The sequence below is a fragment of the Periplaneta americana genome, chromosome 1 (genome assembly GCF_040183065.1).
Source record: "Periplaneta americana isolate PAMFEO1 chromosome 1, P.americana_PAMFEO1_priV1, whole genome shotgun sequence".
In the NCBI taxonomy this organism is placed as follows: Eukaryota; Metazoa; Arthropoda; class Insecta; order Blattodea; family Blattidae; genus Periplaneta; species Periplaneta americana.
In genome coordinates, this window is record NC_091117.1 from 170,111,278 (window position 1) to 170,399,635 (window position 288,358).

The 288,358-nt window shown below is 35.1% G+C and overlaps 2 protein-coding genes across 3 annotated transcripts; one reads left to right on the forward strand and one right to left on the reverse strand.

The window, feature by feature from the left end:
• The first annotated feature begins 56,728 nt into the window (after positions 1 to 56,728).
• Positions 56,729 to 202,914, forward strand: lms (lateral muscles scarcer). Its single transcript, XM_069832077.1, has 4 exons — positions 56,729 to 57,212; positions 184,905 to 185,143; positions 194,886 to 195,022; positions 201,417 to 202,914. Exons 1-4 carry the CDS (start codon positions 56,891 to 56,893, stop codon positions 201,730 to 201,732), a joined length of 1,014 nt encoding a protein of 337 aa, XP_069688178.1. The 5' UTR covers positions 56,729 to 56,890; the 3' UTR covers positions 201,733 to 202,914.
• Positions 202,915 to 217,976: 15,062 nt separating this feature from the next.
• CycH (cyclin H) lies at positions 217,977 to 240,531 on the reverse strand. 2 transcript variants are annotated; one of them, XM_069832078.1, is made up of 7 exons: positions 240,327 to 240,530; positions 237,088 to 237,284; positions 232,987 to 233,188; positions 228,849 to 229,080; positions 226,535 to 226,646; positions 223,255 to 223,405; positions 217,977 to 218,339 (listed from the first exon to the last, which is right to left on the reverse strand). In XM_069832078.1, exons 1-6 carry the CDS (start codon positions 240,441 to 240,443, stop codon positions 223,267 to 223,269), a joined length of 999 nt encoding a protein of 332 aa, XP_069688179.1. In that variant the 5' UTR covers positions 240,444 to 240,530; the 3' UTR covers positions 217,977 to 218,339; positions 223,255 to 223,266. The 2 variants fall into 2 exon arrangements, with proteins under 2 accessions (XP_069688179.1, XP_069688180.1); XM_069832079.1 differs by lacking the exon at positions 217,977 to 218,339 and adding an exon at positions 218,356 to 220,989 and having other exon boundaries at positions 240,327 to 240,531.
• Positions 240,532 to 288,358: the final 47,827 nt, after the last annotated feature.

Below are 288,358 nucleotides of genomic sequence, written 5' to 3' on the forward strand. Positions count from 1 at the left end.
AATAATTATTATTATTATTATTATTATTATTATCATCTCCACTAAAACGCTATTAATAAAATTAACACAAAATTAATGAAGGGAAAATTTTAGAACATGGATTGCACCTACCTAATTATGTCTTAAAATACTAAAAAGAGCAGATTTGTCTGGGTTTGTCGAAAATAAATGAAACACAATTAAGAATTCTGATAAATCATAGTTATCTATTAATAGCAAATAGCATTTTCTTTGTCTCTAGCCCAGTGGCGTATACTGATTAAAGGGTTTGGGCTACCACTGACCCTATTATTACACAAAATATATTTTAAAATCCCTATAATAAAATTCCTTACATATTTATGTGAATTCCAGACGTCTTGATTGGGACGAAAATACGTTGATGACTTCGTCATTGAAATTACAGTTGGGCCACTTGCAAAGTTTATGTAGAAATGACTTTTCAATGGACATCAGTGCCAAGCCGGATAAACGTTCTTGTGTATGAGTTGATCTACAGTAGGATTTTATTCTCTTCAACGCAGAAAACGTTCTTTCTACCGATGCTGACGTAGCTGGTATTGTCACAATTAATGTTGCCAATTTAAGGACTTCAGGAATAACTTGGTTCAGCTGGTTTTCATATATGGCAGATAATATTTCATGGATAGGTTTGTTCGAAAAATCAAAGACTTCTGCTGAATATATTACACTTAATTCATTTTTCAAACGTATTTGATCAAAGTGACTGTTATAGGACTGAAATAATTTGTTTAGTGCCTCATTCGGGAAGTTTTCTCTATAAGGAGAAAAATTTTGAGAATCTAGAAGATGTGTGAACTGAAGCTTTCCATAATCAGAAAATCTGTCAGTAATTTCCGTGTGCATACGATCTAGTATACTGTAGTACAGCTGCCTGTGTTTCAATTCATCATCTCCTTTTCTTCGCTTTAATGGTGGTTCCATTGTATTGTCTGAAGAATTTTCATTTTCCATATTACTCCATATGGACGGAAACCCACTACGTCTGAACTCGGATATAGTATTTTTTTAACTTTGATACCTCTTGCAAGTATTGCAAGTAGTATGCTATGTCTAGACTTTTTGTCTGAAGAATATTGTAGAGCACATCTGTATGTGCGAACACTCTAGCATAGACTTCAAGAAGAAATATATTCTGAAACTGTGTGAAAAAATTCTAATATCCTTGAGCCTGCACAATTACAGCATCATCCCAGTTTTCTTCAGAGTCATTACAAATGATATTTTTAAAGAAAGCAGTCCGTTTTTCTCTGTATTCCTCTACTGTATTTACAAGCCGAGATGTAAAATTCAATCTAGTTGGTGCTACTTTTGGGAGTTTCTTGTTCATAAATTCCTTGAGTTTTCTGATCTTTTAGGAGATGATGAGAAAAATGCAGCTAAACCCGACAGTGTTTTGAAAAAATGCGGCATTCTGGAATGGATGAAGTAGTTTGTTGCAAAACTAAATTGAGAACATGGCTGTAACAATGGACAAATAGTGCTTGAGAATACTTATCTTGAACTTTTGTTTTCAAGCCATTAATATTTCCCACCATAACTGAAGCACATCGTATGTCTGTGCAATTAACTTATTGCCGACATTGTATTCTGCTGTAACACCTTCCACATGCTGAAACAAAGCAGCAGCAGTTTTGTCCGAACTGACATTTGTGAATCCTATAAACCGTTCTTGAACATTGGCAGTACTGTCGACGTATCTTAAAACAGTGGACAATTGACTCTGATTAGAGCAGTAACTTGTTTCATCAACAACAATGGCCACAAAAGGTTTTATGTTCTTTATCATAACTCCACTTATAGCAAATATTAAGTCATTCTGAATTGCGGGAGAAGTACCACGAAATACTGTTGAACTCTCAAGATGATTGGCCAGTAAATGGTCAAATTCACTTAAGGAACTTAAATATTCAATATTATTTCCTATATTGTCTGATTTCACACTCTCGTTATGACCCCGAAAAGCCAATTCTTGTTTTCCTAGAAAGCAGACTGTTTTAATAAGACGCAGTAAAATCTCCCGATTTTTTTTTTCACAAAAGCATTGTGTTGGTTGATGTGAGAGCTTTCTGCTTATCTAGCTGTAAATCAATTCTTGTCTTTCCAAAGTTTGCAAAGTTCATGCTACTACAAATATGAGCTTTTGATTTGTCGTATTCTAGGACTGCCGTTCGAAGGGAGTTCATATTAGAAAACCCCTCTTTTGACCACACATTAGTTTCGCGGCTAAATAACAAACATGGCCAGCAAAATAGTTTAGACAGTTTAGAAGTACCACACAACCAATTCCACTTACCATATGATGTTGAAGTGAAATGGCGTGTGTACTCACGATGTTTTTTTTTTCTTTTACGTCCATGGACAAATTTAACTCAGGAGTTGGTTTTTCCATTTTCACAATTTCAACTTTCTCGTTGTTATGTACGACGGTTAAAAGGCACTTTTAATAAATATTTTATTACACAGTCATTTTCAACACAAACCTCTCCAGAAACTTGTTCTGTCATATTTTTCACAATATCACTTAATTGGGAAATTAAAAACTTAATAATTCACAACTAATATAACTCTTAGACACTCGAACAAATCACAGATTTAAAATAATGCACTGCAAGAACACAATCACATTCAGAGCTAGCGTACTAAGCGTATTGTTGCTTCTTGCCTGCGAAGAAACCGATCACGAGAGCGGCAACTCACGGCCTACACTGCACGATAGAAACAGTAGGGAGCGGGGGGGGGGGGACGGGCAGTTGCGCGAAGGACAGCTTGAGCGGAATGGTCACAGGCTACCTCACGTAGCAAGCGGTTTCTCCAGCGATGCCGCCTTGACAACTTGTTTCTTTTCGAGAGCAGAGAGCGCATATAAATCTAACAATTACTTTAATTTTAATTACTATGGTAAAACTAATAATACAAAATTATTACATTATGTTATATTATAAACTTTTTCTTTTGTAATTTCCTTGGGCTACCGCCGGTAGCCCCGGTAGTCCGCAAAATACGCCCCTGCTCTAGCCATTGGCGGTTTCAAGATATTCCATGAAACTCCGTCATTTGCATCTTCAAATAGCAACTCAACTTGAACATCACTGACAGTCTTGACTTGTTTGTAAAATTCTAATTATTGCAAGTTAACCCAGGCCTCCTTAAAGTGTAGGCTCAGTAAGCGATGGATCCTCTCCCTTAGGCCTACGTGCGGGTGTCATTGCACCATATACTCGCCTAACCTCACTCTCAAAACTTTTAGACGACTACTGTCGTTCATTCATATTCTTGATAAAAGGTATGATGAATTAAAGAATATTAATGCAATGATTAAACTGAGAATATGTGAGTAAAAATAAAGTACGGTAAGGAGAAATAAAAGCCTACAATGCACCACTTACCTAAAAAAACAAGACAACTTTGAATAGACCTATGCTTCACAGTTGTACGCCTACTGTTAGTTCAAATTTATGTGTTACTTATGCTCTATGTCTATTGAGGCACTACCAACAGAACATATTAAATTATTGTATAAACACAGTCGCGAAGCTCAATACGTAGTAAATAGGCCTATGCAAACATTAGGTAGTTGCTCACCACTAGTATCGCTATTATCGCCTGATTACAGGCAATGCAAAATAGAACCGTCACAGTCTATTATTTCTAGCATCCTCAAAACTCAAGCTTCGTGACTGTATATAGTAGACTGTGATATAAATATGTTTAATTCTCTGTACAATTCACGGCCTACTTGACCGTGGTCATTAAACTTAAAATAATATATACGATATGCGTAAATCGCTTTGTGATTTAAGACGGCGCTTATTCCGTCGGATCCCGGCCAACTAGTCACTCATAACGAGTGCACCTCAGCACATGTGTGGACTTCGGTCCTACGTTCATAGACATCTATGACGTAGTGCAGAGGGCGGCCAATAGAGGGAACCCAAGAGTTGGAACTTAATCTGAGACGATTCTGTCCGACGCCGGGGTGGTATCCGGTGTGGCTTAGTAGATAAAGCATCAGCACGTAGAGCTGAAAACCCGGGTTCAAATCCCGGCGCCGGAGAGAATTTTTCTCCGTTCCATTACTCCATCATCGTATGATTACGCAGAATATCTGCATGGAAATATCATATGTACTTCGGTACATTAAAATAATATATATTAAGATGACAAATCCAAATGAGAAATGGACAAGGGAACTTTGGGAGCTCCGCTATTGGACAAAATTTCATTTGTTTCTGTACTGATGACTGCTGCTATATTATTAGCCATGATTGATTCTCTGTTGTGGACAAGGGGCATTTTGAATCTGTTCGTAATTTTCAAATGCTTTTTTATGTAGGTTAGGCGTTTTGGAAGACGTGTATCTTTAGATAGAGAATGATCACCTAAATCAGGGGTCGTCAACACAGAGCACGCTGGGGCTAGAGTCTCTTACCCGCAGAAAACGCAAGTGCACCATGGTGTACTCCGTAGCTGCTAGCGGGTATCCTCTCTATCTCTCCCTGCTGCACGACGGTGCACACGGGACGACACCGCGTACCCTTTGCACATTTCAGCGAGTGCTGACGACCACTGACCTAAATGCAGGGATACCAATATATCAAATTCGAACAATTATGGACAAGGGCGCATTTGGAAATGGACGCCTCAATACGGTGCATAGGCCTAATATTAATCTTATAATAGCCTATTAGTTGAGGCATACCTCATTGCAATAATTAACTATACAGTAATGAGTATCCACTGTACGTGAAGACGATCTGAAATTGGATAAAATACCCTATCAAAATTAACGAATGCTGCACTTTACATGGGTACAACACTATTTATACGGGTACAACACTTTCAGCACCACCTATACACACGTATTCACCACTATCTCACACAACTCGCTGGGTTATTCACATTCTTTCTGGACGCAAATCTAACTTGAAAGCGTAGTATGTATTTCATTTGATTTTTAATTAGATGTTTTATATTAATATTAAATGTATTGTGATTTTTAGAGATAATTATTGCTGAATTCATATGTAAGAAAAACAGACATTTGTACTCTCGTCTAAAATTAATTCTGACTTCTTGGACGAATGTCCTTCTGTATGGGAACAAAATATTTCATTTGTAAATGCCAGAAAAACATTTCAATATTTAAAAGCAGTGAATTATACTGCAGAATAAGCTGTTAAATTAATGTAACACTTATAACTGCAGATGAGAAGCAGAAAGAATGTGTGTTGCGCTGGGACCAAGACCATCGACGGCTTTTCCCAGATTTTAAGCAAGAAACAAACTTTATGCTCGACCATGTCGAAATGTAGTAATTATACACCTGGTAGCAGCCCTTTAATGGACCTCATTAAAGTACACATATTCATTAAAGTTCGGGTGTTCCACCAATCAGAAAACACCATTGTAGCAATATGAAAGCGCAAGTATCGATTATTCTCGGATATGCAATCGAAAGACAACTAGCAAAACGTCACGGAGGCTGGAAATCCAATACTGTCGCAGAAGGTTATGTTCTGTTACTATAATAATTAGCGTTAATTGTAAATAATATTCAAATAAATTCAATTTGCCATCTCGTTTTTCAATGTCTAAATCAATTTCAAGGTTATATCAAGATTAATGTTTATTTTACTCTCTAGATTATATCACGGTCAATGACATTTGTTCCTCGGAAAAAATCAATACTTTCGCGTCTGCGCACATCTCACAATTTACGAGATATTGCACAAGGTCAGTTCCGCTCCCCAGTCAGATAAGAATAACATGAATACTTATGAATAATTTCAAGTTAGAAATATGGTCGAGCATAAAAAGTCGTATGAAACTTATAATGGTAATTAAGACGCTCGTACGAAAATTATGAAACTCGCTTGCGCTCGTTTCATAAACATACTCGCGTCTTAATTACTACCATTATAGGCTCGTTGCATAATGTACTATTAAAGAGAAAATGCCCTCAGTAGTTCTCTAACGTGCAACGTTCGAATTCTTATTAAAATATTTACAAATATATATATATATATTTGTAAATATTTTAATAAGAATTCGAACGTTGCACGTTAGAGAACTACTGAGGGCATATATATATATATATATATATATATATATATATATATATATATATATATATATATATATATATATATATAGGGGAGACTGTTGTACCTTTAGTATAGTGTACCTTTGAACATTTTTTGTTTTTTAATTTTTTCTGCTACCTAGAGGACTCAAAATGAAGTAGATTGTAGGGAAAGTCGCTAAGTAGCTCTGGTCGTAGTTTCAGTTTGATTTACTACAAAGTGTGAGTTCCGTAGACAAAATATTTTTTTTAGTACCAAAAGTAAACATTTCGTTCATTGATGTATGTTTTCTAACACAAAACCAGATTGCATTTGTTAATATCTTTCAAGTACGGTGTGTTCCCTATCATCTGGTGAGTAATAACATATTTTAATTTCCATGACTTATTGGACTCTCTAGTTTTGGGAACCATATTTGTTTAAACGTGCACCCTCTTGTACCTTTGAACACAAAACATCTTGTACCATGGAACATGTTTCAAATTAAAAGATACTATCGGTTTTTGTTTTTCTTTTATTTTAAGGTCATGTCACGAAGTAAGTCTGGAATTAAAGAGGTCCCCAATTGATCCGGATGTCTTGAAGAAAGCTGTTGAAGCTGTTATTGCTCCTCCAGGAAATAAAATCTCAATCAGAGAAGCCTGCTCTGGTTTATTATTGCAAATACATTTCAAATATGATTGTCAGTTATTACAGCTATATTCGCACCTATATTCCATGTGTTTTAACTTACAAGAGGGTATGTTCCAAGGTACATGATCCTGTTGTACCTTTGAACACATTACATATCCCTTCATTTTATTTTTTTTCCATCCTTAATAGATCTGTAAAACAGGAAAATACATACAGGAAGTTGTAAAGGAATCTTCAATAATTATTTCAAGCATTGTTTCTTTTAAAAAATTTCATTTCCAAAAATTAAAAAAAAATAAAATGTGAAAAGTGTTTCAAGGTACAACAGTCTCCCCTATATTATATTTGATATAAATTGATTTGTTCATTAATCATCAATAAATTTAAGGGAAATTAAAATTTCAATGTAAAGTCAGAACGAGTTAGAGTAATGCAATTTAGTTCAAATTTTATACAAGATAAACTATGATCATATAGAACAAAATTAGAGCGTATGCGTTTGTATTATGTAAGTCTTACAATTCTTTTTTTGCCCATATGAGGTACACCCTAACGATGTAGTCAGGAACACAGAAGCTGTATGATAGCTTATTGCAGTCGTCCAAAAACCGTCGGGCGAGTAGATACTCTGTTGGTTATTATTATTATTATTATTATTATTATTATTATTATTATTATTATTATTCATACTATTTTTTTTACTAAAGGGGCCAAAATTATTACTTTCATAGGGGACCATTATAACAATTAGGCCTATCTTCCTTTTTGAAGTCAAATGTATCACTTAAGGAACACTAGGGCTTAGTTTTGAAATTTTTACAATTTTAATCCCATTTATTTCATTTTTTAACTGTTTGTTAGATGCATTAAGAATAACGTGTGTGTAAAATTTTCAGCTCCATTGAACTGTTAGTTTCGAAGTTAATTTTATTTGAATTAAGCAAATTAGTGATATAATCAAAATGTTCCATGCGCATTACATTTAAATATAGCAAGTTCATATTTTTTCATACGGACCCTGATTCATGGGCAATATTTTAATGTTGAGAAAGTCATTATATCTAACCTAGTTTATGCGCAATAAATTTTTGAAAACCAAACATTTATTTATAGACATTTTTGACTAACATAATACTGTTTTTAGCTCTTAATTTTCAAAGATATTTAACTTTTCTCAACGTTAGATCTGAGGTGATATATGCACGAATATTTTCATTGAATTTGGTGAAAACGGCATACGCATGAAGCATTTTGAACATCATCCCTTTTCTTGGATCGTTATTTTTTATTGGGTTATTTTACGACGCTGTATCAACATCTAGGTTATTTAGCGTCTGAATGAAATGCCGGTGAAATGAGTCCGGGGTCCAGCACCGAAAGTTACCCAGCATTTGCTCGTATTGGGTTGAGGGAAAACCCCGGAAAAAACCTCAACCAGGTAACTTGCCCCGACCGGGATTCGAACCCGGGCCACCTGGTTTCGCGGCCAGACGCGCTGACCGTTACTCTACAGGTGTGGACTCGGATCGTTATAGGATTCCATCACAAAGAAGAAATGGGAAATCTTTGCTCTACGCCTCCACGTGGCAAACAGTATAAAAGTGCATGTTTGATTTTTTATGCATTTAGATCAACAGTAGATACATCACATTAAATCGTAAGTTAGTACACAATAATGAGCGGCAACACTGACAGTTGAGTCCCCTATTCAGTTTCACTTTACACAAATGGATTTGAATGACCAGATGCCTTGCTTTGCAAGATACCCCTTTTTCTAGCCCTTTATCCTGCGGTCCGCGTAAAAAGCTTGAAATTCCCATAAATATCTTACTTTTTAACTTTATTTTGCTAAAGGTCCTGCGACATAAAATTTGAAGTAAAAGTTTTTTTTCTATTCTCTCAGAGAATATAATTAAGTAAAGAGGAAAACAACAGAAAATATTTTGAAGCAGTGAACATAGGCCTATTATGTCGACAGATGAAAAATTTAGACTGAAGCCAGAAACTTTAAAACATAGGCTATTATGCTGATCACAAAGTGTGATGTGTTGAATTCTATGACTTTCTTCTTGGACAGAGACAGTTGTTGAGAGCAATACATTCAAATAAGAAATAATATGTAGTTGCTCAGTAATTGGTGAAGAATATGCCTAATCACGCTACAGCAGCTACATTGTGTAACTTATGTGTCTTTATTTTTCTGTCATTTTATAAAATAGTAATAAATACACATCAATTTACATCTCCTCGTAACAAAATGTATTAAGTTATAGCCTACATTTTATTATTGATACATTATTTCTTTCATTGCAGTTGCATCCAGTCACTATTACTCTACATATAGGCCTAAGTCTGGTTAGTCTAGAGGAGAGTATAGGGGCAGCACTACTCAAATTCCTTAGCATAATACAACATCTTATCCAACAACTCTTAATAAATAATAATTATATAACTCAATTAAAAAAAATGCACATAATGTTTGTATTATATTGTTCAATACTGAATTCTGAGTGTAATTTTCCAAATAAGTCTACAAGCTGTAAACTTTACGAAATTCACTTGATTTTTCGCAAATGATTACATTCGGTGTCGCAAACATTCCTAAGTTAGACATTTTGTGTAGAATTTCGAAGGCCGTCGAAAGTTGCATTAGTTATAGCGTATTTAAAGATGAACAAATCAAAGTGCGGTAGGTCTGTAATAAGTTATATTAAAACAGTAGTTTTTGGACAGTTCAAAGGATCTCCTGAACTGACTTGTTTTGCTAAATGAAATTCTTCTTGTTCTTATACTTTTTCAAGTAATAAAATTGGTACTACCCAAGGTCCTATATACGTTACACATTGATACATACAATATACACATTACAGTAAGTATGCGAACTAGCTTAATTAAAAATCTCTGCATATAATGTACCAAAGTGTTCAATATTGAATGCGTAGTGCAATTTCCTTAGCGAAATTCACAGATAACTCTAGCCTACAACCTGTAAAAATTCATTAAAGAAACTTAATTTCTCGCCATTGAATATATTTGTTTTTGCAATTAAGGCGAACTGTTTTAATTGAAAGTGAATAATAATTACTATCGGTAAATATTCTTAACACAAACTTTGAACACTTATACAAAGAACTTCTTGGAGATATCAGACAATTGCATATATCGATTTCCCTTTCATTAAAAGATAGCCTACTGTCCTCTAAACATTACTTCATAATAATTAGTTCCATTAAAAGTCAATAAATTATATTGACTGTCTAAAAATCAGTTTTTTTTTACAAATCTTGCATTGTACTGGCAATTTTCAAGCATTTTTGACGACATCTTGTCACGTGCTACTAATGGTGGTTTCTATTTTTATTTATTTTAATAGGTTACTTTACGACGCTTTATCAACATCTTAGGTTATTTAGCGTCTGAATGAAATGAAGGTGATAATGCCGGTGAAATGAGTCCAGGGTCCAGTACCGATAGTTATCCAGCATTTGCTCATATAGGGTTGAGGGAAAACCCCAGATTCCCAACCGGGAATCGAACCCGGGCCACCTGGTTTCGTGGCCAGACAGGTGTGGACCTGGTGGTGGTAGTAGTAGTAGTAGTAGTAGTAGTAGTAATGATGCTGATTATGGCGAAACTAAGTTTGCCCAGTGATAACAAACACGACACTACTGGCGAATTGCTTGGTATCTCTTCACGCCAAGTCATCGTCACGTCTGCAACGTAAAGCTTCTTGTCTGATCTCTGTCTGCTAGATGATTTGTCGACTCCAGTAACGAGAGCTCTGGAATGCTTCTAACGAGTTCCGGAAGTGTCGGGTAGAGGCGCCACCATTGACCTCCGACCTCGCCACCTGAGCTGTCTTCCGGAGAACCCAGCCTGCCAAGTGGCCCGAATGTTAGCAATAAGCTTATATTACGGAAATCATGATTTAATTTTTATCGTGCAAAGCGTAAGTGCTCTTTTTCTCATACAGTGTCATCTTGGTTGTCTAGGCCTACACTACTTATTTTATTTTTATTCTTCCTTTTCTTCTTCTTCGTCTTCTTCTTTTTCTTTTTCTTCACAATGATTCACCAAATCATACTCTTTTCTCTTCTAAACCATAATCTCCTTTTTAGCTTATTACATTCTTCCTTATTCTATAATTATAATCCGATAATAATTTTCTTTTTATTTTCCAGTATCATCATAACCATCATTATCACAACTTTCTCCTCTTCTTATCTTTTCTTTTACCATTATTCTTATTTTCCAGTATCATCATAACCATCATTTTCACAACTTTCTCCTCTTCTCATCTTTTCTTTTACCATAGTAATATTTTTCTTCTTATTTTCCAGTATCATCATAACCACCAGTATCACAACTTTCTACTCTTCTTATCTTTTCTTTTACCATAATAATTTTCTTCTTATTTTCCAGTATCACCATAACCATCATTATCACAACTTTCTCCTCTTCTTATCTTTTCTTTTGCCATAATAATTTTCTTCTTATTTTCCAGTATCATCATAACCATCATTATCACAACTTTCTCCTCTTCTTATCTTTTCTTTCACCATAATAATTTTCTTCTTATTTTCCAGTATCATCATAACCATCATTATCACAACTTTCTCCTCTTCTTATCTTTTCTTTCACCACATTAATTTTCTTCTTATTTTCCAGTATCATCATGACCATCATTATCACAACTTTCTCCTCTTCTTATCTTTTCTTTCACCATAATAATTTTATTTTTATTTTCCAGTATCATCATAACCATCATTATCACAATTTTCTCCTGTTCTTATCTTTTCTTTCACCACAATAATTTTCTTCTTATTTTCCAGTATCATCATAACCATCATTATCACAATATTCTCCTCTTCTTATCTTTTCTTTTACCGTAATAATTTTCTTCTTATTTTTCAGTATCATCATAACCACTATTATCACAACTTTCTCCTCTTCTCATCTTTTCTTTTACCATAATAATTTTCTTCTTATTTTCCAGTATCATCATAACCATCATTATCACAATTTTCTCTTCTTATCCTTTCTCTTACCATAATAATTTTCTTCTTATTTTCCAGTATCATCATAACCATCATTATCACAACTTTCTCCTCTTCTTATCTTTTCTTTTACCATAATAATTTTCTTCTTATTTTCCAGTATCGTCATAACCATCATTATCACAACTTTATACTCTTCTTATCTTTTCTTTTACCATAATAATTTTCTTCTTATTTTCCAGTATCATCATAACCATCATTATCACAACTTTCTCCTCTCCTTATCTTTTCTTTCACCATAATAATTTTCTTCTTATTTTCCAGTATCATCATTATCACAACTTTCTCCTCTTCGTATCTTTTCTTTTACATAATAATTTTCTTCTTATTTTCCAGTATCATCATAACCATCATTATCACAACTTTCTCCTCGTCTTATCTTTTCTTTTACTATAACTTAATAATTGTCTTCTTATTTTCCAGTATCATCATAACCATCATTATCAAAACTTTCTCCTCGTCCTATCTTTTCTTTTACTATAATAATTTTCTTCTTATTTTCCAGTATCATCATAACCATCATTATCACAACTTTCCCTTCTTCTTATCTTTTCTTTCACCATAATAATTTTCTTTTCATTTTCCAGTATCATCATTATCACAACTTTCTCCTCTTCTTATCTTTTCTTTCACCATAATAATTTTCTTTTCATTTTCCAGTATCATCATTATCACGACTTTCTCCTCTTCTTCTTTTCTTTTACCATAATAATTTTCTTCTTATTTTCCAGTATCATCATAACCATCATTACCACAACTTTCTCCTCTTCTTATCTTTTCTTTTACCATAATAATTTTCTTCTTATTTTCCAGTATCATCATAACATCATTATCACAATTTTCTCTTCTTGTCTTTTCTTTTACCATAATAATTTTTTTCTTGTTTTCAGCACTATGATAAACATCTTTATTTAAATTTTCATATTTTTCCATCTTTCACTCTCTCTTATCATCAGCTTTCCTTTTCTTCCTATAAAGAAAAATCTCAAATATTTAAATCTGGGTATCAAGCTGCCATAATCCTCAACAAATCTCAGCATCATTTAATACTTTCATAATTAGCTGTATGGCCGATTGTATTAACCTGCATGAAACAGTCGTAATTTCTCTGTCAGTACACTGAAGAAACGAGTCAACATATTTTTCAGAACTGACTGGCTTCATGGAACGTCTAGCCTACCTGATAATTTCACGCTTACTGACCGCATTTTGAAATCATGTATAAATTAATGGAATTTCTTGCAGTTAATTTGTAAATTAGAGATTTACTTATGATACCTATTATGTTATGAACATTTCTTTTGGAATCTTTTGTGGTGGTTGTCTTGGATCAACGCCCTTCCTACGTAAATAATTTAAAATGCTTCCTTCGTTCTTTGATTCGGCGACGAGATTCATTTTATCACTTGAGTTCGAATATAAGTACTCAAAATATTTTCATACTAGTATTTAGGCAAGCCGCTTCTATGGCTCAAGCACTGGCGCACTGGTCTTCCAGCAAGGCGATCCGGATTCGATCCCCGACCAGGTCGTGATGGAATATGGTAGACAAAGAGACGTTGCAGAGGGCTTTTTTCGGGGTACTCCCATTTTCATCATCATTCCACCAACACACTCCATCTCCCCTTCATTTTATCTATCATTTCAGTGGTTAAAAATAGGCTGAGATGAAGTCTTGAGAGTAGTGCGGGTTTCTGATACAGGCCCTGGAGCTCATTACGCTACTTGTTCGAGGATGGGACCTGATTCTGCCAGATCTGAGGTAGGATGTCACACCTTTCAGTATCGGATTCACTAATGATACCTAGGCCACCAGTCGGATTTGAACAATCATGGCATAACTTATAGGACGCAAAATGGGTCAAAGCAAACCTAAGTGCAAGGACCCGTTTCGAATCCCGTCCTCGAAGAGTCAAACCAAATACAGTATGAAACACGCAATGCTATGACTAACCCTGTCGAGCTCCTCAACTATGGTACTGACCAAGTGACCACCGCTCTTCTATAAGTACACTGACGTTTAAAAGTATCTGACCTACTATTTTATGATCGTGTATGCGAGCTTTCCAACCACGGGATAAGTCAGAACCTGAGAGGATAAAAGGAAAAGAGAGAGTACTCCAAAGGAAAGGCCAATATGCTTGAAATCGGTGCGACGGATATGACATCAAACTACACCTTTTACGCCCCATAATCCACCGTGAAATATCGCCAATTGCCAAATATTAAATTGCTACTATCGGTTTTGGTCATACGTAAATGGATTAGACTGGATCTGGAGGTAACAGGACTACTAGCAGATTATTAGCCTATATTAATATATATTTCACTGTAGGTATTTATTAAAAGTGTTATCGTTGCGACATGGACTGAACACTTCAGTTCCATATTCTTTCGCTTATCAAGAAGGATGTTGGCATTCCTTCATGTGTTAAAGCATAGGGGGACATATCAACGGACATATTCTACAGTTGAGCCGAACAGAATATTAGCTTATTTATAAAAAAATAACACCTGCTGAACTTGACTACACTTTTGAAATATTCACAACAACACGAAACAATTTGTAATCGTAATAATATGAACAAAACAGCCAGTGGCGGCTCCTGCATATTTCTTAAGAGGAGGAAAGAAGTTAACAGCACGAAATGACACCTTCTTGAATGAAACATGCTACAAATTAGCCTGCATGCATTTGGGGTTGGCCTTCCCTTCTGTATAGCAATAATCTGTTCTTGTAAACTGAGTTTCCTAAATTGTCCAAAATATATTATGTTTTCACTTCCATTCATTGTTGAATAATTGCCCAAATTAACAATTACAAGGAAATTCACAACCTCGTAGCATTTTTCCAGCACACTACAGCATCACACGTGTTGGAAGAGACTAGCTACTAACATGTAACCGGAACTTTTTATGGAAATCGGAATGGGAAATAATCTGTTAGGAAAGCGAGAACACTGCACCTACCCACGTGGTCTTGTTGCCACATGTACATTTTACAAGTTCAGTATCACATGCTTTTGAAGAATGTCAGTTCTTGTAAAGTCATACTACCATTATTGTTCAAAGTTGCCAGTGACCAATTTTTCATGTTAAAAATAATGTAGTTTGCAGCACCTACTTTCAGTATCAAATATATTTGTACAAAACTGACAGCTTGGCTGTTGCCCTGTCTAGTGAACAATGAATAGAAGTGAATTTCAAGCCACTGAACGATGCAACCAGATTGCAACGTTATGACCAGAGAGGGAGGTTCAATTTTAATGTTCTGATCTCTATTTAATTTACATTAAATGAGCTTATTGGCATTGCTGACTTTGTGCTTGGTATTTGAAATAAGTCTTATAGGCCTACTATGTTCCATGGAGAGCAGCAAGAAATAGGCTATAGCAGACGACGAAATTCTTAGGCTATTCAACTATAGTCGTGTCGCTGTTATTTCCGGCGTGACTCCTCCTCTTTGCTTACGCCCTAGACCATATATAGGCCTACTCAGATAGGTCGGCCTTATAGGCTTTGAGGTTAACAACCTTTGTCAGGTTTACTACGCTGCCATGTAGTTGTTACACAAGGAATCACGTCATAATTCCCATTTGAATTGCATCTCGTGTTCGTTTACGGCGGACGGGTGGCGATCCTGGCGGTTGTTCTCTTCAAAGTGCTGCCGATTTTAACATAGCGATGAGTTATCTGTTACATGTATGATCTAGGCTTACGCCTTAGGAAGTGAAGACTCTATAAAGCCTAGGTAGGTAGTATCGTTCGCCAGTTTTGTTCTTTCGTTGCCGAGCTACCAGGTGAGGAATCTACTTGTCGCACCGTTAAAATTATCATGTCGTAGCTCCTATGATAATGAATCAAACGCACTGTAATTGAGCAAATAATTGAGCGGCAAATAACGTCCTCGTGTGCTTTCTGCGAACGCCAACGAAAGAACCAAAATGGCAAGCGATTAGGCCTAAGTTATATTAAGTATTTATCGAGCCTTAGGAAGTGCATAACGTCATCAGCAGCGAATGACAAGACGTTTAAATGTAGCCGACCTGCAACGTGATTGGCTGCCGGAAATAAGAGCGACGGGACTATAGGATTTAGATTTTCAGCGTTGAATATGATACAAGAAATGACCAACAAGATGAATATGAGCTGAAGTGTGATTCTGATTAAACAAATAAGTTTCTTTTATTGGAGGAAATAAAAGTAGGCCTACTAGTGGAATAAAACCAGTTATTTAGGAAATAGTAAAGGAAAATTAAAAGTAAGTTACTGTGAGAACAATTTCGAAAGGAGTAAAAAATATTGTAGATGCTTTTATAAAACAATTCCTAGAATAATCTCAAGAAAAGTAATATAGTCTCAAGTAAAACACGTTATGGTAACTTGTGGAACGTAACGAGATGCAAAAAACATTCCTTTTTGATTTGCAGACTTACAGTTTTATGACTATCAGAAACTATCTGAATCCCAAGCTCCCATGCTGAACAGACTGATTGAAGTGGTGTGAAAATCTTTTCGTACGGCATCAGAAAGGACGTGAAATCAGAAGGCTATTTGAACAATTATTGCGGAGAAAAATAGACTAGTCTACGTACCTTACCTTTATTAGGCCTACTTTATACCTACGGAGATAGTTCATTCATTCATTCATTCATTCATTCATTCATTCATTCATTCATTCATTCATTCATTCATTCATTCCATTAAATTTATTATTGCAAGCAAAAATTATATAATTATATCGTTGTATTCGATACAAATGTCCCTCCCCTCTATTACATTTCGTTCCGTATATCAGGGAAATTTCCTCCATTTACGAGCATTGGTCCCACCCTCGACTGAGAAATCGCTGCAGTGAATCAGTGCTTGGTCTTTATGTGGGAACCGGTTTCCCAGAACACTGCTTCTGGGGGCGGGGTCGGCGCATCATCGTGCGGATGCCTGTAGAAGTGGCACAAGGCGCAGTATGCTGGACTCGTAGACCGAGACGGCCGCTTCCAGCGAATACCGGTGCGACAGCACACATATTCAATAGTTCCTTAATCACTTCAACTTTCCCTAAAATATGGAAGCAAGCTTTCGTTCTTCCTCTTCCAAAAGTCAAAGTTCCCACCGACCCGAACGACTATAGACCAATCAGTATCCTGCCAGCCATATCAAAAGCACTGGAAAGAATCGTACACAGACAAATTACTAACTACATGAACGAACACAAACTATTCGACAAGTATCAGTCAGGTTTCAGAGCTGGACACAACACAAGCACTGCTCTACTTAAAGTGACCGAAGACATTCGTGAAGCAATCGACTCTAATAAAGTAACAATACTAACACTTCTTGACCTTAGCAAAGCTTTCAACTCTGTAAATTTCGACCTGCTCACCCATAAATTGAGAAATCTGCATTTGTCAGAGACTGCTGTGAGTTGGTTCGAATCCTACTTACGGGAAAGACAACAATGTGTTGTATCCGGGAATCGAAGCTCTTCCTGGCTTAACATAACATCAGGTATACCACAGGGTTCGGTACTCGGACCATTGTTGTTCACAATATATGTCAGTGATATTACATCTCATGTAAGGCATTGTAACTATCACTTGTATGCTGACGACCTTCAATGCTACATCTCTTCCCGCTTAGATCGAATAAATGACGCTATAGATAAATCGAACGAAGACATTGACTCGATTGTGACATGGACAAAGAAATTCCATCTTAATATCAATCCTGGAAAGACACAAGCAATCATATTAGGACACAAACGGCAAACCGACGCTGTAAAGCACCTCGACATTTCCCCCGTTAAAGTAAGTACAGTGCATATCCCTTTCAGTTCTTCGGTAAAAAATCTTGGCATTCACATGGATAATAATCTCAACTGGGACATGCAAATCACAGAAACCTGCAGAAAAGTATATTCTATTATTCATGTGCTAAAAAGGATAAATGTTCATCTTCCCTCTTGCTTAAAAAAGTCCCTTGTGCAGACCATTGTATTTCCCTACTTTGACTATGCTGACATTTTACTGACTGACCTTTCCAGCGACAACAAAATGAAACTTCAACGTGCTCATAATTTGTGTGTACGTTTTGTAAGCAATGTTCGTAAATATGATCATATTACCCCATCCCTGGAAGCAATAGGTTGGCTTAAACTAGATAAGAAAAGAAATTTACATTCACTTCTCTTTCTCTTCGAAATCTTGAACTCTTCTATTCCTTCGTACCTGTCGTCTCGCTTCACTTACCTTTCTTCCCACCACAATCTGAACACACGCTCTCGCCATGAAACAATACTAACAATACCATCCCATCGCACCTCTTCATACTCATCCTCTTTCACAATAGCCCTGCCAAGACTCTGGAACTCGCTACCTGCTAGCATCAGGGACTGTCGAAATAAAATTCAATTCAAACGCAAACTTACTAGGCACTTGGTCAGTAATTGAGACTCGTTCAGACATGGTTTCTTGTAAATAGTTCTTTTAATCTACCACAAAATATCTCAATATCCGGTAATTTCATCACTATAGAATTTTGTTATTGTAGGTTTAATTTGTAATTTAGTAAATACAAAAATATTCTTTGTTCTTAACTTCTATGATAAAATGTCTAGCTTTCATTAATCAGGTATTCTTGTCGTACTTTAATTTTTATTGTAATTGTAATTGTAAATTTAATATTAATTGTAATCTTATTGTTCATGTTATAGTTGTAATCCCCTGGTAGAGGGGCAGAGAAGGCCTGACGGCCTTATCTCTACCAGGTTAAATAAATAAATCTAATCTAATCTAATCTAATCTAATGAGTAAGAAATTGTCACTAATGAAGCAATTGGTAATAGACTTCTGTAATATAATAATAATAATAATAATAATAATAATAATAATAATAATAATAATAATCCATGTATTGTGGGTCCCTATCACCACGGCATGGTGCTTCCTCAGGTTGCGGATCGAGGAGACGGCCTCCAGGTATGGAGGGTAGCTGTGAATATATTGAATAAGCAGTCGTGGACAGCCGATAAGGGGTGGTCCTCCAGCTTGGGGGTTGGGCGAAGGGCTAACAACCCATCACCGTAAAAAACAGCTTGTTACGAATCCTTCAAATAAGCCTCGGAATGGGACTGATTCTCTGGCACGACCACAGCAAAGGAATAAGGTTTTGAAAAGTCTGCTGTCGAAAAATCTGAAAGTTAGAATTTATAAAATAGTTATATTACCGGTTGTTCTGTATGGTTGTGAAACTTGGACTCTCACTTTCAGAGAGGAACAGAGATTAAGGGTGTTTGAGAATAAGGTGCTTAGGAAAATATTTGGGGCTAAGAGGGATGAAGTTACAGGAGAATGGAGAAAGTTACACAACACAGAACTGCACGCATTCTATTCTTCACCTGACATAATTAGGAACATTAAATCCAGACGTTTGAGATGGGCAGGGCATGTAGCACGTATGGGCGAATCCAGAAATGCATATAGAGTGTTAGTTGGGAGGCCGGAGGGAATAAGACTTTTGGGGAGGCCGAGACGTAGATGGGAAGATAATATTAAAATGGATTTGAGGGAGGTGAGTTATGATGATAGAGAATGGATTAATCTTGCTCAGGATAGGGACCAATGGCGGGCTTATGTGAGGGCGGCAATGAACCTCCGGGTTCCATAAAAGCCAGTAAGTAAGTAAGTAAGTAAGTAAGTAAGTAAGTAAGTAAGTGAGTAAGTAAGTAAGTAAGTAAGTAATAATAATAATAATAATAATAACAATAATAATAATAATAGTAATAATAACAATAATAATAATAATCATCATCATCATCATAATCTAATTCAAGCACTAGACCTAGTGGTCTGTTGCGGTCTCAATGGCCTCATGTCATCTTTTTAATGGTCTTCCAACAGATCGTTGTCCAGAAGAGTGGTAATGTAGCACTGCCTTTGGCCATCTTTCTGTTGGAATTCTTTCGACATGCTGTTTCCAATTAATTCTGTAGTTTTGAAGAAAATTTAATATACAGAATGATTCACGAGGAATTACCGTCACTTACGGAGCTTATTTCCGAAGACATTCTGAGCAAAAAATATCATATTAAATATTTGTCCCATTCTCAGTACTTTCAGAGTTACACTAATTTGAAGTTGTTTGTAAAAACTATTAGGCTATTCTTGAGTTTTAAGGATAAAAGAATATTACAGATAAAGAATGAACTGTTAACGAGCATCATTTCTTTAATTAGCTAATATTCTGAAGCTAAAAATGTGCTGTGAATCCTATAGTTGCTTCGTACACAATTTTTTTTTTAACTACAAAATTACATTTCCTTACGCATTTATCACAGCAAACTGTTAGAAATCAAGCCACTCTTGTAAATTCTTTAAGGCTGTACATTAGGATGCATAAGTTAAGTAAACTGTAAAGAATCAAGTTCCAAAAGTCGTATGATTTGTAACAATTTTTGTGATAAGTGAGTAAGAATGATGCCATTTTTAGTTTAAAATTGAAAAACAAAATCTGTACATAGCAATTAACAACACATTTTTAGCTTCAGAACATTAGCCAATTAAAGAAAAGACAGTTCTGAATAGTTCATTCTTTATTTGAAATATTTTTTTAACCTTAAAACTAAAGAAAAAAGGTAGGCCTACTTATTTTATTAACAACTTAAAATTAGTGAAATTCTGAAAATACTGAGATTAGAACAAATGTTTATAATGACATTTTTTGCTCAGAATGTCTTCGGAAATAAGCTCCGTAAGTGACGGCAAATCTTTATGAATCATCCTGTATAGGCTACGTTCAGCTCTTTCAAAATTTCTGTAGGCAATTTCGTTTTCTATCCCAAAGTGTGTATCGCATAGTTTTCCTCGTGAATTTAATTTCGTTGGTAGTTTTGCGTTGAACAGTTTTTTTGTCAGAGTCCAGGCTTCTGATCCATAGACTAAAATAGATCGTGCTAAAATGTTGTAAGCCTACATCTTTAATCTTGTATGTTTCTGTATTAAATTAGGTTTGAAAACTAAATTGACAATGTCGATAACTTTTACAAAACCAGTTATTTTAATATCAATAGGCCTATCCTTTTTCCTTCATAATATGAAAGTCGGTAACTTAAATAGTTAAGCTTAAATGTCTTCACTTGTATTAGGATTCTGTTTTCAATGCAGATTTACAATCCATGTATTCTTCACTTCAGTGAGAGATACAAAATAAATATCAATACAAGGGAAGTGAAAGGACTTCTTTTTGGCGCTAGAGGAACTTCATTCAAGTTAACCAAAACTATTCTCCTTTCTCTTAAATTTTCTAATGAGGACATTAACAAAATTTGTCTAATGATATTGAGAGAATCATTATCAATTTTACACAATCATAAGTAACTTATAACACTACGTAATATTTTTTTTACTTCATTTCATTACACATTTGTTTCGCAATTCTTTATTTTTCATCCAAAAAGTAAGAACCAAATGCTCATTATTTTTTCTTATTTACAGAGTTTTGAATAAGTTATTTAAATTGCACGTTTTAAAATAAATAGATAGGCCTATATTTTATCTTAGTGAGAATGAGTATATAAGTAAATAATATAAGTTACAGAAAGGATAGAAATTTGAATATTCGCAACTGAAAACGAGTTAATATTGAAACATATAAAATATATTTCGGCCCTGATGTTTCAACTTTTGTTCATTTAGAAATGTTTGTAGTTTTTTTCTCTTCGTGTAGGCCTATTTCCATCTCTAATGCCATATTGTTGTTGTTGTTTAGTCAACTGTCTGAAGACAGGTTTGAACATCATACGTAACACCAATAAGGCATAATTCATGAGGCAACTAGGCTAGGAGATAATGAGATAGGGTGGCCAGTTCCTTTTCCCCTCCAATGCATACATCGCCGATTAGCTACATATTCCACTAATCAGACTTCAGATAGATACAAACAATTGTTTTTCCTCTGACACATATCGTCAAGTGAGATGTACTACCTGATAATAGATATACATAGGCTATCAGCCATAACCTCAATCAGACGTGTAATGCCAGATTATAGAAATTAATTATGATTAGATCTACTTGTTTTACATGTGAACGTTGTAACTGTACACAGTTTATGTAAACTACATAGGCCTATGTAGGCCTACACAAATTCATAAGTAGGCTACATAAATAAATATAACTTATGGTGGAGATTACAACAATATAATAAATCACAGTAAAAAAAGTTATTTAACCTACACTGACCCTACTTGCTTCAGAGTCTGCACATTACGAGTGGCTAAACATTTTAAATGTTTCAAATGAAAAATTTCTCCTTTATGATGAAATATTCGAGGTTCACGGCCATTTGATCTAATAGAAAATGTCTACGTTTCATTTAGGTCTATAGGTCTAGGCCTATATCTAAATAGGTAGACTACTAGAAAGGTCTATATAAAAGATGTCCAATAGGCTATTTGAAGTCTAGTAATTAAATGTCTATCAGGCTTAAGTTACTGTTTTCATTAAGTGAAAGAATAAATAAATATTGGTCCTGCTTATTCAGTAAAGTAATATGCATGAATAGCTGCACACAGTTGCAATTTTAATCACCAACTTCAACCACTTTTATTTCGTCAGCCTGCGGTTTTAGACGGCAACTTAAACCTCTTAGATAGATATATGCCGAACTATCAATAATTGCGTTTTTTGTGCTCGTGATAGCTACCATTAGGGCCTATATGATATATCGTCCCTCCTCTGGCAAACTAGCGAAAGTGACAAATTAGCGACTCTGTACTTAAGGTCTATATTATAGGCCTACTATTAAATAGCACAATATAGCCCTTAAGTACAGAGTCGCTAATTTGTCACTTTCGCTAGTTTGCCAGAGGAGGGACGATATAATATGATATATGATATGATATGATATGATATGATATGATATGATATGATATATGATATGATATGATATGATATATGATATGATATGATATGATATATGATATGATATGATATGATATGATATGATATGATATGATATGATATGATATGATATGATATGATATGATATGATATGATATGATATGATATAATATGATATATGATTTATGATATGATATATATATATTTGATGTCAACATTTACATCCATATAATGTGGACCTCACAATTTGTATCCGGTGCCACAATTACATTCATTACAGTTATACCTTTTGTAGACGCTCTTATAATTTAACTTTCGATCCCATTTAACTTAGATCATTCAAAATTGATAGTTTTACGACTCTGTTCTTGATTTTCAGTACATCTATATCGAACACACACTATTTCTAATAATACTTGTTACTAAAACATACTACACTATTATCCAATATGTTCGTTATTAACCTATGTCTGTTTCTTGTGTACATTTCATTTTCGGATCTCACTTATTTTCTACATATTATACTTCACTATCCTAACTAACCTCCCCCGCCATACTCCTCACCTATTTTCCTTATCTCCATCGTTTTACTTAACTTCCTATTACACTCCCATAATTCATTCAAAATTGACACTTTTATCACTCCGCTCTAGATTTTCAGTTCACTTAGTCCATATCGAACACACACTGTTTCTACTAATAGACTACTTGTCACTAGACCATACTGCACCAATGCCCAATATGTTCGTTATTATGTCCGTTTGTTGTGTAAGTTACATTTCATTTTCAGATCTCACTAATTTTCTACATATTATACTTTGCTATCCTAGCTAGCCTCCTCCACCATACTCCTTACCTATTTCCGTTAGGGTCTATAGCAGGGACCGTCAAGTGACTACACTCTCGTGCGTACGTACAAACCCTCAAGCCCTGACGTACGGCTGCGGGCAAGGGTAGCTGCTTCCACAGTGGCGGAGCTAAGAACTTGTCTGTGAACCAAATTTGTGATAAGAATGTAAATTAATTTCAGCTTTTAATTGAAGCACGCTTTCACTGTTAATTGCACTATACTGAAAAACAGTACTCTATACAATTTTGTACAGTTAACTATATACGAAACAAATTTTTGCATGCTTGCACAATAATGAAACAAAACAAAATATACACTTTTATACAGATTAATATACTGTTTGTCTTCTTCTCATTGCTATACAATTCAATTAACAAAATAAAACAACAGTACAAACGTTGTTATTCAAATACAATTCTCTAATAATAGTACTTTTTCTTAAACATCAGAGATCCGCTGCGATTTTTGCAGTTTTCTGTTAGTAAGCAGCTATTTAATTCTCGGAGCTATTGTTTTAGTACCAGCCAATCGCAAACATGCTTTCAATTGTTCATCACTTAGTTGTTTCTGTGACGTGACTTTGTAAACTTCATTAAACAAAACAGTGTTTCGCATACGTAGGTTGTCCCGAACATTTACAACGTTCTTGCAGCAAGATTGTACTGTTTAGGAAACCTTTCTCGTGGAAAACAAGTATAGAAATTGTTAATACTTTTTGTTTTGATACTTATCCTTTAGCTCAATATCGCTTTGTAAATCAAGTATTTCTAATTGTAGTTCAGCAGGAATATCCAGGACACTCACTGAAAAAGATATTGCAAATATCTTAAATTGTTGTTCAAGATCTCTAATATCCTCAAATCTACGTTCGAAACTTCGCACAATTGTTGCATTATTCTTATATATTCTTTCATGTCCAAGGCTTCTAACAGGTTTCCCATGTACATCCATAAATAAGGCAGTTTCATTTCTAAGTGCGAGAAAACGTTCCAGAATTTTTCGACTTCATCACCTTACCTCGGTATGGTAGAGTAAATCCCCATACTGTTAATACCATCAAGCAGTGCCCTGAAGTCCCTGTGATTGAGTCCTTTAGACCTTATGAAATTAATTGTTCGCATAACAACATCCATTACATTGCTAAGGTTCATGTTTTAGCACATAAATATTCCTGGTGCAAAATGCAGTGCACCGGTGCCCCCAAGCGACCTCGATAGGTTCCACCACTGATAGACTGCAGTGTACAAGTGTACTGCCCGCAGTGGAAGCCGTAACTAGGCCTGTACGCCCTCTCGCGATCTTGACTCGACTTGGCGGAGCCTGGTCTATAGCCTATAGAATAACTAATCCGTTATATTTCTGTTCATATATTGTTTTAAATTGACTAATGATTTTCAAATAAATTTAGGGTCTACTTCCGTTCATTCACTATGCAACGGCGGAGAACGAATTTTGCTTTATAATAAGTTTTGGGAAGTCTAAATTGATTTTAAATTTCAGAGTATTGAAACATTAGGCCTAGGCTATATTATTGTCTTTTAAATAGGCGTAAGTTATAAGAGCTTAAGCAAATTTTCCAAGTGATTTTCCCAAAACTTGGCTCCTCCTCCATCTAAAATGCTTGGATTCACCACTGTTGTTGGTGGCTCATTTGGTAGACTAAGGTCACCAGATTTTTTTCACAATAATTCCCGGGGATAGATATTGGCATAGGCCCTATAAAACAAATACTTTTAACATTTCCGTTACCGATACATTGCCGTTCACTTCTATTTTTACACAATTTAAAGAATTAAAATACTATAGGCCTACAAGTGGGAAAACTCCGTTGTAGGAGGTTATTAAACCTTGCCGCTCTGCTGGAGACGGAGTCTGGAGTTTCCCTCCATTAATCTGAAACATTATCGCTACAGATTGACAAATCATCTGATGAATCACTGCTATCAGTACGCGCTACTATTGGCTGACAATTAGGAAGGAGGAGGTGAATAAGTATATTGTGTCACTCTTTAAGATTGATGCATGTGCAGACCAACGGAGTTTTGTAAGTTGTTTCCCTATAGTAGGCTTAGGTATTTATTCTATTTACAGACGAGACTAAACCAGTGGTATTAATTTTATATCTTGATTAGGCTATACACTTTTAACATTTCCTATCACTTAGGAATATGGTAATAATAACACATGAAAGTTGATATTATAAACATATTCCTAAGAAAACTATTTTTTTTTTTTTCAGATGAGTGAATTTTTTGAGCAGGTCTCCTCTAGATCCCAGTAAATTCCTGAAAGGTCGTGTTAAAATTAAGGCAGCAAGCATGACACGAACTGTTTATAAACTCATTCTGAATTTTTGGAATGTCCACATCATGTTCATTGAAGAAACTCTCTCCAATTAGGCATTACTTCCAGGGCACAGAGAATGCAAATTTGTCTCTAGCTTCTATTAGTAGTTGTTCAGTATGTTGTGATCTAATTGATCGGTTTGCGAGGAAAGAGGATCGTCGAGTGAATTTGCTGTACAAGTAGGCTATGTAATGGTAATGAGCAACGTTACTCTCTAAATATTGCTTTTCTTATTCGTTTTATGTAGCAACGAATAACATTCTTAAATTTAACATAATTAATTAATTCATTTAATAATAGTTCACAAAGTCAATAAATGCACTAAACAATATGTCCAAATTATACACTACTAGCAATTTCATAAATAGGCTACAATTCCAATAAATGTTCTATCAATACTAATATTATTTGGTCTAGCTATCTTCTAACTTTTTGGTCTATCTTACACTTACCTACTTATTGTTTTAGTGCAAGTTTCAACCAATACATCTTGTTTATTCTTATGACAATCAATCTTTCTTATCTAAATTTACTCCTCACATGACCCCTAAAAGACCTAATTAATTCGTAAGTTAGGACTTAAAATGGCCTAAAGAGATCTAATTCATATTAGGAGCACTACTTAAATGAGTGATTTCCGAGTGTAATAATTTAATACAGATACAGTGTTGTAAACATAATAGACTATTAATAGCCTATGTATTCATATTCGTAAATAGTTCCATAAAACATTCCATCATCACCACGTGAATCATCAGGCTACTTTTTAGATTTATAATGTTAGGATGATAATAACAGATACTTGAATTTAACTCTAACAGAATTGTAATACTATATTAACAGGAGGCCTATATTGTTTATTTTTATCCCCCCCCCCCCGTAAAATCCTAGGCTGCAGGCATATAAGATTTAAAATTTTAAAAAATCCTAAAACATAGACTGGAAAATATAATTTTAGTTTCTTAAAATCTAAAAATTCTGTGCTTGGTAATGAGGTACGTAACAGGTCCTATATTTTTAATACATAAAATACAAACTCTCATCAGTCACGTCTTGGCCTCCTCAACAGTCAAACCCACTGCCCGCCACTGCTTAAAGCAAACAATTATCGGGAAAATCTAACGTGCTGCACGTCAAAAGCAACCTCATGGCTCAGTAAGAATGCCGGTAACTTAGAGTTGACTCGCTATGTATTTTTAATGTCATTACTATGTATGCTTATAGCTACCAAAATGTAGGGCTAAGTTAGTACTTGAAGTAAGGCGCTGGTTCAAGTCCTCATGGGGGAAGAAATTTTCTCATGAAATTTCGGCCGGTGTATGGGACCAGTGCCCACCCAGCATTGTGATGTACTTTGGGAGCTACGATAGGTAGCGAAATCGGGTTGCGAAAGCCAGCTATAACGGCTGGAGGGATCATCGTGGTAACCACAAGATACCTCCAATATGGTTGGATGATCGTCCACCTCTGCTTCGGCATGTGAACGTGAGGCCAGCAGCCGGCTGGTCAGTCTGAGCCCTTCAAGGGCTGTGGTGCCACGGATTATTATTATTATTATTATTATTATTATTATTATTATTATTATTATTATTATTATTATTATTATTATTATTATTATTATTATTAGCCTATTAGTTGAGGAAATTTTACTTGAAGCAAGTAAAGCGTTAGGTTTGGAACTAAATCCCGAAAAGACAAAGTAGAACTAAATCCCGAAAAGACAAAGTATATGATTATATCTCGTGACCAAAATATTGTACGAAATGGAAATATAAAAATTGGAGATTTATCCTTCGAAGAGGTGAAAAAAATTCAAATACCTTGGAGCAATAGTAACAAATATAAATGACATTCAGGAGGAAATTAAACGCAGAATAAATATGGGAAATGCCTGTTATTATTTGGTTGAGAAGCTTTTGTCATCTAGTCTGCTGTCAAAAAATCTGAAAGAATTCATAAAACAGTTATATTATCGGTTGTTCTGTATGGTTGTGAAACTTGGACTCTCACTTTGAGAGAGGAACAGAGATTAAGGGTGTTTGAGAATAAGGTTATTAGGAAAATACTGGGGCTAAGGGGGAGGAAGTTACAGGAGAATGGAGAAAGTTACACAACACAGAACTGCACGCACCTGACATAATTAGGAACATTAAATCCAGATGATTGAGATGGGCAGGGCATGTAACACGTATAGGTGAATCCAGAAATACATAGAGTGTTAGTTGGATGGCCGAAGGGAAAAAAACCTTTGGGGAGGCCGAGACGTAGATGGGAGTATAATATTAAAATGGATTTGAGGGAGGTGGGATATGATGATAGAGACTGGATTAATCTTGCACAGGCTAGGGACCGATGGCGGGCTTATGTGAGGGTGGCAATGAACCTGCGGGTTCCTTAAAAGCCATTTGTAAGTAAGTAAGTAAGGAGGTTATTATTATTATTATTATTATTAATATTATTATTATTACTATTATTATTATTATTATTATTATTATTATTATTATTTCAGAAGTCGAAATTGCTATAGAAAATCTGAAAAAGTACAAGTCTCCAGGTATCGATCAAATTCCAGCAGAATTAATACAAGAGGGTGGAAGTGCATTACATAGCGAAATTTATAAACTTGTACTGTACTTGCTATTTGGGAAAAGGAAATTGTACCAGAAGAATGGAAGGAGTCCATAATTGTACCTATTTTTAAGAAGGGGGACAAGACTAACTGTAGTAACTTTCGAGGAATATCACTTTTGTTGACGGCGTACAAAATTTTGTCCAATATTCTTTTGAGAAGATTAACTCCGTACGTAGATGAAATTATTGGGGATCATCAGTGCGGTTTTAGGCGTAATAGATAGACTATTGATCAGATTTTTTGTATTCGACAGATAATGGAGAAAAAATGGGAGTATAAGGGTACAGTACATCAGTTAGGCCTATTTATACATTTCAAAAAGACATATGACTCGGTTAAGAGGGAAGTATTATATGATATTCTTATTGAAATTGGTATTTCCAAGAAACTAGTTCGATTAATTAAAATGTGTCTCAGTGAAACATACAGCAGAGTCCGTATAGGCCAGTTTCTATCTGATGCTTTTCCAATTCACTGCGGGCTAAAGCAGGGAGATGCACTATCACCTTTACTTTTTAACTTCGCTTTAGAATATGCCATTAGGAAAGTTCAGGATAACAGGCAGGGTTTGGAATTGAACGGGTTACATCAGCTTCTTGTCTATGCGGATGACGTGAATATGTTAGGAGAAAACCCACAAACGATTAGGGAAAACACGGAAATTTTACTTGAAGCAAGTAAAGCGATCGGTTTGGAAGTAAATCCCGAAAAGACAAAGTATATGATTATATCTCGTGACGAGAATATTGTACGAAATGGAAATATAAAAATTGGAGATTTATCCTTCAAAGGGGTGGAAAAATTCAAATATCTTGGAGCAACAGTAAAAAATATAAATGACACTCGGGAGGAAATTAAACACAGAATAAATATGGGAAATGCGTGTTATTATTCGGTTGAGAAGCTTTTATCATCTAGTCTGCTGTCAAAAAATCTGAAAGTTAGAATTTATAAAACAGTTATATTACCGGTTGTTCTTTATGGTTGTGAAAGTTGGACTCTCACTCTGAGAGAGGAACATAGGTTAAGGGTGTTTGAGAATAAGGTGCTTAGGAAAATATTTGGGGCTAAGCGAGATGAAGTTACAGGAGAATGGAGAAAGTTAATTACACAACGCAGAACTGTACGCATTGTATTCTTCACCTGACATAATTAGGAACATTAAATCCAGACCTTTGAGATGGGCAGGACATGTAGCACGTATGGGCGAATACAGAAATGCATATAGAGTGTTAGTTGGGAGACCGGAGAGATAAAGACCTTTGGGGAGGCCGAGACGTAGATGGGAGGATAATATTAAAATGGATTTGAGGGAGGTGGAATATGATGATAGAGACTGGATTAATCTTGCACATGATAGGGACCGATGGCGGGCTTATGTGAGGGCGGCAATGAACCTTCGGGTTCCTTGAAAGCCATTTGTAAGTAAGTAAGTATTATTATTATTGTTATTATTATTATTATTATTATTATTATTATTATTATTATTATTAGTTGAAATAAGAAAGGTATTGTAGGCTACTTAGTACAGCAATTTTAATTAATTAATTTATTTTCTTATTTATTTTTAAATTCAAGAATGTCTTTCTGAAATATGCTTTGAACTCTGAAGATGATTGACTGAAAACTGTTTAAAAAATGAAAATCTTCCCATTTCCACCGCTGTGTACTGCCTTGTGCCAGCAGGACTGCTGCAAGAGGAAGCAGTTGTTGGTCGCGACGTAGGCCGTTGTTACAGAAACCCTTTCCGGTCAGATAGATAGTGGAAAGCAGGAGCCAACCCACTAGCGTTGCTTATTGGTTATTCACTTTAATGCGTAAAGGGGAGACAGAGGGACTCCTCCCCCCAGCGAGATTCCCTATTCCTCATCCCCCCCATGGCGGAACCCCAGCCCGTCTTCTCAAATTAGTCACCAAGTTCTTTGCGGAGTGTTTGGACCGGTAATTGTGTGCGGGAGTGAGATGTGATGTGGCGTGGCCTTCGTGACAACCGGGATGAATGTGGGAATTGAATTCCTGCTCAATCGCCTGTTTTCTAGATTTTATAAATGGCGGCTAGTGATTACCGGCAGCGAGACTTTTCAATGTGACGGCTCTCCTCATGTCCAAGAAAATTCCCTCATTGTCTTAAATCTGAACGTGTGTTAATTTTTAGGCCTACTGTTTTATTGAACTTGAAATGTGTTCTCGGTTGTGGCTCAAACGGTAGCGACTCTTGCTAGAAATTCAGCGAACCTGGCGTCGATCCCTGAAACGAAGTAGGTATTTATCTTTCTTCAGCAGGGATTGAATGTGTCCCTTGCCTTGTGATGTCCTAAAATGTGCATTAGCCTATCATCTTGCTTATAACACAACCAAAGAGTCACACTAAATGTTTAACTATGTCTAATATTCATTAAAATTCTCACATGGATGAGAACAGAATGGGTCACATGCCAGAATAATGATGATGTTAATGATAACGATTTCACAGCATTTTTCCATAAGACCTACACAAGTTATCTAGCGTTTAGCGAGATGATTAGGCAATTATAGGCCTACAGAATGAACCCTAAGCAATGTTATTAATTTCAGGGGTCTATTTACTCGAAGCAAGTAAAGAGATAGGTTTGGAAGTAAATCCCGAAAAGACAAAGTATATGATTATGTCTCGTGACCAAAATATTGTACGAAACAGAAATATAAAAACTGGAAATTTATCCTTTGAAGAGGTGGAAAAATTCAAATACCTGGGAGCAACAGTAAAAAATATAAATGATACTCGGGAGGAAATTAAACACAGAATAAATATGGGAAATGCCTGTTATTATTCGGTTGAGAAGCTTTTATCATCCAGTCTGCTGTCAAAAAATCTGAAACTTAGAATTTATAAAACAGTTATATTACTGGTTGTTTTTATGGTTGCGAAACTTGGACTCTTACTTTGAGAGAGGAACATAGGTTAAGGGTGTTTGAGAATAAGGTGCTTAGAAAAATATTTGGGGCTAAGAGGGATGAAGTTACAGGAGAATGGAGAAAGTTACACAACGCAGAACTGCCTGCATTGTATTCTTCACCTGACATAATTAGGAACATTAAATTCAGACCTTTGAGATGGGCAGGACATGTAGCACGTATGGGCGAATCCAGAAATGCATACAAAGTGTTAGTTGGGAGACCGGAGGGAAAAAGACCTTTTGGGGTAGGCCGAGACGTAGATGGGAGGATAATATTAAAATGTATTTGAGGGAGGTGAGATATGATGGTAGAGATTGGATTAATCTTACTCAGGATAGGAACCAATGGCGGGCTTATGTGAGGGCGGCAATGAACCTGCGTGTTCCTTAAAAGTCATTTGTAAGTAAGTAAGTAGGCCTAATTCTTTGAGATATTTCAAACGAAAAGTTTGCTCTCGTTTTTTCTTTCTTTTCGAGATAAAATTGTTTTATATGAAACATTTCATAGCGTGTTTTCGGAAAGCTATTGATTTAATTCCCAATATAAGCTGTAACTTAATCAATTTAAGAGAGCACTGTATTATGATAAATGATTGAAAGAATTTTAGTTTTGTCCTCTTAATGTTTAAAAATTTGATGCGAACAAATGTAACTTATCGTTCTGCAAAAAGAATTTTACAATGTTACATTTGTTCGGATCAATTTTCTGCACATTTAAAGGACAAAATAAAGCATTCTTTCAATCATTTATGACTATAATTTATGACTAGGGCCTCTAGTTGTTCGTATACTGTATTGTCGTGACGTCATGTTTGAGGCGTGTCAGGGAACACTTGCATCTTGTTTGTGCTGCAGTGGACATTTTATTCTCATTCAGAACTATACCTAACAAATTCTTACAACGTGTTATAGCGATAAGGATTGATACTACGATGACTTTTCCTACAATATAAGTTGGCCTATGTATTAATTTATTCAATTGATTTATTTTTACCCAGAGTTAAGGTCATAAGGCCTTCTTTTCTACTGAACCATAGTTATAAAATACGTATCAAATATAAATAGGCCCAATAGCAATACAGAAAACAATGTAATAATAATAATAATAATAATAATAATAATAATAATAATAATAACTTAATAGTAACAGCAAAATGAAAATTAGATAGCCTATGTTTAGCTAGTTAGCTACATGTAATTCTGAAAGTTAAACAATAATTTAGAGTTAAATAAGATAATTTGGACCAAAGGAATGATTAGTAGGCCTATAATGAAGGAAAATTGTTATATGCCTATTAAAAATAAAAATCCTATTCTACAAAAGTAGGTCTAATAATTCGAAGAAAGGTCATATTTTAGAGACGAAAAGCAGTATTTTTGACAATCGGCTTTTGAAAGTAGTCATTGTCTGACAATCCCTTTACACTATGTACAGTAGTGGCAAAAAAACCGGACCGACCCTTGTAGCTGATTTCAGAGTCACAGATTCAAATTTTGCTAGTCACAAAACACATCCATCTTGTATAATTAATTGTAACAATGAAATTTATTGCATTTGTTCGATTCTTACCGTCTTTTGTTTCCTTCTTACTTACAAATGGCTTTTAAGGAACCCGAAGGTTCATTGCCGCCCTCACATAAGCCCGCCATCGGTCCCTATCCTGTGCAAGATTAATCCAGTCTCTATCATCACACCCCACCTCCCTCAAATCCATTTTAATATTATCCTCCCATCTACGTCTCGGCCTCCCTAAAGGTCTTTTTCCCTCCGGTCTCCCAACTAACACTCTATATGCATTTCTGGATTCGCCCATACGTGCTACATGCCCTGCCCATCTCAAACGTCTGGATTTTAAGTTCCTAATTATGTTAGGTGAAGAATACAATGCGTTTTGTTTCCTTCAGTGCCTCAAACTTACAGACGAAAAACTTTGGGAGTTTTATTTTCATCAGGCATCAATATTACATTTCTACTTCTATTCGGCAAAGATAACTGCGTATTTTTACATTAAATAGCAGTACATATCTCTGGCTTCACTATCCATATTGAAATTACCACAGTTTGACACAATACACAGCACAGGATTCTTTTGTATCAGTTACAAGGGTCGGTCCGGTTTTTTTTGACACTACTGTACACTAGAATAGGCCTACGTTATTTTTACTACTTAGGCGTACATTATCATAAAGATTGTAGGCTTACACTGATCAAACATATTTACATTATTTACACAATAAATAGGCTATAAGTTAGTACAGTATTATGAAATAAGATAGGCCTACCTTGCATTACAGTAGTCTACACAACACTTTAGGCTATATAATAGGTTAATAATGTTTGATCAGTGTAGGCCTACATTCAGTATGACAGTGTAAATGGTAAAAAAATAGCGTTTTCTAGTGTAGGCCACATAAAATAAGTAATTTAAATTGTATTATTAAAGTGTTTTTTGTTTTGTTCTGCACAACTTGACCTAACAGGAGTCGTGTAAGCAATCAGTCCGTATTTCGCTTGCTAGATGCACGCGCGTCGTCGACTTAAAAAGCCCAGTAATACTTAGGCTAATCTTGTGACCCTTGTGGGACAAAGTGCGGTCCTCAATCATAATAGCACACTGCTCTCTTAAGTTGGCTGATCGATCATATTGAGAATCAAATCAATTACTTTTCCAAACTGCGCTACTAAATGTTTCACATAAGCTTAAAACAGTTTTTATCTCGAAAAGAAAAGAAAAACAAGCAAAATTATATTAATTTTTTTTTCGGATTGTGTAATTCATTGCTTTCACGTGTTAAATAGGCATACTAGGTACGGTACCTTGTTGACTAGTTTCAGCATGTTGTGGGCTATCCTCAGAGGACAGTTCACAACAGGGTGAAACTAGTCAACAAGGAACCGTACCTAGTAACTTATTTAACACGCGAAAGTAATAAACTACCGGTACATATTCCGAAGTGATAGGCCTATAGTGTTAAAAGTTGTGTAATCAAGATGTAAAAACGTTTTTGTTTGAAATATCTAAAAAACTAATCTCTTAAAATTAATTAATAATGACATTACTTACGGTTCACTTGGTAGGCCTATATGTAGCCTATGTAATGTATGTATGTAGGCCTATTATGTATGTATGTAAGCCTATCTATGTAGGCCTATTGTATTACAGACTTTTCATTCCGCACCAAGCCTACTCTTAGCTCATTATTAAGCTTATAGTAATTATTAGGTTTATTACGTATTACTTTTATTATTATTCTTAGGCCTATTAGGGTAGGATTTTCATGACCTATAAATCATGAAAAAATGTCCTAAAAACAATGCATTTATGAACTAAAAATCTTAAAAAAAAATGCCCTTAAAATGCCCTAAAAATTGATCTTACATAATTGGCTTAGCACGAATATTAATATTTAGGCTAGTAATTAAATTAAATTCTAGTACCAACATTTAAGTTTATTTAATTTTACATAATTTTTCTAAGTAGTACACTTTAATTAATTATTTCACCTGATGTAGTTCCATGTAGTCCACCACAAGGCCAGTCTTATACGGAAGTAGCAGGTATAGAGGAGTTTATATGGAAGGGGCGGTTGGACTGATCCATTACGTGGGGGTGTACTACGTTAAAATGACAATATTGTTGTGCAGAAAAACGATTAAAATAATATGCAAAACAATGGGTATTAATTGAAAAAAATATGTAGAGATAATATCAAAGGAAATAAATAATATTTCACATTAATAATAGGGATTTATGGACAAAATTAAATGAAAATACTCCAAAAATGACTGAATAAAATAAACAGTGCTCTTATGAGTTGTAAGAGGTAAAAAATATAAAAAAATGCCATAACAAATATGTTTCAAGACACTCAGTTTATCACATAACATATAAATTCCAAAGCAGCAATTTTTCTGGCTTACTAGAAAAAAAGATGCAATTTCATCAAAATCCTAGCCTTAATTATTATTATTATTATTATTATTATTATTATTATTATTATTATTATTATTATTATCATTATTATTATTATTATTATCATCATTATCATCATCGTATCTTTTTGAGACAGTTAATCAATTTGCCATAAGGTAGGGTTTAGACCTTGCACTTCAATAGGCCTAAATGAATTAGGCCTACAGGTGCAGAATGGGACGAACTCGCATTTAGGCCACTCGTAGGCCTGCAATTCGTTGTGCTATCTCTAGAGCCGCGTCTGTGGCTCAAGTATTAGCGCGCTGGTCTTCTATCCAGGTGGTCCAGATTCGATTCCCGACCAAGTCGTAATACAATTTGTGGTAGATAACGGAGACGTTGCAGAGAGTTTTTCTTGGGGTACCCTCGCTTCCCTTTATCACAAATTGGTACATGGCTCTATCAAGGGCTGAGGCAGGATGGCTCACATGTAAGCGTCGGATTCATAAATGCCACCCAGGCCATCTGTCGGGCTTGGACAATCATTGCATATAGGCCTATAGGGCGCAAAATAGACCAAAGCATGTCTAAGTGTACGGACCCGTCCCTGGTCCAGCCCTCGTTGCTAAGGCCAAGCCAAGTCAAGCTACCACTAGAACTGAATTTTCATGTGGGCGAGGAGATGGCGGTAGATTTTCCCTGGGGCACTTTGGTTCATAGAGAGTTTTCAACATCCGTGAATCTAGAACACCGGCCTCCCAACCTTCTTTCCTTTTCGGAGAAAACTGTGCTGAATATTTTTGATTGTCTTAAAAATTCATAGCCCTCGGCAAGTTTTGAACGGCAAATATCAAATATCCTGGCAAACAAAGACTAATAACACTAGACTAGTGTTCTACAACCCGTTTCTACTCACGGCACATCCTAGACAGGCCTAGACTCAACAGGGCACACCAAAATGTTAATCCCCTTAAAATATATGTGACTCCCTTAATATAATTAGGCCTACATAATGGAATCAAATTTACTTATTATTATTATTATTATTATTATTATTATTATTATTATTATTATTATTATTAGCCTATTATAAAACCTAAATCGACTCTTGCATTTATTACCAATTTGTGAACTTTAATTCATCTCTAGAAAATACACATTTCTATTACTAATATTAAAGTAAACAACTCTACTCATACTTTCAACGTGACACTTGGGCCTGCTTAGCTGCACACAGGTGGCTGATCTGTGGCGGAATCGTTGACAGTGCAAGCCTCATTTCTTCATCGATGGATTTGAGTCTTCTCTCATTGATGTTTTAATTGAGGGGTTTGCCGGAAAAAGGGCGTATACGTCAATATGGCGAATTGAGATACATGCAATCTAAGATTTTAAAACGCACCTGAATAAAATGTTATACACGCACGCAGCCCTGTCCTGCAGGTATGTACAGTACAATCAAAACAAAATTTCGCTACTATAATTCTGTGGTGTTCGGGTAAAGGGGTATAAGCTTAAGTCATTTTTTTGTCCAGGTGGAATTCTGTTCCCCAGATGAACACACAAGTTAAATTATACAAGTGCGTGTGCAAAAATAAAAAAACTACAAGCAGTTGATGTGTTTTATTTGTGTAGAAAATTATTTGTAATAAGGGTTTCAAGTTTAATTTTCATTTATCTCCAAACTCATTTTTATGACTTATCTCCCTTTACCCAAACACCACAGAATTATTCACTGCATTTTAAACCGTTTTCCCGAAGAACTGTGTATAGGTCTATCCGCCTTTCTTCCGGCAAAGCCCTCAATTTCAGTTAACGTCGAGAAGCCCAGTTCCCACATAACGTAATTATATGTAGTTGAAAATGACAATAACATATTAAGTGTCATCTCGAAGACAGCCGGGTCTTCACTCCTTATTGACAACTAAAATGTTTCCAAAGGCACTTCGAGAAGTTTCAATTTCAATGTTCTTATGAAGCAGGAGTGTATGTAGTGTGCTCTGATCTCATTTCCTGACATAAAAGGGAAAAAGCAGCATATTTAGGGCCCGCGATTTGATGAAGTTCACGACATATAACTTACTACTTCGTGCATCACAATTTTCAGAGGAGATGGCAAAGACTTAGCAACAATGGTTTCGCGGTGAATGAGATAATGGTCGCCCGTATGTTAGGATATAGGCCTACTTCACGTACTTTAGCCACGAATCCTTTCACTCTGCCTGTCATAGAAGAGGCTCCGTCTGTACAAACACTAACGCAATCCTCCCATGTTAATTCATTACAAACCACATATTCATTAGTTATACGAAATATTTCTTCATTGGTTGCTCGCTCGGGCAGTTCTTTGCACAAAAAAAAAAAAAAAAAAATGCAATTACATCCCCATCAATGTACCGAATGTAGGAAATAAGTTGTGCGTGACCGCTAATATCGGTGGACTCGTCGATCTAAAGTGAGAACTGACTGCTCTTTATTTTCTCCTTCATAATGTCTTCGATGTCACTGAACATGTCACTAGGCCTACCTCGGCGGCTGATTGTGTCAGCAGAGAGAGGAATTTAATTTTAATTAATTTTATTAATTTCTTACGATAATTGGTAAAAGTTTGCGTCTCACCTTTGACCTTGTGGAGGCACATCGGTTGCAGAACATAGCACTAGACCAGTGATGTCAAAGCAAGCGCATTTTTCTGACCTTGACGTCGTGCGCGGGCAGCAAGCGCTAAGTATGGAAAGAGGAAGGGTTGTGTATATGAATAAGCAACCTGTTGGATTAAGAAAACAGTGGTGCACAAACTTCAAACGAAACGTTAAATTTTATGTCGTTATTTTTATATGGCTTCTTTTTGTTTAATATTAGTCTATGCATATTGTCTGTAAAACAAAAGTACTAACACTGATTTCTTAATAACTTATTGCACTTGTGTTTTAAATCTTAATAACATAATAGAGAGTTAAGAAGAAATATTCACTTAACTTCCACAGTAGTTTAATATTATAACCTACTGTATTAAGTGGATGAAACACATCATTCATAAAGAAAGTGATAGCCTATTCCAAAGAAAGAGATTGAGTATGACATGATAAGTTGGAATTTATATTGATGGTATCTTTAGCCTTACAAAAGTAATCAATAAACTAATGAAAACAATATTACAGTACAAAGCAAAGTTACCTAGGTACTGTATCTGTTTTAAATGTAACTAATATTCCATAACAAAACTCTTATCGCATTATGCTTTTAAGGTGATATTTGTGAGCAACTTCCTATCATCAGAATATTAAATTATTTCTCGAAATCTCTGAAGCTATAGAGCTGACATTTTTACAACACATGGGCACGTATCTTTTGCTTATGATGTAACAGTAGTTGCTTTGTTAATTCATTTCCTTACAAACAATTTCCATGCGAATATTTTCAAAATTTTCAATACACTATCTTCAGTAATACGTATATACGGTATATTAGATTTACGAAAACATTCTGTAAGGCTACTAAATAAATAGGCCTATACGTGAAAATTTCACTTTTCTATACGAAAAGTTGAGAAAATATTTCTTTTGAATAAAAAAAATCAAACTTGTGAAAAAGGAGCATTAAAATTAAAACTTACATTCTTATAATGCACTTATACTTGTCAGGCAAATCTAAAAATTAACATGGATACAGTTTTAATAAGTTCTCTTGCCTTTATCTATTGAATCAGTGCTGGCCATCCCTGAATATAGCTCGACCAAGCGGCATATACTACCTCTTTTGTCTGTCTCTTTCCTTTCCGCTGTAAAGCGCTCAGGCTCTCCTGGGCTCGCGCGCTTGCTCCTATGGGCATCAATTGACATGCCTGCACTAGACCATTGAGGCCACATGCATACTAGATATCACGCGACGTGGGATCACCACGACGCCTAGCCTCTCCCTAAGCCATCACAGGAAGTCACACTGATAATGGCAAACATTCATATCTTAGATTGAACTCCAACCACTACCGAAAATTTTATGTAGGCTAAGTTACGTCTATGTCTTAGAATACATTTTTTGTCTCATATTGTGGCATGGAAGAAATAAACTAAACACCCTACCCTATAATCTCCTGGCCTAGTGCCTCATAAGTGTTGCCTTGTTGGTGTTACTTGCGGGGTCCAGTCCTGTCTTCGGGCAGTTGACTACAAATTGAGACATTTGTCATACTATGGGATTAATTTTTACATCCTTGTGTCGTAGAAGCCTGCCGCCTGGGATCCGAACCGGTATGACAAATGTCTCATTTCTGGTGGGGAACACGTTGAAAAATAGCGCAACAATTGCTGTATCTGTTCCAATAAATCTTTCCATGAAATTGTGCTTTTTTCTGTAAACGGCCCCAGGGAAAATCACTTTCTGGACGTCCTCGTAATTGCGGTGGAGTGGTCAAAATTTCTATAAGCACTTGTTTTGGCATTATTAACATGGTGGAAGAAAAAAATAACTTTTTTATCTGCCCCTATGAGGATGTTTGCTAATGAGATGGGTGTATTTGTGATATGAGGAGTTTTCCAAACTCTTTCGAAATCACTCAATATCTTCTTTTTGCATGACACTAGAACCGGTGGTAGTCATTCGTCTCCTCTATGGTTCTCTTCCATTTAGCCTACCCCTTTCCACCGACAGCTTCTTTAATCTCCGAATTCCAAATCTTTCCAGAACGTGCCGAACACAATCCAACCATCTGCATTTCCCTTCATCTGTGTCCATCCGGATAAGTACAGAATATTTGCTTCATTCTACTAATCACCATCATCCTACTTACATGTCCCAACCATCTTAGTCTCGAGACTAGGCGCAAAAACCCGCGGCGCGAAAACTTATGAGGGGTCAAAGTCAAGCTGTCAGTTGCTGGCCTCAAATCCATATTCCTCAGAACGATCATCCAACCAAAACTGAGGTATCGGGAGTATTTAATAGTTATTAAATCCAAATCTTCAAACAATTCTGTAATTTCATTATTATATCTGCACCTCAATTCATTTCCAATTCTAACTGCCCCATATAATTATTATTTTAAGGATCAGCCTTTCGAAAACGGAAATGTGTGTATACGTTATTATTATACATCCATGTTTCCGCACCATGCGTTACGGTCTATTGGTCTTGTTAAAGTTTTATACATTTTCTCTTTGATGTTCCTTTTAGTAATTTTAGCGTAGGCCTACTATTAATAATGCGTAATAGCGCAAAGCATGCTCTGTTGAACAAATTTATTCTTCTTTTGCCAACTGTTAACCAATAATCATCATATCGAAAGATACGAGTACGTGTCTCTTCTTCCTTCCTTGCGACATTTTACTATAACAATAATAGGCTAATACTTAGGCCTACTTACTGGCTTTTAAGGAACCCGGAGATTCATTGCCGCCCTCACATAAGTCCGCCATCGGTCCCTATTCTGTGCAAGATTAATCCACTCTCTATCATCATATCCCACCTCCCTCAAATCCATTTTAATATTATCCTCCCATCTACGTCTCGGCATCCCCAAAGGTTCAGTGAGCGAAAATATATCACTGGACAATCAGTCTGGTCCACACCTGTGAAGTAACGGTCAGCGCGTCTGGCCGCGAAACCAGGTGGCCCGGGTTCGAGTCCCGGTCGGGGCAAGTTACCTGGTTGAGGGTTTTCCGGGGTTTTCCCTCAACCCAATACGAGCAAATGCTGGGTAACTTTCGGTGCTGGACCCCGGACTCATTTCACCGGCATTATCACCTTCATATCATTCAGACGTTAAATAACCTAGATGTTAATACAGCGTCGTAAAATAACCCAATAAAAAAAAAAATCAGTCTGGGAATCACAGAACGCATAGGCCTAAAATGTAACAAATTGTGTATCAGCTAGTACTATGTAACATGAAATTGAAACAGCGTGTAAGCATTGTTCATAGGAACACTTTCTTTTTTCCACAAATAAATTTCCCAAGGATTTAAATCCGGAATCGAGGCGGAGACAGTTCTCGGTTCACTGAGTAGGTTGCTTTCTAACTCTTGCGTTGTGAAACTCAACATGCACAAGGTTGCGTTGTCCTGCATAAAAAATAAAATCACAAGGTTTCTCTTATTTTGCCATTTCCATTTGTTTTTTCTATGAAGTTTAGATAGCCTATTATTTCATGCCTGTCTACCTACACCTACACATAAAAAATGAACGTTATATTAAGTGAATTTACAATAGATTTAAGTAGTCTAATCGGTTTTCCTGCCCTCAAGAATTTGTTAATTTCAAAATTAATTTGTAGCTTTTCTTTTCAATACAACAGATGCAACAGAGTAGGCTAGTAATGGCTGACCATATGTGGCACACTTCTGTCATTACGAGTTTGCCTCTGGAGAAATATTTCCGAAATATTGAAATCCTTTCACTTGAGCATGGTTATAACATCGAAAGCTAAATAGCATGTAGGCGTAACTTACGTATGTGGTGACTGAGTATGTAGACTAATGGTATTCAATCATTTTCCCCGTAAACCTACCCGCAGAGACACATTTCCACTCAGCTTTCTATCCCCAAAGTTGTTGGTGCATAATTGAATTTATATTTAATTACATCTAAATTAAATTAATCCAAGTAATGTATTAAAATATATTGGATCATCAATTTTAAATGACGAAAAGGAGAAATTTAATCTGGAATTTATAAGAAGTACAAATACCTGTGTAGCTATTAGTCTACGAGAAAACCCTTAATTTCAGTGGTCGCGTGCGGACTGACGCGCCACTGAGAACTATTAATATGGTTTTCCCGTGTTTCTCTCATCCCTGTTTCTTCCCAGTTTTCATAGCTTTCAACAATTGACCTCTCATTATTGACACAAAATTTAAGCTCTGAACTCGCATTTGTTTGTCAGTTATTAACGCTTGAGGAACGAGAGTCCGCAGCGACCTGTAACGTCAGTTAAAACTGCAGCAGTTACTATAGTTAGGCCTACTATTATTCCGCGTTAATCAGTATAGGTTAGTATACAATACTGTACGCCTATATAGGCCCACATACAGAGCGTCCCAAATTGATGTATACACACTTTGAAATAGCTACTATTTCACAGCAAAGAAACGAGCTACAAATACGATTTTTGCGGATTATGATTCAGAAGGCAGTGAAAACCATGGAAACATGTTCATCTGTTTATAAATAAACGTGGCACTGTCCCAAATTGATGTATAAGCTTACACACTTTGAAATACTATTTCACAGCAAAGAAACGAACTACAAATATGATGTTTGTGGATTATGATTCAGAAGGCAGTGGAAAGCATGGAAATATGTCCATCTGTTTATAAACAAACATGGCAGTGCAATTATCGTTCGATGAACGTAAGTGGATATTGAAATGTTATTGGAAAGTGGAGAATGTTGTTGAGGTTCAACGACGTTAGTCGGTTGAATTTGGAACACAACCACCAACAAGGTTAACTATCACAAGAATCCGAGACAAGTTTGAAGTCGACGGAACGGTGCAAGATGCGTTGAAAGGGCGATGCGGAAGAAAGAGAAGTTCCACCGATAACGAGAGTGTTGATGCAGTCATGCAGACTTTTGCACAATCCCCAAAGAAGTCAATGAGACAATGTTCTCGTGAGAACATCCAGTGGTATCAGCAAATCCAGTGTTCATGGAATTTTGCGAGCTCAAAAATGGAAGCCTTACATTCCGAGATGACCACGCACATTAAATGAGGACAACCCAGAGATGGATAGAACGAAGAGGAAGTGCTGCGGAGTTCCCGCCTCGATCTCCGGATTTAACCCCTCCAGACGTCTACCTATGAAGAGCTGTAAAAGACACAGTGTACGCCACAAAACCACAAACATTGGAGGAAATGGAGTTCAGATTGAACATGCCTGTAATGATATTCCATTAGCAACAATTCAGTTGGTATGTCGCTCTGTTGTACGTCGTTATTGGGATGGTACTGTGGCGGAAGGGTTCCATTTTGAACACGTACGAGCTTAAGGAATACAAAACCGCAAAAATCGTATTTCTGTCTCATCTCGTTGCTGAAAAATAGTGTTTCAAAATGTGTATACATCAATTTGAGACACTCCGTATTTATATTACCTTTTCCAAGTGTTGCTGAAACAAAGACGAAATGCGAGATGCGTGCAAAAATGTTTTGGCTACATGGATGCGAGCAATATTAAATTTAACATATGGAGCGCCTCCTTTCTTATCGTCCACATAATTATGATTTCAATGTTTGGATTATTTTCTTAACTAATTTTTTATAGCCTATAGGCATACATATTTTATAGAAAAAGTTTGTCCATTACTTCATGATTGTAAATAATTTTAAAGTAGTGTTGTGGAATTGAATCGATTAATCTAGTCGATTAATCGATCAATTTCTGTTGTAAGATTAATCGATCAAAAATATTTAATCAAAATAATCGAGTCGATTAAAATTAATCGGTTGTAGATGATATTAATGATTATTTTGTTAATACAAAATCACACTAAAAATTTCGACAATATTCCTCTCTCGGAAATTGCTTACTTAGAAGCACAATAGTACTGTTATTTTATAACTGTAAAGCAGGTAGTGTAGGGAAGATCTTTGCACAAACACCTCAGAAAGAGATGGAGATATGACAGTGACCTAGTCCCCTCTATTGAAAGTTGAAACACAATGCGAAACCCTTATTAGTTTTATGGTTTTCCAAGAAAACTTCCATCTTGTTGTCAGCTCATCTTCCTAGTATATGAAATACATATTTTTCTGGGATTCGTCCCCCTCATCCCTTATAAAATAGCCATGTCTACACTGTGTGCAAGCAAGAGCGTAACTACCTTCTTCTCTTTCTAAAATCTGGTAATTCGATTACAGAAGGGGGCCAGTCTTCTGTTTCGACCTCTGTACTTTGCAGTTGCAGTTTCTGTACTGAGCTTGTATATGAAAGTTGTGTGTTTAGTTTGATAAAGAAAAAAAAAATCAATTTTCTGTGGTTTGTGAAAAGTGTAAACTCCATTATGTCATATGAGAATTTGAGAGGTAAACTCGGTGAAACGTTTGGATTTAAATTGAACGATCATGGAGAAATGCTTGAAGAAAGAAAAGTTTTTTTTTTTTTTGTGTTTAGTAATGCAGGAAACATTGCTACTAAACGTAGAGCGGCACTTAATTCGGAGCATGTGAATGCACTCACATGTTTAAAATCATGGATGAAGCAGTATTAACTAGGTGAGTGTTCATACTTTCTGTTATTTATGTTTGTCTAAAAAATTCCCGGAGAAATTGACACAATAAATTATGTCTCATAATAAATACGTTAGTAAGTAATTAAAATAGTTGTTTTGTAATATAGCGATACAATATATACAGATATACAACATTTAATACTTATGCTTATCACCGAACACAAGTTAAATTTAACAATAATTTTATTGTGTATGACAGTATATTAAAACATTTTTTCAACTCGATCAAAACTCGATTAATCTATCGATTAACGATTAAATTCAAATAGTTAATCGATTAAATATTTTGATCGATCAACAGCACGAATTTAAACCCTCTTATTTGCTTGCGGAGTGTCAGTCCGCAGCGACTACTCGGTGACAGTAACTTATGGCGACTACTGTAGGGTTAAAACATTAACATGGTTCTGACCTTAAATGAGAGAAGCTTACGCTTGTTTTCGAGCGCCAGCTCTTCAATTCATAGACGAATCTTAAGTTCGAGAATCAGAGGTGGTTCTGGATTGAAGCGATTTCTGTGTTCGATTTTGATTGATGTCAATGCAGAGAAATCCTGCTCCTGTTCTCACAATAAGTTGAGTGGGATGGCAGTGAAATGGCTGTGTCACTAAGCTCCTTATAATTTTACACTTTGTGAGCATAAAAATCCAAAAGTCGCATATTGACAAGTTTATGAATTTTATTTTCAGTGCTCCATGAATGGACACATCCAACAGGCTTTCCTTCAATTTTAAGGGAAGACAGAAATTTATGGCAATGGTGTAAAAAGGATATATAATCCAACCTTGGATATTGGCTTCTCCCTCAATTTCTGGAAAGTAGGCTTATTTAAAAACTGTATCTTGAGATTTTGTAATTGGCATTTGATTACGCATTTCCAGAACTCCTTCAGTAACACTAACTTCATTTTGTTCAGTATGTTAAGGATAGTTGAAAAAAATGCAATATTACATTTATAAGCGCAGTTATCCGAAACTGAGGTTTATTATAAAATTCTTTCATCTTCTCACGTGCCGTAAAAATATCCTTGTTGAAGCCTTCGAGTTGAAGATTGAGATCCTTAAATCTGTTGAAAATATCTATCAAATAAGCTAGCTGACAAATTCAGTCTCATCTTCAAAATAGGCCTTACACAACGAAATCGGATTTCAATTTTGGAAGGAAACACTTTATTTTGCTTTTCAATTTAAAAAGGGGGTTACTACGTCGTCGTTGAATGTGTGTGGATCCTATCTCCTCGCACTTGAAATGACGGGATTTCAATCCACGCGACTTCATTAAATTTGCCAATTTCACAGCAATGTTCAGCGTTTCCTGGATCAGAATTATTTTTTCGCGACCAAGCTTGCTTGTATAACTTGTAACGCGATATTGCTGGGTCATTTCCGATTAATTTTGCGAATACGATAACAAAGTTTTTGGCCTGTCATTTAAGCACCTACATCAGTGGCCACACTAACACATCAATCCCACAGCAAGTGTAGGCCTAATTCTAATCTTATGAAATTATTAAGGATTTTGAAAACATCCTCTCCCTTCGTACATATGTTCTGGTATTTTACATACGAGAATTTAATAAAAAATGCCGAATGGACCGGTAGGCCTATATAAGTAGCTCGACTTCATCAGAAACATCCACCGCGCCGATCATCAATTTGAATTACGAATCTTTTGTACATTTTAATATTTTATACAATTTTCTCAACAGAATCTTGTGCCATGTCATGAATCATATGCCTTACACTTGTAGCAGAGATCAGAATGGTTTTTATTACTCTAGTGAATTTTTTGTCTAATATTTTATGTGCTATGATCAAAGCACTAGGAACAATTAGAAACTATGATACGGTATAAGGTGATTTATATTTTTTCAGCTAGAAATGTTAATTCGTATATCTCCATTACCTAAATTTTCTGCTTTGCGACTGAAAAGTTCAGCTGGCTTGCCATTATTGCCTACTTGCCATGATTGGCTACAAAGTGTCGTTGAAGTACAAGTCCGCACTTCAGAAGAAGATCCGAGCAAGGAATGTGAGTTTTTCCCCTTCTCTTCAACCAACTCCCCAACATGGAACCGGCCGGCCAATGACTATTCTTTGTTTGTCCCAGCCGGCCAATGACACCATCTCCATCCACCTGAACCTTCAGAGGAGCTGAGTTAATAGTTGAACCTCTCCTCTTACTCCCCAAGTACGATACCCCCCTCGCAGGTATCTTCTCGTGAAATGTGGACAGCAGGAGTAGTTTCATATACTGTAGTTAATTGATAGAGTTTAGTTACAAATAAACTTAGTGCAGAGGGGAAGAGGCAAAATAAAAATTCACATATTATAGGCTACACCCTTTGACACGGAAATTGGTCGCTGTTCAGAGACTTCTGTTAACGAACAGTGACGTAGGCCTATAACCTATTATGCAAATCTGGCTTTCAGGAAGCTGGTTAATTGAGCCGGTATCTGGGTAACTCGGTCGGTGTGTTGGTGCACTCAGCGAAAGGTCCCGGGTTCGACACCCGGCCCCGAAATAATTTTTCTCTTGAAATGATTCAAATCAGCTTCACAGAAAGCTTCGGTATACCTGAAAGCCAGATTTGTATTTTGTTCTTATTTGAAAAGATTATTATTATTATTATTATTATTATTATTATTATTATTATTATTATTATTATTATTATTAAAAAAATTGGAGATTTATCCTTCGAAGAGGTGGAAAAATTCAAATACCTTGGAGCAACAGTAACAAATATAAATGACACTCGGGAGGAAATCAAACGCAGAATAAATATGGGAAATGCGTGTTATTATTCGGTTGAGAAGCTCTTATCATCCAGTCTGCTGTCCAAAAATCTGAAAGTTAGAATTTATAAAACAGTTATATTACCGGTTCTTCTGTATGGTTGTGAAACTTGCACTCTCACTCTGAGAGAGGAACATAGGTTAAGGGTGTTTGAGAATAAGGTGCTTAGGAAAATATTTGGGGCTAAGCGGGATGAAGCTACAGGAGAATGGAGAAAGTTACACAACACAGAATTGCACGCATTGTATTCTTCACCTAACATAATTAGGAACTTAAAATCCAGACGTTTGAGATGGGCAGGGCATGTAGCACGTATGGGCGAATCCAGAAATGCATATACTTAGAGTGTTAGTTGGGAGACCGGAGGGAAAAAGACCTTTAGGGAGGCCGAGACGTAGATGGGAGGATAATATTAAAATGGATTTGAGGGAGGTGGGGTGTGATGATAGAGACTGGATTAATCTTGCACAGGATAGGGACCGATGGCGGGCTTATGTGAGGGCGGCAATGAACCTTCGGGTTCCTTAAAAGCCATTTGTAAGTAAGTATTGTTATTATTATTATTATTATTATTATTATTATTATTATTATTATTATTACTACTACTACTACTAATATTATTTACAAAATATAAATACAGTATTGTCAGCCTGAGTGGCGCAGTTGGTAGAATGCTGGCCTTCTCTGCCTGAGGTTGCGGGTTCGATCCTGGCCCAGGTCGATGGCATTTGTGTGCTTAAATTCCTGCGGGACGATACTGTACACCGGCGACGCTGAAACAACTCCGGCAGTTGCGAGCGTCGTTAAATAAAACATAATTTAAAATTTATACACTATTATTGATGCTATATTCAAGTTCTCTAATAGCTATCAAATATCATCTGGAAATATCACACATATTGAGCATGACTGATGGCTGAATTACTGATTTTATATGTTAAAGTTAGTAGCATAGCCTACGAAATTTTTCCGTGCGTCTATTATTATTATTATTATTATTATACCTTGAGACAATACAATACCTTAAAGACAGACGTTAAACTCGAAAACATTGCAAGCTATTCTGCATCAAAAACTGTCTTAAATATGACAAATACAGGAAATTAATAATGTAAACAATTTTATGTTTAAGATTTTGGTTATAATATGTTACACAGCAATATATCTGATTTACTTCTTTGAATATTTCTGTCGGTTTTTATCTCTGTGGTCCAAAGTATTAATATCCTGTATGCCTATTACCTTGCCTTAGCAGGTGTCTGACTTCGTTCTAACTCAACCTCAACATGAACCCTCAGAATAAAGAAATTGCTGAGAAAAATTAGCTGAACACTGTGCGAGGTGCTGCAGCTCCCGAAAATATGTTATGAATCTATGGGAAATAATAAGATTTAATATTATCAGGCCTACAAAGATATCCGTTTTCTTTTACCGTCGCCAGTCAATTGTTCAGTGGAAATGTACAGTTAATTTGAGGCAAGTTGGATAATTACAAACCCATAATCGAAATTATCAGGACTATAAACAGCTTCGCCTCCATCGAACTGTATGCAAGCACAAAATAGCGAGGAAATTAAGTTTACTGAATCCAATCACGAAATGGTGGGAAGAATAAAAGCTGTTAAATTTTGTTTAGAACAGACTTTTATTTCCACATCATGCATGGTGCATTCCCCACAGCTAAGTAGTCGCATAATAATATCGTTATCTGTAACTGCGTAATGAAATATAAATTTGCTATTAAGAAAGCATTGAAACGATTTTAAGAGTATAATTGGATTATATCCCTTCACTTGTTTCTATTATTCATAGTTGAGTCGCGTGTACCAACTAGTTGCAGGTTCAGAAATTGTCCGCGTTTTTTTTTTCCGTTAAGACCAGAGTTTTAAAGAAATTTTACATTTTCTGCATAACCAGCAAGCAAACATTCTGATGGGGGCAAATAAAAAAGTTAATTTTTTTCTTTCACCAAGCTAATAATGTCAAAACAAGTGCTTATACAAATTTTGGCCATTCGATCGCAATTACGAGGGCCATAAAAAATAAGTTCGCCAGGAGCCGTTAACAGAAAGAAAACACAATTTCACTCAAACAAATTGAAACAGACACAGCAATTGTTCAGCTATTTTTCAACATATTCTCCACCAGAATTGAGACATCTTTTGTCATATAATGGGATCAACAGAGAAGTGCAAACGCTGGTTTCGATCCCAGGAAATTCGCAGAAATATAATTTGTAGAACAGAAAATGAGGAGTAAGAAAGAGGAAAAGGAAGCAAGAAAGAATGAGTAACAAGGAAAGAACATGAAAATGTAGAAAAGAGAAAACATCATTTTGACTCCATTTATATACTCTAGGCCACCGGCGTAGCTCAGTCAGCTGAGGCGCTTGTCTGCTGACCCGGACTTACGCTCGGGGGTGGGTTTGATTACCGCTTTGGTTAATTACCTGGTTGGGTTTTTTTCTGAGGTTTTCCCCAACCGTAACACGAATGTGAGGTAATATATGTCGAATTTTCGACCTCATCTCGCCAAATGCGATCCCGCTATCACCAATTCCATAGACGCTAAATAACCCAGTAGTTGTTACAGCGTCGTTAAATAACCAACTAAAAAAACTGTATGATTTGAAGTATTCATATATTAATTAATTTTTCGTATTTACATAAAACCACAATATATCTTTTAGTCATTGTAAATCGTAATGAAACTGTGGCCGACCATTTTGTGGTTATCCTTAAAGGAAATAATAGTCTACAGTTACATCTAGGCCTACATAATTTTTTTCTTTATTTAACGACGCTCGCAACTGCCTAGGTTATATCAGTGCCGCCGGTGTGCCGGAATTTTGTCCCGCAAGAGTTCTTTTACATGCCAGTAAATCTACTAACATGAGCCTGTCGCATTTAAACACATTTAAATGCCATCGACCTGGGCCGGAATCGAACCCGCAGCCTCGAGCACAGAAGGCCAGCGCTATACCTACTAGCTATCCAAGCCGATCTACACCTATATAGAATTAGGGTAGAGTAGCATAAATCGCACCGCTTCCTAAATCGCACCACTGCTAGTTTAAAACAAATTACTATAGTAGTGTTGCATCTAGTGGTATTGTTACAATGTACCATATGAACTTCCACCATGTCACTTGATTTCTGCCACTTCTTTGTGTCAGCAGCGTGGTGATAGTGTATCTAATATAATCGCTCAGGTGGATGTATATTTAGCTAACCTTTTGTAACTAAATAACGGGTTTCTACGCAAAGGAATCCATAATCTTAAGATGTTATTCGTTTAAAGAGGTATTAAAGAACATTTAACTTAGTAGGATTTTCGAACATGTGGTGATTATAGGCTAGAATGAAGGAAATAATAACTTATGACGTAGTTTCTCAATTCGCACCACTTTGTAGGTGCCTAATTCGCACCACTTTGGAGGTGCCTAATTCGCACCGGTGTGATATGAGCAACTGTAGCAATTCTAACCGTACAAAAGAAGACCCCAAAAATTTTAATTGACCTAGGAATGCATCAGGTGGGTGCAATATCAAGTGGTGAGAAGGGCGTTAATACAACAAGTGTGTGTTGTACAAGCGCACCAGGTATTTTGTGCCACCTGTGATAATTTTTAAACGTCAAACAGTGCATCCTTCATTATCAGCTGGTGCTCCTCCAGGATCGTTATTTGTTTGCTCTGATTCAGGTTACATCAACAATGAACTATTTGGCTTGGGCTGACGAAAACGGTCTGCTCATAAACCAGTCGAAAACTGTCCAAATGGTATTCAGAAAGGGAGGAAGAATAGCAAAAAGTGACACAATCTGGATACAAAATCGACCCCTGCAAATTACAAATGCATTTAAATACCTTGGTGTAACGATACAGACGACAGCAAAATCCTTCAGAATCCACACTCAAGAACGAGCAACGGCCGCAGTAATAGCTATCCACGACATAACAGACATTACCCAACTAGCACTCTCAACAGCCATGCAGCTTTTCTATGCCAAGATACTCCCTATACTGTCATATGGACTGGAGATCACATGGACCCGGCTAAACTACAATGACCTCAAGACCATGGAGAACGTCAAAGCAAGGTTCTTAAAAGCAGCACTGGGAATCTCAAAATATGCACCCTCCAGAATGGCGTACGAACTCGCGCGAGAACCCTTCCTGATAGAGGAACTACGAAGCAGACTCATGCTGCCATCTACCGCAGCAGAACTTCGACTACGCACGGTCATGCAAGAGAAGAAGGCGGAAATAGAAAGTGAATTCTATGGAACGGACGCGATGATCAACCGCAACTGGACAGGGCCGAACAACAAATTACGAAGCGCCATAACAAGGCTAGCAGTTCACGGTTTTCACCACAAACTGTGCAGAAGATCAGAGTACCACGAACCTTCCCCCGAATGCGTGTGCAAACTGTGCAACGAAGTGTGTCCAAAATATCATTTTAGTAAATGTGTGAATAGAACGAAGTCACTGGTGGAATATAGTAAAGAGAAGTAATCATACCAAACTAAATTGCACGTTTGTGCGCACTTCTTTCTTATTTATTTGTCGAATAGCTCAAACATTTTATTTGCCACTCAAACCTGCCATAGAAAAAAGTGCTGCTTCTGTATGTCCACCTATACGACCCATTCCAAAAATTTAGAAGTTAGATTATATCTCGGGAAAATGGTATGCTCCTATTTCAGCTTCCTCGTCATAATACTCATAGGCCCAGCCTTTAGATGTTTCTATCTTCAAATCATTTCAGACAGCTATATCATGAAGCAGCTCTTAGGTGGCTTCGAGATAATCGTGGAGAAAAGGTGACTCAGTTTACAGTCTGAACTGCCTGGTGAAGCACACGGCAAATGTATAACAATAAAAAACGCATTCAGAAAGTTAAATGTTACGTAATTTACGCTCTATTTTTTCAATTTCATTTGAAGATGCGTTACTCTCTTTCATTAATTTCAATAAACTTGTAATTTGCATTTATTACATTATTCATTCAAATACTCTTCAATATGTTCAATATTAAAAGCTTTCCTTCATCCTGTTCCCTGCAGACAAAGAGGTGCGATTTAAGAAACCGCAGGTGCTATTTAGGAAACTAGTTGCCTAAATGGCACCATTGACATGTGTTTCGAAAATGTCATTTTAATTTAAAAATATTAAATCAAATTCAAGGATTCTTTTTTACATCAAAGGTAAATGTTCTGGGAATGTATCTCTGTAAAGGAATGCAGAAAATAAAAACTGTAGGCTATTGTTCAATAAAAATTATAAATGCTAAAGTGGTGCGATATAGGCAACCTTACCCTACTAGTAGCCTATATGGATCTAATAATCTAAATCTTACTTTGGGAAACGTATAATGTCTTTCACGTGTTAAATTTTATGTTACCTTGTTAACATGTTTCAGCCTACTATTGGCCATAATCAGAACTGATTGTTGCTGGTCTTGGCGTCTTTTGTTTTGTTTCCTATGGGGGTGTGTTTGTGTAGTGTAATGTGAAGTCAAAGTGTGTGTGTGTTCTGAAATTGAGTTGTGTTGAGAATTTCATTTGATTGTGTTTTTGTGTGTGTATATTTCGTATTGTTCTAGTGTGTTCAGTTTCTGACTTCTTGGTTGGATGTGTAGAATTTCCATGTCTGTGTTGATGTCTCTGTATGTGTGGCAGAACTGGGCATCGGGAGCGGAACCAGAATCTAAACGGGGATGCTTAATATTCATCCGTCATTGAATCAACGCTGCGCGGTGTTCGGCGGGGAAGAAAGGGGATGAAGAGAAATCATAAAGCTCCCTGTGAGAGAGTAGAATCTGCTCTTGCTGCCCAGCCCTGATGTGTGGTTAGCATTTGTGATGTGTTCTGCATATGTGGAAGTGTTTTGTAATTTTGTTATGGCTGTGATGTGTTCTTTGTAACGTGTTTGAAATGACCTGCCTGTCTGTCCTATGTACAAGGTAACATAAAATTTAACATGTGAAAGACACATAATAGGCTACGTTTTCCAAAGTGATATAGTATTAACAGTTGTGTAATTAAGATGTAGGCCTATAAATCTTACGTTGAACGCCAAAATGTTAAATTCCCTATGCATTTTCATAAATACCCCTCAAAGAAGAACGAAAGTTATTAAAAAACGGCGGATAAGCTTATGAAGTGTCACATTCTTTCGTCGATTTGCAAAAGGGGACATGTACAAAAGGTTCCAGGATGATTGGTCCTCCACTACAGTTATGTCCATTTTTCATCAAGTCCAAAGAAAAAAAATGTCCATAATCACGTTATGTCCACAAGCGTTTTCTCCACTGAACGTAACGTCCATAGACATTTAATCCACAAACAAATATGTCCACAAGAAATTTTGTCTATATTCATTATATACAATGACTTTTACTGTCAATTAATTATAATGTCCATAATACATCTTACAGAACAGAAATAAAAGGTTGTCTTTTCCACTTCTGTCAGGCCATTTGGCGTCATGTTGTTTAATTTGGATTACAGGCTGCTTATAATAACAGGGGAAATGATAAAGTGAGAAATGACATCCGAAAGTTAATGTCCATACCTTTTATACCACTGGATCATATTGTGAATACATTTGATGAAGTTTCTGATAGTGTAGAGGAATCAGTATTAGATTTATCTTAATACATGGAAAGGACCATCGTAAGAGGGATACCTGCCAGAGGTAAAAGAAGAGAGGTGCCGACTCGCTTTCCTCCGCGGTCTGGAATGTTTATAACCTAGTCTTGAATGGGACTCAAAGGACAATTAATACAATAGAAGGATGGCACTCCAAATTTAAAAAATGTATGGTAACTCACCATCCTAACATATCGAAGTTCATCGAAAACTTGCAGAAGGACCAAAATGACAATCAGGCCTAATGGCAGGTCATATGGCAATACGACATCCCATAAAGAAGTCCTATGTTTTAAATTCAAGACATATTGAGGAAATTGTGCGGAATTACCATGTATATAGAGAAAACGGTGACGTTGACAGATATCTTAGAGGCATTAGTTATCGGTTGAAACTGTATGCAGAAGAACTTCCTTATGATGAAAACGAAAATGAAGCAAATTAATGTTATTTTTATAATTGAATTAACATATGCCACAATTACAGTTATTATGTAATATTAACATTCTAAAATTATGTACTTCTGGTTGACTGTATTATTTCCATCATATTAAAAGCAGATTGATAATTTTTCAAATTGGTTACTACTTCAGATTTGTGGACCTTTGAAATTATGGACAAACCACCTATGGACACAACTACAAATGGACCTGTAATGTAGTGGACTTTAAGTAACTGGACCTACAAATTAATGGACTTTAATGTAAAGGACAGGAGAAACTGGATATATGGACTGTGGACATAAAAAAATTGACATTTTGTCTGTGAACATATCATCTGTGTATCGTACAAAATCACAAAGTGTTGGAAAATTGTAAAAACTATAACTAAGTTAACAAATTAAATTGTTCATATATTTTTTTCTAATTAGATCACTATGGAAACATACATTCAGATTTCATGAACATTTAAATTTTTTAAGTCTGTTATGGTTTTTTTTGCTATTTTCCAACACTTTGTTATTTTGGACGTGTCCCCTTTTGCAAATCGATGACAGATATATTCCACGTTTTGCTCGTTATTTTCAGTTGTCGGACGTGAATCTAAATCAATAGTAAATAAAAGACATGGTGAAATAACATTGCGATCTACATTTAGACCGACAGTGGACCATTTTGAAACTATTCTTAAAGTCAGCGGCGGATTTTCAGGGGAGGCAAGAGAGGCCGTGCTTCCCCTAATATTTTACCAGAACACAATATGGCAGTAATAATTCTAGCTGAATTAAGATCACAGGCAAGTTACAACAAATGACGAACATTTTTCCTTTTATATTAATTTTACTATTCACTACGACTAAGATATACGTAAAGTCGACCACATCCAGTTGGTGATGTCCGCTCGCTATACTGTAGATAGTACAAATAATTCGTACTGAAAAATAACAGACAGCGCTGTAGCCTGTATAGTCGACATCTAGCAGCCTGCTGTGTCTATGCGAGAGCGGGAGAGTGGAGTCGGCTATATGACGCTACTCCCCGGTAACCATGACAACAGTACTTCAACCAATAAGATAGCTAGTTAGCGGAGTGTTTAAACTTGATAGAATGCGCGAGGGGAGCCGATTTGGAGACGTCCTACCCACCGCTGACAACTGTACTGCTTATAGTGACGGCTGGTTTCGGCTGTAATGGGAAGCTCTCTCTCTTTCTCTTTTATTGGTTTTAGAAAATTGAGTCACGTGTTGTTAGTTTTCTCTCCCTGCGTAAAAGTTTTCATTTATGTTGTTAGATTTTCTCTTGTTTGCGGGTGTTCTTGTTATTTTATTCTTTTGTGTTACGAGATGTATAATATGATATATTTACTTATACAATATTTTAAATATATCGAGAGTTCAGAAAAAATATGCAGATTTGTCTCTAGCTTCTTCTAGTAGCAATTATTCAGTATGCTGTGACCTATTTGATCGGTTTGCGAAGAAAGAGGAACATCGAGTTAATTTGCTGTAAAATTAGACTATGTAATAGTAATGAGCAAGCCCCGGATTCTTAGGTTTAAATCAATTTTGTTGCTATCTCCTTACTTTCGAAATATTGCTTTTCTTATTCGTTTTATGTAGCAAAGCGTAACATTCTTAAATTCAATATGACCTAAAAAGACCTAATTCGTAGGTTAGGACTTGGAGTGTCCTAAAGAGAGACAATCTTTACCAAGCTGTTGTAATATATTCATAGTATGTTTATTTTTATTTTTTCCCGTAAAATTATATAAATTACTAAACATAAGATTTAAAATCCTAAAACGTAAATTGGAAAACCTAGTTTTAATTCCTTAAAACCTATAGACTAACTTCTGCGCTTGGTAATGAGGTACGTCACAGGCCTTATATTTTTTATATTCTCATCATTCACGTCTTGGCCTCCCCAACTTTCAAACCCACTGTCCGCTACTGTGAATAATACACTTATCCCTATACAAAGAAGTGACTCAAGTTAGTAATGCTCATAAAATACAAATCACCGGTCGACTGCAACAGACCGTACAGTATGCAAAACAACGTACTTAAGGAGTTATACTGTCTCGTACGTCACACACCAAGACTAATTAAAACAACAGCAAAAATAAACAGTAAAAAGACACAGGAAGAGGGTTTTGATAGCTTTATGAAGTTCTCCAGTTTTTCATTCCCTCACTGGGAGATTCATTTGCTTTTTGTTTTGCACTGTAGGTGGTGACGTCACATGGGATCCAAGACGCTCTGTCGTTGCACATTACTTACAAACTAAAGGTTGATCACTGCGTGTCGGAGGAAGAGAGAGGGAAAGAGAGACTGAAAGAGAAGAGTAAAAGGGAGTGGGGAGCACAAATGATTTATACAAGTGTACCTTAAAACAGAATGGCCGATAGCGATACATCTCTTCTCGCGAGTGAGGCAGGCAACTTAAACGCCGATAACTCTAAGTTGCAAGCTAAGAGACCATCTCACGCGTTTTCGATAGAAAAACTGTTATCGGTTCAGAGAGGACCTGAAGAAGATGATAGAGATCGACCTTCGATTGTGAGTGCGGACTCATCGTCCGTGGGACTGCAGGACGAGGAAGACATGGACGACATCGTGCTGCATTCGCCGAGCGTCACAGAGTGCTGCGAGGATGTGTCTACCACCCTGACCGGCGAGGAGGCCGACGCCCAGCAGCAGCTGCCAGCGCGAGATCACGGTAAGGCACAACAACGCATTACTGCTTAGATTGCAATTACGCAGTTAGGTACGACTTACAGCAGTAAAATTTTGGAAATATTCAACATTTTTTTTCCTCAATTACTGTATCTTGTACAATAGTGAAAACTAATATGTGTGAAACACTGTTCTTCTGCTATACGAAAAAAAAATATTTTTACGATTAAAAAAATTATTTACATTTCTTTCTTCAAAATTTAGATCACTGTGCAGTGATGAAGAGTTTCCACATAACTCAAAAACTATCCAACATTCTGTGATGAAATTTTTTGTATGTATTTATGCATGTCATATCTACAATATGATGCAAGATCACTTCTCTATCTTTGATACATTGTGTGATAAAAAGTAAATTCTTTTAAAAAAATGGTTAAATATCAGTATTTTCTCCTAACATAAAATAAAAAAAATATATTTATTAAGAAATGTAGTTGAAAGAGCATGATATTGTAGATATGAGTTTCAGCAATAAAATAAAGCGAGAGAGGATGAAAAAGTTAACAAGTTTATGAGGTATGAGGTAAACGCTTCATCACTGCATAGTAAACTGCCACCATTTTGCATTTTGAAAAAAAAAAAATTTTTTAATTGTAAAAATATTTTATTCATATAGCAGAAAGACAGTGTTTTACACATACCAATTTTCATTATTGTACAAGAGACAGTAATGGAGGAAAAAAATGTTGAATATTTCCAAAAAATTTACTGCTGTAAGCTGTACCTAACCCCTTAAAGTTATCACGTATCATCCTTATTTCCACTGTACAGATTGGGAAGTATATATGTGCAGGCCTGGGAAAAGTGACATAAGTCAGTTTCCACAAACCTTTTTTGATAATTTATTGACAACTTACGGAACATCTGCTCACTTGGAAAAAGAGACATAAGTATTTCTCCCATTACAATAATTCATACAGAAAAAAATTAAATCGACATAAACCAGTGTAAGTTGTCAATAAATTTTCAAAAAAGGTTTGTGGAAACTGACTTATGTCACTTTTCCCAGGCACTGCAGATATACTTCTAGACATCCACATTTAAACTACTAATATACATGGCGAAAAGCAGCAAACTTGCTTAAGGGGAGAGGATGATGTAGTTTGAATTATTTTTTTCGTAATTGATATGTATTTTTAATTCTGTTTGCGTATAAATATCACTGCTGCAACAACTTATATTTGAGATTAGGTTTTAGAAAAAAAAAATTGAGGCTCAAATTTTGGGGAAAAATATATCAAGATACAGTAATTTAGGCCTACTAAAATGAATATATCTCTACCATTTTTGCATGATAAATTCAAAATCTCTTTGTAAATTTATTCCCAAAAGCACATTTAAAATTTGTATATCATAATTCTGCGGTGTTTGGTCAAAACATGATAACTTCAAAAAACCTGTTTTGAGATACAAGCATTTTCATGTTCATTTTTCCTATACAAATCATAATTCTAGTTTTCATACAAATATGAATGAAACAGAAACATAAGATTAGATGGAAATATCACGGCTATACCAAACGAAGGAGAACTCTTTTTTATACAGGGCTGCGTTTAAGCAAAAAAAAAAAAAAAAAAAAAAAAAAAAAAAAAAAAAAAAAAAAAAAAAAAATTTTGGAGTTATCATGTTCTGACCAAACACCACATAATTTTGATAGGCTATTGGATTTTAAAAATTTTAAGATAAACGATTAGGCCTACATTTTAGGGATGAATTTTAAAGGTATTTTTTTGGAAATTTGGAAGGATGTTTTTCAAATGCAACCATATAACAAATTTCTGTTTCCTAGAAAAGTTTTCTAATTGACTGAAGGATGCGTGTTCCAAACAGCATGCATGTACCATTAATAGTTTCGAAGATATACAGAACGTTTAAAAAGTGATGATCAAAAATTTATGGATGAAAAGTAAAAATGAAGATAAGCGAGAAAGTTTCTGTAAACATGGATCCACAAATTAACCGTTTACAAGATAATGCCACTTTGTGCTGATTGGAGCGCGCTGAGTACTAAGCACTAATTACAATGAAAGCAGTGATAATGTCAGAGGAAGAGCAATTGTTTGTATGCATCTGAAGTCTGATTAGTGTAATATGTAGCTAGTCGGCGACGTGTGCAATGAAGGGGGAAAGGAACTGGCCACACTACTCCATTATCTCCTGGCCTAGTTGCCTCATAAGTGGTGTCTTATTAGTATCACTTGTGAGGTTCAGACCTGTCTTCGGACAGTTGATTAAACAGCAACTAAAAGTAATTAGATTGTATTCTCTATTTAATTTCTCGGTTGTAAAAAAAAATAATTACTACAAGACTTCGAACAACAGAAACATCTGAATATCACTTCATGTCAAAATCCTCGTAGTCCTGTTTCCACTACACACTGAAGCAAATTTCCACCTTCAACAGAGACCTGTACTCTTGTTTTAGTTCGCCTTCTGATATGTATGGTCTTTTTTAGATCCTTTTACCCTCAGCTACTCCCTCTTAGTCTATTTCGCCGGTCGTGATGTTATTTTGTTCCGAATTTCTTGGGTATATTTGAAATGTTCATTATTACTCTCAACTGGGTCTCGTAATTCTCGTAATTTAATTTGTAGATAAATTATATTTTTATCCATTGACAGTGTTTCTTTATGCTACGAAACGAGGTACTAATCGCTTCCGTATGTCAAGGCACACTGACGCAATTGGCCCTGATTCATAACGCGCCAAGATCGCTAAAGGCGGTAATATTCGCCCCGCCCCCCCTCGCCCTGATTCAATCGGTTGATATATTATTAAGAAGTGAATTTGTTCTATATCAAACTACAAAATAAATTATTGACGTCACTCTTATAGTTTTCTTGCGGTATTTCTTTAAAATGCTGCACTTTTTGGGACATCCAAAACTCCGTATGTAGACCTACCGCCCCACCCACACTCGGGGAAGAACGTAGTTCTACGTCAAAATATTGCCAGGGCTATTGTTGAAGTCACAGACAAAATCCGCGGTTCATCATATCTGATAGGGCTCGTATTTCGATACTGGACACAATGATAATGGTAGGCCTACTTGTATGTATTGCATTCCTTAAGGGTTCTTAACACTGATCAGTGAGGAACTCCATTTTTTTCTGCTATTTCTTCCTGGATCCTCTTCTAATAGCTCCAAAATTCGTTGCCGTTTGTCTAGAATGTCTGGAGGTCGTTGTTATCCTCTTCCTAAAAAGTCATCACATTTTCTGCGTCTGTCACAGCGGCAACAATAGTGCGACGATGAGGATATCGTCTATGTGAAAATCGAAATTGGCAGGTTCGCGCTGCTTCTGTAGTATTCTATCCGGCTTCTCTGTAGATTATGGACATGTTTAAGTAGTCCTGATTTGTTAACAATTCCATGTTTTATCGCTATGAAAGAATCACTGTCACGAACACTTTGACAGGCTTCTATATCCTTCTCCCTTATCTTACCGAAATGGTTGTGTTTTAAAGGACAAGTTCAATATCATCATAAAACACGACCGCGTATTTGCTCTGTGTTGCCAAGTGTAATATTTAGGCAAATTACGGTTTTGTTCGAATTTAAACTTTAGATAGGTAATAGTTGTAAAGCAAAATGTGGGCCTAATCAGTTTATTCTGAACTGCTGATAATAGCTGTAATAGCCGTTTGTTACTGACTGATACATATTATCAAGTAACAACTCCTCAAATACCTGACACAAATTTATTCAATTCTAATGAAACCAACATTATAAAACAAAATTGTTAGTGGATTATTGTTGTAAATTTATCTAGTGTAATCACCTCTTAAACTATGGATAACTGTAGGCCTACCTCTTCTACCCTGTAATTAACAAATAGTAATGAAATTAGAAAATAATACGTATTTACACAAATTTATACCTACCCTAGAAAATATGATGCTCAGATTCACAAATAAAAAAAGAGGCATAGCAACGGATTGTGCTGAAGACGGTAGAAGTTATGAAAATGTTGTTTGAAGAGCTCTTACAATCGGATTTAAATCCTATATTAATCGCTAAATATTACATAGACTAAATGATTATGAATGTCAATGTTATGTGACATTAACGAGGAATTAAAACCTAAGTAATACCTAAACAAAAAGACTGAAGAATTGTTGCGTCTCTATTTACTGATTATATAATAAGTTATTCATAAATGAACGTTAAAAATTAAAAGTGGTCATAATTAGGTTTGCAATGAATACATGGAACATTTATAAAATAAGTTATTTCCTGACGGCTTGACATTAATTCCTTGGTCCAAAGGTAAATCATTCATCTGGGATTTTACATGTGTAGATACATTAACTCTTTCCCATTTAAAATCTTCTGTCAATTGAGCTGGATCTGCTGCTGAATCCGCTTATCATGCTAAACGACGTAAATATGAACATTTAACATCAAATTACATCTTCGTCGCTTTTGCAGTTGAAACCTTTGGTCCGTGGTGTAGAGACGCTAAAGATCTACTGACCCAAATTGGTACACGCCTACCGTCCCGTACCGGCGATCCTAGATGTATCACTTTCCTTCGTCAACACATTGGAATTGCGGTTCAGCAAGGGAATGCTACCTCCATCCTGGGATCATTTCCCAGGATAAGATCTTTCTCATTTAATGTAAATTATGAAAATTGTTTATTTAAAAAAAGAACCTAAGATACATACCTAAAAGAATATTGTGAACAACGTAATAGATATGGCCCTGGTGTTGATTAATTTATGTAAAATTGTATACAGTTCCTGCATATAAATTTTTCACGAATTAAATTAAAATTAAGAAGTGTATCATAAATGAAAGTTTTGCGGCAAATATAATAATGGGCATGCCTAGTTAATAAAATCAAAATACATACTTATAACACAAACATGAAGTAGATCAAGCCCGGAAATTTTACGTGACCATAAAGATTTCGAATTCCAGACAACAAATACAGTCTGAAAGTGTCAATAATTAAAAGGATAGTACAATACTAATTTTCAGGAAAGCATTTTGAAAACATATCTAAATTTAATTTCATGCACACAATAAAAGAAACTGTCATGGACAATAATAATATAGGCATAACTTCCTATTATGCAAAAATGGGATTCCGGGCGGATTGACATACTGCACTTTACCTACTGCTATTTGACATTAACCTATTTTACATACAAGTAGGACTATTTGGCTTATTTATTTTTCATCTAATTTAATTTGACACAACCTTTTAGGTATAATTTTTCTGGTATACAACTATTTTGTTTTATTTGTACATTCACATACTATATTTTGACATTCTCTACTGTAATATTATATTGTGCACATTGTTAATAGTTTCTGTTGTAGTTTCTAAGGTTACTTGTCTTTGCTTAAAAATTATAGAGGTTTCGGATATATAAAAATTATGAATGGTGAATTTGTAGAAACAATTTTTATCTTTGAGAGCAAAGGTTCTCAAACTGCGTCGTCGGTCTATGTTTTGGGAATCGCAGCTATAAGGTAAAACTAAAATAATTTATAATTTACATAATGTAGTGAAACATGATATGCAAGTTTTCACTACGTGTAGATATTTATTTTATTCCAATTTTGTAATTTTACAAACTGGTAAGGAAGGCTAAATGACTATTTCTTAAAAAAAAAAAACCACCAAATCTAATTTGAGCATTTTTTTAAATGTTCGATACAAAAAACGTCGCACGCAAAATCTGACATGTGAAGGACGGCACAGTCTCAAAAAGTTTGAGAACTCCTGTTTTATGGGATTCTTATAATTATCAGAAGATTACAACATATAGCCCAAAGATATCAACAACATAGGGATGGGGGACGCATTTTGGATTACTTAAGAATATGTGGCCATAATTTTACTTTATAATTTTTCATTTTTTTAAATGTCGGTACATTATACAAAGTATTTCAGATTAATACTATACCAAGTTAATAGCATGCAAACGATAATTAGTCTATGCCAAATTTAATGAATAGGCAAAATATGAAGCAAGTAAAAATATTTTATGCAAGCAAAAAATTATGTATATTAATAATGTATTAAAATTTTGTATGTCAATTTTGAATATGTTAGATCTCTTGTAGGTGAAAAGTAGTATGTTAATCAGCCCGGTACGAAGAATAGACATGAATAGATATTTATTTTCTATTTTTTTTTCAAATCCTACGTTTATACACATCCATAATGTACTTGTTTACTTTAGTTTTTGTATCTTTATTCGTTAAGTTTATATTTTGAGTAACTGGCCACGGCCAATGTTATTCTGTTTATTTATTTATGTTTTTATTTGTTTGTTTCTTTGTTTGTCTATTTATTTATTTATTTATTTATTTATTTAATGATATGAATCACTCGTTCAGCTGCATTGAAATAATATCAGCGTAATGGTTCTATGGTAGTCTGCCAGTCTTGTTGCTCCTGCCGATGGTGCTAGTTATTATGATGATTATAATGGTGACGATTATTATTGTGAAAAAAATTACTTTCAGGTATTATACCCGTGTGAAAGATGCAGGATTACATAATATGAGTAAGACCCAAACTGTGGTTCAGATTTTTCGCCTCGATGAACATCGGCGGTGCACGACACACATTGGTCCATGAGGCTACACGGCCCTAAGCTGTCAGTATAGAATTGCACTTGTATTTTCACCAGCGACATTTTATGTGTCTCGCCGATTGGGGAGAAGGGACTTCTGGCTGTAACTCTCATGGACGAGTTTCTGCCATTTTTATCGTCGTCGCAGCCGCTATTAATTACAATTCTTTGATGTCTCCCACTGCAGTAAAGAGCTCAGATACCTTAGCACTGCAAACTGTGCTTTAACCGATTTCCAGTTCAATTCATATAAGCATTTCCCGAAGAACAAAAGCGAAGGCAGTAAAGAATTGAAATGTTCAAAACGTGAGTAACTATCGAGAGATTTCTCATTTTATTGCTACTCGACGCTGAAAGTAGATAAATACCTTCATCAGGGTATAGGCGCACGGCCTTCATTTAACAGTGAGCTGAATTCATGACATACATACATACATACATACATACATACATACATACATACATACATACATACATACATACATACATACATACATACATACTATTAATGAAAACAAAAATTAGAGAGGAGAATCATTCTGGGATGCTTTGGTTTAGTTCTCTTGCTTCCCAGTATCTCTCCCAGATGGAATTTGTTGACAATGCTGAACACGTTTTTAGACCATTACAGTAATACTATGCAGTATATATAATTAGCGGGTACAAAGGTACAAAAATATCGCAGTAGCCTGTGTCGGAGACACAAGTGCAAGTTTCATGCGTGTATACATCGCTGAAAGAATTTCTATTAAGGTTAACGTCAGCAATTAACATCTCTTCTTTCCAGATATCTTGAAAACCCGGTACACTTTCGCTGTCCTGAGACTCCTGGGAGTAGCCATTTTATATGCGTTGAGAGTAAACATGTCGGTTACTATAGTAACTATCGTGCCCTATCGTTTACTACCTTTTTATACGCCCCTCCTATTTGCGTTAGATATGCCTCGACACTGTGAATTTTCTCTCTTTACTCAACTTCACTAGCCAATTTTTCCAATTCAACTTGTCGACTTCTGACGTTTGCTCAATTAAGGTTGTAGCCTGGGTCGGTACAAATCGTTTGACATTACTGCGAACGTTCTATTACTTCGCATTCTCTAGTTACACTGTCTCAGCTGTCGCGGAACCCGCCAATTCGTCCATAAGTCCCCCTCCACTACGTATCGCTAGATGAACGTCACCTACTCCTATTCAAGGTCACTTTGGATACATTGATCCTTCATCTGTCTATCGCAGTATATTTCATTGGAATATGTGAATTTTATTTATTTGTTTATTTATTTATTTATTTGTTTATTCTGATAGAGTTAAGGCCATGAGGCCTTCTATTCCACATAGGGTAAACATTGGTAATTTCGTGATAATTTCATGAAAACTAATTTAAAATGCAAATGTGTAAATATATCCTTATTCCGATTTTTTCATCTAAAAGACGATAACTTGCTGTACAGATCTGGAGACATAAAAGATTGATACGTTCTTTAATATGTGCCAAAAACCACTTTTACAACTTAAGCTGAAAGGTTGGTTATTTCGTGATAACCTTGGTAATTTCGTGATATTGCATTGATAATTTCGTGAGAGGTAGAAGAATTGTGGAAAAATTAATTAAAGTCAAATGAAATTCTCATTTATTGTTACAAGACTTCAAACATAGTAATTCCGTCTAATATTCATAGCAAGAAAACATAGAAATACATATCAACACATAATAAGAATGAAATCAAAGTAAAAATTGAGATTGAAAAGGGATCTTCTTTGCCCTGAAAGGGTGAACACTTTTATTACGGACTTTACTATAGCCTATATTACTGGGGTAACTCCAAAAGTAATGCATAACGTTTCTTTAAAAATTATATTTTTATCCTACAGCTTTGCTGTTTTCAAAGAATGTAGATGCATCCTTAAGGAACAAAATGTCACTTTTCCACATAATCCCCTTCCCTTTCAACTGCCTTACGTAACCTAGGAACGAGGGCCTGTAGACCAGCACGGTAAAAGTCTGGACCAACACGTCTGAGCCACGCTTTAGCAGCGTGCACAAGGGAGTCATCTTCTAACCTCGTTCCGCGAAGGGATCCTTCAGTTTACCAACGAGATGGTAATCGCACGGTGCCAGTTCAGGACTGTAAGGCGGATGTTTCAGTGTTGTCTATCCGAATTTTCTGATCTGGTCTGTGGTCTTGTGACTGACATATGGCTGTGCGATGCCGTGTAATAGCAGAACATCCTGCTTCTCCCGATGTCGTCGAACACGACTCAGTTGAACTAGAAGTTTCTTGAGATTTGCAACATACCCGTCAGAATTAATGGTGGTTCCGTGTGGCATGATGTACACAAGCAAGAGTCCTTCTGAATCGAAAAACACAGTAGCCATAACGTTTCCTGCCGAAGGTTTACTTTTGAATTTCTATTTCTTTGGTGAATTTGCATGATGCCACTCCATTGTCTGCCTCTGTCTCCGGTCCAAAATGGTGGAGCCATGTTTCATCTTCTGTCACAATTCTTGCAAGTAAGTCATCTAGCACTTATCATTGACACTTAGCATGATAACAATTCAAACAGAAGCTACACTGAACCCATTGAGTCTCCTTTTTTTTTTTTTTTTTTTTTTTGTTATCACATCTTGTCTTCAGATTTCTAAAATTCCTATTGTAATACAATTTTTAAAATAGCATAATATGTAACAATTAATGCTCAACAAAATTTCGCCTCAAACAGCTAAGATTTGTATCAGTAAAGCTAAGCCAATATGGCGACTATAGCTGTATCTAAAATTCCAAAAACATTTCCTAAAATTTCATGAAGATACAATAAATCTTTGTACCAAATATCATTTGCTTATCTTTAGTAATAACCCTGTAATTTAATTACAAACATCCACAAAAGTTGTACGCCTGAGAAGTCGACGCAAACTTGCTCTCTCCAAACATAAATGCTCACTGAAGCAACTACAATAGTCACACAAAGCTTAGCTGTATGTTTCTGGAAACTGGACAACATATGCAATCCCTTGGCGGAAATTTGGATCTCGTAACACCATTGGTTAGTTCACAAAAGAGCAAAGAAAAAGTATCACGAAATAACCACTGCCACGAAATTACCAATGTTTACCCTATCAGAAATGAAATACACAATGAAACAATAACAAAAATAGTACTTAATATTAATAGTCATACTTAAATATAAAAATCATTTTCATGCACATTAACAAGCTTACACATAATGAAATATTAACTAAACATGATACATAATTAAGTGATTTAGAATTCATATCCTATTTTTATTTTATGATAGGCCTAAATGACAATTTATACAAACACACAGAATAACCTATAAAAATCGGCTAATGCTCACAAATTAATTTCGTATAAAAGTATGTATTTCTTAATTTTTAATTTAAATTGATTAACCGTTCGGCAATCCCTGATATGCCGAGGTAAGCAACATGGGCGACAAACTGACACCTGAATAGAAAGAAGTGCGGTGACGAGGAATGGATAATAAGGCCTGATGTTGATTCCGTAACGTTGTAAGATATTCAAAGCGAGTTCGCAGATATTTTGGGGTAGAAGTAAGTAATGTTGTAAACAGAACAGATAGGCCCTAAAGAATATGCTGTTCTACGCTCCTTTAGGCGGACCCATGAAATAACTTCAAAAGAGGCGTTATATGGTCAAATTTACGAGTATTGCAGATGAAGCGGAGTATATTATGAACACGCTGTAGTCTTTCAATTAAATTTACAGTTATATTTGTCAAGAGAGAATCGCAGTAATCAAAATGGGACCTCACTAGCGATTGGATAATGTTTCTTTTTATGGAAAGAGGCAGATAATTTCGCATATGATTTAGAGAATGGAGCAATGAAAATATTTTCTTACAGATGTGAGTTACTTGACTATTCCAGTTTGTCATGTTTGTCAGTATGTCATGTAGTTTAGAAATTATAGGCATGTCAAAACTCTCCTGAAAATGTGTAGGTTGACTTTCTGGGATAGCATCCTAATACTGGACCGAATTTACAGTGGTATTTAAGTCAGAAAGAGGATTGAAATATAGTGAAACAAAAATAACATGCCATCACAATTAGAGTACTTAAATTATATCTTAACAACATTTAAATTCAAACAAGTTTCAACAGGAGACAAAACTAGGGTGACTAGACGTCCTCTTTTGCCCGCACATGTCCTCCTTTTTAGGACTCTGTCCGGGATCCGGTCGGACTTTTAAAAAATCAAGAAATGTCCTCCTTTTCGTAACTTGTATGCCTGATTTTTTTTAAATTATCTGATTTGACGCCTTTTTCAAGTAATTTTCATATAGGTGGCAGCAGCATCGATAGAATATACTTTTTGCCAACGATAATAACTCTCTCTGCATACAAAGTAATATTAAATTCACATTTTGTGCTGTCTTTTTTATGTATTTTGATAATATAGTTCCCTGGGCTTTCATTATGTAGTTAACTGTAAAATCATTTTATATTATTAAGTTTAATCATAAATATACTGTAATAAAATAGATATTGACTTAATTTATATTATAATATAGGCCTAAGCCTAAATCTAAATAGGGTAGATATTTTCTGTCCTTTTTAATAGTTTTATTACAGTCCTCTTGACTTTCATATGTAGCTAACTGCAAAAACATTGTCATTAAGTTTTATCATAATTATTTTTGTAATATTAACATACTTTTAAGTAGGCTATGATATAAGTCTAAATCTGTACTGTAAATATTTTATAAGAAAATAGATATTGACGTAATTTATAGTATAATATAGACCTAAGCCTAACTCTAAGCACATATTTTCTCTCCTCTTTTTTTGAACAATATCCTTCTTTTTGAAGCTTTGTGTCTTCTTTTCTATCGATGTGAATCTGGTCACCCTAGACAAAACAACATTTCGAGAACAAATTCGAGAGTAAGACGAAGGTGTCCTGTATTGCTATCACTTTTATTATAGCCTACGTTTGTGCGAGATCGTGCGTATTTTCTTGGTTTCCGCACAAAACCAATCCGCGGAAAGTCTAAAATTCCACATTCAGTATTCCCAACCTAACACACATAACAATTTCCTTCTTCTTACCGCTTAAGTGACATATTGATTTTGCTGCTTTAGGCTTTTAACATATTATTTTTAAAGACGTTCAATATAGTAATAATTATAAATTGGAAACTTACCACTGCAATTTCACCTAAATTGCACTGTTAATTATTGTTTTTAAATATTTGCAAAAATTAAATAAACTTTAAATCATTACATAACCTTACCGTTTGTTTTAAGTTCGCATTTATAGACTGGGGGGAAAAAAAGACAGACGTATATCACGGCCTGCTGGAGTATGGGAAACACAGAAAACATTTTAAAGCAACACTGTTGAAGATAGATATTTTTGTTTTGCAAATTTGCCGTCATTGGACAGAAACCAAGATGGAGATTTCATTGCAACTAATTAGAAATTCCTCTTTCAGGTATGTAATAAACGATCTTCGCACAAAATAATGTACGATACACGAGCGGTATGTTTTCTTTCAATTCTCGGAAATTAAAAAAACTCAACTACGTTTCGCTTTTTCAAACTTTTCCTCGAACATGAAAACTTCAACATACCGCTCTTGTAACGCATATTACTATTTTATAGACATAACTATGCAATAGAGGCATACGGATTTTCAAACACATTGTTGAAATAAAATATAGGTTTTTAGATACAATGTTTGCTAATCACCGATAATAATATCTAATACTGGCGATAACTTACGAAGAGGTAATTTAAATTACGTCAAATAAGTAAAGAATATCAATAGATAATGTAAAATTATTACCCATTACAAGATTAGAAGCTATTAGAGCAAAAATAATATTAGAAGAAAAATGACTGCACAAACAACAGTTTCTATAACCTAAGGATACATTATATCCTATTTAAGAAATGAAGATAGGCTAATAAAATAAATAAATTCTCATCTAAAGGAACATAGGCTTAATTATGGCAGTTCTCATGTTATCGTATGCCTCTGAATTCTAGACCCTGAACTACAGTAAAGGAAGGACATTTGAAGCAACAGAAATGACATTTTTTATAACATATTGCAAGTTACCTGTTAAGAGAAAGAAAACAAAGCGAAGATGTTAGGAAGAGTTTAGATATCATTAAATTAACAGATAAAGTAAGAACACACAGGAACAAATGGAAAAAAAAAACACATATAAGAACGCATATCTAAACTGGTGATTAATAAATCAGAAAAACAGTATTGGAAGTAGAAATCCAGACAGGCCAAGGTTAAGGTGGTTGGGACAGCTTCAAAATACAGTTACTGCATGAGACCGGAAAAAAACCTAATTGCAAGTCTTAACCATTGCTGTTGCTGATGATGGTAGATGTTATAATAATTATTATTCTACTACAGAAGAAAAATAATGCCAAGAAATATAAGGAGTTCAGGACTATCAGTCTAATATCGCACTCGGCGAAGATTCTCTTGCGAATACTGAATCGACGTTTATATTCCAAGATGGAAGAACAGTTGGAAGAAGAGCAGTTCGGCTTCAGGAAGGGAAAAGGTACGGGAGACGCAACTGGACTGCTACGGACAATCTGTGAAAGACACCTAGAGAAGAATAAAGAAATGTATGTAGCATTTGTGGATCTAGAAAAGACTTTTGGCAGAGTGGATTGAAATAAACTGATGGGGATCCTAAAGAAAATTGGCGTGGATTGCAAAGAGAGAAGACTGTTCAGTAATCTTTATATGAAACAACGAGTGAAAGTCAGGATAGGAGAAGAAATGTCAGAAGAAAGTGAAATTGGGAGAGGAGTACGTCAAGGATGCCCTTTATCACCTATCCTAATCAACATCTACTTGGAGGATTTAGTAAAGAACTATTTCCAGAACATGGGAGGAGTGATAGTAGGAGGAAAAAGAATAAAGTGCATAAGATTTACTCATGATATACCGTTGTTACCAAAGAGGAAATGATACTAAATGATATCCTACTGGAGTAAATGACATCTGTGAGCAGTATGGAATGAAGATAAATTCTAATAAGACGATGGTCATAGGAAGAAAAATAGAGAAGATAAGCTTGCGAATTCTGAGGCAGTAGAGCAAGTGGACAGCTTCAAATATTTGTGGTAAGCAGTAACATGAGCTGCTGCCAGGTAGTCAAAAGGAGGATAGCAATGGCCAAGGAAGTTTGTAATAGAAAAAGGAGCATCTTCTGCGGACCTCTGGAAAAAAACTAGTGAAGTGCTTTGTATGGAGTGTGGCATTGTATGTGGCAGAAACATGAAGTGAAGAGAAGCGAGTAGAAGCATTTGAAATGTGGATTTGGAGAAGAATGGAACGTGTGAAGTGAACAGACAGAATAAGAAATGAAGCTGTGCTGATAAGAGTGGGTGAAGAAAGAATGATGCTGAAACTGAACAGGAAGAGAAAAAGGAATTCGTTGGGCCACTGGCTGAGAACAAACTGCCTACTGAAGGATGTACTGGAAGGAATGGTGAATGGGAGAAGAGTTCGGGTCAGAAGAAGATATCAGATGCTAGACGACATTAAGATTATGTGGATCATATGATGAGATTAAGAGGAAGGCAGCAAATAGAAATTATTGGAGAAAGCTGGGTTTGCAATGAAAGACCTGCACTTGGACAGAACACTAAAAGAATGAATGAATGAATTAATTAATTAATTAATGGTGGTAGTGGTGATTGTGATGATTATGGTGGTAGTGTTGATGGCGATGATTATTGTGGTAGTTTTGATGGCGATTTTTATGGTGGTAGTGTTGACGACGATTATTATGGTGATGATGACAGTAATGGTGATAGTTATGATAATGACTGTGATGATGGTGCTTATGATAGTAATGATGGTGATGGTGAGGATAAAGATGGTGATGATAATAATAGTGAAGATTGTGGTGATGGTAGAGATGTTGGTGGTAGTGATGTTGGTAAGGATGATTATGATAGTGACGATGGCGATGATGATACTGGAGATAATGGTGGTAATGATGATGCTGAGAATGATGGTAGTGATGATAATAATGGTGATAATGATATGACAATGATGAAAAGAAAAGAGGAGAAGGCTGAATTTGAGGTCTGAAGTGGTCGAGGGGTCTAACCCTTGAAGATCAATTCAGAGAAAAGTAAAACGAAATACAGTATAACTTAGATTCTATTTTCGAAGCACAAAATAGAGTTGTATGGCAATAAATCATTAGTAGCCACATTTAGAGTCTGTGTAAGGGTCCTTGTCGAGTCCATGCCTGTCTGAAAATCACACGCACGAACGGGATCCGATCTTGAGTGCAGTTTAATGTCATTCTCCCCTCCCGTCATCTTGCCTTTCTGTAGCTGCACCTGCACCAGGCTATATAATTCGTCACAGAGGTGCTTTTATTGCCAGGGCCTTTGAAATGCTAGATAGCGACGTAGGGTAACTATATCTATATTTTTCTGGACTGGAGGATTGGGTAACAAATTTGAACGACGCTCCGAGAAAGATTATTGCTCTTTATTCCATTGGCATTATTACTCGGTACACAGACATGCACGGAGCATTTAAGATCACTTGAAGAGTAGCATAACGTTCATGCACATTGTTTTATAGTTTAACAGTGTTACAAGCGTTTTAAGCCCATGACAATTGAATAGGCGGACTAGAAATTTATAGGCCTAGTATTTTAACCCTTAAATTGTAAAATAATAATAATAAATCATAAAATCCGCCTGTCATAACAGGTGACCATATAGATCCGGAAAAGAATTAAAAAAATGCATATATGGAATGGAGAGAAAAATCAATACAGTAGGTAGCAATCATAGTACAATATGCAATTTAGAAAGTTTAAAAGATTAAACATTATATAAATGATTAGGCTATATAAAACGCCTATGGATTTCTTTAAGATATTTAAACAAATATTTTTAATATCTTGGGATATCATGTCATATTGTTTTAAAATGTCAGTAGTATATTTATACGCCGATCCGCGGGCACCAAAAAGCAAACCCCTCACCTCCCATGTGAATCAATTGCATTGTATCTCTCACCCAAGTGAGGAACACATGGGCGGTAAATGATTTCTTTTTCTTGATCAACCGCTAATGCTTCAGATACCGGTACATCCTTTTCGAACCGTACTGTTGGGTCCAATATTATTGCATTCTTCTTTTGTCTATTAAGAGTAACTACAGTATATCCGCTCTTCTGTTACTGCCATCCTCGGATATAGAATATACTTCTTTATGCACTTCAAGATTTTTATTTTTCCTTAAATGTGAGGCAATATAAGAGCGAACACTATGATGACGTACATTGCGCAATAGATCTCCTTTAGGACATAATCCTAGCACATGACCAAGAGTCTCAGTCGCCTCACATCCTGGAGTTCTACACTGTCGTGTAGTCGTTGTTCGCCCTGGTACTGCTCTTACTGCTGCAGAATTTTTTTTATAATTACAGCATGCCCCATTACCTATGTAATACTACATGCTTTCACTTTCTATACAGTAATATATATATATATATATATATATATATATATATATATATAATATATATATATATATACATACATACAATATTTACAATTTGTTAATCTTAATTTACTTAAAATGTCTTTGTATGTATGGTCCTTATGTTGTATCACACATTTTTAACACTGTAGTAGTGCCTGTTCATATCACACATTTCTAAACTCACTTTTAGTTGCTGTTTTATCACACATTTTTGTTTTACACTATATTAGTTGTTGTTTTGTCACAAGTTTATAGATTTTATAAATTGATTAAACACTTTGAGGTAACTGTCCACAAGCCGTTGGCAAGTCACTGGCCAATCTCCTCCGCTCTTCCTGATGTCTCTCATGAGCGATGTCCTCTGCTGTGTGGTGTCTGTACATTCATAAATAAGATGATTCACTGTTTGCTATCCTCTGTCACATGCACATGTTGGGTCGTCTATGATGTGGAATCTGTGAAGGTATGACTTGCTTCTGCCGTGTCCTGTGATAACTGCTGTGAATTCTGGAGTTGAAGGTATTGATAATTTTAGTCTCTGCTTAATTGACGGGAAGAAGGACTTCGTTGTTACGCCTTTGGTTGTTTTATTCCATCTATCTTGCCATTTCTGTATTCCTATTTCCTTTATTTCTGTAGCTATTGTTGATTTTGGGGTTTTCTATAAATGATTTCTATAGTGTCGTCGTTAGCAGCTTGCTTTGCTAAATTATCTGCCATTTCATTGCCGGCTATGCCTAACTGCTGCAGCATTGCATGACATTTTAATGACAGTGGTCCATTCTGATAACGATAACCCTTTTCTGTTATTCATCCAAGAATTTATTTTCGGTTCATCTTGGAAAACTGATACTCATTTTCCTTTATGCTGAAGACTAACCCAAGCATTATAGGCTTCCTTTTGTAAATGTTTTCTAGTTTGATGTCCAGTTTGTGGGACAGAATTGCTATTATATTGGATTGCTAAATTTCATAACATTCTTCAATCTCGGACACTTAATTTCTACTAGGCTAATATGAAGATGTTCATCATCAACTTGGAGTAATGTCTTAGCAATATTAAAGTTTATTAAACCGTGTCGGACTATAAAGAAAACAACTATCGCAATGTCCATATTTTATATGTTGTACAATATTATAGTATTGTGAAATTTTAATTTTTCTACCAATTTTTTTATTGTTCTATTAAAATTATAACATAGCCTATAGCCTATTAATCTTTTGATCCTATAGGATACTTTGTCAATTTAAGGGTTAAGTTTGTTTTTTTTTTTTTAATCCACCTGTTACAACAGCCGTTCTATGTAGATATTATATGGTAATATTAGAACCATGCATCACTTCCTCTCCACTGTTGCACGGACGTGTCCATCCAATCAACCTTTATTTTTCTACCAATCCATCCAACTAATCAATCATCTGCCTAAACGCATACACATTATACACTCGTACACTGAGTGAAATGAATGTGATAATGCCAGACAAATGAGTCCAGGGTCTAGAAAGTTACCCAGAATTTGCTCTCAAAACACATAATTACACACACACAACACATAAAACACAAGTACACGTCAAAATATGCACACACGCAGTGCTGTAGTTGGAAACAAGTTTTAGGGGGTACTGTTGAAATCTCCTTGGTCAGACTAGATTCCATACGGACTTGTACTGTACAACAAACAAATGCACTATTACAACATACGCTTACAGGTTACATACATTGGTACATTGATTAGAGGAAGTCCTTTAGGGTTTATCATGCTGCTCGTCCTGGAAACGGAACCGGTTCTATCAGGGGCTGAGACAGGATGGCCCATCTGTCATGTCACGGATGCCACCTATTTGTCGGACTTGGACATCCTCGGATATATAGGCGCACAATGGGCCGAAGCGTGCCTGAGTGAACGGAGCATTACCAGGTCCAGACATCATAAAGCGAAGCCAAGCCAAGCTAAAGTACCCCGCTTAGCGGTGATTCAGCGTGTAAGCTTTCGGCAATAAAATCTCTCGACTTATACATCACATTCAGTGGCGGTACGTCAATAAGAGCACAAGAGCATGTGAACACCTTGTTTCCATTAATGCACGACTAGTTTTATTATTTGATACCGTATTGACGTAGTGGGGATGTATAATATCAGAATCGAGTATTTTAAACTTCCCGCATCTTGCATAAACTTCTTATGTAAACTTGGCAACATCCGTTCACGTACAAGCTGTGCTCTTTTCGAGTTGGTTACAGGAATTTCACGCATGCGCGGGAGAAAATTGTCTTTAGCTGGCCGCTTATGACTCGTCAAGAACACAAAGCGTTAAGTGAACATGATGAGTATCTATCCTACAGATGTCAGGTCCATCGATGCCTATCGTTCACGTGCTATATCTCGAGGAGGAAATTTAATAGCCTGTAGATGTCAGCATCTGACTGTAGGAACGTTTACTTACGTGGAAGTGTGTACAGTGCTGCTACGAAAGTGTAGTTTGTGAACTACTATACTTCAGTGTCGGCATAATAGCATAGTTTGGCTTTCAAACACGTGCTGGCTGACTGTGGTGGTGGTATAAATTTAAGTATCTGTATGGCAGTGTATAGTATTTAAGAATAATATTTACTGGCATGTATTTATAGTAATCTATGCGAGTGGGATTACAGTACTGGTATAGGCTATAGTGTATCAGTGTGTTGTGAATCAAAATATATTACTGAACACACGCGTTTGTAAATAACGAGACCGTAGGTATGTATTCATTTTTAACAAACGTAAACAATGAACTCTGTTCAAGTAATTTTGAACAGTAAAGAACTGGGTAAACTGGCTTACCAAGAAAAATTGGAAATAAAAAGTCTGAGTTTTTCGTTATTATTATTATTATTATTATTATTATTATTATTATTATTATTATTATTATTATTATATGTTAGTTATATACAATAATATATGTTGTTTTGAATTTATATACGGTTTTTTTTCGATAGTGAAACACTGGAATCATGACATTTCATATTAGACTAAACGTACGATTTCAAATTCTGTTCGATTTTGGAACCACAAAATTGTGAACACACATAATATTTTATCACGAGCCGCCACTGATCACATTACAGACGTAGTTAGTTGGCTGACCTTAAAAAAAGTGCTGGAACTGTCGACTGCTGAAATACAGCACATGTTTTTTTACATTTTCTTTGTAATATAAGTTACTATTACAAATACAGATTCGCTGTCCTAGTGTGTGCTGCACTGTCATGAACTAAACTGAACTGCACTGAATGGAAGTCAGCGGCTTACTGATGTTATAATATTGATGTCCCTTCACTTTAAGTTATCTGTTTTCATTAATTAATTAATTCACTCAGTGTTCTGCCCAAGGACAGGTCTTTCAATGCTAACCAAGCATTCTCCAATCTTTCCCATTTTCCGCCTTCTTCTTAGTCTCCGCATAATATTATGATCCATATAAGTTATCTTAATGTTGTCTATCATCTGATATCTTCTTCTGCCCCGAAATTTTCTTCCGTTCACCATTCCTTCCAGTTCATCCTTCAATAGACAGTTTCTTCTCAGCCAGTGGTCTAGTCAATTTCTTCTTCTCTTCCTGATCTGAATTAGCATTATTCTTTCTTCACTCAGGCTACTCTTTCCAACACAGCTTCATTTCTTATTCTGTCTGTATATTTCACACGCTCCATTCTTCTCTATATCCACATTTCAAATGCTTCTAATCGTTTCTCTTCAATTCGCCGTAATATCCATGTTTCTGCCTCCCATACAATACCACACTCCATACATAGCACTTCACTAGTATCTTCCTTAGTTATTTTGCCAGAGGTCCACAAAAGATGCTCCTTTTTCTATTAAAAGCTTCCTTTGCCATTGCTATCCTCCCTTTGACTCCTCGCAGAAGCTCATGTTACTATTTATAGTACACCCAAAGTATCTGAAGCTGTCCACTTGTGTCACTGCCCCATTTCGAATTCACAAGTCTACTTTTTTATTTTCTTCCGATAACCATGGTCTTCGTCTTGTTTGCATTTATCTTCAACCCATACTGCTCATAGGTGTAATTTAGCTCTAGTAGCATGCCTCTTAGTATCGTCCTCTCTTCTACTAACAACACCATATCGGCAGCAAATCTTACGTATTTTATTCGTCTTCCTCCGATTATCTCCTATCCCATGTTATGAAAATAGTTAATTTATTCCTCCAAGTAGATATTGAACAGCGTAGGTGTACTTCTCCCCCTATTCCACTTCCATTTGACATTTCTTCTCCTATCCTGACTGACTCGTTGTTTCATATAAACGCTGCAGAATAGCCTCTTCTCTTTCCAATGCACACCTATTTTCTTCACGGTCTCCAAAAGTTTATTCCAATCCACTCCGTCAAAAGTCTTCTCCAGGTCTACGAATATTAGATAGGTACATTTCTTTATTTTTCTCTAGGTATCCCTCGCCGATTATTCACTGCAGTCCAATTCCATCTCTCGTACTTCCCTTTTTGAAGCCAAATTGCTCTTCTTCGTAGGAGAATCTTTGCCGAGTGCGATATCAGGCTTGTAGTTCTGAACTCGTTACATTTCTTGGCATTATTTTTCTTCGGTATTGGCAGCAACACTGTTTACGTGAAATCCTCAGGCCATTTTTGTGTATTTTGTTGCATAATGACAGAATTTCCTTCTTGTCTTCACTAAAGCATTTCACTAATTCAATGGGAATTCTATCAATTCCTGTTGCTTTCCCATTCATTTCCCTAAGCGCTTGTTTAGCTTCTCTTAGAACGGAAGATCCCTTTTCGTCTTATGATACGGCTATACCTAAGTTATCTGGACGATTCTCTATCTCATACATCTTTTCTACATATTTCGTAAATCTGTCTAGTATCCTTTGTTTGTTATTTCATTGCCGATTTCGTCTTCTGTCAACCACATTGATTTATTGTTTTTATTCTTGATGTCTTGACTTTAAATCATATCTTCCTTTTTCTCTCTAAATTCTCTATTTCTTTATATTTCTCTTTCATCCAGTCTTCCTTCGCCGTATCTGTTTCTCTTCTCAGTTCGTTGTTTAGTTTACTGTACTTTCTTTTACTTTCTCCTTTCCTCTATTTTATCCACATTTTTCCTATATCCATAGTTCCTTAATACGCATACTTTCTCTGTATCCTATTGTGTCTTCTGTTCTGTATACAGCTTTTTAAATACTACTCAACATAAAATCTTCCCACGCTCGATTCAAGAGAATCGAGTGTACACTCAGCATCCTTATATTTATAACGCCCTGGAATGACATTTCATCATATATCAAAATAGTGTCTCATAAGAATTTTTTTTCAACACTACGCTATGACTTTAGATTTTGAGGAAAAAATGTTCATGTCGACAATTTTCGAAATATTGTTGATGAAAAGTGTTATCTCTGAATTATATACGACTAGCCTATCTTCTCAATTCCGTATAATATTTAGGCCTAATACTATATTAGACTATATTAAAATATCCTTTTTGTACATACTAAATTCATTCTGAGAGTATTTCATGTTATTCGTAGATTGAATTTAATTTAAATTATAAATGTTACGTTCAAGTCATACATTTTAATAATATATAGCAATTCATTTTTAAAGTCAAGAATTTAATTTCAAATTCTTAAATTAAATTTAAATAAGTACTCGTATAAAATTATCAAACTATAATTTAATCTTATTTTGTTGTTAAGGCCAAACTGATAGGCTGCTTCGGAAGGTCGAAAATAATGCAACCTGTAATCAGTGTGGTTACAGTGTAGCCATGATACTAGAACCCTCGATTATATGGGAAGGGCAGGTTGTAAAGTAGCCAATAAATAATGGACAAGAGTGGAATCAGTTCGATAAATACATGATATTATCCGGTTGAAAAACTCCACTGTTTCGCCTTCTTCCTTCAAAATGGAGGATTATTTCTCCTTTATTTTAATGCGTAACGATAATTTGATATTGCATTACACCAATTAAATAAAGCGTACGCGTATACTGTTCTCCAAATAAAGTATATGTTATTTACGAGTTTAGTTTAGGTAAATGAAACTTCAATTTATTACGCAATCTTACTTTCAGATATCATTATAAAGGATATCGTGTACATTATTTTACTCAATATTTTATGCTTGTACCTCAGTTATGTAATAACAGGGCTATTTCAACTACGTGAGCTTAATACAAAATAATGAAGCAATATGCAGCTGCTTGTAATTTAATTTAACTTTATTTCCGAGATGGTGATTAATTATTATGAGTATTACACTTTTACTACGTCATACTACTTTCGACCAATAAAGCGGCACGAAAGGACGTCTTTCAACCAATCATGGCTGCTAATCGCACAATTTTATCGCCTCCCTAGCATTTGTTTAATTTTATCGCTTCCCTAGCATTTGTTTGTTTTTATCACTACCCTAGCACTTATTTGTTTGCCAACATTTCAAACTGCAAATTCTTTAGGGTACTATAAAACATGCTTTGCGATCGTAATTTGTTTTTCGGCTAGATAGTCGACTGAAAATGGCGGCTCCGTTCAAATATTTTGGTGAAGATAACATTAGTAAAATAGAATTTTAAAAAGGTAATTAATATCTATTTTATTGTATTAGAGCACTTTATTTCTTCTAATCTTTATACACTGCCTTCTCTTTTTATCACTTTCTACCATTTGTGTCTTTGTTTGCCAACATTTCAAACTGAAAATCCATTTGAGGTATGAAATAGCCAATACAAATTTTTGAAAAATGTTCATGATTTTCAGTGGAGTCTCCCCTTAACAACATTGTATTGCAAAGCAGGAGATGGCGAATGACAATATTATGTCAAGTGCTTGAACATTAATAAAATAATAATAATAATAATAATAATAATAATAATAATAATAATAATAATAATAATAATAATACGTAATAATAATAGTTAACAATAATTATAATGTCAATCTGTTTCTATGGTGGTGACATGTCTTTTAGTTAATGTAATAAATAAAATTAGGTACCAGTACACAACTTGTGTGATGTGTACGTTTCTGCATTCGTGTAATTTCACCACTCCTTCCACTGGTGCAAGAAAGTTCCACTTTACACACAAGTTATATAAATAACTATTATACTGTCTACCGAAGGGGTAATGAGTGGGTGGTAGGATGTATTGCTCGACAGGAGAAGAAGGGGAGGTGGAGGAGGACAAAGAAGTTAAGGAAGTATTTACATATTGCATTATAAAATGTGTATTACGAAGAAGAAAATCAAGGAGACCAATCAAAGTCGAGTAGAACTTGAGATAAAACCTCAGAACAAACAGTACCTGATAAATCTCGTTGTGGAAACAGTTGACTAAAATAAACTGTACATAGATATTCTCGGTACTTCAGCCACAAAAGAATGAAGACATTTTCAAGTAGAAAAATAAAATAACTGACCCCATTTCATAAAACAGTCTCTTGCGCAAAGTAATAAGGAACGCTATTCTATCTGTGACTTTCTACCTATATTATTTAGATCTCAATAGAAGGTTTACTTTATTGGCCTATGACAGAGATTATTGAGTGGGTTGAGGAAAAAATAATTGTAAAAATATTGGAATCGGTACTTTCAGCGCATGCCTATATTATGATGGACTATCAGTTTCTTTTTACTTTAGTTCTGGTTATGATGTTTCAATTACGTACATCTTCATTATAAACTGTCTTCTATTAAATAAACGACACATTGTTAAAAATTAACGAGCTTTATTTACATTCACTTCATTGGTGTTTGGTAAGGAGACAAAATCAAGATTTTAATGACTTCGTTGCATGGACATGCTGAAGTTAAGTTTAATTAAGATGCCTTTTTGAGATTTCTCATTAAAGGTTTTTCTCTTAAGCTTTACAACCTCTAAACAATAGGACACTTTCTTTTTAGAACTCATTGACTGCAACGAATGTTCCATTGTGCATTATGTATCCAATATGAGCATTTAACATATTAATAAACGTTTAAATTCACTTAGATTGGCAATTATAACGATTTGGACGATCTCGGCTTAGTTTCTTTGGTTCAAAACTATAATTAACAATATTTAAGGTAAAATACAGGGTGAATCAAAAGTCTGGAACCATATAAATATCTTCCATATGCTTGATTTTCGATTAATAATGGGTGTTACCAATATTTGTAAGATAAAATGCACATCACTGGTGATAATATAGACACAAAATCTCAAAATTTATAAAAATTGCTGGAACCATCAACATTACATTCAAACCTTCCCAAGTACAAAGACATACAAAGCTGGAAATCTACAAAACTCTCGCACGAGCAGTTTTGGCTTATGGCAGTGAAGCATGGACACTAAGAAAATGCAACGAAAGACGACTAACAACTGCCGAGATGAGATTCATGCGAAAAACTGCTGGATACTCTCTTCTCGACCATCATCGAAACATAGATATTCTGAAGGAATTAAAAATTGACTCTATTGTCCATTATCTGCAGCAATACAGGCTTCAGTGGCAAACACATGTCAAGAGGATGGATCGCTCTAGGTGGCCCAGGAAGATTTTGTCGTATGTCCCAAGAGGTCGAAGAAATTTAGGAAGACCTAGGAAACGCTGACAAGAGATCCTAACAGATCCACTGGGGTCTAACACTTGAAGGCTAATGATGATGATGATGATGATGATGATGATGATGATGATGATGATGATGATGAATGCTCTACCAGTGACACATTCGATTCTTGCCCTCAGCTATCTCAAAAGCCATCATTTTGGATGCAACTTTGAAATTTTAAATGCAAAGGGGGTCATGTAGGTACTCAGAATCATGTGAAATTTTCTGACAAAAAAAATGGTACAATCTGTTTTGAGATATCTCTAATCGTTTTCAAGTTATTTAAGGGTATATGTACGTGAACGACCATAAATATCAGAAAATGCAGGCTATAAATTTCTAAAATTTTATAAGAAAATGAACTCACAATTGGACAAAAATTAGAAGGTACCACAACAAGACTTATCAGAACTTAAATATTTGATAAAAGTATTAAAAAAGGTTACTAATAATATTTTTCAAACCAGTTTTATCAGAGTATGAAAAAAAACAAAAGAATTCTGCAGTTACGTCATTTGGTAACCATAACATTGACATCTTTAATATTTTTCCTGCATGTAATAAACACTTATTTCTGAAAAGTAGACTACTCTCAGACATGTAGAGTTGTTTATTTTAATACAATTAATTTTTTATTTGTGCTATATAAAATATATTAAAATTGACATAATGTTTTGTGACTTAATTTTTCTACTTTCAAAGAAATGGGCATTATTGTAGTCTATCTTTTGCATAAATGCATGTTAAATCAGTGTATAAAATTTCAGATTTCTATCTTTAATGGTTGTGGAGTTATGAAATAATGTGTGAAAATTTTCAAATTTCGGAAAATTTAATTTAAAGTAAATAGTGATTTCTAAAAAATATTATTAGTAACTTTTTTATACTTTTATCAGATATTTAAGCTACAATAAGTCTTGTTGTGGTACTTTCTAACTTTTGTCCAATTGTGGGTTCATTTCCTTTTAAAATTATGGAAATTTAGAGCCCGCTTTTTCTGATAATATTTGAGGTTGTTCTCGTACATATACTCTTAAAGATAACTGTCATAATGACACAAACATTTATAGTTACTGCATCTACAGATATTTTGTAACATGGTACAGTACTAAAAGAGGCTCAGATCTGAGTTTAAACCTTTACTTTCAGTTTTACACTACATTCATTTACTTCTGCATATGTTCATTTACGTGTTATGACCCCTCGAAACATATTCTTAACTAAGATAATAATTAAAATTACGAATAGGTCAGACTCATCACTCTAAATAATTAAACACAACTACTGTAAAAATTGATAATTGCCTGCTTCGTGTACAAATGCACGTGCTACCATCTGTGTTACCTCTTGCTCTTGCGTGTCCCATCCACAAATTAGTAAGCACGAAAATAATATGCACACCACAGATAACAAGGTGCCAATGACTCAGACAGGGCATATAATGCAAGACGCTATTGTAATACGTTGTGATCTGTATGCTAACATGTGAATATATTATTCAATTCAGATGTTTGTGTGAAATTCATAAGGCTAGGTTACATGCTTTGAATTAAATAGGCCTATATTTTCTAAGTTTTGGGCCATATACTTACTTACTGGCTTTTAAGGAACCTGGAGGTTCATTGTCGCCCTCACATAAGCCCGCCACTGGTCCCTATCCTGAGCAAGATTAATCCAGTCTCTATCATCATATCCCATCTCCCTCAAATCCATTTTAATATTATCTTCCCCTCTACGTCTCGGCCTCCCCAAAGGTCTTTTTTCCTCCGGCCTCCCAACTAACACTCTATATGCATTTCTGGATTCGCCCATACGTTCTACATGCTCTGTCCATCTTAAACGTCTGGATTTATTGTTCCTAATTATGTCAGCTGAAGAACACATTGCGTGCAGTTCTGTGTTGTGTAACTTTCTCCATTCTCCTGTAACTTCATCCCTCTTAGCCCCAAATATTTTCCTAAGCACCTTATTCTCAAACACCCTTAATATCTGCTCCTCTCTCAAAGTGAGAGTCCAAGTTTCGCAACTATAAGGAACAACCGGTAATATAACTGTTTTATAAATTCTAACTTTCAGATTTTTTGACAGAAGACTAGATGACAAAAGCTTCTCAACCGAATAATAACAGGGATTTCCCATATTTATTCTGTGTTTAATTTCCTTCCGAGTATCATTTATATTTGTTACTGTTGCTCCCAGGTGTTTTGAATTTATCCACCTCTTCAAAGGATAAATTTCCAATTTTTATATTTTCATTTCGTACAATATTCTCGTTACGAGATATAATCATATACTTTGTCTTTTCGGGATTTACTTCCAAACCTATCTCTTTACTTGCTTCCAGTAAAATTTCCGTGTTTTCCCTAATCGTTTGTGGATTTTCTCCTAACATATTCACGTCATCCGCACAGACAAACAGCTGATGTAACCCGTTCAATTCCAAACCCTCTCTGTTATCATGGACTTTCCTAATGGCATACTCTAGAGCAAAGTTAAAAAGTAAAGGTTATAGTGCATCTCCTTGCTTTTGGAAACGCATCTGACAGAAACTGACCTATACTAACTCTGCTGTACGTTTCACTGAGACATATTTTAATTAATCGAACTAGTTTCTTGGGAATACCAAATTCAAAAAGAATATCACATAAAATTATATGCCTTTTTGAAATCTATGAATAACTGGTGCACTGTACCCTTATATTCCCATTTTTTTCTCCATTATCTGTGGAATAAAACATATCTGATCAATAGTTGATCTATTACGCCTAAAATCACAATGATGATCCCCAATAATTTAATCTACATATGGAGTTAATCTTCTAAAAAAGTATTGGACAAAATTTTGTACGACGTCAATAAAAGCGATATTCCTCGAAAGTTACTACAGTTAGTCTTGTCCCCCTTCTTAAAGATAGGTACGATTATGGACTCCTTCCATTGTTCTGGTACAATTTTCTTTTCCCAAATAGCAAGTACAAGCTTATAAATGTCGTTAGATTAAAATTATTTAATATTGAAGCGTGCATTTCCATAACGTTCTAAGTGCCGAAACGGGGAGAATCTATTTTTTCACATACAGTATATCAGTTGCAGGTGCCCTGTTTGACAATATTACGAAAGGTTATGAAGAAAGTGCTGCTCCAAGTAATAAAGTAGTGCACTTTCAGGTTGTGCAAGTCACAACGTAGTATGTACTGTATAAAACTATTTTTGTTCCTACTGTAAATTTTACAAATTGGCACTTACAACGTTCTGAAAATGCACGCTTCAATTTATTTTTGCACGATCGTGTTTTTGTTTTATTTACAGCTATTGTTGTTAGGTCTTGAAAGTTAGAATTTCCACACAGATACTTGTTGCTAGGGAAGCCATACTTCATAACATAAATCTAGGCTATACTTAAATAGAATCATTACAGTACACTTATTGTTACTTAGTTACCATTACAGTATAGTTTTGCGAAGGCTCTGGAATAAAATTATTCTAAATTTACAATCCAAAATATATTGTATTCCCAATTTTAAAAATATGATCATTCAAAAAATGTTGTACAATCTCGGAAACTGAAAAATTCGTTGTACTCGTTTTCCAAACTTTTCCTCGATTTTGTAAAAGGCACTTCCCAATCTTGTATTGTAATATACTATTTTGGCCGATAGTGTTTTTAATGTTGCTGGTAGGCCTTGTAAGTTAAACTTACTACAGACGTGAGGTAAAATCAACTTTTATTTATTTACTTAAAAGTAACGAACTATCAGTGTCGCTCACCACTATGTGCTATGAGGAAATAACTAAATGTCTTATTATATCTGTACTCTTTCTAAATTAATTTATTTGAGTGGAGATTTGTAAGAAAACAGGAATTAATGTAGGTACGACGTAAGCGTGAAATCCATTTCTGACGACTTCCGGTTGTTATTCTGAGCGCCACTCGTGGGAACGCGGAAATATCCATGGAGTAAAATATGTAATCAAGCATTAACCTATACCGGTATGCAATTTATTTACACTGATGTATAATTAATGTGTCACCTACAAACTTTTTTTGAAGACAAAACTAAACTTTCTATAATTTATTTTATCACAACATTTTCACAATCGCCGCCGAATAATAACAAATGAATAACACCTATCGACAAATACGAATAATAACAAATGAATGACACTTATCGACAAATAAACGGCGATCACACATGAAAATGTTAGCGTCCACAAACAAACTATTTATTTAAATTAAAAATGATTAATAATAATTTATTTTTTATTACGATCGGCCAAAAACTAGTATGCAATACATGTGTTAAGTGTGTTAGAGAATCTCGGAAATAGAGAAGACGAGACGAAGTCGAGTATTCTCTAACTTTTTCTCGATTCTGTTATAATGCACTTACCACGATTGTATCGCAATATACTATTACATGTTAATACTCGTGCAAGATGATTGATCTTGTTCAGATTTTGTTTAATTTCACGTCTTTAGTACAAGGTATACACAGTCTAGTATACAGGTTGTTTCAAAAATACGGGGCATAATTTCAGGTATGTATTTCCCACATGTAGACAGTCAAAATAGTTCATTACAACATGTGTCCGGAAATGCTTCATTTCCGAGTTATGGCTTTCACAACATTGAAATTCACCGGAAAGTTTTTCTTTCCGCAGGTCGTTGTCATTACAGAAGATGTTCAAAATGTCCACCTCCTGCTTGAATACAGACCTCACATCGATGTCTCATTAACCTGCGAACACGATCCCAAACTCCAGGGGTATTGCGTATGTCCTCAGAACATGCCATAATTCTATTCCGAAGGGATTCCAAATCAGGCACCGGAGACGAATAAACCAATGATTTTAAATGGCCCCACAAGTAGAAATCGAGAGGGTTCAGATCAGGTGAGCGTGGAGGCCAAGCAATTGGGCCACCTCTACCTATCCATCGATCAGGAAACCTTCGATCCAAGTACGGTACCGGCGAGCCGTACGACTGAAGTGTGCAGGAGCGCCATCATGCATCTGGACATTGTCGCTGTGGGTACCTCTCCTGGTACAAACGACGAGCCAGCGCAGCATTGCCGTCCGCCTTACCGTACATGAAGTGTATCTCTGCCAGCTCTTGATTTGAATACATGTCGCCTACACAACACTGAATGTAACCTTCGCCTCGGAATGAACTGTCAGAGTGCCCTCTTAATGTCTCCTTTGACGGCAACGACCTGCGGAAAGAAAAACATTCCGGTGAATTTCAATGTTGTGAAGGCCATAACTCGGAAATAAAGCATTTCCGGACACATGTTGTAATGAACTATTTTGATTGTCTACATGTGGGAAATACATACCTGAAATTATGCCCCGTATTTTTGAAACACCCTGTATAGAGCACGAAGCTTGAGTTGTGAGGGTACTAGGAACAATAGACTGTACCGGTACTATTTGGCATTGTCTGTAATGAGGCGATAGTAGCGATCCTAGTGATTAGCAACTATCTACGGATGCATATTCCCTACGTATCGAGCTTCGTGACTGTATATACTAGACTGTGGTTATAGTATGTGCCATGTTTAAAACTCCTCGTTAACTATAGACAACTCTATCTCTATTGGTCTGTAACATCAGTGCATGCTCTCACGGAGTTACTACGTCTTGCTGTCTTCTCTTATTCTATGCAAAGCGCATATATAAAACTAACATGACAGTCACTCATAAGAACTGGCAAAGTTGTTTTACTTAGAGGACATAATGCACCCGCAGTCAATTATATGCCTTTCTTGCAGTCATTGAATACGAAATCAGAGGTTGTGACGGTTTTGTTAACTTAAGCACATCCTCTGTTATTAATATCTATAGTTTTTTTATTACAGGCGAATGCTTTTTATACAGGGCACAAACCGCACTAAGACTATTTAGTATTTTATTCACATTGTATTAAAATTTAATTGAATTATTATCAGACGTCATAATATTTTCAAATCGGCGTCCAAAATAAAAACTCTTCTATTTTAATTTTGACCATTTGTCACTTGAGCTATTTAAAATCTTATCATCATTAACACAAGTAGGGCAAATAAATAATTTAAATATTTTAAACTAAATGTAATTGCTTGGTTCTTAGACGTTTGCACAACATTTTTACTCGATTATAACTTGCATTTGAATGATGATAAGAAATTAAGACTGAAATCTGGAGTCTAAGCTGATTGCTGTCAATATCGCATCCTATAACGTCAAAGAACAATAAGTGGTTTGCGAGGTGAAACATATTAAATCGGTCATAAGGCTAACGGCCACCTAATTAATGTTTCAATGAAAGTTTAAAGCATACAGATTCGAAGCTTTCCTGCTACTACATAAACGTAATCAAATATATAGGCCTACTCACAACGTTGGTTTCTAAAAAGTGTAACATTCTGTTTTATGAAAAGAAACTCTACAGGCATAATCATGAAAATTATTTCAATTTCGACTGAGTAGACAAAAAAATAAATTGGAATGAACAGTTCTTGATCAAATAATATATACTTTTAACCCTTCAGTACTCGTGCCATAATTTGTGACACCAGTATTCACGCGGATCACATTTTTAACCCATCACTTTTTTTTTCAATAATCGATTCTTTTGCACGTATGAATATATAATTTTACAACATTTTTCCGAATTCTTCCCCCCCCCCTTTTTTTTGAGTGGCAAGAAGATAATTTTTCTCGTGAATTTCATACCCTGTGGACCCATTTAGTATTTTATTTTCGTAATTAATCATGGTAAGTACATGGATAAGCATAATCTACTTTGGTATTTCATTACTGCCCCTCAGAACAAAATAGGCTAACTCCTACTCTCACATACACAAAATTCAGCGTGCAGTCCAATCTTGCATTGCAAGTTCCATACTGCTTGTTGTATTTCCGCTGTAGTTTTCTGAATCTTTGCGAATAGATCCTATTTTATTTGCTACCTCAGAACTGTAGACATGTTCCTTCTGTGATGTTAAGTCTGGCGACTGCGCTGGCCAAGAAACTAGACCATTCCTAATCATTACCAGTTGAAGAAACCCTAAATTAAAAACTCCATTGTTATTAATAAACATATAGACTTAATTTTTAGATATTATAAATTACACTCTAGAGTTATTAACTCCTACTTCTAAAATTTATGTCACTATTGGCTTCAAGTACGTCTGTTTCACATGAGAAGAAGTCACTGTTCTGTATTATCAAATATGTCCACGTAATCATTTATTGCAGAATAAAGTAACAACTGCAACAATAGAAAATAAGTGTAAAATGTCTTATGAATGGCTTATAGGAATGAATCAAATTACAAATGAGTAAGTCGAAAATATCTTGTTCTTTCCTCCACTCTGAAATTTCATTGATGGATCAGATACATGTGGAGAAACAGAGAAATAATAATATTGACAAAAAGAAGTTCAATGATAGCCCAAATGTGCCTGATTGAATCCAGAACAGAACGTCCGTATAATCTTTTTGGTTTCGCCATTGATTATGATGAAAATGATAATGATGATGATAATGAACTAATTGTACTTTAATGTCCCACGTAGTATATGAGGGACACTGCTCGATGGTCAATGAGAGTCATAGTGCTAAAATGGTTAATTTAGTTTTCCCTGTCATTCACATTCCACTGTTACCTTATTCACACCGTGTTTCCACAGTCTAGTATATACAGTCACGAAGCTTGAGTTGTAGGGTGCTAGGAACAATAGACTGTGCCGGTACTATTTCGCATTGTCTGTAATGAAGCGACAGTAGCGATCCTAGTGGTTAGCAACTATCTATGGATGCATATTTACTACGTATTGAGCTTCCTAACTCTATATACTAGACTGTGGTGTTATTATATAGTTGAAAATGAGCTTAAATAAGGAAATCAATTTAGAATTCCACAGTCTAGTATATACAGTCACGAAGCATGAGTTGTGAGGGTACTAGGAACAATAGATTGTGCAGGTACTATTGCGCATCGTCTGTAATGAGGCGATAGTAGCGATCCTAGTGGTTAGCAACTATCTATGAATGCATATTTACTACGTATTGAGATACGTGACTGTATATACTAGACTGTGGTGTTATTATATAGTTGAAAATGAGCTTAAATAAGGAAATCAATTTAGAATTCCACAGTCTAGTATATACAGTCACGAAGCTTGAGTTGTGAGGGTACTAGGAACAATAGATTGTGCAGGTACTATTGCGCATTGACTGTAATGAGGCGATAGTAGCGATCCTAGTGGTTAGCAACTATCTATGGATGCATATTTACTACGTATTGAGCTTCGTGACTGTATATACTAGACTGTGGTGTTATTATATAGTTGAAAATGAGCTTAAATAAAGAAATCAATTTAGAATTAGAGGAACATTAGGCTAGGATTGTCACTCTGATGTCTCACTTTGTAAGAGAATTCGTAATGAGAAGGGCGGATGATTCCTGTTGGCATGTAGAAAACTCCCACAAGCCACTGAGTACTCACTTGAGTTGGCGTTCAAGAAAGTATGAGAGCTGATGCATATGGCGGCCAGACTACAGGAAGTGGCGTGAGTCCGCAGGCTGAAAAAATTATCGGGACCAAAACGTGCAATTAGTCAGGTCGTATTATTAATCTCGCACAATGACAGAGATATGTTGAAAGGGCATTGTGGGTGAATTCAGAAACAATGGACAGCACACGCGATCGGAGTATGAAAACAGATGAGCAACTCTAATAACTGGGGTTATGGTCAACACAGTTATTACGCAACGGACATTTCTACATTGAATTAAAAAATCAGAGAAAAATCAAGGCCAAAATGTGGGGAGATATGTAAGCTTGACTGCAACGACTAGTACCTGTAATATATTGGGGTGTTCATTAAGAAAATGGGAGAAAATTCTTTTTTTCCGGTGTAAAAATGTTAAAATTACAGTCTTCAAATACCAATGGAAAGAGAAAAACACGCACTTTTTTAATTCTAAGTATTAATTTTTATACACGGTTGAGTATTAATTACAGGTTTATTTTTTAAATAAAATAAATTTCTATGAACATAACGACGCCTTGGTTATTACCATAAATGTGGAACAGTGGAAAGGAAGTGAAACGTTACATACAGTTGGCCATGTACGAGTAATTAAATTCCTGCAAAAACAGATGACTGTCTTCAACATTTTTAACATAGATTATAAAGTATTAGTCTCTGTACAATATTTTAAACAAAAAATTGAAACTCCAAAGTGAAAAATAATCAGATTTGTGGATTTGAGCCTTTGAAAATAATTAAAAGAAAACAAGAGAGTTTTAACTTAATCGGAAACTCTTTGAACTCCAGAGATTATTCAGTGTCGAAACTCAAAGTCGCGAGAAATAGACGACAGATTTTGCCTGGAACACTCTATCAGAGACAGGGTTCTTTCAAGTGCCGTAATTCTACGACACAGATCGTACAGCTTTACTTTTCTCCTAGAAGAAGCCATACATAATATTTTATGATCTTTACCCATCGCCTTCAGCAGGTATGCCGTACAGTCTAAAACTAAAACTCGCTGTTATTTTACCTTAATACACTTTGAAATGGATGATGTTAGCTATTTGAAAAATGTTTTAACTTTGATATCTGACAAAAGTAGCGGCGGGCATCTCACATCCTTTGCTTAAACGCTTACGCATTCATTGTTTTATCGAAAACCATGGTCTGGCACTTCAGGACTAGTTGTGATTTGTTAGTTTAAAGCTTGCATACTGCTGCGGTATTTCTACAAGTAATTAACACTAACTTTATGGCATAGTAGGCCTACCTCAAGAAATCTACTAATTTCAAAACTTTTGTAGATTCTTTCGCATAACATAATCTTACGATGTGGCGCCTCAAGAATTCTGTTGCAGTGATTCGCTAATTTTGAAACTCGCTTAGGCGTAATGCTAGCAGTTTGCTAGAGGAGGGAAATTTACTTTTCGTGCGTTCATGAATCTTGAATATTAAAAAAGAAAAGAAACAGAACGTAGTGTTCACAATGAAAAAAATGATAGTGACAGATATTGGATGTACAAAATATCCCAGAACACAACGAGATGTAGATCTGGAGGGTGGCTGGCTGTTTAGGAGCTGTTTTGGAGTCAGATGAAGTAAGTGAAAATTTAAAAGTTCTACCAACAGATTTCCCAGAATGTTGGTCAGAAGGTCAGCACGATTAGTTTATTTTAAGAAAGAAAACAGCTGGTTGGTTGTAATAAGTAGAAAAATTTGGTTGTTCTAAGTGTGTTCAAGTTTATAAGCTGGACTTAAGTCCATTCCAAGGCGGCACATACTTAAAATAAGTCAAAGAGTGGATTGATTGTGAAATTAAAGGTTTCGGAAACATTAAGGAAAAACAGTAAAATAATATACGGATAAAGATACATTAAACATAAAAGCACTACTGCTCATACAATATCAGAATAGATTAAGAATGATGCTAATAAGAAGTCTTTAGAAACTGGAGGAATATTCTTCTAGTAAAAGAGCTTCTAGGCTTTTGTTCCTAAAAAGTGTTGGGCCATCAGTGTCAGCATTTAACTTCTTGCCTTATGTTCAATTGTGGTTGCGATCTGGAAGGAGGTCTGCAGAGGAGACAAGACGAAGAAGTAACCTTGGAAAAGTAGTACAGTATGAGTCCATATAGTCTAATCTGACCAAGGAGATTTCAACAGTATCCCCTAAAATTTGTTTCCAACTACAGCACGGATATTCACTAGACCAGCGAAGCTGCGAAACAAAGAATACGTGTAACGTGAATTAAAAAATTGCCTTAGTCACTTGCAAACGTACTGTGTAACTGAAGTTGCTGGTAGAGACCCGTAGGCCTAAGTGTTCGTACGTACACTGCTTTTAATAACAGCAGTGCCGTTCTTCAGACTGATAACTTTAACGATTAGTACGTGTAAAAGAAAAGTCTATTCAGCTTAGGGGAATTCGGGGGAATATGGGCACGTGGGTAATATGGGCAATATTAAGTTTTCATGTCGAAACTCTTGCAACGAATTATATTTCTTCGCTAATAACGGTCAGTATAAAGTGAGAGTATCGCAATGGTTGCTGTGGGAAGCGCGCTGTGCAGTATTGTCTCGTATTGTTGTTAAAAAAGCCATCTAAAACGTGAGTATTGACTTCCACGTATACTAAAATTTCACAATACTTATCTTAGATATGTTATATGCAATAGATCACACATGAACTTTAGAAAATAGTTTGAATCTAATAGAATATATACAGAATACACATCTTGAACTGTCGTTCTATTGTGTCAGACGTTGTTTTGTGAATAGTTTACGGTAGTGCCAACTATTGAAAGTAAACCCTACATGTCGGGATAATATGGGCGCTAATGTTCGGGGGAATATGGGCAAGCATTACACGTCTTAAAAATGACTCTTCCATCTGATGAAAATGGCCTATAAATGATTACAAGAGCGAAAGATGTCACTGTACTCAAAGAACACAAAGTGGTGCATTGCATTTACCCTAAAAAAGGGAAGAAACCATTACTCTTGTGCCCTGCTTCATTGCAGCAGGGAACTACTTTCCTCCAAGTATCATTATAAAAGAAGTGAGGGAAATCATGACTGAAAGAACAGCTGCCTGCATCTCAGTAAGGTGTACTTCAACAAGCAGTCTGCCTATATTAACGGAGATACGAGGTGTGATCATTAAATTCCAAGACCTGTCCCATAAGTGGAAATAAAATTAACTCATTTCAATTTGGCTGCCATCACCTTCAATGTAGTCCACTTGGGCAGCTATACACTGATCCCAACGTGTCTGCCATTTTTGGAATGCCTCCTGGAAGTCGCGTTCTTGAAGCCTGTCAAGCACCTTCTGCGATTTCCGTTGGATCTCCTCCACAGTGTCAAAACGGTGACCCTTTAGCTTGAATTTCATCTTCGGAAACAAAAAAAGAAAGTCGCAAGTGGTCAAATCTGGTGAATACGGAGGCGAGGAACGACGACCATCTTATTATGGGTGCAAAACTGGAATGTTGCGAGAGCTCTGTGAGCTGGCGCAGTGTCGTCATGGAGCATACATTTGTTCTTTGTCCAGAGTTGTGGTCGTTCACATTCAAAATAGACATGAAGATCATTATGCACAATTTGTCTATATTTTTTCGAAATTTTCGGCAGTGTTGCATGTGTGTGGTCGACCTGGCCTTTCGTCGTCCTTCAGCGATGTTCTGCCATTTCTGAAACACGAATGCCACTCTAAACACACCTCGCCTGACTCACTGCTTCATTCCCGTAGGCTTGCTTCAACATTCCATGGGTTACGGTTGCCAATTTCCCAAAGAATTTGACGTTGGCTCTCTGCTTCAGTTTCGAGTCCATCGTGATTTTGCAAATGCGCAAATGCACGTGCTAACAAAACCCTGTGTAACACAGGTCTCAATGAAGATAGCGCTTCGAAATCTTGTGTCGCGTCTCTTCAAAGGCGTCTACTGTCACTGTTGCGCACGTCTGTCAATCACGTGATCCCTTCGTCCACAGCAGACACAATCTCGGAATTTAATGATCACACCTCGTATATTTTTCTCAATAATCAACAACTTCGTTGTTTATTTCAACATTAGGGAGCATGCACCTGCAATTTTGATAGTAGATGGACGTGATTCACATAGTTGTAATCCTGACACTCTTAACTTTGCAGAAGAAAACGGATTATGCATGTTTTGTCTTCCTCCACACACCACAGACTCGCTTCAATCAGCAGGTAAGGGTCTGTTTGGTCCTCTGAAGAAAACTTACAACAGTGGTGCTACAGCTTTCTTCAGGTAACATAGGAGACCTTTTACGAAGGTTGAGTTTGCTTCCATTGTCAAAGAAGCATGGAACAGATGTGTCAATGTATGTCGGGTTGTAAATTCCTTCTGAGTTTCAGGCCCTTTTCCACTGCAATGAGTGTCATTCCTGATTATGCTTACATTGGCAGGTGACAAACCTACAATTCATACAATTCCTTCCACTGATTAGCATGTTTTAGAATCTCCAAACGTCATTCATCGGCAAAGAGTTACATCATCTGCCAAAGGCGTTAAGCAATAACTATCACCAATTGCATATACAATATATAATATAGTTAATATTTTCAAGTATTTTAAGTGTTTTTTTTTCACTTCTTTCAGTTGACTGTGATTCACACAATTAATGCCCTTTTTACCCCCACACTCGGGGGAATATGGGCAAAACACATTAACTTCCATTTTCCAGTTTTACTTGCATACGTTTATGACTAAGCAGTCAGGATTCTTATATAATATATCTAAATTGTTCAGAAACACATCCCAGCTGTAAAATTAATTATTAGAAAAAACCGAGATAATACACCCGAAATAGTACTAAGGTGCCCATATTCCCCCGACTTCCCCTATAGACAGGCCAGCTTCTTTGAGAGCGATCATAAAGTTTTACCAATGGAACAATAAATTGTCCTGGTATGAATTAATTTCTACATCTCTATCAGTTCTTTAAATAGATTTACTGTCATTAGAATATACGCATCCTGTCAATAAAGTAATTATTCACTTGTAATCGGAACGGACAAAACAAGACATGTCACTTAACGATGTAAACAGATATCGAAATAATTCTGCTCAAGCTGTTTAACTTCTTCTCTTTAACATTAATGATACTTCTACATTTAACGTGTTCTAAATTTCTCATAATTGGAATTAAAAAAAAAAAAGGATGTAAACTTTCGATTATTTAATTTTCAAGTTATAGTCGCGACGCTGTTATTCCTGGCGTGACTCCTGCTCTTTGCTTGCGTACTAGGAAGTGAAGGCTCTATAAGGTCTAGGTAGGTAGCATCTTTCGCTATTTTTGTTCTTTCGTTGCCGAGCTACCAGACGAGGAATCTGTTTGCCGCACCGTTAAACATTATCATGTCGTAGCTTCTATGATAATAAATCGAACGCACTGTAATTCAGCAAATAAATGAGCGGCAAATAACGTCCTCGTGTGCTTTCTGCGAACGCCAACGAAAGAGCCAAACTGGCGGACGATTATATTAAGTATTTATCGAGCCTTAGGAAATGCATAACGTCATCATCAGCGAATCACAAGACGCACACGTTTAAATGTAGCCGATCTGCAACGTGATTGTCTGCAGGAAATAAGAGCGACGGGACTATAGCAGTGCATATTTCCACCTTATTTTTTAAATTTGCAATGTGAGCGTTAGCTCTTATGTAGCAATCCACTTCATGATAAGCTCTTATTACGATTTACTTGCTACTATCAATAGATCGGCTAGATAAAAAGATAACAGCTGCACTTGTACAAAATTAGGATTTATCTTAAGTATTCTTCTTCCATACTTTGGTTCTAACAATAAAACAAGAATAAGGAGTGATTGAAAAGAATAATCGGCTTCTAAGTTCGCTGCAGATTATGGAATATGAGTAAATAGGTAAACGATGAATTTATCCTGAGGAATTAACTGTATCCATAATTTTCACTCTTCACTCTTCTAGCACAAAATCTTGAGAAACTGTTCTATGTTCATATGATTTGTTTTCATTTTGTTAACAATTAAACACAATTTCCCACATTTCTGTACGCTATAAGATTTCTTGCAATATAGATATTGTAAGTTTTTCAAATCTTGTATAACAATTGACTGGTCATCAGATTTGTTTCATATTTCAAATGCACATCTTTACACTTTTTTTCTAAATGTTAAGATTCTTTAGATATATTTTAAAACGATATTAGGAACAAATGCCAGAATAGCCATTCCATCCAATAAAATCTCACGTGATCTTCCTCAGGTGAAATCGAAAATTCCACCAGGTATATTGCTCTTTAGAAGCACATTTTTGTGTGTCGTAAGTAGTTGTAACCTACGATCATTTCAGCTACCTTGTCGAAAATAACGCTCCACACATAGTTGCCAGATTTTGGGGCACATAATTAAATTAATGACTCAAGCATTATGCTGGAAATAAACTCCCAAATTATTCTACGAACTCCCTGTTTTTTGACATTTATTACCGTAAAAGTTTTTAAAGTGCTTTGGGAAACATTAAACATTCACTCAAAGCTCTTTACTAGCGAACACGCTCGTAAAGAGGTGAATCTGACAGATAAGTTCCCTTCACTGTCAAAGTCATTTCAAATCAGATTAAAGTCGCAATAATTTTAATTATGCGTGTTATGATAGCACTAGTTTTGCAGTGGCGGCTCCCTGTGCAGAAATTGTTGCTAGAACATGAGGCTTGAAATATAACATAAGACACGATCAAATGAAACCCGCTTATTTTTTTGTCAGAAACAAGCAAGAAACAACGTCTACAGAATCTGACAAAAAATAAAATACCGATAACATAGTCTTACAGAAGTTTCAATGAATTGTTTTTCTCGTTAACTATTTCAAATAACACTAAACAATTCAGAATTCTGTTTGTAAAGGCAAAATATGATTTATAATTTCCTACAGGTTTTCGTGAGCAAAAACATTTGAAGTTTGGACAACTGCATAAAAACAAAAATCACGTCTCATAGTCTACTAGCAAAGAGATATATCTTTTAACCAGATCACACATTAAAATTAAAATTAAAATTAAAACTAAAACTTCGTGGAATTTACGAAAGCTTAAGCATTTTCAATCACATTTTCTCAAAACTAACTGAAGTACTCTTAGGCCTATAGTCCTTTGCTTCTGACTTCAATTGTTTTGTTTTGTACGATAAAGAACGACTGATACAAAGAAACCGGCACTGTAATCACAGCCCCATCTTTCCGCGTTGAAGGGAAGTTTCGAAGCACTTCCGGTTCGCGAACCCCTAAATGCCCCTTCATGCCTTAGATTAAGTTCCCAGCACGTAAATTCATATTTTGACGAATCACCAAGTTCTTTTTTTTTTTTTTTTTTCATTTTACTTAACATATTATGTAAACTAAATGTGACAAACTACTCGTCTCTACCCTTACTTATCACCAGAGCTAGGAAGTTCATACCAAAGCAGTAGATTTCAGCTGAGTACAGCAAGGAGTTTAGAATCACCCGCGTCTCGCCTGCTGCCGCTCGTCAGAGATGATACACAGTATGTTCTCATAAACAAGGCATAGTAGCATTTTGTGGAGCTGTGTAGAGTCGTGAATAGTATGAAGAATATTGTTAATTTATATTGATATTTTAGGTTCTGAACAAAGTGAGCTATTCTGTTATTATTGTATTATTAGTGTTAATGTGAATATAATGTACGATTCCAAAAAAGTAAACTCATCTGTTATTAAATAATTATACAAACAGGAGTGTGTAACAAATTTATTTTTTCCCCGATTATTCTTCGTTAAATGCTGACGTCTCGTGCTGCTATGTATTCAGTTGCGTTACAGTCCAAGTTCAACATTAGAATTACGATACGAACTTCCTAGTTATCATTTAGAATATAAATGAAAACTTTTCTTGAAAACAATTATGGGTTAAATATTATGTGCCACATACGAGATACATTATTATATTCACACAGTATTTGTTCACCTAATGATAGTAAGAAATATTGTATCATATTTCAAATTTGCTCCATTAACGTCGTAACATAGAACGAATATTTCCAGAGTACAAAATATTGTTTTTTTTTTTCCATGCACTTAAAAGATGTAGACCTATTTTTTTGATATAATGAAAATGCTCATTGTTATTTGTTATAATGAGGCTGGGATCATAATTGTATACTTTGTATGTTATTTTTAAACGTATTAGTAAATTAATTTAGGTTGGGAGTTACGAACTTCACAATTATGAATTACTGTTTTTTTTAATTATTTTCTTGTTCTAAGGCTATGGACGATTCCAGCACATGGTTGGTTACCACCCGGCTGTACAAGTGTGTCGTTCTGCTCCACTGATACTGAGAGACGCTCTATTACTTTTCACTCGGTAGTCCAAGTTCACACAACTTAATAGTTTTGGTACAAACTTCCTAGCTCTACTTATCACCATACCCACTTTTAGTCCCTCAAAAATGGCGGACGTGCTTTCAATTTTCTTCAAATATGACGGTGCAATAACCCCTATATCGCCTCTATTCTATGGTCCGTCCCAGAAATATGTAGAGTAGAAATACTAAATAAGACCTCTGCGCAAGTGGTATGTGGGAGGGCAGGACCAATGACCTCTCTGGGGGGAGGCATTGGTTGAACGGAGCTACCAATCGCTTGCAGGGAGGGGATCATTTCTATCTGAACTCTCTACTACGAGTACCTTACCCCTTAGCGGTCTCAAGCTGATGCTGCCCGCAATACACTCCGGCACAGATAGACTCCGACTCCATATGCGCCAAGTCACTCTACAGGTTCCTGGGACAGACCATAGATCTTTGCGTTCCTCACTCCGCTCAGTGAGTAGCCTATAACTGGTTGCATGCAAGTTAAAATATACTTAATCTGAATCAAGAGTACAGATACTAAAATAAAACAATGTTGTATGTAAATTGTAAAATAAGACAAAATTATGTTTAAACAGCGGTCTGTAGATACATGATAGAAAATCTCAGGGAAGTGAATTTTTAGTTATCTCGTAGTATGGTATGCATTTGTTCCGTAAGTGCACAAATTCTTAGATTCTAAAGAATTCATTAGTTGTATGCAGTCTAAAGCGCGCTTCCCTTAGGCTGCGCGGTCCGAAGGTTCGTGGGTTCGAATCCTGCGGGGCGTGCATGTTGTCCTTCGTTATTGTTCTGTTCTTTGTTTGTCCCTGTGGAGGCTCTCTGCTGACTCCAGACTAGGGGAGGCCCACATAATGCGTGTCAGTGTCAGGTGTGTGTATGTTTTCCCCAGAATTGTCACGTTCTCTGAAGACATTGGTGTGTAAGTTCTACAACAAGAGAATTGAGGTGATTAAAGGAAATGGAGAAATGTAGGTAATTGTAATTTTATTAGCTATTTTACTTTTTAATTGGTTATTTTACGACGCTTTATCAACTGTTATGGTTATCTAGCGTCCGAGTGAGATGGTTATGAGTGCTTATTCCGTCGGATCCCGGCCAACTAGTCACTCATAACGAGTGCATCTCAGCACATGTGTGGACTTCAGTCCTACGTTCATAGACATCTATGACGTAGTGCAGAGGGCGGCCACTAGAGGGAACCGAAGAGTTGGAACTTAAACTGAGACGATTCTGTCCGACACCGGGATGGGTATCCGGTGTGGCTTAGTGGAGAAAGCATCAGCACGTAGAGTTGAAAACCCGGGTTCAAATCCCGGTGCCGGAGAGAATTTTTCTCCGTTCCATTACTCTTTCATCGTATGATGACGCAGAATATCTGCATGGAAATATCATATGTACTTCGGTACATTAAAATAATATATATTTATTGATATAGCAGGCGAGACCCAATAAATTGGCTAGAATTCTGATACACTACAAACCACAAGTAAAACTATAAAAATGTAGTTTATACAATATTATTTTAATTTTTAAAAGAATTGTCAATCACTTTGTCATCAATAATAACCGTAAAAGTTAGTAAAGACTGCAGCCATATTTTCATTTATTGTCTTGTTTTTATCGCCAACACGCACTTAGTTTATAATACATCAATAATGAACGTTTGGTACGACCGCGAACATAATTCCATCGACACACACTTATATTGTAACATTAATTTACATTGAAAATCAACATTATTACAAACGCGTGTTCTGAATAGTAGGCCTTCGTTTGACAGTTAATTACAGTGTTGCCGACGTAGCTCCTGCTTGTAACTGAAGAAGGCTCTGGTAGTAGCCATTTTAATCATCTACGATTTTCATTTGTCCTTTCAGAGTATGCATTGTTGATTGTCATACATAGAAACTCATATTTTTTAATCATAATATAGCCAGCAAGAAATTTTTCCTATTATTGTAGTAGCTTTATAATAATAAATTAATATTATCCATAACGAAACGGATCAGACTGTAGGCGTACTCACATCTTAACAATAAATTTCAGGAAAAACTAAGCGGAACAACCTACGATCGTAATCAGCATTCGCCTCACGTATGTGTCCATAATGCGTAGCTGTAGTAGTAGAAGAAAAGTCTTGAGTCAGTTAACCGACACAAGGAAATCAAACCTAAGTATTACATACATGACCTTACCCTCTACGTCTACGGGAAAGTAAGGATATAGTAAAATAGGCTAAGTTGTTTTAAGAACGATCAGAAATTCATGAAGATTACTCAGCATTACTATTTACTTTACCATTAAATTACAGTATGTCTAGTGTAATGTTGACTCTCCGGTTTTACAAAAATAAGTGAAATTTACAAGTTCACGCGTATAACACACGAGATACCTTACGGCTTAAAATACCGATACATCTCTCATATTGAGAACTTAACATTTTTGATATCTCTGCATCAAAATCCACAGTTAATTCCCGATTTACCACGAAAATCGTCTGTAGCTGCATTTAGATTGGCAACAGGCCATGATTGTTTGGTCAAACACCTGCATAGAATTGGAATATATCAGTCCCCTAACTGCCCATTGTGCAACTGAAACCAAGAAATGGATTCGGAACACCTCAAAATCTGTGCTTCAGTGGCTGGTCATGATAATATCTTTGAAAAATATTGGAGTGCAAGAGGTCAAATGACTTTATTGTCAAACGCCTGGCATTATAAAACAACAACATTTTTAGATATTAACTTTCAAAATTCTAAATATATACAGTATGTCTACATTAATCGCTACGTTTTGCAACATTCTTATCTGCTGAAATATTACAAAAGTTGAGAGTCGTAGCTCAGCAATGAATTGTCCCGGGTTTGCTTCTTCGTGGTAAAGGGATTTCTCCTTCGTACTTCCAGGTTGTTTCAGTGTGTACGAGTATTCAGCCTTCTGTCCAAAGTAATGCCGGTTCTTTCACAGTGTATGTAAAAGCGGTCAGATCACGGTGCTCACTACATCTCGTGCCGAGGTCAAGAAAGCAAGTTATCTCCACCTCCATGATATGTTCCTGTGTCACGGGGCACCTTCGCGAAAGCTGTAAACCATTAAGAAGTTTCTTTAGAAAAAAGTCTTAGGATTGTAAAAGATATGTGTATTAACACATTTGAAATTTTTAACGGGTCGTTGGAGTTAAAAATAAGAAGCATTTGAACCTACTTAAGCTTTAAAGTGAATATTTTATAGACTTTAATTTAATGGTGTGATACGTAATTAACTAATAGCAAATTAAATAAACTAATTAAAAACAAAACATGATAAATTATTTTAGATCACTCAGAATAGGATGGTTGGAGCACATCTGGATCACCAGAGACATATATAAATGGAAATCTATAGCAAGTATAGCAGTCGGTAGATCTAAATTGAGACGATGGGAAGATAAGATGAATGACATGAAGAAGATGAAAATGACTAATTTGAAGGCAGCCAGAGACAGAAATGTCTGGAAGAGGATTATTGAGAAGGTAAAAACTTTCAATTTTGAAGTTGTGGTGCCTTAGGATGGTGGTGATGGTGGTGATGATGATGATGATGATGATGATGATGATGATGAATACTCAATTAGAAGACAATTTAATGGCTTTTTCAACCAAGAACTTATGATTCAACGCCCTGCAAGCCGTTTTCATGAAACTAAGCATTATACAAAGAGTTCCTGTAATAACCAGTCCAACCTTTCGCAAAATCTTTTGGAGGGCGGTGAGTGATCGTACGCCGGCGTACGGACAAGTCCATGCACGTTTCCTACGCAGACCGATCTCACTCCATCCCTTACCGCTTAGCTTCCTCGGGACAGGCGCTCCGCATTACCATCATTATGCCAACGGAGCTTCACTAGCTGGGACCGATCTGCATAGGAACTCTGTACAGGTCTATATTTAAATAATACAAACACTGTAATTAAAAAAACGATTTTTTCCACTATTTATAAGAGGGCTTTGTTTAGTCGCTCATAGCAACCCAAACAATGGCTTTAATGCAAGAGTGAATAAAATTTGTTTTATTTATTGCTGATATTTTTTTCATTGCTATAAATAAATTTAAAATGTAAAACAATTACTAGACTAAATACGCAATAAAACCAACACTATAAACATAATAGTGCTGAAATTAAAATAACATTTACTATAACAACTAGCCTATTACTAGCCTATATTATTAATATATTTGTCAAGAGCCCTTACATTTTTTCAGTTTTTCTGAAAGGTACGCCAATATGATTTCTTCGTTAACAGGTTTCACGTTCCTTCTTTTCGCCACTCACAAAATAACTTACATTCATTCTGATAAATCGATGCAGATTTCTGCGGAATTAACTTGGATACAGCCGCTTTGGCGACATTAACGACTTCCTGTAAGAAAATGTCTTCTTTACTGGACATTTTGCTTCCGTAGAACAATAATTTTAAATTTATTTATTCTGTATCCAACGCGACTAACAGTGTTGTCTTTATTACTATTCTTTAAATCATAGCCAACTGTAGGCTACATAATATTTAGTGGACAGCTCGCTTCTATCTCTACTCCGGAACTCTCCCCACTTCTCCTAATATTTCCCCTCTTTCGCGTCACTGAGCTGTCAGGACTATAATCGGTCTGTAATTTCGAGACACGTCGATTTGTTGATAACGAAAACTATTATGCTGCTTCGTAGAAAACGATTTCAAATTTTACTAATATAACTCGTTGCCGTTGCTGAGAAAGTGACAGTGTGATTTAACTGGTTGTGATTGCTAAGCATACGACATCGGACGCTGAAACTTTCGTAACATTTTCCATTTGACCCTCCGGCAAAAACGTTTTACGCTAAAAAAAACCGTCATCTTTCTCAGTGGCCGAACTTCAGAAGAACAAGCTTTAGAAAGCAGCCTGTTTCAAGTATGCATTACAGTCTAAGTTTTCTTTAAAAATGAAAATGGTCAGAATTATGAGCAATTTCACCTCCCACAAGTGACAACGCTGTATTCATGAATTTATTCACTATTCCATTAGGAAACCTATTTCTGTTCTGTCGAAATCATCATGAGGATCAGGGTAGGCCGATATCAATATTGAGTACACTGGCTAGTGACTAAATTAAAAATGACAAGTCTTCAATATCTCCGAGGTTAACAGGCAGTACATCACATTTTACGATATGTGTCAGAGAAAGAACAATATATCTGAAGTCTGATTTGTGTAATATGTTAACTAGTCAGCGATGTATGCAATGGAGGGGGAAAGGAACTGACGACCTTATCCCATTATCTCCTAGCTTAGTTGCCTCATGAGTGATGCCTTATTGGTGTCAATTATGAGGTTCAAACCTGTCTTCGGGCAGTTGACTAAAGAAACAAGTATTCACTGCGTACCTAAAGCTTTAGGAGGATGTAGTGAGGGAACTTTCTTACACCATAATGAATACGTGAACCTTCTATAAAGCGACTATTAATAATTCGAAGAACTCGTATTTTATAAGCTAAAAGAGCCAGCAACAATAGTCCGAGTCTGGAAATTAATAAGATTTCCTAACATGATTATTCTAGAGTGTAAATATGCTAGAACGTAGAAGTCTTACAGGAACACATCTTACAATCTGTAGCATTAAGTTTCATAACTTAATATAATCAAGTAACCTATATCAAGCCCACATTCAAAAAGTTTCAAAATACGTTATAGTTTTCAGAATACAAAGTTTCCCCCCCCCCCCTCTCCCACTGCAGTCGGTATTCAGCCTCGTTTCAACTGTCGAAAGTTATACAGATAGTCATCACTAATGCATTGCCTGACTAAATCAGCAAGAAAACCAGACTTCTGAAAGTATTACTTTAATAAAGTAATATTGTTGTTGCTAGATTACTTTGGATTTTAAATCAATTATTCCTGAATAAATTTGAAAAATTAAAATTTATGAATTAGTCAATTGCGCATGTAATTCATTCAATCGCGATTTATTCTTGAAATGAACTCCAAGATCCTTATTTACAAGGAAACTTCACTGATCAAAATATGTTTCTTATAGATACATTAAGAGCTTACTTTGCTCTTCCTTTAATTTTATCTGAAAACTTAACACAAGATCTTTATTGTGCAAGAATTGAGTTTGTTAAGATTCAGATAATGCTCGCCTTGCAATATTAGGTTTCGTAGCAATTTCATTTTTCTCTTGTCCGATATTAAAGAACGGTTTATGGATTCAAAAAGTGGTAGGCCGATTATCCGAGATATACGGGGTGTAAGTGCCGTCCTTTTCACAGTCGTCGGGAACGGTCTACAGGATCAAAAAATGTTCATACAACATAGGGTCAAAACTTGATAGTTTTCCCAGAAAAAAAAAATATATATTTTTTTAAATTTTATTTGCGTTATACTGCTTATATAGTTGGTAAAATTACGAAAACAATTACATCAGTAGGTATATCTAGCAAAGAGTTAATATCAGTTTAAATAAATATTTGTGTGTTCTATTACGTTTTAGTGAAATTAAATAAAAATGCATGCTTAAATTTGTTAATATTCTGGCTTGAGAGACGTGGAAACGTGTTCAGCAGGCAGTACTCTGCATAGACGTAAGTACATGTCAGCTGAGTTCAAGCTCCCTGTCCATAGGTCTACTGGCGAGCGGATGACAGTTCGGTACCAGGTATTCGATAAACAACTTACAATGTCGTTCACAGTTCAGGAATATCATATATTATTAATTTATGGAGAAAGTGGTCGTAATTCAAGTGATACTAGAAGGATGTAGGCTACCGTCAACGTTTTCCTCAAAGAAGGTTACCTAATCGGCGAACTTTTATAGCAATTTCTCACCGATTTTTAGAAACTAGAAGTCTCTTACCCTGTTTCGAAAATCACACAACCAGATATTTGTTTAAAAATGATACTGTTTTACGGAAGTGGGAGAGATTAAAATTTTGCATTGGAAAAAATTTCATGTAATTTTGTCCAGAAAACCATTGTTGCTTATTTTTAGACATAGGCTACAATAAAAATAGAGCAATATTACTACATAAAATGTAAATTTACCATAATGTTCTATTAATGAGATTGAAAGTTTGTATTTGCTGCTCGTTTTATGTAAACAACAGTATTGTCATTGTCCGCTCCTGCATTAGAACAGAGCATCTGTACCAGTATGTCTGTACCCGCAACGTTGCAAATCGTCTAATATTGTAAACGTTAATAATTAGTTAAATATTGCAATTAGAAAAAATATTTTAAGGACAATTTTTGTTCCTTATGACATGAATAATGATCAGTTAAAATAAAGGCACTTATACCCCTTACACCCTGAATAGATTTAGCTTATTTCCACAAGAATATTACTGCTTCAAGCCAGCAAAAATTTTGCAACAAAGTTTTAACCAAGAATCATCACTTGTATGGACACTTCATAACGTCACTTTTTGGTCATGGATATGGTATGATATTTTCTATATATTCTATGCGTGTAGGTGTGCTATACAATAAGTTTAAAAAATGGAAGTAAAAGTTTAGAGATTCCCAAAATGTATCAGCTAACAAGTAAGTTTTCTTTTTCTTTTACTTTTTAGCAAGTTTTATGACACTCTTTCATCACTTCAATACAACCTCAGCAAGCTATCCCATCAAACCATAAACCGCCTCTAATTTTTGGTATTATCACAGTCTATATATATATATATATATATATATATATATATATATATATATATATATAGTGTCACAGTCTATATATATATATATATATATATATATATATATATATATATATATATAGTGTCACGACGCTCAATACGTAGTAAATATGCATCCATAGATAGTTGCTAACCACTAAGATCGCTGCTATCACCTCATTACACACAATGCGAAAAAGTACCTGCACAGTCTATTGTTCCTAGTACCCTCACAACTCAAGCTTCGTGACTGTGTATACTAGACTGTGATATTATCTCAAAAGCTGTCACAATTCGATGGCCGAGACATTGCATCATTTATTGCAGACTAATGGAATAAAGCACCGAAGACTTGACATAACCTCACAGACATCAAATCTGTTTAAATGAGTAGGCCTAAATGTGGAGGGGAAGTAATTTAGCATTTTTTCCATAGAAGTTTATCTTCCGTTACTGATACTGGATCTTTTTCACCACCCATAGCTAGTTCTTTCTACCATCTCTCCCCATTTTATGACAGGAAATATTTGATAGAAGTGCAGGCGTCAAAAATGAGTAGGCCTAAGCATTTCCGCATGGAAGATTATGCAACAATTCCTTTCCATATTTATATTATGAAAGACATTCATGAAATTTTGTCCTGATTTGGAAGAGTAAGGGCAGCGAATCTGGTCATAATGAAATGCAGCATTTCTAGAATTCTGCACATGTCAATTCTGACTGGCTCCAACTAAGCTTTTCGTATATGGAACTCCCGTCTAACTGAAAAATCAAAATTAAATTGAAATGTGATTATGCCATGCCTATAATTTATTTTGTATCGCCCAAGGCCAAACATATGATTAGGTTTGAGTTTAAACCCACACAACCTGATTCTTTTCTCGCAGACATTTTATTTATGATACCCAAGTAACAAATTTTCGAGTTTGTTTTAATATCGAACTTTAGTTTTAAGTCTTGTAAAATTCCAGTAACGTATGCCAATATTTACTAAAATGAGAGTAATAAATTACAGAAAATTGTTTTCATTCTAAGTTGATGTACAGAAAAAGGATAATTTTGCTTAACTTAATTTATACGATTTTATGAGTTTACGCATATAAACATTAACCACTCACGTAACTTAATTATTGAGGTGTCCATAAATCCTATATCCACAAGTTTCTCAACTCCCTTGTTTTTTTATATATTTTTTAATTACTTGGTTATTTAACGACGTTGTATCAACTGCGAGGTTATTTAGCGTCGATGGGATTGGTGATCGCGAAATAATATTTCGCGAGATGAGACCGAGGATTCGCCATAGATTACCTGACATTTGCCTTACGGTTGGTGAAAAAACCCAGCCAGGTAATCAGCCCAAGCGGGAATCGAATCCGCGTCCGAATGCAACTCAGGATCTGCAGGCAAACGCCAACTCCCTTGTTACTAGAATAAAATATTATAAATACAATTCCTCTCATCAACAATTGTTTATATTTTGTTCATCTGATCCTGTTTCGCCAAGAAAACGTGCCAGTGCTTAATTTTAAGAAATTATAGGTAAAGTACACTTTTATACAGGTGGGAAATATTAAAAATTGATACAGTTGTGTTTTCGATTGAAAAGAAGCTTTCGAAATGTTTTTGTGAACAATTTAGTGTAGTTAATTGTCCAGTACAAAAGAACAGGCCAGGCAAGTTCAGCGCGGGGACTTCTAGCCTCGAGATTCGAAAATGACGTAGAACATCTTAAATGTGTGCCTGAATGCAATTCAGAGATTCTACGTCACTGTTGCACCTCGTTTAAAAGCGAGAAACACATGCCTGGAACTGACTCTAAGATTTTCATCTCACATTAAAGGTAGGGAAGTTTTCCCAAGTTCTCTAGAACATTAATGCAGAAATTATTTCTAAACATAAATGCTTAAGTTATTTTACCAATGAAATCTATTGAAACTGAAAATTTGTAAGTTCAATTATAGTAGAATTAAAGTTACTTTAGACTTCTGGCAGCTCGCTAGTCGCGTGGCTTAAAGTCGCTGACCACGTGGGTTACTGGTTGTCCTAGCAACCAAAGTTAACCTTGGAAGTAGCCAATCACCGTTTGACGCTCCCTGCCCACTTCGACCAAGCTCGAGCGCAATGCTGCCACATTATCGAACATGTCGCACTTTACTGACTGACCGGCTCCTATAGCAGTAGTAGCAAGTTGCAACGTTGCCATGACAACAGACCCGTAAGCTACGCGGCTAGCGAGTTGTCAAGTCCAAAGAAAAGTTAATTCTACTATAGAAGCAATGACGAGTTTCATATAAAATGAACATGACAGGTACTGCATAATTTTAAAACTGAAGTTGAGAGGAACTTTTCCTACCGAACTTTTAAGTGTCTACTGTCCAAATTTCACGAGAGGATCCCTTGCGGGATAAGAGGAGAGAGTAAGCCAGTAACTCAGCGTTCTTGAAGGAGCAGGTGGATGGGAGTGATGTCATTGGCCGGCTGGGATAAACAAGGCTCAGTCAATGGCCGGCCGGTTCCGAGTTGAGGGTAGGTTATAAGAGTGGGGGGAGTACTTGCATTCCTTGCTCGGATCTACTCGTGAAATGCGGACTGTACAGGGTTGTTTCCGATCTCTGATAACGATTTTGGAATGACGTCATGTGCGTCAGGAGTCACACAATAACTGAACTGTGGTCAGAGGTGACAGACCAGTAGTTAGTGATTACATAGAGTGCACGGTGTCTCACAGCAGCAATGCCCAAGAAAATCGAGCCTTTTTGGGAGGGGTACATTAAGAACCTTAGCGATGCCAAGTACCGTTAAATGAAAATCATAGGAGCCTGTAAAAATCGTGGTTTTGTTATTTCCAAGAAAGGCATCTTCTGTGTACTTAATACAACTGGCAAATCTCGAATGAGATTAATTCCAGAGGGGAAAAAGCAAGAAAATCCACCCCTCGTCACAAGCCGCATTACTCAGAAGATGATACAAATTAATCCCATCCGAGCTTTACCAGTCTTATTAAGTACACAGAAGATGTCTTTCTTGGACATAACGAACCACGCTTTTTTGCAGGTTTCTATTAGGCCTACTTTCATTTATACTGTTTTCGCTGTAAGAAAAATCCTAATGTAAACATAAGCACGTTGCTGTCATACTCGTGATTGGCTCCCAGTCGAAACACTCACATGACATAGGAAAATATAGTTCGTATTTGGAAACGACAATCCTGTATTATTTGAAAATAAAACATTGGATTCTAGTTGTTAAATACGATGAAAATTTAACTTTACTCATATGTAAAACGCTGTTTAAAAGAAAAGCTACTTTTATATTTTGTTATGTACTATGAACGCGGATGAATACCAACAATAATACCGAGGTAGTCTGTTCTTGTAACAAGCTGGCGTCACTTGAGCTCGTAGTTGTTCACGTAAGCACGTGGTACTGAAGTATGGCTTTTGCATCCTCAACTGTCCGGTGTGAAGACATAAGACTTAAAAATAATTTAATTACAGTAATTATAAAATAAATGTTTCCTGAGTAAACGAATGTATAGTAGTGAGGTTAGGCCTACTTGACGAGTAACGGGAAATGTTTAACATGAAACAGAATGTACAGCAGTAGGCGGGAACACGTACTGAGAATCTATGGCGCCTAACAGCGGCCAATGAAGCCTCACTTCAGTCACGTGCTATTCTTTACATTAGGATTTTTCTTACAGCGAAATGATTATAAGAATACTTGGCATCAGAAAGGTTCTTAAAGTGCCTCTCCCAAAAAGGCTCGATTTTCTTGGGTGTTGGTGCTGTGAGACACCGTGTACTCTGACTATGAAATCACTCTGTTGTGTCATCTCTAACCACAGTTCAGTTGTCGTGTGACTCCTGACACACACAACGTATTTCCAAAATCGTTATCAGAGATCGGAAACAACCCTGTAGTAATGGAGACTGTTCTGTTCACATATTATGATCAGAGAACAATTTTAATTTTCAAGTTTTCTTAGAATGCCACCAAAATAAACATTTCGTGATATTTACAAGTGTTCACTATTGATCTCCTTAGTAGTTTGCAATTTGCCTTAGGAATAGAACATTTTATAGTCCTGTTCAACGGAAATTCAGTATAATGCAAGTCCTCAAGATCTGGTGGCACATTTCCTTGTTGTCACCCCCTCGGCACGATGAGCCACAGGATCGAGAGGGGGAAGTTAATGAACTGGCTGCACCCACTGCTTTATGGTGGTATTAGTTTAGAAATTTGGAAGAAATTGGCTTTGTTGACTCACGTAGAGCCCCGTCACATCTGGACACATGTCAGAGCCGCTCTCTACCTAACGGGGGAATTGACGCGACGAGATTTCATTCGTATTCGTAGACGAGAACCGACATGGATCCACATGCGTCAAGTTCAATACGTTCGTCGGCACCGGTAGCCTATAAGACCGGGTGAGCTCCACAGCCAGCTACATTGAACTACTGTGAAATGATCGCAAAAATAATTTCTAATTAACTTCTACTACTTCCGATACTTGCTAAAACATCTTACTCATCTCATTTAACTTATTTCATAATTTGCAGCATTTGATATTCCATTATTAATATTTTTATTAACATTATACTACAATTATTCATTAGCCTATTATCTTTATATAAATATATTTACTTTTAAAGTTAATATTTATTTACATTCATGTGATAGTAATGACTTCACACACATTATGTTTGCGATCATAAAATTCAAGCTGCTTCGCTCGTATCAAATGCAGAGCATACACCATTTTGATATATAGTTACCTTTCCAGTTTTAATCATATCAAGACAAAGCAACACAGCTTCCTGACCAATTCATGAATATGAATTAATCAGAATATCAAACTAATTTAATTTTTGTCATCAGAAAGGTAACTAACTAAAACTAAGTTCCACTAAGTAGGTGCAGAGTCATATGCCACATTCGTCATTTGGAAACAAATGGCAAACACCGGCACTCCAACTCTAACCCTGGCGCATGCTAAGCATTTCAATGGGGAAGAGGCCACAATCATGTTCAAATTTCACACATGGTGATGCCTTGTGAAGCAAACGTCTCCTGAGTTTAATAATCTGTTCTAGAAGTCGAATTGTACATAAGTAGAAGAGAACTTTATGAACAATCCAACTTTTTATATTTGAATTTACAGATAGCCTATTAAAGTGTTATTTTACATATAGAACATAGTTTCCTTTGTGCGACCTCTCCATTTTGCTTCAAGTCCGCCTCTGGCTGAACCACATGGTTGCCAAGTCTCATACAACCTGCCGATGCACTGCTCTACCAATGCAACCCAGCACATTGGTACTTTCTTACATCTAACAACCTGACACATCCTAACAGGGGACACCCTAGCATCATTACCGTATCAAAGCTGTGAAGAGAAACAAGAAAAACTTTCACCCTTGTACTTAATTATGCAGTGACATCTTTAACACAGGCCAGCCGACTTGGTGCTTAGAAACTAAAAATCCTACAGCGCAATATAACCACAGATTGAGCGGTTCGCGAATTTCTGAATGGATGATTCAGCCAGTGACCCTTACTGACCATGAAGCAAAGAGAAAAATTCAGCACCTACTATTGGAGCGGGAAGTCCTCGTTCCAACGAAGGGCCCGTGTCTTCGTGCAGCCTAGAGACCAAAGAAATTCATATTCAGAGTTTTAAACCTGAATTTTAAAATCTAAAGAAATTAAGAGCATTTCAGAGGCACATTTATACTCACCATCCGAGCAGTGGGCGGAGATCCTACGTGGGTTGTTGAAGTCCTCGATTCCAGTTGTCATAGCCCAACGAAGTTCTATGAGAAGATACCAATTAGGCCCTAAAACAAGACAATATTACATTAATTTTAAGTAATCCTACAAAATATCTAGCGTAATGCAGTATGAACTCCGGCATTATCTAAATATTAAACTCGCTGTTTTGATTGCCGTCATCTCGGTTTAAATAGAGAACATCTTTAATGCTAGCCAGTCACATATGCTTGCGAAGTGATCCCATTCAAAACCTGAGACAAACAACGTCAGAAGTAGTTTATGCCATTTCTAATGCAGAACTTTATAGAAACTTACCACTTAATTCGAATTTTCAGGGATGACGAACAGCTGAAGCTTCATGTTTGTTTTGTTATACAAGAAAGTCAGTTCATAAGCAGATCATGTCTTGCCCCAGTTTTAAATATCAGTAAAACTGAATTGTTACCAATTCTTCTCCACTTTGAACTTTGAAAATATTAGTTCCAGTTACGGGTTTTCTTTGACGCTGATATGTCCCACAATAGCCACATATTTGCTGTTAAGATTTGTGAGAGCCTCTAAGAAGTATACAGATTTTTTATATTGTATATTAGCAACGTAATTTCAGTGGTCTTTTTAATATGGATATTATTTGTAAAGTTATTTTGTAGTTCAAGTACCAATTGTTTTTCGATGCCATTTCTCAATTATTTTTTCAAACTATAATACAGAACCTTAAACCGAGGAAGTTTCGTAACTATAAGTGTAATTTTTAAGAATTTTCCATTGTTTAAAAACAAGTTTTCCACTTTTCTTATTCCCTTACTCACATTAACTATCATACAAAGTTTACAATTTTCGTTTTGAAGTTGGGAACTATGCACGCAAGAATCAACCGACCGCAAATTTAATTTATCGTTAAAAGTTGGGAGAAGGGAACAGTACAGCTTGTTACAAATCCATAAAATAAGCCTCGGAATGGGATCAGTGCGGTTTTAGGCGTAATAGATCGACTATTAATCACATTTTTTGTATTCGACAGATATTGGAGAAAAAAAATGGGAGTACATGGATACAGCGCATCAGTTATTCATAGATTTAAAAAAGGCATATAACTCGGTTAAGAGAGAAGTTTTATATGATATTCTTATTAAATTTTGTATTCCCAAGAAACTAGCACTATTAATTAAAATGTGTCTCAGCGTAACTTACAGCAGAGTACATATAAGCCAGTTTCTATCTGATGCTTTTCCAATTCACTACGGGCTAAAGCAAGGAGATGCACTATCACCTTTACTTTTTAACTTCGCTCTAGAATATGCCATTAGGAAAGTTCAGGATAACAGACAGGGTTTGGAATTGAACGGGTTACATCAGCTTCTTGTCTATGCGGATGACGTGAATATGTTAGGAGAGAATCCACAAACGATTAGGGAAAACACGGAAATTTTACTTGAAGCAAGTAAAGCGATCGGTTTGGAAGTAAATCCCGAAAAGACAAAGCAATATGATTATGTCTCATGACCAGAATATTGTAGGAAAGGGAAATATAAAAATTGGAGATTTATCCTTCGAAGAGATGGAAAAATTCAAATATCTTGGAGCAACAGTAACAAATATAAATGACACTCGGGAGGAAATTAAAAGCAGAATAATTATGGCAAATGTCTGTTATTATTCGGTTGAGAAGCTTTTGTCATCTAGTCTGCTGTCAAAAAATCTGAAAGTTAGAATTTATAAAACAGTTATATTACCGGTTGTTCTGTATGGTTGTGAAACTAGGACTGTCACTTTGAGAGAGGAACAGAGATTAAGAGTGTTTGAGAATAAGGTTCTTAGGAAAATATTTGGGGCTAAGAGGGATGAAGTTACAGGAGAATGGAGAAAGTTACACAACGCAGAACTTCACGCATTCTATTCTTCACCTGACATAATTAGGAACATCAAATCCAGACGTTTGAGATGGGAGGGCATGTAGCACGTATGGGAAAATCCAGAAATGCATATAGAGTGTTAGTTGGGAGACCGGAGGGAAAAAGACTTTTGGGGAGACCGAGATGTAGATGTGAGGATAATATTAAAATGGATTTGAGGGAGGTGGGATATGATGGTAGAGACTGAATTAATCTTGCTCAGGATAGGGACCAATGGCGGTCTTATGTGAGGGCGGCAATGAACCTACGGGTTCCTTAAAAACTATTTGAAAATAAGTAATCTCTGATAACACTTCCTTCCTTATCCATTTACTACAGATTTGTAATTTATACACCTTACATTCCGTTACGTCTAAGTAAGATGAACTTTAGAACAGATTTGAGGATGGAAATCAGAACAGAACTTCTGTGTAATGCAACTACCTTTGATCATGTCTAAGATTTAAATTTAATTAGAAGTTTCTTCATATAAATACTTTAACAGAGCATATATATATATTTAGAAAAATGAACTTTTATAATCTTAGTTTAATTTGAAATTAATTTCTACATATTTCTGAAATCAAATGTTTATGGTTCACCAATTGCGCCAGCTGTTAAATGTTGTGGAAAGTTGTTAGTAAGAATACAACACACCATGAACTACTCTCATTCTACAAGATTAACTAACTACAACTATATAAAAAAATTAAAATATTTATATACATCACTCGTCGGTTAAACATGCTCTCCAAATTAACTACAACTACACAACCACCACCACCACCACCACCACCACCACCACCACCACCACCACCACCACCACCACCACCACCAATGAGTCTGTATTACGATTTTAAATTGTGTTCTTTGATGAACCATACACATTAAATAAGAAAGTATGTAGACTTTAAATGACAATAGGTACTCAATTTTGTGAACAACCTGTTATCTTATGCTGTTTATGTATTTCCTATAGCTCGCTCCCGATATACGCCATATCCCCAAAATCTACAGCTTGGACCAATACAATCAATAGTCAACTAGGTAAGTTATATGGGACAAGGTAGAGTATCCACCGGCCACTGGACGAATATTGCACACATTTATCACTGCCAATGTGGCGCTATAAACCAATTTTCAGCACTTTTACCACAGCCACAACACATTTCGATTCTTATTGTACTATATATATATATATGGAATTATCGGTACATTGACAATATTAATATATCACAAAATATACACTGAACGGTCGGCCTGGTTGGCGCAGTTGGTATAGCGCCCGAGGTTGCGGGTTCGATCCCGGGCCAGATCGATGGTATTTAAGTGTGCTTAAATGCTACAGGCTCATGTCAGTAGATTTACTGGCATGTAAAAGAACTCCTGGGGGACAAAATTCTGGCACACCGGCGTCGCTAATATAACCTCGGCAGTTGCGAGCGTCGTTAAATAAAACATAACATTTTACATTGAACGAACTAAATGTAATTATTATGAAAGTTGCCATATTTTCCTCCTGGAATCACGATCTACGTCCACTAGTTGACTACCGACACGAGTAACAGGATGGGCAATACATGCAAACGAAATTATACTAAACGTGAGAAATGTTACTACACATATGTAGTATTATGTGACAGGTTAGGTTAGGTTAGATTAGGTGTGTATTATGTGACAGGTTAGTTTAGGTTTAATTAGGTATGTAATATTATGAGGTTAGGTTAGGTTTGATTAGGTGTGTAGTATTATTGCTATGTTGGCGACACTGAAACCCACTGTTACATTAACGAAATATGGCTGTATTCTTTATTGACTCTCGACGATTTTCGTTTATAAGTAAGGTACGTATTTAGGGCGGGTTGGATGGGTTTGTATCTTTCCCAGTGATCACATCAATTTCTACTAATCAATAGGCCTACTATAAATCCAAGGTATTTTCAAGGTAATTTATCAAGTTCCTATAGTGGCTGGGACATAAGTAACCTTTATCGTTATATGCATTATAAGACAAATCTTGTTTCCAAACTGTATTGAAGAGTAATTTTATTATTCCACGTTCAACAGAAATATTATTGGCAGATGTATAAGATTTCAAGGGCCATTTCGAAACGAAGAGTAATCATAAAACTTATTTTAAGTCACATTTCAATTAAGTTAAATGCATAAATAAAAAAAAATCGTTTTTTACATTTGTACTGGAGTACATTTTTATATATTTCTACTTTATATGTAATAAGTTTTCTGTAACGAAAACGAAAAAATTAATTTAATTTTTAGTTACTTAAAATATCTACAAACGTAATTAATTAATTTTAATTTCATCCTTCAAAGTTATCCCTTAATATAAAATATTCAAATTACAATATTCCAATTTACCTCAATTAAACTTAATATCCTGACGGTGTGAAGTAATTCTATAACGACCTACATAAATCAACATTTTTTTCAAAACGTAGGCCACTTCAAGAAGTAAGATATGCAGACACTTCATAATAAACATTTTCTAATTTTATTGCTGATATACTGATTACCTCCAGATGTCAAACAGTGACAGCAAATATGTAACAAATTTGACAAACAAAGAGTAAAATAAATCTAAGTTTGCTTTCCCGACATCTTGATTGCCAGCACGAATTATCCGCCTGATCCAACTAGAAAGAAGCGATTTGTACTCTGATGTTCAAAGATATCCGACCTACGATTTTACGATCGTATAATCGAACTCTCCAACCACGGGGTAAGTCAGAACCAAAGATATAACTTTGACATAGTTCCGCTAATTCTCAATAGGTGGCACCATTATTGGGGCCGTTAAAAAAAAGTGTCAGGGGAAAATGATTATGTAGATTAAGCATAAATTATTCTCATAATTGACAATATCAGCGGTTCCCAGCTAAATCCAGTGTTATTTTACAATCAGTGCATTGGGATGAAAAATTGAATTTTATAATGCGGGTATATGTTTCTACGATTGACAACAGCGCTTGTTATCTTCGCCATCTATTCATAGAAGTAATAACTAAAAAATCAACACTTACACCAACAAATTATCGATCAAGATCGATTAGTAGGGTCAGATATCTTTGAACGTCAGTGTACCAATGGCTGTTCACTCCAAGACAGGTTTAACATCTCAATCAGAGATGAACAAAACTAACTGCCGCTCTCGCTCGCTGTGTTCGCTGGATTTATCTTTCGAGTCTCGTCTCGTCATTCTCGCTGCGCTTCGAGTCTCGCTCGTCATTCTCGAAATAGCATTTAGTCGGCTTGGAAAGATTTCGTAATTTTGAATAACATATAACATTGAAATAAATAACATAAATGTTTAAATGAGACAAAAAGACAAAAGAGAACAGTATCTTAGTTATCAAAATTTTCTGGTTCTATTACATGATATTACCTATGGTTATACAAATAGAAAAAAAAAAACAATTCTCAAATAAATTTGCATTTCTAAGAAACATAAAATATGACTTAATATCTTTTTATTTGAGATTGCACACTTGATCTTAAACATATGAAAAGAAAATTCCTAGCCTTTTAATAAGGGTCTAGTAATTAAATAAAGACTGGGGAACGGATTATTGTACACTGAAAGGTAGAGATGTTTCAAATAGGCTACTTGATTGTTTATACATATATCACAGTTCCCAAAGTAGATAAAAGTTCAGTCAGGTACAAATAACTGTGGCGATTTAAGGCTGCTTGACGTTCGGGACTTCGGGAGTGATCAATCTCGACGTCTCGAAACACTAACAAGCAGTCTTTAAGTTAACGACGCGATATATACAACAATGTCGTGCGGGTTTTCGGCTTTGCGGGCGCTATTAGTCTCGCTTTCTCGATCGTCGTTCATATCTAATCTCGATATTCATTTTTCTCGCTAGCTATGTGATTATCTGTCAATCAGAACCATTTCCGTTTTCTTTCAACAGCATTGAGACCTTACATTTAATTTTAGTTTAAATGAAAATGAATATATGAGTAGCCCTAATTACAGAACAATAAAATATTCAGTTTTACAGTCTTATTTATTAATTAGCATAGTTAAACTTTTTAAAACACATTTATTCTTGAACAACAAAGACGCCCTCTATAGCAACTTGACTTGATACAAGGTGTACAAAAATTTAGTATTTGGCTTCCTTTTCACACATTTCATAAACGCAGTATTCATGTAGTACTCAAGAAGAGTTATAGCTATTTAATATTTTCTTTACATTTCTGGAACTGAGTCACAATATTTTGGAATTCTCAGTAAAACATCAAAATGTAAATTTATAAAATTCTGTCGCTCTCAGAATTTTACGTACTAAAATTCTTCACTATTTCAATCCCAAAAATGTGACACTCGTCCGTCCCTTGTCAGCATGATGTGATGTGTAGTTTCATGGACAGACCCATATAACAGGAGTCCCACTACGAGATAATTTTATGTGACAATAGATAGAGGGCGTCAGGCAAAATTTATCGGCTATTTCTCGTCTATACAGAAATTTTAAGGATGGGACTTGAAATATTCGCAACGAAAAATAAATATAATTACAGTAGAGCGTCTCGTTTAGGCTCAATGAAAACGTAAATAAAGTGCAGGTAACATTTGGGGGGAGGACGAGCCGTACGATAAACACGAGGGATGCACAAGGCTTTAGTTACAACATTTATGGCGGAGCATTAATTGAAATTATATTTTTCCAAAAACACACAAAACAAAAGAACACAAATTACATAACGTTATCATATACACATTTTAACAAACAAGCAATTGTAATATTAAAATAATTCAATATAACAAATCAAATTTTGCTACTTACATGAAGTTCTTTCAAGTAGCATTTTTACGGTCATGAATTTCATTCTCTGTATGACTAACATAATATCACCGTCTTCTGTGGCCGAATTAACAAAACTACAGTACTGTAATTATGTTTAGGAAATAGTGTTGTCACTTCAGACTAATATACTGTAGTTTTGTTAATTTGTCCACAGAAGACGCTGATATTAGGTTAGTCATACAGAAAATGAAATTCATGACCTTAAAAAATGCTGCTTGAAAGCAACATAAAATAAGTATATACTGAATTATTTCAACGTTACATTTGCTTTTTTGTTAAAATGTGTATATGACAACGTTATGCAATTTGTGTTCTTTTGTTTTGTGTGTTTTGGAAAATATAATTTCAATTAATGCTCCGCCATAAATGTTGTAATTAAAACCTTGTGCATCCCTCGTGTTTATCGTACGGCTCGTTCCCCCCCCCCCCACACACACACACATTACCTGCATTACGTTTTTACTGTGCCTAAACGAGACGCTCTACTGTAAATTCAACATAGCAGGGGGTTCTTGGGACCTTAGTCGATCTCTTCATACTGTGTAAGACACACACTTTAAAAATCGGGAGAGTCAATTTCGAGAAGGCCTCCATTTTGTATAACGTCAAATGAAGAATGCACTAATTTTTTACTAAAAATCACACAAATTAACACGTTAACACTGAATATGATCAATTCGTCCAATAGTTTAGGAAAAATCACTAACTAAATACAAACTACATTTAGGAATAATAATAATAATAATAATAATAATAATAATAATAATAATAATAATAATAATAGTAATAATAATACTAATAAAATACAGTAATAAAATAATAACAATCCGTGGCGCTATAGCACTTTAAGAACCCAGATCGATCGATCAACTGCCCTCACGCCCACATGCCGAAGCAGAGGTGAACGATCATCCAACCAGGATGGAGATATAGTGTGGTTAGGACGATGATCCCCCTCCCAATTGTTAGGCCTATAGCTGACTTTCATATCCGGATTTCGCTACCTATCGTAGGTTTCCAAGCGCATCGCTATGTTGAGTGGGCATCGGTCCCATACACTGGCCGAAATTTTATGAGAAATTTTCTTCTGTCATGAGGACTCAAACCAACGTGCATTCCCTAACGCGAATCCTACGCTGGATACCTTAGATCACGATGCTACTGCGCGGGACATCCACATTTAAGACTAGGTACCAGAAATGTAGAAAGTGCCTATTGTCGAATTATATCTTATGCAGCATTACTGTACGTCCTCTTATTGCAAATAATAAGAAAATAAAAGTTGGCAAGGGTGACCATCATAAAGAGGGTGTGAAACACTTGAGGTTGGCGATATTAAAGACCTACATCTTAATAATGATTATATTCTCCTATATATATTTTTTTTCCTTTTCCTGTTTTCCGATCTCTTAAACTACTGCAAAACATAACATCCATACCCGAGGAGGGACTCGAAACCGCAACACATCAGACCAAGCGACAGAGACATTCCTTGCCTCTACCGCTCAGGCAGGCATTTCATTGGTGCTACAGTCCTCTAGACAACCTTGAACTCTTTAATCACTTTCTGCCATGTCAGTCTGAATGATTATGTTCACAACACAAATATATTAGAATTCAAAGAGCATGTAAAGATCAAGGATACTTAGAAAAGGTAGTGAGAAAAGTTTGGAAAATATTTTGAATTATGTTTTTAACATTTTGTATAGCCTAATGAACATCTTATTTTGTAAGAAATGTAGACTGTATTCATCATCATCATCATCATCATCATCATCATCATCATCATCATCATCATCATCATCATCATCATCATCATCATCAAGCATATTCCTTATAAAATTCCCAACTCTCCATTGCCTCACTTGTAGGTTGACAGTCTGTTGTTTCATTCGCTTTATGAATGTGAAGAACGACATAAGATGTTCATTTATTTCGTCGTTATGACTGTACGCTACATCGCTTACTTACTTACTTACAAATGGCTTTTAAGGAACCCGAAGGTTCATTGCCGCCCTCACATAAGCCCGCCATCGGTCCCTATCCTGTGCAAGATTAATCCAGTCTCTATCATCACACCCCACCTCCCTCAAATCCATTTTAATATTATCCTCCCATCTACGTCTCGGCCTCCCTAAAGGTCTTTTTCCCTCCGGTCTCCCAACTAACACTCTATATGCATTTCTGGATTCGCCCATACGTACTACATGCCCTGCCCATCTCAAACATCTGGATTTTAAGTTCCTAATTATGTTAGGTGAAGAATACAATGCGTGCAGTTCTGTGTTGTGTAACTTTCTCCATTCTCCTGTAACTTCATCCCGCATAGCCCCAAATATTTTCCTAAGCACCTTATTCTCAAACACCCTTAACCTATGTTCCTCTCTCAGAGTGAGAGTCCAAGTTTCACAACCATACAGAAGAACCGGTAATATAACTGTTTTATAAATTCTAACTTTCAGATTTTTGGACAGCAGACTGGATGATAAGAGCTTCTCAACCGAATAATAACACGCATTTGCCATAATTATTCTGCGTTTAATTTCCTCCCGAGTGTCATTTATATTTGTTACTGTTGCTCCAAGATATTTGAATTTTTCCACCTCTTCGAAGGATAAATCTCCAATTTTTATATTTCCATTTCGTACAATATTCTGGTCACGAGACATAATCGTATTATAAATATTTTCCATTCCCTTAATAATGGATTACCCAGTATAAAGTTTCATTTTGTTTTTGCAGTACACAAGAAAATAACTTTATAATTATACTTTTTAAGCAATATTAGAGTTCACATTAGCAAGTCAATCTTTCAACAGCTCGCTATTTTGAAGATTACAATACAAGCGGATGTTTTATCGGATCCCAACTACATCAGAAAGAAAAAATTATTGCTGGTGCTCGATAAGTGAGAAAATTTAATTTAACATAATTTTCTGATGTGAATTCTACTAGCAAACTGAGTTTTCACAAGTTCTTCCAAAATTTTAATAGTGAACAGTAGCCATTTGTTTACTACAAACTGCAAACACCACTACAGTAGAGAAATATACCCAGCAGTCTTTCGAAACAAACCATAACTAGATACTTACAGCAACAAAACATATTAATTCTGTGGACATTTATGTTATGCATGCCTATGGCTGAATTAGTTCGAGTATTTTCTACGCTACATGCGAGTATGTCTATATGAATTAATTTATTAAGGTCATAATTTATAATAAAAATGCTCTAGGTATGCTCAACTATTATTCTAACTTTTTTAATAACTACAGAATTGCTCCAAAATATTATTCCTAAAACTTAATAGAAAGAGAGAAGGCAAAGTATATTGTCTTTAAGATAGAAGATGAAAATCAATGTCAGTAAAAGCAAGTCAATATCCTCCTGTAGAACGCATAAAAAAATGTATCCCAGATATCAGCTGAATGGTACATCGGTGCCACAAGTGAACACTTGTAAATACCTAGGTATATATTTAAGTAACAAACTGGATTGGGAGGAACAAGTCACTAATACCACAAGGAAAGCACTACATTTTTCTATGCGTATTCTGAAGAAATCTAACCGAAGGTCAAAAGAATTAGCGTACAAAACCCTTGTTCGCCCAATTATGGAATATGGAACAGTAGACAAAACCAAATCGATTCAATAGAAAAGATCCAACGCAAGGCAGAAAAATATGTCAAAATGGGAAAGGGATATGGTGAAGAGATAGTAAAAGACTTAGGGTGGGAATCTCTCAAATCAAGGCGACGAAAAACCAGACTCACCGCACAAATGGGACACAAAGCATGGACCGACATCAATGCTAGATTAGCAACACCATCATACTTAGGCAGGGCAGATCATATTAGGAAGTTTAAATGTAGAAAACAAAGAACGGACGTGGCAAAATTTTCCTTTGCTAACCTGACAATAGTAGACTGGAACAGCTTACCTGCGGCAATCTTTCAGGGTGGTCCTCTCAAAATCAATACATTTAAGGAAAGGTTGAAAAGATTAGAGGTGCAGTGTAATTATGTAAGTTGTGTCATGTAATTAATTAAGTTGGTATGTAATTAATTACGATGATATGTAATTTAGTTGATATGTAAATAAATTAAGGTGATATGTAATTAATTAAGATGATATGTAATTAAGTTGATTTGTAATTAATTAAGGTGATATGTAATTACTTAAATTGGTAATAGTTGGGTGAAATAGAAGTACTTATAAGTTAGGTTTACTTTTGCTTATTGTAAGCGTTATTATAGAATAGTTTTTATTTATAGTCCTAGGTTTATTGCATCTATTTATTTATAGTTAGAAATAAATTTAGGTTTATTTTATTCTATTTAATTTTTCTCTTATTGCTGTAATTATTGTATGGTATTATTGTATATTATATGTCACTGCCACCGGGTGTATACCCAATTGTAGTGTTGATAAATACGTACATACATACATACATACATACATACATACATACATACATACATACATACATACATACATACATACATACATACTATCTATTGTTTAGAAATTGCTGTAATTGCAAAGCAGGCTGAACTTAGTTTGGGAATTGTTTAAGTTTCCAGTTTCCAGTTTTTTTTTCCCCAGCCCATAGGGGCTCACATGGAAGTTTGTGATTTTTTTGTTACAAACTTAATCCCTCACACGACTTATTTTGTGAAAAAAATTCGCTTATCTTTATTTCTTTGGTATTGGGAGCAAGATAAAAATAGGGCATTTCGGTATAGACTCTGTATTTTATTGCGTTATTAAATCAACAGTAATGATCATATTTCAGCTTTTTCCTAAATATCGTTAATGAACTCGTTAAGGAATTTGAATTTGACGACTGGCACTTAAAGGTGGCAGAGAAGTTTGTGAGAGAACAGCTCCTCCGTAGATGTTACAGAGCAGTTGGGACAGAGACGTCTGGAAGGGCATGCTGCCAAGAAGCCGTCTCGTTTAAGTAAATTAGGAGGTGTAAATTATACAAACACTGTGGCAACACGCGAAAGAGTCAGGGGGCAGCAACTCAAGATACCTTGACATATTTCTAGGGGTGCACAAACGAATTGTCATTGCCACTTCAGGGCTAGAAAAAGTTCGCTATGTGTACAATCACAAGAAACAGAGTTGAACTTTAATTTCAAGCGCACTATTTCAAAACACCTGCAGCTACAGCATACCGAAATCAAAGTACTCGTAGTCGGGTTGACCCCTAAAAGAAATGGGCCACGGAAATCAAAGTACTGGCATTCCATAATATTCGCAATATAACTTAAGAGTTAGGTACAGCTTACAGCAGTAAAATTTTGGAAATATTAAACATTTTTTCCTCCATTACTGTACAGTAGAACCTCTATTATCCGTGGTAATGAAGGGGACGAACTGAAGGGTTAATCGAAAAAATCGGTTAATCCATATTATGAATGATTTTCATCAATTAAGTGTATAATACAGTTTCGTACATAATTTAAAGTTCGTGCCATGCTGCAATCACTGATGTCTTCATACTAGACATATTATGTTCATAATCAATAACAAACACAATGAAGTACAGTAATATGTAGCTCTTTATTCTTGTTTTCTATTAAATCGTCATAGTTGTAACGCCAATATCGTATTCTGATGCGACATGTACCACAGTTTCTCTTTTCCTAAGCCGCTCAATTATTTCTACATTTTTTTTTTATTTTTCTTTTGACATTCGTGGAAGACATTTTTAATAGAGTACGGCCACTCGAGCAGGAGGACAATATTGAATGGTGCACGAGTTTGCAGTTGTGTGTAAGTTCTTGGGGACATTTTTCTGAAAGCAGATTGTGACTATTTTACAAGCTGGGAAAACACACCCTCCCATAAGTAACTGTTTATGTCGCCGACTATGACAGAAGCATTCCTACTACATACTGCGTAGTTCTAGAGGTAAAGGATTGCAATAACTCTATCTATAAAAAATACGTACAGTACTAACGTAATGTACAGAACTTTGCATTTTTTCTGCAACAAAAAAAAAAGCGTGAGGAAGACAGTCTGATAATCCGCCGATCGATTAATAAGGTGACGGATAATCGGGGTTCTACTGTATTTTGTACAATAATGAAAATGAGTATGTTTAAAACACTGTCCTTCTGCTATATGAAAAAAAAAAATATTTTTACGAATTAAAAAAAATATTTACATTTTTTTCTTTCAAAATTCAGTTCACTGCGCAGCGATAAAGCGTTTCCCACATAACTAAAAAATATCCAACATTCTGTGATGACATATTTTGTGTGTATTTATGCATGTCATATCTACAATTTGATGCAAGATCACTTCTCTACCTTTGACAGATTATCTGATAAAAAATAAATTCATTTTAAAAATGGTCAAATATTAGTATTTTCTCCTAACACAAAAAAAATATATTATTTATTAAGGAATGTAGTTGAAAGAGCATGATATTGTAAACATGAGTTTCAGAAATTCTCTCTAGTGAGCCTCATTATAAACTACTAATTGCCTACATTTTAGCAGTTAAATCAATTTTAAATGTGAAATTTCGTAAATATATAAACAAAATTAGAAATCATTACAATTATGCTATGTGTGGCTACTTCATGTAAATTTGCAAACAATCAATTAGCTGTGCCTATTTATGTTATACAATTTATGAAATAAGCCAAATAGGCTATCTTACCGTTGGAATTATTTGTGTGTCTTTTACGAGCATCCAAAAAAACAAAATGTTAATGTTTGAGTATCAAACAAGTTTTTATATACAATAATAATAATCCGTGGCGCTACAGCCCGTGAAGGGCCTAGACCTACCAGCGGGCTGCTGGCCTCACGCCCACATGCCGAAGCAGAGGTGGACGATCATCTAACCAGAATGGAGGTATCGTGTGGTTAGCACGATGATCCTCCCAGCCGTTATAGCTGGTATTTGCAACCGGATTTCGCTACCTATCGTAGCTTCCCAAGTACATCACGATGCTGGGTGGGCACCGGTCCCATACACTGGCCGAAATTTCATGAGAAAATTTCTTCCCCCATGCGAACTCGAACCAGCGCGCATTCCGTAACGCGAGTCCTAGGAAGGATGCTTTAGACCACGATGCCATGGTGCGTGACTTTTATATATACAGGGTGTTAAAAAGTATTCAATATTTAAGGAGGTGATAGTATGCATCAAAACAAGAAAATAATGTTTAATAAACATGGCTTCTACAACACATACTTTCTGAGATCTGAACACTTGTGGACGTGGCAAAATTTTCCTTCGTTAATCGCACAATAGTAGAATGGAACAGCTTACCTGGGGCAATCTTTCAGGGTGGTCCTCTCAAAATCAATACATTTAAGGAAAGGTTGAGAAGATTTGACTGAAAATGTAATTAAGGGGCTGGGTGCAAGAAGGGCATTTTAGAGGATGTGTCCTTTTTGAGTAAAACGCTTTATTGTGTTCTCTGATCTGTTATGCATATGATCACCAAGTTGTAGTTCAATACTGTGATCATAGAAGTCAGGAGTACCCAAAATGTAAAGGCGTGCATAGATAACATTATTACGGTTTGAATTTTCAACATCAATTTTCTCAAAACTTGCATTTGAGAGAAGAGCATTTCTTGCACCCAACCCCTCATTATTGTAGGTGCAGTATAAATATCTAAGTTGTGTCATGTAATTAATTAAGTTGATATGTAATTAACTAAGATAATATGTAATTAAGTTGATATGTAATTAATTAAGGTGATATGTAATTACTTAAGTTGATAATAGTTGGATTTAATAGAAGTACTTGTAAGTTAGGTTTACTTTTGATTATTGTAGGCGTTATTATAGCACAGTTTTTATTTATAGTCCTAGGTTTATTGCATCTATTTAATTATAGTTAGAATTAGATTTACGTTTATTTTATTTTTTATTTTTTATTCCTGCAATTATTGTAAATTTTATTAATATTTATTGTAATGTTATTATTGTATATTACATATCACTGCCACCGGGTATATACCCAATTGCTGCGTTTAATAAATACATACATACATAGGAGGTGCTCAATGTGATGTCCATTCATGACAATGCATTTCTCTGCCCTACAATACAGCAGACTACCAGATAATCACACTGTAGTTGACACCCCTGACATGGAATAATGATGTGTAGCAAGGAATACTGAAAACAAAAGTCTGGTTGCAGATATGAGCGGGTTCAGCAGAGATGATGTTGTGAATTTTCGTAATCAGCATGTGTGGGCTGATGAAAATCTCCATGCATCAGCACCGATTCTCAATCAACTTATGGGCCATACGTGCTACGAGAGAGATTAATTGGGGATCGTTATCGGGACTTTCTTATTAACGTATTAAAACAAATTTCAAAAGGTCCGTGATTCCTTACGCCGAAGGGCAGAGGAATGCATTACCATGAATTGACGTCACATTGAGCACCTCCTATGAACAAATGTTCAGATCTCAGAAAGTATGTGTTGTAGAATCCATGTTTATTAGACATTATTTTCTTGTTTTGATGCATACTAGCACCTCATAAAATATAACATCTTGTATATCATTTTGAACGTCTACCGTACACATTAAAATAAAATTTATATTTTTCGATCATAACCATAATGCAACAATAGGCCTATATAATATTTCGCCCCACCCCCAACATTGAATCAAAATGTAAGGCTGAAGCAGGTCTAAGACATAATTCTAATTTCGGCCCAGGGTTATGTAATAATTAAAAAAAAAATGAATTTAGAATTCAAGTTATCAAACAATACAGCATTAAAAAATTCGACGTCTAGTAGGCCTAATAATAATACAGTATAATGATATATATTTTAATCATTCATTTTAGAGACATAATACTCGCTGCCGTTCCATTTTTAACTTAATGTTACGTAAGAATATATATACTAAATTATAAAATAATTCAAGGGTTCAGAGCCATAGTGGGCCAAGCGCCAAATATTAAAAACATAGAAAACAAGGGTTGAAATTAAATGAATACCATAATTTAATTAAACACGTACCACATAATATAAAGTATGCACATTAAAACTGAATGATATGTCAATATTCATTAAACTATGGTAATCATTTAACTTTAACCCTTGCTTTCTCTGCTTTTAATAAATGACACTTGGCCCACTATGGCTCTGAACCCTTCAATTTTAACCCACTTTCAGTAAATTGCTATTCATGGATAAAAAACTGTCGATAACAATGGTGTTGGATATCCTCAAGAAAGATGGGAAGATGATAAACATTCCTTACGAATGAAAAAAGCCTTAAAGATCCAGTCTTTAAAAAAAAAATAATAAATTTATTATTTTAATCTTCATCCAAACCACTACACGAACTTATACAGAAATAAGTGACTGAAATATGTAAAATACAGTACGTGAATATTCCCTCCACAAATCACGTGCCGTATGTACGACCACTTTCCCGCACGTTTATTTATATCAGAAACAACCTTTCTGGAAATTTAAAATAGTCATTCTTAAAAAATGGCCTCGATCGGCTATAATTGCTGTTTGTGTTGAAATTAAGGCAATCGCAGCTATGTTAATGGAAACTTAATTGACTCCAATCGGGAGATTAAAAGAATGCAGAGCTTTTGTTTACTGATATCTGCACACAATGCCAAGCATATAGGCTATTCCTTTAATTTACTTTATTGTTCACGCAGAACGAAAAGTGACTTGCATACCACGAAATAATGATGTTGCAACGCTTATGGCTAATTCGAAATTTTTATACCGTGGTACTTGTGATTTCTTGATTGTCAGTCCATTTGAGTTAGGTACAGCTTATAGCAGTAAAATTTTTGGAAATATTCAACATTTTTTTGCTCCATTATTGTATCTTGTACAATAATGAAAATTGGTATGTAAAACACTGTCCTTCTGCTATCTGAAAAAAAATAGTTTTACGATTAAAAAAATTACTTATATATTTTTTTTCAAAATTAAAAATGGTGGCAGTTCACTGTGCAGTGATGAAGCGTTTCCCTCATAACTCATAAACTTGTTAACTTTTTCATATTCTCTCTTTTTTATTTTATTGCTGAAACTCATGTTTACAATATCATGATCTTTCAACTACATTCCTTAATAAATATTTTTTTTTATTTTGTGTTAAAAGAAAATACTGATATTTAACCATTTTTAAAATAATTTATTTTTTATCAGACAATCTATCAAAGATAGAGAAGTGGTCTTGCATCATATTGTAGATATGGCATGCATAAATACACACAAAAAATTTCATCACAGAATGTTGGATAGTTTTTGAGTTATATGGGAAAAGCTTCATCACTGCACAGTGAATTGAATTTAAAAAAATGTAAATATTTTTTTAAATAGTGAAAATACTTTTTTCATATAGCACAAGGACAGTGTTTTACACATACTAATTTTCGTTATTATACAAGAAAAAAATGTTGAATATTTCCAAAAATTTACTGCTGTAAGCTGTACCTAACCCCTTAATTCAGTTCTGTACTAATCTGTATGGTATTACATAGCTATCTATATAGGGTTGTCTCATCTATTTTGTGAATGTTTGAATTTTTCTCCATTTCACATTATAAGCGTTACGACGAGATTCTGGATCGTGTAGTCCAATCGACGCCTGCCCATAGCCTAAGACAATATAGTGTATCACATTAACAACGGACAAACATTTGTTTTTTAAAGTTAGTTATTTAACGACTCTGTATCAACTATTAAGTTATTTACCGTCGATGGAATTGGTGATAGCGAGATGGTATTTGGCGAGATGAGGCCGAGAATTCGCCATAGAATACCTGACATTCGCCTTATGGTTGGAGAAAACCTCGGAAAAAACCCAACCAGGTAATCAGCCCAAGCGGGAATCGAAATAAATGTGTTGTGAATTCCATAGTTGTTTTGTAGGGATTTTTTTCGTCGAATTTTAATTACAAAATTACATTTTTCTTACGTATTTGTCACAACATTGTTACAAATTACGCCACTCTGGTAAATTCTTCAAGACTGTGCATTAGGGTGCATAATTAAACTGTAAAGAATCAAGTTCCTAATGTCGTAAGATTTGTAACAATTGTTGTGATAAGTGCGTAAGTATGTTGTAATTTTTAGTTAAAAATTGAAAAACAAAATCTGTACCAAGCAATTAACAAAATTTTAGCTTCAGAACACTAGCCAATTAAGGGGTTAGGTACAGCTTGCAGCAGTAAAAGTTTTGGAAATATTCAACATTTTTTTTTCCTCCATTCCTGTATCTTGTACAATAATGAAAATTGGTATGTATAAAACACTGTCCTTCTGCTATATCAAAAAAAAAAAATATATATATATATTTTTACGATTTAAAAAAAAAATACTTTTTTTTTTTTTTTTTCCAAAATTAAAAATGGTGGCATTTATTTCATTGTGCAGTGATGAAGCGTTTCTCTCATAACTCATAAACTTGTTAACTTTTTCATGTTCTCTCGCTTTTATTTTATTGCTGAAACTCATATTTACAATATCATGCTCTTTCAAGTACATTCCTTAATAAATATATATTTTTTATTTTGTGTCAGAAGAAAATACTGATATTTCACCATTTTTAAAAACGAATTTATTTTTTATCAGACAATTTGTCAAAGGTAGAGGAGTGATCTTGCATTATATTGTTGATATGACATGTATAAATACATACAAAAAAATCATCACAGAATGTAGAGGTAGAGGGGCAGAGAAGGCCTGACGGCCTTATCTCTACCAGGTTAAATAAATAAATACTACTAAATACTACTACTACTACTACTACTACTACTACTACTACTACTACTACTACTACTACTACTACTACTACTACTACTATTACTACTAATGTTTGATATTTTTTAGTTATGTGGGAAACGCTTCATCACTGCACAGTTAACAGAATTTTGGAAAAAAAAAAAAAATGTGAATTTTTTTTTAAATCTTAAAAAATATATTTTTTTTTTCATATAGCAAAAGGACAGTGTTTTAAACATACCAATTTTCAATATTGTACAAGATACAGTAATGGAGAAGAAAATGTTGAATATTTCCTAAATTTTTCTGCTGTAAGCTGTACCTAAACCCCTTAAAGAAATAATACTTCCGAATAGTTCATTTTCTATTTGTAATATTATTTTACCCTTAAAAGTAAAGAAAAAAGGTATTTTACTAACAACTTCAAATTAATGTAACACTGAAAATAATGAGATTAGGACACATGTTTATATGACATATTTTGCTCAGAATGTGTTCGGAAATAAGCCCTGTAAGTGGCGGTAAATCCTCGTGAATCACCCTGTGTAATGCAATCTCTACAACTATATCAGACAACTAACAAATTCAAATTAATGTAACTCTGAAAATAATGAGATTAGGACATATGTTTATATGACTTTTTTGCTTAGAATGTCTTCGGAAATAAGCTCTGTAAGTGGCGGTAAATCCTCGTGAATCACCCTGTATAATGCAATCTCTACAACTATATTAGACTACTAACAACTTCAAATTAATGTAACTCTGAAAATAATGAGATTAGGACATATGTTTATATGACATATTTTGCTCAGAATGTGTTCGGAAATAAGCTCTGTAAGTGGCGGTAAATCCTCGTGAATCACCCTGTATAATGCTATCTCTACAACTATATCAGACAACTAACAAATTCAAATTAATGTAACTCTGAAAATAATGAGGTTAGGACACATGTTTATATGACGTATTTTGCTCAGAATTGTTCGGAAATAAGCTCTGTAAGTGGCGGTAAATCCTCGTGAATCATCCTGTATAATGCAATCTCTACAACTATATCAGACAACTAACAAATTCAAATTAATGTAACTCTCAAAATAATGAGGTTAGGACACATGTTTATATGACGTATTTTGCTCAGAATTGTTCGGAAATAAGCTCTGTAAGTGGCGGTAAATCCTCGTGAATCATCCTGTATAATGCAATCTCTACAACTATATCAGACAACTAACAAATTCAAATTAATGTAACTCTGAAAATAATGAGATTAGGACATATGTTTATATGACTTTTTTGCTCAGAATGTCTTCGGAAATAAGCTCTGTAAGTGGCGGTAAATCCTCGTGAATCACCCTGTATAATGCAATCTCTACAACTATATTAGACTACTAACAACTTCAAATTAATGTAACTCTGAAAATAATGAGATTAGGACATATGTTTATATGACATATTTTGCTCAGAATGTGTTCGGAAATAAGCTCTGTAAGTGGCGGTAAATCCTCGTGAATCACCCTGTATAATGCTATCTCTACAACTATATCAGACAACTAACAAATTCAAATTAATGTAACTCTGAAAATAATGAGGTTAGGACACATGTTTATATGACGTATTTTGCTCAGAATTGTTCGGAAATAAGCTCTGTAAGTGGCGGTAAATCCTCGTGAATCATCCTGTATAATGCAATCTCTACAACTATATCAGACAACTAACAAATTCAAATTAATGTAACTCTCAAAATAATGAGGTTAGGACACATGTTTATATGACGTATTTTGCTCAGAATTGTTCGGAAATAAGCTCTGTAAGTGGCGGTAAATCCTCGTGAATCATCCTGTATAATGCAATCTCTACAACTATATCAGACAACTAACAAATTCAAATTAATGTAACACTGAAAATAATGAGATTAGGACACATGTTTATAGGACATATTTTGCTCAGAATGTGTTCGGAAATAAGCTCTGTAAGTGGCGGTAAATCCTCGTGAATCACCCTGTATAATGCAATCTCTACAACTATATCAGACAACTAACAAATTCAAATTAATGTAACTCTGAAAATAATGATATTAGAACATATGTTTATATGACATATTTTGCTCAGAATGTGTTCGGAAATAAGCTCTGTAAGTGGCGGTAAATCCTCGTGAATCACTCTGTATAATGCAATCTCTACAACTATATCAGACAACTAACAAATTCAAATTAATGTAACTCTGAAAATAATGAGATTAGGACACATGTTTATATGACATATTTTGCTCAGAATGTGTTCGGAAATAAGCCCTGTAAGTGGCGGTAAATCCTCGTGAATCACCCTGTGTAATGCAATCTCTACAACTATATCAGACAACTAACAAATTCAAATTAATGTAACTCTGAAAATAATGAGATTAGGACATATGTTTATATGACATTTTTTGCTCAGAATGTCTTCGGAAATAAGCTCTGTAAGTGGCGGTAAATCCTCGTGAATCACTCTGTATAATGCAATCTCTACAACTATATCAGACAACTAACGAATTCAAATTAATGTAACTCTGAAAATAATGAGATTAGGACATATGTTTATATGACATTTTTTGCTCAGAATGTGTTCGGAAATAAGCTCTGTAAGTGGCGGTAAATCCTCGTGAATCACCCTGTATAATGCAATCTCTACAACTATAACAGAGCAGTGATGGTTTACTCTACAGAAAATACGTAACACCAAGAAAATCTACGATGATATGTCCATTACTAGCAATAGTTGAAGTAGCAGGTAACTGGATAAGACTACAGACGACCCCTTTCCTTTTGGGAACAAACGTTCAGAACAAGATAAATCTTTTGGAATGTGGTTCATGGCCGCGGTTTGATAAGAATTGTCATACAATACCTGAGAGAAATTGAAACAAGACATAAGCAATTAAAACGGACATAATTTTTCAAGCAACTGTATGTAAAATTTTTTATGATCAGAAACAGGTAGATCGGCAGATATTAATTACTTTAGTTCGCCTGTAATGAATAAATGTCCCTCATCGTATTACACGCCCAGACATCCCACGGTCTGCTACAGCCCTGCACTGCCGAGGCCGCTTTATGGCCGAACACAAACAAACAAAGAAGTAATGGACGAGAATGAGGACCCTTCAGTGCAACAAGGTCATATCGACTCTATCGAAGGGATATTGACATCTTCATCATCACCATCATAGTCAACTTCAGCTCCTTCATATTACCATCGTCATGGTCATCATCATTGTCATCGTTTTCTTCACATACTAATTTTAAGTATAATAATAATAATAATAATAATAATAATAATAATAATAATAATAATAATAATAATAATAACAATAATAATTACCAGAATTATTTTTATACAGAGCTTTCATTTCAAAACTTCCCAGCCTAAATAACTAATTATTTAAATTGAATTCAATTAAAAAAAAAAACACGTCAATTTAGATACGAGAGGGAAGTCTGAAACCAGGCTTAATTGCATTTTAGATTTAACCCCAGCCCCCAGCCACTCCAATTTTGAAATTTCAAATGGAACCCCTTTATTTTTGTACTTAAATATGAAAGAGCATTCAATTGTTTATACACCTCATTCATTTGTTTTCGCATCTTTTGTTTTCATACTCATAATTCATATTTAGCTAAATGGATTTAAGATTTATCAGCTAGGAGACAAAGATTCGAATAATGTCGAAGTTTGGAGTAGATCACGACAAAAGCATGTGGTCATAGTGGGTCTAGAGCATTTCGTAACCGTAAATTTCGTCGCCGTTATAGTTTGTCACCTTTTTCCGTAATTAGTTTTTTGATCATCAAATACATTTTGTCATTATGTTTTATGTCAGTGAAGAGATTTTGTCATCGAACATATTTCGTCATTATATACATTTTGTCATCATTTTCTTTTATACTGAGGGGATTTCGTCACCAAAATAATACAGAAAATTACATGTAGGCTGTTTTATTATGAGTCCAAAACTATCACTGTATGATTATTTTAATGCTCTGTATTAACATTGCTTTTGAATTGCATACATTCATCCTGTTTTATGGAGTTTCAACCAAAATTCCCACTAAAGTTGTGCTCTGTAGCTTCTTTTATAATGCTTTTCTTATCTGAGGAAATAGTCATCAGTGAATTAGAAATGTCGTGCTGATCACACCTCCATACAATCCCGGTCTTTGTAACTTTGTGCTTTGTATACATATGCCCATTATAGATTAACTTATCTCTTGCTCTATTACTTTTTACCAATCGAAATAATTACGCCATAACTTAACTTGAATATTTTGAAACAAATGAATCCTGTAACTTGAAGATTTTGAATCCAAAAAAAACAATGTATCCTTGGAAACGAAATGAACAATATGAACACAATAAATGCTCTAACTTGAAGATTTTGAAACCAAAAAATCAACGTATCCTTGGAAACGAAATGAACAATATGAACACAATGAACGCTGTAACTTGAAGATTCTGAATCCAAAAAATCAATGTATCCTTGGAAACGAAATGAACAATATGAACACAATGAATGCTGTAACTTGAAGATTTTGAAACCAAAAAATCAATGTATCCTTGGAAACAAAATGAACACTATGAACACAATGAATGCTGTAACTTGAAGATTTTGAAACCAAGAAAGAATGTATCCTTGGAAACGAAATGAACAATATGAACACAATGAATCCTGTAACTTGAAAATTTTGAAACCAAAAAATGAATGTATCCTTGGAAACGAAATGAACAATATGAACACAATGAATCCTGTAACTTGAAGGTTTTGAAACCAAAAAAAAAAAAATGTATCCTTGGAAACGAAATGAACAATATGAACACAATGAATCCTGTAACTTGAAGATTTTGAAACCAAAAAATCAATGTATCCTTGGAAACGAAATGAACAATATGAACACAATGAATGCTATAACTTGAAGATTTTGAAACCAAAAAATCAATGTATCCTTGGAAACGAAATGAACAATATAAACACAATGAATGCTGTAACTTGAAGATTTTGAAACCAAAAAAGAATGTATCCTTGGAAACGAAATGAACAATATGAACACAATGAATGCTGTAACTTGAAGATTTTGAAACCAAAAAATCAATGTATCCTTGGAAACGAAATGAACAATATAAACACAATGAATGCTGTAACTTGAAGATTTTGAAACCAAAAAATGAATGTATCCTTGGAAACGAAATGAACATTGAAGTAGGAAGTTTTATATTACGTATCATTTTATATACGTATCAAGGGAAGCAATAACGGGGGGAAAATTGTGGTGGCGAATAGTGATGATGAAATTAAATTGGTGACAAAATATGGTGGTGACAAAAGTGATTTGGTGACAAAATACGGTGGTGACAAAAGTGACTCGGTGGCAAAATGTTGCAGTGACAAAATGTAATATGTGACGAAATCACCGGGTGACGAAAAATCGGTGACGAAAATTCCGGATCCCGATCATAGTGATGAGGAGGAACCGATGGAGGAGGACAAGAGAGAGTATTAGAAGATGAATCAGAGCAATAAAATGATAAGAAAGGAGATAATACCAATGGAAAAATAAAATGATATGGTGATCAAGAAGATAATCCAACTGTGATGAACTGATATCATCATTGGTTCTACAGTCCGATGTGGTCCCTAGTCTCCTCCAGTAAATTTCGTCATATTTTCCTGTCCTAGGCATCGTCTTCCAATTCCTGCAGTCCAACTTCCTCACGTCATTTTCTACTTTGTGTGTCCAACAGAGCATAGGTCTGCCACGTCCTGGCTGGCCACTGGAATTTGTATTTAGTATATTATTGATGCATTCTTTGTTATCCATCCGTGCTACATGACCCGACCATCTCAGTAAGTATGTTTATTTTAATAATGTTAATGTCTGCGGTCCCTAAAATTTCATGAAGTTTATTATTACATTTTTTCTCCAGTTTCTGTATGAATTGAGAAAGATAGAGAGATTAAGATACTCGGAGACAATCTGACATATAACTGTTTTATTTCGCAATACCGTCGCAGGGAATCGCATGAGGATAAATTAAAAAATTGATTAAAATTCAAAGACTCGTATGAATTTTTTTTTATTTAGGCTAGCCATAATTTTTTACAATCATTTAAAATGCAACCAACATATTAATTGCATTGGTAATAAATTACGTAAAATGATATATTACTTTGTTTTATTGAGGAGTTACTTGTCAATAAGTTTATTATGCACAATATACTTAACATTATTTCAATCTGTATTTATGTATGGAACTATAGGATGGGGTAGCTTATTTAAAACCAAGTTTAATCCACGTTATTTATTATAGAAGAAAATAATTAAAATATGTCTTCATAAACCTATTGATTTTGCATCTCAAAAATTGTTTTTAAACTTTAAGTTTTTTAAAATAAGACAAATTTATTATATTGTATTAATAAAATTCATACATAAAAATCGAAATAACTTTGAATTGTATTCTCATAGCTTTGAAACAAAAGGTATGAATTCTTCCAGATTGTTTGAACCAGAATACAACACTGCTACAGTATTTAATCATAGTAGTAATTTAGACACATTTATATATAAATATCATAATATTGTGAATTCTAATAGTGCTAGTATTAAATTTAAAAAGTTATGTATGGATTTATAAATAATGAAAAATTGTAAATTTAAATTTATATATTCTTATTATGTAGTAGACATACAACAAATTGTATTATAGATTTCTTAATTTAAAATCAGAAATCCGCCCCTGAGCACGAATTCTACTCTTTCAGGGCTAGTTAAAATTTTATCTGTGTGTATCCTACTATATTTTGTTACAAGTATTAGAAAAAAAATTAAAATAATGTAGACCTATCAAGTACGTAGTTTCATATTATCATTATCGTTCTTAAAATTGGACAAATTTATTATATTGTATTAATAAAATATATACATAAAAATCGAAATAACTTTGAATTGTACTCTCATAGTTCTGAAACAAAAGGTATGAATTATTTAAGATTGAACCAAAATGCAACACTGCTACAGTATTTAATCAGAGTAGTAATTTAGGCCCAAGAATGTATAACAAATTTATATTTAAATATCCCAATCTTGTCAATTCTAATAGTTCTAGTATTAAATTTGAAAAGTTATGTATGGATTTTATAAATAATGAAAAATTATAAATTTAAATTTATATATTCTTATTGTGTAATAGACATAAAACAAATTGCATTGTGTACTTCTTAATTTAAAATCAGAAATCCGCCCCTGATCACGAGTTCTTCTCTTTCAGGGGTGAGCTAAAACTTATCTGTGTATACTATAATTTATTTTAAAAGTATTAGCAAAATAAAAAAAAATAAATTAAATTAAAATAATGTACACCTATCAAGTACGTAGTTTCATATCATCATTATCGTCATAATTAAAATATAATGTAGAACGAGACTCTGACACATTACATCCGTACTCCTGTGAGTAAATTTTGAACCATCACTGGACAAGAGGAAATCCATCACCATGAGAAAAGATAGGCTAAGTCTTTGCACAAGACAACAAAGATAAAAGCAAGACAAGGATCACACCTGCGCTGTTCTGTAAAAAGTAAAAGAAATCTCCATTACTCTGTCTCCAGGTTCACTACATCAATTTTGCAGCCAGGAACGTTACCATTATGAGGACCGTTTTAACAAAACTCAACAAACGCCATTTTTTTCGAAATGCGGGTTTTGATGGATTCTGGTCATATCACAAAACTCAATATTTTCCGTTGAAAAGAGTGTCTTAATGTAGAGAGTTTTCACAAAACTCAACATCTCCAGTTCTTGAATTTTCACAAAACTCAACATATCCTCTAACTAAACATTTCACACTTTTATCCTGTTTTACAAGCTGCAATATTTTACAACAATATAATACATTTGCATTTTGACAACAGTAACACATTTCGGATCACAAATATTGTATAATATGTTGTTGTTTCCTGCGTTAATTCAGTACGAATCTGGTCGCTGTTGTAAGTGCAAGTATTGTGAGGAGTGTTGAAAATTGGATAAGAACCCTGAGTATTCAAAATCCGTTCAAGCTACTGAAAGGGGCAGGAAGACTAAAAACAGCCTACGTTAATCTAAGAGTAAGAAATATACAGTTGCGCCTAAAAATAATGACATTCATCCAAACTAGACTGTAATCATTGAGAACAGGGGAAAAAGGAAAACGTGCTGCAGGTTCGTTCTGCTCAAATGATCTACTTAATTATAGAGACAATTTATACGAAAATAGAACAAAAGTTGAACAGGATAATTTTTTGCTAAGACATATGGAAGTTGATCTACCTAAACGGCGTAGAAGGATTTCAAGAAGCTAGAAAAATTTGTGTCTATTTCATATTTCGTAAGAGGTGAAAATGGAGAAGATTTCCCAGTAGGCCTATGTGTTGCTACGTTTAGAAAAGTGGCCGGTATGTTATTACGATATTTAAGGATTACATAGTTAATTTAGAAAAATCCTGAAATTTAACTCTTAGATTGTTTTCATATTCTTGTGGGTCTCAAAATAAAAATTGCATAATGATTGGTATGCTTGTTGGTTATCTGGAAAGCTCTGAAGTTTTTAAAGAAATTAAACATTTCTTACCTATCCTTGGAAAGGTATGCCTCCGGACTATGTGTTTCGATTGATAAAGAAAGAGCTGAGAATACATTAATACATCACATTGCCATCAGAGTATTATGCAATTATGGCAATGTTTGGAGACGTAAAAGTTTTGGTTTATGATTTAAAATCGATGACAAAAATATTGTAAAAGCTAAATTGCCATTTAAGATGTCAGAGCTGAAGGTACTTACGTATCAAAAAACTTGTAAGAATTATGTAAAGTGTTATGTACAAAATATATTTTTCTGCAACAATAGAAGTTTTAGTGTTTAAACCAAAAAAGACAAGTGCTTCTGTAATGTCTAAAGCACCTGACCTTCCACTGGTGAATCATGGCAGCAAAAACAAAGCTAATGTTGTGAGGAGGTTAATGAGTTACTTCCATAATGATAATTCGGAAGAGAGCAAGGTATTTTATGACAAAGTTTTAAGGGGATATGCCAAATATTCTGACAATAGAATGGATTATAATGAATGGAGATTATTCTGCACGATTTTGATTTTCAGTGATTTGTGTAATGTATTGCACAAAAATACAAATAGTTAATTCGTGCAAATAAAGAGTTCCTGTAAATCAATAACAATTTTTGAAAAAAAGAAATAAAATAGGCTTGAAATTAGATTTCAGTGTGTTCAATTAACTGTTTTTTAATTCAGAAGTACTCAAGCATTATTTTAAAATACGTATTAATGATTTTGATGAGGATTTTACCACCTGGGAATGAAAAATAATTAAACAATTTAAGGTATGTGCATTTAAAAAAGCGGATATGTTGAGTTTTGTGAAATTCTTAACTTTCGTCATATTTTTTTTTTCCAAATAAATGAGATAACAATAATAGTTGCACTTTATATCAATTAATGCATCTCTGAAAGAGGAACAATGTCTATTCTTTTCAGAATGACAATATCGAAAGTCTGAGAATAAACTAAAAAAAAAAAAAGTTTCCTGTAAAATTTTTGAAGTGGCGTTTGTTCAGTTTTGTGAAAACGGTCCTCATTTGAAAAACAATCGATTCCTATGTTTGTCGTCGTGGTTTCATTTAGACGTAGTTTCTTTGTCGCTCTGTGTTCTTCGTCGGGCAGACATCATGGTTTCGGAGCTACGAGTTCAAACTATTGTATTGCCTTGTTCAAACGGACGCTTGCATTTCGTGTACTCTTAAGGCAATTAAACCAACCTTCTATAATTCTTGAGAGGCTGAGGGCAACAGCGGACTATGTTCCACTACGAAAAATATCTACCGTTAAAATTGTTCTTTGTGTTTTAAATAAACTGAATGCGTAACTGTCAGTAGGCCTATATTACTCAGTTATTCAGAATAACAAAAATTATTTTATCCATGACTGGTTTCTAAACTGGTCTTTTCTTTATTTTACCGACCATAGCAACCTAAACAATGGCTTTATTCACAATAGTGAATTAATTAATTTTTTAAGTCACCTCTCCAAGACAACCAACACATTAGCAACAATAAAATCCATACATTCATTCATTTATAACTTCTTTACTTAATGACAAAGAAAGACCTACAATTTAAAATTACCATAAAAACATGCCTTTACTAAATACTTTTGCGTTTGTAAAGTAGACTTTTATTCAACATTACTTTATTCCACTAGTGAGATAAAGACCAGTATTGCCAATTCAGCGGTTTTCCCGCTAATTCTGGCTTTTTTTGGACAACCGTCTCGCGGGTAAAATTATGTTATCCCGGCTAGCGGTAATACTAGCGGTTTTTAATCTTTAAATTTTCTGAAATTAAATTCATATTAGCGTTATTGTTGATTTTGCAATTTTAATACCGGTCGATTCTAACAATGGAACAGAAATAAAATGTGTCACATTGGTAATGATAAAAGTGTGCAATATTCGTTACATTGGCGGGTGAATACTCTACCTTGACCTATGGTTATTATTATTATTATTATTATTATTATTATTATTATTATTATTATTATTATTAAATTGAATAACAATAAATGCGCATTAAAATTAGAGGTTTTTGTTAGAAAATCGCGGGTTTTCGAAAGCCCATCTAGCGGGATTATATGAACAACTGTTGGCAACACTGATAAAGACTTTACCTCACAGTTCATTAGTATTTTCCCATACGGACACACACGTATATTTTTCCATTCAACTATTACTCAAGAAGTTAATATATTAGTTACTAGATGTCACTATCTCTACTTCTTTATTACCATTTCTTAAATCTCAATCACCTTCTCATTTCTCTATCTACTACTACATCGTAATTTGTGCATTGCATTCATATCTAATACGCATTTTTTAAAATTTTGTAATAATTTACTTTTTGGGATGCGAGGAGACTTGAACTTGCGAAGTTCTGTTTTGGGTTTGTAGAATTTAATAGTAGAATTTAATAGCAACACAACAACACGCCTTAGTCAACTGAGCTAAACAGTCACGATGATTAATTATGTTTTAATATTCCTCTTAAGTTTACGGAAGTGAAATGAGAAACTATTTTAATCAAATTAGTCCCGTGAACTGTTCTAAATAATCCCTGAAACTTCAAAAAGATGAAAATACACGTTTAAAATGAAAAAAAAATATATTAAAATTATATAATTAATTATAATTTGTTATTTATCCAACGCCTTAGATACCATTCTTCACTAATCATGGTCTCCTACATCATGACCTACCTAGTACACGTATCGATTCTAAAATCCATGCCATGATATCTGATTATGAGGACTTATTTTCAACATATTTTCTTTCATAAAACAAAATTTTTTGTTACGGTCATGGATAAAATTACGTATGGTACTTGTGAGCGTGTCCCGCGCCGTGGCGTCGCGGTCTAAGGCATCCTGCCCAGGACTCCCGTTACAGAATGCGCGCTGGTTCGAATCCTCGTGGGAGAAGAAATTTTCTCATGAAATTTCGGCCAGTGTATGGGACCGGTGCCCACCCAGCATCGTTATGCACTTGGGGAGCTACGATAGGTAGCGAAATCTGGTTGCGAATGCCAGCTATAACGGCTGGGGGGGATCATCCTGCTAACCACACGATACCTCCATTCTGGTTGGATGATCGTCCACCTCTGCTTCGGCATGTGGGCGTGAGACCAGTAGTCGGCTGGTCGCTCTAGGCCCTTCACGGGCTGTAGCGCCACGGATTATTATTACTTGTGAGCGTGATCTTCATTGCGCTCGTCAATAAAGATACGCTTACCTCACAAGTACCATAAATAACTATTAGATACCAGTAGGCCCTAATCAATGGTCGGCAAAGATTACGTCATATAAAATACAGTTTTCAATACACAGCAAAGGGGAAGGTAGAAGGGGAGAATAGCCGAATTGCTTAAAGTTGATTGGAAAGGTGATAAGCTAAGGGAAGGGAGATCATGCCTTACCTCTCCGCACTGCTTATGTATTAAGGAGTTGACTTAGCAGTAATGGATAAAATATTGTATAGCACCCGAGAGTAAACAGATTTTATGTGCACGTAGAAATTAACAGCCTCGGCTTCCCTTCGGACGCTAAACTTTGCATTCACGAATAAAATCTAATCTTACTCTTTTATATTATAAATTACTATTACAAATCGTTGTGTTTCAAAAGAGTGAATATCACTACCATAATATTACTATTGGTATCCATAACAACATCGCAACTTACATCGAAAACGATTGATTGATTGATTAATTTATCTATTTATTTATTTATTTATTCTCGTGTAGTTAGGGCCATCAGGCCTTCTCTTCCCCAACACCAGGAATACAAAGTCACACAACATAAGAAAATCAATGTATTTTAATGTTACATTTTATTGATAATCCCACACGAACGATTCTCAGCCAATGAATGAGCTCATTGACGCTAGGTTGATCTATAATAATCGAATTACACTGATAGTTAAAAGTATACTGTTCAAAATTAATATTTTTTTTTCCTTCTAAGTTCATTCGTTTTGTTTGTATCGTCTCTGCTTCGATGTTTCAGGAATCAAACAATTCCGTCCGACTCGCAGTTTCAACATGCAACAATAATTAATTACAATAATTGAATGGTGAATTTGCAAAACGACTTAAGTCCACATTTTGGGGGTTTTGAGTTGAGAGCATGATTATGTTACTGTGTGCAAGGGGCATCGTTTAGTCCACGACTTTTGTATAGTTTTATTAGCAGCAGAATATTTGGTTAAGGCGTAAAACGACTTTAGTTTGGACTTAAGTTGTTTTTCCTGTCAAGTACTGAAGAAACTAACATAATACGTAATTTTAATCATACACTCAGGTGACAAATTGTTTTTTGTCTGTTGTCATTGGTAATTCTTTCCGAACTTATCTCACATTTACCATTCCTTCCAGTGCATTCTTCAGTAGGCAGTTCTATTCAGCCAGTGACACAACCAATTCTCTTTCTACTTCTTGATCATTTTCAGCATCATTCTTTCTCCACACTTTCCAACACAGTGGTTTATCCCCGATCAATGAAACCAAATTTCAAGATATTCATAAAATGCTAAAGTACATTCGTGATGAAGATGATGTGCATACATTTTACAAAAAACATTATTGCATGGGAAAAAACAAAGGATTGAAAGATGAAACTAAGCTGTGGTCTCGTTATAACACTCCTAAGAGTTGTCTGTGCTCTTGTGACTAACAAATTGTTCAAAATAATGTTGTTCAACAATTGCAATAAGGTTATTTTATGATTTTGGTATAAATACATTTAGTTAAACATGTGTATGTGTCAGTAACCTAATAATTAAGATGCAGGATTGAAGTTAATTTGCAGAACAACTGAAGTCCTAAAGATAATTAAATTTTTTACGACCTGAAGAAAAATACAAAAGTATGAATTTTTATAATAAAACTATTTCTCTTACATATCTCTTACTTACTTACTTACTTACTGGCTTTTAAGGGACCCGGAGGTTCATTGCCGCCCTCACATAAGCCCGCCATTGGTCCCTATCCTCAGCAAGATTAATCCAGTCTCTATCATCATATCCCACCTCCCTCAAATCCATTTTAATATTATCCTCCCATCTACGTCTCGGCCTCCCCAAAGGTCTTTTTCACTCAGGCCTCCCAACTAACACTCTATATGCATTTCTGGATTCGCCCATACGTGCTACATGCCCTGCCCATCTCAAATGTCTGCATTTAATGTTCCTAATTATGCCAGGTGAAGAATACAATGCGTGCAGTTCTGTGTTATGTAACTTTCTCCATTCTCCTGTAACTTCATCCCTCTTAGCCCCAAATATTTTTCTAAGCACCTTATTCTCAAACACCCTTAACGTATGTTCCTCTCTCAAGTTGAAAGTCCAAGTTTCACAACCATAAACCGGTGATATAACTATTTTATAAATTCTAACTTTCAGATTTTTTGACAACAGATTAGATGATAAAAGCTTCTCAACCGAATAATAACAGGCATTTCCCATATTTATTCTGTGTTTAATTTCCTCCCGAGTATCATTTATATTTGTTACTGTTGCTCTTAGTTGTTGTTATCTCTTACATATAAAAAATTATATGTTAACAATATATGGTTCAGCGAGGCTAAAGACAGTTTTCTTTACTTTTCTCCAAACTACTTCTAGGGAATTAAGTCATTTTGCAAATTCACCATTCAATTACACAATTAATTATTATAAGTAAAATGATTTACAATAGAATTAAACATGTTTATAAAATTATACATAAGCAATGATAAAAGCTGGAATAACGCTTCTCGGGTTCTTAGCCAGGTAAGTTGCCAAGGTTTTGGTAACTAGCTCTGCCTTCTTCTTCAGGGATTGAATGTATTGCAGAAAATATAATTTGAAATTTGACGTTGTGCCTTTTAATATGGGTACACTTGGCCGGCCTCTTGAACAGTTAAAATGTTCTAAGTCCCTTCGAGTGAACGAGCAGTTCACTACCGTAAACTTCCGTGCGCCGCTTTAGTTAACTCCATAATACAAGGCGCTGATTTGGGCTACCTCCACAGCATGCTTCGAATCTCCGTAGTGATTTTTTTGTTCTGTCCTTTCTTTTATTTTTTACAACTCCTTTTAGTGTAATATTATAGTCAAATAATTTTGCTTATGTTACTTCATGTTACTTACAGATAATTTCAAAATTGGTGAAAATTTGTGGTTATAATTCCAGGAAATCAGGATATATTTTTATTTTTATTTTATTTTAGTAGGCTATTTTACGACGCTTCATCAACATCTTAGGTTATTTAGCGTCTGAATGAGATGAAGGTGATAATGCCGGTGAAATGAGTCCGGGGTCCAACACCGAAAGTTACCCAGCATTTACTCATATTGGGTTAAGGGAAAACCCCGGAAAAAACCTCAACTAGGTAACTTGTCCCAACCGGGAATCGAACCCGGGCCACCTAGTTTCGCGGCCAGACGCTCTAGCCGTTACTCCACAGGTGTGGACTATCAGGATATATTTTGTCACCAGAATTATGGGTTTTCTTCTTGTTTAGAATTACTACGTTTAGACCCTGATGATCACGGATTTAGATTAGTATAATAATCATATTCCCTGTAGCACAACCTGCAAATTAATTATTGCCAATTATTTAACCGTCAACATACCTGCAGTGCTTGGGAACAGTGACATAAGTCAATTTCCACAAACCATTTTTGATAATTTATTGACAACTTACACTGGTTTATGTGTATTTGACTTTTTCTGTATGAATTATTGTAATAGGAGAAATACTTGTGTATTTTTTTCCAAGCGAGCAGATGTTCCGTAAGTTGCCAATAAATTATCAAAAAAGTTTTGTGGAACTGACTTATGTCACTTTTCCCGAGCACTGCAAATATTTACTGAATGTTCCTTAGGCAAGAGAGTATAAAGTAGCAGGGATTAATAAAATAATTAACACAGAATTTCAATATGAAAGCCTCTAATTGTCGTTTTGAGTGTTACTTCCATGTAGCGTCAAAAGTTCCTTTTAACACGAAAAAAAATAATAAAGCAAAAAGTACTCTAAAGATTAAGAATGACAAAATCCTGTTATATTTTCACTGATGCATTTAAAAAAAAAGTTTAGTAGCTCCACGAAGATCAGAACTTGGAACCTCTCTAACACTTAGCTAACGAGTAAGAATGGCATTGTAACAAGCAATGACCATACTCCACTTCAGAACCTGTTTACACTATATAGTGTTTATGTTACAATATTCACTGTTTAAACACTCTGTACGATCTGTCTGTTTTAAATCTCGTATATGAATTATATGAATTATTTTCTCGGAAGATTTTAGTGATTGATAGTTGTGTTCCCCATTATAACTACTAGAAGAATATACGCAATCTTTTGAACAAAGCCTGGCTGTCCCGAGCGCTCACGGAAATATCCGATTCGAACTTAGTCTCTCAGACGCCGGCCACTTTCATTTTGACCAAGTGTACAAGAGTTGTTGCATGAGCTGAAGCCAGTATTATTGTCTTCACTGTTATTTAGAAAACCACTAATTACTGATTCAAATGTTTTTCTGGCTTCTATTTCTATAGAAGAACTTCTTTTTTTCCTTATCTTTGAAAAGTTTTCGGGTTTGGAAGCAGACAAAAATACTTTTTCTTTCACTTGCTATGTTTTTAACAAAATCTTCACGATGTACCTTCATATGTAGTTTATTTTCTGAATTTACCAATGAAGCACGTTTAACAGTATGTTATACTGGGATGAACTCTATCTGGGAGGCCAGCCCGCAGTGTGTGTGTCAATTGCTTTACTGACTCATAAAACAGAATTAAAACAACAGTACTTTGTAAAACCAAACTGAAGTTGGAGCAATAAGGTGACTACTTTCATATCTCCAAAGAGCTGCCAACAGTACACTCTGTAGTGAAATGCGTCTAATAGCAGTGCCAACTGTCATAACATAAATTTCCATAATATTCACAAAATGTACTACTTCAACTGATAGATTATTGCTTTCACTGCGCAATAACACTGCTTTTAAACTACTTTTTGGATGAGTTAATAAGTACCCAGAATTCCTCAGAGATATGTTGAATATCCAATTTCTCTATTAACCAACCTATATTCATACATACAGATGGAATTCTGCATTGTAAAATACCTTGAAAATTATTTTTGCCTCCTGCATAGTAGCATTCTAATACTCGTATTTATGGCAAATGGGCTTCAAGCAAAGCAGCAGGCCTGAAAATGAACATGCTAAAAACGCAGGTAATGTCAAACGGACCAACAATCCCAGTGTCAGTGGATGGACAACCACTTCAATACTTACTTACTTACTGGCTTTTAAGGAACCCGGAGGTTCATTGCCGCCCTCACATAAGCCCGCCATTGGTCCCTATCCTGACAAGATTAATCCATTCTCTATCATCATATCCCACCTCCCTCAAATCCATTTTAATATTATCTTATACCTTTGCTGTGGTCGTGCCAGAGAATCAGTCCCATTCCGAAGCTTATTTGAAGGATTCGTAACAAGCTGTTTTTTTTTACGATGATGGGTTGTTAGCCCTTCTCCCAACCCCCACGCTGGAGGACCACCCCTAATCGGTTGTCCGCGACTGCTTATTCAATATATTCACAGCTACCCTCCATATCTGGAGGCCGTCTCCTCGATCCGCAATACTCCACTTCAATACGTGGATGAATACACTTATCTGGGACAACTAATTCTTTGAAGGACAGAACAGAAAAGGAAATAAATAGAAGGATCTCCCTGACTTGGAAGGCATTTTGGGCCCTTAAATTCATTCTGCTTGACAAAACTTTAAGCAGAAAAACTAAAATACAGGCACTGGAGACCTGTATTTATCCTGTATTACTTTATGGTTGCCAAACATGGTTGCTAACAGGGAAACACAGGATCAAACTACAAACGTGTCAAAGGAAAATGATGAGCAAAATTACTGAAGGAGAAAATCACAAATGCGACACTGTACCAACTAGCACATACACAGGACATCACACATGCAGCCATTACATGCAAATGGAAATGGGGTGGACACGTGGCCAGGTTACCAGGCGACAGATGGACATACCGAGCTACCATGTGGGACCCCGTATAGGAAGGAGACTTCAGGGCAGACCTCGGCGCAGATGGCCAGACTTCTTCAAAGAACAGGCAGGTCAACAATGATCCAGAGAGGCAAGAGACAGAAGAAAGTGGAAACTACTCTAGGGACATTTGTGCATAGACAGGAAGTTGTGAAAGGCAGTGAGAGAACCATTGTTAAAGAAATTCAAGTTCCTAGACTTAAATATCACGTCTAACGTGAACTAGCTCATCACGTTAGGCAAATAGAGCTTCCCCTTATTTAAGGAGGCCTTTGCCCTTCATGGGACACAATAGGCTATCTCATTGCAGCCCCGACCCAAAAGTCTCAATTTGTTGTTCAGAGGGATTAAAATATCTTATTAAATCGTTTATTCACACTCTTGAATTAAATTGTTCTCATTTCTTCCTGGACTATAGGAAGGATCAGAGGATGTTGATGTTCATCTATTTTATCTTTGTTATACTGGAAGGAAAAATTTCTCCAAATGCGGAGTTCAGGCCCACATGGCACAGTTACATATTTCTTATTGTTGACAAGCTATTTAAAATTAGGTTTCGTTCCCTTTGAAAACCCCGCAGTCTTTATGAGATATAAATAACAGTTCTCTTCATGGCCAGTCAATCACGACAGATCATTCCTACCGCAAACGACATATTTGAGGGGCTCGAACTTAAAATATGGTAACTAACATTTTGGTCAAAAATGAGATATGTAACGTAAAATATGGTATCTTAAATTCTGCGTCTAATGCAGTAGTTAGTTTTCCAGCGTCTCAACAGATGGCAGAAGTATTGGATTTTACTTTCCTGGTAACTAAACAAACTGTTGCATATATAAATATTTACCTATTTAATAACTCCAAAACATTAAAATGTCACTTACCATGTTTTACTCCCGAACTCCTCATTTCGAGTCTTCTATTCATCCATTTAGCCAAATTTGAAAAAAAAAAAAAAAAAAAAAAAACACACTTCTTGCAGCATATGTGAGGAATCCACTTCTTGTACGGATCATTACATTAAAAACAGTAGTAATTCCTTATATGATAAAGATCAACTATAGTATCGCTCTGTAAACTATACATAAAAGTTTTCCATTGAATTTAAACACACAGCGTGATTTATCCGTTTCGAAAAGGCAACGAATATCAATATATCAAGAATTTGTATTTTTTATTTCTTCTTAGATGTTCTGTATAATGGTAATCACATAGAAGATATACAAGTAAATATTATTAGTTTTATTTTATTGGTTCCTATATTTGTTACATCAAAAATGTTTTTTATTTATTAGTCCTAATTTGTTTAGAATTTTATTGGGTGTACCTTTGAAAAGTGATACAAATTGCCACAAAGACGAACAATTTTGGACTAGTTTTAAACCTTTTCTCTGTGAAACGACAGAGCCATTAACTTCACGTTATATATATGTCGATAGTGAAAAGAAGAATAGATCATTTAGTTCGTCAGATACTATCCAGAGTACACCACAGGCGGTGGGAAAAGCAACATTTTTTTTTCCTCTTTAAAGTTCTGCACTTAAAAAGAAAAGAGTAACGTAATCAATATAAGTTCATACAGCTATTACATAGTATCAATTCCTCTATATCTGTAAAATTGTATCAGCTTCTTTTGTTTCTGGCTAAGTGGAAGAGAAGGCCTGATGGCCTTAACTTCGCCAGAATAAATAAATAAATAAATAAATAAATCTATGCTAATAATAAATCTATAGCCGAAATTTTTCTGGTAATTTTCGATTTTCCAAAAATAATTGGTCCTAACATATATAATTAACCACCCTGAAACCGAAAATCGCTTATTTGAAACTTCTGTTTGTATGTCTGCCTGTCTGTATGTTTGTTACCTTTTCACGCGATAATGGCTGAACCGATTTCGATGAAAATTGGAATATAAATTAAGTTCGTTGTAACTTAGATTTTAGGCTATATGGCATTCAAAATACAATATTTAAAAGGGGGGTCATAAGGGGGCCTGAATTAAATAAATCGAAATATCTCGCTTATTATTCATTTTTGTGAAAAATATTACATAACAAAAGTTTCTTTAAAACTAATTTGCGATAAGTTTCATTCTTTGAAAAATTTTGATAGGACTGATATTTAATGAGCTAAATGAGTTTTAAAATTAAAATAACTGCCATCTAAGGCGGTGTATTGATATAAAAAACAAATGGCTTCGTCTATAAGGGGCCTTGGACACAACAATCGAAAGCTATGAAAGATAGCCTACAGACAATGTTTCTGTGTTTTATGAAGTAATATCGGAAGCCAAATTAACCGATTTGTATAAATAATTATTATTTCATCATTGGAAAGTGTAGTTTCTCTGGATGGACATAATGCTATAATGTTATTACAGTAACTTGTGAGTGAAGTGAGGACAGGTAAGATTAAAATAGCTTCTTATGCACAGAAAACTTGATAGGTTATTCTGTATATTCATTTCCTGTATTTCTGAAAATAATGTTTATGAACATATTCATATTTATCTCAGAGAATTAACGAACATACGAGAGTATGCAGTAATAGTACGTTAGCTTAGCAATCCATTATTTTATAATTCAAATTTTAACTATGCTCAATTGAATCGTGTTAAAATACATAAAATATATATGCAATAAATGCAATGCAAAAAAATTGGGTAATGAGCCAAGCAGATTATGTTGCGCTGTTGTAAAAGCTGTTCCTCCTGAGATTCAAGAGCTCCCACAACAAATTAAAAACTTTCTAATTCGAGTACATCCGTTATCAACACACTTTTTACATAATATAATATAATATAATATAATATAATATAATATAATATAATATAATATAATATAATATAATATAATATAATATAATATAATAAATCTGTAGCCAAAATTTTTCTGTTAATTTTCGCTTTTCCAAAAATAATTGGTAATGACAATTAAGAAACATGTTAAAGGAATTGTCATTGCACCAAATGAGTGGTCTCTGGATTAAAATGATCGCATTTTAATATTTTAAATACAATTTAAATTAAGTAACATATTAAACGATTTATCCTTCTATCAAACAGGAATGTTCCCTGGATCAAATGTCCTATTTTAATTATGTAATTACTTTATATTTATTTCTAACGGGTGCAGCGGAGCGCACGGGTACGGCTAGTAAATAAATAAATAAATAAATAAATAAATAAATAAATAAATAAATAAATAAATAAATAAATAAATAAATAAATAAGTAAGTAAATAAATAAATAAATAAATAAACAATTCTCAAATAAATTTGCATTTCTAAGAAACATAAAACATGACTTTATATCTTTTTACTTGGTATTGCACGCTTGATCTCAAACATATGAATAGAAAATTCCTAGCCTTTTAATAAGGACCTAGTAATTAAATAAAGACTGGGGAACGGATTATTATACACTGAAAGGTAGAGATGATGTTCCAAATAGGCTATTTGATTGTTTATATATATATATATATATATATATATATATATATATATATATATATATATAACAGTTGCCAAAATAGATGGAAGTTCAGTCAGGTATAAACAACTGTGGGGATTCAAGATTGCTTTACGTTCGGAACTTCGGGAGTGATCAATCTCGGCGTCTCGAAACACTCACAAGCAGTGTTTACGTCAATGACTCACTGTCATGCGGGTTTTCGGCTTTGCGGGCGCTGTTAGTCTTGCTTTCTCGTCGTTGTTCATGTCTAGTACTTACTTTTGAATAACTTTATATATTTTGTGATATAACTGCTGATCTTTATGGAAATTTCTTAACCATCTCTGTGTTCTTTCCGGGGATGTAAATCCACCTGTCGAGAGTTTGCTTGCCTCCTGGAGGTTTGAGTATAAAAATATATTAATTTATGCTGGTTACGTCAACCTCATCTGTAGTTACAAAAAGAAACGTTCTTCAATCCAATAGTAAGAATTACATCTCTGAAGCAAAACCTGTAGAAATAAGAATGAGAAACCGGAAATTTCGAAAAATATTTTAAAATTAAAGAGGACATATGAAGTCCAATCCAAAATGAGAAAATGTCTTAGAAATAGGGCCTAGAGAGTGAAGCTGAAGAAGAAATACCACAGGAATTCCTGAGGTCGAACACCGTACTCTAGTCAGATGTTCTGCGGGTACCGCATGTCGTAGGAGAAAATATATATACTAGATATCGGAATGCAGTGTTAACATAAATTACTTTAATGTGACGGGCTAATTTTTGCCTCGTGTACGATGTATCTTAATTTTTAACCGCGAGACAATCATTACAACCAAATTGCAGAGCAGGGAATTTAATTTACAAAGCTGGCGAGGCGTGATGTATGGTGTACACCGACAGCTTGTACCTTCGTCCGTTGCCAAGAAACAAGAAAACGTACCTTGTCAGACTGTTCAATTTTTTAACGCTAGAGATCACCCCATTCATTTTAGCTTGTGAGAGAGATCTGGGACTAGAATTACTATGCAGCCTCCAGACCTGGGACGGAAGAGACTTTAACGATTCGTTTCAATTTACTACTGAAAATTATGGCCATACAAGACACGATGAAAATAATATAATATATTTCAATCGAGTCATTCTAAATGTTGCAAGCTTACAAGCTATATTATTTATCGTGGCGTACAAATGAAGACCTCTCACTACCTTTCAATGTGCAGACTTACAACTCTCGGCGTTTCTTCCGACGGTCTCGCCTAAAGGCTGGTTCACAGTAAACCGGGAACGGAAACGACAACGAGAACGGAAATATTGTTAAAATAAATGTATTTAAATGGGACCATTCACAATTAACTATTGTGGTCACATTTAAATACATTTATTTTAACAATATTTCCGTTCTCGTTCTCGTTGTCGTTTCCGTTTCCGGTTTATTGTGAACCAGTCTTTAGCCTTCGAACATCTCACCTGTTACACGAACGAGTTTACTCGACTCACTTACACTGAGAACGGTAAAAGTAACCTCTCAATGTGCAGACACACCTTCTGGCATTTCTTCACGTGTGGCTCACGACAGGAAGAACTTGGTTGTGAGATCAAACTGCGCATGCGCGGACGTGATTAATAAAATCTAAAGTAACCAAACCTAACCTTCGTATATGCAAGATGTGTAACATGCTTGACAACATAACGACACAAACTATTAATTTGTAAAACACACATATGATCATGTGCAATACATTAATAAGATACATTCAGAACTAATTAATCTTAAACACAAGGTAACATTAAATAATTTGAACCTGTTTTAACGTCCATAATTTTTAACTATTTGTGTTTCTACAGTTTTTTAAATTATTGTTATAAATTGAAATAGATATGAATATTGATTTGGCTTTAACCATCACACAAATAAATAAATTAAAACAACGTTTAACTTAACTGTTGTTTATTATTTATTTAATTTGTATATATGGTTTTAATATATTTATTTTAAGATTGTTTATGTATATATATTTTTAATGGTTATTCCAATCACTGTAAAATTCATGTACCACATGAGATAGTTTGAATATGTGCCTGAAGATGCCAAAAAGGCAAAAACGTTAGCATTAAATCTTTTAACTTCAATGAATTATTTATATTTATAAATATTTGTTGTTGTTTTCAAATATTCATAAGTCATTTCGACTGAACATATAAAATAAATATTCCTATATTATATTATATTATATTATATTATATTATATTATATTATATTATATTATATTATATTATATTATATTATATATGTGTAATCAGAGTACGAAGGGAACTTCTCGATTTGATCTGGAATGTGCACGCGAAAATAAATCCAGCAAAGGTTCACGCTGGCACTCTCACTTTCGTGAGAAGTTCGACATGCCGCACAGAAGCATTCGCTTGTGTATCTCTGCTCTGAGTCTCTGACCATGCGCAGTGTCTTGTGTCTGGGACTTAGAATATCCAAGAGGGCTGTTACTATTTTCTGGTTCTGTACATAGCACATATATTGCATATCATGTGATTGAAAATGTATTTTTGAAATGCTGTGTGATGAAGGATAACATTATTTGGATTAAATAATGTAAATAATCAAATCTATTATTTGGGACAATTTTCGAAATAATTATAGTTGAAATATCAGACATACGAAGTCAATAAAATTATCGTGCATAACAGCCTCCTTTGTTTACCTCTCTAATCGTCATGGCTTAGGAGGGCGTTATGCTCTGTAAACAAACGTCTCCTTTTGATGGTCGGATCCACAAGAAGACAAATTAGGTTATTAACTTTAAGAATGCAAGTGGATATATTTCTTATGGGAATATCTGAAACATAAATTTACGCTACGGAAGTGTTAAATTGAACAGAACTTGTGCAGCGCATTGAACGAGCAGCATCAGAAGTCATTCGTCATGAAACCGACCTATAGGCCTACAAACTGGCAAAACTCCGTTGTAGGAGGTTACTAAATCTTACCGCTGTGCTGGAGGCAGAGTCTGGAGTTTCCCTCTATTAGTCTGAACTATTGTCGCTACTGATTGACAAGTCATCTGACGCATCACTGCTATCAGTACGCGCTACTATTGGCTGACAATTAGGAAGGAGTAGGTGAATAGTATATTGTGTCACTTTAAGATTGACGCATGCGCAGACTAACGGAATTTTGTAAGTTGTTCCCCTATCACAAAAGCTGTTCGATAATACTACCATGCATGCGTCGTATGGATCGAGGACACTTTGAATAGATCTCATAAACAAGTATTCGCAGCAAAATAAATGTTGATAATATTGTATAATACTGATGGTACGAGCTGGTAATTTCTAATACTAGGAAAGCATTAATGATATTTTACTGCTGTCTTGATGTCATTAATTAAGCTATGTAATAATAGCTAAACCATATAATACAAATCTCATCATAAATTACACTTCAAAATGAAGCTTATTTTCAAAACGACCCCTGTCCATTCCCATAACTTCGTGGACAATCACGAAAAACGTTTCTAGGGCTAAAATTTCTTACCAGCTAGGCAAGAGACATTATGAAACCAAAGAGGTTGGGTGCATTTAGAATCAAATGGGAGCACGAGAGTCTTTGATTCAAAAGTCGAAACTAATATTTTGCCGCAAATTTTGCTGTGGGAAAGAGTCACTTTGATTCCAATATTCACTTTTAACGCAAGATTTTAGTGGTTTTACAGGGACTTCTGAAGTCAAACCATGACAGTTGTATGTAGAGTTATATCTGAAGAATGCAGAGACACAGGAAGCTCATTTTCGTTATCAGGTGGACAAGAGACGTTTTGAAAATGAGCTTCTCAAATATTGTCTCTGTAATGATGCCATATTAAAAAAAGTTATTTATATTTTATATTCCAAATAGTCATATATTACACTAATTAGCATCGTGTAAAAGTCTTTCGAATCACCGTGTATATACTGTATTGCCTCCATGAAACACTAGCTTTGTTATAGAAACCTTTAAACTCATTTTCCTTCAAATTTATCAGTATATTATAATTACAAAGTTCCTCGCTTGGAATTGTACCCACTATTGCACATTGTTCACTTTTCGGAGGAATTTAACTTCATGTGCATAAGTTCAGAGTTTTTAGAAGATAGCCTACGAGATCAATTAATCCCGACGAGTTCATTGCAAGTAAATGTACAGTGAGGATCACGTAAGTGTAGTTTCTAACAATCTAATTTGGCCGTCTCTTCAGTGTTGCCAACTAATACCAGATATCACCGAAGAGGGTAAAATCACAATGCTACGTACTGAAATAATAATAATAATAATAATAATAATAATAATAATAATAATAATAATAACACGCTATTAACAATAACAATGTCTTGCTTATTTACCACATCTCACCTTTATGTTGCGAGGTGTTTCCAAAATCGTTCAATTTATTTATGATGTAGTAGATTTTCCTCCTGGACTTCTCACATATTATGTTGGTAATTAGGATTAGTACGATCTAATAATTACAATCTATTTTGTCTGGCAACATGAAATTCATTGTTTTGACTAAAGAGTTCACGATTCATGAGACCTAACCTAAAAATATATTTACTTGTTTACATTTTCATCAGTTTCCTTTACTGCAAACCGAAATTGTTGCTGTCAGCATAACAGAATATAACTGCCAGTTGTAGTATTTGTCAGTACTCGAAATTCGAAACGAAGTTGGTAAAAGAAAATTCAACTTGAGAGCTATAAAATCACTATAATCCACTAGCATATGTAGTAATAGGGGAAGAATGATTAGGTTTTACTTTTAGGGTATTAAGTAAGGTGATCCGGACTATAATGATGAAAAAGTGTTGTTGGGACAGGCCTTCTCGGATCACTTCCGATTTCCCTGCTATCCCTGCTATCATTTAATCGATTCGTATTGTCGCATTGATGATTATCATCGCTACCACAGTCACTATTCTGAGAAAACTACAGGTTGAATGCGGATCCAGACTATAAGATAAAAATCTCAATTTTGGCAGCTGCACTCCTTGCAGGAGGGTCACGCCCGGTGTCAACTGAATGCTTCTAGCCCAGAATGACGCGCATAGCGGTAGTTAAGCGGCTGAAAGATAAATTCATTAGCACGTCGCTTCATTCAGCCATCTTGTGACTTTAATTTGGAAGCCGGGGCTCGACGGAACTGCCCTCTTCTAGACAAACTGCGCGCTAAATGCTGCCTAATTACGATGGAACGCCGTTTGTCATTGCCATTCAGCAATGTCTGCAGCAGCGCCGACCTGCGTCCAACTACCAAAACTCTAATTTTACTACAACTGTATCTCTGGCGCAACAGCGACATACAGGAGAATTGGGTAGAAATTACTTCTCCATAGCACCTTCACTCAGTCCGACTATAGGCATGAAAATTGAGAATAATAATTAATTTCCTAATGGAACAAGATGTATTTTATCGTGTGTTGCTCTACGTCTACGCCATCATACAAGACGTGCACTATTCGAAGGTGTAGCGTTACTTTGTAAGGATTCAATCAATAGCCTATAACTTAATATTCCACAGCAACCTAACTCAATTTCTTTTAAAATTTATTGTTTATTCTTAGCATTTATTGTTTATTGTTAGTAAAATAACATGTACAAAAATGCAGTCTTAATTCTTCTCTGGAGGAGTAAAAACTCGTGCTCAGGGAGTTATCTAAACATATTTAACACAAACAAAGATAATTATTTGACACAAAGTGGGTCAAGGAAAAAAATTATAGGAATAAATTAACTTTAAAAAATACAATTTCAATTTTAACAATTTAACTCATAGAAATACATATACATATTAAATCAATAAGTTATATATATATATATATATATATATATATATATTTTTTAAATTAAATTCCTAACGTTATTTTTTAAATTTCTGATACTAAAATTTTCCAAATTTGTGTATTTTTCAATTATTGGATCAAAGTAGGTTCCATGGCTAAAAGCTATGCTTGTGAAACACTTTGGTTCCTCTAGTCGTATAAAATCGGATCTTTTAGTTCCACATTTATGATGATACATTTAAATTTATTGCGATTTTTATGTATGAAGTTTAATAAGGCAATATAATAAATTTGTTTAATTTGCAGAACATTAAAATCAGTGAACAAAAGCTCGGATGTGTAATCAATTGGTTTATTAAGGCATGTTTCAATTCTGAATAAGTATTATAAGTGTAAGTATAAGTGGAGTATTATTATTAGTCTTAACAAAATTGCAGTAGCAGCAGTAGTAATGGTAATATAATACTAAAAATTGAGGATTTTCAATGTCTCTGACACATACAATATGTTATATGATCATGCATTAAAGCTAGTTGCTTTTATTGATTATAATGTAATTTGTAGGATCAGTAGACTTAAACTGGTCGTAGACAGCAACAACAAATAGACAGTATATTGTAACCATAGCTAGATACGAAATCATGTAAAGAAAACTTACAGTCTAAAGACGTTCGAAAAAGCTATTGAGATGAGGTCAATTTGGGGTGTAAAAATGACGTAAACTTGACGACATATCATGAAGCTTATTGTAAAACTTATGAAAACTACAGAACATCAACATTTCGGGAAACACAGATCATTGTAATACGTATTTAAAATTGTTCACATCTAGAAAATCACCGTCTTTGTGTGGAGTGTGGCACGGATCAGAAACATGGACGAAGTCAAGAGGAGCGACTAGAAGCATTTGAAATGTGGATATGGAGACCAATGGAGCGTGTGAAATGGACAGACAGAATAAGAAATGGGTGAAGAAAGAAAGATGCTGAAACTGACCAGGAAGAGAAAAGAGAATTGGTTGAGTCACTGGCTGAGAAGAAATTGTCTACTGAAGGATGCACTGGAAGAAGTGATGAACGGGAGAAGAGTTTGTGGTAGAAGAAGATATCAGATGATAGATGACATTAAGATATATGGATGATATGCTGAGACAAAGGGGAAGGCAGAAAATAGATAAAGATCGGGGAATGCAGGGTTTGCAGTTAAAGACCTGCCCTTGGTCAGAAGACAATGTAGGCCTATGTATGTATCTTACTATCCGAAAATTCACAAGTCTCTACCATTTCAAAAGTATTACATCAGAATTATTATTTCAGTTAAAAAAATTAAAATTCAAGATTATTTCAACATTTTCCTTTACTGTGAGAAATATTAATTCGGACTTTAGACGGATTGGACTTTAAGTACAGGTCTACTGTGTTCTAAACGATCGCTATAAACTATTTCTTCGATTTGCAGAGTGTTTCTTCACTTTTACTTAATTCAGGGAAATAGGCCGAATCCATAAATGATTACAGGCCTGATATGTATGTCGAGTAGTCCGATTTTGGAATTTTTCTCTAATCTAGAATGTAAACTCGTCCGACTCCTCGAATCTGTTACCTGATCAATGGTGTGAACTCGTCCGATGTCCTAAAATTCTATCTGAATAGTAACGTATACTTGACAGAATAAATCTGCAGTGCCCGGAAAAAGTGACATAAGTCAGTTTCCACAAACCTTTTTTGATAATTTATTGACAACTTACGGAACATCTGCTCGCTTGGAAAAAGAGACATAAGTATTTCTCCCATTACAATAATTCATACAGAAAAAAATCAAATCGACATAGGTAAACCAGTGTAAGTTGCCAATAAATTATCAAAAAAGGTTTGTGGAAACTGACTTATGTCACTTTTCCCAGGCATTGCAGAAATTTTATTGGCCTTCATATTTTTATCCAGGCTTAGGACTAGCAACATGTATTAAAATAAAGCTGGCACGGTTACGAGATTATTTGAGCGTTTTACTGAATGATTATCATTTTTAGAAAGTTATTGCATATGAAATGTGAACAAAGAGTAACTTCATTAAAGTTAAAATTTACAGCATCAGAATACAATTTTCTTTATAATTCATATAATTACAAATATAAAAACTCAAAATTAATGTGAGCCATTATTCGACATAATTGATGTCTTTTTCCATAATTAATAGCCCATTTGAAGAACTGGACACTCTTATCTGTTTTGTACTCACTAAAACAATACTAAATATTTACAACTTGTCGGACTCCTTTGTCAAGTGCTAAATTTGACACAAGGCACCGCGTAATATTTCTTGTTCCTTAAAGTACAGTGTGTCCTCAGAAACATTCCGGGGTTACAAACTCTTATAATTCTGTCACTGGGCCAATGTGTTTTACGAAATTTATACCGGTGTCATTAGTAAGAACAGCTCAAAGAATTTCAGGAAATGCGTAATTGATAATTGTTGACCGAAACAACAGATGACAGCACAAGAAGAAAGAAAAAAAGCTATTTCCGCTATTTCGCTTGTCATTAAGGCATTGTTAGATCTAAGCAAATTGTGTTTATGATCTGAATGTTAAATTTTCAAGTCTGTGTGAATTCTGCAGCATTTAGAGGGTTATTTAGGTTATGGCGGATGCACAGGAACGTAGTTGGTGTGTATTGGAATATCATGGTACTCGGAGTGTAGTAAGAGTACAGCGTGCTTTCAGACGGAATTTTCATCATGAGGCACCTACCACCAAAACTATTCTGAAGTGGTATAGAGATTTTGTAGAGCATGGATGCGTATGTGATGAAAGGAAAGGCCATTCAGGGTATGGCCCATTTTTCTTTCAAGGGAACACTGCCACCCGTATGAGTTATCTTGATATGCTTACTGTGTAGCTGTTTGCACAATTTGGAAAAAGGCAAAGAATTTCTTTTCCAACAAGCTGGAGCACATCCTCACTGGCATCTTGATGTACGGAATGTTCTAAATCAACAACTTGTAGGAAGATAGATTGGGCGAGCTGGGAACCAAGATAACGTCTTCTGAAGATGGCCTCCGAGGTCCCCTGACTTGACCATCTGTGACTTCTTTTATGGGGTCATATAAAGAATCTTATCTAAGTTATATACTCGTACCTCCACTACCTCAAAATCTGCAAGAGCTCCAACTTCGAGTCCATCCCTATAGATAACTTATGTTGGAACGTGTGTGGCATGAGTGGGAATATCGCCTTGATGTTTGCAGCTTTACACATGGAGCACACATCGAGTCTCTTTGAGTTTATCTTTCTAATGATAGCAGTTTCGTACAAATCCAGCAACTGACAGCGACGCTATAGCAGTTTATAACCTCGGAATGTTTCTACGGACACACTGTACTTAGCAAGCATGTTTTCACTGGTATAAAAGGCAGTGATGTGATATTTTATCTATCTAAATTTGACGGACACAGATAATAAAGACTAATAAGGAAGCCTTAACGGTAAGATATGGATATTTTTTAATAACTTACCAAACAAATTTTCTATATTAACATTTTAGAAAATGACCTGCACCACCACGTTAGCTCAGTGTTAGCCACGAACCCGGGTACAAATCCCGCTCTACCCTGTATTTATAACCTGTGTTGGCGAGCCTGTGTTCCATGTAACAGAGGGGTTTTCTGAAGGTACTCCGGTTTCTCTGTGACATCCCAGCATTTCCCCATCATCTTTAATTACGAGTGTAATGTAAATCCACCGACTGTGGTGCACTCTGGATACTCTCCGACGAACTAAGTGATCTAGGCTTCTCAGCTATCGGCATCTATGAGCCCGCTTGTATAGTCGGGACAAATTAAGAGTTCTGATCAGAGCTAGGAAGTTGGTACCGAAACAGTTAAGTTGTGGATTATATCTCTACCGAATGAAAAGTAGTAGCACAGCTCTCAATGTCAATAAACCAGAACGACAAACATGTACAGCCGAGTGGTAACCAAACTTGTGAGCCAATCGTCCACGGCCTTAGAACAAGAAAATAATAAACGAATAATATACAAAAAAAAAAAAAAAAAAAAAAAACAATAATTTGTCATTATAAACTTCGTAGTTTTAAATCTAAAATAATTTATCCATACATATAAAAATAACATAAGTTACAAAGTATAAAATTATGCTTCTAGCCTCATTACAACAAATAACAATGAACATATTTATTTTAACAAAAGAAATACTCCTTTTATGTTCAGAAAAAAAACAATAGGCTACCTGTACTCTGAAAATATTCGTTCTACGTCACAAGACGTTACTGGAGCAAATCTGAAATATGATACAGTATTTCTTACTATCATCAGGTGAACAACTACCTTGTGAGTCTAATAGTGTGTCTCGTATGTGACACATAATATTAAACCCATAATAATTGTTTCCAAGAAAATTTTTCTTTTCTATTATAATGACAGTTAGGAAGTTCGTATCGTAATTCTAATGTTTAACTTGGACTGAAACGTAACCGAATACATACTACCATAGCAGCACGAGATATCAAAGACCATCAAAACAAACAAGTATTGAAGGCTGGTAAATAAACTTATATTTAAACTAACGTTAAACGAAGAATAACCCGGGAAAAAATAAACGTGTTACACGCTCCTATTTGCATAGTTGTTTAATAACAGACAGACAGACGTTTTTGGTATCATGCATAATATTAACATCACGTAAATAATACAATAATAACAGAATAGGTCACTTTGTTCAGAACCTAAAATATTAATAGCTATAAATTAACAATATTCTTGAAATTATTCACGACTGTACACAGCTCCACAGAATGATACTATGCGTTATTTATGTAAATTGCGTATCGTCTTCAGCGAGCGGGAGAAAGGCGGTGCGCAGGTGACATCTATACTCCTCGCTGTAGCCTACTCAATTGAAATCTACTTTCTGGTACGAACTTTCTACCTATGGTCCTGATTTTGGACAAAAACAATTTTATTTATAAATGTAACAGAAAAATTTGTCATATGAACCGTAGATATAACAGTGAAGAAATTTCAAAGCATTTAATCAGTTACTTCAAAAAGTGCTAACAACTGCGCGATTATCTAGCGTCTATTAAAATTAAGTAGAATATAATACAATTTGTCTTATGTCTACTACGCAATAAGAATATATAAATCTAAATTTACAATTTTTCATTATTTATAAAATCCATACATAACTTTTTTAATTTGATACCAGAACTACTAGAATTGACAAGATTAGGATATTTAAATATAAATTTGTTATATATTCTTACATCTAAATTACTACTATGATTAAATGCTGTAGCAGTGTTGCATTTTGATTCAGACAATCTTAAAGAATTCATACATTTTGTTTCATAACTATGAGAATACAATTCAAAATTATTTTGATTTTTATGTACGAATTTTATTAATACAGTATAATAGATTTGTCTTATTTTAAGAACCTTAAAGTCTAAAATCCATTTTTAAGATGTAAAATCAATGGGTTTATGAAGACAATATTGTAATTATTTTCATCTGTAATAAATAAAGTGGATTAAAATTGGTTTTAAATAAGCTACCCCATCCTATAATTCCATATATAATTACCGATTGAAATAAAGTTAAATATATTGTGCGTAATAAACTTATTGACAAGTAATTCCTCAATAAAACAAAATAATATATTATTTTACGTAATTTATTACTAAGGTAATTAATGTGTTGGTTCCTTTTTTAAGTGATTGTCGAAAATTATGCCTAAGTATTTAATTTCAGAGGACTCCTTAATAATCGGACATTTACACTGTGTAAGCCAACAATTAGAGTTATGTAATTTAATAATGCATATAGATGTAAGAGGTTTGTTACATTTTTCAGATAATGGGAATGGAATAATTATGGTTTTATTTTCGTTGATAGAAAGATAATTTATGTCAAACCATTTTTTATTAATTTAATTCCATTACAGCATTTGGATTATTATATGTATCATACCAGGTTCTTCCACCAAAGAGTAAAACTGTGTCATCTGTATAAGAATAATGAACACCATTATATTGTTTTAAGTCAATTTTAATGTCACTAATATACGAGTATATTAAAATAAAAATAAAATATGGTATTGATGATAGCAAAACGGTATTTTTGCGAGATGACTCTGAGTATTCTTTATGAGATTGCTTACATCCGTCTTACAGTTACGGAAAATTTCGGTATAGATCAAACCAGGTAAACAGTACAAGAGGGATTTGAACACATGCCCAAGCGAAGATTTGGTAATGGAAAAGAGGGGAAAGAGAAACGAAAGGGAGGAGAATAGGAGAGACGAAGAAGAGGAAGAAGAGGACCAGAGAAAGGGTGGAAGAGATTTAGGATTTGGAGAAGGAAAACAAGGAACTGAAGAAAAGAAAGAAGAAAGAACGGATCAGTAAGAATTACGTCGTGGTATTTTTAAGCACGTCGAGTATGACAAAAGAATATGAGTCAGAATAATTGTGGCCTCGAAGAGAAAGTTTGAATCTTTCCTCGAAGACAGACTGTTTCGACTCATATTCCACTTTCGCACTAACACCATGACATCCTCATCTTTCTGTACCTTATTACGATTTTAAAACAAACGAATGCAGAAAAAAGTCACGACAGATTTAGTCTCAATGAGGTGCGACGGTGGCGCAGCTAATGGGCTTTCTTGGCAGCGGCACTTCCGCTCCGCGCGCCGCGCCGGCCGCCGCAATTAGACACGCAGCCAACTCGTTCACTTGGCTTCCTCGCGGATCAAGGGGTTAGTTACTTCACTGGACAACTTTCATTGTAATCGTAATTTTTTATTTAACGTTCTTCTTCAACTGTAAAGATCATTCAGAGACGATCATACGATGACAAGAAGACAATGGAGTAATGATACAATGAGAATGACAGGAGAAACTAAGTACTAGGAGAAAACCTGTTTCACAACACCTTGTAACTTATTAACAGATCGTGGTTCGCCTCGTTTCACAAACACACGAGGGCAAAAAAAAAACTTTTCGAATGTGTATCATACAATGTTTTTTCTACGATAGCAATCATACAACGTTTTTTCTACGATAGCAATCATACAATGTTTTTTTCTACGATAGCAATCATACAATGTTTTTCTACGATAGCAATCATACAACGTTTTTTCTACGATAGCAATCATACAATGTTTTTTCTACAATAGGAATCATACAATGTTTTTTCTACGATAGCAATCATACAATGTTTTTTCTACGATAGCAATCATTCAATGTTTTTTCTACAATAGCACAAATTTACCCATGTATTGTGGGTCCCTATCACCACGGCAAGGCGCGTCCTCAGGTTGGGGATAGATTTATTTTATTTTTATTTTGTTTTATTGGGTTATTTTACGACGCTGTATCAACATCTAGGTTATTTAGCGTCTGAATGATATGAAGGTGATAATGCCGGTGAAATGAGTCCGGGGTCCAACACCGAAAGTTACCCAGCATTGCGGATAGAGGAGACGGCCTCCAGATATGGAGGGTAGCTGCGAATATATTGAATAAGCAGTCGTGGACAGCCGATAAGGGGTGGTCCTCCAGCTTGGAGGTTGGGCGAAGGGCTAACAACCCATCACCGTAAAAACAGCTTGTTACGAAACAAAACAATAAGCCTCGGAATGGGACTGATTCTCCGGCACGACCACAGCAAAGGAATAAAGTTATGATATTTGGTAGGAACTTGGAACGTAACTAGTCTTTTTAGAATAGGAGGGGTAATACTAGTAGCAAAAGAATTAGCTAGATATAAAATAGACTTCGTGGGAGTACAAGAGGTTAGGTTAGATGGGAATGGCATATCACAAATAGGAGATTACTTGTTGTATTATGGGGAAGGAAACAATAATCACCAATTAGGAACAGGATCCTTTGTTCATAAAAGAATAAAATCACCAGTAAAAAAGGTCGAATTTATCAGTGACAGGTTATCGTATTTAGTACTTAAGTGTAGATGGTGTGATATCGTAGTTATAAATGCTCACCCCCCTACAGAAGAGAAATACGACCATATAAAGGCTAGCTTCTATGAGGAATTGGAACACACTTTTGATCAGTTATCTGCGCTTCGAGTCTCGCTCGTCATTCTCGCTGCGCTTCGAGTCTCGCTCGTCATTCTCGAAATAACATTTGGTCGACGTGGAAAAGTTTCGTAACTTTTAATAACATACATCATTGAAATAAATGACATAAATGTTTAAATGAGAGAAAAAACAAAACAGAACAGTATCTTAGTTATCAAAATGTTCTGGTTCTATTATATGATATTTTCTATGGTTATATGAATAGAAAAAAAAACAATTCTCAAATAAATTTGCATTTCTAAGAAACATAAAACATGACATTAATATCTTTTTGCTTGAGATTGAAAAGAAAATTTCTAACCTTTCTAGCCTTTTAATAAGGGCCCAGTAATTAAATAAACACTGGGGAACGGATTATTGTACACTGAAAGGTAGAGATGATGTTTCAAATAGGCTACTTGATTGTTTATACATATATAACAGTTGCCAAAGTAGATAAAAGTTCAGTCAGGTATAAACAACTGTGGCGATTCAAGGCTGCTTCGGGACTTCGGGAGATGATCAATATCTAGTCCCGGAAGACTCGGTAGTCTTTACGCCAAGGACGCGACGTAATACAAAATTGTCGTGCGGGCGCTGTTAGCCTCGCTTTCTCGATCGTTGTTCATCTCTAGTAAATAAATGTTTTATAATAGCCGTGGAGGTAGATGATACCTTCGAAGAGCTCGTGGAGTGTAGTCTATTCCCTAAAAACAAGGGGTGATGAAGGAAGAGGAGGAGAGAAACGGATAAAGGAGATGGCGAATTAAAAGACAGTTGAGGAGAAAAATGAGAAATATAATATAACGGGAAAAGTGAGACGAATAACGAATAGGAGTGAAAATATAAAGAGAAATAGGAGAAGAATGGGGGAAAGGAGAAGGAGAAAGACAAATAACAGGAGAAGGTAGAAAGGGAAAGAATAAGGAAGAGAAAGGAAGGAATAGGTGACAAATATGTATACTCCATTTCAGTTTGGTCGATAGGCCTTCCCCTCTACTCACACTCTTTACCATCCGTGAAGGGGAAGATGCTACTGTCTATCTTACTAACGTTCGACTGATTGACTTTGAACATAGTCAAAATTCTTATTATTGAAAATGTTTACCGGTAATCTATATTTCGAAAATCTATAATAAGCGTTTATATTTCATTTTATTGTTGTTTATATCAACTGGCACATTAAAAACCTACTGACAGCAGAAGATAAATGTTTTCTTCACCGCTAGTTACTACTCTACTGCATACACAACGGGACAATCTGCACTGTGTCACTCCCCCTGACTTCATAATACAAACTAACATTCCTTAATTTAATTAATTGTTAGTTGAAAATATTGTAAGAACGAAACTAAAATATACTGAAACATGTAATTGTTAAACATCTGTGTCACTGTATTTTATAACCACGTATGTACTTTATTTAATATTTTATTTTCTTGTGTGTACAGCTTGGGGGGGGGGGAGGGGTGCAGGTATAAGAGGTAACAGCTACCGGTCTGTTACTGACGGACTCAGGGCAAGTAGAAGGGGAATGAAATGCCTTCGCATCCTCTCAACTTGTATGAAATGTCGTTTAGCGTTTCCTTCATAGACTACTCTCAATCTACCATTTCTTTATTATCTACATTTATCGTCCCCACACTGAATAGGATGGTGCTGCAGTTACAAAGAAACGCTTAATAAATAGGAGCAATTACGTTATAAACCTGTATACACGGTATTCACTTCTGACAGAAGGAAACACACTATTTGTTTGCAGAGTGGAGACCGACACCCTGATGGTGAATCGGCGTATGTTTGATTATGATATTGTGATTCTATATTGGCCAACGTAGCGGGCAATGACCCAGTTAAGGACCCTCGCAGGACGCGGAGCATATTTTGAGACTGTGTAGCCTGATAGCTCACAAAGGAAAGCGAGAAATTAATGTGCGCGGCCTACAGGATGTATGGCACGGCGCACCTCGCCTAACTATCCAGTAGGTCTGCGAGATCGTTACCATATTTCATTTGCTCTTTCGGCAAAGTCAAGTATATAAATCTGTCTGTCTGTATGTCCGTCCGTTTGGATTTTTTTCAATCCACGAAACGCTCAATATACAATATTCGTTTGAAAACCCGGTCCCGTTTCTGGAAACGGGTTAGAAGAGGAGTGGTTTGTACAGATGTACATTTATTCCTGTTAATTCGTTTATGTATTTCTGCATTTATTTGTGAATTTAATTATGTGTAACGAAATACATAAAACTAGTGATTAGCTGGAATAGTAGATTTTTTTAAGTTCTTTACATGCGTTTCATGGCTGAAGAAGCTAAATGCAGACAGCAATATAAATTACACATATTTTCTCTTTGTAGTAGTTAAGTGATATACAACGGTTAATACGGTTTTAAGGGGTTAGATACAACTTACAGCAGTAAAAGTTTTGAAATATTCAACATTTTTTTCCTCCACTACTGTATCTTGTATAATAATGAAAATTAGTATGTGTAAAACACTGTCCTTCTGCTATAGCCTATGAAAAAAGATATTTTTACGATTTAAAAAAAATTATTTAGCTACATTTTTTTTTTTCAAAATTCATTTCATTGTGCAGTGATGAAGCATTTCCCACATAACTCAAAAACTATCCAACATTCTGTGATGAAATTCTTTGTGTGTATTTATGCATGCCATATCTAAAATATGATGCAAGATCACTTCTCTACCTTTGATAGATTGTCTGATAAAAAATAAATTCATTTTAAGAAATGGCCAAATATCAATATTTTCTTCTAACACAAAATTTAAAAAAATATATATGTATATATTTATTTATTAAGAAATGTAGTTCAAAAAGCATGATATTGTGAACATTAGTTTCAGCAATAGAATAAAAGAGAGAGAACATGAAAATTTAGCAAGTTTATGAGTTATGAGGGAAACGCTTCATCACCGCACAGTAAAGTGGCACCATTTTGAATTTTGAAAAAAAATATATATATATATAATTTTTTTAACTAATAAAAATATTTTTTTTTCATATAGCAGAGGGGCAGTGTTTTACACATACAAATTTTCATTATTGTACAAGATACAGTAATGGAGGAAAAAATATTGAATATTTCCAAAAAAATTACTGCTGTAAGCTGTACTTAACCCTTAAGGGAAATAGCGTGAAAGGTTTCGAGTATATCATTACAATATATTAGAAAAGAAATAAAAGTTTTCATGTCGATCACTTAGACACTTAGAGCACAAATATTGTATGTCTGTTTCTAGTCAAAATTGAGATATAGTGACATACAGATAGTATGAGGCTAAATCTCCATTTTTCACAAGTATTATATGGTATTGTATGGAGTATTATTAATATAACAGTTATATTTAGCTGGATTATTTCTATAAGCTTATATGTCAGGGAAAAATCTTCTTTCAAGGTTTACCGAAAGTTTGAAAAACAGAACATAGCCTAGCTACAATATTTGTGCTTCAAGTCATAAATCAATTTTGGATCAAATGAATTTGTAGACATTATCTTACCTCAAGTATTTAAACACTATTATGCAAAAACCGACTTAATTTTAACGTGAAATGTTTTATATTCGAGAAAACATTACGAAAGTTTGTACATCTAACTTCAATTGCTTAGCAACGGCCACGAGTTACGTTACACTACCTATAATATAATTGGACGAGTCCACTTAGGCAAGGGAAATATAGAAGAAATGAACGAACTTATCGTGTATCCAAATGTAAGACTCATGACAGTAGTAGCATTAGAGCATGGAAGCTAAATACAGTAATAATGTCACTGCGAATAGTCTACTTGTACAGGTATGCGATATTTATTTGTTGGTTTGTTTGTTTGTTCGTTTATTCATTTAATTAGTTAATTTATTTATTTATTCTGCTGTAGTAGAGGCTATATTGAATAAAAATAAAGTGAAAGTAATGATTAATAATAACATACACAAATTACATTGAATTTAACTCACTCTCAGTCATATTTATCCTCATAAATAGGCCTACTGTATGTAAGAGGCAATTCCTTAAACATTTAGGGCCGTATTCATAGACATTTTTAGCGCGGGCTTTCGGTGGATGATCAGCGAACTAACGTTTTTCGTATTCATAAACCAGTGTCAGCGATATGATATGATATGAATCCTGTTTAGCACGCTCGTAGCCCGGACTAGCGAAATGTCTATGAATAGCACCCTTAAATATCACGGTAACACCCACCCGACAGCATAAACATTTCACTGAATTACAGAGATCCACATTGACGTGATTCACCGTCAAACTCCGACTGCGATGGTGCGACACTCGGATACATAGAAGGACTACGGCTGTAGGATGATAAGTTAGATAAGAAGTGATGGTGAAGGGCTAGAAATACGTAGGAATCGGGTTGTACAGTAACCGGACCGACCCTTGTAGCTGATTTCTATCACAGATTCAAATTTTGCTACTCACAAAACACATCCATCGTGTATAATTAATTGTAACAATGAAATTTATTGCATTTGTTCGATTCTTACCCTCTTTTGTTTCCTTCAGTGCCTGAAACTTACAGACGAAAAAATTTTGAGACTTTTATTTTCATCTGGCATCAATACTGTATTACATTTCTACCTCTATTCGGCAAAGATAACTGCGTATTTTTACATTAAATAGCAGTACATACCTCTGGCCTCACTATCCATATTGAAATTACCACAGTCTAACACAATACACAGCACAGATTTCTTTTGTATCAGCTACAAGGATCGGCCCGGTTTTTTTGCCACTACTGTACTATGTTTAAATGAACCTGTAAACGCAGATTATCGCATAACGTTGAAGAAAACCTAGTTGTGTCTAGTCAAGAGCATTGTAAAGCAAGAACAGTTGTCAAAGTGTGATAATGTTCCCCGTTGTAGGGTAAAGTTGCCTATTTTCGTGATAAACGTAATCCCGTAAAAAGCTTTGCCGCTCGACCATAGCGCCAGACATCTTTCGCCTAGTTCTGAGACATCGGTGAACTTCCTAGCAAGATATCCAATTCCGTGACATTCAGTAAAAAAAAAGTATCACGGAATTAGGCAACTTTACCCTATATTGCTAAATCGCGGTTCGACCAACTCAAACGCAGAAATATTCCTATCAAAGAAACAGTCCTTGGAGAATATTTAAACTTGTAGGCCTAAGTTACTTTGAGACTGAGTGTTCTATTCCCAAAGTAGATTGAATTTTTTAAAAATAATAATATTTAAGGAGATACGGATTACACCGTTTTAATTTTATTCTTATCTTGTAGAAAATAATAGAAATCAAAACTCATTCATTGTCCGTCAAAACAATAAAATTAGCCTATACCAGGCCAGTGGTCGTCAGCACTCGCTGAAATGGGTAGATTGCATGGAGGGTAAGGAACTCTGCTCCGTCGTGCACAAGGGATAGAGAGACAGCATATCCGCCAGCAGCGACGATTGCACGCTAGGGTTGTGTCTTGTCCGCGGGTATGAGACGCTAGCCCGAGAGTGCAGTGTTTTGATGACCGCTGTACTAGGCCTATATCATGTGCACAACTGGTTTGTGGATTGACTCGTAAGTGATCAATATGAATAAAACAAGTTCAAGTCTAGCAGAAATGGCTGACCACCGACAGAGACACTCCAGAAATCGTATTTCTGTGGAATTATTGAAATCGTTCTTTCTATGATTACAATATTTCTTTATAAATTACTTCCCACAGCGAAAAAAAAAAAACAAAAAACAAAATATGAAGCAATTCTATTAGAAGATATGCGGATTTATAAAATAACTTTTACGAGATATAAGAGAAGAATAAAAAACACCTCCTGTGATATGGTTTAATCACAGTCTAGAATATACAATCACGAAGCTCAATACGTAGTAAACATGCATCCATAGATAGTTGCTAATCACTAGGATCGCTAATATCGCCTCATCACAGACAATGCGAAATAGTACCAGCACAGTCTGTTGTTCCTAGCACCCTCACAACTGAAGCTTCGTGACTGTATGTACTATAGCAGAGGTCTCCAAAAAGCGTATAGTCATACGTGATCCCGATGCTGCCCGCTGAACACAGTGTGCTGTAGAGAAGGGGGAGAGACTCGTACCTCAACAGATGGGAGCAGTCAGTGGGGGGATTGCGGCAACGATCTCCTTATGTTTACAAATAATAACATCAAAAGGATAAGAAATATCATACGTTTGTATATTATTTTGACATACTATGAAGCTTCTACTTTTGATTGAGAAATATTCAATAATGGAATAATTTTTTCGCATTACATCTAGAAGACATTCTGTATGCACGATTTTACAAATGCTCTTTCTGTAAAGGGCTTCATTGATTTTCCAATATTCCAAGTTAGAACATAGCTAGCAAGAAGTTTTTTTTATTTTTTTTATTTATTTTTTATTTATTTATTTATTTTTTTTAAGACTGAGGATACGTAGGCTATGTGATTTGTGTTTGTATTCTCTTGTTTCAAATTTATCAAAATATTTGTATGTATTTCACCTAAAATGAAACGAAAAACTATAAGTATATCTTGCGAAACTGAGTGTAAACGTATCGTAATATACTGATTATTATGTATAACCAACAGTTATACAGACGTCCCAAAATAAATTATTTTCACATGTCCAGCATACCTGTAATTGTATGATTTTTTTTTTTTTTTGTGAAGAGTCGAGTAGTGTCGCCGCATGTTGAATTTCAACACACCCTTAAGATTTTTCGAACAAATTAAACATTTCATATTCTCCCCACTAACACGAAAATATATTTCTCTTCCCTTTCATCCTTGAATGTACTACGTCCATGATTAGAAGACATTGTGAAACGGTGGAACACTCCGACCAAAACAATGATAATGGCAGTCCACCACTGCTCTTCGTTTGCGCATAAACATTGAGTACAGTACAGATGGGGATGGGTGAGGCGGAGCGCACTCATTACGTACTGGCTTCGGTTCCGTTCAGGGGCTTACTCGCGAGTACGCTTTTGGAGATGTCTGTACTAGATTGTGGTTTGATTTCAAACCACCATTTATCCGCGCTTGCTTGAATTGGTAATCGAAGTGGAATATTCGGAGAAAATCTATCGCAAAGTGATTTTGTCCACCAAAAACGTTAACTGGCTCCAGTGGAGATTGAATAATATGGTTTCCTTTATAAGAAATCGTCAGCTGATTTACTGTGCTACTATTAGGTTCCTTTCCACCTACAAAATATCACAGATATGTGGCAGTCAACACAATGAACTTCCCAGCGTTAACACGAAACATTTCTCTTCAACAATGCGATTTCTTTCCAAAGAAACATTTTAAACGTACAGATCCAAATTTATCAGCAGCAAACAACCCGTTTTCTTTGCTCTAAAAAGGCAGAAGATAAATGATTATGACTTATTGGTGTGGAAAAATATCTTACGTGTATCCACACGCTCCCTAAGAACCCCAAATTTTTACAACGCTATCTGTTTTAGCTTGAAATAAATCTCAAAGAACCAATCAGTCAGGTGAAACAAGACAACATGTGTCTAAATGTTATTCTTTTTCTTTACATAAAAAACTGTTGCATACTGTTTTAAGTGCTACCAGATGTTATAGGATTTCCACTAGAAAGAAGAATAAAAGAAAAGAGGAGAGATAGCTACAAAACTTATATTCCGACTCTAGAACTTGAGAAGCTAAAAAGATTAAAAAATAAGAAAACTGGAACGTAAGTTGACAATAAATCTGCGGCTTCCGAGCTTCAACTGTCACATTGTATACAGAAGAGGTTATGTGGACTGAAAATGGCGGTTGAGGAATTCCTTTGCTAGCTCGTCCAGACTCGTAAATTATGATGCCACCTCCGTATTTGATGTTGCTGCTCATTTATTTCAGCCTGCTTTGCTTTTTTGTTTTCGTCGCTTGTTTTCTGAGGCTGCCAAAACAAACTAATTGTGGAACTTAGGTGCTATACACAACCTATTAAAGCTAGAGGCTCTGTAAATGGGGCGGAGACTCCGTACACTCCGGAGATCATTGCTGTGGTGATTCATCGCAAGTCTATGGTCTTTGCACTGCGTCATACTACTCCATCTTTACTCGCTTGCCTATAGTTAATAGGTGTCAGTGGCGGCCAGTGACGTAAGATTCAGTGATATACTGGGTTGATGCAAAAGTTCATAGCGTTTTTTCCGCTGTGACAAAAGTTTTTATTTAAGATGAATAGACGACATAAGTTAATAAATAGTCTAATATATTTTCATACATTATCTATATCTCTCTGCCAACATTAGGATTAGTTTTTCGATTCCACGTCTGATGAAATAGGCTGGTTTTGAGTTGAAGTCGTCAAGCCAAGTTTGTAAAGCATCTGCTTTAACAAAGGAGTGTCCTTGAAGACTGTTGGATAGAGAACGAAAAAGGTGGAAATCTAACTGCGCAAGATCGGAATAATATGGGGGATGTGGAATCACATCCCAAACAAACTCCTGGGTAGCTACTTTCGTCGTGTTAGCGGAGTGCGGGCATGCATTATCGTGTTGCAGCAGTACTTGATGCAGTCTTCCCGGTCAAATTTCTTCACTTGCGGCCGCCAGGCATCTGAGTTGTTGGCAATAAATGTCAGAAGTTTTGGTTACATTCCTGGGAAGTAATTCGTACTACACGATGCCTTCTTTATCCCACCAGACGCATAACATAATATTCTGAGGAAGAACACTAACTTTTGTACGAAGTATTGTGTGTTGAAACGACAGAACCGGGCAGTGCTTTCTCTGATGACTAGAGCCCGGATGTTTAGGCATTTATTTTAGTTAAAATAGGCAGGCATATAGGCACTTAAAATAGAAAAAAATAGCCAATGAAATAGGCATTTATTATTCATAGAAACAGACTAAAAATAGACAAATACTTAATAAACTAACCCATACGGTACTAACTTTCCTTGGTTACGTGTCACAACAAGACGCTTTTTTAAGTTGTCAACTGTCAAAGTGAGCCGTCTGTCAGAGAGAATGTTTTTCATGGTAGAAAAAGAACTTTCTACTTCTACTGAAGTTATTGGAGCAAACTTAAAACAACTTATTTCAGAAGGACTGTCTCTACTTTCTTTCAGAGATCGGGAAAAACAGACTGTGTATTGTCTCAAAAAGAGGGGTGTGAGAAGGGATTAGAGACTTCAAAGTACGCGTCACTTGTGCGTGCAAGCGACAACAGTAACGGGACCTGGAGACTTGCTTTTAATACTTCTCTCATCCCATTTCTTTCGCTGGTAAACCCCGAAGTGACCTGAGCACTGAGAATTATAGGCCTACTGTTCAAACGTCTTTGTTAAGTGACATAAAAGATGGAATCGATAGGGAAGAAAAGTTTACGACTTCTTAGAAGTATATGTACTGCTGGAGAATAAGATTCTCAGCAAATATTTGTGTGAGATGAATTTATATTTTTAATTTGTAGGCCTACAACCGTTCTTTTTTGTTTCTTGATATAATTTATATGTGGTTTATTTTAAATGCATTAAACTATAGAAAATGTACAATAACGACGTAAAAAAGGCTAAAAAAGTATTTAATCTTAAAATAGGCAACGGGAGCTAAGATAGGCAAAATAAAAATTGGACCTATCGTCCCCAAATGTGTGGAAACGTGTTTATCTCTAATAGGTCTTTCATACATACAATAAGTTTAAAAAAGGCATTTTGCCTAACATTCGGGCTCTACAGATGACATTCTCCCCTTACACGGCACAAAAGTTTCGAGCCGCCTCCGCTGCCTTTCTTCCTCTGTTATACTCAAACAGAAGAATATGTGGGAAGTGTTCGTTTTTGACATTCCATGTTCTTTAGCCCACAAATAGCACAAACTTTCTACAAATCCGAACATTCAAGGCGTATTTATAAGCACGGCACTCCACATAATAAATGACAAACGATAAACAATCTCTTAACGACGCAGTGTTATGATGATCAAAATCGCTAAGAACATGCATCAACCCAATATATAAATATAAGTATTTACCAACCCCGGGCCATAAGCTTGAAACGGTGGAACCAAAAATGCGTACTAGTATGGCCGTCAAATTACCCATAGTTGATCTCTTTTTCCGGTGTGTTTATCAGCTGTTTTGTTCATATTATTACGATTATTGTTTCGTGTTGTGAATATTTCAAAAGTGTAGTCAAGTTCAGCAAGTGTTATTTTTATAAATAAGCTACTATTCTGTTCGGCTCAACTGTAGAATATGTCCGTTGATATGTCCCCCTATGCTTTAACATGTGAAGGAGTGCCAACATCCTTCTTGATAAGAGAAAGAATGTGGAAATGAAGTGTTCAGTAGATGTCACAACCATAACACTTTTAATAAATATACAGTGAAATATACATTGATATAATAATCTGCTAGTATTCCTGTTACCTCCAGATCCATTCTAATCCGTTTACATATGACCGAAACCGATAGTAGCAATTTAATATTTGGCAATTGGCGGTATTTCGCGGTGGATTATGGGACGTAAAAGATGTAGTTTGACGTCATATCCGTCGCACCGATTTCAAATATATTTGGCTTGGAGTACTCCCTCCTTTCTTTTTATCCTCTCAGTATTTACTAAATTGTCTTACTCATAATTAAAACTTATTCACAGCTAATCCTTGTTCAGCTAAAATTAGGCTAATAAAATTTGCATTAGACATTTCTTTAGGACGTGCGCAGTTTCTATTAAATCTGTTTTTCGTAATTCTGTAATGATGGATAGAGCGTCCCATTCAGCTCCAGGCCGGGGACGTGCACACAAGCCGTGCAAGCTTCTCCCGTCTGGTTGCATCCATAACTTTCCGCTTATGTCTAGTCATATGACTTTGGTATGGCACAGTTTTATTTACGTGGTCATGGCGCTTCAAAAAACAACAGGTAAGCCTACTGAAGCAGAAATAATCCCTTATTAACATACGAAGTTCCGTTGCATGGTACAAAATTGATGTACGGTGCTGTAGCTGCAAACAGAATAACTGGGCTCATATTTTGATGTAGAACTAAGCCTTTCTCCTCACTAGGTACGAGTATGGGTGAAGAGTAACTTGAAAATTGAACGTCACATAGGCCTACTGTACTTCAACCAGAAGAAAGTCTCAGGGGAATGAGACGCAGCGGGGTGATGGTATGAATGAATGTTGATGTCATAAGGTCACACACGTGGGTACACTCATCTCCATTGGCTAACTCTCAAAGCACAAACGATAACACTGATACACACATATTTATACTACCCTAGTTACAAAATTAGATCACGGTTAATCTCCTGGTCTTTTAATCCCTCCATACAGGAAATAACATATGCAGGAGAACGCATGTTTTTTAAACTGACGTTATAACGGTAATATTATCTATCTATTTCGCTCCAATAGATGACGCAATAGTAAGCACATTCCTTTCACGATTAATCTCCTGGTTGGAGAACAGTACAAATCCAACCCCCTCGCCTCTACAAGATGAATACAAGGACAAAAGGAGAAGACAAGGAAAACAAGGGTGAAAAGGGGAACAAGATAAATATGAGGAGAACAAAAGCAATACAAGAAGAGCAACGGTAATAGGAGGAGAACGAGAGAAATACAATGAGAACAAGGGTAATGTAAAAAGAACAAGAAAAATACAAGGACATGGAGAATACAATGAGAACAAGAGGAATACACAGAGAACAAGGGGAATACAAGGAGAACAACAGGAAACAAGGAGAATAAGAGAAAATGACTCAATTAAATCCGTGGCGCAACAGCCCATGAAGGGACTAGGCCGACCAGTCAGCTGCCGACCTCCCATTCACATGTTTCAACAGAGGTAAACAATCGTCCTACCAGAACGGAAGTATCGTGGTTAGCACGGCGTTCACCCAGCCGGAACAAGAGGAATATAAGGAGGAAAAATGGGAATACACCGAAAACAAGGAAATAAAAGGAGAATGCAAATCCAAGGAGAACAAGGGGAACAATCAGAACAAGGTGAATATAAGGAGGTAAAGGGGAATACAATATAGCTTATAAGGAGTTTACTATTCATGTATTACGGTCTTCAATGCATTGTCTAATTATCTTTAAGCTTTGAAAGGTCGTGAGAAAATGTTAAGAACAGAGTTAACAAAATTTCTCTGTACTCTGTACTCAACTGACGAACTGTTTATGACTATAAACTGAATTAATCTGATTACTATGTGTCTGTAGACTATATTTTTGTGTAACTTTCGACTTCTTACACACTTGAAAGCTACAATGACGATGTAAGATCTGTAGAATAGCCTACAATACATTAAAAGTAATAATAATAATAATAATAATAATAATAATAATAATAATAATAATAATAATAATAATATTATTATTATTATTATTATTATTATTATTATTATTATCTGCAGACTTACTAAAGGCTTCACCAACAACCAAAAATGTATTTAAAAATAGGCTTAAGGACCTTACTAATAGACGGTAATTATACACAGTAGTTAAAGGGTGTAAATGATATGTTGTTATTGAAGTGTTGTATCAGTGAAGAATTATGTTGTGTCAGTGAAGTGTGCTGTATCAGTGAAGAAGTATGTCGTGTCAGTGAAGTGTGCTGTGTAAGTGAAACGTATTCCTGTCAGTGAAGCTTTATGGTTTATACTGGCAGTGCAAAGTATTTGAACAGTGAAATGTTTTTGAAGTGTTAGTGAAATCAGGATAGAATAAGTGAAATGTGTCGTAGTTCCAGTGCAGTGAGTGAGTTGACAGCGAAGTGAGTGTAATGTTGAAAGGTACTTGTGCAGATATGAACATATCATACTCGTGGGTTTTAGTTCGAGCTTAGTTTTAAGATACAAATTAGATTTATTTCAAATGTTATTTTAAGTGATCGTTTCATTTAATTTAGGATATTCCCTATTATTATTATTATTATTATTATTATTATTATTATTATTATTATTATTATTATTCATTATTGTTAGTATTAATTATTAGTATTATTAATTGTATTTTTAATTAATAAGTTTATTATTGTCATTACTGAGTGTAATTAGTTACCACTGCCACCGGGTATATACCCATTGCAGTGTGAATAAATACATACATACATTATTATTATTATTATTATTATTATTATTATTATTATTATTATTATTATTGTTGTTGTTGTTGTTGTTCAAATGATAGCTCTTTCTTAGAAGAAAAAGTGATGGTGATGGTGATGGTGATGATGATGACGATGATGATGATGATGGTGATGGTGATTACGGCGACAATGACGATAAAATACATCACAGTTTGGAAATTAACATGCGAATCCATAACGCAAACTGATTGTTTATTAAAAACATAGCCTATCATTATTTGTAATGAATAAACTTAGAAATATTGTTTCGTTGGAAATGTGAACAAGGAAATATGCTCAGAAATATGCATGATTTAGAGGAAGTCGTTTGAATGAATTAATGACGTGAAATAAATTTTCAAATGAATATATTGTATAATTGGGACTGGGTTTTCTTTCTTCACTTTCATAACAGTTCCGCATTAACGCTAAGAGTTCTTAAATCATCTCATGTCATATGTTTATTTAAAGACAATTAGTTTCATGGGGTTTTGTTATTAATCATGAACAAAAATCTATTAGACGTATAAACTACAATTAAAAAAACATTGATGTCACAGCATTCCGGTCGCTTGGCAGTCAGAAAAACATAAAAACTTCAATAGTAAATAAGCAAATATTTAAAAATAACTCCTCTCCGACACTCATTTGTCATTAGCATACTATTACAGCAGCGCCACTAGTGAGTATTTTTATGAGAGATTACTTCCCTCTGTTGGATAATTTTTATGGCACTGGTTACAGCTCATCTGTAGAGACTTTAAGAGTTGCACAGATGTTAGAAACGACAAAATTATTTAAGCAGAATTGGCTTCGCTTTGAAAGCGAGAGAAAATCTTTTTTACGACTTGTTAAATGACGCTGTGCCTACAACGGACATGTCTCTTCCGACCAACATAACGCGAGCGCTTCTCTATTTTCAACTGTTACAAAATCTTAAACGCGACACAAGACGAGACAAAAAACGATCGCGGCATAAGTCATGGAGTTAATTATGCGTCCTATGCTCCGGGAACAAGAAGCGATCCAGTGCAAAGGAAGTCTAGTTTTCCAATGTAGTATTTCACTGCAAATTTTACTGAAATGATTTTAATTAGATGCGAGGAAGTGTTACTAAAATAATATAACACATGTATTGTGATGCTGCGAAAAATCTATTTCGGAATTTTAAAAGAAATATGTGATACCGGCAGACAATTAACATTCAGTTGATACATGGTGAGTCGTAATTATGTACAGTAGTGGCAAAAAAACCGGACCGACCCTTGTAGCTGATTTCAGAGTCACAGATTCAAATTTTGCTAGTCACAAAACACATCCACCTTGTATAATTAATTGTAACAATGAAATCTATTGCATTTGTTCGATTCTTACTGTCTTTTGTTTCCTTCAATGCCTCAAACTTACAGACGAAAAAACTTTGAGAGTTTTATTTTCATCTGGCATCAATACTACATTTCTACCTCTATTCGGCAAAGATAACTGCGTATTTTTACATTAAATAGCAGTACATACCTCTGGCTTCACCATCCATATTGAAATTTCCACAGTTTGACACAATACACAGCACAGGATTCTTTTGTATCAGCTACAAGGGTCGGTCCGTTTTTTTTTTTTGCCACTTCTGTACTATAAAGTATTGCAGAGTATTCTATACATCAAAAGAAACATATTTTGTCATACAGACCTACACTTTTGGTCATGTCAGCTTTGTTAGGGGAACAGTTTAGAAATACAAACAACAGGTACTTTCTTAGAGGGGTGTTTACTGACATTGCAGGCTCATAGAAGATGTTCGAAATGTCCACCATTAACTTCACAACACAATTCCGTCCTCCTTCGCCATGAATGTCTTGTTAGCTGGAAGAAATTTAGTGTATATCGGATTGTATTTCCTGCTACCATGATTGCATTCAACAGAAAGCTGTTTCGTAGCGTATCGTTGGGAATAAACTAATCCTTTCATGTGGCCCCACAACAAAAAGTAACAGGGAGTGAGATTGGGTGATCGCACCGGCCATACAGTAGGCCCGTTGCGTCCAATCCATCGCCTGGGAACCGTTCATCCAAATGAAGTCTCACAGCACAATCGTAATGTGCAGGTGCTCCACCTTGAAGTAGCCACATATTAAATCGTGTTGCCAGTGGTGCGACGTCCAATTGTTGGGTTAGTCTGCAGAAAGCGTAAATACGCAGATCTGCTAATCGTGCAGGAAGTTCACATGGTCCTAGTAGGATATCCCCAATTACACCCATCCAGATATTGATGAAGAACTGATGTTGCGAATGTATTTCCTCAATAACATTTTGATTCTGGTATGCCCAGACATGCTGGTTGTTGCGATTGAAGATACCATTTCTGGTGAATGTTGCTTCATCCAGTATTAGTATTTTGTTTAAATATCGATCAACTGCATTTTCATCGAGTAACCATTCACAGAATATCCTCCGACGTTCAAAATAAAGCTCTCCTTGTAATTCTTGCACAGTTCGTAGATGGTATGGGTAGAGTAATGCCTCATGTACAATTCTCCACACTGACTTCTGAGACATGACGTGATGACGTGCAGTAATCGCCGTGTACTTGTACCTGTTGTACGGTCTACGAAAGGCAGAATATTTTCTTCTTCAGCAGCAGCAGCAGTCTTGCGACTTCGCGGTCTACCGGCTTTGTTCATCACAAGTGCAATGTGACCGGTTTCCCTAAGGCGACGTTCCACTGCTACAAATGTCTTTGGTGTTGGTTGTCGTCGGGCAGAAAAACATTCAGCTTGAGCAGCAGCAGAATATTGTTTCTTACTTCACCGTAAATCAAGATCATATCGGTTATTTCAGTGTTTGTGTAATATGGTTCCCTCATTCTGTATTAGTGCCAACTGTTACGTTATGCAGTTCAGTAAAGTAAAAATAACACTAATCTCAGTTACAATACTCAACATTATGAATCAACAAAACATCATCATAACTACAAGACATGGCCAACTATAAATACATCTCTTTTTAACCAGAAAACAACACCAACTGTTAGTTCCGATTTTAGCCACGGATAATTGGCAGACTTTGAAATGCTTATACCATATTTGTACAAATATTTACAATGGAATTACTGTCCTTCATCTGAATTGATTTGTTGAAGAGTCTTTGATATTGATCTATGATAAGTAAATAGGAAATATATAGCCATTCATGCAAGAAAGTAAGTCTATACTTCTAGTAAACACTTTAACAATGTAGACGTCTCATTCGTTGCTAAGCAAGTGTCACAAGTCAAGATTTTCGTACATTTTATTCATTTGGCATTCGAGCATAAACATTTCACTTTAAAATCTTTGAGGCGTATATTAGAAAAGAGGGTAGGAACTTCTGTAGCGGTATTTTGTAATATTAGGCTAATATTGAAACAGCTTGTTGATAATGTAAATATGAATAACGAACGTTTTTATGAAATACTGTTCAATTGCAAGAACTATACTGACATGAAACGTCAAAGCTGCTCCAGTTATAGGTAGATATCTTATTATACGCAGTGATGGAGAAATTTAAATATGTTATTACGTTTTCATAACTCTTATAATTAGTGTAATTTAGCAAATTAAAATATAGTTACTTCGTTAGTTAGTGGGGTTTAAGAAGGGCGCGTCAGCAACTATGGCTATTTGCGCCCTTATCTAAAATTGTTCACAAAACATAAAACACAAACAATAACCAGAATGCTAAAAAGAACTAAAAAAAAGTCACAGTAAAAACGAGGTACACAAATGCAGTATCAACAAGGTGATTCATAAAATTCATAAAAGTGACCAGTTCCCAGACCCTAAGTCTTATTCAATAAAATAATAAAACAAAAGACACCAGAGATAACTTGTGTAACACATTTCAAAACAATAAAATAAAAAATAGGCTATTCGGGTGTAAAAGATCCGAAATGTATATATTTATTCACACTGCAAATGGGTAAATACCCGGTGGCAGTGATAACTAATTACACTCAATAATTACAATTAATAATAAATTACAATTCATAATATTAATAATAAAATAATAATAGCAATATATAATAATATTAACAAGGAGTATCCTAAATTAAATGAATCACTTAATATTACATAATTAAAGTAAATCTAATTTATATCTTAACCCTATGCTCGAACTTAAAACCACGAGTATATATTATATGTTTATACATGCACAAGTACAGGGACATCATTTTATTTTTACTTCAATTTTTATTGTACCTGAGTTTTTTAATGTACTTCACTCCCACCCCTTCTACTAATGAAGTTCAACCGTCCTCCACACAGAACCAAGGCTGCATATACAGTCATAGCAGCCTTACGGTCATATAAACAGTACGTTCCGAAAATATGTTCTCGTTTTCCAGTGACGAAAGAGCTTTCAATATTGCATCATTTTCGCACAGGTGCTGTCGTCCATTTGCCTACGTCGCATTCCGGTTTTCCCCACCTGCTTCTATTCACCTCTCTGTAAAGGCTAGTGGCTGGGCTGTCTTAGCTCTTTTCTGAGAACATTAATTTCTGTTAGGAATTGGACGTCTACGCAATATTATACCCATACAACTGTTTAAAATAACTTAAATAAAAGGGCCTCGTTAAATAATTAACTGTCACGTGATTTCCCCCTTTTCTACGATCCTGCGACATAACCACTTGGACGGACGACAGTAGATAGCATGCCTGAGTAGGCCTAATTTTATCCTTTCGGATCGAGCAGAAGTGAAGATTGAATTTACAGTACCTAAGGTACTCTTTTACAGAGTAGGTACAGAATTATTTCAACATGAGTTACTAGTACGAAGTACGAAACTGGTAATTGGAATTACACACATTAGAACTGAAGCCTGTATCGAAATGAACGGCCACCATTTTGAAAAATGTGTTTAAATATCCATATTATGATTATTTTTCAATTTAACTTCATTCTCTATAGTGTACGCTAATGTGCTGTAAACAATATAATATACACTGCATAATGAATACGTCCGCATGGACAGCTCAGTTCGTGAGTAAAAACACTCATTGTTAATACTGTACTGTATTTTGGTTAAACAAAAACCTAATGAAAATTATCAAACTCAAAAGCATGATATTTCCTAGTTTACGCAAATGGTTGAACTACTTTTCTTCCCTCCTATACCTACTAAAGTGATTTGTTTGTATATTACTCCAGTATCATCGAACTCCAGTCGTGGAAAGAGGTAGCAAACGGTGTTTCCGGTTGATCCAAAGGTATAGCCACGTTAATGTTAGTAAAAATAAAATGATGTCCCTGTACCTTTCAGCACTACACTCATTTCGCTATCAATTCACTTACTGCACTGGAACTATGAAACATTTCTCTGACACTAGCCTGATTTCACTAACACTTCAAAACCATTTCACTGTTCATATTCTTTACACTACCACTATAAACTATAGAACTTCACTGACACAAACACACTTCACTGACACAACACACTTCACTGACACTACACACTTCTTCACTGATACATTTCAAATAACAAATCATCAATTAGGCCTACACCTCTATTATTCCGTAGAATTGTACTTGTAACCTCAAATCGCTAGTCTAAACCCCATTACAAGCAATTTAGGATGTTCACTATAACTCACACCCTTCGCTATAAACAATGTCAGATATGTAAAATACAAATATAAAACAAATATAACTTCCGGATGTAAATTGTCCGGAGCTTAATAAAAAAGGATACATAAAAAAACTAAATTATCCTGTAAAGTCCAGTATTCGATAAAAATCTCAGAACTGCATTTACACGAAATTAAATTATAACAAAAGAGTGTTCACGTCACTGAAAGGCTATGATTCGCTTTCAGAGTGCTCACATGACGGAGGACGAACGTGCAGGAAATCAACAGATTCGGACACGTGCAGTGGCGGTCATAAGAGCTCTTCTTCATCGAGCTCTGGACCGGATGAGAGGAAGAAGAGACCCCGCACGGCCTTCACGGCTGCGCAGATCAAGGCGCTGGAAGCAGAATTTGAGAAGAATAAGTACCTGTCCGTTGCTAAGCGACTTCAACTCTCCAAGAGTCTCAAGCTCACTGAAACACAGGTAACTCCCTGTCGAATTTCCTAACACTAAGGGCCGAATTCAAGAACGTCATTTCAACTTCACTTCGTCTTGAAAAAATCACAGTCTATTGCAGATAATTTATTTTCAAACTCCATTATGTTATATAAATATTTACAAGTTAGCCTTACTGTATTTATAAAAGGTCAAATATTCCTTCTTAATTGATTTTAAGATTAAAATAATGATAGTAGTAATAATACTTACTTACTTATGCCTTTTAAGGAACCCGGACGTTCATTGCCGCCCTCATATAAGCCCGCCATCGGTCCCTATCCTGAGCAAGATTAATCCAGTCCCTACCATCATATCCCACCTCCTGCAAATCCATGTTTATATTATCCTATATGCATTTATGGATTCACCCATACATGATACATGCCCTGCCCATCTCAAACGTCTTTTTTTTTAATTTAAATTCAAATTTATTTATTTAATGCACTAGGTTTACACTACATTAGGCATTGCAGCCCGAAGGAGCAGAAGCTCGTGCTCGGGCGCAGTTCAGTCTAGTTATACAAATTTGAAGAGTGTTAATTCAGCACAATAATATTAATATAGTAAAATACAGACCATGTAATAACATATACGAATATAGAAAATAGAAAGTACACGAGTATTATATTACAATTTTAAACTCATACAGCTTAATAAAATACAAAACAATTAAATAATTAATCTAATTTGTTTCCTAAATCTACGTGTGTTCAGTGTAGGGTAAACATTGGTAATTTCGTGGCAGTGGTTATTTCGAGATACTTTTTATTTGCTCTTTCGTAAACTAACCAATGATGTTACGAGTTTCAAATTTCCGCCAAGGGATTGCTTATGTTGTCCAGTTTCCAGAAACATATAGCTACGCTTTTTGTGACTATTGTAGCTGCTTGCAGTGAGCTTTTATGTTTGGAGAGAGCAAGTTAGCATCGACTTCTCAGGCGTACAAATTTTGTGGATGTTTGTAATTACATTACAGACTTATTACTAAAGATAAGCATATAATATTTGGTACAAAGATTTATTATATCTTAATTAAATTTTAGAAAATGTTTTTGGAATTTTAGATAGAGCTGTAGTCGGCATATAGGCTTAGCTTTACTGATACAAATCTTAGCTGTTTGAGGCGAAATTTTGTTGAGCATTAAGCGTTACATTTTATACTACTTTAAAAATTGTATTACAGTACGAATTTTAGAAAACTGAAGATTAGATGTGATAACAAAGAAGAAAAAGGGGACGCAATGGGTTCAGTGTAGCTTCTGTTTGATTTGTTATCATGCTAAGTGCCAATGATAAGTGCTAGATGACTTACTTGCAAGAATTGTGACAGAAGATGAAACATGGCTCCACCATTTTGGACCAGAGTCAGAGGCAGACAATGGAGTGGCATCAAGCAAATTCACCAAAGAAATAGAAATTCAAAAGTGCACCTTCAGCAGGAAAAATTATGACTACTGTGTTTTTCGATTCAGAAGGACTCTTGCTTGTGGACATCATGCCACACGGAACCACCATTAATTCTAACGCGTATGTGGCAACTCTCAAGAAACTTCAAGCTCGACTGAGTCGTGTTCGACGACATCGGAAGAAGCAGGATGTTTCTGCTATTGCACGACAACGCACAGCCATATGTCAGTCACAAGACCACAGACCAGATCAGAAAATTCGGATAGACAACACTGAAACAGTCGCCTTACAGTCCTGAGCTGGCACCGTGCGATTACCATCTCTTTGGTAAACTGAAGGATCCCTTCGCGGAACGAGGTTAGAAGATGACTCCCTTGTGCACGCTGCTAAAGAGTGGCTCAGATGTGTTGGTCCAGACTTTTACCTTGCTGGTTTATAGGCCCTCGTTTCTAGGTTGCGTAAGGCAATTGAAAGGGACGGGGACATTTTGTTCCTAAAGGATGTATCTACATTCTGTGAAGATAGCAAAGCTGTAGGATAAAAATATAATTTTTAAAGAAACGTTATGCATTACTTTTGGAGTTGCCCTAGTAATATAGGCTATAGTAAAGTCCGTAATAAAAGTGTTCACCTTTTCAGGGCAAAGAAGATCCCTTTTCAATTTCAATTTTTTACTTTGATTTCATTCTTATTATGTGTTGATATGTATTTCTATATTTTCTTGCTATGAATATTAGACGGAATTACTATGTTTGAAGTCTTGTAACAATAAATGAGAATTTTATTTGACTTTAATGAATTTTTCCACAATTCTTCTACCTCTCACGAAATTATCAATGTAATATCACAAAATTACCAAGGTTATCACAAAATAACCAACCTTTTAGCGTAAGTTGTAAAAGTGGTTTTTGGCACTTGTTCAAGAACGTATCCAATCTTTTATGTCTCCAGATTTGTATAGCAAATTATCGACTTTTAGATGAAAAAATCGGAATAAGAATATATTTACACATTTGCATTATAAATTAATTTTCATGAATTTATCACGAAATTACCAATGTTTACCCTACTTAGTTCAGGGTAAGCTCTAATTACTGCATTATATATTCTGGGTCCAAAATTTCTGCTGTGTTTTAATCCAGCAGTTGTGTGGCATTTGGGGGTGTTTAGAAAGAAACTGTAGTTTTGTATCGTATGGTATTCATGAAGGTCAAAATTGAAATTTATTGTGATTTTTATGGATGTAAATCAGCAATGTTTGTGTATAAATTTGTTCTAGATTTGATACACTAAATTCCTGAAAAATTAATTTCGTTGGGTAATCGAAAGGTTTATATCGACAAATTTTGATAATTCTTTTTTGGAGAAAATGTAAAGGATGGAAAGTCGATTTTGCCATTCCTCCCCAACCTAATATCACAGTCTACTATATACAGTCGCGAAGCTCAATATGTAGTAAAAATGCAAACATGGGTAGTTGCCCACCACTAGGATCGCTACTATCGCCTCATCATCGCAGATCTCTCTCCTAGTAGACGACAAAATATGTTACACTTTCGTTGTGTTCTTTTGGAAATATTAAGACCTTCCTTCCATTATTGAAATATTAAATGCATAAAGTTAATTTATTATTTTAATGAAGTATATTAAATTCCACCATAAACTCGAAGATACCTGCAAGAAATAGGTTAATATTATTTTTGTTTGTGCAAAACGAACTGAAATTTACTATAATCGCTTCACTCATTCAAGATTATAGCGATAATTAACTATGAAACCAATAAATATTAATTTTCATTTCCTTTTACAACAATAATAATGGAAATATGAATTAATGGAGTAACTTACGTGTACCGGTACTTGTAGTGTAGGCTTACGTAGTTAACAAAGTGGGATGAGGTTAAGCAATAATAATCACACCAGAATTGGAAATAAAACGTGATCAATAAATTTTATTGTAACAGACTTTTTCTACGTCTCTAGTAAAGTAACAAATACAAATAACAACAAAATTAACAGCTATAATTAAAAACATCCTTTGAAAGAAAAAGTAGGCCTAAGCAATAATAATCCCACCAGAATTGAAAATAAAACGTGATCAATAAATTTCATTAAAACAAACTTAATTTTTCTACGTCTCTAGTAAAATATAATTATTCCAATTATTGTATTTTAGCCATTAACATTTTCATTACAACCAATAACGAACACTTCACAAGCATCAATGTGAAATACGCAACGAGCTAGCACTCGATGGAAATACGACACAGTCCAAAGTCGACCGTGGACAGTCTATTGTTTCTAGTTGCTAACCGCTTGGAGCGCTTTATCACGAGATTTGCAAAAAATCACCTCAAGCTTCGATACTGTATATAGTAGACTGTGCTAATATACCATACTGAAATATTGATTGGAACAGAGCTAAGAACACAGTACGCAGAACATAAATAGGTAAGTAAGAACGTAGAATTGAAAATTTGTAGATTGTTTTATGCAATATGTTAAGCAGGAAGGAGATATGCTTGTCCCATTTTAAATATTGGTCAATAATAATACCAAAATATTTAACTTGTGAGGATATACTCAAGGCGTGACATGAGCAATCTGGATTTAATGTTCTTAATTATGTCAGGTGAAAAATACAATGCGTGCAGTTCTGCGTTGTGTAACTTTCTCCATTCTCCTGTAACTTCATCCCTCTCAGCCCCAAATATTTTCCTAAGAACCTTATTCTCGAACACCCTTAACATCTGTTCCTCTCTCAAAGTGGGAGTCCAAGTTTCACAGCCATACAGAGCAACCGGTAATATAACTGTTTTATAAATTCTAACTTTCATATTTTTTGAGAGCAGACTACATGAAAGAAGCTTCTCAACCGAATAACAGGCATTTTCAATATTTATTCCGCGTTTAATTTCCTCCCGAGTGTCATTTATATTTGTTACTGTTGCTCCAAGATATTTGAATTTTTCTACCTCTTCAAAGGATAAATTTCCAATTTATATATTTTAATTTCGTACACTATTCTGGTCACGAGACATAATCATATACTTGGTCTTTTCGGGATTTACTTCCAAACCTATCTCTACTTGCTTCAAGTAAAATTCCCGCGTTTTCTCTAATAGTTTGTGGATTTTTTTTGCTAACATATTCACGTCGTTCGCATAGACGAGCAGCTGATGTAACCCGTTCAATTCCAAATCCTGTCTGATATCCTGGACTTTCATAATAGCTGAAATGCAGTGCCATTCAAAACAATTCAATTTTATGGAACATTCAGGAAACTAACATCTCTACTTCCATGTCTTAACAGAGACATTAAGGAGCTGAGAGAGGGAGAGAGACATTGTTCCATGTTTAATGATTTCGCTAATAGGTGGGAAAGACCAGGCGACTTCCGCGAGACGAGACCCATAATTCACAGCAAACAAGACACCGCAGCATCTTCGTTACTGGCGCCGGCGAGGGTGTCATCCCATGCTGGATACTTCGCGAGTTCTGTTACATCGCCATCTCGTGTAATGTGTTACACGTGTGACGAACAACCGTAACCAGCTGGCCTCCAGCGGTACTCAAAAATAACTCGACTAATGATACGGATAGAAGGGTTTGCGCACGTAGGTAACAGCAATCCAATTTAAAAAAAAATGCAGTACTATATAAACAGCATAGGCCTATAATTTCCCACTAGGCCTATATACATTTCTGACTTGATAAGAAACATTAATACTAAGCAAAATTAGGTGATACGTTTTAAAAGCTTCGTTATGATTAAGGCCGTGACATCGGTATATTTGTATTAGTATGAGGTCTATTGAAGGTGAACATACGACGCCGGACAGAATGTAGTCGACGTGTTTCAAGTACAGGCAGCGGAAGCAAGCACGTTCCGTGTTTTGTGTACGATTATTGCGTGTTATAAAATCAGACAAAACAATCATTGTAAAGAGTTAATATCGGAAAGGTCTAAAATGCTGGTGAGGTTGAGAATAATTGTTGCAAATCATACTTAAATCGTCACAAATGTGGTAAAACGTAAGTCTGAAGAGATTTTTTTTTAATATTTAGAGTTTTATATTACAGTTTTAGAATGCCGAAAATGTATATGGCGTACAATTTTGCTTTCCCTATATTTACCTGTTACATTAATTTATTTATCACATCTGTTCTGTACCTTACTTTTCTTGCATGTTGTTTGCCTGGTTTCGGTTGCTGCTGCAATGAACAACAATATTCATTTTCAAAGTTTTAAATGAAAATGACCACCGAGTGTCGGATAGTAGGCTACAACCCTGTATGAGGAAAAACTGCGTTCTACATCGGCTGAAACGAAGGGCGCATATATAAAATATTTCACATCATACATTTCTACATCAAGTTGATAACAATCGCAGTGTTGTCATCTGACAAAACTCTTGCAATTTTGCATAATGAATTGAAACCACCAGTTTTTTTTTTTTATTACTGTGTTCATTTTCTCACATACCTTTCTGCTTACATCATCTTGCAGATCATTCACTTTTGAGATGAGATTATTTTTTTTCTTTAATTGGTTATTTAACGACGCTGTATCAACTACTAGGTTATTTAGCGTCGATGAGGTTGGTGATAGTGATATGGTATTTGGCGAGATGAGGCCGAGGATTCGCCATAGATTACCTGGCATTCACCTTACGGTTGGGGAAAACCTCGGAAAAAACCAACTAGGTAATCAGCCCAAGCGGGGATCGAACCCGCGCCCAAGCGCAACTTCAGACCGGCAGGCAAGCGCCTTAACCGACTGAGCCACGCCAGTGGCGAGATGATATTATTTATTAACGAAATTTGCTCCACCAATTTCACACCAGTCTTTTCGAGACATTCGATTGTAGAGGGGATAAATCCAAAATTAGATGAAATATATTCACACTGCTTTTTAATATTTGGGTCACCAAGAAGAGTTTGGGCATTACTTACGGAAGCTGCATCGTTTCCGTCAAAGATCTGTATGACTCCTTTTACGCTTATATACAATGATTGTATTGTATTGATTTAATAATGCGGAATAATCATATGCAAAACACGGAAAGTTCTTGCTTAGGCGTGTGTCAAATTCGCTTCCGCTGCCTGTACTTGAAACACGTCCGATGTATTCTGTTCATCTTCAATCGACCTCGAACTAATACAAATATACCGATGTCACGGCCCTTGATGATTAGTATGCTTCGAGTTCTCATGGAGGAATAATTGGGCAGTGTATGGGACCTGTGACCTCACAGCATCATGATGAATTTGGGGAGCTACAATGAGTAGCGATAACCGGTTTCGCAAACCAGCTAAACGTCTGGGTGGTTCATAGTGCTAACCACACTTTACCAGTGCTGCTCATCGGAGTGACTACAACCGCGGAGGAATCGGAGATTACGAATAAAGCTCTCAACCGGTGATCTCCGGTACTATCGTAGGAGGAACAGGGAACAAAGGAGGGATGCGGGGGTTCGGAGCGAAGCGACAGTTAGCTCAAGGACGACCGGCGCGTACGGACTGACGGTAGTTGAGTGGAATAAAATGGCACAAAATCGGATATCCGTCGCATGGAAATTCTTTAATTTAGTTGAAGGTGATAATAAAGTAGGACACTGTAAACTTTGTGGGCGAATTTACTCTAAGGGTGGTGGAGCTTCGAATTTGTTAGACCATTTGAAGCGATCGCACAATCGCGAACTTGATGAAAACAATTACGCAAAACATTTGATACGATTTATTTTAAAATTGTTTTAGTGCTATTGTTCCCAAAGGCTCACAGTCTATGAAAAAGTCTTGAAATTTCTCTAAAACGTAACTTTCGAGGCAATAAAAAACAAATGAAATATTTACAAAACGACTTGAGTTATATTTTACTGTTTAGACAACTTGAGTTATATTTTACTGTTTGGATTAAAATATTTCTGAATGAAACTAAAGAAACATCTGGTAATAATATAATTACAATTATCCTTAAGTTGATATCCACTTATATTTTTATTACAGAGCAAGAGTGGCGCGTTTTAGAAGAGGCAGTTCAAATAATGACACCCTTTAACACAATAATCACAATCCTGTCCGGTGAAGAATCTGAATAAATTATGTTGGACAGTAAACTTTATCCCATTGATAGCCCCTTGTTTCTTTTGTTTCATTCTGAAGCGCCCTTAATATATTTTACGTTAACTAAACCGATTAGAATAATAATTGACAAACCCTGTTTGCGATTAAACGAGAGTTTCTAGGAGAATTAAAGTATAAATGTTTACATTAGCTACTGAAAAGCTTTACTTCTGCGTTAGTTTTGCACTTAGATTGAATGTTATTAATTTGATCAATGACATAAAACTAATACGGCTTTCCACATATACTATGAATTTCAAAACTAGAAAAAAATCTGTCAGCTAACGTAGCACTTTAAGCAACACAAAAAAAAGAGCCGAAGAAAGAGAGAGAGATTAACATAAAAGAGAGATTAAACAACAACAAATTAGAACTTATTTTAAAAGACACGCGGACGTCAGCGGACTCGAATCACTACCTGATCCGATTAAAGGAATGCTCAGCGGAAAGTGTATGTCTGCGCCACAGCACATATACAACCTGCGCGGCATCAATCGGATGTAACCGGAGGTCTCCGATTGAAAGAGCGAAAACAACCGCTCCGGAGAAAACCTAATCATAAGCAGCACTACACTTTACCCTCGTGGTGGTTGGATGATCACTCACCTGTGTTGAGACATGTGGACGTAAGGCAGCAGTCAGATGGTTGGCCTCCGACCTCCAAGTGTGTCACACAACGGATTCGTATACCTTGTATCGTAAACTAAGAGTAGTACTGCCAACTATAAAAAACATGATAATTTTATCTGATTATTTTTGTTAAGTTTATTTGTACACGCTTCAATGTCTATGGTCAAATCGCGTGTGTAGTATGAGTATACCAGTAGTTCGTCGAATATTGTTGAGTTTCTGATTCTACTATCGCGTGTTAATGATGACTTGTATTAATGCAAATGATTTAGATTTTGCTTTAATATTCATGGTATTGGTGATTAAGGCGGTGATAAATAATCGTATGTAAATTTCAAACCGCACATTTGCCTTTGTGACTGAGGGAAACTATAAAAAAAAAAGCACCAGTAACATTGGCCAGCCACGAGGTTTGAACCCGGGACCTCCCGAATACGAGTCTCGAACGTAACCGTCTGAGTCACCTCGCTCGATTTCATCTGGCTTTTGCTACGAATAAATTGGAATCTATAAGTACAGCTCGCAAAAAATAGGTAGCCTCCACTGAATTGGTCATTGACAAATATTTCACACTTGTACTTTACCGCTGCTTGGTCTAAATTAACTTAATCCGTGATGGAACAGCGGGCTGCTGGCCTTACGTCACCATGCATCAACAGAGGTGAACGATCATTTATTTCCTAAATGGACAATATTTAATTTCTGTAAAATGGCAGTATTGTAGACATAGGGCTTTCCTGTTTCTTTTGTCACTTTAACTTGTACAATAAAAGAAATAAAGAAGAAAAAGTTCTGAGCCGATTTTGAAGCAATTCGTAACTTTGTCTCCTATTTCAGATAACATCAATTAGTTAGTAAAAATCGTAACCACGTACATTAGTTTTAGATTAATTAACTTGCAGGCGTTCAGAACTAAACTGGATCAAGTCAGAAATTTTCATAAATTGAGTTTAATTCATTTTCTAATTATCTGTAGTTGGATCTTTTCCGAGCAGTAATGGATCAAGTCTTAATTACAAGCATTCGCCGGTAGGTGACACCAGTCACTTTTGGCTCACATTATTTGTTCACGATGTTTTGAGTCATAGTGGATCAAGTCACCAAGGCGTTCCATCAATTAACATCACAATTGTTTATATTTTATAAATATAGAATTTGAGAATGGAGCAATAAAATTATTGCTAGTGAAATTAGATAATCCACTAGAGCAAGTTAACTTTAAGTCCTATTATCTCAAAACGTTTCATGGACTTGATCCACTTTAGCTCTGAACGCCTCATTGAATGTGGTCAAGTCCGTTCAATATTCTAGGAGAAATTTCCCAATCATTAACAACATAATAATGATGACGAAAACGACGATATTATAATGATGATCGTCACCATTATTATTTTAAGAAAGTTTAAATCTTCTTAATTGTATGAAGAAAGTTTTGTAATGGTTGTATTGCCGATTTATACTTCAATGAAACACATTCATTATATGTCCGATTGTTATTCCATATCCTAGCAACGAGTTCTTCCTCGACACAAACTAATGAAGTCTCGTTTGTATTACATTTCAGATCAAGATATGGTTCCAGAATCGACGAACCAAATGGAAGCGCAAGTACACCAACGATCTCGAGATATTGGCACAGCAATATTACAGTTCTATGGGCGTCATGGCACCCCGACCCATATTCCTCGGGGATCGACTCTGGTAAGACCAACATCCATCTTGCATACATGACACAACTTAGAGTGGTGATAAAGTAGACAAAATTGGCGCCTTCGGTTAATTTGAGAGCCCTTGATGTCTCTTCTTCCGCTGTCACGAATAACTAAAGCAACCTAGTATTGGAAGATAAGTCTAAGAATTTGTGGTCATAGCCTATTCCATATGCAAAAACTGAATAAGAAATCTTGTGTAATTACGGACTGTACGAGTATTTTTTAACGACAAGATGAAATTAGTCAATGAAGTAATTCATTAATTAATGTCTATTAATATTCATTGCAATGGCAAAGAGAGAGAGAGAGAGAGAGAAATGGATATTTGTGAAAAATATTGCTCAAATGCTGTTATAGGAATTTCCATGTTATGAAGAAGGGTGGAGCGGAGAAAAATTCTCTCCGGCACCGGGACTCGAACCCGGTTTTCAGCTCTACATGCTGACGCTTTATCCACACTGGATTCCAGTTCTGATGCCGGATTGAATTCCTCTCAGTTTAAGTTCCACCTCTCAGTTTCCCTTTTGTGGCCAACCCTCATGTACTGTGTCACAGATGTGACAGTGGCACAATGTCCAACACACTATTTGCAGATGTGCACTCATTACGTGACTAAGTGGCCGGGATTCGACGGAATGAGCGCCGTCTTAAATCACTAAGTGATTATTTTAAGCATATCACTTATCGAAAGAACTGGGTTTAACACTTAGTTAAGAGGCCCAATTACAATACCATAAAATTTACAATAATTCGCCAAAATGCAGAAGATGAGCGGGATGACGCATAGAAAAGTGTCATCACCAGCTTATTTTTCTTATTTGTTTTAATTTTGAGGGCCGGACATGTCAATAGAATGTTTAAACAGTAAAAATGTCTATTACGACAAGATGACGATTCAAAGTTAAAAGTCATTGGCATGTTGCAGAGTTTTTTTAGTGTGCAGTCATACACAATTTCTGCAGTAATAAACCAATATGTGCAGTAATAAAACAAATTTTGTGCAGTAATAAAAGTTAAAAGACAACAGATACCAAGTAAAGCCTTGTATTCATGGAGATTTTCATTGTATAAGTTACACACAGTTACAATAAACAGAAAAAAAAATACAAGTAATATAAGCAATTGTAGCATAATTATGCAAAATTGATGTAATAAATTAACTCGTAACAGCCAACAGTATCTTAGAATTTGGTGCCGATTTGTGTGGTAATAAAAATTGCTTAAAAAACTTTGGCATGTTGTGTATGTTAAGCCACTTTTGCAAATAATTTTCAGTTAGAGCAAGAAACACTTCGTTATCAGAAAACAAAACTGAGAATCCTTGAGTCAAAATATTTCCTCGACTTTCTATACCGACGCTCCTTCCCACTCATTAAGACGGGTTCGGTAAATTAGAACCAAGCCTGTCCGCGCGTTGTCAACAGAGCGGACTGCTAAGCTAACTAGATTCTTTCCAAGTTGTTGACAGCTTATGACACGTCAGGCTTTCAGGTCCCGTGATGAATTGGTGTGGTGAGCGAGACAATGATGTTAACACTCTCAGAGCGGGTTAATGGTGACTACAGACCACAAATTATAAAAGCGTATATAGGAGCGTAAGCGTACATAAGTATAGGAGAAAACAATTTCGGCAACTTACAAGAATAAAATTATATTTTAACGGAAAGCTTATTTGACCACAATAAATCAAATATAATAGGAAGGAAGGTGTTCAGGGATAGCAGTGGCGCGTTTAGTGGCCTAGAATTTGTCCGGGGCTATTTGAAATATAGGCTACGAGTAGTTTATCATGCGTATACTGAAACTAAATAGTACATTATGCAACGAGCCTATAATGAAGGCAATTAAGAAGCGAGTATGAATATTTTTGAAACGAGCGCAAGCGAATTTCATAATTTTCATACGAGCTTCTTAATTACCATTACAGGCGAGTTTCATACGACTTTTTATACTCGACCATATTTCTAACTTGATATTATTAATTTTCTTTGTATCTGACCTTGACCAATGTCCCGTATGTTGTGAGATGTTGGCAGACGCGAAAGTATTGATTTTTTCCGAGGAACAGATGTTCACATTGACCTTGCTAGGCCATAAGAACCTACAGATATAACATTGAAATTAAATTAGACATTGAAAAACGAGATGACAAATTGAATTTATTTGAATATTATTTACAATTAACGCTAATTATTATAGTAACAGTACATAACCTTCTGCGACAGTATTGGATTTCCAGCCTCCGTGACCTTTCGCTAATTCTCTTTCGATTGCATATCCGAGAATAATCGATACTTGCGGTTTTATAACGGTAGAAAGCTGACCTGTCATTGGCTGAACAGTTGTAACCTGAGTCGTTATTGGCTGAAAGACCTGACCTTTAATGAGTAGGTGTACTTTAATGACATGCATTAAGGTCTGCTACCAGGTGTATAATTACTACATTTCGGCATGGTCGAGCATAAAAGTAATTTCATTACTGCTCAAAAAATTACATTACCTTATGAGTAGGGGCGGATGTTGATAAGTCATCTTCTTATTTTTCACATTACGACAATGCCTATTAACATCTATGTTAACATCAACGTAAAAATTAATTTGTTACATTTTTGACGTTTTTGAACTAACAGGCCATTTTTAAATTTTTTTGGCATTCTTGGTCATTTTTAATATTTTGAAGAACTTTTAGACCATTTTGAATGCATTTTACTTCCTTCTTTACATATATGTACTTACTTACTTACTGGCTTTTAAGGAACCGGGAGGTTCATTGCCGCCCTCACAAAAGCCCGCCATTGGTCCCTATTCTGAGCAACATCAATCCAGTCTCTATCAACATATCCCACCTCCCTCAAATCCATTTTAATATTATCTTCCCATCTACGTCTCGGCCTCCCCAAAGATCTTTTCCCTCCGGTCTCCCAACTAACACTCTATTTGCATTTCTGTATTCGCCCATACGTGCTACATGCCCTGCCCATCTCAAACGTCTGGATTTAATCTTCATAATTATGTCAGGTGAAGAATACAATGCGTGCAGTTCTGTGTTGTGTAACTTTCTCCATTCTCCTGTAACTTCATCCCTCTTAGCCCCAAATACTTTCCTAAGCACCTTATTCTCAAACACCCTTAACCTATGTTCCTCTCTCAAAGTGAGAGTCCAAGTTTCACAACCAAAAAAAAAAACCGGTAATACAACTGTTTTATAAATTCTAACTTTCAGATTTTTTGACAGCAGACTGGATGATAAAAGCTTCTCAACCGAGTAATAACAGGCATTTCCCATATTTATTCTGTGTTTAATTTTTTCCCCGAGTATCATTTATATTTGTTACTGTTGCTCCCAGGTATTTGAATTTTTCCACCTCTTCAAAAGATAAATTTCAAATTTTTATATTTCCATTTCGTACAATATTCCGGTCATGAGACATAATTATATACTTTGTCTTTTCGGGATTTACTTCCAAACCTATCTCTTTACTTTTTTCAAGTAAAATTCCCGTGTTTTCCCTAATCGTTTGTGGATTTTCTCTTAACATATTCACGTCATCCGCATAGACAAGAAGCTGATTTAACCCGTTCAATTCCAAACCCTCTCTGTTATCCTGGACTTTCCTAATGGCATACTCTAGAGCAAAGTTAAAAAGTAAAGGTGAAAGTGCATCTCCTTGCTTTAGCCCACAGTGAATTGGAAACGCATCTGACAGAAACTGACCTATACGGACTCTGCTGTACGTTTCACTGAGACACATTTTAATTAATCGAACTAGTTTCTTGGGAATACCAAATTCAATAAGAATATCATATAAAACTTCTCTCTTAACCGAGCCCTCTTTACATATTTTTTTTATTGGGTTATTTTACGAGCTGTATCAACATCTAGGTTATTTAGCGTCTGAATGATATGAAGGTGATTATGCCTGTGAAATGAGCCCGGGATCCAGCACCGAAAGTTACCCAGCATTTGCTCGTATTGGGTTGAGGGAAAACCCCGGAAAAAACCTCAACCAGGCAACTTGCCCCGACCGGGATTCGAACCCGGGCCACCTGGTTTCACGGCCAGACGCGCTGACCGTTACTCCACAGGTGTGGACGCCTTCTTTACATATAGGCTGTTAAATCTTTTTCTAAGCAAACAGATGAGTAGTAGGCCCTACTAGTAATTACCTACTGAATAAGTGAATGACAGTGAAGTTTGAGTTTTATAGTTTGGAACAGACTCTAAAGTCCATCCCTCACTTCACTGAGGCTTCACCTCACACAGTAGAAGTGATATAAAATGCTTGACAATAGTTTACAGTAGTTTAAGTGAGGTCTTTGATCGCTACTGCTCTTTTGTTGGTACTAGGGTGTCTTTAGAATTTATGTTTGGAAGAGGGGGGGGGGAACTTTCACCGTTTCCTGGACAATAGACGTTGTGTCCCCAATATGGTTCGGAAGGGATGTCTACTGTAGACAGTATTAACACAAATATTGCAAGAATGCACGCTACGCCCACAAATTGTTTTGTCATTTACACTCCCCATCTGGAAGGTCTGATAACAAAAGTGAAGAGCGGAAGGAGACGGAGAATGAAGGCACTGACATGGACCACCCCTAATTGAAACACAATGTAAACCCTCATTAAAATCTATAGTTTTCCCTTAAAAGTTTCATTTTGTTGCATGCTCCTTTCTTTCATCTTAGTCAAATTTCAGGACATTTCTTAGACATTTGCAAGGCAGTCATTGAAACAAGGTGACTCATTTTAAGATGTTGCGGTGCGAGTATGGTGAATAATATTTAAATGTCATTTTCTTTTAATTTTACGTTATTTTCCCATTATTTTAAGGGCATTTTATTGATCATTTTAAGTAGATTTTTAGGTCATCAACATCCGTCCCCTAGTTATGAGATTTGATATTTGGAATGTAACAAGTCTATATAGAACAGGAGGGGTAACACTAGCAGCAAAAGAACTAGCTAGATTTAGAATAGATTTTGTGGGAGTACAGGAGGTTAGGTTAGATGGGAATGACATATAACAAATAGGAGATTACTTGTATTATGGGGAAGGAAACATTAATCACCAATTAGGAACAGGATTCTTTATCCATAAAAGAATAAAATCATCAGTAAAAAAGGTCGAATTTATCAGTGACAGGTTATCGTATTTAGTACTTAAGGGTAGATGGTGCGATATCATAGTTATAAGTTAAACGCTCACACCCCTACAGATAAGATAAAGACGACCATATAAAGGATAGCTTCTATGAGGAATTGGAACACACTTTTGTTCACTTATCTAGATATCACCCGAAAATTTTATTAGAGGATTTCAATGCTAAAGTGAGTAATTTTAAACTGACTATTGGAAAAGAGAGCCTACACGTAACTAGTAATGTAATGGTAATGGAGTTAGGTTAGTCAACTTTGCCACATCAAAAATGTAATTGTCAAAAGCACAACATTCCCCCATAACGGTATATATTTTGATTTCTCCAGATGGATTGACACACAACCAAATAGGCCTAGATCACATCTTGATAGATGTACAGAGACATACTAGTATAGTAGACATTTGAATCTTCAGGGGAGCAGTCTATAATTCTGACCATTATTTGGTAATTGGAGAATTAAGAGAAAGACTATCAGTAGCCAAGCGAGTAGAGCAACAAGTTAATATTAGGAAATTCAATATTCCTAAATTAAAAGATGAGGAAACTAAGCAACATTACCAGGTCGAAATTTCAAATAGGTTTGGCTCTTTAGAAAGTTCCGACGAAGTTGAGGAGGCGTTAGATGTTAATTACCATAACTGTATATCGTTGTTTATTGTTAGAAAAATAACATGTACAAAAATACAGTCTTAATTCTTCCCTGAAGGAGTAAAAACTCGTGCTCAGGGAGTTATCTAAACACATACTTAACACAAACAAAGATAATTATTTGACACAAAGTGGGTCAAGAAAAAAAAAATTATAGGAATAAATTAACTTTAAAAAATACAACATATACATATTAAATCAATATATATTCTTAAAAAAAATTTCTAATGCTATTTTTTAAATTTCTGATACTAAAATTTTCCAAATATATACATATTTAGTGCTTTTTAAGGTATGTATTTCCAAGGCCCAATCAATGTAATGATACTCGAATGGTAATTCTTTGCTCAATATCGCTTTTACACTACAGAAGTGAGAAGTTATTTTAGTTTAATAGTGATGACACTTATAATGGAATTGTTCTCTAATGACAATGGCATGAAAAACCGCAGCACACCGGAAAAACCTTCTCACAATCGCTTCCACTGTGATACAAACAGTACTGTGATTGTATGTTGATGACAAAGATAATGATATTTTCTACTCCGATTTAAATGTTGTGTTTGCATTTTGCAGGTTCTTCAACTACCCACATCCACCAACTCAGCACCAAGCAATTGGAGGCCCTTCACTGCTCTCACCTTCCCCAAACTATATGCCACACCACAGCCACTCTATACCACCCCTTTTGGGTCTGCCGCCACCTCCACCGCCACCACCATCGCTACAGCCACCACAACACTGCATCCAGGCTGCACAACCGCTACCAAGTAACTTAATCTCCCCTCATCACAGTTACCAGCACCCTGGGGGCATGGGCATGGGAATGCATCAACCACCCTCCAGTCCATTCAGCGCATCCGGTTCGATGCCTGGAAGCTCAAACGGCTGACAAAACTGTGCGTTGTGATAATGTTCCTATCAATACAGAGTTGTCAGGAAGACTATACCACATTGCACCTGGTGAACAATGTGTAGAATGTCATGTGCTCCACTAGGACATCAATTGTGCTTGATACGTAAAACAGCAGGCATGATACAGATTGTCATAAAATTCGACAAGCTTCTAGAAGAAATTACGCTGGATAAAGTGTCTAAAATATTGAAAAAAAAAGTAGTGCTCTAGGTCTCACCATTTTCGAGATATCAGTGTGAAAAAATGTATCGAGTTGTGATATGAGTCCTCTAGATTCAAAACCCCCTAAGGACCATTTCGTTCATAATTTATTTATGCCCACATATTGCTTGCAAAGAATGAATTCTAATGATTTACATAGTTTGAATTCTAAAAGCCACTGAATTTAAAGCAAAAGGTTAGTTAAAAGTCACTGTTAGGTTGAAAATTTCCTCTATTTGCCACCAGTTACTGTCAAAATCCTTTAATTTGTGAAAGTGGATGTAGGGGATTTTGAATCTATAGGATTCAATTATCATCTTGATAATCACGATGCTCGTCATTTTCTAAATATAATATAATTTTCTCCATGACTAAGCATTTTTTCTCACACTTCCATATCTCGACAACAGTGAAATTTAATACGGTACCAGTGATAAGTTACCATCTGTACAGATTTATCCATGTATCTATAAATTTTCTACAAAATTCCTGACTTTCGAATTTTGTTAGAAAATTATTTATTCTTTTATTTAAAAGACAATATGTTTTCACTGAAGATATTCTTACAAAATGTCCGTAATTAAGCTATCAACTGAGAATTTCCTAACTAGTGGTGTAGACGAAATTACTTTCAGTGGGTGAACATTGTGTATATCAGTATTTCTCAATTTTTGTGCGGCTCTTCAGGTGCATAATGCAGAATATAGCAATGTGAAATTTGGCTTATTTTAAAAATAAATAAATAAATATTACAATAATATGGATTAGGGTCAGGTCATCAGGACAGACCTACTGCTAATGAATCTAGGTCTGGAGTAACATGTAATCAATGTATTTTAAATTGTCAATCACAGATAATTAAAGAATATTAAACATTACATTTTAACAATATCTACTACATTAATGTTTGTTTCAGAGACTGTAGGCTGCATTACATATTAATTAATAATTAATATTAACGTTATTACAAAATCACTTTAAAAACTTGTCCAATATAATACTTGCTACTGAACTGTTTGAACAGTTTGCCAATGCATGTTTGAAAGCTACCATGTCTCAGATGCAAACAGTTTTACAAATTTTGAAGCCCCAGTCGATTCCTTTCTTTTAAGAAAACTGAATTCATTCTAAAAAATCTGCTTCATGTAACCAAGTAATAAACAAGGACTTGATTACAGAGAGAAAGGTATTGTTTACTTACACGTCACCGAAATTTTAGTAACGACATTTCAAAAACTTGTTTTTTATTGTCACATGATAGCATTATTCTCTTTTCTTCTTCATATGGATAAAGAAAGATACCGTTAGTGCAGAGAAATGAAAATTGAGTCAACTCAGAATTGCTTTATTAACAGGAAAATGGCCCCTAAAAATTCTCTCTACATCTTTCTATGTCATCATGATATTTTATATTTCACTCAGTTTACGTCTGTGTAATGAACAAACATATCTGCAATATTGTTCTCAATTCTTTCCTTTAAGATGTTAAGCTTCTTTTGAATACTTCAATTCTATCCACAGTATTAAATATATATTTTTTTTACACGATCGTGTTTTTTGTTGTATTCATGGTTATTGTTGTTAGGCCTTGAAAGTTAAAATTCTCACACAGAAACTTGTTGCTAGGGAAACCATTCTTCATAACATAATACTATACTGAAATAGACTCATTACAATGCACTTATTGTTACTTAGTTACCATGACAGTGCAGTTTTGCGAAGGCCTTGGAATAATATTGCTCTAAATTTTCAATGCAAAATATATTGTATTTGCAATTTTAAAAAATATGATCGTGCAAAAAATGTTGTACAATACACGTTTGTGAAGTGCATTACAAAATCTCGGAAAATGAAAAACTTGCTCTACTCGTTTTACAAACCTTTCCTCGATTTTGTACAAAGCACTTCTCCACCTTGTATTATAATATACTATTTCTCAAGAGGTTGAAGTGAAGGATTGAGCTTATTAACCAAGGAAATATATCACTAAGATAGCTAAGCTAACTTAGTTATCTAATGATAATCAGACATTAACAATGCTAACAAAGATTTCTTTTATCATTCAATAGTTTCAACATGAGTTCTGAGCTCGAGAAGCCTTGACAACACTTTCCCACGACTCAAAAAACGTAGGTTACTTCTGAATGCAATAAGCCACAATAATGAGCTCTGATTTAAGGTACTTATCTACCCTTTGAAGAAAAATTTGCAGTTTTTATCCAAATTTTAAAAACTCTTTTTTCCCTGATTACTTGACACATAATTAAAGATTTTCACACAAAATAAAACCCTCAAATATTTTTGAGAGTGCGGGGGGGGAGGATTTTTTAATGGAAAAACTGAAGTTAGTTTTAGTCACTGGCCCACAGTTTTTATGTTAAAACAAAAGTTCTTTCACTGTCTTACTCCTAAAAGAACACAGAATAAGCTGTGAAAACAGTTTTTCCATATCTTATACAATTAAGGAAAAATGTCATTTTATTTTTTTTTTAATTCCAAAGATAAAAATAAAAATTTAACATCTTGGAGTTTCAAGTTAACTTTCTTAAGCAGTAAGACACTGATTGTAGTTTGGCACTTAGCTACGTTAATCAGCTTCATTTTGGTGCAAGAATTATGAAAATATCTCAATTCTAAGTGCACTTTGTGTTAACATTAGTGTTGTAAAATGCTGTAAAACTCACATCCTGAGGGTATGAAAAACTGTAAACCCAAACACGCAGCTTCCTGACTTATGAAAAATATTACAAACTCTACCGCCAAATTCGAATTGTCATTACACGAAAAATATATCAAATTGACAGAATGTGATGGATTGACATTTGCAGAACTGCACTTCCGGTCAATAAAAACTCAGCTAATTAATTAACCAAACATCATACATAAAACTGATATATTTTTGAAAACTAGAAAGTTCAAGCTTTCAGATGATATAAAAAAATAAATAAAAATTTTTAAGAAAAATTAAAAATTAAGGGTAGATGAGTATTTAAGCTGGTAATAACATGGAGATTTTGGAGAAGATTTAACTGTAGGCCTATTTACTATTTTGACCGCATTTCTTAATATGGCATATAATTCTGGCGATATTTCTTTATTAGCCAAATATTCATGATGAACTACACAGTAAGGCACGGGTTCCCAACTGGTGTGTCGTGCAGCCCCATGGAGTGTGTCGCGCAGCCCCATGGAGTGTATCGCGAAATTTTGGAATTCAAAAATAAATTTTATGCGATCCAGAAAGTCTCTTTACAACGCATTTTTTATTTGCAATTAAGTCTTTGATGTGGTATATTTTATTTTAAGACAGACTTTACCAATGAAACGTGAACACCTGCAACAATGTTCAGTTCAGTTTTTTCAACCATAAGGCCAAATATAGAGAAAGTCTGTGCAACTCACCAGGCGCAGACTTCACATTAACTTAAACAGGCGAGTTCTCAAAAACGATAATTTTTTTTTTCGGACATCCACATAGATAGATTGGGATTTTTGACATTTTTTTTTTAATGCCACTCAAGTTGCTGCTTGTTCTTTTATAATTTTCGATTGCGTGTTAACATCAACCTATCTACAACACTGGATGTTCGAAACTACATAGAAGTTGTTATCAGTGCTTTTTTTTTCTGGTGGAACGCACGGCATCCTGGCACTTTTTCATCATGGAACCGAACTGTGTGTGAATAACTATGTTTTTAATATAATTTTTCTTTGAATTCCGCTTAGATCTTGAAAGTCTTAGTTGGACGAAAAAGAGGTTAAAAACGACAAAATTCCCGTGCAGTTAACAGTAATCATCTCCCCATCCGCTACAAAATATTCTACACAGAGTTCCACCACCTTTTGCTCAAAAAAAAAGTACTGATTATTATTATTATTATCATTATTATTATTATTTAAAAAATGAAACAAGTGTGTCGCAATATCATGGGCGTTCAGTAAAGTGTGTCGTCAGTCAAAAAAGGTTGGGAACCACTGCAGTGAGGTGTAATCCAATTGGGAAAATAAGCCTTACCAAGGCCTACGCCAGAATAGTGACCCATCATTGCTGCCATCCCATCTATACACAACCCAACACACCCTTTTGAGGTGAAATTGAAGTTCAAAGCATTGAAAATGCTCTCGGTTTTGTTTAAGTTTCAAGTTTTAGACAACACAACACCCCATCCATAACAGTTCCTGTTAGCATAAGTCACAAACTGACATGACTAGCGAAGTCTATGAATTCTCTATCTCCATAGCAAACTATGAAGATAACTTAATTTAGTCAATTGAGTTTCTGTATAATGGTCTATCATATTTACACGTCATTTGATCTTTGGATAATGGAAGTTGTTTGACTTTTTTAGCTTATTGTTTCCCAATCAGTTAGTTACTTGAGATAAACATAATGAATTCCCTCCCCTATTGTGAAGACTTCACAAATGCATCATCAGATGTGACAGATTTTTATTATTGATTTATGATTATTTAAAATGTATTATTTTTCTTTCGAACAAGTCTATTCTGTTTAACTTACAAAACCAGAATGGTCATATTCCAGATAACGTTTTGGTTTTGTTGGTTTTAAAGCATCATTAGACATTTTGATCCATGTACAACATGGACTGGATAATGAGTTTAATAGACAGTTCCACAAGTTTAAAATGTTTAAATGTTTGAAATTTCAAATTTAAAATGCACTGGAAAATGCTACACCAGCGGTCATCAAAACACTGCACGCTCGGACTAGCGTCTCTTACCCACGGACAAGACACAACCCTAGCGTGCAATCGTCTCTGCTGGCGGGTACGCTGTCTCTCTATCCCTTGTGCACGACGGAGCAGAGTTCCTTACCCTTCATGCACTCTACCCATTTCAGCGAGTGCTATGTCTACTGTGCTATAACATGGTCAAGTACAAATTTATATAATAATACAGAACAGAGAGTACAAGAATCTAGATACTTCCTGTGTTTTCTTTCCCCGTCTCTTCTCTGAATAGAATCCACATGTCTGGTAGAAGAAAACATTGATGGAGATGTTTGATCTTCCAGTGTTATTAACTGTTCAGTATGGGCTAGAACAATGTCACAACAAATTTCAGTACTAGATTCATTGAGATTGTTTCTTTCATTGAGATCGTTTCTGTCACTTTTTACATTTAAAATATTTCCAATTCAGCTTGGACAAAAATCGAACATTCAGAGAGAGAGATTGGGTGTATATGAGTGTGTCTATGGAGTGTAAGTACTATTTTTAAATCTGAACCCAGACACATTGCCATTCTCGGACAATGGTGGAAGAATTTCAATAATTTAAATGCATTTTTATTTAAGGTACCGTACATCAATCAGTTGAGAGACAAGTACAATAAAGAATCTTTTAACAACCTGAGAAATGAAAGTTCCCTACACGATTATTGGAGAAATGGCACTATATAATGCCATTATACACTTTTATTATATGAAGAAAGTTGTCACATACAAGACGTAGAGGACTGCATGAGAGATTTATGTTAGCTATGGAATGACTATATTGATTTGATAATATTACAGTGAAAAATAACTATATGAAACGAGGCATCTATAGGGGAACAACTTACAAAACTCTGTTGGTCTGCGCATGCATCAATCTTAAAGAGTGACAGAATATACTATTCATCTCCTCCTTCCTAATTGTCAGCCAATAGTAGCGCGTACTGATAGCAGTGATGCGTCAGATGACTTGTCAATCAGTAACGACAATGGTTCAGATTAATGGAGGGAAAACTCCGACTCTGCCTCCAGCACAGCGGTAAGGTTTAGTAACCTCCTACAACGGAGTTTTGCCAGTTGTTAACCTATAAAAAGGCTCCAGAAGCAAGTGCATGTCTTGTCTAGAATGATTGCAGGCAGACAAGAAGTCAATGACCCAAGGTTAATTATTTAAGTAGAATGATGATGATGATGATGATGATGATGATGATGATGATGATGATGATGATGACGATGATGATAAAATAATAATATTTTATTCTTATCTATATTTATACAGACCACAACAATGCGTATGTTTTATAATGCTTATATACGATCAAAATTGAAGGGTACAGAGAAAAAATGAACAGAGTCACAATTCTCATAAGGTTGACGACATCATTTAATTTAGTATATTATTGCAAAATTTATGAGTTTTTCTTATCAGAACTGGTGAAGGAGAATATCACTACGTATACAATCATCCTTTCCTACTTTTTCATTAGAAACAGCAATAAATTTTGCAGTAATATACTGAATTAGATGATGATATCACCCTTAAGAAAATTGTGACTCTGTTCGTTTTTTCTCTGTACCCTTCAATTGCCTATGGATGTGATATATAGGGAGGAGCATCAACAACTCATCTACAAAAAATTTCTGTTCTTCAAAATTCAGCCTTAAGTTTATCCCTAGGAGTGCCAAAAACCACATCAACTGTTGCCTTGGAAATTGAATGTAATATTCAACCAATCAGACGCTATGTATTAAAAAAAGGATCTAAAAATACATTTAAAATTGCCTCATCCATATCTCAGATGTTCTTCAAACTGTCAGATAATACCCTGTGTAATTTCTACAATATAAACAAAGAAGAAATACCAATCTACTACTAGGTTCAAAAAGTTCCCGGAATTTGCTAGCATCATAGAAACAACGTACCTTAAACACTATTCTACAGCATTCCCTTCAAAATAGTTGCCTTCCGCAACAACACACTTTTGCCAACGCGTGTAGAGTTCCTGGAAGCAGGCCAGGAAGCCATTTTGTGAAACCCGTCTTAGTGCTCTCGTCGCGTTTGCGATAACCTCTTCAGCATTGAATCTCCGTCCTTTCAGATGACTTTTCAGACGGGGAAACAGAAAGTAATCAGGTGGTGAGAGATCAGGAGAGTATGGTGGATGATCCAAAGCAGTTATGTTGTGCCTGGCAAGAAAATTCTTTACAATAATTGCGCGATGAGCAGGTGCATTGTCACGCATAAGGAACCAATTGATTTCTACCCACTTTTCTGGACGTTTCCTTCTCACTGCGTCCCGGAGGCGACGGAGGATTTCTACGTACAATTCTTTTGTTACAGTACGACCTTCTGGAATGAACTCATGGTAGATGAGACCCTGAGAGTCGAAGAAAACTTCCAACATAACTTTGCCTTTGGAAGTGTCCCTAGGAAATTTTTGCATCCGAGGAGATGTTTTCGATTTCCACTCAGATGACTGTCGTTTAGGGACTGGGTCGTACAAGTAGCACCAAGTTTCATTACCAGCAATAATTTGTTTAAGAAATCACCATCTTCATCAGCCATACTGATCATGTCCCCAGCAAGAGTCATTCTTGTTTCTTTCTGTTCTGCCGACATTTTCGAACTAACTTCTGAGACACGTAATGCATGTTGAGATGCTTGTGAAGAACATTGTGTACACTTCCGACTGATATTCCGACCTCTGCTGCTATCTCTTTTATGGTTTTACGTCGGTCGTCCCTCACAACATTACGCACATGCTGAGCGATTGCTTCATTTGTTGTAGTTGTTGGTCGGCCGCTGCGTTTGTATCGCGGCCACCAGAAAAGCGTTTATGCCAGGCATACACTTGAGTTTTTTTCTTTGCTGCTTCGCCATATGCTTCTTCCAACAATCTTAATGTCTCTGCAGGAGTTTTGTGTAACAAAACACAGAACTTTATGTTTGTACGTTGCTCTGTGGACATAATTACAAAAAGCGACGAACAAACAAAATACTATGATAAACAATTGCCTACAACTCAAAACCAACAATCGTCATTATCAACAAACTTTAAGGAAATGACATCATGAATGTTACCAACAAAACAAATGTATAATATCCCTTGTTATATATTAATACGAAAAATGGTAGTAAAATTCCGGGAACTTTTTGAACCTAGTAGTATATCACAGACACACTCATTGCTAAAACTCCAGTTGTGAACGAAATTCCTCCATGGAAATGGGTAATTCCAGAACATAGCATACAAATTCCAGGAAATCATTCCAAAAATGATCCTCCATACATTATTTAGATGCCATGGAACTAATCTGCAGCACATATCGCACCCTCAGAACTATACTATCGTAACTCCCGAAAACACTGTTTTGAGAAAATCGAGTTTAAAGATTTAAAACATACTTAAAAATTCAATGCCCCATTGACATATAAATCTGTGTACAGAAAATCTGATGTTTATCTATATGTTTAGCTTAAAAAACCTTCTAATGACAGGTAATTTACACAATCACTAATTACTTAAGCATCCTCTTGTAGTATCGCACTGAAGCTATAGATAACTTTGCTATTTTATGTGTTCCTTATCAAGCACCACTTGGAGGAAGATATATTGTACATTAAACCAAGATGATAACGATTATGATGGTGGAGAAGAGAGAAAAGGGGAATACTCCCCGAAAATCTGTTCCAAACACCATCTTTGTCCTCCATAAATTCTCCTCGGATTCACCAGCTTTTTCAGTTACATTTATAGCAAATCAAATAGTCAAAACTCAAGGAAAAAAAAACAACATATTCTTTGACATAATAGAATTAGATCATAATGATTGATAACAATAATGATGAAGAAAAATAAGAAAATGGTCCCAGTCCCTTAACTGTCTCTGGTTGGGAGTTGCTAATATATTCTGCAGCTGGAAACGAGATGATATAATACTCTGCTATTAATGTAAGATGAGCATTATGACAGTTGAAAACGTTATACTGATGTCAATGGTTGTTACAGTAACCCTGTCTTCCACAATCTCTTCACCCCTCTTGATAACCGATAAACATCATGAAGTAGGTATCTGGAAACATTTTTTTTTTTTGTACACCAGTATTATAAAGTCTTTATAGTAAGTTAAAATCGTGCACAATATGTCACATTATGTACCAGTGACGTAAATTATAAAATATTACCAACTAAAACATTATGACTTCTATTATGACAGCATAACTTGTGCCATAAAATTAATATTATAAAACGATTTTCTGTGCAATAATATTTAATATATCACTGCTGTTATAGCAACTCATCCTTCATAAATCATGATATCAAACTAGCTATCCTTAACAAATTTAATATGTTATTTCTTTATTAATTGTTTTATAATACTGCCCTACAAAGAATAATGTATAAACATGTTTATAATGTTATACAGTTATTGAACTTGTGAAGCTCGTTTCCTGAACATTGACTAATGCAATAAAATATAACATTATAAATTAACTTCATAAAATACTTACCAGCGCAACTCTAGCAATCACAGATAAACAACAATTGGAATGCTTGATAATGTCTAACGTCGTTTTTACTTATGGGTATCACAGGTGGTACATAAACAAAGATTCCATATTTGTACTACACTTCATTTTATATCACTATATGGTAACAATGCTATGCTGACTGTTAGAAATCATAAGTCAAAATTATTTGAAGGCATAGTAAATATTGTACAGTGGGCCAAAAAAAAAAAAAAAAAAGGCACAAAATTAGAAATACTCTATTTTCGGAAATACATAACATTAATTTATAATGAATACACTGTTGGAAAGAATAGACTTTAAAGATGAGCAGGATTTTTATTACGTTTTTTTGAGGCTCAATTAAAATCTTATGGAGGTCAATACACAATGATGCGAAAAATGTGGTTTTTGAAGACAATTTATTACTTCAAATGCAGAAACTGAATGTTGGTAAAATTAATAATAATTAATGATCTTTCAAATAATCCAAATTTAAAATGATACTCTATGTGACCGCCATTTGCCCACACAACCATGTGTAGGCGTCTTCTCCATTGTCCAATAGCACAGGATATCTGTCTTTGATCAAGCTGGTCCCAACATTCAAGAAGGCGTCTTAAATGTTCAATATTACGAATTCTTGTTTTGTAGTAAACTGCTTTTTGTAGTAGACTCCATACAAAATAGTCCATAAGATTAAGATCTTGTTTGAAACTCCAGCGGAAACCATCAGAGAATCTGAGAAATGCGAGCTTTCACGCAATAATCTCTCAGGAGGGATATCATGTCCGTATCTTGCTAATCAATCGTTGTACACTTGAAACAGACCATTCTCGCTGAGCATAGTTCCTTACAATTTGACAGGCAGATAAATTATCATATTGGTGCAAATGTTTGATGAAAATCTTGTCTTCATTCGTTAAGTAACCCATTATTCATAAAATGAGAACTCAAAATAGAAAAAAAAAAAAAAAAAAAAAAAACAAAAACAAATGATGATAGCACAACAAACGGTTTGGCCTGCTGAACTCGTAAGACCATAATGCTTAGTTAGATATAAATGATCGATTTTGCACTGCCTTACAAAAAAAAATAATGTTTAATAAATGGCAAAAATTAAATATTACAGTACTTTCCCGGTCTACAAGGATTGTGAAATTTGAATGTGAAATAAACTATCAAGTGAAATCATTAGCTACTGGAATATAACCATTTAAATTTTGAGCCATGTTTTTGGCCTATTGTGTATATTCTAATATCAATATCTTAGCATTTCCATCATATATTTGACATTCGTCAAAGCCTTAAAAACCAAAGCACTCCATTAATCTGAGAGATAAAAATATGTTACCGGTACATAAGAGAAATTCTCAAGAAAGAGACTTTCATACTTCAGTGACTTACAAGCCATTGTGAAAAAAGTTGGTGTAATGGTGAAAAACGGTGTTTAGCACTATTAGAGTGCAAACAGGCAAATTGTTTCATTGCTATCTTTCTAGCATAAGACAATTTTATTTTTAATTTAAAGGAATTAAACAGAAAATGAAGAGACTTACAGAAAGATGTTAAAGGTTGGAGGATGACTGATCACAGTATCACACTATTCATTATTCTTAGTTTTTATTATTATGTAATAATAACATATTTACATACAGCAACTTCTGTCACAGCACAATTATGTTATGATTTAGCACAGATTGTGAGTATAAAATGCACAAAGAGCAGATCTTATATTACAACTGCCATATTTGCTATTGAGTACCTTTTTAGTATTTCTTATATGTGTTTCTTTTTGTCTTAACATACTTAATATCAGACATAACTGCTTACTTGTTAAAGTAAATGTACAAAAATAATAAAATAAAACGATTTTGTAAAGATTTGTTCACATTTTATTCACACTTCCTTCTCATAGCCGCATATCGTCGTCGATTTTATGAAACCTCCTATGTGACAGTACAGAGCATAATTTCCTCGGTTGTAGATAGGTAGTAGCATGCACACCACTCACAAACTTAAGTCTTTCTTTCTCCACGTGTGTTCTTTCATGAGTTTCAGTATTTTCCAGATGAGTCTTTTCGGTTTTCCTTTCTTTGTCCCCTCTCTCATTAGGGAATATTAGGAAATCCCTTAATTCTTCTTTCTGGTTATTTGATGTTAAATTTTCAGCTTTCCTTTTAGGAGGAAGACATGGTGTCATTCTGGTAGTAACAACCGAAACCCAATCTTTTTAGAAGCAGAGGCTAAATTAAAAGACTGTAACCCATGCAGTCTGCATTTCTGAGAAATATCTGTCAAAGGAATATTTTCTTTATAAACTTCAAAAGATTTTGGATTGCATATTATGATATAATATTCTGAAGTGCCTGAAGAAGAAAGGGGAGCTTCTGGAGCTATATTAACGAAAGAAAGATAAAAAAGCAAATAATTTCCTATGCCTGGATTTCAGACTGTATAATAATTTTAAGATTAAAGACAGGTAGACTATCACAGGTGTGCATGCCCCTAACAGAAATTTACAAGATTCCAAACAGTTTTACGATCACTACAACCAGAAATTGATAAGACAAAAATGATTACATAATCATCATAGGTGATCTAAATGCGAGAGTAGGCAATGTGGCCATACCTGACTGCATAGGAAATAATAGTGAAGAAATAAGTAATGTTAATGGTAATCGACTGAAAGATTTCTGTATTTTTAACAATCTCCGAATTATGAATACTTTATTTAAACACAAGCTTATTTACCAATATACTTGGGAAGGAAGAAGTTCAAAGTAAATAACTGACTATTTAATAGTACCGGTAAATCAAAAATTGAAATCAAGTATAACAGACTGCAGAGCATATAGAGGAGCTGAGATAAATAGTGATCATAAATTAGTTATTGGAGACCTAAGAATCCCAAAGAAATATATACGACATAACACCAAGAAAAGAAAACTAAATGAAGAGCTTTACAAGGGACATCTATTGGGAGATTTAGTATAAGCAAGCTTAATAAATATCTGGAGCAAAATTTTAAAGCTGAAAGTGTTGAATCAATCAATCTTCTTAATGTATCCAGGTTTTTGTTGACAACATAAAGTCCACTATAGTCCACTGTAGTCCATTCAGTTGTTTTTCACGAGAAATGAGGGATATTTTGATCAGTGTTCATTATAGATGCCTGTTGCTAGTAGCCAGAGTTGGGGTGTAGTCAATATATACTGCAGAGCTGTGTCTTCTGCAACTGGTACTGATCATTTTAATTTACTTCTTTGGTGGTTTATGGATGGACAGTATAGAAGAATGTGTTTCAGATCTTCATCATGATTATTACACCGCAGACAAGCAGAATTATCAGAAATGTGAAATCGCTGTAGGTACAATTGTGTGACAATGTGACCTGTTCTGGCTCTTGTTAAAAATATTTGAACATGTCTGAGCAAGTTTTTCTACATTTCCAGGTCATTTGGTTTCTGAAAGTGTTGAAGAGAAATGGAATTCTATCAAAACAGCAATAAAGAGAGCAGCAAGGGAAAGTTTAGGTATCAAAAAGAAAAGGCCACGAAAATAGTTATGTACCTGGAACCATGAACTAAAAACAGAGATTAACAATAAGATTGTCTATAAGGAATTATAAAACGAACATAAATTAAGAGATGAAACAGAATATAAAAGGAGGGTGGCAGAGGTGAAAAACTCAGAAAGCTAAAAGAAATTATTGGAATGTATTTGTGGAACGAATAGAAAGTGTGTTTAGAAATGTTACAAATGTTACATTGATTTTTATTTATTATCATAACGAATAGAAAGAGATTTAAGAGGATATCAATGAGTGAGATTTACAGTTATCCAGAAATTGAGGTCTGAATAAAGGAATTAATATAAAATCCATAGATATGAAGGATTGGAAAAAATATTCTAAGGATCTTTGAGGATTAGAGGAGGAATGACAGATAGAAGTCAATGATTCTCATCAAGAATTAGAAGGTTCAAGGCTGAATGAAGATGAAATAGTAAATCTACCAAATCCCATTACACAACAGGAATTGGAACTGGCTCTCACAAAATGAAAACCGGAAAAGTCAGGGGGTTGACGGGATTAAAACAAAATTGTTAAAATATGGAGAATGTATGCTTATTATACTGTATAAGACCCCAACTCTGGCTACTAGCAACAGGCATCTATATTGAACACTGATCAAAATACCCCTCACTTCTCGTGAAAAACAACAACTGAATAGACCACAGTGGACTATAGTGGACTTTATGTTGTCAGCAAACAGCTGGATACATTAAGAAGATTGATTGATTGATTGATTGATTGATACTGTATAAGATTTGGGAAGAGGGAAATATACCAAAAGATTGGAATACAAGAGGTGTTGTAAATATTCATAAAAAGGAGAACAAAAATGTATGCAGAAATTATAGGGACATTACATTAATAAGTAGTTTATATAAGGCATACACAAATATCTTTAAGAATAGACTATCGAAATATGTAGAATAATTTCTAATAGAAGAACAGGCAGGTTTTCGCAAAAGGATGCAATTGAAGACATTATTACAAAAACAACCATTGTCAAAATTTCTATTTTTCAGGAGAACAATAAAAATAAATAGAACACCACATGTCAGCTGTTTCTGTACAACTGGTGTTCATTCTTGTGGCTATTACATCTGACATGGGTCGTTTTTGGAGTCTATAAACATTTGAAATAGTAGCAAATGTGTCCTTAACTCAATTTCATTACAAATGACTAGGCTGTTTTTGTAACAATGTCTTCAATTGCACAGAGCCAGTATTTGTCTTTAAACAAATTATCGAAAAAAGAAAGGAACACAATATTTACCTTTACATATTTTATTCGTTGATTATAAGCAGACTTATGATCAAGTAACCGGTCAGTCTCATGGGAAATAATGACATTTAATCAAATACCGTTTATAGTTATTAAGAATGAAAAACCACCCGTTACATGAAATTCTCACCAATCCACAGCTCTGAAAAATTGCATATTGCAGTGGACATCGTGTAATCAGCTTATAGATGGACACACGTACAAGTATTAAGAAGTAAGCAAAGTTATTAATGGAATCAGGCTTTCATATGAAAATAGAGATATTACATGACAACCCATGTAACCTCCTACATGAATTCTATGCTCGGATGTTTCTTAATTACGGTGTAAGAAAACAATGTATAACAATTTCAAAACTATCAATTTCGATTGAAATTACTTCTATATCTAATAGTGCTATGTTATAATAAGAGAATAATAAGTCTGATTTCTAGGCTTTATTAGACTGAATAGAATTGTACTTTGACACATTTAAGTTTGCCAGAACAACAAAACAAAAGAATCTCAATAATATAACATTGAAAAAGAGGTTGTGATGACATAGATTTCAAAGATGTTATTCTACTACATGCAATATTTTCGAAGGGAGTACAAATATGTGAAATAAATCGAAGAAATTACCGGTAGTTTCATATATACCCCTTTTTGCACATTGTATTAACACAGTCTTTCTCTGCATTTTAATCAGTGTATTGCATTGGAATATTTATTTATATATCTGTCTCGTGTTAAATTCTATCGTACTTGGTTAACAGGTCGAAACATGTTAACTAGGTACAATAGAATTTAACACGAGAAAGACATATAAATACATATTCCGAAGTGATATAGTGTTAGAAGTTGTGTAATCAAGATGCATAGTGTATTACAACTAAAGTGTTCATTTGTAATAGTATTATAATGAAAGAATCATAATGCTGTGTACAAAAACTAAATCAGAACAGCAATACAAACACATTTTTATATACAAGTATTGTTTACTTTAATACATACAGTCTTTCAATATACTACATATTTGCAGAGGGGTGAAAATAATTTTAACAGTAAGAGATGAAATATGGGAACAGTATGGGTTGAGGCAGTACCACAGTCTAGTATATACAATCACGAAGCTTGAGTTGTTGAGAGTACCAGTAACAATAGACTGTGCTGGTACTATTTCGCAGTCTGTGATGAGGCGACAGTAGTGATCCTAATGGTTAGCAATCTTCTTCTTATTCTTCTTCCTCTTCTTCTTCTTCTTCTTCTTCTTCTTCTTCTTCTTCCCTAGTATACCACTATCGTGGTGTTAGGGGATTTCCTCGGATCCATCTACTGTATTGTACTCTACCTTCTGTCAGTCTATTTAACTGGCTCCATGTCTTTCCTCTCTTAGATGCTATTCGTTTTATTTCTTCTTCCCATGTTGTCCTTGGTCTTCCTACTGGATTTCTTCCATGAACTGGCGTACTTTCCTATCTACATCTATCCTTTTAACGTGTCCAAACCATGACAGTTATTTATCTTCTATTGTCTTCTGGATTGATTGTATTCTTAAACTTCTCTTATCCTTTCATTTCTTACTCTATCTCTTCGTGTTTTCTTTACAATTCTTCTCAAACTTTTCAGTTAGCAACTATCTATGGATGCATATTTCCTACGTATTGAGCTTCGTGACTGTATTTACTAGACTGTGGTAGTACTGTATGTACGGGAATAGTCACATCTGCCAATATTCTTCTCTCAGTATACTTCATGCAGAATAAGTAATTGGTCGAAAGTAGTGTACATTGTTTGTAAAATTGTATATTTTCCATTGGTATTTAACCATGACTGGAAGAAACAAATTCAAACCCCATTAAGCAAAGATTTACTTAGTATTCTATATTCCCTGATAATGATTAGTGCTAATTAGGGTATTAATGAACAGAACAAAGAATTCAGAACTTTAAGAAACTGTATTTCATTTAAATGTGTACAAGAACTGAATGTTAAAAACTGTGACCAACACAAATATGCTATCAAATTACAAAATAAAAATAACAGGTATTCTGTCGGAACTACTTACTGTATAATAGTTATGTAAAACAAAATATCTTACTTGGCCTATTAGCAAAAGAAATTCTATTAATTAAATAATGAGAAAAACCAATACTGCTAAAATGCAGTTCTGTAATCTCTAATACAAAATACCATTACACATATCTCTCAGAGTATATGTTAAACAGAAAATATCAACAATTTTACCATTTACTGATAAGTTTACTTCAGTTATGTACACAGGTTCCAGTCGTCGTACTGCCTGGAAAGACAGAGATAAATATCTTTGTTATTTTGAAGTAAAGTATAAATTTCATATAAGTGAACAATACTTTTCTTATAACATGCTGTTCATATTTTTGTGACATTTAACATCAATATCCACATTAGATACGTTGAAATACAAAATACATTTTCATAAAATGTAAAATTTCTCTCTTTTTTTCCAAGTACCTGAATTTTCCACAAATTCGACAAGAAATTGAGAACTTCGTTCAAGTCAAATGTTTCTGTTTCTTAGCAATGCACATGCATTGTTATATCACAATAACAATAATATAATTTATTGTTTATCATGCTCACATGGTTACAAATTGATGAAGAAAACAGCAACATGAATCAAGATTTTAATTTCAGTTTTGTTGAAGTTAGTGAAGATTTCTCCAATCATTTAAAATGTAAGAACATTCTGTAAATTTGTGTTTCGTGAAGTGCCATAATGTCTATTTGAGATGGTGTTTATACAAGTCTTCGTAAGTTTGGGCATGCTGTCCAATCCTTATAATCCAATTAACATTCGTAATCTCCATCTTACGATGTTTGGTGACGTATACACGTCCGTTGATGTGACATATTAATGAATTTAAATACTATTATAGTCACAATCATGCCATGGTATGAAAGGATAATTCCAAGCCTTTGGCGTGAGACGAACTCGATAGCTCAGTGGCAGAGCGCCTGACCAGAGAACAGGAAGTCGCAGGTTCGATTCCCGCTCGAGGTTGTGAAATTTTTCTTTCATACCATGGCATGATTGTGACTATAATAGTATTTAAATTCAACAATTAACATTCCTTTCAAGCTCTGAATAAGTGAATTTGTTAATGTCTTTCAGCAGTTCTATTTGTAACTTGATACAGTTTTGGCGAAAATTTTACAATGAGATGAACGTAAGTAAGTATTATTCTCAAATATTTTCTAATTACGAGGTATGAGACACATCCAAAATGTAAGTATTGTATAAAAAAATAGCTTATGTCACAAAGGTGATACATACTTCTTATTGTTTTGCACAATTAAATTCCTACTTCATGCTTTCAATGATATTAGTTACTGTTTATTTTCTTAAAATATAATTGAAAATACATGCAGAAATGAAATCATTTCACATGCACCAAAATAAAAAGATGATTTTTTTTTGGATTCCACATAAAAGACATTCTCTATGTACCTAAAAATAAGACTTTTGGCTTTATTTATATATTGCATGGTTTAAGTAGCTGTAATTAATTTTTCATAAATTTATATAAAACTATAGGTAAACTGTAATTGACATAATTTTTCTATCTACGGAAATGTAAATAAAAAAAAAAAATTATTGCTGATAATACTTGAAAATTAAGAGTAACAAAACACCAGTGAAGACTGTCTGAACATGGAATTGTTGCCAAAGTCAAGCTAGCTATTTCTATTACGATTTCTCAATTGAACTTGATTTGAAATGGGAACTTTCCACTTAAAAATTGGTCTAAATCTGTTATGATACCAATATATAAGAAAGGAAATATAAAGAATTGTGAAAATTTGTATGTGTTTTGCTATTCAAATTTTGAGTGCATTAAAGCTTAAATGATAGCTATAGAGGAAAAAAAAGAGTCTCCTGAGTAATAAACATTGTTGTTTGTTTGAAAAAGAGCCATATTTGTAAGGCTTGCGTAAAAAAACTGTATTACTTGTGCAAAGTCACACTGGTCTCATTCAATGTTATTACGAATACAGAAGCAGTTCTTCAGCAGCAGATTGAAAATGGGATGACAAAAACTGTTACAGTAAATGGTGAACATTATTCGAATACCAGTATGCTTAAAAATTATGCTATATCTGTTCTAAGAAATCGAAACACTGAAAATGTCATATTCATGCAGGATGGTGCATCTCATCGCATCTTTAACACAGTAAAAAAAATTACAGATAACATTTTTGCAAGTCATGTTATCAGTAGGCACTTTCCTGTAACTTGGCCTGCAAGACTGTCAGATATTAACCTAGCAGATTATTGGCTGTGGAGTTATCTGAAGGAAAAAGTTGTTGTTTGTTTTCCAATGCCAGGCGTTTGACAATAAAGTCATATGACCTCTTGCACTCCAATATTTTTCAAAGATATTGTCATGGTCTGCCACTGAAGCACAGATTTTCAGGTGTTCTGAATCCATTTCTTGGTTTGAGTAGACAGTTAGGGGACTGATATATTTCAATTCTATGCAGGTGTTTGGCCAAACAGTCATGGCCTGTTGCCAATTTAAGTGCAGCTACAGATGATTTGCGTGGTAAATCGGGAATTAACTATGGATTATGTTGCAGAGAATTCCATTTTTTTCTTCGAGATTGTGTTATCAAATTTTGTTTGTTGAAGTCTAAGTATGTAGATTTAATAAATCTTTTCACAGAATAATACTTAGATTTAGTAATAGGTCTGTAAGTAGTTAAATGGCAAGTTGTAGCCAATTTAAGTGAATGCCATATTTTAACGTTTTGGTGGCTACTTCATTCACACACAACCCCCAGAATGTCTGGAGGACCACACCTGCTGTTGGTCGACGGGTCTACTGGACCTAGTTGGGAGACCTTGTTGATCACCAGCTTTCTCTCCTTAAGCCACTGGAGGACGATTTTAGTGCCATAGCAGGTCAGCACTAGGGACAGAAAAGTAGAAAGGATAAGAAGGAAAGTGAAATGAACTCCTAGGCCTCGAGTGCTCTAATACCATCAGGATCGAAGAAAATAAGAGATCAGTCAGAGGACTGGTTAAGAGGGAAATGGGTATTGAAGAGAGGAAAATTATAGCAAATTCGGTCATTAACTCATCAAGCTGACCAGTGGTAATTGATGAGTAGCCCCTCCCTTTAGTTCAGCTTGTAAAATTATGCTTACTAACAGCTGCACCACGGGAAGGTAGGGATGGGACATTGGGTATTTGTTCAGGTTGGTGCCTTAAAGACTTCAATGGGAAGGATTAATGGCTCTCCCCCCTGTATTCGACAAAAACCCTTTTGCAGCCTGAAGGAAAGAGTGTTCTTGAGCAAACATACCACAATTGATGAGTTGGTGACAGATGTTCCAAAACATGAACTCAAATCTGTTGTATATAGCATTGAAGAGACGCTGTTACTTTACAAGAACAAAATGGTGGCCACATATGATGGACACATACGATTAAGTTCTGGCAATGTGTTGTGATGCAAAAAATTCCCCTTTTCTGTGTAATAACTAATAAGCCAGTGCCAAAAGTTTTAAGAATGTGAAGAAAATAAAGAAAATATGAGCAGTTAAAGTTATCTCTTACTTTGAAAAACGCTATATATACTTTGACAAAATTCGTAACTGTTCTGTTCATATTAATATCTGAGTCACATAAACTTATTTACAAATGGCTTTTAAGGAACCCGCAGGTTCATTGCCGCCCTCACATAAGCCTGCCATCGGTCCCCATCCTGAGAAAGATTAATCCACTCTCTTATCATCATATCACACATCCCACAAATCCATTGTAATATTATCCTCCCATCTATGTCTCGGCCTCCCCAAAGGTCTTTTTCCCTCCGGTCTACCAACTAACACTTCATATGCATTTCTGGATTCGCCCATATGTGCTACATGCCCTGTCCATCTCAAACGTTTGGATTTATTGTTCTTAATTATGTCAGGTGAAGGATACCATGCGTGCAGTTCTGTGTTGTGTAACTTTCTCCATTCTCCTGTAAATTCATCCCTCTTAGCCCCAAATATTTTCCTAAGAACCTTATTCTCAAACACCTTTAACCTGTGTTCCTCTCTCAAAGTGAGAGTCCAGGTTTCACAACCATACAGAACAACCGGTAATAGAGGAAGCGCAAAGAAAGCTTGTCCATTTGACTGATGCGCAGAGAACGATATTCGGTCCTCGTGCCACCATGCTCGTTACAGGGTGCTATGAATCACCTAATGCTGATTACAGGGCGCATTCGGAAGCGCGGTCTTGAGCTGTTCGTATCGTGGAGTGTTGCTGTGCAGAGTGGGTAGAAGCCAGCATGTGTGTTATATATTCTGCATTTTATCCCTGATATCAGTAGTTTTATGTAGTTCAAAGTGTGTTTGTTAAATAACAGAGTTCTGTATAACATCCTATGTACTTAACAATGCTCCTGTTTCGCTCTAAATTAGGAAGTGCTAATAAAACGTTACACAGTCAAACTAGGGAATTATTTATAACGTTTATAAATTTATGAAAAACGAAAAAGACTCGCTCGTAACATAAGGAGTATATACAGATTAAATTAAACCGACTATAGTACCCTAGTTATCGGAACATTTTAATAAAATCACATAATATTAGTGTTTTATTACAACGTCAAATATCAATTATTACACGATTACATATTTCTTATAACATCTTTGTCATTTCATTCAGTGATTTTATGTGTAAAAGAATTCGTGCTTCTGTATTTTCAACAATGTTATGTTATTAGTTACTCTGCAACAAGGTTTAGGTTACGTTACACGCGCTGTGATAAATCTCACTCGAAACATCAAGCCAACAGACGACTGAGAACTGGCAATCGAATTGAAGCGAGGTCGAGTGCACCCGAACATTTCCGAAAGTTCGCGCAGCTTTCCATGGCAAGCTCTTCTTGCGTCACCTCTAACTGTTTTATAAATTCCAACTTTCAGATTTTTTGACAGCAGACTAGATGACAAAAGCTTCTCAAGCAAAAAGTAAACTGAAGTAAAGCATACATAATTTCAAATTCTGCTCGAAACATTTCCTCTTATACATATTCTGTGCCTGTATTGACGAAATCTTGTGACCAAACACCATATTTTACATTTTGGTTAGTTCTTGTTCCATGTGATTAGGTAATGAATCAGTAACACAATACCATCACCACCACAACGAACAACACACAAGAATATCAACTTACATTTCCTGCTCATCAAGCCGAGGGTGACAGAACTCTCGTTATCCCCAAGAGACGCTCCTCCTGGCTGGCCTGCTCTCTTGCCACTCTGGCATAGGTCTGGATACTGTGTTCATCATCTTCATCCAGCATGTCCTGCATCCGTTGTTTGTAGCTAAGTTGGAGAATATCAAAATGAGATGCAATACTATACTATACTTTTCTTCATTACATTTCAAAATCTTTCACTAGTTCGTTTCAGTTACAGTTATTCTAATATTTCGTCAAGATATCTTCCTACATGTCTACGGGTTGGTACATTTGCTCTTGGATCCAAGTATCATAAGTTCAAATTTGGCAAGTGGTCATGGAAGAGAAGATAAAACAATTGATCTGTGTAGTAAATTTACAGCATGTAAAATATGTGTTCAAGAACAAAGATGTATAAAATAAAAACTATCTTCCCCCCCCCCCCCCCCCCTCATGATCTCTTTACTGCTAAGGTCTTCAACATACAAATGAATTAAGTTATCAAGTTGTCGAGAGAGTTGAAGTGTACCTTACGCACTGAAAGAATTGCAAATATAAATTACACTTAAGGTGTTAGGTACAGCTTACAGCAGTAAAATTTTGGAAATATTCAACATTTTTTTTCTCCATTACTGTAGCCCTATCTTGTACAATAATGAAAATTAGTATGAGTAAAACACTGTTCTCCTGCTATATGAAAAAAAATATTTTTATGATTCAAAAAAATTTATTTATATATATGTATTTTTTTTTTCCAAAATTCAAAATGATGGCAGTTCACTGTGTATTGATGAAGCATTTCCCTCGTAACTCAAAAACTATCTAACATTCTGTGATGAAATTTTTTGTGTGCATTTATGCATGTCATATCTACAATATGATCCAAAATCACTTCTCTACCTTTGATAGATTGTCTAACAAAAAATAATTTCATTTTAAAAAATGGTCAAATATCAGTATTTTCTTCTAACACAAAATAAAAAAATTATTATTTATTAAGGAATGTAGTTGAAAGAGCATGATATTGTAAACATGAGTTTCAGCAATAAAATAAAAGAGAGAGAACATGAAAAAATTAACAAGTTTATGAGTTATGATGGAAACGCTTCATCACTGCGTAGAGAACTGCCACCATTTTGAATTTTGAAAAAAATATATCAATAATTTTTTTAAATCGTTAAATTATTTTATGAAACGAGCGCAAGCGAGTTTCATAATTTTCATAAGAGCGTCTTAATTACCATTATAGGCAAGTTTCATACGATTTTTTTATGCTCGACCATATTTCTAACTTGAAATTATTCATAAGTATTCATGTTATGGATATCTAAGTGAGGAGCGGAACTGACCTTCTAAATTGTGAGATGTGTGCAGACGTGAAAGTATTGATTTTTTTCCGAGGAACGAATGTCATTGACCTTGATATAATCTACAGAATAACATGATATAACCTGGAAATTGATTTAGAATTGAAAAACGAGATGACAAATTGAATTTATTTGAATATCATTTACAATTAACGCTAATTATTATAGTAACAGAACATAATTGTGAGATGTGTGCAGACGTGAAAGTATTGATTTTTTTCCGAGGAACGAATGTCATTGACCTTGATATAATCTACAGAATAACATGAACATTAGTCTTGATATAACCTGGAAATTGATTTAGAATTGAAAAACGAGATGACAAATTGAATTTATTTGAATATCATTTACAATTAACACTAATTATTATAGTAACAGAACATAACCTTCTGCGACAGTATTGGATTTCCAGCCTCTGTGACATTTCGCCAGTTGTCTTTCGATTGCATATCCGAGAATAATCGATACTTGCGCTTTTATAATGCTACAATGATGATTTCTGATTGGCTGAACAACTGAACTATAATGAATAGGTGTACTTTAATGAGGTGCATTAAAGGGCTACTACCAGGTGTATAATTACTACATTTCGGCATGGTCGAGCATAAACAAACATACTCGCGTCTTAATTACTACCATTATAGGCTCGTTGCATAATGTACTATTTTCATATAGCAGAAGGACAGTGTTTTACACATAGCAATGTTCATTACTCTACATGATACAGTAATGGAGGAAAAAAATGTTGAATATTTCCAAAAATTTTACTGCTGTAAGCTGTACCTAACCCCTTTAATTCAATTCAAAATTAAAGTAGTAACAGTGGGGACAAGAGGGGGAAATCAAAGAATGAACCCTCTTCGAAAGTGAAAATTATTTTTTCGTTTAATATGAGACCTCATAGAAGACTGGTAACATCTCTGAACTCATAACAGACCACTAATACTTGAAGGGAGAAGATGATGAAAGGCAAAATTCTATGTACATCATTACTCTGTTTCCAGCATTATGTAATTTGTCACATATTAACAAGACAGTTTATAGGCCTACAATTTAAATTAACTGTAATTTCTTTACAATTGCGCCACCAAAGGAAAGTGGATATTCATCTAACAACCAAAATACGTATATGCAAGACATACTAAAAGCCCAGAGTAACCAAATCTACCTGTCACTGATACTCAACCTTACGAAAACTTTCTATCTGCCAAAAAACTTTCATGCAAGGCACATGATCCCAGCTTTCTGACAGCCATCACTTTCACAGCAACTTTCGAACCTTATTTTGATGCGAAATTGGCGTCACTGTTCAATTTATCTTTCTCTTACAATTCCACTTGAAGCATAAATACATTTATTGGTAACGCAATTGTAAAGAAATTGCAATTCATTTCAACACGAATCGATAGGTTTAAGACCTATTATTCTTATGGCTTTCTTTTGTGTAGTAGGAAAAGAAAAATCACTGGTTAGAGGTTAGCTTTCGATATGGTTTCATATTATGCACTATGCCTTTCTAAAGTTGGTTATAATATTATAGTATGGTTATAGTAATATAGTACAGAGACCAATATTACATGTAATGCATAATGCTGCTGAGTCGACCACAGTGCAAAATGGATATGATCCAATGGACTTTTAGGATGGGTATGTGTGCTGTAATTACAACTACTGCAATAAACATGAGTAGCATGCTGCTCTAATGTTTATGGACGTTTTGTTGCTACCCTACCTACCCCACTAGTACACACACTGCCCTTTCAAGTAGCACATACTAGTACACATACCCTCCCCATTCAGGTAGCATGATGTGTCGTTTATGGATGTTTGATCACTACCATACCCTAGGGGGACCATAATTACCTGTTTAATTGCATATCACGATAAAAAAAGATCAATATACTCACATTTGACTGTCAGGATTATTTTCTTGATTTCTACATTTTTCTAGTTTCTTTTCCAGTTGACGAACCATTTCTCGTGGAGGAGTTTCTATAGACTTCACAGTTGAACGTATTTCTGAAAATTGAAACACAATTCGTGACTTTAAATTACAGTACACTCATAGTAACAAAGTGGGCACAAAAATTTGAAAAGTGATTTCTTCATAAATATTTGTTAGCTCAAAGTTTCACATATGCTTATTTGTGTTTGTTGTTGTTCAGTCAACTGTCTGAACCTCACAAGTGATACAACAAGCCACCACTTATGAGGCAACTAGACCAGGAGATAATGGGGTAGGGTGGCCAGTTCCTTTCGCCCTCTGTTGCATATATCGCCGCGCACCATTATCTAGTCAAACAAAGCATTAAACTTAATTTTAAATATCAGTGAACAATGTTCAAATGCTAATAGAATCTAAGTGGAATTTATGGTGAACAATGACTCTATTGGTAGATTTTCCCAATTGTATTTGTTTTACATAATATTACTGTACTATTTTTCTGATATTGTCTTATGATTAGACCATGTATCGTGGGTCCCTATCACTACAGCATGGCGCATCCTCATGTTGCGGATAGAGGAGACGGGCTCCAGATATGGAGAGTAGCTGTGAATATATTGAATAAGCAGTCGCGGACAGCCGATAAGAGGTGGTCCTCCAGCTTGGGAGTTGTTGTTGTTGTTTTCTAATGCCAGGCATTTGACAAAGTCATTTGACCTCTTGCACTCCAATATTTTTCAAAGATATTATCATGACCAGCCACTGAAGCACAGATTTTGAGATGTTCTGAATCCATTTCTTGATTTGAGTTGCACAATGGACAGTTAGGAGATTGATATATTCCAATTCTATGCAGATACTTGGCCAAAAAATCATGGCCTGTTGCCAATCTAAATGCAGATACAGACGATTTGCATGGAAAATCGGGAATCAACTGTGGATTATGATGCAGAGAGTTCCATTTTTTCCCTTGAGATTGTGTTATCAAATTTTGTTTGTTGAAGTCTAAGTATGTAGATTTAATAAATCTTTTCACAGAGTAATACGTAGATTTAGTAACAGGTCTGTAAGTAGCAGTGCTGCCCTTCTTTGCTAAAGCATCCGCATTCTCGTTTCCCAGGATTCCACAATGGGATGGTATCCATCGGAATACAATTCTTTTATTGAGAGTTATTAATTGAGAGAGCATTTTATTTATTTCAGCTATTTGAGGTGAAGGTGTGTGTTTAGAGACTATTGATAGAATAGCTGCTTTGGAGTCTGACAATATAACTGAATTCTTAAATTTTATTGATGTGGCATAGAAGATTCCTGAGACTTTCACTTTTGCAATGATTTTTCCATCAAAACGTGTTGTTCCATATCCAAGAGATCTATAAAGTGAGAAGAGACAGCACGTAACACCTGCACCTGCACCTTGTTCTCTGGAGATCAAGGATCCATCGGTGTATAAATGAAGTCAGTTTTGTGGAGGGTACCTAATATTAATTGTCTCTAAAGACAATAATTGTTTCATTACGTCAGTGTTCACTTCTGATTTCAGTATTTCTTGTGTTAAATTTAGATTATACTCTATATTTAACAGAGTTAAAGGATTTGGTTTAATTTGTAAGTTTTCTTTTAAATTCGGGACGTTGATTTTCTCTTTTAATTCTTGAACCATGGATATGAAACTTTTTTGAGAGAGAGGATTGTATGAATGCCAATTATTTCCTGGTAATCTGATAAGTTTTTCATATTGAATCAGTGATTTTTCTTCTATTATCATTCTGATCCTGTTAATATTAGTGAGGAATCTCATAGAATCTATTGGAGTTGTTTTGATTCCACCAGTAATGAGCCCGAGAGCTTGGTTTTGAACACATTCTATTTCGTTTATGAAAGGTGAAGTAATTAAAATTTCTCCGCAGTATGTCAGCACTGGCTGTATAAACATTTTGTATGTAGTGTTCAAAGTATTTCTAGAGCAACCCCATTTCTTTCCTGCTAGTCTTTTCAGAAGGGAGAATCTTGGGAGTTGGGTGAAGGACTAATAACCCAGCACCATAAAAAAACAGTTTGTTATGAATGGTAATATGGAAGATATGGTGGAATAAAACAAAAAGGGGGAAAACTAATATATTCGAAGGAAATTTGTATCACAATTGCGTCATACATCACAAATCTCCTAGAATCTGTTTATGAGAATGATTTAAGACTGAATTTGGCTACTTGGAATATGGATAAAATGCCCAAATTGTACACCACAAAAAACACTTAGGTATTAATTCACTCACTTCTAACAGCTTCAATGAGATTGGGTAAGATGTCAGTAGCAGACCGTCCAAAAAGAGTTTCAGTCACGTAGGAGTCTAGATTCTCCTGTATCTTGCTAGCTGCGTGGAGTATGGCTGCTAAAGCAATCTGCGATGGTGCATACAGAAGACAAGCATCTGTGAGGAAAGTACGATCTAGCAATTCATCAATTCCTGGCTGCAAACGTTCTGGATCTTTCAGTGGGCATCTAGTCTGTAAAAAGGAAACAAACATTTCATGGACATGATTTATGAAACAACAGAACAAGGAAAGGGAAAAGAAATGAAGTGATTCAACTTAATGTGTTTCTCCTGAAAAATACTATCACTGAAGCAGAATCACTTCAAATTTGTTATCTTGTTAACCAAACTCTCAAATTAATGACATAGAAATATTTCATGCCTCAAGAAAGTGCACACCAATTATAGGTCGCGCCAGGGATTTTGGCAGATGGATTTTCTTAATGCGATCTGGAGAGCGAGTTCTCACCGCTGCAAGATCGGTTGTTATCTCTGTCGCAGTGGAATGAGTAGGACATAAGAGTAAACATGCACGCCCGAGTATTTGTGCACTCTGGACAGACATCTCCAAAAACTAAACAAATATTACAGTAGTCTATATGTGTCTTTGGTATTCCCAAGAAACTTGTTCGATTAATTAAAATGTGTCTCAATGAAACTTACAGCAGAGTCCGTATAGGCCAGTTTCTATCTGATGCTTTTCCAATTCACTGCGGGCTAAAGCAAGGAGATGCACTATCACCTCTACTTTTTAACTTTGCTCTAGAATATGCCATTAGGAAAGTTCAGGATAACAGAGAGGGTTTGGAATTGAACAGGTTACATCAGCTTTTTGTCTATGCGGATGACGTGAATATGTTAGGAAAAACTCCACAAACGATTAGGGAAAACACGGAAATTTTACTTGAAGCAAATAAAGCGATAGGTTTGGTGGTAAATCCCGAAAAGACAAAGTATATGATTATGTTTCGTGACCAGAATATTGTACGAAATGGCAATATAATCTGTTATATATATGGAAATATATATGTATATGGAAATATGTTAATCCTTAGTCAATAGATAAGACTGAGTTTTACGAAATACGAACATTAAGGGATGGAAAATGGGAGGCAGTAATGATCAAAATAATTATACCGATTTATTTTGTTTAACCAGCAGACGTGCAGCCTTTAAATTTAATACAAAGATTCACTCATAAAATTGGGTTAGACTATTCATCTCATCTCTCAGAATTGTTTCTAAAATGTATAAGAAAAGTAAAAAAATTCAATTTAGGCTACTCCCTTGAAATTTTTTTTTTTTTTTTTTTTTTTTTTTTTTTTTTTTTTTTTTTTTTTTTTTTACTACCGAGCAGAGAGGAGAGATAAAGAAGTCGACGATTTTAAAAATTCACTAAACTATATTTAACTAGAGACGTAAAATTTAAAGTGAAGGTTACTCTCTACAATATTGGTTAAACATTCTTAGATTTTTTAAATAGTCATCTGATCTCGATGAAAGTTGATATCTGGGGATCTTTGCGATCACAGAATACGAATAAGGTATTATTTAGTCCGACTTTGTCCCTAAAGTGGTGGAGTGGGACAAAAATGGGTGAAAAATTAAATTAGATATCTTAGGGGTTTTCGAGACGAAAATTACGAATAATACAATTTGTGCGAATTCCATATGGCAGTTTCAGTACTATGAATTATATTTTAAAAAATTAAACATCGGATATCGCACAGGTAACACATGTACAGTATTTAAGGGGGTATGTAACACCTTTTGATAGTAGGCCTATACATTTAGTAAAATCCAAAGTGTAATTTCTACATACTGAATGAATGTTTTGCTGGAATTTAATATAGTCATCAGCCAATACCTCTATATTAATAAACAACTTTTTAGAATCCATAAAATACAGTATTTATTGTGAATGGTAATTATATTTTTCAATTTGTGCAGGGAAAATTGGTTTCTCCGATATTTTGTACGATTTCGAATATTTTAAAATGCTTTCTTCTCTGTTCTATTCACAATGTGCGTGTGAAGAAATTATTGCCCTTGTAATATCCATTACAATCCTATTTATTATACTCTTATATAAATCTAACTTCCGCAGCATGCAATTTTACCCAATTAACCAAATTATATTTTGATTATTAAGAAGAATCGTAATTTTATTAACTTGAATTGTCGCACCACCAGTAGATGATCCCTAGATTATTACTGGACAGATCTTGTATATTGATCTGGTAAGGGTAGAATTTTCCTTTTAATTAAGAATTAATTTAATTTAGAAAATGTAGGAGATGTATTGTAAAATCATTGCGAACGGAAGTCATTTACATTTATTAAAGGCATTCTTTGAGTAGGACTGTACCGTGGTGTGTTTCATAATAAGGATAATTGATATGAGCTGCTGTTATGAAAATATGAACGACTCAGAATGTTATCGCATCTCATTCTCGCAGCTTACAGAAACAATATTGGCTCACCTACTGGAAATGTCATCGAGGTCATCTGCCAAAATCGGTGCCTCCGACTATACTTGATTAACTGTACAATTTTCAGTCTACCTTGCACAAGGATTCCAATCTCTAATGCCCCTAACATATATCAGCAATTTCCCGACCTGTTGCTAGTCCTTTAACTGTAATGGACCTGCTTTCACAGCGAAATATGCGAACAGAGATTATGCTTCCATCTAATAAATAAACCACAAGAATAAACAAGTAATGAAAATGAAATGTTATCACAATGTTTAATCTTACTTTAAACTGCAACAAATGCGGGCTAAAGCAAGGAGATGCACTATCACCTTTACTTTTTAACTTCGCTCTAGAATATGTCATTAGGAAAGTCCAGGATAACAGACAGGGTTTGGAATTGAACAGGTTACATCAGCTTCTTGTCTGTGCGGATGACGTGAATATCTTAGGAGAAAATCCACAAACGGTTACGGAAAACACGGAAATTTTACTTGAAGCAAGTAAAGAGATAGGTTTGGAAGTAAATCCCAAGAAGACAAATTATATGAATATGTCTCGTGAGCAGAATATTGTACGAAATGGAAACATAAAAATTGGAGATTTATGCTTCGAAGATGTGGAAAAATTCAAATGTTTTGGAGCAACAGCAACAAATATAAATGACACTCAGAAGGAAATTAAATGCAGAATAAATATGAGAAATGCGTGCTATTATTCGGTTGAGAAGATTTTGTCATCTAGTCTGCTGTCAAAAAATCTGAAAGTTAGAATTTATAAAACAGTTATATTACCGGTTGTTCTGTATAGCTGTGAAACTTGGACTCTCACTTTGAAAGAGGAACAGAGATTAAGGGTGTTTGAGAATAAGGTGCTTAGGAAAATATTTGGGGCTAAGAGGGATGAAGTTACAGGAGAATGGAGAAAGTTACACAATGCAGAACTCCACGCATTGTATTCTTCACCTGACATAATTAGGAACATTAAATCCAGATGGGCAGGACATGTAGCACATATGGGCGAACCCAGAAATGCATATAGAGTGTTAGTTGGGAGACTGGAGGGAAAAAAGACCTTTGGGGAGGCCGAGACGTAGATGGGAGGATAATATTAAAATGGATTTGAGGGAGGTGGGTTATGATGTTAGAGACTGGATTAATCTTGCACAGGATAGGGACCGATGGTGGGCTTATGTGAGGGCGGCAATGAACATTTGGGTTCCTTAGAAGTCATTTGTAATTGTGAATTTAATGCATTAATAAATAATTATTTTAAATTACATATTTCCTCCGTATTTACTACATTTTTGTGTACATATTTCGCACTTTGATATTACATAAAAATCCAGGACCTAGCCATTACAAACAGCATTAACAGATTCCCTAGTAATAATGTGTTCCGTCTTTCATTTCCTATTACAGTGAGTTCAACAAATCTTCTATTGTTTCAGTGACTACTAATTCATTGGTATTAGAATGGTTTCCTCATCATAAATAAACTTTTGTTTCTTCACAAATGCTATATATTATGATATTTTCAAAAATTGTGCAACAGACTTAATAATAGGCTTACCGGTATGTACATTGAGAAAATATTGCAATTTACAAGCAAAATATTTAAATTACCTTTATGTCAATAAGAAGACCACAGATGGGTCGGTAAGGGTTATGCACTGTGAGATGGAAGTTCAGTTGCTGCATCAGGAGCAATTCGTTGTTTAGGATAATATCTGATGCCTTCTCTCGATCACCCTTGATGTTGGCTACAAACTGCTGTATTGAAATGTTGAACTCTTCTACCTTGCAAGCCAAGTACACACACGTGACCCTGTAAAACAAAATACAAAATACTTTATTATTCTAAGAACTGAAAGCGAAAAGTAACATTTAGATTCATTGTAAATTGTAAAAAATTAAATAACACATGTGCCATCTTATGAGAGACATGCACATAGAGGACCCACCCCATTTCTTGGGGAAAAATGTAACAGTACAGCCCATAATATTACACCATCATCATCATCATCATCATCATCATTGGCACTACAGCCCGTTATGAGCCCTGGCCTCCCTCAGTAGGCGTTGCCATCTGTCTCTGTCCTGTGCAACAGTCCTCCAATTCCTGTATCCCATTCTTACAAGATCCTCCTCCACTCCATCAATCCATCGCAGATGTGGTCGTCCTCGTCTCCTTTGACCTCCAGGATTTGTGAGAATAATTCTTTTCTGATGCAGCCATTCTCATTACATGTCCCACCCACCTCAATCTAATGGTTTTAATTATATTTATTATTTTGGGCTCTTTAAACATGCTATATAATTCTCCATTATATCTTTTTCTCCATAATCCATTTTCAAAAACTGGACCATATATTCTTCGAAGAATCTTCCTTTCAAAAATTTCAAGTCTTCTCTCATCGTTCTTAGAAATGGTCCATGTTTCTGAGGCATATATCAGGGTTGATCTCACAAGTGTTTTGTATAAGGTGGTATAATATTACACAGTAATTATATAAACATAAACTAGTAGACTTTGGGAAATCAAAATTTCACATTTCATTATATGAAGAGTACAGGGAAAGAACGAGCTCCGTTCACTTAAAAAAAATTATCCATGTGTGTTTTTTGGAGTAAAATTCCATGTAGTTTAATCCTATAAATGAAACACCTGATAATGTGAACAGTGTAAGTGCTATAACAGATTTTAGATTTGGCATACAAGGAAAGAACATATTCTCCTGAATAATTAAATTTGCTAAAGTGAACAAAGCTCGTTCTTTTCCTGTACTCTTCATATAAGATGGTAGCTGAGGCATAAAAACAAAGGTGCATTGCTTGGAAGAGGTGTAGACTGGACTTTTTCCATTGCTAGTAATGAAAAAAGGAAGTCACGACATTCTGAAGGTTGACATTCTATCTTAGGCTTCAGATGACCAAAACGTAGTAGTGGAATCAACAGTTCCAGTATATATTGATGTAAATACGTTTCTGTTCTTAAGTTAATTTCAGGAAATAATTTATCAAGAACATCCACAATACCATCTCTACCAAGATGATTCAACGCTAAGTTATTTTTGTTAATAAGCCACAAGTGCCTTTATGTGTACAATTATAGGCCAACTTCAAATTTGCCCAACTTATAATCTAATTAAGTATTTTAAAAGACGTATTCACGTATTTTGTACACTGCATATGTAGATCTATCTCTTATACCTAATGTCTAGCATTTAAATAATTGGAATAAATAAATACATCTACCATTCAAATAAAAAATACAAATTGTAAAAGTTTGAATAAAAAACATGCTCCATGGAATACTAACACTACTGAAGACACGTGATATTCTTCATTCATACATGAAAAGATATCCCGGTAATGAATACTTTAAAATCTAAATATATATCAAAGTTTGGAATAGAGTCAAACATTTGTCATACTGTGGGATCAACTTTTGTATTCCTGTGTCCTAGGATTCTGCTGCCTGGATCGGAACCAGTGTTTGACAGTTGTCTGTACCTATGTCTGTACCAGTGTGAAAATGCTGACCGGGCAGAAATTTCTTGAGGTGTGAAAAAAAAACGGTTATCACTGCGAGTGAGATCTGGGCTGTAGGGTGGATGTTGAAACACCTCCCAACATAACTCCTGCAGAAGATCTGTTTTGCGCCGAGGCGTATGTGGCTGAGTGATTATCATCGTTCCTTAAAAAATTCCTGTCCGGTCAGCATTTTCACAGTGACAGACACGTGCAGGCAGATGTCACACTGTTCCGTTCCCAGACAGCAGACTTCTATGACACAGGGATACAAACGTTGATCCCACAGTATTACAAATGTCTCAATTCTGGTAGGGAATACGTTGAAAAATATCTCAACAATTGCTGTATCTGTTTCAATAAATCTTTCCATGAAATTATGTTTTCTTTCTCTAAACAGCCCCAGGGACGCGCCTCATAGTAATGCATCTTGCATTATATACTTTTCATTCTTTGCAATGACAGTATTGTCTAGTTTTATCCTTATTGAATGAATGGTGATAGTAACAATACCCATCATAACCCAGAATTGGTTTATATTTTTGAGAGTAAATAATTTCTGCCATTATTCACCAAAATTTAGAGCAAAATTTTAGAAAGACTGCATAATTACAATTTCGAATTCACTAAGCAACATTAACAACAATACAAGACAAGGCGTGCATAATAAATTACAATACTGAATTCAATCAGCAACATTAACAATAAAAGACAAGCACTGTACAATAACAATAGTAAATTCACTAAGCAACATTAACAACAATACAAGACAAGGCGTGCATAATAAATTACAATACTGAATTCAATCAGCAACATTAAAAATAAAAGACAAGGACTGTACAATAACAATAGTAAATTCACTAAGCAACATTAACAACAATACAAGACAAGGCGTGCATAATAAATTACAATACTGAATTCAATCAGCAACATTAAAAATAAAAGACAAGGACTGTACAATAACAATAGTAAATTCACTGAGCAACATTAACAACAATACAAGACAAGGCGTGCATAATAAATTACAATACTGAATTCAATCCGCAACATTAAAAATAAAAGACAAGGACTGTACAATAACAATAGTAAATTCACTAAGCAACATTAACAACAATACAAGACAAGGCGTGCATAATAAATTACAATACTGAATTCAATCAGCAACATTAACAATAAAAGACAAGGAGTGCACAATAACAATAGTAAATTCACTAAGCAACATTAACAACAATACAAGACAAGGCGTGCATAATAAATTACAATACTGAATTCAATCAGCAACATTAACAATAAAGGACAAGGAGTGCACAAAAACACTAGTAAATTCACTAAGCAACATTAACAACAATACAAGGCAAGGCGTGCATAATAAATTACAATACTGAATTCACTAAGCAACATTAACAATAAAGGACAAGGAGTGCACAATAACAATAGTAAATTCACTAAGCAACATTAACAACAATACAAGACAAGGCGTGCATAATACATTACAATACTGAATTCAATCAGCAACATTAACAATAAAAGACAAGGAGTGCATAAAACAATAGTAAATTCTCTAAGCAACATTAACAACAATACAAGACAAGGCGTGCATAATAAATTACAATACTGAATTCACTCAGCAACATTAACAATAAAAGACAAGGAGTGCACAATAACAATAGTAAATTCACTAAGCAACATTAACAACAATACAAGACAAGAAGTGCATAATAAATTACAATACTGAATTCACTCAGCAACATTAACAATAAAAGACAAGGAGTGCACAATAACAATAGTAAATTCACTAAACAACATTAACAACAATATAAGACAAGGATTTCATAATTACAATTTGAAAAGTAAGAGACAGAGGACATTTTGTGACAGGATATTTTTTATGAGTGGACATTCTAGCTTGGACATTCCGAAAAGGACACTTTCGATGGGACCAAATGTCTGACTGGACATTATTGATAGGACCGAATGACCTGGAAGAGCATTTCCTGCAATAAATTAAGGTTAAGTGTCGATATTCATCCTTTGCTCTATTTGCTGGATCCACAATAACAGGACTCACAAAAGTGTGGCTAGAATAGCCTGCCACATAGATCTTCTGGCACCAGGACATCAAGGAATTAATGATACTATATATAGCATAGCTTAATATGATGGTAATTCTGAAATATTAACGTTACAACTCACAGAATTTCCTTTGGGTGATAATCCATCACAGAATTATGCAAGTAGAATCTCTTGAAGTAATGGAAGGCTGTACCAGTCACAGAACGTGGCATGGGTGGGTTAAATCGACGGCAGAAATCTCTTAGCTGCAGCTCATACTGACGCAGTAACAGTCTCTCATCAGCTGCACTCAGAAATGTCCTTTCACGCTGTTCTTCCTGAAAGAAAGCAAATTTATACATTTTTGTAGAATATCTCTTTCATTTAAATGGAAGAAGGAATGACAGTTTTCTAATAAGATGAGATCTGGTTTGAAAGTCTTTCCCTGCTGACAACACAGAGTTTCAAAGCTTGCACCTACCCTACTTTGACACAAGAAGAAGGAAGAAAAACTCTACTGGTTGCATCTACCTATGGATGGAAAACAAACTTATTGGTCTCGTATGCCTACAGGTCCGGTTTTTGGCGGATGGATACAATTTGTTTTGTTTACATTGGAATTCATTTTAAGAGTGAACGAACGGATACAGTTGATGGCATTGTTCATGACATCACTAAACCTCCTATTTCCCATACTTTCTCCATGTGTAATGTAAACTAAGTAATTACTTACCATTACATTTAGTTTGTTTCAGCTATTTTTGGTTAATTTGGTCATGTAGGATTTTCTCAGGCTTGTTTTAGATCACTACATCTTGCTGGTTTGCAAACTTCGTTTTTTTTTAAGCTAGTTTTAATGTATTACATGATGTATTAGTTTGTTTAGGTTAGGTTTTGTCTTCCCAGGCTAATTTTAGTTTCTTTTGGTTAATAACTTTGATTTTCTTTGACTTGAGCTTTCTTTTTTTTTTTTCTTCTTTTTTTTTTAAGTTCACATCAGACTTGGCTTGCTTAAGTTGGCTACAGTTGTATTCTGCGGCTCTTCTACAGCACTACCGACTATTTCTTTTATTTGCTCTCTTTCATACATCTCCTATCAAAGTCTAAATTTAATATCCCTCCATCCTGCGCTAGGACATCATTTATTATATTAGCTATATTTTAATTAAAATTCCATGAACTTAGTTCGCAACTTAGTTGTAATAATGAAAGACCGCTGATTCGCCGTAAATCTGTTGTCGTAGGTTTGAATACATGTGTCGCTCTGAATTTGTTAGTTAAAAGAGTGTTTTTAAAAGTAGACTTATTTGAAAAACAGCCCTACGATATGTTATAGAAAAACAGAAAAAATATAACTCCAAGTAGTCAATATCGAGAAACTAAGCTGTATTGCAATTGCATTGGAATGACTGCTGTGAAAATGAGAACGGGAGGAAAATGACCAATAACCTTAATGAATCATGAACAGGTCCTAATATCAGACTTCTAGGGAAAAATTTACTGCACGCGAACTTTCGCTGTTAAGAAGGAATTTTCAACATTTCTCAGACTTCAATAAACGACCACGTGCTCTACCGACAACATTTAGGTAAGATGCCTTCTTCCATTACACATAAATTCCAACCACCTACCCCTACTTTAGCAATATTCATACCACAGTTTAACAACTCATTGACTATGTATTCATAGGAAGAATCTTTTATTTTAAATAGGCCTATGTAGACCTACTTGTAGTGACCTCGGGAAAATTTCAGTATACGGATTCCTCACTGACAATTATATCTTGAAATACTAAAAAGAGCAGATTTGTCTGCGTTTGTCGAATGTGCATCATCATGCTTATGAAAAGGCACTTTTCGGTGCCAATAATTTATTTTGTGTGCGCAAGGTTGGAATTTTGAAGCAAGAGGAAAAGGAAGGAATCCGTGTTCTTATCCGTGACCTCACTTGTGGAATGTTAACACTGCAATAGCTGACCACAACTACAAACGTAGGAGTGTCTGATGCAGTTAAATTAATTTTGTTGCAACAAGTCAAATTATAATATTATAGATTTATTAATTTGTCCCTACAGAATAATATCTGTAATATTGACAATTAATATTTGAGGAGAAAAATTTGCTCTGGCGCCGGGGATCGAACATTGAAGGAGGAAGGTTCGATCTGGTGCTGTAGATTGAATTCGGCATAGCTCAGTGATCACAGCGCTTGGTACATAGAACCAAGGACCCGGGTTCGATCCCCGGCGCCGGAACGAATTTTTCTCTTCAAATATTTAAGTCAAATTATGGTATACCCAAATTATTAACCAATTTTGTTGCAGCTGCAAGTTAAATAATTAACCAAAGTCAAGATTCTAAAGACAGGCGTACCAGAATGATGCAATGTACCAATGCAACTTTTCATTTCCCACAACTTAGTTTATTAATACCTTTATTCAACGAGCGCTGAGTGACTTATTTTCCTATTGAGGATATGCACCTTCAGCCGTCTTACATGTCGTACCAACATAACTTACGAGACAATACGAACGTTGCACGGGGTTTAACGCTAGTGTGCAATGTTCCAGCAGGATAGAAATTCGGCAATTTTCATATCTCAGGGAAGTGTGTAGAGGTAAGAAAATGGAGTGTTATGACAGGTTAGGTTAGTTTAGACTTTTATTATGTCTTACGTACTGTGACAGGTTAGGTTACGGTAGTTCAGGATTTTGTTACGTCTTGTATAGGCAAATCTATGACAGGTTAGGTAAGGATTTTAGTGACAGATTAGGTTAGTTTAGGCTTTTATTATGCTTTGCATTACAAAACCGTGACAGGTTACGTTAGGATAGTTTAGGGTTTTTGTTATGCCTTGTATAGGCGAATCTGTGACAAGTTTGGTTAGGTTAGTTTAGGATTTTAGTGACAGGTTAGGTTAGGCTAATTTAGGCTTTTATTATCCCAGACAAGATGAAGGTGAAAGCGATTGAGTGTGGCGCTCTTGAACAGGTAGTGATTTTTTGTTTTCTATGTTGGCAGTTCAAGTGCATCGATGTCTATTTCAAAATCGGCGGAAGTCACTCAACGCTCGTTTCTCCATTACACATTATTATCTTGAATACTTATGGATATTGTGCAATCATAAAGTTAATTGCGGAATATGTTACCATTGAGGTTATGATATTTTTTTTTTTAATTTTATTGGGTTACTTTACGACGCTGTATCAACATCTAAGTTATTTAGCGTCTGAATGAAATGAAGATAATGCCGGTGAAATGAGTCCGGGATCCAGCACCGAAAGTTACGCAGCATTTGCTCGTATTGGGTTGAGGAAAAACACTGAAAAAAACCTCAACCAGGTAACTTGTCCCGACCGGGATGAGGTTATGAGAACTTACTGTCATATTCGCTCCATGTTTCAATATGAACTTTCTGTTTGCTTCATGCCTAAGACGATTTAAATCACTTTCATCAACAAATGTCCAATATTTTTTTTGCGAACTTACAGGAAACATATTAAAAATATTATGGTATATAACAAATATTCGAAAACTATACACAGAACTTACACAAAAAAAAAACAGTCTGTACTGAAATGTATAAAGAAATATAGTTGAACATGGTAGGCAACATTATGCACAAAATCTCTACGCGAAAAGGACCATACAAAGACATTTTAAACAACAAATTATTGTAAAATTGTATAGTTATTAAAAAGGCAATAATTTAAAATCTATTTTCTTCAAATATTACAATTAATATTTAGAACAAAACAGCATAATAACACAAATTTTAGTTGGTACCAATGATCTACCGTCAATTGCTGCTACCTCTAGGAACGATTTGTTAGAAATGCACAGACAATCACATCACGTAGTTGTTAGATAGCAGCACTTTAGCACTAGTATATGCCGCTGTGCTGTGGCAGAAAAATGAATTATTATACAATAATCCTGTCTGTATTTACGTGTCGAGAATAATATTTTGACGAAATCTTGACATGAAATGCATAAAATAACATTCTTTTTTCCACTCTTATTGCCGAAAGTGTGCTTGCTTTTAGGGAAGTAAATGGATTTTACAGTGATATTGTTGGAAGCTATTGACGACGAAACGTAAGTCTCGCATAACAACAAACAAAAGAATACTCAAAACTCGACGACCTTCCAATAGTTATGATATTAAAATAATATTGTGAAATTAAGAAATATATTTTTATTACATAAAATGTAGGAGTGGAAAAAAAAAACATAATACAGTATATGCAATTCGTGAGTTAAGTAGCATTTTCTTGTTCTGTACTATTTAATTGCCGCCCGAGCGATTCGTTGTCCACTAGTAAAAACTACTTAACTCTCTTGATACATAAACAACTAATGTTGCAATTTACTGTTGAAACTATAAAAAAAATGATAAAATTCTGTCTCAGATGAATATCTACTGAGCTAAACATGGTCTATGAAGATTGAGTTGCTATGATAGCAGTGGTTTATTAAATATTACTGCAAGAAAAATCGTTTAGTATTAATTTTATGCCACTAATTATACCGTCATAACAGAAGAAGTCATCACGTTTCAGTTGGCATCTTAATATTTTACAGCATTGGAACAATAATGTGGCGTAAGTTTATTATGCAATATTTTGAATTACGATGAAGGCTTTATAATGCTTATGTACAAAAACATTACTTACTTACTGGCTTTTAAGGAACCCGGAGGTTCATTGCCGCCCTCACATAAGCCCGCCATTGGTCCCTATCCTGAGCAAGATTAATCCAGTCTCTATCATCATATTCCACCTCCTTCAAATCCATTTTAATATCATCTTCCCATCTACGTCTCGGCCTCCCCAAAGGTCTTTTTCCCTCCGGCCTCCCAACTAACACTCTATATGTATCTTTGGATTCGCCCATACGTGCTACATGCCCTGCTCATCTCAAACGTCTGGATTTAATGTTCCTAATTATGTCAGGTGAAGAATACAATGCGTGCAGTTCTGTGTTGTGTAACTTTCTCCATTTTCCTGTAACTTCATCCCTCTTAGCTCCAAATATTTTCCTAAGCACCTTATTCTCAAACATCCTTAACCTATGTTCCTCTCTCAAAGTGAGAGTCCAAGTTTCACAACCATAAAGAACAACCGGTAATATAATTGTTTTATAAATTCTAACTTTCAGATTTTTTGACAGTAGACTGGATGATATAAGCTTCTCAACTGAATAACAGGCATTACCCATATTTATTATATATTTAATTTCCTTCCAGGTATTTTAATTTTTCCACCTCTTCGAAGGATAAATTTCCAATTTTTATATTTCCATTTCGTACAATATTCTCGTCACGAGACATAATCATATACATTGTCTTTTCGGGATTTACTTCCAAACCTATCTCTTTACTTGCTTCAAGTAAAATTCTCATGTTTTCCCTAATCGTTTGTGGATTTTCTCCTAATATATTCACGTCATCCTCATAGACAAGCAGCTGATGTAACCCGTTCAATTCCAAACCCTCTCTGTTATCCTGGACTCTCCTAATGGCATACTCTTAGAGCAAAGTTAAAAAGTAAAGGTAATAGTGCATCTCCTTGCTTTAGCCCACAGTGAATTGGAAACGCATCTGACAGGAAGTGACCTATACGGACTCTGCTGTGCGTTTCACTGAGACACATTTTAATTAATCGAACTAGTTTCTTGGGAAACCAAATTCAATAAGAATATCATATAAAACTTCTCTCTTAACCGAGTCATATGCCTTTTTGAAATCTATGAATAACTGATGTACTGTATCCTTACACTCTCATTTTTTCTCCATTATCTGTCGAAAACAAAATATCTGCTCAATAGTTGATCTATTACGCCTAAAAGCACACTGATGATCGCACTGAGTTGCTTGTCTTGCATGTTGATCATAATAATAATTATATCCATGAGTAGGCTTAAGATAAGTTGTGTAATTCCTAAGTTATTGATTATTGTCAGCTTGTCGGTGATGGTAATACATCAATATTATTTTCTTTGCTTACTTTATACTTTATAAAGTAGGCTACATATACTCGTATTAAAACAATTATATTTTGTGAGGGGGGGAAGAAGTTATCCTGGCAGGGATGTTCATATGAATTTATGAGAGTGGGATAACTTCTAACAGCGGGGAAATCCCGTCCATCGTCCCCGTTAATTCGCACCCTGAAAATCGCATAAAGTAAATAATTGAACGAGAAGTAAATCATCCGTTCTCGACAGTGTCACTAAATACTAAATACTAGACCGTGCAGAAGGATGAGGATTTTGGGTGCCTCAATTGGAAAGAAATTAGCGAGTAAGAAAGTGAAATAGTGGAATGTTTCAATGTGATATAGCATACCGGAGGTATTGAGACTAAATGAAATTGTTATAGCCTATTGTAATTGATAGTTTATTAAAAAATTTATTGTGAACTATACTCTATGAAAAGAAGACAAGGGATTCGTAGAGTGTTTAAGAGGTTGGTGGTTGTGTGATTTCAAATAATAGTAGGTCAGCGGTCAGCGATCAACGCAACATAATCATAAAAAAATAACTTGAACTTTTAATAATATCGTAACTAATGCGAGAAAATAAATGCAGCATTCGTTGCTTATGCCATTAGTACCCTAGTACTTTATTATATTGAATGTAATACAATTAATACGATTATATTCGAACTTCATTTATTTTCCAATAATGATGGTCTATGTTGCGGGTTGCTAAGGAACAAGATGATCATAGATTATTACAGAAATTGTAACAGACATTTTTTTTCCGAATAGTTACTCACTTAAACATTCCACGTTAAAAATAATGTTTTTCTCCCTTTAAATTTTCTAATCACCACTCTTTTGGGTACAGGTTACAAAAATGAGTGAATACAGACGTCTATAAACTTAAAACTACCAACTGAGAGATAAAAGAAGGTACCGGTAAGGAAGATATCTAGCAGGTTCAATAGATGATATCCATTTGTTCGCCAAAACGGATTCCCTGGTTCTATATTCTTAGATGAGATTAGGATGATGATTATGATGATGATAAAAATAAAAAATAATGATAATAATAATCATTATCATAATTTAACTATCATGGAGTTGTTCGCATGTTCCGGTCTCACTTCAGGCTTCAGTCCAGTGATCTCTTTCCCAGGTTCGATTCCCGTCAGGACGAGTTGCCTGGTGAGGTTTTTTCGGAGTTTTCCCCTCACTCCTATGGATGAATATCAGGTAACTTTATCAGGCGATTGGAACCCCACTCATCTTCGTCACTTCATTTCCTCCCCCATCATTCTTTCCTCATCATCCAGTTTCTATTTTTTCAGATTACTCTACCAGCGGCCTCCCGAAGCTGCTGACTCTCTCGACCCGCCTCCGTGGAATGTAGTTCAGCGATGATGGATGGATTCTGCAATGGCACCCGAGGCGGACCTACTCGAGGGAGGAGTTTCGCCTCGAACCGACAGGAAGCCTTGGGGGAATTTGCCGAAGCAGGAATGGTATATGGATCCTGTCGGCTGTAGGGACCGGTCGTTAAGGGAGTCATGCGGTTAGGGCGGTGCGTGTAGGGGATCTGTGGCATGCAACTCATTCCATATCGAGGGTTAGCGTAATAGATCTGAATAGGTCGCAGTGCTGGGCCATCCGTACCCCCTCAGTTAAATTTCATTCCATTCCATGCCAGTATCTCTTCATAGGACATCCTCGTCGTCTTTCTCCTATTGGTTTATAGAGTTTTTAAATCTTGGGCAGTCTGTTCCTTGTCATTCTGTCTACATGCTGCAACTAATCTGTTTTGTAATTTTCAATTGTTTCCAAGATAGGTCATTTTCAATTCTTCTGCTATTTATGGGTTAGTTTTCTAGTCTGACCAAGAGTAACCGACTGTTTTTCTCGTGAATCTCATTTATGCTGCTCTAATTCTTGTTGTGTCCACTGCTTTGATGGTCCAAGATTCGCTGCAGTGTAGAAGAGTAGGAAAAGCCAGGGTGTTCTTTAATTTGATTCTAGTTTTCTACAATCCTGTTTTGGTTTAAGTATGCTATTTATTAGGCCTGCTATTTTTTTCAACTGTTATCGATATTCTTTTCTCTCTCGTATGAGATCAAAATGTCTAAATAGTTGAATGTATTTACTTGTCCTATTACTTGATTTTGGATAATTATTTTGCTTCTTAATAGGCCAGCCCCTTTAAATGCCATTAAGGGGTCAGGTACAGCTTACAACAGTAAAATTTTGGAAATATTCAACATTTTTTTCCTCCATTACTGTATTCTGTACAATAATGAAAATTAGTATGTGTAAAACACTGTCCTGCTATATGAAAAAAATATTGTTACGATTTAAAAAAATTTTCTATTTTTTTTTTTTCAAAATTCAAAATGGTGGCAGTTCACTGTGTAGTGATGAAGTGTTTCCCTCATAATTCAAAAGCTATCCAATATTCTGTGACGAAAATTTTTGTGTGTATTTATGCATATCATTTCTACAATATGACCCAAAATCACTCCTCTACCTTTGATAGATTTTCTGATAAAAATGGTCAAATATCAGTATTTTCTTCTAACACAAAATAAAAAAATATATTTATTAAGGAATGTAGTTCAAAGAGCACGATATTGCAAACATAAGTTTCAGCAATAAAATAAAAGAGTGAGAACATGAAAAAATTAACACATTTATGAGTTATGAGGGAAACGCTTCATTATTGCACAGTGAACTGCCACTATTTTGAATTTTGAAAAAAATATATATATATATATATATATATATATATATATATATATATATATAAATCATTTTTCTTAAATCGTAAAAATATTTTTTTCATATAGCAGATGGACAGTGTTTTACACATACAAATTTTTATTATTGTACAAGACACAGTAATGGAGGAAAAATATGTTGAATATTTCCAAAAATTTTACTGCTGTAAGCTGTGCCTAACCCTTTAAGGTATTAAGTTATAGCCATATTCCTTGAGAGTAAAATATCTGATACATTTTAATTTTGCCACTTTATTATTACTTCATTCATATACCTATTAGCCCTATATTGAAGAGAGTGGGCGAAAGGCAATATCCTTCTCGCACATCTCTGTTAATCATAAGCAAAGGCTTGTAATTTTAATTTGTATTTTATTTGTATTTTGTTCTATATATATATATATATATATATATATATATATATATATATATATAATCTGTTATGTTGATATATTATTACTTAATAATAAATATAAAACTAATAATAATAATAATAATAATAATCGCGTAACTTTAGAATAAGCTGTATACAGACAACAGCAGAAGAAACAGTAGGATACAGAAAAGGTGTAAGAATTAAGAAACCTTGATCACAAGAAAAATGTTGGAGAAGATGGAAGAAAGGAGAAAATGGAAAAACATCAACACAGAAGAAGGTAGAAGAAACTAGAGGAAAAAATGAATTAAGAAGAGAAACTGAAAAGGCGAAGAAAGACTGGATGAAAGAGAAATGTAAAGAATAAACTGTCTAGAGAGAAAAGGAAGATATGATTTAATGTACTGCAAAGTAAAATGTTTGGACTTCACTAATAAGAACAGGAAATTCATGTGGTTGATAGAGAACGAAATCGGAAATGAAATAACAGATAAACACAGAATACTGAACAGATGGACGAAATATGTTGAAGAGTTATATGAGACAGGGAATCGTCAAGATGACTTGCCTATAGAAGACGAAGCAGATGTATCAGAGGACGAAAAAGGATTTTATATTTTAAGGGAAGAAGTTGAACAAGCGCTTAGGGAAATGAAGAATGGAAAAGAAACAGGAGTTAATGGAATCCCCGCTGAATTAGTAACTGCTTGGGTGAAGATAAGAAGGAAATTCTATCATACAATTAAATATATGAGAAAGGCGAATGGCCTGAATATTTTACGAAGACGGTTTAGCTGTCAATATCGAAGAAAAATAATGCCAAGAAATGTAACGAGTTCAGGACTATCAGTCTGATATCGCACTTGGCGAAGATTCTCCTGCGAATACTGAATCGACGTTTATATTCTAAGATGGAAAAGCAGTTGAAGAAGAGCAGTTCGGCTTCAGGAAGGAAAAAGGTAAGAGAGATGCAACTGGACTGCTACGAACACTCGAATAATAGACGAAAAATACCTCGAGAAGATTAAAGAAGTGTAACCTAATTAGTATTTGCGGACCTAGAAAAGATGTTTGACAGAGAGGATTAGAATAAACTGATGGGAATCCTAAAGAAAATTGGTGTGAATTGGAGAGAGAGGAGCCTGTTCAGTAATCTTTATATAAAGCAATGAGTCAAAGTCAGGATAGGAGAAGAAATGTCAGAAAGAAGTGAAATAGGAAGAGGAGTACTTCAAGGATGTCCTTTATCACCTACCCTGTTCAACATCTACTTGGAGGATTTAGTGAAGAACTGTTTTCAGAACATGGGAGGAGTGATAGTAGTAGGAAGAAGAATAAAATGCGTAAGATTTGCTGATGATATGGCGTTATTAGCAGCAGCAGAAGAAAAGATGTTAAAGGATATGCTACTGGAGCTAAATGACAGCTGTGAGCAGTATGGAATGAAGATAAATGCAAAGAAGACGAGATCATAGGAGGACAAATAAAGAAGGTAAACTTGCGAATTCTAAATGAGGCAGTAGAGTAAGTGGACAGCCTCAAATACTTGGGGTGTACTATAAGCAGTAACATAAACTGCTGCCAGGAAGTGAAAAGGAGGATAGCAATGGCAAATGAAGCTTTTAATAGAAAAAGGAGCATATTCTGCTGGTCTCTGGAAATAGAACTGAGGAAGAAACTAGTGAAGTGCTTTGAGTGGAGCGTGGAATTGTATGGAGCAGAAACATGGACATTACGACGAAGTGAAAGGAAGCGACTAGAAGCATTTGAAACTGTGGATATGGAAAAGAATGGAGAGTGTGAAATGGACATACAGAATAATAAACGAAGCTGTGGTGGAAAGAGTACGTCAAGAAAAAATGATGCTGAAACTTATGAGGAAGAGAAAAAGGAATTGGTTTGGTCACTGGCTGAGAAGAAATTTCCTACTGAAAGATGCACTGGAGGGAATGGTGAACGGGAGAAGAGTTCGGAACAGAAGAAGATATCAGATGATAGACGAAATCTAAGAAATCTGGAGACTATGCGGAGACTAAGGGGGAGACAGAAAATAGGAAAGATAGGAGAAAACTGGGTTTGGAATGTAATTGTCAGAAAACTATGAATGAATGAATTTTAGAATATAAATAATGTGAGAATCTTGCCTTAGCCACATCAGCAACAGATGTATTTCGGTACACTTTTCTGGATTTTTTTATTTCATTGCGTTATTTTACGACGCTGTATCAACATCCAGGTTATTTAGCGTCTGAATGTTATGAAGGTGATAATGCCGGTGAAATGAGTCCGGGGTCCAGCACCAAAAGTTACCCAGCATTAGCTCATATTGGGTTGAGGGAAAACCCCGGAAAAAACCTCAACCAGGTAACTTGCCCCGACCGGGATTCGAACCCGGGCCACCTGGTTTCGCAGCCAGACGCGCTGACCGTTACTCCACAGGTGTGGACACTTTTCTGGAGATCCTTAATATATGGGCATACGTAACCACACATTCATGATAATGGACAAGGCTGTACTGTTAAGTCCCTATGCAACATATCCAATTTTTCAGAAAAAAGACCTTATAGTCGTAGTTCGTAGTCAGCAATTACATATATTATATATGCATAACTTAATATTGATTTATTGATGCCCGTAAAGTCAGAGTGCGTGAAGAGATGAGAGGTAATAGAAGACCAACAGAATGAACTCATCAATGTAGTTGTAATTTGAAACCATAATTTCAGTCAACAAACTCTATAGCAATAAGGAAATTCATGGAAAGCAATGAATAAATTAAATATCGATAGTTAAAAGTATTCACATATGAATAAATATCATTCCAGTGTTCACCATTCAGTATTTAAATGTACTTATGATATAATATACTTGGGAGACCGGAGGGAAAAATACCCTTTGGGAGGCCGAGACGTAGATGGGAGGATAATATTAAAATGGATTTGAGGGAGGTGGGATATGATGATAGAGACTGGATTAATCTTGCTCAGGATAGGGACCGATGGCGGGCTTATGTGAGGGCGGCAATGAAACTGCGGGTTCCTTAAAAGCCATTTGTAAGTATAATATAATATAATAATAGTACATTATGCAACGAGCCTATAATGAAGGTAATTAAGAAGCGAGAATGGATATTTATGAAACGAGCGCAAGCGAGTTTCATAATTTTCATACGAGCTTAATAATTACCATTATAGGCGAGTTTCATACGACTTTTTATGCTCGACCATATTTCTAACTTGATATTATTAATTTTCTTTGTATCTGACCTTGACCAATGTCCCGTATGTTGTGAGATGTGCGCAGACACGAAAGTATTGATTTTTTCCGAGGAACAGATGTCCACATTGACCTTGCTAGGCCATAAGAACCTACAGAGATAACATTCAAACTAAATTAGACATTGAAAAGCGAGATGACAAATTGAATTTTATTTGAATATTATTTATAATTAACGCTAATTATTATAGTAACAGAACATAACCTTCTGCGACAGTATTGGATTTCCAGCCTCCGTGACTTTTCGCTAATTCTCTTTCGATTGCATATCCGAGAATAATCGATACTTGCGGTTTTATAACGGTAGAAAGCTGACCTGTCATTGGTTGAACAGTTGTAACCTGAGTCGTCATTGGCTGAAAGACCTGACCTTTAATGAGTAGGTGTACTTTAATGACATGCATTAAAGGTCTGCTACCAGGTGTATAATTACTACATTTCGGCATGGTCGAGCATATAATACAATATAATATAATATAATATAATATAATATAATATAATATAATACAATATAATATAATACAATACACTATCATACAATAAAATACAGTACAATAAAACAAAACAAAAAACAACACAACCAACACAATAAAATAAAATAAAATAAAATAAAATAAAATGCATTAATATAATATAATATAATATAATATAATATAATATAATATAATATAATATAATGTAATATAATACAATACAATACCATACAATAAAATGCAATACAATACAATACAGCAAAACAAAACAAAAAACACAACAAAATAAAATATAATATAATATAATATAATATAATATAATATAATATAATATAATATAATATAATATAATATAATATAATAATGCCATATTCCTCTAATTTATTCATATTCCACATGACAAAGGAAGCTGAACTAAAATTTACTGAATTCAGCGTATTTTGAGACGCAAGAAGAGTCGGAGAACGGGTGAAGTTTAATAAATGAAAGCATACATAATTCAAGAAGCATGTAAATGTTATCTCGCAAATTTATTGCTGCAGACGAACATTTTTAAAAGAGAATATTTTACGAGACTTGTCTGTCAGATAAGATGTTTGAATAATGCGATGGGTGTTTGTAAGCAGTTAATTGGGTTCGTTGTGTGACGTGGGCTGCCGAAACTTCGAGGGGCAGTCTTCTTTCATACCGATTTGAAACGGCTCGCTTTGTTCCGTTACGTGTGTTGATAAAGGAGCATACAAATATATCGATCTTATCATATCACTGCTTCATTTGCATAGCCTTAGGGTCTGTTCCTCAAGCAAATGGGCGGTAACTACACAGTTTGGTTGCTATGAAAACAAATGAATGTAGTTAAAAGTAGACATGGCCTCCTTAAATCATTCAAGAACTTCCAAGAGGTTGTCACAGTGATCAAATAAATTCTCAACTGAACTTCGTCTTGATCTTAGGCATAACTCCACATACCGTTCTTCTCATATCCATCCTGAAATTCATTCATTTTAATCCAGATATAGGCCCTACTTGATTAAAAGTAAGTCATCATCATCATCATCATCATCATCATCATCATCATCATCTCCTTCTCACCATGCACTCAACTCTGGTCTGTTGCGACTCCAAAAATTCAAGTCAAAATCATCTCTTCTTTGTTAATCCATTTACTATTCAATTCGGCCTACAATTTCGGAATTTGTTTTGGTCTTCTCTTTACATGCTTTCTTCATACATGCACCAGACATTGATTTCTATTGTATAATTTAACCCTTAAATTCACAAAGTATCCTATAAGATACAACAGGTTAATAGGCTATATGCTATAATTTTAATAGAACAATAGAAAAAAATTGGTAGGAAAATTAAAATTTCACGATAATATAATATTTTCTATACGGCCTTGACAATAGTAATATTTTCTTGAAATTGGATAATTTCTCAATTCCACCACTTGGCGCTGTCTGCCAAACTCTGGTGTCCACAGAAGAAATACTCAATATGAATTAAAATAAATGATTAAAGAGTAATAATAACACTTATAAATATTAAATAAGAAAATAATAAGTATTATTATGTTTAGTTCTGTTAATTATGGTAAAAGCGTGAGTTTAAAAGCAGGGAAGGTACCACATAGTAACCTGTTCGGTTTAAGTAACATGATGACAGAGGCATAATTTTGTAGTTCATTCGCTGAGTAGCACCCCTAGGCTAAACTGCGATGTTTCAAAGTAATCACTTGGGTAATTATTTACAATAACTTGTACTGAGTTTTATAATTTCACTCACTGCACTGATACATTCCACTTGATATTGCAGATTCAAGAATCATAGTTTCAAGATTTTGCGACTCAGTGGATTATAAGCCGCATTTTTCGAAGGAACAAGCTTTTCATTTAAAGCTGCTGCAATGTTATCTAGAAGCGGCCTAACAAATTTCACAGTAATGATATTAGCAAGTCCGTTTTGGCCGTCTTCATCACAAATTGGCATTGCAAGAGAGGGAATCTACACAGTAACGGCTCAATTTGTGAACACAAATTTTCTAATATATTCTTGTTTGGTATTCTCTTTCGATAATTAAGCATCTGATCTAGAATCAATTTTGCATGAATATTGCCTTCATCGGCCTCTTTCCATACATTTTCTTGTTCTTTATGTAACGGATCTCTTTCAATTGGAGTTTTTCGGTTGTTTTCGTTATCCCATCTTGCTTCTCTTGTAACACCTGATTAAGTTGTGTAATTTTCACATGCAATCTGTTAATTATTTCTTTTTAGCTCCACAAAGTTGACAACGTCTGTTTGCGTCGCTTTATGGTCATTTTAAACTGGCAAGAAGGGAATGTCATTAACTGATGCTGAGCCAATCGGAACATCTTGTTCGAACAGTGAAAAACCAATATTACTAAAAGATATGCGTTTCTTGGGTGGAGGGAGATCAGGTTTAGTAACTGTTCGTCATGGTCTTCTGTTATGTCACTTATACCTAGGATAATGAGGAAATATTGTTAGCACAGCATTTCGTTTTAATAGTCTAAATTTCTCATTATTAGAATAATCTTCTTCCCTGAACTGTAAACTACAAACGACTAAAGATGGAGAGTTGCTTTAGAAACAAAGTCTCGGCGTGAAATCACTTTAAGCCATTTTTGCATCTTTCCCTTACTTACTTATGGCTTTTAAGGAACACGGAGGTTCATTGCCGCCCTCACATAAGCCCGCCATTGGTCCCTATCCTGTGCAAGATTAATCCAGTCCCTATCATCATATCCCACCGCCCTCAAATCCATTTTAATATTATCCTCCCATCTATGTCTCGGCCTCCCCAAAGGTCTTATTTCCTCTGGCCTCCCAACTAACACTCTATATGCATATCTGAATTCGCCCATACATACTACATCCCCTGTCCATCTCAAACGTCTGGATTTAATGTTCCTAATTATGTCTGATGAAGAATACAATGCGTGCAGTTCTGCGTTATGTAACTTCCTCCATTCTCCTCTAATTCCATCGCTCTTAGCCCCAAATATTTTTCTAAGAACCTTATTCTGAAACACCCGTAATGTCTGTTCCTCTCTCAAAATGAGAGTCCAAGTTTCACAACCATACAGAACAACCGGTAATATAACTGTTTTTATATATTCTAACTTTCCGATTTTTTGACAGCAGACTAGATGACAAAAGCTTCTCAACCGAATAATAAAAGGCATTCCCATATTTATTCTGCGTTTAATTTTCTCTCGAGTAACATTTATATTTGTCACTGTTGCTCCAAGATATTTGAACTTTTGTCTACACCTGTGGAGCAACGGTTAGCGCGTCTATCCGCGAAACCAGGTGGCCCGGGTTCGATTCCCGGTTGGGGCAAGTTACCTGGTTGAGGTTTTTCCGGGGTTTTCCCTCAACCCAATATGAGCAAATGCTGGGTAACTTCGGTGTTGGACCTTGGACTCACTTCACCGGCATTAAGTTATCACCTTCATCTCATTCAGACGCTAAATAGCGTAAGATGTTGATAAAGCGTCGTAAAATAACCTACTAAAGTAAAATAAAATATTTGAATTTTTCCATCTCTTAGAAGGATACAACTCCAATTTTTATATTTCCATTTCGTGCAATAGGCCTATTATGGTCACGAAATATAATCATCTTTCCCTGTCACTCGGAAATTCGTGGAATGATATTGCTCCTTCACTCTTTTTTTCTGTTCGAGGTACACAATAGTACACAACAATACGTCATTTTGAATCATATCACAATAAACTCACATACCAGTAGAAATAAGCGCAATATTACTAATTATAATCGTACAAGAAACCATACACAAATTCCTCAGTGAACCTTGGGAGTTAGTGCCATCTGGCGGGAATTTCATATTTTCTCGATTACAGCTTTAACACAGGGATCAAAATGAATTGTCAAGGCTGGTAAAGGAGAAGCGAAGCGAGCACATCAAGTCGGCCGTGGTACAACATATAAAATTTGGACATTGCAATATAGTTGTTTTCTTTACAGTCCGACACGGTTTAATAAACTAGTGTGAGAAATGAAGTTTTAAAGAAAATAATAGTCAATTGGCTGCAGTCACCTTCATTTCTAATACTTCTATGTCTTGAACTCCCAATACATATCATAAGAGTCTATGTTTGCTGATTGTAAGATGCTTTCAACTATATTCTGTACAACTATATGTGTAAAAGAAAGAGGTGGAAATTTTAAAACAACAAGTATTAACACCGGACTAAGACAAGGGTGCTGTACATCACCCACTTTATTCAATTTATATCTAGACAACGCAATCCGAGAATGGAAACAGTGGCTAAACATTTTAAATATAGGCCTACCCTCATTATAATAGGAAGAATGTTATAATGACACTCCTATATGCACTCCTATATTAAATTATATACGAGAAGGAAAACGAAACATAGGAAGACCAAAAAAACGATGGAAAGACCAATGAACTAATAATTTGGAGCGCGCAACAAGCCTTAGTAGGGCTTAATGAATGAAGAAGAAGAAAAGAAGAAGAAGAAGAAGAAGAAGATGCTTTCTTCTGTCATCGTTCAATTTCTCTTCCATATATTTAATTGAATATTTAACGACGCTGTACCAACTACTAGGTTATTTAGCGTCGATGGAATCGGGTATCGAGATGGTATTTGGCGAGAGGAGACCGAGGATTCACCATAGGATAACCTGACATTTGCCTTACAGTTGGTGAAAACCTCGGAAGAAATCAACCACGTGATCAGTCGAACCAAATCGTGTTATGAAATTGTAATTTAATTTATTGACTCATATTATTAGCGTTCTTTTTATTTAGAGTACCACATATAATATTTAATTGTTATATTTTGTCACTTACATAAACTTTTCCCTCGTATGACAGAAGGCAACCTGAGAACTTATTATTTCAATTGATTTATCATTTGTAATAATTAATTACACCATATGGAGGTCGTTACCACCGGTACCATTATTTACGTTTTCTTTTGTAGAATTTCTTAACTAACATATATGCTTATATTATAATAGTTAATACGTACAATCTGATCATACGAAAATATAAAAGTAAAATGTGTCTAGTGAACTGAATTACCTTATACATACCTACGGGCGGATGAATTTATTTATTTTATTGGGTTATTTTACGATGCTGTATCAACATCTAGGTTATTTAGCGTCTGAATGAAATGAAGGTGATAATGCCGGTGAAATGAGTCCGGGGTCCAACACCGAAAGTTCATATTGGGTTGAGGGAAAACCCCAGAAAAAACCTCAACCAGGTAACTTGCCCCGACCGGGATTCGAACCCGGGCCACCTGGTTTCGCGGCCAAATGCGCTGACCTTTTCTCCACAGGTGTGGACGGGCGGACGAATATGGCGTAAGATACGAAGTTAGAATATTGCTCTGATTCTGAAGGATTCAGAAAATAGTAAAACACTATCGTACACATTCAGTTTAATGCATCAGAAGATAAATTATCCTTTCAACTTCAGAAAATTATACTGTGTTAATGATTATGTGACTGTAAGAAACAGTTTAAGAAAAGGTAATGAATCTACTAAAAAGATAGCATTAGACTGGAATCCTCAAGAAAATAGAGAAATAGGAAGGCCAAAACAAACTTGGAAATGAACACTTGTTGAAGAAATTACGAAAGGAAGAAGGTGAAGAAGCTGGTGCAAATTAGAATCCGATGGAGAAACTTTGTGAATGCCTTATGCTCCTGTTAGAAGATAAAGGAGATATTGATGATGGTGATGATAATCATGTTGATGATGATGAATGGAACAAGGTGGATGAGTAATGACAAAGCAAATCGAGGCAATAATAGGTAGGCCTACTTTGTTTCATGGTCGCTTTGCACAACAGAAATCTCACAATGTAGGAAGGTAAGCGAGTTAATACATCCTATATTAAAATACGGTCACAATCAAGTTCATGTAAATTTATCAATATTGGATTGGAATCATGATGAACAACACTTTGATATATATCTATGTGAAATTTTTTCTACCTGAGGATACACCAAAGAAAGAAACGTACAATTCCACGTGTTCTTTGTTCACTTCGCAACATTTATGCACACTACTGCTATGGCTTTGCTTGCATTTACGATGCAGCCTAGCAGTGAAACGAAGCTATTCTTCTTTGTAAAATCTTCACATAGTAAAGTGCGATCGTATAGCTGTCATTTGTACTAGTTCTCCCAGAAAGCAGCAAACATTCGAGATTTTCCTACAAATACAGGAAATATTCTATCTTTGTGTAGCCTACTGTACTTCGAAAATTTATACTTATTTTAGTTTTACGTTTATTCACATATTAACATACGGAGCAAAGACACGAGTTCGAATAAAATGAACAAAACAAACAAAAGTAACAGGCAATTCACAGGATTCCTGTAATTACTTGAAACGCGTATGCCCTCGGTTGGGTTTTATTGTGATATTTAAATTTTTGATGAATTGAAAGATCGTGAAAATATTTAAGAGTGCAACAAATTTAATGTAACTTTATGTGTTGCATTACTAATGGTTATTTCACCTTTATTCCTTTATTGAATATTATATACCATACCTCATAAATGTATTTACAACGGAATTATTGTTTTTATCTGCATTGGTTTGCTGGGAAGCCGTTAGTATGGGTCTATGATAAGAGGAATAAGATCTGTTTCATGCACGAAAGTAAGTCCATTCCTCTAGCAAATACTACATCAATGCAAGAATCTCATCTTGTTGTTCCTATTTCTGAATTTTAAATTAGATTTATTTTCAGTAAGTGTTTATTAAAATAACTGAAGCATTTTTATAACATGGTCTGTCTTTTACAAGCATTACGTTAACACCACATTTTATTCAGTTGTTGTACTTGCGTTTATATCTAAAGTCTGTAAAATTCAGTCCTATTTTTTTATTGCCTATATTTGCACATACGTTCCTAAGCAGTTTTACAAACTCGTTTATTTGCCTGCTCACCTTGATCATTTAACTTTCTTTTCCGTTGATAATATGTACTCTGTAATCCTTCCTCAACTTCTTGTTAGCTTTCATGTTGCAACGCAACTGTCATCATGACTGTTACATTTGCATGCATGATGGGTTCGTTCATTTTAGAGGTCAGTTCACATTATTGATGCATGAGAAATGCATTACAAGAATTATTCAGTTTATTTTCAGACTCCTTGCCGAAGTGGACTTGTCCAGCTGTTACAGATGTTGTGACTAACTAGTTTGTCGTTACTAAGCAATAGATCGATGTGACGCATTGCTGTTGCTAGGCAAGTGACATCAGAATATTATGACGTAACTCGTCGTTGTTAAGCAATAATATGACTTAACTCGTCGCCGTTGGCGTAGGCTATGGTGCGACGTCACATTCTTAGTCATAACATGGCCTACATTGAACAAGTTTATATATAAATGCACGTTTAACATGAGTTTAATATAGCAACTCCTTAGGTAATCAATAAGTCGAAAACCATAGCCATTTCTTTTCATCATTCACAAGATAATAATTCTGAGTGGCCGGTCATAGAGTATCAATATTCTAACAATACAAAACATTTAAAACATGAACATTTAAAATGGTCCGTACACCTTCAGGAACTAGGGAAGAAATTAAGTAAAATTTGCTTTGCCTTGCGATTAGGGTCTACTAATAAGAGCATCATCTATCTAATCTGCTCGCACATTGTACTTTACATACTTTCACTCGATCCTAACGTATGGTATAATCTTTTGGGGTAATTCACCCAATGCAATCCAAATATTTAAACTACAAAAGAGAGCTATTAGAGCCATAGTTCAAGTGTCTCAAACTACCAGCTGCTGACCATTCTTCAAAAAATTACATATCTTGCCATTACTCTGTATTTATATTTGTGAAACCTTAAATTTTATCAAATATAATTTGCATAGTTTTCCTACAAATTCAGACACACACCAGTACAATTCAAGAAATAAAGATAATATTTTTATTGAAAGTTTTAACACAACTCTATATAAAACAGTTTCATACATGCTGGTCTTCTTATGATAATAGCCTACCAAATTATCTTAAAGAAATATCTGCACATCAGAAATTTAAGAAAGCTCTTTATAAAATTTTAATCAAAAACTGCTTTTACAGTATGAACGAATTTATTGAAAATTGTCATAACTGAATAGAAAAAGAATGTCTTACTTCAAAAAACTTTACTTCCTCTTTTCCAGATCCTGACTTCGAGAAGTATGTCTTCTCATGAAAGACGCGATGGTTGAAATTGACTCCTGACTTCAAGACATACTACGAACGGGACTTATAGCCGAAATCGACCGACCTGTAGTTTTCTTCAATCAAGTTCCAAGTTTTGTATATTTGAATTTGTGTTGCATTTAATTATAGTTATTACTTTTATTTATATTATGTAATTAATTATTAGTTGTAAATATGACATATCCCATATCATGTATATGGTCAGTGGATGTAATAAATGATTATGATTATGTTTTTTAGAATTTTGAACATTTGTTTATATTAGACGATTGTCAAGATGGCCATGACTAGACCATGATAATCACGTGACTCCGATTCGTGCCGAAGCCTGTCTTTCTCGTTAGCCACGGCCGTTGGTAAGTGACGTCAATGTTGGAACTTCCGTAACGTTTTCTCCATTTGACCCTCGAACATAAATTCGTTTTTACTTACGTATTTAATTCTTGTACTTTTGATATGACAAGCAACTGACGATAAGGAATGAGAGAAAATTGTTTAATGTTTTCAGTAATTATGTAACAATGTGCAAAATATTTATTATGGAATAATAGTAATTTATAGTAGGTCTTTTATTATTATTATCATTATTATTATTATTATTATTATTACTATAGTTTTATCGACATTCCTAGCAAAGGCTTTACCAATAACCAAAAATGTATTTAAAAATAGGCTTAAGGACTTTACTAATAGACGGTAGTATATTATATAGGCCTACACTATTTAAAGGGTAATTGTTATTTGTTACTGAAGTGTTGTATCAGTGAAGAAGTGTGTTGTGTCAGTGAAGTATGTTGTGTAAGTGAAGTGTGTTTCTATCAATGAAGCTTTACAGTTTATAGTGGCAGTGCAAAGTATTTGAACAGTGAAATGTTTTTGAAGTGTTAGTGAAATCAGGATAGTATCAGTGAAATGTGTCGTAGTTCCAGTGCAGTGATTAAGTTGTCAGCGAAATGAGTGCAGTGCTGAAAGGTACTTGTGCAGGTATGAACATATCATACTCGTGGGTTTTAGTTCGAACTTACGGTTAAGATACAAATTAGATTTACTTCAAATGTTATTTTAAGTGATCGTGCTTCACTTAATTTAGGATGCTCCTTGTTATTGTTATTATTATTATTATTATTATTATTATTATTATTATTATTATTATTATTATTATTATTATTAGTATTAGTATTATTAATTTATTATTAATTGTATTTTTTTATTAATTGTGTTTATTATTGTCATTATTGAGTGTAATTAGTTACCATTGTCTCCGGGTATATACCCATTTGCAGTGTGAATAAATACATACATACTACATACAAAAATTTCTAAATGTGCTCCTGCTCAAAACATACACGTGTATATACAGTGTACTTTGAATAATAAATAAAATGAAAATATTAGAACAATAATCATTTAACGTATCTTTATGAGTACACAAGCCCCGTATGTATCACGATGACCTATGGACTCGCTCACTGCTGCATTCCAACTAATAGAAATACCGAAAAACCTGGAAAGGTATATTTCATACGAGAAAATTCAATTTGTGGGATTGTTACGGCTGTCTCACCACCCCCTTCTGGAAAGCGTGTCATGGAAGTGTTAAGGGGTGAGGTCACGGAACCATAATTCTACCCCCGACCACACCCTAGTGACCCCACCCCGAGCTGTAGCCTCCCCCGATAAGACCACACCTTCGAATTCATTTATTTGTTCCTGCATTGCAACGAACCCACGCAAAGGGGCCCCAGGGGCAGGACAGCACAACGCCGCCGAGGTGCTGTAAACATGTGTGACCTTCGACTCATCGATTTGTGGTCAGCAATGACCTCCACATGTTTTTAATGTCTCATCATGACAAACAAGCGGAAGTATTCTAATGATGTTAACGTCGAAAATGAGATTTCAAAGCATTTTTTTGGCCAGATTTGCCCGCTTTATTTGTTATTTTCTCACTATATTACGAAGTAGTTATAAAGAGAAAGCCCTGTGTTGTTACAAGAAATATATTTTGAGACTTTAATGAAAATACTCGTTTTGAACGTCCCTTATAGCGATGTGTATAGGCTAGTAATTTTTCTTAAACTGTTGGTCAAATTTTGTTGATATTCGATACCTACGAGCCTACAGTTGGTTTCGAGACTTGCAAGAGCCAACCGCAAGATGTCCATAAGGAAAAACAATTCATCTATGAACAACAATCCCATATTATCAAGAGAAATATCAATTACAACAAATAGACGTAATAGGCTTGATGGTCGGAGCAAGAGGATCCATCCCGAAGCAGTGTGTTGATTTTTGCAAGGCTTTTCATTTGCCTTCATCTGTAATAGTTACCAATGTTTGTTTACTTGCATTGAAAGGTTCGATTGCATTGTTAAGAAATCATCTCAGATAAGTCATTGCACTGTAATTTATTTCTTTCTCTTTCTTCCATTGGTTTTTATATTCATAACAAATTATACATGTAATATGTACTATTCAAAATTTTGATTCGTAAATGGTATACTTTGTCTTCTAGGCAATCCCTGTATAGGGAAAGTGTTTGATGATGATGATAATAATAATAGTAGTAATAATAATAATAATAATAATAATAATAATAATAATAATAATAATAATAATAATATACCCAGATTGCTTGGCCTTATAAGCTTTGACGGTAACAACTTTTGTCAGGTTTACTATGCTGCCATCTAGTTTTTACATAAGGAGTCACGTCATAACTCCCATTTGAATTGCATTAGCGACTGTACTGTCATTTATTGTTCATTTACGGCGGACGAGTGGCGATCCTGGCAGTTATTCTTTTCAAAGTGCTGCCGATTTTAACATAGGGATGAGCAATCTGTTACATATATAATATATATATCATATTATGATCTAGGCTACGAGTCAATTTATCAGGGAATGATTCGCATGAAATATAGTAACCTTTTATTTTCTTTGCTTGACCTCCACTTTTATCGGAATTACAATGAGGGTAGGAGAGGAAGATTCTTCTGTTCGTACTAGACATTTCACAAATCCGGACCTCCCTGGCCATGGGATCGGTATGACACAGGGCCACTGCTGAGTCATTACAGGAAAATCACAAGACAACGGACAAGTACCGAGTTTCATAGATAGAAGTTAAATTTCTTCCATTACAGTTACTTATAACAATTATTGTAGTAAAAAATAGAGAGAAGAATCCAAAAAGGATAGCTGCCCTTGAAAAAGGGGTACCGAGCGGTAACAGCACCTAAATTAATTGTAGATCAACAATAATCTATTTTAAATTTAAATTTTATTTTATTTTAATTTAATTTATTTTTGGGGGGGCAGCTATCCTCGACATGAATAATTTATTTTTCATATATAGAGCTGTACAGATGGTTATTTACAATTAACGAGGAATGTCTTAAAACATTATGGCTATATCTTGAAGTTTCAAAAGATCGATATGGAAACGATGAAAGAAATTGATACAAAATCTTGATATAGTGCCCCTTGCACCAAAGAGCAAGCCAATTACTTCCCAGCGTCAAACGGGTATGCGGTATGTTTATTGAAATTCTGTTGTGCATCTGTATGTAATTTCAAACAATAAGAGACAGTTTGAAGAAACTCTTTAATTTCGCTCTTTTGTTTATAATGGTGGTAATATAAAATCACTTACCTAACACGTTGCTATATGAGTCGCCGGAAACTCTACACGCAGAGGCTGGGGAATCCTCAACTCACATTTTGTGTTGGATGAGAATTACTCTGCAATAAGATTTAAAAATCTCAGCCAACACATAATAAAATCGAATGAACTTCTCAAATCTGTCTGAAAAGTAAAATTACCTTCATCACAGCCACAGGCCTGATAAAGAATTAAATAGGAGTTATCACAATAGGCCTCAAGTCGCAGTGCATGGTCGGTTGTACCCTGGTGTTCAAAGATATCTGACCTCTACTAGTCGATAGTGATCGATAATTTGTTCATGTAAGTGTGGCTTCTTTAGTCATTACTTCTATGAACAGATGGCGAAGACAATAGTCAGTGTCGTCAAAGTACATAAATATACGCACATTATAAAATTCAAATTTCATCCCTCTCTAATTACTGTGAAAACACTAGATTTAGCGGGAAACCGCTGGTACTGTCAATTATGAGAATAATTTATACTTAAACTACATCAAAATTTTCCCAAACACTTTTTTTACCAGTCCCAATAATAGGGTCGCCTATTGAGAATTAGCGAAATTATTTCAAATTTAGTCAGTTTGTTATATCTTTAGTTCTTACATATTCCGTGTTTAGAAAGTTCGATTACACGATCATAAAATTGGAGGTCAGATATCTTTGAACGCCAGAGTATCATCTTCTCCACAAATGCAAATACTACAGGGTGATCCGTTTGGGTATGGATGAAATAAAAACACTGTAAAACGTTTACTACTGAACTTCATTTGTGAAACTTTGTGCATACAACAGTAAAAGATGGGAGATTTCTCAGAGCCCAACATGGCCCCCATTGCGCACCCTGCACAACTCATAACGGTGATGCAATTCAGCCCATGTCCGTTGTAACATAAGAGGGGTGATTTGTTGAAAAGTTTGAGTAATTTTTACTCTCAGATCATCAATGTTCCTGGGTTTCTGTGAATAGACAATGTCTTTAACAAAACCCTACACGAAAAAGTCAGGAGGGGTTAGATCTGGGGAGTTTGGGGGCCAAGCCAAGAGAGATAGCTGCTTCTCGTACTGAGTTTCGCCTGCGACCTCCTGCATGTTTTTTTTAACACAGAACCTGTTTCTACAATGTTCGATACCACAACATTATGAAATCGTTGTTGCTTGTCATATATGGAAACTCCCATCTTTTAATCATAATATAACCAGCAAGAAATTTTTCCTACTATCATAATAGCTTTAAAATAATGAATTAATATTATCCATACCCAAACAGACCAGACTGTTAATGCAATAGACGACGAACCAATAGACCTAAACGAGATGACATAAGGAACAAACATTTATATTGGATGAAACATGAGTCGAGACGAACATGAAGTGGACGAACCTAAGTGGACATTTGAGCATTGGACAATATTTTTTTGGACGAAAGTTCCGTTGGACGTATGTATATGTACAAATGTTCCGGAAACCTTTGAGTATGGGGTTAGCGCGGCGTTAGGTTACCATTAAACATAACAAGGAAAATACAAAACAAGGGATCTCCATATTTCTCTTGGACAAATGTAACTCCGGTTGATTAGATTTGTAGCAAGCATAAAAATAACAGTTATTGTTACTGTTTACTGATACTGGAAATTTTGACAAACTTCAGCTGAAAATGTGTAAACTAATTATAACATTACCCTCTAATGGCTAGACAATGTCTATAGTTGATTCTACATGCTTGCATACATCCAGACCGTCGTGTCTCAGAAGTTTGGCACGGCCTCCTGAATGCAGCAGCATTCTCGGGGCGGGCAGAAGAGATACACACCAGAGAGGGCCATGTTTTATGTATGAAGTGTTGCCCGGGGCCATGGCGACCACGAGGCGGGGCCCAGCTCAGCAGTGGGCTACTCAAGTGCCCTAACGAAAAGATATTTCTCCAAGTCCTGCGCTGCTCATGAATTACGAGATGTCATTCGGACACTCCCACAGTCTCAGTGACGTCTCAGCATTTGCAAACGATGACAAGAGTGTGTTTCGCAAACTTCGCCAAATTATTGCGATTTGTTTTGCGTATTTCTGGAGACTTGACCATCAATCGAAATATTTAATCAGTTAGTAAAAATTACGGTAATTAATTCATTAGTCGGGCGATTAATGAAATTAAACACTACTTTTATTAATTTATGTTAAGATCGTTGTCAGCCTTGAGGCACGCATTGGTTGAAGCAGCGCCACGATTTTACGTGGATGTCACGATTGATATTATTCGATTTCCAGCCAAGGCATGATACATTTGTTCGTCGTCGAAGTGATGTGTTATATCTTCAAGGTAGAGAATCGGCGTCGTGATTTTCTTACGTCATGAGGATCCTATCAAATGGCTTTCCAATTTCAAGTTTCAGAAGTTCTAAATTTGACTTAGTAGATTCTTCATTTCAACGAGGGTAAGAAAACAGGCAAAGACAACGAGAAGGAACGGTCTGTAAGGGAAAATTATAACCAAATGTTGTGTCAGAAGAAAAATAAGACTTAAAAAGAGCTCTGCATAGACATTTCGCTAGCCCACGCTACGAGCGTGCTAAACTAGCCCCGGCTATCGACTGATAACTTGTACAGGATTCATATCATGTCATAAAGCTAACACTGGTTTATGAATACGAAAACCGTTAGTTCGCTGACCATCCACCGGAAGCCTGCGCTAAGAATGTCTATGAATATGACCCTAAGATTAGTTGTAGGGAAAGGAGACAGAAGAAGAACGAGGAAAGAAAGGAGATGAAAGAAGAAACGAGGAAGGACAAGACGATACATACAGAGGTAAAGAAAGAGAAAGAGAAGAAATATAAAAAGTGACGGGGGATTTGAAGAAATCTCTATAATCGCATGTAAATTCTCTACAGTAATGAGAGGACTAATGGATTTAGGATAGCTCAATGAAATATAGCCTACTGTAAGATAGAATATAAGTGTGTAATGAACGGAAGCTATAATAATCACGCAATAATAATAATAATAATAATAATAATAATAATAATAATAATAATAATAATAATAATAACTTAATAGTTATAATAATAATAATAAAATTAATAATTAGAGCCCGGATGTTTAGGCATTTGTAACAGTTAAAATATGCAGGCAAAAAAGGCAATAAAACGTAAAAAAAGGCACAATAATCTTTGAAAAAGGCATTATAAATTTTAGAAGGAATAATATAGCCTATTTTAGCAATAAATTTAAATGATATCAACATAACTCACATTATTTACTTCGTAGGTGACACATGTTCACATACAAGAGGTTTTTTTTCGTGACTGTCTTTTCACAAGCCTTACAAAACTGTTCCATCGGTTGAAAACACATGGGTACCAAATTCACTAATGTAAGCATGAAGTTTACTTTTCAGTGGTTTACTGAATTCAGGCATTCTAGCTAACCGATCTTACACCTTCTGTCATCCGATAATAACCGACTGTTCCTCACTCAAATTTCTTTCTCCTACAATAATAAACACGTGTAGCACAAAACTGTAACAGTAACATTTGAAAATATGAAAGCACACAAAACGCTACGTGACAACTTCTATGTGAACGAGTTTAATATTTTAAATTATAAAGCTGATTGTTGGTGAGGACATGGCAATATTATATTTTGTAACTGTCGATTGTCGATCATTATTCATATTACACCAATAGTATTAAAGCATGAGTATTAGCAGATTATGCACCGAAATAAATTACTTTTATTTACTATTGTTAGTAAAGTGAGTCATTGTTTCATATACATACGCATTACATTACAATTAATTAGAAAATTGCAAATAAACAAGAAATATTACTTTAAAATGACAAAAAAGGCATTTATTATTGAACTAGCCGTACCCGTGCGCTCCGTTGCACCCGTTACAAATAAATATAAAGTAACTGCATAATTAAAATAGAACATTTGATCCAGTGAACATTCGTGTTTGATTGAAGGATAAATCGTTTAATATGTTACTTAATTTAAATTGCATCCAAATAATTAAAATGCGATCATTTTTATCCAGAGACCACTCATTTGGTGCAATGACAATTCCTTTAACATGTTTCTTAATTTTTATTACATGCAACAATTGTTTAATGAACATTGACATAATTTAGATTTAATGTGTATACTTTATTTTACTTGTTATATGTTTCCATTTAATTATGGTAATAACTTCATTTTAACCCTTGTTTTCTACGTATTCAGTAAATGGCGCTTGGCCCGATATGGTTCTGAACCCTTCAAATAACTTAAATTATATTATATAATATTACATTACATTATAAATTATATTATATTATATTATGTTATATTATATTATATTATATTATATTATATTATATTATATTATATTATATTATATTATATTATATTATATCAGAACTTACTATAATAACATTATAGCATTATGTACATCTAGAGAAACTACACTTTACAATGGTGAAATAATAATTATACAAATCGGTTAATTTAGCTTCCGATATTATTTCATACAAACACAGAAACATTCTTTGTAGGCTATCTTTCATAGCTTTCGACTGTTGCTGTCCAAGGCCCCTTATAGACGAAGTCATTTGTTTTTTAATTCATTACACCGCCTTAGATGGCAGTTATTTTAATTTTAAAACTCATTTATCTCATTAAATATCAGTCCTATCAAAATTTTTCAAGGAATAAAACTTATCGCAAATTATTTTAAAGAAACTTTTGTTATGTAACATTTTTCACAAAAATCAATAATAAGCGAGATATTTCGATTTATTTAATTCAGGCCCCCTTATAACCCCCCTTTTAAATAATGTGTTTTGAATGCCATATAGCCTAAAATCTAAGTTACAACGAACTAAATTTATATTTTAATTTTCATCGAAATCGGTTCAGCCATTATCGCCTGAAAAGGTAACAAACATCCAGACAGACAGACAGACATACAAACAAAAATTTCAAAAAAGCGATTTTCGGTTTCAGGGTGGTTAATTATATATGTTAGGACCAATTATTTTTGGAAAATCGAAAATTACCAGAAAAATTTCGGCTGCAGATTTATTATTAGTATAGATTAGTAAGAAATACTTTAAAAAGGCAAAATAGGCAATATAAAAATTGGCCCTATCACTTTGATTTACCCCAAATCATATTTAAATGTATGAAAATAATGATTTACTTCCACATAGTAAAACAGGCATTTTGCCAAACATCCGGACTCTAATCATAACGAGTTGTGGAAGTGGAGTAGATATGAATATGCACAGACAGCACCACTAAGCAAGATATTTACTATACAGAGTGTTCCTAAATATTTTAGGAGATGGCAGCACGGATTATTCCGAGTAAAAATGTTCATATTTAAACATGTGTTGGATTTCCAATAGGTGTGGAGGTAGACTATTGTTTGAATGCTACGGATAACCTTACGAATGAAGAAGAAACAATTGACTTGTGATTGTACTTGTTGATTAATTGATGGAAAGTCTTATGGAGGGTATGAAGGAAACCAAATGGGTTATTTATTACATTTATTTACCATTTAAATTATAACAGTAATTTGCAACAGTTCAAAGTAAATTGCCCAAAAATCCTATCACTGACAGCAATATATCTTTCAACTTTATTGGCGATAGTACAGAGCGTTCGCTTGCATAATGTAGGTCGACCGAGCGGCGCGTGACCGGCACAAAGGCCATGCAACACGTGGTAAACCTTCTCTCGCACGCTTGACAGTTCAATTCAATCCCTTTGTAGAAGTGGTTGTGTTGCAGTTAGATTGCATGTTATTCTTCTGATTGTGTTAGTGAAGTGTTTAGATTTAGATTTAGGAGTGGTCTTTTGCTGCTGTGGAACGGTAACATTATAAAATCATCTTGCAAATAGTCATTTTACCTTCCTACAATCATTTTTTTCGGCTGTCTTTACCATGAAGCTTTTTCGCTCTAATGTAAATATTTGTGGTGTTATTTGAGCTAGCTAATCTAAACACTGCTGATCTACTTGTAGGTTCGATTCCTGTTTTGACTGATTATCTGGTTATGTTTTTTCCTAGGTTTTCCCTAATTCCTACCTGAGTAAATAAATAAATAAACAAATAAATAAATAAATAAATAAATAAATAAATAAATAAATAAATAAATAATGCAGAAAGGGCTTCAGTCCATTAGACCTAGTTTTGAGAACACTAGAAAAAAGAACATTCTGTAGGCTACATTATGAGTTCAAAGTTTATGAAAAAAAAATTACGGTTGTTTATTGACCTAGCAAGACTGGCCTTATAAAGATTCAATGACTCTGAAGTTTCTTAAATGACCAAAGAAATTTGTTTTGCATGCTGGACTGAAGCCCTTTCTGCATCAAGCGATTCAAATAAATAAATAAATAAATAAATAAATAAATAAATAAAACAAACCAAAACAAAACAAAACAAAACAAACAAACAAACCGAACCAAACAAATAATAAATAAATAAATAAATAAATACATAAATAAATAAATAAATAAATAAATAAATAAATAAATAAATAAATAAATAAATAAATAAATAAATAACCGTAAGGCGGAAAGTCAGGTAATCTGTGGCAAATCCTCGGTCTCATCTCGCCAAATTCCATCTCGCTATTACCAATTTCACGGACGCTAAATAACCCAGTAGTTGATACAGTGTCATTAAATAACCAAGTAAAAATATATTTCAGTCTTGGTCGTCAATCTCAAACCATAATTACTACACTGTTGCCTTAATATCCTTCGAACGACTGAACAATATGGTATAGGTAGCTATCTGTGAAGAACTGCTTTGAGTGTACACCGTCTCTGTCTCTCCTGGTGGACGACGATAAAACCAGTGGCTCATTTCATTTCTATTGCGACTAGTAGCAGACAAGAGCCTCGGGTGAGGACATTCCAAGGTCTTGATTACGTCAAGAGCATGGTGAACTATGGCAATGAGGACCCCCGCGGAAGGTTTATCAATGAACGTAAATAAATAACAGATTTCAATCTGATAGAATTACTGAACATCTCTTGAGTTATTGGAGGCCTGATTTGTTTCTATTTATGCTAATGAAAGGAGCTTCATTGGAAAGTACAATGATCCATCATAAAGAATACAGCATGTTCCTCTTTTATTTAAAGTGACTTCATTTGTGTTGTCCTAAGTGGTTCAGCGGATACCATGCTGGTCATTGTCTCCGAGGGTCGCGGATTGAAACCCAGTCGAGGACGAGAAACTTCAAAGGATGGTAAAATTCTTAGCATGCCTTCCTCCGGGAGAGAAGTAAATCTGTGGATCCCATGTCACAGATTTACGACACGTAAAAGAAGCCTATCCCTGATAGAAAGCAGAATTTTTCAGCTGTTTGTCCCCAAAATGGAATTTCGAAACAGTTCGTAAAGGTTTTCTTTTTTGGCACGAGTGTGAATGAAGTTTGTGAAACGAGACGAAGCCAAGTTTCACAAACACGAGAGGGCCAAAAAGATAACTTTACGAATGTGTATCATACAATGTTTTCTTCGATAGCACAAATTTACATTAAATAAATATTTCAAGTTGAAGATATTATAAGATCACGATGTCATGGCCGTCTAAACTGGCCATAATCGGTAATGCGATTAGGAAAAGTTGAATGCCACATCTTGTTGCAATGAGTACTACATATTATGTAACTTCAATTTAATGACTAAAATATAAATATGAATGTTAAATTTGTTACTTATTTGTGCTATTTGTAATATTTACGTCATAAAAAGATCGATTTAACGCATTAATTTTTTATTGAATAAAGTTTGTACATTGAATATTGCATATGAATAGGAGCGCGTAAAGTGATTACTTACTTTTTTATGCACTAGTGTTTTAAAGACTCACTTTACGCACTGATAGCAGTGAGTAAAATGCAACTTCACGCACTATCGTAGAAAAAAATACGCTTAAAGTGTAATTGCAGAAGAAGGAGAGTAATTTAAAATAGACCTATTTGTGATGAAATTTACATTTTAAAGGAAATAGCCTTGAATCTACACATGAACTTTAAATTATTTTTGCTTTGTTGATAACCTAAATAAAAAGCTATGATAGGCCTGCTTCATGCTCATATCATTTGAATCAGTATGAATTGACTGAAGCACACTTACAGAGAAAAAGTTTCGGGACGGCATATTAATAGAAGGAAAAGTAACAGTAAAATAGTGGTAATAGTATAAAATAATGAAAATAAACAGGCCTAATAGTAATAGCTGCAGTAGAAAAGTGCGAAGTAAAAATTGAAATTATCTTAAAATAAAGAGGAAAATATTCAGAGTTAATGATAAATAATAGTAGCCGAAGTACTTAATTACAAATGGCTTTCAAAGAACTCGGAGGTTCATTGCCCCCTCACATAAGCCCGCCATTGGTCCTTATCCTGTGCAAGATTAATTCAGTCCCTATCATCATATCCCACCTCCCTCAAATCCATTTTAATAGGATCCTCCCATCTACGTCTTGACCTCTCAATAGGTGTTTTTCCCTCAGGTCTCCCAACTAAAACTCTATATGCACTTCTGCTTTCACCCATACGTACTACATGCCTTGCCCATCTCAAACGTCTGGATTTACCTAATTATCCTAATTATGTTAGGTGTCCCGCTCCATGGCGTCGTGGTCTAAGGTCTAAGGCATCCTGCCTAGGACTCGCATTACGGAATGCGCGCTGGTTCGTGTCCTCATGGGGAAGAAATTTTCTCATGAAAATTCAGCCAGTGTATGGGACCGGTGCCTACCCAGTATCGTGATGCACTTGGGGAGCTACGATAGATAGCGAAATCCGGTTACGAAAGCCAGCTATAACGGCTGGGAGGATTATCGTGCTAACCACACAATATCTCTATTCTGGTTGAATGATCGTCCACCTCTGCTGAGAGCATGTGGATGTGAGGACAGCAGCCGGCTGGTCGGTGATAGTTGAAAGAGTCCACTGCAAGGATGATGGACGCCACTTTCTTGTCGAAAATGAATCAAGACTGTCAATGCATAGCTTAAGACATATAGAATGTACGTAGAGAATTATATGGCATTAACACTGATAGTTATTGTCCAGTAATGACCGGAAAATCACAGTTAAGCTTTGAGCGCTAAGCATTTCAAACTATCAATTGCTCCTCCTGAAAAATGTATTCCAAATTACATCCATCATTCTTGCAGTGGACTCTTCCGTTCTTCATGGGCTGTCGTGTTTCGGATTATTATTGTTTTATAAATTATAACTTTCAGTTTTCAGCAGATTAGTAGACTAACACTAATGCAAATTGAATAGTCATAGAAATAATACAGTAGTAGTAGTAGTAGTAGTAGTAGTAGTAGTAGTAGTAGTAGTAGTAGTAGTAGTAGTAGTAGTAGTAGTAATCGAAATACTGCATGAATAGTAATGGAGAATATTTGCAGTAACAGAATAAGATTCCACGTTTTAAACTTTCTCATTCAGACCTTTGTCCTCGAACACGTGTCAAATCCCTAAGAAGTCTGAGATGTTCGAGGAAAGACCTGAATGAGTCGAGCCTAGACTTCTCGCGTATCGATACAAGTTTTCTTCGAGATAAAAATCCAGCAGCAGCAGCAACAGCGGGAGGAGGAAAACCGTAAAGAATATGATCAATGCTTCCCGCTTGACGGCATATGGCTGTACTCCGTGCCCTCCAGATACAGGCTACCTCGCTCTGTAATTATACAGTAGAAATATCTATACGTAACTTGCTTCTTCCCATCATGCAACGCGGCGATGATATACTGAGCACGGCCGGCCATACTGCGTGGAGCACACGGGCGCACCCGAACAAAAGACACACGACAACTTCCTACGTCATTCAAGACATAGCTCTCTCTGAGGGCCATCTGGCGTTTTGCCCTACGTTTATTATTCTGCTTCGCAATTTCCAATGAACAAAACCACCAACCTGGGATCACACACGTTTTCTAATTATTTAGGTACGTGAGTTTTAAAAATGGAAACACAATTAATGGGTAATAAAATATTGTGATAATTGGACAACGATAGGGCTAAATGAAGAGGAACATAAGTGCCCTACCACAGAACAACTTTTTCCAGCAGTAGGTCTACTGTTACACAACCTTCCGAGATCGAATTCCGGTTTCATCATCATCATCATCATCATCATCATCATCATCATCATCATCATCATCATCATCATCATCATCATCATCATCATCATCATCACTCAGTCGGTTGCCTGACGGTCTGAAGTTGCGTTCGGGCGCGGGTTCGATCCCCGCTTGGGCTGATTACCTTTTTGGGTTTTTACGAGGTTTTTCCTAAAACGTAATGTGAGTGCAAGGTAATCTATGGCGAATCTTCGGCCTCATTTCGCTAAATATCATCTCGCTATCACCAATCTCATCGATGCTAAATAACCTAGTTGATACAGCGTCGTTAAATAACCAACTAAAATAAAAAACTCATCATGACTAGTACTGCTATTACTAATATTCAGACGCTAGATAATCTTAGCAGTTGATAAAACGTCGTAAAATAACTAATTAAAAATAAAATAACAACTACTACTATTACTACACTGAGAGGACGTATACACCTATAAAAAAGTATGAAAGCTCTTTGCTTCTGAGTTCACAATTTGGTTTCAAGCCAGTTTGTCTTGGAAAACTTTGCCAGTTAATGATCTGGAAGGTTGGAGATTAAAATGTCCATTTCAATACGTTCGCAAACAGAAATGTCCACTTACATAAAAGTCCATAAAATTAAATGTCCACTTGGTTTGCCTACATGGAAGTTATCCATATCAGCATTGGTCATCCCACATCTCGCATCACAGTTGCTACTTTCCACACACCTCCAATATAATTTATTACCATTTTTGCTCCTTGAATGAAAGCAATACGAAAAGCCATTGTGTACTAGAATGTTTTTCCTTTTTTGTGAACGTATAATTTCTGCCATTCTGTCACTCTTGATTTAAAATTTGGTACGTCGCATAGCAATCTCAATAACAAAAATTTACATTGTAGTCTTTCTCCTGGTTACTGCTTCTGTAATATATATATATATATATATATATATATATATATATATATGGATTTTTCTTCCAATTATGGATTTTTAAGGGCATTTTTGAATGCGGACTTTCTTATACAGGACATTTTGTTGTGGACATTTTTGTATGTGGACATTTTGCTAGTAGACATTTTTTATACTGGAAATTTTTGTATGTGGACATTTTGCTAGTGGACATTTTCATACTGATATTTTATTGTGGACATTTTTGTATGTGGACATTTTGCTAGTGGACGTGTTTTATACTGGACATTTTGTTGTGGACATTTTTGTATGTGGACATTCTTTACTGGACTTTTCCCCTTGGACATTTTGCTCTGGACATTTCTGCTTGTGGACATTTTTCCTCTGGTCATTTGGAAGTTGACAATTTAACCTGGAAGCATCTGGCAAAAAAAAATGTATAAACTGCCACCATATCTTGGTCTGCATCTACCTAATAGTCTTCATCCTATTTAAATTTTTTAAAATACTTGTTTATTTTTTCTTTCTTCTGGAGCACATCTGAATGATATTGCTTTGAATGCGTAAACCAGCCTATGTTGTTATCCCTATATGAATTATCCATTTCTTTTAATTTTTTTTACCAACGCAGGGTACTTGACTTTGTAACATTGTAACATTCACTCAATCGTCCCCATCTACGAGTGATGCACCGAAACTGTACTTATGTTTGCTGCCGCTTTAGCGTTGACCTCTTTGCATCATGGAAGATCAAGCATTTATTTTTTTCAATTTTCTTTGAACTCCTCTACCAAATATTTTCTCAATTATTAGTCTATGTTAAAAATACTACTTTTTCAAACAGTTTCACTACAGCCTACGTCTTGCACACATACTAAATAGGCCCTAATTAATACAAGAATAATTACTTTATTTTTATTTTATTACGTAATCTTAAATTCGTGGTATCTAGTAAAGCGTTTATGATTTTTGTATTATAGTATTCATTGATTTCTTCGGAGGCGAGAGAATGCTGATACTAGGATAGGAAACAATAATGGAATTAAGATTTTAGGGGAAAACTGTAGCACCCATAAAATGCCTACTACATGTCAGATTTTTTTCATCACATTTCTTATATAATCTTCCCGAAAACATATCACGGCTTCTTTTAGAGACAATAATATAATGCGGTAAAGAAGCAATGTCTGAATGAAGTAGATATCAGAGAGAAAGGAAGTAATTTATTCGTAGAAACCTATCTTATAAAAACCTTTTCTATACAAATATTAGAGTATATGAGTGGGATCCTGATGGTCATTTTTATGTCTTACTAAGTTGCTGTCCCAATTTCTCATGTTTTTAGTTGGTTATTTAACGACGCTGTATCAACTACGAGGTTATTTAGCGTCGGTGAGATTGGTGATAGCGAGATGGTATTTGGCGAGATGAGGCCGAGGATTCGCCATAGATTACCTGGCATTTACCTTATGGTTGGGGAAAACCTCGGAAAAAACCCAACCAGGTAATCAGCCCAAGTAGGGATCGAACTCGCGCCCGAGCGCAACTTCAGACCGACAGACAAGCGCCGTAACCGACTGAGCCACGCCGGTGGATTTTTCTCATGTTAGGTTTATTTTATTTGGTATGGGATTTTTGGGTATTAGCAGCATGTTATAGGACCACACGGAGCTCTTCGTAATGAATCCAATTGAAAGTTTTTTCCCCTTTTCCCTTTTTCTATCTTCCCTGATGATGGAGCCGACATGTAGCTCCGTGACGTTGGATCTAAGGCACGTAATCTCGTAAAAGTCTCAAGTCATACTTTGTTGTTTTTTATTGTTATAAGACATCATTCTGAAAGTATTTAAGTTATCATCACAATTTCAACTCATAACATGACGTTGTATAATTTAAAATTTGATAATGTTCAAATACATTATCATTTGATACACTATCCTATTTTCCAGTTACACTATTATTTCGTAGAGTGACATGACGTTAGATTTTGATTCATTTTGTAAGTTTCTACTGGGTGGCCATATCCAATTTTTAAAGATAAGAATTATGTTAATAAGGTGGGTGCTCCTGTTAGGGCCATGTTCCTGATATGGCCACCCCCCTATTGTGAGTTAGTTAACCAAAAAATCCGCTAAATTGCAGCAGCATCCAGTGAAAGGGCATCCTGGTATGTCACTTGACCGTTTTCCATCCAGTCAGGTTGAGCAATATGGCGTCAGTTGCCTGTTTTGCGGTTTTCATGTGACCTCTTCTTATTTTTCTCTGGTAAGTCTCGTTTGTTTTATGCATGTTTTTCAAAGACTTGTTTCATGAAAACCATCGTACTCCATTCAGTTTTTAATGTTCTGTTGATTGGTGTTGTAGTTGATGGCGTATCTTTTACGAGTTGTTCATAATCAAACGATTTTCGTGAAAGCTTACCTGCTTCTGATATGGCCATATCAAATGCACCATGGCCATATCAATTTAATTTCACTTTTATTTTTTCACCTGACAAAATTTACATGCCTTATAGCTGGGATTACGCAACAATTTTGTATTTGAAGAAAAACAATTTAATTTTTTACGGGAAAACCTGTTTGGCTACACTTTTGAATTATGAAAGGAATATTAAATGTCATTTTTATTCATTTTACACCAAAATTATTTAATTTTAACACAACTGCGCTATCAAACTGAAAACAATCACAATTTGTAGAACATGGAAAAAGGGTGGCCATATCATGTAGACTTTTGGAATTTGGGACTTTTTGGACAATTAAAGCTATTTTTATGGGGAAAGGAAATTGTTTTAAGAAAGTCCATTAGACTGAGAACGAGTAAGAAAAAAGTGGTTTACATTTTTTTTCAAAATGGCGGCTAGAAAAATTCTCAAACCTTAGCATGGCCATATCACGGACACCTAACTTATATAAATCTATTATAATTTATTGTTAGACCTACTGTATTTCTTCTACAACTATGCTCCAATTCCTTTTATGCTTTGCTGAACCATATGATTCTATATCTATCATGGAAGTGAACTACGTTCCTTTAATAAGTATACCAAGAGATTGAAGCTCTTCACTATTAAATATTCACCATTTAGCGCTATCACTACACAAAATAATTATAATAGTTTAGCACTAGTTATTAAAAGTATTTTTTTTTAATTCTTACTCAAATAGAAAGAGTAGAGAACACATTCAACCACATCTCAACATACGTCTTCTTAAAACTGAAAGTTCCAGAATTTTCCTACACTGGTTGGCTATTTAAAAAATGCAATCAACCCGTTCGTCAACGGAAGAGAATTTATTATTACCCTTAGGTTGAGTGGAAGAGAAGGCCTTGTGGCCTTAACTCTGCCAGGAAAAATAAACCTACTACTACTACTACTACTACTACTACTACTACTGCTACTACTTCTACTACTACTACTACTACTACTTTACTACTACTTCTACTACTACTACTACTACTACTACTACCACTACCACTACCACTACCACTACCACCACTACTACTACTACTACTACTACAATATTAATAAAATTTACTTTAATTTTAAAACATCAAGTCCTGCTTTTTCCAAAGAATGCCAAATGACGTGTTAATAGTTTTTATATATTAAAATTAATCTTTCGCCTTAAGTAGATTTGGTGAATGACTATTTGTCCCGCAATTTCTTCCCCTGCCTATCGTGCGGCTTGCATTTCTTTCAGAGTTAAGGTATATGTATACCCACAAAACGCAAAAAATGATGAAAAATTAGAATTTTCAAAATATAACTATTTTAATAGAGAATTTTCTCCCCTTTAATTTGATATAAAACATTTTCGATTTATGCCTTATGGTTTTTCAGATAAGTCCCATTTTCCAAAATGCTGCATCATCAGCCATGGTCACTTACTTTTGGAGTGATCTTCGTAGCAGTAAATCCCCTCGTCCAGCATTGCTTGTAAAATAAACTTCTTTCTAGTCCCGAAATAGATGCATAGATATCTGGGCATGATCATTAGATTGAAAAAACTTTTTTACATAATGAAGTAATGTATACTCTTTTACTGTTAGTCATAAAACTGTAAATTTGTGTGTCAATGATGTTGTACGTCATTTTAATAGGAGTCCAAAGTAGAAATTACAATTCTGAGGAGGATGGGCATAAACCCTGCGACAAACATCATCGCAGGATTTGTTGCATCAATGGCAATAGGGACAAAAATACCCCCCCCCCCCGAAAAAGAAACATTCAACACCTGAAGTTAAAACAAGGAAGAGGTATATGAATGGCAGAAAGAAGCTGAAACTGGACCGACATGAAGCTGCTTAAGGGGTGGCATATGATGATGCAATCTTCTAGGCTCTGAAAGTTTGTGGCTCATTTCCAGTAAATAGTAATTTTAGAATATTTAATTCTTTGAAACATGATATCTCAGCCAAATATGGTGATACCAAGAAGATATTGGTGTCATTTTGAAGCTTGAAATGTCCCCCAGTGCCTGACAATGAGTAAAATAGCATTAATATAATTAATAATTATCTATGGATTTTTTACATGATTTATGCAACATAAAATAGTATTGTAAGTTACATATATGGTAATATTTAATTAATGTAAATAAAAAATAGCTCTATGTCTGGCACTAAAGAATAGTTTTAGCTATAAAACAGTGAAAAAACTGTGGCTCTATCTTAAAAACTGCATGAGCTATCATGTTTCAAGTTGCATGTCAAAATTATAAAGAAAATAATGAAAAAAAAAATTTAGACATAATTTCAAGGGGTCTGTTCACTTCAATCTCTTTCTGGTATCATTATCAATTGTATAAAAATTTTACAGAGGAAAATTATACAAAACAAATTTTTTGTATGTAAAGATGTACATATGTTTCTGTCTGATGCGTTTCCAATTCACTGTGAGCTAAAGCAAGGAGATGCACTATCACCTTTACTTTTTAACTTTGCTTTAGAATATGCCATTAGGAAAGTCCAGGATAACAGAGAGGACTTGGAATTGAACGGGTTACATCAGCTGCTTGTCTATGCGGATGAAGTGAATATGTTAGGAGAAAATCCACAAATGATTAGGGAAAACACGGGAATTTTATTGGAAGCAAGTAAAGAGATAGGTTTGGAAGTAAATCCCGAGAAGACAAAATATATTATTAGGACTCGTGACGGGAATATTGTACGAAATGGAAATATAAAAATTGGAAATTTATCTTTTGAAGAGGTGGAGAAGTTCAAATATCTTGGAGCAACAGTAACAAATATAAATGATACTCGGGAGGAAATTAAACACAGAATAAATATGGGAAATGCCTGTTATTATTCGGTTGAGAAGCTTTTATCATCCAGTCTGCTGTCAAAAAATCTGAAAGTTAGAATTTATAAAACAGTTATATTACCGGTTGTTCTTTATGGTTGTGAAACTTGGACTCTCACTGAGAAAGGAACATAGGTTAAGAGTGTTTGAGAATAAGGTGCTTAGAAAAATATTTGGGGCTAAGAGGGATGAAGTTAAGGGACAATGGAGAAAGTTACACAACACAGTACTGCACGCATTGTATTCTTCACCTGACATAATTAGGAATTTAAAATCCAGACGTTTGAGATGGGCAGGGCATGTAGCACGTATGGGCGAATCCAGAAATGTGTTAGTTGGGAGGCCGGAGAGAAAAAGACCTTTAGGGAGGCCGAGACGTAGATGGGAAGATAATATTAAAATGGATTTGAGGGAGGTGGGACATGATAGAGACTGGATTAATCTTGCTCAGGATAGGGACCAATGGGAGGCTTATGTGAGGGCGGCAATGAACCTCCGGGTTCCTTAAAAGCCAGTAAGTAAGTAAGTAAAGGTGTACATATACAACCTTAAGAGACCTGGGATGCGAATGTTATAGTACAGACAGTGACAATAACATGAAAATTTTTCCAAAAAACGAAAATTATTTTGGCAAAATATAAAAACCGATTTATGTTGGGGTTCCAAGCAGTGTAGCAGGCCGTTGCGCACGGTAGCGGTGTGGCTCACAGAGACATTCGTCTCCAGATAAGATCCTCCCCTGGGCTCGGCGTTCTCACGGAGTGCTGCTCTGATTTACAATCAACGTGCCCCACGCAAGCCTGCCGCAATGGAGGGAGCTACTGCGGAAAATCTCGTAGGGGAGAAGTGCGCGCGAGGTTTCATCCTGCATCAGCATGTCACGTTAGTTGGAAATCACCTTTTTAAATGCACTTTTTGATGATCCGAATTAATCAATGGATGGGAAAATAAATTATGTGGACTAGTGCATTCATAATAGCGTAAAATAATTTTTATTTATTTATTTATTTTTTAAGATTTACAATAATCTCTTAGTTGTAAGTATTGATATATCACATAATTATAATAATTTTAAACGGACAAATCTATTTGTCATACTTAGTAACAGATAATAAAATTAATTTGTTATTATTATTATTAATTATTATTATTATTGTTATTATTATTATTATTATTATTATTATTATTATTATTATTATTATTATTGAGAGAGGGTTTGGAATTGAACGGGTTACATCAGTTTCTTGTCCTGATTGTGCGGTATTTTAATTGTCTCGTAATAATCTCTTTCTATTATCTAATATTATTTGAAATATATTAACATTCTATGTATTTTAGTTTAATTCTGCTACACAGTTTATTTCAGTGTTTAATTAATAGTTCATAGTATTTTGTTGTTTAATTTGTAAATAACTTTTGTATACATGTAACTCTCATCTAAATCAAATTGTTGGATTCTTTGTAAGTTCATGCATATGTATATACACTTTTTGCTGGTTGAGTGGAAGAGAAGGCCTTACGGCCTTAACTCTGCCAGCTAAAATAAATCATTATTATTATTATATTAGGAGAAAATCCACAAACGAATAGAGAAAACACGGGAATTTTACTGGAAGCAAGTAGGCCTAAAGAGATAGGTTTGGAAGTAAATCCCGAAAAGACAAAGCATATGATTATGTCTCGTGACCAGAATATTGTACGAAATGGAAATATAAAAATTGGAAATTTATCCTTTGAAAACGTGAAAAAATTCAAATACCTGGGAGCAACAGTAACGAATATAAATGATACTCGGGAGGAAATTAAATATGGGAAATGCCTGTTATTATTCGGTAGAGAAGCTTCTATCATCTAGTCTGCTGTCAAAAAATCTGAAAGTTAGAATTTATAAAACAATTATATTACCGGTTGTTCTTTCTGGTTGTGAAACTTGGACTCTCACTTTGAGAGAGGAACATATGTTAAGGGTGTTTGAGAATAAGGTGCTTAGGAAAATATCTGGGGCTAAGGGGGATGAAGTTACAGGAGAACAGAGAAAGTTATACAACACAGAACTGCACACATTGTATTCTTCACCTGACATAATTAGAAACATTAAATCCAGACGTTTGAGATGGGCAGGGCATGTAGCACGTAGGCCTATGGGCGAATCCAGAAATGTATATAGTGTTAGATGGGAGGCCGGAAGGAAAAAGACCTTTGGGGAGGCCGAGAGGTGGGAAGATAATATTAAAATGGATTTGAGGGAGGTGAGATATGATGATAGAGACTGGATTGATCTTGCTCAGGATAGGGACCAATGGCGGGCTTATGTGAGGGCGGCAATGAACCTCTGGGTTCCTTAAAAGTAAGTAAGTAAGTAAGTAAGTAAGTAAGTAAGTAAGTAAGTAAGTATTAATTATTATTAATGTTGTTTTTAAGTCAACTGTCCGAAGACTAGTTGCACCTTCATAAGTGACACCAATAAGGCGTCATTCAAGAGAGAAATAAGCCAGGTGATAATCGTGTAGAGTTCGTGCCAGTTCCTTTCCCCTTTCATTGCATACGTCACTGACTAGTGACATATAGTAACATATTATTTCAGTTATCAGACTTATGATGTAGCCTACAATATACAATATATTATATGATACAATAATTTATGTGTGTGTGTTTCCAATGCCTACCCACTTTCACTTGCGTGATTCGGGTTCTGCATACTGCGGATATATGGCAGAACTGTGATCCATTTTCAAATTGCACACCACTTCGGCGGGCCACGTTGTGCATGATGTGTATCTGTGTGAAGAGTTATTTCGTGTACTAGGGTGAGTGCATGTTAAGTGTTCGTGTAAATGTAGTGTAGGGAATGAGTGAGGATGATGATGAAGGTGAGGAAGGGAGAAGGGGAATCCCGGTGCCGGCACGTAACCTACTCCTGTCGAATAGCACCAAGGGGGCCGCCATGCTTAACGTCCCCATCCGACGGACGAATCACTATCAACAGTAACATGCCTTCCCTTGGGATTTAACCCAGGCCTAGTGGTGCACAATCTAGTGATTAGAAGTTGTGCACCGCCATCTCTCCTTGTCCCGACTGACCCCGCCTGGAATCGAACCCGAGCCGGCTAGTCTGGAGGCAGACACGCTACCACAGAGCTAACTCGGCTGACTGTTGATACAATAATTTGGTGCATATAATTTTGTTTAAGAAACTCTCAAAGTTTTCAAAAGCACGTTATAAACACTCAATATGAAAATACATTGCTACAAGACATACATCAACATGATACCCAAATTCTAGCCATAACCTACTCTCTTCAACATTTCTCTATTTATGGATGCAATTGCAGCAGTGAGCCGAGATTTTACTTCTTCAAAGTCTAGGGTTAAAAAAGGCACATAAACTGCATCCTTCACATAACCTCAAAGAAAGAAGACAAGAAGTGTAAGTCTGGCAACTTGGGAGTCTAAGGAAGTTTGGCCAGATGATCGACGGTAGAACGTCCAGTCTAACAATGTGATAGATGACCAATTCGGAAATGCTTACGAAAGAACCGTTGTACCATTGTTACTCAATTTTTTTTTCGTAAGCTGCAGAACGCAGTAGTTTAGGGTCGTATTCACAGACAAGACTTTGGACCAAAGTTAACTTTGGAAAGTACAAAGTCACCATTTTCCTATTTAAAAGTCGACACTTTGACGAAAGTAAACTTCAATCGTGACTTTACTTCGAAGTAAATCTAGACTTTGACTTTGACTTTCGTTCGTGGACATAAGGAAAATGGCTGGTATTTGGGGAATTGTTGAATTTACCGAGAATATTGAGGATATCCAGGAGATTATTAAAGCTTCTCATGTTCCTTAGCGTATTATTATAGATTAAAAAATTCAAATTAAGGTACAGATTTGATAAACAGACAGTATTAAATATCCTCGTCATGTTTCAACTTTCAATGATGAATAATAATCAAAAAAGGATTATCTGTTCCACTAATAAATAATACAACTTATTTCATCGCGATTTTACGCTATAGGTAAGGATTGATAGCTTTATAATGATTTTGACTATGGTATTTAATTATAAAGGATAGGTTATAAAGTTGGATATGGAGTTAATTTATAATCCTGCTGTCGTCATAATACTGTTTTCTGCATATTGATTTCAGATAATTTTTAAGTAGTTTCTGCAGAATGCAGGGAATAACTATACCAACTGTCAGCAGAATAATATGTCTCTTTCATAGTCTGTCATTGGCGGAATCTTATCTTCCATATCTCCATAAAAAATTATTTTACAATGAAATAATTTCAGGGCTTAATGTGAAACTAACGTAACTACAATAAATGTTTTATTCACAACAAAATTCTTAACAGGCAATACTATTTCAGATAAACTATATCATCATGTTTTGTAGTTATGAACTGTGTTATATACAAGACTGTTCGAACAGATTTTTGTGGCCAGATAGAACAAATTATTATCGATTGGTATAAAGACCTAAAAGTGTCCATTTTTGTACTTACGTTAGTTTCACACTAAGCCCTCGAATAATATTATTCTTATGTAAAGCCACTGTTGCCAACATATCGCCCTACAATCTCGCTAACTTTTCAACAAAAAGTAGCTAAATCTCTCCAAAGTTTGTTAAAAAATCCCCAGAAATGTCGCTAAAATTAATAATAAATATCACTAAATAAAAATAAGAAAAACATACATATGCGGAGAAAAATATAATTTCCTCCCCGTCACCCTCTTCTCCGGAGTCTGGTTGTATTGTTTACGGCTGTGATGTTGAGGTGGAAGCTGTGGAAACAGCTGATTGTGAATACACTGCACTTGATCCAATCATTGACACTACACTTTCTGGCAAATTGTGAGTGTGGAAATTTTCACCCAAGCGTTTGATCACAAATTTTTTTGTGAAATCTAACACTTTTGAAATCTTATATATTAAAATATATTAAAACGAGCAAAAATTACAGTATTATTTGCTTCGCACGGACTATCGGCGCAGAATTCCAAAACTCAATTGCCCGGATCGGTTCGGAGTTGAAAATCTCCGCGCTGCGGGGAAGAATCAAGAATTAGCTGGAGCTCGCTACTCGTCACGTGCCAATCAAAGTTTCCACCGTTTATCGGTGTTGGAGCAGTAGCATTGAGAGAGAGAGAGGCCTAACCCGTGAGAATCATTGAATCAGCATCTTTTACCCCTGAGCACTGATCACAAATAGGCCTATATGAGATCAGGGCCTTCACATATGAATCATCAGACGACTCAATCATGCACCCATGCCTCTTCTAAAACTAAGAAGTGCATGACTTCAGTTGGATGTTTTAACTTGAAAGAAAGGAAAAAGTGAAGAATATAAAAATCAGCAGAAAAGTCGCTAATCGTATTTTACAAAATTTGTCGTCGAAATTGATTCAAAATTCCCTTGATTTAGGGACTTATCGCTAAATATGGCACCACTGTGTAAAGCTGCAAGAACGTTTAACAATCGCTTAACATGTACCAATGTTCAATTGTTTCATTGATTTGTGACTCAAAAGATGGCTTTGATTGTGGCAATGCCTACTCTATTTCAACTATCTATTAATTTAATTCGTTTAGAAAGCAGTGTTAATTTTTTTAATGTTGCGGAGTTGCCATTTTTTCAACAATGTTTTCCATGGCAACAGAAATAATATGTTTTCCGAAACTTATCGGATGACGTTTCGTAATACCATTTCTCATTAACACATACTGAATAATATCCATATGAAAGTGTTACCGTCATTTTGAAATACGTAGTCTATATTATTGTAATGGAAGGAAATCGCAAATTTTCGTACCGAATTCTGCAGTAGGGCCTACAATATGAATTATGGGTGGAGGGTGAAACATATCCACGAACATTTAGGCCCTATTGTGCTACTTTCAAAATTTGACGTGGTCAAACTATGGCCTGCAAATTTTGCCTGGGCCCCTCTATCAGAACCAGACATTTTACATGCCGTATATCTATGACACGCGACCTCCAGCTTTACATCTATTCAGAAGGAAGCCACACTGAGGATTTCTATTGCCTTAAAATATCCATCAACAGAGTTTGAACCTCGGATCCAAAGACTATCTCGGTAGCCACTAGACTAAACGCGTAGTGTAATTATGCTGATATCATCAAGGCTACTTCACGTGGACCCCATTGACATGAGTACGCAGATTGCATTAGCTTGCTGGATTTCACTTGTCACAACTCATCCGAGAGGAACCAATGATTACGCTGCCATGCCGTTACTTATCACTTTGAACGGGCATGATTAACGATCATTGTCACAGCTTTGAAGGCTCTATTTATCAAACGGAATGTGAAAATCATCTTGCGAGGTTGCTGACCTCAACTCCAAAATACAAGTCCATTCAGACGCTATTCTGAAATGAAACTTGTGGTTTTGGCATTTCATGAACACGGTATCATTTTTAACATTGCTAGGCTTACATTGAACAGAAACTTAATTAAGTATGATATTAATACAATGCAGACAGCCTGAATGAGATACTTATGATTAGTCGTATAATGTTCAAGACAATGTCACTTTAAATTAGGAAGTAAACTAAGTCTGAAGTTAGTACAAATAAACTAAGACAGAAACATATCAATTATCTAGACTTCTAGAGAGATTGTCGGGCAATAGGACACAGTGGATATGGAATTTAGTTGCTTAGAGAAAATACATAATGAATTAAGTAGGGACAAACTTTGATCTAATTATTGAGTTAAAATGATGGGAGGTAAGGATAATAATGATAATGTAGGAGAAATAGGGACTAAAGAAGAATAAATGGAAAACAGAAAGAAGAGAAACAGATGGAGTATAAGAAAAAGAATAAAAAAATTATGGTGGTGGTGATTGTGGTGAAAAAATCCTTAATGACCGTGATGGGGTAATGACGGAAGATGAATAGGAGTAATCAGGAATGGAATAGATAAATAAGAGAAAGAAAAGCAGGAATAGAAGAAGAAAATAGATGATAATGAAGGAGAAACAGAAAGAAAGAAAAAAAGGAAAAGAAAACAAACAGGAGAAAGAGGAAGAAATAATAGAGAACAACCACTGGAATAAGAATGAGTGCTAGGGCTAGAAGGGAGGAAAAAGAAGGTGAGGATAACGATTATTGTAAAGGGTAAATATTCTTAGGTATGTAAGAAGAGATGAAGATACAGAAAAGAAATGTTAACACATATTTAGTTTGTGGTCTCTTAGACTTAATCATCAAAGAAATGCCAGATACTGTTTCTCAAATTGAAATCAGCGAATGGAGCAGCGGATCACCATATTTAATTTACAACTCATTACGAAGTCGCAAAAGGACAGACAGGAATTCAATAGTAAGATAACAATTTATATCTTTGAAATCACAACAAGAAGTTAATGTCTAAACCATATGATTGAAAAAAGAAGATAGATTAAACTATTTCTTGATTATGAATTCGATTGATAGACTACATAATTTATTGATATTGAAATGGGCATAGTAAAAACTTAACCTTGTTCTAAAGAAAGGTAACTTAGATAAACACAGGATTCGATGGTAGATTATTCCTTGAACTGGAAACATAATATTAATTCTAAATTATGTGGTTATAAATGAAGATAGATCTACGCAGGATTCAATGGGTAGATTATTTCTTGAACTGGGAACATAATTTTAAGTCTAAATTATGTGGTTATAAAGGAAGATAGATCTACGCAAGATTCAATGGGTAGATTATTTCTTGAACTGGTAATATAGGCACTGTGCATGGGTCTTAAAATCGTACAGGTGGCGCCGGCCAGTGTCTCAATTCCTAATTAACTACAGGCTCGCAGTCATTCACTAGTAATGTGTGATATAGAAATTACATGCGGCTTTCTGCCGATAAAAAGTTGTAATATTAGTAAGAATGGGTTCATTGATTCATAGTGTTCTGCCCAAGGACAGGTCTTCCACTGCAAACCCAGCAATCTCCAATCTTTAATTATTTTATAGACTCAGTGGAAAGTTCAGTACTGCTAGAGGAGTGTAAAAATGTAACTACAAAGTTCCTGAAATATCAGTGAAGTCGTTTGGCATTTAAATCAGATTTCAGACCATTGAATGAGGGTGAACAGTGATATTACGAAAATATTGATATACTTATATTTGATGTCATGGCGTGTGTAATATTTGTGTGTATAATGTCTCTATAAATTACGTATTTTAATGTGATTTAATTCTAAAAGTAGTCTTAATTATACTTCGTGAATAATGGGTGACTACAAATTCTCTAGAAAACAACACATAATGAACAATATCATCAACATACTACCTCTGATTGAGGTTCTGGCTGATATGTACATCTGTTATCAGGCTGTACATCTCACTTGACGATATGTGTCAGGGGATGAACAATATTGTTTGTATGCATATGAAGTCTGACTAGTGTAATTTGTAGCTAGTCGGCGATGTATGCAATGGAGGGGAAAAGGAACTGGCCACTCTACCCCATGATATCCTGGCCTAGTTGCCTCATAAGTGGTGCCTTGTTGGTATCACTTATGAGGTTCAGACTTCTCTTTGGACAGTTGAATAAACAACAAGATTAACATGCGGAATCAGTTCAATTGATAGTTTGTGTAAAATGTTATACTGTATATTTTAATTCGCTGAATGCACCTTTCAACATGAATTCGAACACTGGCAACGCTGTAAGTAGTTTCGACTTCAGCTGTTAATTTACCATCATGCAGATACGGTGAAGTAACAACAATGATCCCTTTATCAGAGAGGTTTGTTATTATTCCGAGAAAACCTGACTTCATCATCACCTTTTAATAACGTCAATAATCCGAAATCAGTTGTTATGAATGTGTCACTCGATCTGCCTCGATAGCATTTAGATTTGAAGGCCACCATCTGATCCATGTTGGGTGGCTGTTCCACTTCTGAACAATTAATTGTCACTCTACATTTTTCAATATTGCAGGCATTGTTTCCTGAATACTTTCTCTGATAGGCCAAAACCCAAAATTACAGTAACCATTGTGGATGTCAACAACATTAAAGTGGCGGTAAAAATACATCATAATTATAATTGTACGATTAACTCCGAACATCACCCTCATAGCAGAATACGACAATCCAGTTTTCATTTTAATTGGAAAATATGAGTAGACGATTTTCTTTACCTACTAATCTTACTCTTGGACAGAATTTTTCGAAAGCTTTCGATGTGAAATTCACTAATAAAAATGGCAATAATATGTATGGTCTACATCTTGGGGCGTTTCGACTATCTATGGTAGCTATTTTTGGGTTAAATGATAGACTTGGAAATATTTCTTATGATTCTACGGGTATGATTGTGTTTCAATTGGCAGCAATTTTAACAATATATTCGAAATCACAAATGTCACTCCCATTAAGTCTGGTAGTTCTGTCTCATATTTTATTGTAGAATAATCTCGGAAACCTTGCATTTCATTAAACATATCATCTGGTCCTGAACGCTTGTCATAACATTTCTTATGTGACTTCAGTTCGGCATGTAATGGAATAGACACTTGAGTAGACAATTCACACAATTCAATTGTGAAAGAAAAAACAAAATCACTAAGAATGGTTTCATTTACTTCTGTCTGTATAGCTACTTCATTTTTCGAAATAACCCTTGTTGAGCATTCGCCTTCCATAAAACTTAAATTTTCATCTTTTCTTCTTCTCTACGAGTCTCTTTCGTACCTTTCCGGAGCTAGTTGAGATGAGGCAGTCTTTTTCTTGTAATCTTTTATAAAAATACTGGGAACGGTATGCTAGTTTTGGGGGTGTTCTGATCTCGTTCCCAATAAAATGAATACCGCAAATTCTTGCTGCGGGTGTTGGTTTCCAAGGTGAACCATCAGCACTTGAAATCAACAATTAAATGTCGATATGAATACATTAAAAATAAGTATATTATTATTTATTGTTGCTATTATTATACATAATATATATGTAAAGAACTCAGTAATTATGTACCTTTTTAAATTTAAATGATAAATTCCTGTCGTTGTTAACTTAATGGTTATTTATAAACATAATACTATATATATTCTATTTTTTATATCAGGCCTAGTATATAATAATACTACGATTACAAGCAGTGTAGCCTTATTTACTTTCGTCTGCGTACTGCATGGATCCACAATTAGCGTCGTTGCGCTTCAGTTTTCTGTTTTGGGAATGAATAAAAACAATATCGGTTGGTGTGTTCCTATAAGCATTACTACACTCAAGAAC

Excerpts from the sequence above, each read along its gene's own strand:
- lms (XM_069832077.1), top strand. The coding sequence starts at position 56,891 with ATGGCCGATAGCGATACATCTCTTCTCGCGAGTGAGGCAGGCAACTTA. Across the intron at positions 185,144-194,885 it reads TCAAGCTCACTGAAACACAG|ATCAAGATATGGTTCCAGAA; the intron begins GTAACTCCCTGT and ends ATTACATTTCAG. Across the intron at positions 195,023-201,416 it reads TTCCTCGGGGATCGACTCTG|GTTCTTCAACTACCCACATC; the intron begins GTAAGACCAACA and ends TGCATTTTGCAG.
- CycH (XM_069832078.1), bottom strand. The coding sequence starts at position 240,443 with ATGTTTCCTGTAAGTTCGCAAAAAAAATATTGGACATTTGTTGATGAA. Across the intron at positions 237,285-240,326 it reads AACATGGAGCGAATATGACA|GAAGAACAGCGTGAAAGGAC; the intron begins GTAAGTTCTCAT and ends GCTTTCTTTCAG. Across the intron at positions 233,189-237,087 it reads TATCACCCAAAGGAAATTCT|GGTCACGTGTGTGTACTTGG; the intron begins GTGAGTTGTAAC and ends TTTGTTTTACAG.